A 288358-nucleotide genomic window follows, 5' to 3' on the forward strand; every position below is an offset into this window, starting at 1 on the left:
ACAAGCAAACATGTTTCTTAGCAAAATGAAGATAACAAAAGGACTATATGATCAAAGAAAATCTGCCAATATTTAATTCAAATACAATACTCTCCAAATAATCAGCCTTCAAATGAAGCTTTTGTAAGTAGCTTCATTAGTATTGAGGGTAGGTACAAACCAATTAGCTAGTAAGATTACTTAGATCTTTCCTCAGCTGAGGATGCGGATAGGAGGGGTGTGTGGTCAGCACACCGGTCGTTACGATGTTTGTTTTTTTTTTTCAGGAGCCGCTACTATTCGGTCGAGTAGCGCCTCAGTTGGCATCGCGAGGCTGAGTGCTGAGTGCACCCCGATAAATGGCAACAGCTCGTTGCGGCCCGGATGTCACGCATCCAAGTGCAGACAATGCCCGACAGCGCTTAATTTTAGTGATCGGGCAGGAACCAGTGTATCCATTGCGGCAAGGCCGTTGCCTACAGCAGTTGTAGGACCCAGAAATGTTTCAATGTCTGATAGCGCCTTGAAAAAAGCAGCTAAAACACGAAAAGTGGTGAGCGTTCTGTTTAGAGTTGCAGTGATATTTATTCCAACTTATAAATATTGTCTTTTTGGCATGTAAAATCAGATATTGCAGCTGATATTGGTTTTGGGATTTGTTTCCCACAAAAGCTTTTGAAATGTCTCCGGGAGCTGTCACAAGTGTGCAGCGATCTTTATAGAGACCATGTTTGAGTGTGGCTGTTTACATCGCAAAATTGACGCAAACTACTGTGCACCGATCTTTTTTGAAAGTATATTTAGATTCATATTTAGTTGGATTTAGTAACTCCTGAAGCATCCCATGCTCAAAGCCAGGGGTATTTCTCACATAAGCATGTCAAGTGTCTCTGGGATGGTTTCATAAGTGTGCTGTGATCTTTTTTAGAGTCAGTGTTCAAGTGTGGCGGTATACATTGCAGAAATGAAGCAAACTATGGTGCAGCGATCTTTTTTTAAGGTGTATTTGGAGACATATTCTGGTGGATTTAGTAACTCCTGAAGAAACTCGTGCTCAAACTAGGGTATTTCCCACAACATCGCAAAGTGTCTCAGGGCTGGTTTCACAACTGGGCTGCAACCTTTTCAGAGTTTGTGTTCAAGTGTGGTGGTGGTGGTACTCCTCAGAATAAACCATGTAATTACATTGCAAATTGTTTAAAAATTCTAATGTCATCTGCAAAGCTCTCTAACTCTCTTTGTGCTATGGTACATTAAGGTCCTGTAAAAACTTCAAGTTATGTATGTGACAGTATATCACACATTGCTTAAACACCAGATGTAATAATTCCTGAAGCAGTTCGTATTCAATGACAAAGGGTATCTACACATCGGGTATGGGAAGGGAAAGGTTAGTGGAAGTAGCCGATATGACCTATTTTCCCGCCAAACTTTGAACTACCCTTCATGACATCACTGCAATGTTGCTACATCTATGGCCATCATCTATGATCCGACATCTTGACGAAATTTGGTAACAATGCAGAGTGGGGCCATGTCCTTGTTGCCCTACTACTTACTGATTCCTGCAAAACCACGTATATTAACGACACTTTATTAGAAATACGCCCTGTGATGTCTCTCATGCTGTTAATTTTTAGCAACGCCAAACATAATAAGTATTGATTCACTGACACTGCTGCTGTCGATGGCAGCAATGTGGGGACAGGACGATTAGCATCAGCTGCCCTTTGACATACACTCTAAGACAAAGAAAATGGTGCACCACGAAGCAATTATTCGATTGTGGCGGAATTCGGCAGATGTGATGTACATATACAGACAAATAGATGATTGCAATTTCAGAAAAATTGAATGATTTATTGAACAGAAAAAGGGTCACAAATTTAGTAAGTCAATAAACCTTTGGACCACCCCTGGTACTTATTCAAGAAGTTTTTCCTGCTTGGCACTGATTGACAGAGCTGCTAGATGTCCTGAGGGGTATCGTATAAATTCCGTCCATCTGGCATGTTAGATCGTCAGAATCCCGAGCTGTTCGGAGGGCCCTGCTCATAATACTCCAAACGTTTTCTGTTGCACGACAAGGCAACGTTTGACACACACGAAGACAAGTGGTAGAGACTCCCGCCGTCTGTGGGCGGACATTATTTTTCTGAAATATAAACCCACGATGGCTTGTCATGGAGGGCAACAGAAAGGGGCATAGAATATTGTCGACATATCGCTGTGGTGTAACGATGCCGCAGATGTCACCCCAGACTATCACCCCAGATTGTCTGAACATATGGAAAGCGACAGTCAGGTTGGTATCCCACCGCTGTCCAGGGCGTCCCCAGACACGTCTTTGCTTGTCACTGGGGCTCAATTGGAAGCAGGACTCATCACTGAAGACAATTATACTCCAGTTAATAATATTCCAAGCCGAATGTGTTGACACCACTGAAAATTGGCTTTTTGGTGTACAGAGGTCAGTTGTAGTCAGTGCAATGGGCTCCATGAGCTCAACCCTCTAGCTGCCTATTAATGGTCCTTGTGGTGGCTGAAGCACCAGTTGCATGTCGGATCCTAGATAATGATGAATCTGGGTCTCTGAGTGCCTCTGTGAGAACTGCTCAGTCCCCACGTTTTGTAGTCTCAGGAGGACGACCTGTCTCCTGTCCCACCACTACGAACAGCGCTCCGCATGAAGTTTCGGCGCCGTCTGCGACAAGCGCTGACACTATGCCAGAGGTAGAGGAGGGCTTTTCCCTATTGCTAGGCCTCATACCAGGGGCAAAGCCGGCTGCTAAGAGGACGGAGGTGGAGCACACTTCGCGAAAGAGCCCAGCTGACGCGAATGCGAACACTACCAGCACGAAACGGCCTGCAGCAGGAGCCGCCAGCGGCGCCCCCACACTCCGCACGTAGCAAAAGATGTCAAGGAAGGGGACCAGGGCCCCACACACGACAGACGAAGATGAACTCGCGAAGCCAAAACGCAAACACACCGCCAGGGCGGTGACGCTCGCAACAGCAGACAAGATCAACACCATCAACCGATCCTACTACTTTACTGAGGAAGGCGGGGCGAATATGAAGAATCAACAGCAGAAGAAGATGCTCCCGCCCCCGCCTGTCGTCAACCAGTTCACGGGCGCCTTCAAAACGTTCTAAGGGAAATGCAACTTCACAACTTGCGTGACAGGACGCGAGCTGTATAAAGTTGTCACACACACAACCGAAGACTACAAAGGTCTTCACCTACTCTTTGGAGCCGGTGAACACACTGAAGGTAGTCCTCAGCAAGCTCCCCTTCAGCATGGTCCCAGTATACTTAAAAGAGCTAATGGAAGAAATGGGCTATAACATTCAGCCTACCTCGCGAATGAAGGCACCCAGAGACCACTCTGGTACACCACTCTTGCTGGCATCTTGGAAGATAACTTGGAAAATAGAAAGATTTTCCACGTCAAACGAGAGGGTAGTGTCGGAGTTGTGGTCGAAAAACTTCGCAGAAGAAGAGGGCCTGCACAGTGCTTCAACTGCCAGGGATTTGACCACATCGCGAAGTTCTACCAGATACGCCCACGGTGCGTGAAGTGTGCAGTCGGGACTGCACTATCCCAAAGACAAACCCACCATGATGCTACAACTGTCAGCTGCAACACGTGGCGAACTATCGAGGCTGCAAACCAGAGAGGAAGGGAAGGAGTTAAGGTCGGTTCCCACTAGAGCGCGGCAGCGCGGCGTGCGGCAATGCCAGCGACAAGCGTTTTCCGCTTTGACGCGGTGGCTCGCGGAATTAGCGTTCGCATCTGGAAGTGGCAGACGCTAGCGGTAGCCAATGACGGACAGCCACTGAGGTACGGGGCAGGACCCACTGAAACGCCCGGTGTGTTTGATTAACTATATCTTACACCTACATGAAGGAAAGACGAAGTTGGGTGAAGACATACCAATTTTTCATTTTCTGTACAATGTACTCTTTCACATATTTCATTATTCATGTTTTCTCATTTCACCATAAACAGATTTCATGACTACCCTTCATGATTGTTCACTATCTCCTAACACACTGAAACAATGTTCAACAAAAGAGATTATTCAGATAGTTAAGAGAGACAAAAATTTAAAATGTGATATGGTAGCAGGTGCACGAAAACAGTAAGAACACAAAGGCTAGGGGGAATGGATGAAAGTGCAAGCCATCTTATAGAATTTCCCACAGAGCATAATGCAATCATCGCAAGCACCTTGCTTAAGAATCACGACAGAATATATATTTGGAACAGAGTTTTCTAAACCAGATTTTAAATTATAAGACATTTCCCGGAGCAGACGCAAACCTGCAATAATTTATTGGATAAGAGCTGCAGTTTACAAGTAAAGAGACAGTAAACGGTAGCAGATTAAGGAGATGGAACTTGAATAAGTCAAGACCCACAGTTTTTCGATAATCTTGAAGTTACCGTAATGCAACGACTGACTGAATCACAGGAAGGAATCCGCTAGAATACGAATGGATATCTTTGAGACAAGAATTGGTGAATGCAGCAGAGTATGCGAACGGGAAAAAGGTACAGTAGAAATCGTTACATAAAATGTGATATATTAAATTTTACAAGAAGGAAAAATATAAAAATTCCACAAATAAAGTAGGCTATGGGAAACAGAAATGTCTAAACATGACGTTGAAAGTCCAAAATTGATCGCGATTTTGCACTTGGAAAACATAGGAGCATGAAAACGAGAAAGAAGAAAGAAAAGTTTGCTCAAAGGAGAAGCAACTGTCAAGAACTCACTTGGCAAACCAGAACTAAGCAAATAAGAGAAAGCTAGAAAGTGGAAGGAATATGTAGAGAGAAGAGGGGGAGGGTTATACAAACTAACATAAGCACAGTGTTAGATTCCTGTGAAATGTCTGAACATGCAAGGGAATACTGATCTTACCGCTTTGCTAAGTAGACAGACTGAAGAACTGTGAAACTGTGTTTATAGCACTTGCATGTTTAGAGAAAGGTTTTGACAATCTTAATTAAAACATTCTTTGAAGCTCTGGAGATGTCATCGATAAAACATAAAACACAGGGACGCAAGATTATCTACAACTTGTACAGAAACCAAACTGCATTTCTAAGACTTCAATGACCTGAAAGGGAAGCAGTAATTGAGAAGGCAGAAATAGAGAGATATAAAATGAAGACTGTCAATAGCAGGAAAAGCGTTCTGAAAAAGAAAATTTGTTCACATCGAATATAAATTCTAATGGATGGATACTACTTTACAAAGGTATTTGTGTCGATCGCAGCCTTGTGTGTAAGTGAAACGTGGACAATGAACAGTTCTGTCAAGAAGACAATGGACGCTTTCAAAACGTGGTGATCTACATCTACATCCATACTCCGCAAGCCACCTGACGGTGTGTGGCGGAGGGTACCCTGAGTACCTCTATCGGTTCTCCCTTCTATTCCAGTCTCGTATTGTTCGTGGAAAGCAGGATTGTCGGTATGCTTCTGTGTGGGCTCTAATCTCTCTGATTTTATCCTCATGGTCTCTTCGCGAGATATACGTAGGAGGGAGCAATATACTGATGACTCTTCGGTGAAGGTATGTTCTCGAAACTTCAACAAAAGCCCGAACCGAGCTACTGAGCGTCTCTCCTGCAGAGTCTTCCACCGGAGTTTATCTATCATCTCCGTAACGCTTTCGCGATTACTAAATGATCCTGTAAAGAAGCGCGCTGCTCTCCGTTGGATCTTCTCTATCCATTCTATCAACCCTATCTGGTACGGATCCCACACTGTTGAGCAGTATTCAAGCAGTGGGCGAACAAGCGTACTGTAACCTACTTCCTTTGTTTTCGGATCGCATTTCCTTAGGATTCTTCCAATGAATCTCAGTCTGGCATTTGCTTTACCGACGATCAACTTTATATGATCATTCCATTTTAAATCACTCCTAATGCGTACCCCCAGATAATTTATGGAATTAACTGCTTCCAGTTGCTGACCTGCTATTTTGTAGCTAAATGATAAGGGATCTATCTTTCTGTGTATTCGCAGCACATTACACTTGTGTACATTGAGATTCAATTGCCATTCCCTGCACCATGCGTCAATTCGCTGCAGATCCTCCTGCATTTCAGTACAATTTTTCATTGTTGCAACCTCTCGATACACCACACCATCATCTGCAAAGAGCCTCAGTGAACTTCCGATGTCATCCACCAGGTCATTTATGATTATTGTGAATAGTAACGGTCCTATGACACTCCCCTGCGGCACACCTGAAATCATTCTTACTTCGGAAGACTTCTCTCCATTGAGAATGACGTGCTGCGTTCTGTTATCTAGGAACTCCTCAATCCAATCACACAATTGGTCTGATAGTCCGTATGCTCTTACCTTGTTCATTAAACGACTGTGGGGAACTGTGTCAAACGCCTTGGGGAAGTCAAGAAACACGGCATCTACCTGTGAACCCGTGTCTATGGCCCTCTGAGTCTCGTGGACGAATAGCGCGAGCTGGGTTTCACACGACCGTCTTTTTCGAAACCCATGCTGATTCCTATAGAGTAGATTTCCAGTCTCCAGAAACGTCAATATACTCGAACATAATACGTGTTCCAAAATTCTACAACTGATCGACGTTACAGATATAGGTCTATAGTTCTGCACATCTGTTCGACGTCCCTTCTTGAAAACGGGGATGACCTGTGCCCTTTTCCAATCCTTTGGAACGCTTCGCTCTTCTAGAGACCTACGGTACACCGCTGCAAGAAGGGGGGCAAGTTCCTTCACGTACTCTGCGTAAAATCGAACTGGTATCCCATCAGGTCCAGCGGCCTTTCCTCTTTTGAGCGATTTTAATTGTTTCTCCATCCCTCTGTCGTCTATTTCGATATCTACCATTTTGTCATCTGTGCGACAATCTAGAGAAGGAACTACAGTGCAGTCTTCCTCTGTGAAACAGCTTTGGAAGAAGACATTTAGTATTTCGGCCTTTAGTCTCTCATCCTCTGTTTCAGTACAATTTTGGTCACAGAGTGTCTGGACTTTTTGTTTTGATCCACCTACCGCTTTGACATAGGACCAAAATTTCTTAGGATTTTCTGCCAAGTCAGTACATAGAACTTTACTTTCGAATTCATTGAACGCCTCTCGCATAGCCCTCCACACACTACATTTCGCTTCGCGTAATTTTCGTTTGTCTGCAAGGCTTTGGCTATGTTTATGTTTGCTGTGAAGTTCCCTTTGCTTCCGCAGCAGTTTTCTAACTCGGTTTTTGTACCACGGTGGCTCTTTTCCATCTCTTACGATATTGCTTGGCACATACTCATCTAACACATATTGTACGATGGTTTTGAACTTTGTCCACTGATCCTCAACACTAACTGTACTTGAGACAAAACTTTTGTGTTGAGCCATCAAGTACTCTGTAATCTGCTTTTTGTCACTTTTGCTAAACAGAAAAATCTTCCTACCTTTTTTAATATTTATATTTACAGCTGAAATCATCGATGCAGTAACTGCTGTATGATCGCTGATTCCCTGTTCTGCATTAACTGATTCAAATAGTTCGGGTCTGTTTGTCACCAGAAGGTCTAATATGTTATCGCCACGAGTCGGTTCTCTGTTTAACTGCTCAAGGTAGTTTTCAGATAAAGCACTTAAAAAAAATTCACTGGATTCTTTTTCCCTGCCACCCGTTATGAACGTTTGAGTCTCCCAGTCTATATCCGGCAAATTAAAATCTCCACCCAGAACTATAACATGGTGGGGAAATCTACTCGAAATATTTTCCAAATTATTCTTCAGGTGCTCAGCCACAACAGCTGCTGAGCCCAGGGGCCTATAGAGACATCCAATTACCATGTCTGATCCTGCTTTAACTGTGACCGTGATCAATAAGAATGCTGAAGATTAGATACGAGGATCGTGTAACTAAAGAAGAGATACGGAATTAAATAGTGGAGGAAGAGGAAAATACTGCAAAACTTTCAGTACAAGAGGATTTAGTTGACAGGACATACACTACTGACCATTAAAATTGCTACATTAAGAAGAAATGCAGATTATAAACGGGTATTCAGTGGACAAATATATTATACTAGAACTGACATGTGATTATATTTTCACGCAGTTTCGGTTCATAGATCCTGAGAAATCAGTACCCAGAACAACCACCTCTGGCCGTAATGACCGCCTTGATACGCCTGGGCATTGAGTCAAACAGAGCTTGGATGACGTTTGCAGTTACAGCTGCCCATGCAGCTTCAACACGATACCACAGTTCATCAAGAGCAGTGACTGGCGTATTGTGACGAGCCAGTTGCTCAGCCACCATTGACGAGACGTTTTCAATTGGTGAGAGATCTGGAGAATGTGCTGGCCAGGGCAGCAGTCTAACATTTTCTGTATCCAGAAAGGCCCATACAGGACCTGAAACATGCAGTTGTGCATTAGCCTGCTGAAATGTAGGGTTTCGCAGGGATCGAATGAAGGGTAGAGCCACGGGTCTTAACACATCTGAAATGTAACGTCCACTGTTCAAAGTGCCGTCAATGCGAACAAGAGCTGACTGAGACGTGTAACCAATAGCACCCCATACCAACACGCCGGATGATACGCCAGTATGGTGTACACCATAGCAGGCGCTCCTGTCTGTGATGCAGTGTCAAGGGTAACTGCAGCCATGGTCTCCCAGCTGATAGTCCAGACTGCTGCATACGTCGTCGAACTGTTCGTGCAGATGGTTGTTGTCTTGCAAACGTCACCATTTGTTGACTCAGGGATCGAGACGTGGCTGCACGATCCGTTACAGCCATGCGGATAAGATGCCTCTCATCTCGACCGCTAGTGATACGAGGCCATTGGGATCCAGCACAGCATTCCGTATTTGTGTATAGAAATCCGTTGGAATCTTTCCTCATGTCAGCACGTTGTAGGTGTCGTCACCGGCGCCAACCTTCTGTGACTGCTCTGAAAAACTAATCATTTGGATATCACAACATCTTCTTCCTGTCGGTTAAATTTCGCGTCTGTAGCCAGTCATCTTCATGGTGTAGCAATTTTAATGGCCAGTAGTGTATATATTCTTGGGTGTTGTACTTAATTTTTTGTGTTATTCGTATGTTACTGAGGTACCACAGTCGGCACCAGCACCACAAGAGCTAGCTGTGGCACGAGTGCCTGCCGAGAGCAGTGGTTGTGGGGGCAGGAATGAAACACGAGCCCGAGCGGCACGCACCGCCATGCAAAGCCCCACTGGGAGCTGCAACGCTTACCCCTGCACCATCGCGTACCCCCTGGCGTCCATGGGTGGTTCAGTCGGAAGAAGAACAGCAATGATCTCCCACCCCCAAGGCGGGCGGTGGTGAAGGCCCTGGCATGTTGCAGCAGCAGCAGCATCGCCGGACACTGTCACCACAACCAGGGTGTTCCCAATGGCCCTCACTGCCTCCACTTCATCCTACTACAGTTCTGACTGGTCGCCCTGGTCGGCAACGGAAGGTATATGTGCCTCGGCGCATACCCCTGTTCACCTCGCCGCCCTCATCATCGCCAGGAGGGACATCATTACCCTGTAGTAGTATTGTCATTGGTAATAGAGAAGATCCAGTAGTTAGCAGCAGTTCTCTCTCCCGTCATCACGAAAATTTACTCCAGACCGAGCGGTACAAAAAGGAACATGCATAACCCACAGCCTCTGAACCTATCTTGCTACTCTCCCACGCAAACCACACATACTTAAATTACATGAAATACATCACACTGGCAACATGCATCACAAAGAATAGTCACATGACTTCACTTTCAGCTTTCACACTTCAATTAGTATTCATCCCAGTTTCACATGACACTGCCCCACTTCGTAACTTTTCTTTCCTACTACGAACTCTGGAGGATATATACACGTCTTCCTGTGCAATGCAAGCCAAGTGGCGTTGCTGGATAGACGGCTGACTCACCTTGCTTCTCTCTCAGAGTATTAGAATTTGAATTCAGCGTCACACGGAAACATAACACGCAAAGTAATATTAAGAACATATTCGTCACACACGTGAGTCCTCAACTGATACCATGGACGAGTACTTCTCTTTATCCTTTGTCTCATACACAGATTGAGACTCACACAGTACTCACCACGTGGAAGTACTCGTCTCTAATTTCAAGTCCAGCACACACCATTTCTTAAATATTTTCAACTTATAGTACAGACGCCAGTAATTCAGCTTAACTTTAGCACTCGGAAGTATTTCAGCTTAGTACTAGCACTCACAAGTATTCCAACTTAGTACTAGCACTCGCAAGTATATCAACTTATTGGTGTGGTTTCACTGTGACCGTTGGTCACTTCCGAAGATTACTACGATTCCCTTAATATTACCTGCCTGCCATTTAATTCTCCCCCCAAAAGTACCTGAAATTGAGAAATAATTATTCCAAACTACTCTTAAGTATTCCACATGCATACCATTCTCTCCACTCTTTTGTCTTTACAGAGCACACCTGAGATAGGTCTTACCAACACAAAATCCAGCGCCAGAGTGCTGAAACATGGCCGTTCTTCAGGTCATCTCGCACCTCCGCCGCAGTTGGGGAGCACCTTGCTACCGTATTGGTCAGCCACATTTCAGACACTCAAAGCTCAGGTAAATTTCATCTCTTTGGTTCCACCAAAGGTGACCAAAGGACCGTCTCAAAGATGATCATATATTGCACATTCACTATCTGCGGTTAGCAGACGACCATACATTCATTCATTTCACAGATCTCACCAAATTGGATGTAGGGATTTACTTTGTGGGAGTGCACATGTGATCAATTAAATAAATAAATTGTCATTCTTTCCTACACTGGTATCCGGCTTCGGTGTATTAAGTGAAATTGAGTTATTATTACAAAAAATATATTGTTCTGACAAGAATAACGAAGAATGTTCCTGTTCTCAATGTCGGGCGGTACTGTACCCTTTCACGTTATCATTGGGGCGAAATGGTGTGAAAACGCAGAGTATGTCAATCGCCGAGTGGTTTTGAAAATACCACTGGGCCAGTATACCACCTTGAGTGCTATACTGGTCCAGTTTTCCAAGATGGAAGTGAGAGGGTCAGCTAAAGCACTCAGCCGAATACTACCCCTGGACATTCATACACATGTCTCTGATGCGGTAAATGGAGGGTCTAGCTATATCAAGCTCCCTAACGATATAGTAATAAGCAGACATGCATTAACGTCGACAATAGAAAGAATCAGGCTTGTATTGCGTGGTCAATCCTGGCTTGCGAGAGAAATTACAACTACACAGATCATCCTGAGTGTACCGGTACATACCATGTAGGTGATAATATTCGTGGGTGTTATCACTTTGATGGTATCACGTTCCCTGTCAAGATCCAGGACATACCTAAATTTGAGGCGCAGAATACCGGAATATCGGCTCATGTTTATGGCATGTAGAAGAAAAGCAATAGAAGCATACTGTCGTTGGCCCTCTCCATTTCTCAAAATTTTCCAGTGAGAATGGGATGCATGTATACATGCTACTCCCTTTCTGAAGGTGATAATTATCATTATGTTTGGATCAGAGACATGTCCCGACTTCTTTACAGCCACGTGTCGAAAAGTAACATAAAAAGCATATTTGCTTAAGGTGCCTGAATTATTTTTCCTCACACAAGTTATTAGTGGCACATATAGTAGATTGCACTTCCACACACCCGGTACGTGTTATTATGCGTACAGATGAAGACAAATCCATAAAGTTTAAAAATGCTCACCACCAGGAGCGATGCCCATTTGTAGTATATAACGACTTTGAATGCCCCCTCGCCCCTGTGACCCACTGTGAAGGTGACCCCACGACCTTACATACCTTTAGAGGAAAACACGTAGCATATGCGACAGCAAACCAAATTGTATCGTCCTATCATTCGAGTCTTAACTGCTACAAATGTTATGCTGTGGATAATGCTGCGGTTTCGGTTCTCACTGAGCTCGAAAACTTTCATGGGAGGTTGATAAACCTTACAGTGACAACGTTCTCATGACCAAATCGAAGGAGAATGGAGATTTGTACAATAACGAGGTGGGCTGTCATATTTGTGGGCTACTGTTAAAATAGAAAAGTGGGATCTCCTCACCGAGAGAGCACTGTCATCCTACGGGAAGTTCCATGGCGCAACTCACAAAGCATACAATTTGAAGTAGCCGTTACCAAGGCACGTACCTGTTTTATTCCATAACTTAACTGGGTATGACGCTCACTTTTTAGCTGAGCACTTGGCTGATTTCGGCATGGAGAAAGATCAGGTCAGTGTCCTGAGAGTGTCGAGAAATACGTTTCATTCTCCAAACGAATGACGGCAAGAATTGCGCTCCGCTTCCTTAACACACTACATTTTATGCAGGCGAACTCTAGAAACTCGTTGAAACTCTGCCTCGGTGGATATGCATATGACTCGAGCTGCATTTTCCGACGAGGAGAAGTTTCAACTTGTGGCTAGGAAGGGGGTTTTGCCATACGAGTAGGTGGATAGTATGGCAAAACTCAACGAAACCATGCTACCCGACATAACTGCGTTCTCCAGTAACCTTACAGGCGATGCCATGACGGTTGAAGAGTATTAGCATGCTGTGAACGTATGGCAGGAATTCAACATCTCCACTTGAGAAGAGTATGCACGGCTTTACATGGAAACAGATGTGTGCTTGCTTGTATGGCCACATATTCTCTGGATCCTGCCTTTTGTTACACGGAACCTGGATTGTCCTGGGACGCAGTGCTCAAGAAAACAAAGTGCAGCATCGAATTATTGACCGATGCTGACATGATTCTTTTCTTTGAGTGGGGGAACCGTGGGGGACTTTGCCAATGTGTCCAGACGCAAGCACAGGCAAATGCCCCTTGGATGAGTGACAAGTTCAATGCATCCCTTGATTCGATTTACGTTATGTACTTGGAAGTAAATACCTTATACAAGCATGACATGTAGCAATTACTGCCGATCGGTGAGTTTCAATGGATGCCCAAAGACGAATGCAAGAGGTTAGGTGGAAAAATCATGGGGAGTATGGCAGCTGATTCGGATGTAGGGTATGTGGTGGAGGCACAATTCACATACCTATTAGTTTAAATGATGCGCAGGCCGATTTGCTGCTGCATCCAGAGCAAAAATCATGGGGAGTATGGCAACTGATTCGGATGTAGGGTATGTGGTGGAGGCACAATTCACATACCCTATTAGTTTAAATGATGCGCGCAGGCCGATTTGCTGCTGCATCCAGAGCAACTAGTTTCACGAGGAGGCTCGATTTTCCATTATTCCCTCTTACCTTCTTCCAAATGGCTTTAAGGCGTCGGGCCAAACCTTTTACGTCTTTGGATTTAGTTCCAGGGGGCAATTTGTCAATCTCAAAAGGCGAATTCATAGGGCGGCCATATACCGCTTCATAAGGGGAGTATCCTGTAGCTTCATGGACACGGCTATTGCAGGCCGATGTGACGTATCGGACACACTGTCCCAGTCCGAGTGATTTTTATTGACATAGTAAGAGCATGCGCGTAACGGTGCGATGGACCCGCTCCAGGCGTCCGTTCGGTTTTGGGTGAAATGGTTTCGTTCTCCAGTTTTTGATTCGCAGCAATCGACAGACTCCTGTAAACAATGCGGACATAAAATTCGTGCCTTGGTCTGTAAGTACAGCTGCAGGACTTCCATAGGGTAACACCAAGTGGGTGACAAATGCACGATCTACTGTTTCGGAAGACATATCTGGTATGGGAACAAGAATTACGAACCTAGAGAAATAATCTATGATGGACAAAATATACCTGTTATTTTGTGGGCTCAAAGGGAAAGGACCGACAATATCTGCAGCTACTAAAGCCCAAGGACAAGTGGCTTCTTGTACTTGCTGTAAGGGCACTTTCGTCCGAGGTGGCAATGACATCTTAACACGAGCCAAACAATTCTGCTTATACCTTTGCACGTCTCGCCGCCTGCCTTCCCAGAAGTAACGGGCAGCTATTCGGTAATTGGTGGCATGAAAACCATTATGACATGGTTGCAGGCAATCGTAACATTGTGCTATTATTTTGGGACGTAGTTCTTTCGGAATTAGCACTCGTTTACCCAAGGGGGTCTTTCGATACAAAATTCCATCTTCAACAGAAAATTCAGGCGAAGTTTCATATTTCTGACATTCAATATCTCTTTGCTGTGCTTCCCTCAATTCTTCAATAGAAACATCATTAGTTACAATCACTCTGACTTTTCGGCTTAGCGCGTCGGCATTCTGATGCAACTTGCCCGGTTTGTGTTTTACCTCATACTCAAATTCGCTCAATTTTAAAGCTCAACGAGTTAACCTGCTGATAGGGTCTTTTAAGCTGAGCATCCACTGTAACGCGACATGATCAGTGATGACGGTAAATTTCCTCCCATACAAATAACATCGGAAATAGGTTACACCAAACATGAACGCTAAAAGCTCCTTCTCAATGGCACTGTAATCCGATTCTGCTTTGTTAAGCTATAGCTAAGCCTTTAAAGTTTCCACCTTCTTTTGATCCTCTTTTTTCACTAATTGAATTTGTTCCGTCACCTTACTCTCGATGATCGGAGCAACTGCTTCTCCTTTTCTCGATTCTGCTAATTTCGGAATAAAAACGAGTATTTATGCTCGCAATTTCCGCCTAAACGCCTATCATTTCCTGTTTAAGACTACCGATTTCGGTATTAATCACAACAATATCTTCTTTGATTTTATCAGCTTTTGTGTTAACAACTTCCACATTGTTGTTAACAATATTAGTAGCTTTGTTTTGATTGTCTAGCTGCCATTCAATTTTGTCAGACTGAGATTCTTGCTTGGCAGACTGAGCTTCTTGTTTGGCAGCCTGAGCTTTAATTTCTGCCGATTGACTCTTGATTTCGTTAATCAAAACATTCAATAAATCAGTTAAATTCTGGGAAACTACCGGTTTTACTTCCGTAGCTGCTTCCTCTTTAATTGTCCCCCCGTATTCGTCATCAAGGGGTTCAAATTTGATTTTCACTTCCGATTCGGCAACATTTTCTAAAGTTTGGAATTCCATTTCTGCTCTTTGTTGCGTTTCGCGTCTTTCATGCTAGCCGCCTGCCCCTGAACAATGGGTTCCGCGGTGCGCGTTTCCCACTGTTCGACCGATTGTTCCGTATCCAAGTCCACCAAATTTTGGTGACTCTTGCCTTCACTCATTTTAATAATTTTCAATATAAATGACAAATCTCAAATCTAATTAGGATTCCTCCCACTACTTTATCTCGCTGACGTAACGACCTGTTCGTAACCAATACTTTGTTACGAGATTTGCACCATACAAAATTCGTGTCCAGAACAACCTCAAATCTGAAGATTGTGCTGTCACCAGGTCGCCACGTGTAACCTCCTCCTCACTTATCGACCTTAATGACAGTGAAAAATTAAACCACGTGCACCTAATGGAAATTTGGGAAAAGCAATCGTCACCGAAGTTAATTTGTCGGTAAAATGGGAGGAAAGGGTTACATCTAAATGAAAGGGAAAATGCAAATGAAACTGGTGGAAATTATTTTTGAAAAGGGGTAAAGTTAATAAAGAAAGTAAATGTGCAGTTGTTACGTTAACAATTAACTAGCGGTAATTTGATATTTGAGATTTGGGGAAATTACGGTCGCCAGTCCTATAGACAATTGCTCTAGTAACTGAAAATGAAAGGTTATTGCACATATAATTAGCACTAGAAGCGTGGCAACTGAAGGTTGACACATGTAGTGTGAAAACTGAAAGTTTGTCAGAAGTAATAAATTTCGCTACACTCTGACTTAATTTACCAGAACAATTAATGAAACCAGAAAGTTGAAAGTTAATTTAGTGACTGAAATTAATAGTGAGCTTTGTTTCTGAAGCACATCGAAATTCAGTAAAATACGCTTAGTCTTGGCGTACCTCAACAATAAATTCAAAAGCTACTTGAATCTACGCAATTTAGAAATAAGAGATTTAACTTTGAACTTGAATTAAATGATTCTGAACAATTAACAATAGTAAAATTTAGTACGTAGCAAGCTGAGCTGCAGTCACAGGTAAGCTAAAATACGGTAACAAAACTCGCACTCTTTATTTGTGCTTGTGTAATCTAAATATTGTAGACAGCTATGAATACCTTAACTGAACTTTGAAATTAAAGCAGTGAAATCGAATGATATTACTTTAATGCTGGAGTTTGAATTTCAGCGACACTCGGGTTCATTCCGGAAAAGGAAGGGACCCTGCTTGGTAATGCAATTGGGACAATGAGCAACAAAGTTTCATGCTACGTTGCTGTAACTTAGTGAGAAAAATTTAACAGTTTGAAAAGCTGAGGTCTGCCATACAGTTCTAAAACTTTACGTGCTATCAGTCTTCCTTGTTGGTTGATTGAAGGTTTGAAGTCGTCGATCGAGGAGGTGGCGACAGTCACTCATTGTCAGCCGTCGCTGTTGCACAAGCTGGATGTTGGCGCGCCTTCTTCTCGACACGGTCTCCAGCTGAAACGGGCTCTTGATGTGTGCCAGCTAACGCTCCCGTCCGCGACACCATGTCAGAAACTAATATAGCAAGTCGAGCGCAATTACATGCTGCCAAACCCCGAAAGCGCGGCAACTCGTTGGAGTGTCACACAACACATCTGCTCCCCCGCACTACTACAGCCAGACTCTGCTCTGCCCGCGGTCCACGCGGCCGAGTTCACACTAATAAAGATCCTAAACACTTTGGTTCTCCACACGACCTATCGATGTATTCGTTCGATAGCATCGTTTTCCCTAGGCCAGACCCAGCGTAAAAATACAAATAATATTTACAAAACAAACAATTATAAATCGATATATATATATATATATATATATATATATATATATATATATATATATATATACAGTAAAACAATTACAATATATAAAGAGACAGAATTGTCATATCTTCAGGTGACAAAATAAGGAAAAAATTATAGTACAATAGTTGGAAATCGGAGGATATGCATTTCCGGCGTTTACAAGCTCCTTCTGTTTCTTAACGAGATGTCGAATGTAGTTGGTATTTTGCGCTCCTGCTTCTGGTCAATTCCAAATTAAATCGGAGACAATGTTGCTGGGAGGGTTGTTTAAACACAGAGGAACAGTTACAAAGTGCACACCGAGACCATCTAAGGTTTTGCTCAGGATCCATGAATGTGAGAATACTTTGTGACTCCCAGCCACATAGGGAGAGATGGCCAGTCTTACCAAATTCATAAAGTGTTTTGGCTAATGAATGTAGTTTTTGCACCCCCTCTCCCCGCTTGGCTATTTCCTACACTAAAAAAAAGAGAAAAAACAATATCTTTGTCATGTGATGTAACAAGCTTCACAATATGTCCACATGTTTATAGCCCTCACAAAGGAATGGAGGGACTGGTTTGGCAATGATACAGAAATTAAAAATGTCATTGGCTGATAGCAACACAAGATGAGACTTTTTTTTAGAGTGGTGGTTTGGAACTCGAATAATTGGGTAAAGTGCGTTTAAATTACAGGAAACCTGGTAATACTACGAAAATTGATGGAAAATACGTAAAACAGATGTAAATATGACAAAAATGTCGATGAATGGTGGTACTCACATACTTGCCTGAGTGTATGAAAATCATTCCATTCCTTCCTCTGGTGCGACTGACAACTGTTGATCAGCTCCATCTGTGCCCTATGGGTTTAAGTCCAGCAGAGTACCCCCTTGTTCGACATGCGGTTATGCATTGTAAGCCATAAAAAAGAAAGGTGGTGTCTCCAAAGATTTGGTGGTCATAATGGCTTCCACCCTAAGTCACCAAAACTGTGATTATATATCTGGGTGTGATATGCCCCGCCAATATGAATAATCAGAGAGCTGTTTTGAGACTCTCCACAATACTGCAAAGTCTTCTAGTTTCCATATGTTGCAATGTCTCCCACATATATTTCGATAAGAAACACCGCCTCTCTCTTTTATTTCAACCATCCTGTGTGTTGTGTGAGCGGCTCAACACTATGCGATATCCACCTTTCTGTGAGAGCTGGTGGATCGAAGTGTGTTAATGCCAGTTCAGCACTTAACACACACTTCACAGTCATGGTGGAAAAACAAAATGTATGGCGGTATAAAAAGCTGTAGTCAGACACTGCTTGGATGTGTTACAGCAGAAAAACAATTTATCAAACTGCTTATGAAAGAACAATACAAGACTCCTCTCTTGTGATTGATAGTCTGTGGGATATGGTTCTCCTACAGTACAGGCAACAAAACTTTATACAGATTTGTGCAAACAACTTCCATCACTGGCCGCATGATTCAGTGGACCAATACATGTACCGGGTGATCAAAAAGTCAGTATAATTTTGAAAACTTAATAAACCACGGAATAATGTAGATAGAGAAGTAAAAATTGACACACATGCTTGGAATGACATGAGGTTTTATTAGAACAAAAAAAGCAAAGTATTGCTAGACGCGTGAAAGATCTCTTAAGCGCGTCGCGTGGTGATGATCGTGTGCTCAGCCGCCACTTTCGTCATTTTGGCCTCCCAGGTCCACAGACCCCAGTCGTGCGATTATTGGCTTTGTCGTTACCTGAAGTCGCAAGTGTATCGTGATCGACCGACATCTCCAGGGATGCTGAAAGACAACATCCGACGCCAATGCCTCACCATAACTCCGGAAATGCTTTACAGTGCTGTTCACAACATAATTCCTCTACTACAGCTATTGTTGAGGAATGATGGTGGACATATTGAGCATTTCCTGTAAAGAACCTCTTTGTTTTGTCTTACTTTGTTATGCTAATTATTGCTATTTTGATCAGATGAAGCGCCATCTATCGGACATTTTTTGAACGTTTGAATTTTTTTGGTTCTCATAAAAACCCATGTCATTGCTAGCATGTGTGTCAATTTGTACCTCTCTGTCTACATTATTCCGTGATTTACTCAGTTTTCAAATTTATACAGACTTTTTAATCACCCGGTATATTTAACAGGATCACCACATATACCCGAAGTCAACATGAAGACGGTATTTGTTTTCGGTGTATCAGAAGAGAGGGATGCGGTAATATCTCATTGAGTTCTCTACCAGGTGAGGTTAGTAAAATTTTTATAGTTTGTAGTTTTAATCCATTGAATGTTATAAAAATAACGAGGAGAGGGAGTGAGGGGAACTTTGTTGTCAATAAAGTCTCTGACATCATTACACTGTCGTATTTCTAATGCAGCAATCATAGGAATATGATAAACGAGATCAGGACATGTACAGGGTGATATTTATAGATTGTCATTTGATATTGATGAACTGTAGTTGTTATTCTGCTAATTTATTTGTGCAGTCCATGTATACTCTGACTGATTGTGAATTATCTCATATATGTTAGTATGCCATTTTTCTCAATGTGACAGCTCTCTACCTAATCAGTGACTGGTGGAGGAATAGACAGCTTTATAACTAACGAAACAGTGCTGTCGGAATATAATGGGATTTCGAGAGAATTAGCAGGGGTCTATGACTTGGCTGGGGGACATCTCTTACCGCTTCTTCTAATTTTTCTGGGCAAACATGTTAAAACTCTCACAAACGTCTTAAAGTAACTGCAATGAGAAAATTAGGAGGTAATACGAATATTTCTACCAAGAGACAGTTAGCAGCATAAGCTGTCTTTTGTTTTCTTGATAAATTGGAGACAATACTTTTCTATGAGTTTTGTGTATCTATAAATGGACGGCGTGAGGTCATAGTAGGTAGACTAAATATACATTTACATCTATATGCTTACTTCGAAAGCCATCATACGGTGTGTGGCGGTGGGTACCCTGTACCACTACTACTTATTCCCTTTCCTATTCCACTCGCAAGCAATGAGGAAAAAAGACTGCCTATATACCTCCTCGTGAGTGCCAATTTCTTGTATCTTATCTTTGTGGTCATTATGTGAAATGTATGTTGGTTGCGGTAGATTGTTTCTGCAGTCAGCTTCAAATGTCAATTGTCAATAATGTTCCTCAAAAAGAACATCGCCTTCTCTCCAGGGATTCCCATATGAGCTACCTCGCGAGTGTAATCCGACTGTTGGAAAATAATTACTCACTGAGCAAAATGACTCTCACGATAAAATTAATTGATTAGACTATCAATTTCATATCAATGACGTGCCACCAGGTGGCTGGAATTGAAGGCTAGAGTACCACAGATATGATTCATGAGTTGGAGTGTTAATCATGCGTTTTGTTGTTGCAGTGAGATCCTTTAACGACATTTAAGTCTCCCTCCTACACAGGGAGAGATGGCCATCGTAATTAAATCAGCTGTATTACCGAATTTGTAAAGTGATATGCAGTATAAACTTTATATTTACAACCCATTTGTGCTGTTACCTTAAGAGACTTTATAAGTGATGAAGCATTTGGCTATTTTAAGCCGGCCAGAGTGGCCGTGCGGTTCTAGGCGCTACAGTCTGGAGCCGAGCGACCGCTAAGGTCGCAGGCTCGAATCCTGCCTCGGGCATGGATGTGTATGATGTCCTTAGGTTAGTTAGGTTTAATTAGTTGTAAGTTATAGGCGACTGATGACCACAGAAGTTAAGTCGCATAGTGCTCAGAGCCATTTGAACTTTTTTTTGTTATTTTAAGACAGTTCGAAAGTGAGGAAGCATCCTGTGACAGACGTAGAGTATGCTTTCATCACTTCGTCATGAGCCAAAAACGAGTTTAATATTGTAGTGCTGTGATGCTGGATGTAACAATTAATTTGATTGGGTAATGCAAATGGAATATTTCCCCCCTTTTTTATTTCGAAATTGCGTCAGCTCTGTCTTTGTCCCCAGAATTAGTCAATAGAAACACAATATTCTGAGAAGAGATTAAAACCTTCATCTGTATATTTGGACAGGTCGGTTCTCGCATAAACATGAAGCAGTCGCTTGAGAGAGAGAGGAGGTGTTTTCCCAGGTATTAAATATCAAAGGAGGTGGCTTTTGTTTGGGGGATTAGCGCAACTTCCGGTCTGCGCACCCAACGAGTCAGCCTTACTTGTGGGCCTCTCTCCCGATCAGTGCGTGTGGGAATACGTGAGGCGGCCGACGCAGCTGTGGCACGTCTGTCATGTGGTCAGCGCGAAGATGCGGCTGTTAGGCTAGGCGCAAATTGAGACGCGTATAGCGCGTGTGGCGTGACGCAGCGCAGCGCGCATTTTTGTAACATCACAGGTTCAAATGGGACCGCGCAAATTGCGACGCGACGCGACTGGGACGCAACGCGCGCCTGCGCCAGGTCACGTGGCGTTGTGGTTGAGGCACAGTTTCTCGCGTCGCGCGTGCGTCGCTAGCACCGTGGGGAAGTTTGAGGCGGGGAGCGGAAAAGTAGCCCGGCCATATGCTCACATCGGAACGGCGCAGATGAACAGTGGTAGTATTGCCCATACGATAAATTTGGCCTTACTGTGTACTAAATCCTATTACCTTTGGGTAGTGTTTCGTTTATCGCCATTTAAACGCTCCACCTTTCTTCGTTAGTACATTATACTTTTCTGTTATTTATATCTGTATAGTTTTGTTTTGTTTTTCTTCTGTCAAGAAAAATGCATACTTCAGTAACTGTTGAGCCATTGGGCGCTGGAATTGTATCATATGCCTCCGCGATGTTTTCAGATCGCAAGAAGGGACAGTGGGTAGTGAATGAGGAAGCAAGGAATATTATAAAGTCATGTGATTAAGAATCAAGGCAGGAAAGTAAAACAAGGTTATCTTCTCGCTGCCTAGTATGCTGACATATCTGAAGGATATGTTACACAGATTTAAAAAAGGATAATCTCCACAATTGTGATCCCTTTGTGCTCCTGATAAAAAGCGTCCAAGATCTAAAGTATAGAAGTCTCACTGTGATTATTCTGATATGGATGTAATAATGTAATACGACACACTGTACTACATGCATGTGAACATTATATTTCCACTGCAAGCTAGAAACAGTCGAAAAGCAGTCACAAATAACAATGTTTTAATTGGTTCGCCGTGATGAGTAAAAGCATTTCAATTGTTGCATGCACATTATCAGCATTAATAAGCTAATTATACAACGGGCTACACAAATGAAGAAAATGATCGGTATTGTTATCAAAGTAGGAATATCCTAAAAGAGTGTTATGATTAGATATATTTAATTTGTTGAAATGTACAGATGACAAAGGGAGATTTACTTTCATGACAATGTTTTTCGAACTCCGACTCACAAGGCACACATGGCTAGCTTGTGCATTCCTGTCGCATTCATTATCCTCCGCTGCTGATAATACACTGACCATTGTGGTGTGCGACAGATCAGTTGTTTATTTTTCTCAATAAGAACTATTTTGATATTCTTCACGGGTTTGCAGCCGGATCATTTCGTCCTCCAGACACAATATTTCGGCGGACCAGCTGGCCGCCATCCTCAGGTGAGTTAATGCTGGTGCACTGCCTCGCCGGAACTGAGTTCCAGCCACAACGACGGAAACCTTTATACACCACAAACCGTTCACCGCGCATGCGCGAGAAGATAGCGCCTCCTGGCGATAAGAAGACACGCAGCGCGCCGGTGGAGAAAGACGGCGGAAACGATAAATCGTATCAGGAAGGATCCAAAGATCGAAAAGAAGAACGTTTTTGTTTAATGTCCGACAACATCGGATTCCATATTTTGCTTAGAGGAAAACCTCTATCCCTGTTAATAATATTGCTTGCTAATCTGATTTCAATAGATTCTTTAAGAATACATTCCCAATAGCGAGAAGCAGGAGAGATCAATTGTGTCCTGTCGTACAAGAACTATTTTATTCGCGATCACATAATGTCAGTTTGTCAAACCGTAGGTGAGTAACCAGCATCTGGCATGTGCCCATCATTCCGCCTGAAGGAATGCTTGTCATTATTTTCATACTGCTCAGATCAAGAAAAGGAATAAAATCCTTTGGTAAGTTTCCATTCCAGTCGCTCAGTGTTAAAAATACGATGGGTTACGGGGATTCCACCAAAATTGGCAGTATTTTTGTGTGAGTTGTTAACCTTTTCTCATTCGAAGAAGCATCGCCGTTTGTGAGTAACGGCCACATTTCTCTTGGTAACTGGTTTAATTGTACTTCCTTCATGACAGTGTAATTTGCCAAACTCATCTCACAATAGTTATTGAGACAGAACTCCGAAACGGAGTGTCTCGTTAAACAAGTAGCTCAATAGCTTACGAAAAACGTCATAGTGTCAGTTTGCAGTAACATAACAGAAGAAATTTCATATTTATTTTCATACTAGGAAGCTCTTGTTTCGATAGCTGTCGATACCTCTTAAAAATTACAGTCACTGGAGTGAAATAAATAAAGAGGGAAGTATAGGTAATGATATATCGGAATAAGTTCCGTGTGTTTAAGAATTGGCAAAACACTCTCCTCCTTGTGTGCTATCATTCGCCAAACTTTCGTTTCGATGTCTCAGGCGGTTTAGGAGATATGAGAGATGCGACTATTTCATTCTCGCGGGCGTGAGATCGGAAGTGAGCGCGATACAGCGGTGGTCGCGCAGTCCGGAACCGTGCGACTGCTACGGTCGCAGGTTCGAATCCTGCCTCGGGCATGGATGTCTGTGACGTCCTTACGTTAGTTAGGTTTAAGTAGTTCTACGTTCTAGGGGACTAATGACACAGCAGTTGAGCCCCATAGTGCTAAGAGCCATTTGAACCATTTTTTTGAGCGCGACACATTGGATCCAGTTTGTCGAGATCGGAAGCTGATATAGACCTCCTCCCACGTCTAAACAAAAATTCAGCATGTTGGCTAGATTTCATACGCAGCAACATATGGTGTAATAAACACCAAACGCAAAATCATAGCCACCCCTAATTTTCGTTGCAAACTTTTTGAGTTTTGCGTAGTCTTACTAAAACGTGTACATCACAGTAAGAATGGTCATTAGCGAGGTGATGGGCACTTCGTCACGAAGCTGCCATATAACGCTACAAGTAAGACAAAAGTCATATATTTTCAGAGAATAGTTTCTGCAAAATCGATTGAGACAGATAAAAGGTTGCGCGCGTTTCGGTTCAGTCAGCGCAGAGCGTGCGAAGTATGGTGTACGCGTCGCAATATGCGCGACTCGTGCGGCACGTGCGTGTCACGCTGTAGTGTCGTGTCACGTCAAACGTGCTATACGCGTCTCAATTTGCGCCTAGCCTAAGGTTTTTAAAAGCATAATTACGTACAGTGAGCTACGTTGATGTCATTTTATGAAGCAATTCCTTGTGTGATCGGAAAAATGCGGTCTATTTACGCATTTAATCACTTCTTTTGATGTATTTTACATGACTTGCATCTTCCAAAATTAAGTAAACATCATAGAATGGTGAGCTTTTCCGCCAAATAAAGAGATCTAACCTCTGCAAATTGAATTTTATAAATAAAAAATATGTCTGCATTGCAGTTGAATTTCCTGTCATGAGATCTTTCAACTCCACCAGCTCAACGATTTTTTCATGCCAATTTATTTTGGGGGAGAGGGGAGGAAGTGGGCGAGGGGTGTGGATGTGATGTCGTCTGATGGCATTGTGCACTACCTTGATTTGATCTGATTTTAACAGGAGATCTAAAACAGCTTAGGTCTAACCCACCACTGCCCACACCGAAACTAGGTTTATTGTGCAGTATCGCTCCCTGTATATCTAGTAAAGCCAACCGGTGCCCTTGAATAGTACAAGGAGTCCCTCTATCAGTTTTTTGTTAGACACAATTTCTTCAGGTCTACTTGTCCCGAAGATTCTGTATCTTTTCCTCTCCGATGCCATGCATTCAAAGATTAGGTGTGATGCAGTTTCTTCACCCTCATCACAGATCCTACATTTAGGGTCCTCTTCCATTATACCCATTGTGTGTAGGTGTTTTTTGAAGTTCCCATGGCCGGTCATCAGTCCAGTCATGAGTTTGATCACTTTCCTGTTCAATCCCAGGATTACAGAGCTTCTTTTCAAACATGGCTTGGGCACCATTATCTTACCATGTTTTTGTTTATCGACCTTGGTCCAATATCCTACATGCTGTTTCCCTAAGCCAGTTCCGTGGTTCTAATTTGATCATAGCCTTGGTGATTATCGAGACAGGTTCCAGTCCAATAAATGGAGTTGTTGCCCCCATCCTAGCCAATCTATCGGCTTGTTCATTGCCACAGATCCCTGAGTGTCCAGGGACCCACACTAGGTACACCCTATTCCTTCCCCCTAGCTCCACCAGAGCCCTGTGCAATCTGCAACAATCTTAGATCTTGTTGCAGGAGCTGCCAATGATTTCAGGGCTGCCTCGCTGTATGAATAGATGTAGGTACTACGATCATAGTAGCACCTACTCATATTTTCCGCCACACATGCCCTGATTGCAGTAATTTCGGCTTGGAATACAGAGGCCAATTTCCGTAGAGAGATGGTGCTCTCCAGTCTTGGTCGAACCCCGTACAACCCTGCCCCAATGTCGTGATCTGTTTTCGACCCATCGGTGAACCAAACGATGTCCCCCGTACGGTGTCGAACTGTTTTCTCCCACTGCTCCCTACTTCCAATTATTATGTTGTAAGTCTTGTCGAAGTAGTTAGGAGTTATTATATAGTCAGCGGGCATTTCCCCAGCCATACCTATATTCACCTCACTCACTATGTTAGTGTGTGATTCTGGATATCCAAATGAGACCCAGTTTTGACCAGTTTTAAGTCTGTATGCCCCATCTGCTGCCTCCATCTTAACCCAAAGGTGAGGGGGAGGCATGTCCAGCATGCCTTCTATTCCAGCGGTTGAGTGCTGCTAATTCCGCCCGTTATGGCTAAGCAGGCCAATCTCTGCACCTTAGCAAAGCTCTTTAGCAGCAACCCACTGTTCTACCTTCTTCCACCACACTACAGCCCCATAGGAGATCCTAGGTCTAACCACTGTGGTGTATATCCAGTGCATATCCCTGGGGCTTAGGCCCCAGTTTTTGCCCCAAGCGTGCACTACCTTAGTCGATCCCTGCATGTGAAGGTGATCCCACACACGAAAACATTCCCACAAGACACCACCTCCAATCTGCACCAATGTACTTACGTAATTAAGGCATGTAGCTGCTGGACAAGTTAACACTTCCATCTTCCAGTCCAATAGCTCACCACAGATTGAGCGTTTCCCACCAATTTGTAGATGTGGGAGAGGAAGGGGTGGGGGAAGGGAGGAGCTGAGCTTTTTCCACCTATTCCCAACAGGATAGCACCCAAAATATAGACAATAAACTACCCTATGTCCCTACTCTCCAGCAGCTCAGCACAGACCAAGTCTTTTCCCCGCCAATTTCCAGATGGAGAGATGGGGGTGGGAGAGGGGAAGGGCTAAGCTTTTCTCCACCAATTTCCAACAGGGTAGCATCTAAAATAAAGAAAATAAACTACCCTATATCTTCCTCTCCAGCTTGTGAGCACTGACCGACTCTTCTTTCCGCCAATTTCCAGATGGTCAAGGACAGGGGGTGAGGAAGGAAAGAGAAGGGCTGGAAGTTTCCCAGAGGGGGAGGGAGGTAAGTAATTGATCGATTTAATTAATTAATCAACTGATTTGATATAAAAATGTGCTCGTGTCGGTGAGGGGGAGAGTGGAGGGTTGTTAATTTGCCAGATGGGTGTGGGGAGCAGGGGAAGAGGGAGTAGTGAGGATTTCTCAGAAGAATGGATTATTCCCCAGGGAGTCATAATTCAACATCCAGGGGATCATAAATCAGTAAGTACAACAGTAGGTTTGTCCCTGAATATATGTTCCTTAATATATGCAACCCACACTAACAAAATGTCCCAGTACCACGATTATCCTTCTACTCCTGGATTGTCAACAAGGCACTGTGCAAGCAGGTGGTTGTTCCATAACGATATTGGTTGTTTTTACATGGTATGGGCTGCGTCCTCTCATCCAACTGAACCCATCATTGACTGGAAATGGTTATGTTTGATTACTTGGAGACCATTTGCAGCCATTTATGGATCTCATGTTCCCAAACAACAAGGAATTTATACAGATGACAATGCACCATATCACTGGGCTTTATATGTTAGCGATTGGTTTGAAAACATTCTGGACAATTCGAGCGAATGATTTGGCTACCCAGATCGCCTGACATGAATCCCATTGAACATTTATGAGACATGATCGAGATGTCAGTTTGTGCACGAAATCGTGCTCTGGGGACACTTGCGCTACTATGGACAGCTATAGCATGGCTCAATGTTTCTCAATATTTCAGACATGACTTTTGTCACCTCAGTGCACGCTAGTAGCAATGCAAGTCCTGGTGACTTCATCTCACAGATCTTGATTCAAGTAAGTATCCAGCTAGAGCAAGTCAGAACAAGAATCTCTGCATTCATTTCTGATGGCAGTCAACCGAATAAAAAGGTCTGACAATGTCTACGAATTAGTGTCATAAAAAATACTTGCTCTATATCAAATCTAGTTGACGAAACCTGAAGAATCCGGGCATTTTCAGACGCTATTCATCTAATAAATTTCGAAAGAAATAATTTTTGTGGTAAAGTTGAGGTACTTTTAAACGATGAGATCGTCAAGCACAATTTTTATCGAAGAATTTACGAACGAGACAATTTCCCAGAATTTGTCGGATTAAAAGTTTGCCACAACTTAACTTCCAGCCACTTGAATCTGACGTCATTTCAATGAATGAACGTTAAGTTATTCAGTAACTCAGTAGCCAACGGAATTAAATTCTTCAGAACACTGAAGCAGCAGGATTCGAAGGCAAAGGATGAAGAGAATCATTCACTAGATGTATGAATAACTTACTGGACGCACATAACTCTTCGTGTCCTAAGGCTGCTTTGTACAAAAACTCGGAGGCTCACAGAACGTTAATGAAATGGAGACGATTCTCGCCAATAGAAATAACAGCTCTGCTTCCGTAAGAACACTCCAGTCTCAGAGTAATCATTGAACGTACATTAGGAACATCTGAATACTTGTGGAAAAGAGGTTTGAGCTATGTCCTGACAGCAAAATTTAATCACTTAGACATCATTTCGGTATAGTAAGATCTGAAAGCTGGAGAGATCTGTAGAGACTGAATAAGAGTCCCTAACCGTTCTTTCCACCAACCTGTCGTCTTCTAAAGTTGTGTCCCCAGGGCAGAAAACAGCTCGTAGGTCGTGGGATCTTCTTCGGCGCTATGCTGTCATTTCGAACTTGAACCTGTGATTCTGCTTTTTTATGGGATGCCACTTGCCCAGGTTAATCTTTGTATCTAAAGAGGCCAAGATCTGTAGTACTGACAATGATGGTAGGTGACTCCTCTTATTAATGTATCCTGTTCGTTTATATTTTAAATATCACTTTCTACACTGTCTTCTACAACACTCCACATACTTTTCTTAATAGTACGGTAACTTTTCTAAAAACTTCCGATATAGAGTACGACATGTTCGTCCGAAACATACACTCCTGGAAATGGAAAAAAGAACACATTGACACCGGTGTGTCAGACCCACCATACTTCCTCCGGACACTGCGAGAGGGCTGTACAAGCAATGATCACACGCACGGCACAGGGGACACACAAGGAACCGCGGTGTTGGCCGTCGAATGGCGCTAGCTGCGCAGCATTTGTGCACCGCCGCCGTCAGTGTCAGCCAGTTTGCCGTGGCATACGGAGCTCCATCGCAGTCTTTAACACTGGTAACATGCCGCGACAGCGTGGACGTGAACCGTATGTGCAGTTGACGGACTTTGAGCGAGGGCGTATAGTGGGCATGCGGGAGGCCGGGTGGACGTACCGCCGAATTGCTCAACACGTGGGGCGTGAGGTCTCCACAGTACATCGATGTTGTCGCCAGTGGTTGGCGGAAGGTGCACGTGCCCGTCGACCTGGGACCGGACCGCAGCGACGCACGGATGCACGCCAAGACCGTAGGATCGTACGCAGTGCCGTAGGGGACCGCACCGCCACTTCCCAGCAAATTAGGGACACTGTTGCTCCTGGGGTATCGGCGAGGACCGTTCGCAACCGTCTCCATGAAGCTGGGCTACGGTCCCACACACCGTTAGGCCGTCTTCCGCTCACGCCCCAACATCGTGCAGCCCGCCTCCAGTGGTGTCGCGACAGGCGTGAATGGAGGGACGAATGGAGACGTGTCGTCTTCAGCGATGAGAGTCGCTTCTGCCTTGGTGCCAATGATGGTCGTATGCGTGTTTGGCGCCGTGCAGGTGAGCGCCACAACACAATCAGGACTGCATACGACCAAGGCACACAGGGCCAACACCTGGCATCATGGTGTGGGGAGCGATCTCCTACACTGGCCGTACACCTCTGGTGATCGTCGAGGGGATACTGAATAGTGCACGGTACATCCAAACCGTCATCGAACCCATCGTTCTACAATTCCTAGAGCGGCAAGGGAACTTGCTGTTCCAACAGGACAATGCACGTCCGCATGTATCCCGCGCCACCCAACGTGCTCTAGAAGGTGTAAGTCAACTACCCTGGCCAGCAAGATCTCCGGATCTGTCCCCCATTGAGCATGTTTGGGACTGGATGAAGCGTCGTCTCACGTGGTCTGCACGTCCAGCACGAACGCTGGTCCAACTGAGGCGCCAGGTGGAAATGGCATGGCAAGCCGTTCCACACGACTACATCCAGCATCTCTACGATCGTCTCCATGGGAGAATAGCAGCCTGCATTGCTGCGAAAGGTGGATATACACTGTACTAGTGCCGACATTGTGCATGCTCTGTTGCCTGTGTCTATGTGCCTGTGGTTCTGTCAGTGTGATCATGTGATGTATCTGACCCCAGGAATGCGTCAATAAAGTTTCCCCTTCCTGGGACAATGAATTCACGGTGTTCTTATTTCAATTTCCAGGAGTGTAGATACACTTCCGGCTGTGAAGAACTCACGAAACAGAGCGACTAGCGCAGCCAAAGTACTTCGTCTCCCAGGCGCGCCAAAGCGACTGGAAGGTGTCCCAAGCACTTCGGTTGTAATATCATTACTCTTATGTTTCTCATAACTAGTGAAATTTAATAAACAGAAACGGTAGACTCGTAGGGTAACCATGAGAGATTGTCATACTGAAAACTGGGTTAAATACAATGAAAGTTTTTCAATAATTAATAAGAGAAGTTAGGCGTTTTGGCGCCTAACACCCGAATGTGGCGACCAGTCAGAAGCAAGTTCAGTACAATTGGCGGAGTCTCCCACTGGAATGGTACATACTGTACCATCTGTTGCTTGTTCCTCACTTCACTTTTGTACCATATGCTACTTCACGTGTGTCAAGCTGCATCAAGGTGAGCTTCTAGCAAGATAAAATACTGGCGGCCACAGCCAGGAATATCACAAAGGTCTCCGAGTTACAATGATCATCCGTCAGTAACAGACTTCCGTAGCTTTTCCGTGTTAGTGTGTTTACATTCCTGTTAAACTTTAATTATCTTCCGGTGGAAACTGTGAACATAAATGTGAATTTCTTTGACGTCATACGTAAACCAGATGCGAACGTTACCTAATGATTTGCAGCAAAAGAACAGAGACAGAATTCTAGAACTTGAAGATACAATTTTAAAAACGCTGTACGTTCTACATAATTTCACAGACTCTCAACTCGATCCACAACATATGCCACTTTGTCGACAGCCTGAAAGCTCCTTGGAAAAAGAATGTCTAGTTCATTATCCAGCAGGTTACGTGGGGCATCAAGCAAGAAGCATTACAAAATGCCTTAAGTGTTTTTGTCTTCTACATGCGAATTCGTCTGACATGCCACTCTTTACTGACGTCTATTAGAGATTACAGCTCGTCTACAGGAAAGACATTGCTCACGTACCCATCGAAAGGCGTCTTCAGCGTTCTTACCCGGGTGGAAAATATCGTCGCGATAAAACTCCGCGAGTTCAGTTTATGGGGCGACATTTTTTATGAATGTTTAAATAGTTTCGATCATGTTAGTGTTGAAATATCGAACGCTGAATGCTGCGAAGATCAAGTGATGGACATCGTTACTAAGTTGATTCTTCATTATATGAAATTTCGGTTTTTCACAGATATTAAACAAATGAAGAAGGAGCTGAAGTCATCAAAAACTTCCGAGACTGCCCGCAAACTGTCTAAACTAGCTGGCAACTGATGTCCTCTGAGGTAAGTTAATTATACCACGTGCTTTCCATTTAGTTACATAAAGTTCATGAATGAAGCAGTTCGCGTGCTGCGTTTGCCGTGGCGACGCCCGCCAGTATTCTCCGTCTCCCCACTTGGCCCGCCTGTGTGTAATTCAGCGAAGAGCTCGGTGTTTTCAACGCCCCACAAATAAGCTCGGTGTTACAGCCTTCGCCGCTGCAACTCTAGAAACATGTAATAAACCATAGCTGGACAGTATCAGAAACAACAGTGCAAACGGAGTAAACATTGTGTTTTATTGTTTCTCTGTCTAGGTTTATTTTATTACATTATTTAAACTACTGTCCATTAAAATTGCTACACCACGAAGATGAAGTGCTACAGACGTGAAATTTAACCGACAGGAAGAAGATGCTGTGATATGCAGATGGCTAGCTTTCAAGAGCATTCACACAAGGTTGGCGACACCTACAACTTGCTGACATGAGGAAAGATTCCAACCGATTTCTCATACACAAACAGCAGTTGACCGGCGTTGCCTGGTGAAACGTTGTTGTGATGCCCCGTGAAAGGAGGAGAAATGCGTACCATCAAGTTCCCGACTTTGATAAAGGTCGGATTGTAGCCTATCGCGATTGCGGTTTATCGTATCGCGACACTGCTGCTCGCGTTGGTCGAGATCGAATGACTGTTAGCAGAATATGGAATCGGTGGGTTCAGGAAGGTAATATGGAACGCCGTGCTGGATCCCAACGGCCTCGTATCACTAGCAGTAGAGATGACAGGCATCTTATCCGCATGGCTGTAATGGATCGTGCAGCCACGTCTCGATCCCTGAGTCAACAGATGGGGACGTTTGCAAGACAACAACCATCTGCACGAACAGCTCAACGACGTTTGCAGCAGCATGGACTATCAGCTCGGAGACCATGGCTGCGGTTACTCTTGACCCTGCGTCACAGATAGGAGCGCCTGCGATGGTGTACTCAACGACGAACCTGGGTGCACGAATTGCAAAACACAGATGATGACCAGCTTCATTGGCTAGAAAATGAGTTCCTTACGTAGCTTCAGGATGTGAAAAAAGCATGCCACCAGCAAGGAGTGGTTTTCCACGGCAACGAGACTTACGAGGCAATTCGTTTGACTACGTGTTCTACAGTACCGTGAGTTCGATATTTACTGTCGTCGGGCTTTCATTTCGTGTTAACAAGAGTTTTTATGGCCATTCTATAGAAATGTTCTTTAGCGCTTTGAAGAGGACCTCAGGTATCAATGACATGCAGGATTCAAGAGCCCTAGAACGTACCCCCAACAGAATCTTGAAGATAGGAATTCCTTTGGAACTACGAAATCATCTTGCTCGTGAAATGATTGTTGTTAGCTGCGACAAGTCATCTGAGCTAGTTTCACCGGGAGTGATACCTAAGGTCCAAAAAACAGTGACAAAAATCTTCCAGAAACTTAATGGGCCCCAAGGTATGCATAGCTTCAAAAAAGTTTTTTGGTGATAGCGCTATAAATAATAACAATATTTTCATTACAAAGTAAATCTAATGTCTTTGTTTTGTTAGATGGCTGGAAGAAGTAACTATTAAACTCGCATTGCTTGTTTTTCTCGGTGATTTCGCTGTGAATGGAGTTAAAAAAGGAGTCACTTGCGAATCGTGTCGTAGTCTAATTCAATAAGAAAAACGTAGGTCTCCGTTAATAGACATTATTTTTGAACAAGATGACTGCGATTTTTTTTCCAATCTTTCACAATTATTGGTGTGCAGGCTCAGCTTTAGAAAGGGGGGTGGGGGGGGGAAAGGGGAGGCAAGTTGGGGTATCTGACCAGCAGAACAATTTCAGAGGGCGCCCACTTCATATTCTTATTGGTGGGGAAAAGAAGAAACGTGTTTCACAAAACGCCTGGCATCCAGCGCACGTTCGTCTATGGATTATTCATATGATTTTGAAAAGCATCCCCGTTTCTTTTTGAAGATTTTTGAACACTTGCTACGTTGATTTCTGAACGAATCATAAGTTGATTTTTGAATGCGTGCATAGTGTATGTGATGTCCCTGCCAGGGGAATGCCCGTTGCATCTAGAAAGAGGAAACTTTCTTGCAGACAACAGGGGACGGGGCTATAAGGGCTGAGTCCAGTGAACCCGAATTGATGAATGGCAATCACTGTTTGTTTATGTGGCTAACTGGGCATGCGAATGATCAGCGTCATTATAATTATTACCGAAATCCATAGTTTCAGACTACCTGAGTGGAAAAAGAAACGACTAACAGAAATAACAGGTAAGAATGGTTACATATTATCTTTGCGGTGTATCCAATAAAATGCAATTTTGATAGAAAATTTTTGCCAGAAGGCTACTAAGGGCCAGTTGTACAGTACAGATGGACATAGTACGTTCTCAATGTTATACTGATGACACAGGTCTATGAAAATGTGAGCCAAGTCTCTCCTCTGAACACGCTATAGAAATGTGTTGCAATGCTTCCCAGAATAGCATAGGGTGCATTCTCCCCAGCGACCCTAACGGGGCATATGAGACGCCTCTAGCTGCATATGTGTTTACTCAGCTGTGCATGTGTTTACCTGCCCAGCGTGGCTGATGTATCACTGCAAAATGTTCACGTAGCGACTCAACGTCGCAGGTGCAGCTAAAAGGTTCTCAATGTTCTACTGATGTCACATGACTATGTAAATAAGAGCCAAGTCAACCTCTCGGAAATCGTAAAGTGCCACAGAAATAGTTAACGGTCGCTTTTGTGGGAGCATATGCGATGTCTCAGCTTGTCTTCATGGAAATTCCTGTCCTAACAGAACCTGTTTACAAAATTCGTCCAGTATAAAGACGAATGCATTCCTCCTGATGGTCCTAATGTGGCAACCCATCGATCAAATAGTACCCTTCCTGCTTTCAACAAACATCTCAGAAACACAAAAGTCCTCACTGTTAAGTAGAGGCTGCTATGTCCCAGCACAAAGGATGTCTTGCGAACGAATGGAGCATTTTGATTGGCTCTTCCTGAATTTAGCCGCCAAATTACTGATGCTGCCGGTGTGGAAGCACTGCCCGCCTTTTTCTTCCAGTGGAAGAGGCTATCAGTGGGAAAACTATTTTGTACAGATCGTCATATTGCACTGATAGTTAAACCCTGCAAAAGTGGCCTACAGATCGTCAAATATGGAAAGACACTTGCTCAATTACAGAGCTCTGCCACTGAGTACAGAAGCTTGAATATTCAGTTTGAAACCTATCTCCACGTACCATAACAATGTAGTAAACACACAATTCGTATGCTGGGCCATACAAAATCGGCCCTTTTCCATCATGAGTATAGCTATCGACTGCCAGACACTGGTACGTATCCCGCGAAGACAGACAGCATAAGCACATACATTGTATACACTGCTTGCAATACTAGATATTTTCCATGAGGTTGTGCAGTCATTCACTGCAGCCGATGGTCACAACTCATCCGCTCCCGACGCGAGACGAGAGCGTCCTCAGCGGACTGAAGTCACTTTCCGAATTGTTGTACAAAGTTCCCCTCATTTCCACTCGGCACAGAGGCGTTACTGTTTCTGACCTCAACATGCATACTTGCTTGCTTTCTACACCCATCTCCAGACTCTAGGATTACAAGAACACATGTATTTTCACATGGTTTGCCAGAATGTTGTGCCATTTAGGCGGCACTTCTCGATATCAAGCACACAGCAATATTGCTTGCAAAGCAGTATCACTCACACAGTATAATTCCGAAGATATAGACTCGAAATTATTTCTCTAAAAACTCGAAACTTTAGCGAGGTGGAGCATGCACTAAACTAGAAACTTATCCCATCTGCGAAGACCTTTACGTGAAAACTTGAAAAAATAGAGGACACTGATATTTCCACTAGCAAATTCCGATGTCCGTGATGTAAGAGATTCCAAATCATCCTTGTAATTTACACAGTCAACTAAGTTGTTTCTCAGTGCCTGCCCGGTTAGCCGTGTCAGCCAGTCTCTGGACGGTTTTTAGTTGGTTTGTTGGTTTTCCATTTGCCTCGGCGATTGCAGGCTCGTTCCCCTTATTCCGCCTGAGCTACACTACGTCAGTGATAGCTACACAATCAAGTTCTCCATGTACACAGACACCACCATTACTCTACTATGCAAACATAGGGGCTACAATCGTCTGGTGTGAGACGTTCCCGGGAGGGGTGGGGGGGGGGGGGGGTCCACCAGGGGCCGAACCGAACCTCACAATAAGCCGCTGGCTGGCTACAGACGCCGTGTCGGCCTCAGACAGCGATCCGCCGTGGACCGGAATGCCGGGGCCCCATCTGCTGCTCCGTGTAGCTGGTAGTGTGACACTCCCCGCCATCCAGGAGAGCTGCCACATTTGAATGAATCTCGTTAGAAACCCGCAGCTGCGCACCTCTCTTTCGTGTACTCATACTAGGTCGGCCAGTGGGCCCCTTCTGCCTGTGATTTGCGACATGCAAAACCACTACGTACACTCTTTCAGCAATTTGATGGCTCTGTGGCCTCCACTCTAATTTAGAACCGTTGGTATGTGCGGCTCACTGCAACTATCAGAAAGCTTAAATGTGGTCCAGTCCCCCTTAAACCCATGACATGAAACAAAACGTAAAAACTCCTTACTGGACGACCAATGCTCGATCAACCCCTTACCTACTCGTCTCACGCCCTCGGCATCCAATCCACTGGGACTTGGACTACCCTTGGTTCTCTCTTGGAAGTAGCTCTCCATTTGATCAGAAAGAAAACAACACATAACAAAGTTAAGGCTGCGGTGACACTTGGCACAGACGTGCTCAAAATGATCGTTATTGGCCATTGCCTTTCCCTGTACTAAGCTACATGTTGCTCAAGCTGTTCATCTGATATGCGCCCCTCTTGCTCTAAAATGAACTGGTTTATGGATCTCAACAGACCTGGCTCCAGAGTTTGATTTAACAAGTTCAGATTCTGCCTTGGCAAGAACTCCAAAGTGGCTTCTGGCCAGAAAAGCTGTGGATGCGTAACATTCAATTGCGTGACGCCTGACATTGACGCTGGCAGGTTGAATGTTGGTCCTATTATGTTACACGCAGTTCCATTGATAAAAATTTCGTTCCCCTCGAGCTCTATACGTTTCGCTTCTGCAAATACTCCCTGCTCAAAACAACTTGTTACTACTACCAAATTCTAGTAGGTGGAGAAGATCCAATGCATCCTGACCCATTGCAAGCTCAATTTTGGCTCCACGATGTCCCTTGGACAGTCTATTCCTTCCCCCCTGGCTAAAAATAACTGCACCATGCATGTGTCGGGATTGGTACTTACCACCCTTTCCTCTGTGGCAGCTTTGTAATTCCTCCCTTGCCACTTCCTTCAGAATTCCCTTGCCCTGTGCACACTGCCTACGCACTTTGAAACACTTCCTCAAGCCTCCTTACTTAATTCGGCATTTCCCATACGTTCAATACCAACCTCAACACCCACTGGTGACTCGACACCACCACATCTTTCTGCCTTGAGCACAGCACACGCCCATCCAGGTGCTGCACCCGTAAGGCGCCCACCCCGATGATGAAGAGATGAGTCACTGCCAACGATCCCCCTTTTAGTGACCTGAGGACAGGGATCACCATCACCCTTCCTGCTGTCAGCAGCAGGCTATATTCGAAAATACATACAACATATGAAAATACAATGCCTAATTACTTTACGCAACCCAATGGTGCATGACAAGAAAACAAACAGTACTTCATGCTGTACTCTATCTTCCTGGTTTTCTCTGTGCTTAGCACCTCTCTTCATTCTCTCTTTCTTCCTCTTTCCTTCCTGTGACACGCCTAGAAACACATCCGGGCAACCCTTAAATGGCCATAATCGCCGAATGTGTACTATCGTTGTTCTAGTTGGCAGCTGAAGCTTAACATTAACAGGGGATGTGGTTTCAACAACTTGGTATGGCCCTTGATAGCTCGTGAGGAACTTCTTCATTTTCCCTTTTTGTGTGTAGGGGCTGGACACCATTACCTTCGAAAGCGTTTGTATTCTCCTTTTGTACCCATTTCCAAACATCCCAAATTGTTCTTGCGAATTGACATACAGATTCACCGATCTTTCCTTTCTGTAGCCTCACCAAATCAAGCAGTGACGGCATTTTTCGCCCATACACTACCTCATATGGAGACAAACAGGAATTCCTATGGACTTTTGCATTGTATGCGCATACAATATGCTTCAAATACTCCTACCGGTGATGGTGATGAGAATCCAGATAAAAACTCAGCATCTTCCTGATAGAGCTGTGTACCAATTCTGTCCTTCCATTGGCCTGTGGATGCAACATGCTCGTCCTCAACTTCTTTAGGTTCAACAATTTACACAGTTCCTTCATTACATCCAATATGAAGTTGGTCCCTTAGTCAGTAATTATTGTCTCCGGTGCAACAAACTTCAAAATCCAGTTGTTTACTAATGCTTGCGCGACCATTGCTGCCTGTTGATTTGGCATAACACCATCTCCACATAGCTCGAAAAATGGTCTATTATTGTCAGAACGAATCTGTTCCCGATTGTGTTCCCCTGAAAGGTCCTAAGACATCGATCCCCAGCAGAGAGAATGGACATGTCGCTTCCAGCAATCGTCGTAGCTGTATCTGTTTCAGCTCAAATCTGCTCTCTCCGCACATGGTATACAGTTCTTGACATGTGATCCACATCTACTTTCCTGCCTCTCCACCACTCTCCTATTCGTCGCTCTGCACCATCCATGACCAGATAACACGTGATCATGTGCTTCCTTTAAAACCTCATCCCTCAACTTCGCTGGCACTACTACCCTTGACCCTAACTTCGTTTCCCTGCACAGAAGATCGTTGTACATATTAAATTATGGCTGTGACTGATACAATTTACAACCGTTGTCAGTGTCCTGTAATTTTTGTCATACTGCTAGGTCATAAACTATGGCTTCTACTTTTGCCACCTTCCTACTTAGTGCATCCGCATTACTGTGCTTCTTCCCAGGCTTGTGCACCATTTCGTAGTCGAATTCTCTAAGCCTCACAGCCCATCTACCGAGCCTAGTGGACGGATCCTTCAACCCCAAGAACCACTTCAACGCAACATGATTTGTCACTACCCGAAATCTTCTCCCATTTAAATAACATTTAAAATATAAGATTCCATAGATTGCACTAAGCATCTCCCTCTCAGTTGTTGAGTCATTCCTCTCAGCTGCATTCTACTGCCTAGACGCATAAGCTGCAGGGTGTTCTTCCCCATCAATTTCCTGACTAAGAATACACCCTAATGCTTGTTTCGATGCATCGCATGCTAGTATAAACTCCTTTTCAAAATCTGGAAACACAAGAACTGGACTTGATTTTAACACTTCTGTCAGTTTGTCAAACGCTTTCTGATACTTTTCTGTCCACTCAAATTTCACACCCTTCCATGACAATCGCATCAACGACTGTGCTTCACGAACTTTCGACAGAAATTGCAAATTCTGATGAATGACTGCACTTCCTTCACTGTTTTCGGTTCCCGAAAATCCCTTAGAGCCCGTACCAATCTTGGATCTGTTCTCACTCCGTCCTTAGTGATAATATGACCCAAATATTTTATTTCTTCTAATGTAAAATGACACTTCTCCAGGCTCAACGTCGAACGAGGCGCTCTTAACCTCATAAAGACTTCCCTTAACTGCTGTCTATGTTGTTCCATACTACTTGAAAACACTATAATGTCATCCAAATAGACCAGACACTGCCGTGGTTTCAAACCAGTCAAGACACTGTCTAGCAACCTCTGAAACGTTGCCGGAGCGTTTTTCAAACCGAATGGCATTCTAATGTACTGGTAATGGCCTCCAAGAGTTGAGAAAGCAGTTTTTGGACGATACTCTGGAGCCACCTCTCACTGATGATAACCACTTGTCAAATCCATCGTAGAAAAGTACTGGCACTGTCCTAAGTCATCCAAAGTCGCCGATATGTTTGGAATGGGGTATGCGTCCGTTACTGTCTTGTTATTGAGGTATCGGTAGTCACAACAGAACCTGTATTTCTTAGTTACATCCACAGATTTTTTAGGCACAACGACAATACCCGCTCCCCAGTAATTATTACTATGCTCTATAATACCGTCTGGAAGCTGCTGATCAATGAAATCCTCCACAATCGGCTGCAAATACCTCGGTATTCTGTATGGTTTACGGTAAAGAGGTGCTTCATTCCCTGTTGGTATCCCTATGTTGAACTAATGGAAACTTGTGGAAAAACAAATCCTTAAATTCCCACAATAATTTTTCCATATGCTCTCTTTCTCCTCCTTTCAAATGCTTAATTTTGTCACGCAATGCAGTTCTATTGGCAGTTAGTGGTTGATCGCTTCGCCTACCTCTCGAACACCAGTCTTCGTCATCTGGCACATTCAAATATAATACTAAAACTCCTTTCCTCAAATTCGCATCTACAGCGCTAAAATTATCCACGTTCACGGGAACTACTAACTCATAATTCCCCTCCTGTACGAGTACAACACTACGTTTCACAAAACAACCCAATGGACCCAAAATTTCATTATCCTCCAATGGTTCAGTAACACATACTGTACCCAAAGGTAGATTTGACTCCACACTTAGCCAAAGCGACTTCCCAGTGCCACTACACGCACACACTCATGCGAATTAAGCCTTAATGCTAATGTATGCAGTTCAGTTGGTTTGTTCATTACGTTGAATGCCCCTCGTGACAGCTCTGCACTGACAACAGTTTCCCCTAGCTGAAATAACATACCATCAAGTTACACAGTTCGTTGTCCAAGGTCAATTTTGGCATGATGTTGATGCAAGAAATCTACTCCTATACTCCATTCGCCGAAACAAGAGACGTACTGTAAACACGGCAAGGCGCGTGGCCACAGCGCTGCCGTCGAGGGGTGTACAAGGCAGGGGCGTCAGAAAATAAAAAATGAAAGTCGTGTTTTTTATAATTTGGCACCTGAACATGATAAAGTGATCCGAGAGCTACCTTCCGACACCTTTTTTTTTACATTCATTAAAATTTATTGTCACTGAAAAAGAGAAATATTTAAGCTTTCAGGAAAAGTTGTTTTTTCGTGTTACTCTATATTTATCACGCCACATCTCCTAAACTGTGTGTCGCACAGCAAAATAATTTTAAATTGCCTTCAGTACTATATGTTGATGACGTCTGCAAATTTTCTGCCCAATAGAGTCAGTAATAGTGAAGTAATAAATTAAAATCTCACGTCTGATGCAGATCTTTTACCAAATCATCATCCGAAATATAGTAAGCGACAAACTTTTCCCCTTTAAATTTTTTTGTGGGGTTGTAAGCGAGAAAAGTTTCAGAAAGGTTTGAATTTAATTTTGTAGTTTGTTCGAATTGTGATGGGTGCAACCGTTTGTCATTTATGAGCGATGCATTGTGCGGTTCACAGGCACCGCGCTCAGTGTGGCCGTCTCAGTTGCAGGTGTGAGCTCGTTAGTGGGTGTTGTACAACGGCGATTTCAGGATATCTTTAGTTTATCTGCAAAGACGCTTGAAAGACTAGTTGTTGATTGTTAGAGTAAGTATATGTGTTTGTAGTCACGCTGAGCATTCACTGTTTATATGCACATCCAATAGCATCGCATGGTTTCTTATTTTATGTATTCACTTATTTCATTAGCATCACATATGGCTGTCCTCATTATGTCATCCACGGATTCAGCGAGCGAGGTCGACGTGTCAGTGAACACTGAATTCTTTCTCTGGAAACGAGCGTAGTCGCTCACGTGACACTGTTTATGTTTCGTCCTAGCTCTCGGTGAATAGACTTTATGATCGTGGCGCAGCCCTCGCTTACCCATGGTAATACATAGATGCATGCATTAAATCGGACTTTCTCTATTCGAAAGGCAACTGTCACCGACCCCAACGGCATGAACTCCTTATCCCCCACTCCACGCAACCTATGACGTGGTGGGTCTAGCTTCCTTCATCCCATTGTGTTCCTGGTAACCACTGACACTTGCGCCCCTGTGTCCAACAAAATCTTAAACTTTTTAGTTCCTATGGATCCTACCACTGAACATTCCACCTCTCCATACACATTCGCAGCATTGAAATTAAACAGGAGCTCCCTTAGGTGGGTCTTGGGTCCCCTCTGCCGTTTAACACGTGTCCGCCTCTCTTATCTCCACTTCTCCATCCTCCCCACTGCCGATTTCCACCCCTTCCATTATTCCTCAGTGACTGGGTACATTGCCTCTGCACATGTCCCATACGACCACACTTAAGACATTTCACACCCGCTGTAAACACTGTTTGCTTCTCGCATACCCCTGTTGCCATTTCTATTTCCTCACATTGAATTGTCAGCTGAGTGGCTGAATACAAATCTTTCGCAGTCCCTGCACGCACTTTCCGTGACATATGCGCCGGCAACCCTCTCAAAAATAAATCAAGTGCCCTTTACTCGGCCTCCTGCAACAGAACACTATTCGCTTCATCGCTCTGACCCAACTCGTAAGTATACTCATTAATTTCCCTTATCCTGTCCGCAAATTTCTCCATCGTCTCCCCTTGTCCCTTTGACATTGTACTCAACCTCTGTCTAAAGTACCGAGAGCTATTCTGTTTTTTGTACCTTTGTAAAAGTCCTTCTTTTAACTGCTTAAACTGTCCTGCCTTTCGTAAGGCCTTAGAACACCTTACATATGTTTACGCTTCACCCGTTAATCTGATCTTAGCTATATGTAACAACTGCTCATCAGACTAACCATTCATCACCTCTGAAGTCTCCAAGTCCTCCACAAACAAACGCACATCCTCAGATGCCATGCCAGAAAACGGAATAATCAAACTCGCGGCAGCTGGATCAATCTCCTGCACCCCAGGCACAACGACTGATCAGATGCGGTTTCTCGCTCACTTCTAGATGTTAATTCATTTCTCAACGGCGTATTGTCTGCTGTCAATTGTGTTACTTTTTCCAACAAAATCCATACTGCTTCTGGTTCCGACACATCTCGTGTCCCTGACTCTGTCATTGTGTTGCTTTCATTCCCAGCTAGTCCCTAAACAAAACATTTAAGTACAAGAATAACCTAACTCCCTACACCTCAGTATCATCATACTCGGTAACATCATACTCAAACCAATCCAAAAGCAATTAAATGCCACGAAAAAAAATCTTACTGCCCCAAATACACTAACACTTATTCTGACCTATTTACATGTGGCTGTGCACCTCTGTTTTACCATATGCACTGCTTCGCGCCACGTACTCGTAACACGCTAGGTTGGCCAGTGGGCCCCTTCTGCCTGTGATTTGCGACATGCAAAACCGCTAAGTATACTTTTTCAGCAATTTCATGGGCCTGTGGTCTCTATTCTGCTTCACATTTGTCGGTATACGTAACTCACTTCAATCCAGCCCGCACCTGGCTGTAACTTGTGCTCAGAATATTGCACAAAACTAACTTTCCCTATCCTAAACGGTGGTGACTCTACAATGCAGTCAACCAGACAGTTTAGATGAAGGGGGGGGGGGGGGGCGATAATGGTCCAGCACAAACACATGTCTATATTGAATCTTCTCAAATTTTCACGCGATCACGAAAGCTATCCAACATATACGAAGTATTAGTTCGCTAATCGGCCGTCTAGAACGACACGTTTAAGTCAGCTACATTCCTGCATCAAAACAGGCCTTTCCATTTGGACGGCTCCTGCCGTTAGCGGGAAATGTGAATCATTCCATCCACAGGCCACAGCTGGCGCGCCACACTCCCCTAGACAGAATCGTCCAAGGAAACAAGCCACATACATATTTGATCGCTATACTTACAATTAAATGTTCCGATTGCAGTGTCAATTGAACGACATTCGACAATGAGCGAAGTGCCAGAAATACACCCTGCTGACAGCTGTGGCTATGAAAATAGAAATGTCTCTACCCTTCTTATGACTTGGCACACTCTTCCCTTTGCTATCACAATATTCCATTTCAAATCTCTACTTTCCTTACGGCTTACAAACTGCCAGATGTCAAAAAACACAATCGCAACAACTACTGTATGTTACTGTCACAAGCATTGTTGGATCTACAGGTGCACACAAGTGTCCGTGTTAAAAGCTGTACTGGCTTTATATATCGAGGTATGGGATTACCTCCGAATGAAGTTTTTTTTTTTTTTTTTTTTTTTTTTCAGACAAATACCGTGACACTGAATATAGACGGTGTTCACCAGAGTTTGTATTATCAGACCAACAGTGCGGTTGCAACCCTGTCACCAACGGTGCAACCCTGTAATAAAGTTACCGAACTTACAGAGAGTGATTCGTTTAAGGAACATGGTATGAAACCGGTATTTGCAACTCCCTCATGCTGCAGCTAGATGTTTCTCCAGTATTTGTTCAAATGGCTCTGAGCACTATGGGACTTAACATCTGTGGTCGTCAGTTCCCTAGAACTTAGAACTACTTAAACCTAACTAACCTAAGGACATCACACACATCCATGCCCGAGGCAGGATTCGAACCTGCAACTGTAGCGGTCGCGCAGTTCCCGACTGAAGCGCCTAGAACCGCTCGGCCACCACGGCCGGCACCAGTATTTGTACTGGATTCCATCTCGAGACCACGTCAGAGTTTTGGTGATATATTGACTGGGTTATAGGCAATGGTTGATTGAGAAGGATCACAAACACTTGATAATGTGCCGATTGAGGTCATAAGAAATATACACTATAGCTTTTCAGATCTCTAGTGCTATCCTTTCCAATAGGAATGATGTCTATGATTTAGACTCAAGTCTTCCCATTCATCGACATACCTACATTGTATCCTATGGCGAAATCTTTTAATGATTACAGCCAGTAGTGAATCATATTTCTGGCACTCTCATATCTCGAAACGAACCACCCTTTTTTCAAACCTATCTGCTACAGTAAAATTTCAGATACTTTCTACGTTTCTTGCAACTGCTATCATTTCTCCAGCGTTGCACATGTGATCGTTCCAATTTAAGCCGGAACTGAGCAGACACCAAGAGAGCTATATCACCACCTTCTGCAACCTGTGTAGAAACCGAGTGATGTGAGTTAGTGTGACAGAATTGTGATTTGATCATTCGCTGGAAATGGGAACAAGTTGTTGTAGCTCTGCCAACAGTGTACGACGTATAAGGTCAGCACCAAACGAAGACTGGTCCTGCAACATGAGGTAGTGTAAAAGTGAACTGGGAGAAGGACAAGGATTTTGCTACTACATACAGATACTGCAGTCAGAAGCAGATCCGCGTCCCTCAGGGCCCATTCACGTCTATCACCCTAACATACTATCATCATTATTCTGTACAATCCAACAGAGAAAAATTACGAACTTTAAAAGCTCCACTAACTTCATCCGATAGAGAACTCCATAAGATTTTTACTGCATCTCTCTCCTCCCATATATCGATGTGCTAGCATCGTACACATGTGACGATCCTATTAAATATACAGGTATTGATCCATTGCACAGACCAGTGTAAAGTTGCATCGCCTGTACTTTAGGAGGATGACCATATCCCACAAACTATACTGTAAGTCGTAAGAGACGCTCCCTGTGAATCCGTGTCGTTGTTTGAAACATTGTCATGTTTTGTCTAATGTAACATCTGGTATAGACACCTTTTATTAACCTGACACGTTCCACATCATTACGAAGTGTCGTATTCATGATCTATGGAACAAGTAATAATCTAATCTAATCGTTTTTTCTGCTGTAACACACTTTTTACACTGCCATACATTTTGTTTTTTCCACCAAGACTTCAAGGTGTGTATCAGATTCTAAACTGACATTAACATGTTCTGATCCATTGCTTCTCACAGAAAATTAAACGTCGTATGGTGTAAATCATGTTGTTACTTCTGCTACCATAACACACCACGCACACTGGATGATTTTAAATAAAATACAGTTACAACATAAGGAAACTGAAAAAGTTTGCCGGTGTTGTGGAGCATTACCAGACTACTGTCCGAAGGTGACTGATGACCTCTACATTTAAACTCATCTGCCACAGTGACGGAATAGCTGGTGGCTCTGCGTTCCGTTTTGACTGATTCCACATATTGCAGTCATGTATGCGATCACTGTTTCGGTACTAGCCATCCCCAGAAGGTGTTGCCCCTCCACCAAAACTGCCGGCCGCGGTGGTCTCGCGGTTCTAGGCGCGCAGTCCGGAACCGTGAGACTGCTACGGTCGCAGGTTCGAATCCTGCCTCGGGCATGGATGTGTGTGATGTTCTTAGGTTAGTTAGGTTTAAGTAGTTCTACGTTCTAGGGGACTGATGACCACAGCAGTTGAGTCCCATAGTGCTCAGAGCCATTTGAACCATTTTTTTTCCACCAAAACTCTTCCTCCATCTCAAACAAGTGATGTCAGTCAATCATTATGTAGTAACCGACAGATGGGATGGAAAAGACACTGTCAACTTACTGTAATAAGAAGCATCACAGTTGACAGTGGGAAGAATTTTAGCAATTTCACAGTAATTTCAATAGCAACCAATGATGTGATAGCATGTTTCCCAATTTCAGTATCATCGCTAAACTGTCCCTTCTATACTTTGCGAGTATCATTGCGAATGTAGATACACTCCTGGAAATTGAAATAAGAACACCGTGAATTCATTGTCCCAGGAAGGGGAAACTTTATTGACACATTCCTGGGGTCAGATACATCACATGATCACACTGACAGAACCACAGGCACATAGACACAGGCAACAGAGCATGCACAATGTCGGCACTAGTACAGTGTATATCCACCTTTCGCAGCAATGCAGGCTGCTATTCTCCCATGGAGACGATCGTAGAGATGCTGGATGTAGTCGTGTGGAACGGCTTGCCATGCCATTTCCACCTGGCGCCTCAGTTGGACCAGCGTTCGTGCTGGACGTGCAGACCGCGTGAGACGACGCTTCATCCAGTCCCAAACATGCTCAATGGGGGACAGATCCGGAGATCTTGCTGGCCAGGGTACTTGACTTACACCTTCTAGAGCACGTTGGGTGGCGCGGGATACATGCGGACGTGCATTGTCCTGTTGGAACAGCAAGTTCCCTTGCCGGTCTAGGAATTGTAGAACGATGGGTTCGATGACGGTTTGGATGTACCGTGCACTATTCAGTGTCCCCTCGACGATCACCAGAGGTGTACGGCCAGTGTAGGAGATCGCTCCCCACACCATGATGCCGGGAGTTGGCCCTGTGTGCCTCGGTCGTATGCAGTCCTGATTGTGGCGCTCACCTGCACGGCGCCAAACACGCATACGACCATCATTGGCACCAAGGCAGAAACGATTCTCATCGCTGAAGACGACACGTCTCCATTCGTCCCTCCATTCACGCCTGTCGCGACACCACTGGAGGCGGGCTGCACGATGTTGGGGCGTGAGCGGAAGACGGCCTAACGGTGTGTGGGACCGTAGCCCAGCTTCATGGAGACGGTTGCGAATGGTCCTCGCCGATACCCCAGGAGCAACAGTGTCCCTAATTTGCTGGGAAGTGGCGGTGCGGTCCCCTACGGCACTGCGTACGATCCTACGGTCTTGGCGTGCATCCGTGCGTCGCTGCGGTCCGGTCCCAGGTCGACGGGCACGTGCACCTTCCGCCAACCACTGGCGACAACATCGATGTACTGTGGAGACCTCACGCCCCACGTGTTGAGCAATTCGGCGGTACGTCCACCCGCCCTCGCTCAAAGTCCGTCAACTGCACATACGGTTCACGTCCACGCTGTCGCGGCATGTTACCAGTGTTAAAGACTGCGATGGAGCTCCGCATGCCACGGCAAACTGGCTGGCACTGACGGCGGCGGTGCACAAATGGTGCGCAGCTAGCGCCATTCGACGGCCAACACCGCGGTTCCTTGTGTGTCCCCTGTGCCGTGCTTGTGATCATTGCTTGTACAGCCCTCTCGCAGTGTCCGGAGCAAGTATGGTGGGTCTGACACACCGGTGTCAATGTGTTCTTTTTTCCATTTCCAGGAGTGTAGATGACTGTGTACTACGTACATGCGTTGTGAATTCTCGAACGTATACATCATTAAAGTATACCAGACAATGCTCTACATATTTCTAGCACCTCGAGCATAGTGCTTAATTTACGATCTATCTCTATGCGGATTAGAGTCACAGTCTTAGGATAAAATTAGAAACTGAAGGACTGCACAAGATTTCTCCAGATGCGCCCATGTCGAGGTGGTTAGCACTCCTTATCAGTGCATAGTAACAGAAAGTGTTGTGTTGTAATAGCAGACGGTTAAGAAGAACAAGAAACGGATGATTTTTATGCATGATAAAGCTCCATACGGATGGAGTTCGAAGCATTTTACGTAAATCAACTATGTTATAAATTCTAAAGTACTGTTCTAGCGTATGGGGTCAGTACTAGGAATGTACTGGTAAGAGAGAACATAAACACACGCACTCTTAAGGCTACACAGTTTTGCACTTACAAAATGGCTATAATGTTAGATCCCTTGAGTTTCCGACCTATCATTCACGTGGAATGCAGCACTGTTAATATCCCACTGTAAGAAATATGTATTTCCAGTGCGTGACATACATCCTTCTTGCAGGTTTCTCTACAATAAACTGTCGTAACAAACTGTAAAATGCAAAAACCACTTCCTTACAACATCGGCTCTGTGTGATACATGCACAATATAGCTTTCCAGAGATGTATAGATCCATTGTTCACATCCAGTCATAGTTCAGAAATTAAACTATGCCTACATCAGTCCTATATAAAATGATCATTAGTAATGGAGAATACTTCTTACAAGGAAACAGATAGACGTACGACATGTGAAATTACACGTCATGCCGCCACTAACTCTGCAAACAACATATCTGTCAAGCAGATGTATACACGGGGATTACAGTGTTTCACAAACACCTATCACTAACTTATAATCATCTTAGTTATGAAACTGAAGTCTCGACTTTGTACCCAAGAAGTGACAGGGGAATGGAGTACATGGCATAAATCTTCGTTCTTTTAGAGGAATGTATCGAAACAGGGTGGTCACGTTTAATCACACATGAGATGGAAGTTCTCTGATGACCGAGAAGTTTGCTGTTAACGATTGCAAGTAGACAGTGCTCTAAGTCACATATAGAACACGTGGTTGTATATGAGTCGAATGCTGGCTATGTCACACGACTGATGCATTTTGACAGAGCAGCAGAAATCATCAGTCTGCCATTAAATCGTACCTTGTTACAGTTCAATATCAATCGATCACTCCGTCCACTGTCTGTTATCCTTTAACACAGATGCATGCAAGTTTAGAGGCAGATGGTTCTCTGTTTTCCTGAAAAGCGCCAAATACAGTAGTCAACTCACGTGTATCACTGTTATCGCAATAGACATACAGTAGAATGCTGCCTCAACGGAAAAAAGTGACCATTTCCCTGGTTCCCTTCGCTTCCATGTCGAAGTTTTCTCAGATTCCTCTTGCTGTCGCATACATGTTCCCATGTACAAATTGTTCTGCGCCAACCCAAAGACACGTAGGTACTTCCTCAATTTCCCTGCATTTCGGTGTATATTCCCTCAATTTATACATATTTTTCCCAATTACGCCGATTTTATGTCAGTTCTAACACTTCATTCAGAGGCAATGCCATAGCTCGATTAATAAAGCCATAATAGCTTTTAACACACATACTTGTGTGCACCTGCAAAACCAAGACCGCTTGTGACAGTAACATATAGTAGTTATTGCGTTCGTGTTTTTTGACATTTGGCGGTTTGTAAGATGATTATGCCTCTGTTTCTAAGACACAGTGGTACCACACACAAAAAAAACTCATGAAACATGTCCAGCCATCGCTGAGTTTTGTTATTTCGTATTGCCAGCAAACAGTTATTGGCGAAGTATTATACTTACAACGGAACCTCCCCATCGCACCCCCCCTCAGATTTAGTTATAAGTTGGCACAGTGGATAGGCATTGAAAAACTGAACACAGATCAATCGAGAAAACAGGAAGTAGTTGTGTGGAACTATGAAAAAAAAATAAGCAAAATATACAAACTGAGTAGTCCAACATCATGGACAGTGTGAGCTCACGAGCGTTATGGTCCCGTGGTTAGCGTGAGCAGCTACGGAACGAGAGGTCTTTGGTTCGAGTCTTCCCTCGAGTGAAGAGTTAATTTTTTTATTTTCAGACAATCATCTGTCCGTCCGTCCGCTATATTTGCTGGATTCATATTGCCCATGGAAAACATCTCACGTATTTAATGCACTCTCGTCCAAAGTAGCGAACAGTCAACTGCCAGGCAGGGAGCCTCGTTGGCGGGAATACTCTCTCTTCCGTGCGCTGTAGTCGACTGACGTCGTGTGTTTCGATGTTTGTTTAGGTGTAGCGTCCCCATACTACGGCGCAGTTACCTCGCGTCGGACGTATAGATAATAATTGTCTGAAAATAAAAAATATTAAACTTTTCACTCGAGGGACGTCTTGAACTAAGGACTTTTCGTTCCGCAGCTGCTCACGCTAACCACGGGACCACGGCGCTCCTGGGCTTATACTCTCCTTGATGTTGCCTATCTTGCCCATGGACTACTCAGTTTGTTTATTTTGCTTATTTTTTTCATACTTCCACACAACTTCTTCCTGTTTTCTCGATTGATCTGTGTTCAGTTTTTCAAGGCCTATCCACTGTGCCAACTTATAACTAAATCTGAGGGGGGTGCGATGGGGAGGTTCCCTTGTTAGTAGTAGGGGATGCATGATAGGTTCGCATTGAGCATGAGGCTTCAATAGTATTATTTGTGTTCCAACATGTACAAAGGAAATGACTATGTCCCGTCGTAACGAAGGTAGGGATTTGACGTGGAATACTGTGATAGGAAATTGAAGAATATGTCAAGTCACAAGAGGGGTACAGATATTTCCATTTCCAGAGCCACAGCCATCAGCAGGGTGTATTTCCGATACTTCACTCATTGTCGAATGTTGTTCCATTGAGACCACAATCAAACATTTAACTAAGTATAGCGATCAAATGCCTATGTGGACAGTTTCCTAGGAAGATTCTGTCTAGGGGAGCATGGTGCGCCAGCAGTGGCCCATGGTGGGAATGATTAACATATCCCACTAACGGCAGGAAGCGTCTGAATGGAAAGGCCTGTTGGGATGCAGGAATGTAGCTGACTTAACAGCGTCGTTCCCTAGACGGCCTTTTACGTAAAGGTATTCGCAGACGGGATTAGTATCTAGTTAACTCAGTGGTTTATAGCACACTCCACGTCGCTAAGGTTTCGAGTTTCTAGAGAAATAATTTCGATTCTATATCTTCGGAATTATACTGTATGAGCGATACTGCTATTCAAGCTGCATTGCTGTGTGCTTGATATCGAGAATTATCGAGTAAATGGTATAATATTCTGGCAAACCATGTGAAAATACATGTTCTTGTAATCCCAGAGTCAGGAGATGGGTGTAGAAAGCAAGCAAGTATGCAGGCTGGGTTCAGAAACAGTAACGCCTTTTGTGCCAAGGGGAAATGAGGGGAACTTCGTACAACAGTTCGGAAAGTGACTTCGGTCTGCTGAGGACGCTCTGGTCACGCGTCAGGAGCGGATGACTTGTGACCATCGGCTGCAGTGGATGGCCACCCGACGTCACGGGAGATATCTAGTGCTGTGAGGAGTATACACGGTGTTACAAAAAAGTACGGCCAAACTTTCAGGAAACATTCCTCATACACAAATAAAGAAAAGATGTTATGTGGACATGCGTCTGGAAACGCTTAATTTCCATGTTAGAGCTCATTTTATTTTCGTCAGTATGTACTGTACTTCCTCGTTTCACCGCCAGTTGGCCCAATTGAAGGAAGGTAATGTTGACTTCGGTGCTTGTGTTGACATGCGACTCATTGCTCTACAGTACTAGCATCAAGCACATCAGTACCTATCATCAACAGGTTAGTGTTCATAACGAACGTGGTTTTGCGGTCAGTGCAATGTTTACAAACGCGGAGTTGGCAGATGCCCATTTTATGTATGATGTATGGATTAGCACGGGACTATAGCCGTGGCGTGGTATGTTTGTATAGAGTGAGATTTCCAGAACGAAGGTGTCCCGACAGGAAGACGTTCGAAGCAATTGATCGGCGTCTTAGGGAGCACGGAACATTCCAGACTATGACTCGCGACTGGGGAAGACCTAGAACGACGAGGACACCTGGAATGGACGAGGCAATTCTTCGTGCAGTTGACGATAACCCTAATGTCAGCGTCATAGATGTTGCTGCTGTACAGGGTAACGTTGACCACGTCACTGTATGGAGAGAACCAGTTATTTCCGTACCATGTACAGCGTGTGCAGGCACTATCAGCAGCTGATTGGCCTCCACGGGTACACTTCTGCGAATGGTTCATCCAACAATGTGTCAATCCTCATTTCAGTGCAAATGTTCTCTTTACCGATGAGGCTTCATTCCAACGTGATCAAATTCTAAATTTTCACAACCAACATGTGTGGGCTGACGAGAATCCGCACGCAATTGTACAATCACGTCATCAACACAGATTCTCTGTGAACATTTGGGCACGCATTGTTGGTCATGTCTTGATTGGGGCCCCATGTTCTTCCACCTACGCTCAATGGAGCACGTTATGATTTCATACAGGATACACTACCTGTGCTGCAAGAACATATGCCTTTACAAGTATGACACAACATGTGGTTCATGCACGATGGCGCTCCTGCACATTTCAGTCGAAGTGTTCGTACGCTTCTCAACAACACATTCGGTGACCGATGGATGGGTAGAGGCGGACCAATTCCATGGCCTCCACGCTCTCCTGACCTCAACCCTCTTGACTTTCATTTATGGGGGCATTTGAAAGCTCTTGTCTACGCAACCCCGGCACCAAATGTAGAGACTTCGTGCTTGTATTGTGGACGGCTGTGATACAATACGCCATTCTCCAGGGCTGCATCAGCGCATCAGGGATTCCATGCGACGGAGGGTGGATGCATGTATCCTCGCTAAAGGAGTACATTTTGAACGTTTCTTGTAACAAAGTGTTTGAAGTCACGCTGGTACGTTCTGTTGCTGTGTGTTTCCATTCCATGATTAATGTGATTTGAAGAGAAGTAATAAAATGAGCTCTAACATGGAAAGTAAGCGTTTCCGGACACATGTCCACATAACATATTTTCTTTCTTTGTGTGTGGGGAATGTTTCCGGAAAGTTTGGCGGTACCTTTTTGTAACACCCTGTATGCGGTGCATGTGCCTGCTGTCTGTCTTCAGGGTATACGTGCGCGTGTCTGGCGGTCGACAGCTATATACATGATGAAAAAGGGGCGATTTTGTATGGCCCAGCATGCGAATTGCGTGTTTACTACATTGTTATGGTACGTGGAGATAGGTTTCAATCTGAATATTCAAGCTTCTGTATTCAGTGGCAGAGCTGTGTAATTGAGCAAGTGTCTTTCCATATTTGACGATCTGTAGGCCACTTTTGCAGGGTTTAACTATGCAATATGACGATCTGTACAAAATAGTTTTCCCACTGCTAGCCTCTTCCACTGGAAGAAAAAGGCGGACAGAGCTTCCACACTGGCAGCATCAGTAATTTGGGGGGTAAATTCAGCAAGAGCCGATCAGAATGCTCCATTCATTCACAAGACAGCCTTTGTGCTGGGACATAGGAGCCTCTACATAGCGGTGAGAACGTTTGCATTTGGGATATGTTTGTTGAAAGCAGGAAGGGTAAGGTGATCGCCGGGGTACCACGTTAGGACCATCAGGAGGAATACATTCGACTCTATACTGGGCTAATTTTATAAAGAGGTTCTGTTAGGACAAGAATTTCCATGAAGACAAGCTGAGACATCACGAGTGTTCCAACAAAAGCTGCCGTGAACTATTTCTGTGACACTTAACGATTTCTGAGAGGTAGACTTGGCTCTTATTTACATAGACATGTGACGCCAGTTGAACATTGAGAACCTTTCAGCTGCAGCTGCGATGGTGAGTCGCTACGCGAACATTTCATGGTGATGCATCAGTGACACTGGGCAGGTAAACACGTGCACGGCTGAGTAAACACACATGCAGCCAGAGGCATATCACATGACCCGTTAGGATCGCTCGGGAGAATGCACACTGTGCTATTCTGGGTAGCATTGCCACACTTTTCTATAGTGTGTTCAGAGGAGAGACTTGGCTCTTTTACACATAGACATGTGACGTCAGTATAAAACTCGAAACATTCTAACTGTATACCGGAAAATAGACGCGACTTTCACCTGCTGGCTGTAAGCAGCAGAGCAGCAGCGTGGCGGGGATGGCTCACACCCTGACGTTCGTTTCTTTGGCAGTGGCTCGTGTCCGGCTGACCTTGCAACGCGGGGACGGAAGCGTCGGCGTGTGCATGCCTAGGAGTTCTGCAGGGGTGCAGTTTGCTGATGTGATTGACGATAGTTCAAATGCGTTTTTTTTTTTACATGCAATGAGTGTTTGTGTACTGCATTATTTTCGTTTAAGCATTGTGAGCAAGTTGGCAGAGCGTTATACAGCATTATTTTGCCAATTTTACACTTAGTGAACGTGTCTGTTGCATTATTTTATGGACAGGTCTGTAGGCTTTACAATGCATGATTTCGACACTGAGTATGTTTGCAGAGCCTTTTACATGCATCATTTTGTCAATTTACGAGTAGTTTGCGTGTCTGTACATCAGTTTACTGCACTATTTCGACAGTTGACAATTAGTGAGCATGTCTGCAGAGCGTTTTACATGCATTATTTCGGTGATCTACGAGTAGTTTGCAGGTCTGTAGGGTGCGCAATGCATTATTTCGGTAATTTACGAGTTGTTTGCGTGTCTGTACATCAGTGTACTTTATTATTTCGATAATTTACAGATCTTTGGCTATGTAGTCTGACCCCAAGCATGTCAAAGCGAGTGTTTTGTACCAGTATAATAAATATACGAGGTTTGGAACTTAATTAGTGGCAACTATTTATTCACAATCGATACAAAAGTGTTACATGTGTGCACCTGTTACTGTCCTTCAAAGTGGTCACCAGTGTTGTGGAAGGCGTAGTATACCGTTAGCAGAGCCTGTTCAGTTGATGGTGTGAATGGAGAGGTCTACTGCCTGTCGAATCTCTGGAACAGTTCTGAAACAAATGCCAAGAAAGTGCTTCCTTCATCAGAAGTCATATTACTGTTAGTTTTTGGAGCATCACCTACGACCAGCTTTGCAAAAGATGCGGCGACATTTTCTGCTGCAACCCAACCATCATTTTGCACGACAATGCGCAGGCGCATACAGCACAAGCTGTGGCTGCTCTGTTCGGTCAGTACTGTACCGTCCACCATACTCCCCGGACTTAAGTCCTTGTGACTCTGATTTAATTCCAAATATGAAGGGACCACTTTGCGGCATTCGCTTCAGAACTGTTCCAGAGATTCGACAGGCAGTAGGCTGCTCCATTCGCACCATCAACAGAACAGGCTCTGCTAACGGTATAGTGCACCTTCCACATCACTGGCAACAGGTTCTACACAACGCTGGTGACTACTTTGAAGGACAGTAACAGGTGCAGACATGTAATCTTTTGTATCAGTTGTGAATAAATAGTTGCCACTATGTAAGTTCCAACCCTCCTACTATGTGAAATCCATCCCTAATTAAATTCTTCCAAAATAAATAAAGTACAGTCCTTCCTATCCAGCGGGCAACAGCCTTGCCGCAGTGGATGCACCGGTTCCCGTGAGACCACCGAAGTCAAGTGCTCTCGGGCGTGTCTGGCATTTGGATGGGTGACCACCAGCCATTTTTCGGGGTGCACTCAGCCTCGTGATGCCAATTGGGGACCTACTCAACTGAATAGCAGCAGCTCCGGTCAAAGCAAACCATCATAATGACTGGGAGAGTGGTGTGCTGACCACATGCCCCTCCCATCCAGATCCGTAACTGAGGATGGTCCCAATGGGCCACTTGTGGCCTGAAGACGGAGTACTTTCCTATCCAGCAGCCCAGAATAGGTTGAGTTGTTTTCCTGCCATTTTACCACATACCAGCATCTTTAATAATGTCACGGAATGGATGACAGTGGCCTCAGGTGGCAGTACTGTGAACTAGGTCAGTTGGACTCTGGACCTCATGGTGAACACATCAAATGGAGCTACTGCCTCAAATTGTTTATTTATACATTGCCTGCAAACTTATGTCCATTCTATCCAGCAGCCCAGCACAGGCTGAGTCCTTTTTCCGCCAATTCCAAGGAAGATGTGGCGGCTGGACGACTTAGGTTAGTGGAGGAAGCCAAAGTGACCTCCTTTCCCACCATTTTCTTAGTGCCCTTTGTTCCCTACGATATTTGAACTTCCCGCCATTTTCTTGTGGAGGGGGGGGGGCTAAGAGGTTAGGGTAGTGGAGGTAGCCCAATTGACCTATTTGCCCGCCAAAATTTGTACTTCCCACCATGACATCATTGTGACTTTGCCATATCTATAGCCGCCATCTTGAATAAAATTGGCAACAATGTAGAGTGGGGCGATGCCGGCCTTGTCTCACTACAAGCAGCCGCTTAAGTCCTATTCTCGGAATAGAGTGGAAAACGCACTGTACAAACATGTAATAACTCCTAACCAGAGAATAAACCTGGGATAACTGAACCAGTGATTCCTCAAGGATTAGTGAAGTTAACTGGAGAAGAAGTTTTGACAATGGCAGGTACAGTTACAGAATTTGTGATGACAAGATTGTTTGTTAGAAGGAGAAGAGACGGGCAGATCACACAAATTACATGGAAGGTCTAATAGGCATTTGATACAGGAACTTCGTAAATTATTTTCTGTCGTGTTATTTATGTAAATGAGGTACATAAAAATGACCATTTGTGCCAAAACAGCCTCGCTTATTTGGCGTGTGTTACAATTGCTGTAATATTAGAAAGACCTATTTCGTTTTATCTAGCAGACAGTGCCAAAATAAATGTAATCAGATCGAGACTCCACACGTCTTGGATACTATTCCTAATAACAGCTTTTTAAGAATTAGGTAATGACATTTTGATTTTTCATATAGGAAAAATTTGATGATGTTTGATGAGGTAATAGATTCTGTCACAGAAAGGAAAGCACGTCGTATAAAGCTGTAGTAGGCTTAGTCATGTTCCCTTATAAACACAGAAAGAATTGGTAGGCTGTTGTCAGGTAGTTTCTCTCTAACTTTTTTGCAATTTCAAACTGTAATAGGTTGTAAACTTCAAGGGGACATTACGAATATTTTCTGACCAAGAAGTGGATGACATTGGCCCAAGACACTACTCACCTGAAGCACATCTTACAGCTTTTGTGTTACCTTGGTTTGCTCAAAAGGGTTTGGAGCCAATATGTACAAATTATATAGATTATGTTGTGTTACAGAACTATAGCTGTTTAAAGTTGTAAAATTTAAAGCACGTCAAATAGTTCACCATGGACAGTAGTTCCTTTTCTATCCTTTATTGTTACAGTAATATATGCTGTTTTACGAATGACCAAACATTCCTCTACAAACATCTGCATCACTAATACTCAGCGTCATATGGTTCATCCGCACACTGGGAGTTTTTTTTATCGTGTACAATGTGGTGCCAGATCCGTTTTGTGTTTGTGTACTTATTTGAAATAAAATAAAATTGTATGTTACTTATGTTTCCAGAAAAATTCAAATAAAAAAAATATTTCTACAACAAATGCAAGTTTCCCATAGTTACAGTTTTGTTAGTGGTACAATTATCTCATTAAATTACTGTTTTAAGCTTTTGATCACTTTCTGAAATGCTGCTACACCTTTTTTTTCAATATCCACACAGTAAACAACATTTCACCTCTATCATACAACCAGTTCATTTGAAACAAATTGTTTTGTGTGTGTTATTGACTTACTTAGATCAGTTTACATCTCTTTACACTTTTCAAGAGAAAAGGTCTGATAATCATAGTATTGTTGTGCCTTTCAGTGCATTAATAGGATATAGGAAAAGCCATTTGTGCAAGGAAATAAACGGTTTTAGAAATCAGCATTAATTAGTATGTATTTCGAAGTGAAAATTCCCACTAGCATTTGAGTATAATTTTATACAACAAATATCAAATCATATGGCTCTGCTGTAAGTGAAGTATGGAATCATTTTTTATTGGAGTTCATCTCAATCTACCATTACCTCCACAGGGTCAGCCACCTTGGTCAAATAGCATCCTTCACTGGAAGTTCATCTAGAGGTTGGTGGACCAGTTCAAAAAAACATAGGAGTATTTAGTGACCAAGTGTTGACCTCTTGTGCTTTTCAAGACGATCTCAACATGGTACAACCATATTCTTCTGAGGGCTACAAAAATGAAAATTTTCTGGTAGGCATATGACCATGGCTATTTTCGGCTTGTGGCCATTTTCAAATGTATTGTGTCAGTGATACCTGCGATATTTTAAACTTATTTCATGCTATGTGGGAACACAATTGTTCCCATGTAACACATAACAGGTTTTAAATGACACATGCATTCCCGATAAAATACATTTGAATCTGGCCAGTAATGTCATATACAGGGTGACCCAGAACTCCACCCATAAACTTTGAAGTTGTTAAGGCATACCTTCCGAGTATTTTGGTGTAAGTGATTACAGAGTTATTGCTTTTTGTCACATTTCTTGCCACAATTAACTTTTTATCTCTATTGCACTGAAAATAATGCTCAACAGTGGAAATGTCGACGGTATTACGGTGTAAAGTTTTAGTGGTGAGGAGTTGACCAATACGCACCTCGTCTATGGGTTCACTGGATGCAATGTAAGAACAGGATGACAGCACAGCTGTTCCTGTGCCAACAGCAACCACACAACAGTACTTTTGCATCTGTCTGAGGGTTGTTGCATTACACTGTGTTTTGTGTTGTAATTTTGGTTACTGCATATTACAGGCTTCTTGACTGTTATGAAGGTATTTTTACAGAAACAAGGGTGATGCCAGTAATAAACTGGATACAAAAACACTCATTTGGTATCTGTGGACAACACCTGGAAATTTGTTGTAGTTCTCTTTCGCCATATATGTATATGCTGCAATAAAATATCTTGCATGATAGAACTGGCAACCTACAGTGGTTTTTTAAAATAGTTTCATCACTTAGGAATTATGTCGAGGCTGTGGACCCACAAATGAAGAAATTAAAGGTAAAAAAGACACAGGAAAATAAAAGCACACACACTTTTAACCATTTCATTTTGGGTGTAGTCAGTCACGTTGTATTATGAAATGATACTTTCACCAAGTGACTGACCTTGGCATGAAATTCTATTGGATTAGGGCTGAAGATGTTTTCAAATGCTTCTGCAATATTAGTACATGAATTTTAAAAATGTATAATTCATACATTTAGAACCATTTTTTGCTTGATACACCTTAGTGCACAACACAAGACAAATAAAACAAGTGCAAAGACGTTTACGATAATAAATACCTATCTAAGAGATGATGCATTGATCTTTTAGTATAAACTAAGGTTTTGACAGAATTCCTTATTCAGTAGCAATTTCAGGACAAAATATATATTTTGTTAGATATTTTTAAATATAATTCTTACAATAATGTAAGAGTATCATGGGAACACATTTCTATAAGACACATTGTTGTTTATTCATTAAAAAATGTGAAGATGAATGTGATGGTATTTTCATAGATTGCAATGTAAGACATATTTATACCATGACCTATATGTTTTAAGAGGGCAAAAGTTACCGATTAATATTATGACAACAAAGACAGAATGTCTTGGTCTCAGTTTTATAAATTTCACCCCCAAGGTGCTCTTAAATTTCTTTTATGAATTATATAATGTTAAGTATTTTTACAATACATGTTGTTCCAGAACTGATGCTGAATAAAGAATTCTGACCATTCCCTTGGTTCATACTCCAGTCTGTACATGATACCTCACAGATAGCATATATGCTATGTATTACTTTGAACATATTTACATGCATCGATCAATCAGTGTACCTTGTAAACTCACTTATGGGCCATTTCAGCACTGAATTCACATGTGTTACATAGTAACGTACAAGTTCTGTTGTTCTTCTTCCCTAACATTTGCATTCCTTTTTATATAGTTAATGCATACAACCATATTGTCAAACATCTGGCACATTGTTCCGATTTAGCTGGAGATGTGTTACAGTGCTTCTAATTAGTCTAATATGATTTCAAATCAATTAATTGTGTGTTTTTACAATTAATATATTTACATGTCATTGTATTGTGGAACCACTTGGAAAATTAACAGTGGAATAAACTGAATAATGTATTACAAACTTGTTTTCAAAAATGTTATCATTTCGTAAGAGAAAGATAACCATCTCTCTGCATTCTGACCAGACATTTATAACGGAACTGTGTGCATTCCATCTACAGAGGTTGTGTTCTGATCAGATATTTAACCGGACCTGACAGATTTGAGATGGGTCATGTCATAGACAGTCCGATTTCATAGCTGAATGGTCAGTGTAGATGGCTGCCATGTGGAAGTTCTGGGTTTGATTCCTGCTACTGCCAAAGATTTTTCCTTGGTGAGAGGACTGGTAAGTGGTTCACTCTGCCATGGGACACCAAAAATGCGGAGCTAGTTGACTCAGTAGTAGTGGCGCCTCGGTCTGGAAAGTCTGCAAAATTAAGGAGAGGGTTGTGCTGACCACATGTCACTGCATACCGCATCCGCATGATGCTACAAGGTAGAGGATGACACGGTGGCTTTCAAGATCTGGAATGGAGCTTGTTATATTAGACATGGCTGCATTTGAGTTAATCACTCATAGAACATTTGTTTGGAAACTGTATACCTTTGAGACACCACCTCTCACAGATATAGATCTTCGGTTGCCCTCACCAAGCTGAGTGCACCCCTGTTGTAGCCCTCCCACTAAGGGGGGAGAGAGGAGAGGAGAAAATCAGTATAAGGAATCAAGCTCAGGTTGTCTACATGGCAGACCCATTGAATTGAGCAGATAGTTATATCCTACCACAAACAAAAGAAATGTCACCATAAAGAACAAAATTAGTCAGTGCAGAAACTAGGGAAAATGTTCTTTCATTTGGCAGTGACACACAACCAACTGGTCAGACAAAGTGTTATTGTGCAAGCTAAAACTTTTGAGTCAACAGCATTTGAAAACTTTGAAACTTTGCAAATTAGGAATAGGAACCAACAGCAAGGAGAATACAACATTGAGTGATGAGATAGTCTCTCACAATGGCACTCTCAGTACCGCAGAGTAAAGCTTAATCTGTCACCAGAATAATGTGATCTGTAAGCTTATTAGTAGTACTTGAGATGTTCTCAGCTTCTCACCCTTGATCCGCACTGCTAAACTGCAGAGTATGCATCACCCATCTGGAATAATCACACTAATATAAAACATACTGAGATATGTAATATGGCTGATCAGTTAGTTTCTTACCCTAATAACATATAATAATTGCTCGTATGCAATATCACATACTCTCATGCTATTTATTTTATTGGTATACACTTTGGCTAAATTGTAGCGATATGATAGGAATTTTGCAGTTGTTAACAGGCTTTAGCTATGCTGAGACTTCACATTATTACAACAGAACTCTGCTGATGCTTACTTTCAACTGATTACAGATGTGCTGTTCTTTGCAATGATTTTCTCTCTCACTGTGTAATTATCTGATGCTACTGTCAAATTTTATTAAATGTCCTTCAATGTTATTGATTTAATGCTACAAAACGCACACACAATTTTGTGGGGAGTGGTGATCCTGGATAATGGTGGAAGATGTTTCTAGTGTACAATGATATTCCAAGTGATGGTAGTGCAAAACTTAAAAATTACTGAGCCCCATTTTTACTTTAACTTGATGATGATAATGTAGCATTTTCACACACAAATTTAACGTTCATGGTTGTAGTAGTGTCAGCTCCTGTTTTCCCCAGGAGACTGTACCCTGAAACAAAACGATGATGTATCATACAGTTACTTGGCTGTCAGTCATTGCTTGCTATGATACAGGTTTAACTGAAATATTACAACTAAGGGCTAAAGATTAATATATGGCACAAATAGTGAAACAAAGCAACTGTGAACCTAGCCTTTCCATTACTAGTGTAACAACCTTTTTAACAAAAGTCAACAAATGCCATTTACAGAATTTTATAGGAGAGGTATTTTTTAGTTGTACTCAATATCGTTGATTCAAAAAATTTCAAAAATATAGTACGGGTTATCCATGGAGATAATGGTTCATGAAGGAATAATTGAAGTTCATCACTAACCTCTGTTATCGAGGAAAAAAGTTAGAAATGACAATTTTTTATAAAACTCAACATATCCACATTATTTCTTCTTTGGTGCTATGGATACTTTCACACTTTTATTTGTATCTTTGCACAAATGGGTGAGTGAATTTTAAAATGTGGATACTCTTTTCACAAAGAAATTGATGCTCTCCATCTTTCATTTACGACATTTGTCATTTGCAGTAGCTGTTTTAGAGTTTCGTGCATGGGAAAATGAGCGTAACTCACTTTTCCACAAAGCTGCTAAAATAATTTTCTTGAAGCTGTCAAGTGCTTCAAATAATGCATTTCAAACAACAAGCTGTATCAACATAACTTTATTACTATACTGGATTTACTTCATAAAACCATCATTGGAGGTAAAACCAGAACATTGGTGACTTACACATGCATATCAGTAGAATGCCACTTCAGTGTAAACTTGCCTCTGACTTGGTTCAACCAACATTTGCTAACCATTACAGCAACTTTCATCAGAAAATCAGGATCACAAACTTGAAATATTTTACAAAACTCAACTTAAAATATTTCAAGTTCTTGACTGTGATCCTCTGACACAAGTTGATTAGCAAATGTTGTGCAAGCCAAGTCAGGGTCAAGTTTATAGTGAAGTGCCATTTTATTGATATACACGGTGTTACAAAAAGGTATGGCCAAACTTTCAGGAAACATTCCTCACACACAAATAAAGAAAAGTTGTTATGTGGGCATGTGTCCAGAAACGCTTAATTTCCATGTTAGAGCTCATTTTAGTTTCGTTATTCCAACGTGATCAAATTGTTAATTTTCACAATCAACATGTGTGGGCTGACGAGAATCCGCACGCAATTGTGCAATCACGTCATCAACACAGATTTTCTGCAAACGTTTGGGCACGCATTGTTAGTGATGTCTTGATTGGGCCTCATGTTCGTCCACCAACACTCAATGGAGCATGTTATCATGATTTCATATGGGATACTCTACCTGTGCTGCTAGAACATGTGCCTTTACAAGTACGACACAACATGTGGTTCATGCGTGATGGAGCTCCTGCACACTTCAGTCGAAGTGTTCGTATGCTTCTCAACAACAGATTCGGTGACCGATGGATTGGTAGAGGCGGACGAATTCCATAGCCTCCATGCTCTCCTGACCTCAACCCTCTTGACTTTCATTTATGGGGGCATTTGAAAGCTCTTGTCTACACAACCCCGGTACCAAATATAGAGACTCTTCGTGCTTGTATTGCGGACTGCTGTGATACAATACGCCATTCTCCAGGGCTGCATCAGCGCATCAGGGATTCCATGCGACGGAGGGTGGATGCATGTATCCTCGCTAATGGAGGACATTTTGAACGTTTCTTGTAACAAAGTGTTTGAAGTCACGCTGGTACGTTCTGTTGCTGTGTGTTTCCATTCCATGATTAATGTGATTTGAAGAGAAGTAATAACATGAGCTCTAACATGGAAAGTAAGTGTTTCCGTACACATGTCCACATAACATATTTTCTTTCTTTGTGTGTGAGGAATGTTTCCGGAAAGTTTGGCCGTACCTTTTTGTAATACCCTGTATATGTGTAAATCACCAATGTCTAGCTTTCCCTCCAATGACGATGGTTTTACAAACCAAAACCAGTACAGGAATAGGGTCGTGTTGGTACAGCTGGTGGATGGCAATACATTATTTCAAAATGGTAAAAATTGTCAATCTTTGATGATCAAATGCAAAATTTTATGATCTTTTCAATATTCACATTCGACAGTGCAATTGTGTACTACTCTGTTGGTGCAATCGTGTACTACTCCGTCTTTTTGTTGAGAACTCCTGATTTATCTTGCACTTCTCAACTCCAGAACTCTTTCAGACTATTATGGCTCTTCGAACATCTTAATAATGATGTTCCAACAAAAGTGCACTATAACAGCTAGTAAAATAGCAGCTGAACAGGAAAGAGAAGTGAGATATTATGCATTGTTGTCCAAAAAACAATTACCAAATAGTTGGTTTATCATGTAGGATGTTGTGCAGTTAAGCGACAAAAAATGCAACTTTTAAATTTTAAGTTTCAAACATGCAGTATGAAAGGAGGATTAGTGGAAATCTTGGGAAAAAAAATAAATAAAAAAAAAATGAGGACCTATAGTTTTGTAAAAATTTGCTATATCCATGCACATTTTACAATCGCAAATATTCAGTGTTGTCCTATTTTCTTTCAGACATTGTATAACACTCTTATTAAAGTACCAGTATCCGTTAAAAAACACATTCTGAGAAAATGGCATTTGCCAAGTTTGCTAAAACAGTCATCGATTATGGGGGTGTGGGGTGGGGGAGTACAGATACTGTGGAATCTTAGGTGTTTAACATCCTCCAACTTTGCAAAAATACAGGCTAGTTTGTTCTGGAGGCAGGCAGTTAACAGTTGGAATCAGAAACTGGAGTACATAACATGAAAAACAACTATAATGCATGTTCCAACACAGGGGCACACAGTTACCTGGCGATATTGGAGTTTCCATTCGGGTGCAAAAATAGTGTCTTCTTGTGAAATAATGCTGCATTTTCTTCTTGTTTCAGAGCAATTTTGACAGGCGATGATAATGTGTAATGCCCAGACAGGTTAAATAACTCTGTAAGCTACAATAGGGAACATTTTGTCAGTTATCAATGTAAATTTATTAATCAATAAAAATAACTTGATAAAGAGAAATTGTACTTGGCATACCTCATTAACAAATTCATCTAATTTCAGAACAGAATTGTTAGGATTTTCTAAAAGAACAGTTCCCCTTTCACATCTGCCATTCAAAATGTATTCCACATTTGCATACCTAAAAATAAGAATAACCAGTTAAACTCAGTAATATTATAAAATTCTTATTTGTACATATGCTTTACAATTCATTACATAGGGGAGAGATTTTTACCAAGTGTGAATAAACACGTAATTTTGTGTGTGTGTGTGTGTGTGTGTGTGTGTGTGTGTGTGTGTGTGTGTGTGTGTTTAAACAAAGCTTGAGTTCAGAAAAACCACTTACAGCTGATGTTGGCAATCAGTATTTATGATATAATCTAACTTGAAGACCAGCTCTTTTAACTTAGAAAATCATTTATTTTCAAAATACAAGCCAGCAAAGTACACACAAAGAATGGATGAATGACCCACATGTTAAGATCTCTCAACTTGAGAGAGAAATTCAAATGCAACTCAAAACTGCAAGAATACTGACTCACCTCAAATTATGTGTAAATCATTACGGCAACGTACTAGATCTCTTAGAAACAAAAGTCTCGAGCAAATAGTGTGTCTAATGATGGATACAGGAATTAGTAATCACTAGGTCATTGTAGTAAAACTAAACACCATTATATCCAAACCCACCAAAAATAAACCTCATATCATGGTGTGGGGAAGCATGCTGTTGCATGGGCGTACTGACCTTCAGATATTTTAACAAGGTACACTCACCGAATAGCATTATTGTGACACAGTACTACTTTCCAATGTGCATCTTTTCAAGGGTGCATTCGGCTCTGACTTCATTTTTATGGATGACTGCTTCAAACTGCACAGATGGAGCAACTCTTGCAATGAGAGGATATTTTGCGAATGGACTTCCCTGCCTGTTCCCCCCAACTTAAATCCCATCAAGCACAATGGGAAGCATCAGAGAGATACACTGCAGCACATCCACATGCACCAATAACCATCCCACAGTTGTCAGCCCCACTGGTGGAGGAATGGTACCTCCTACCACAAAGAACTTGTAACCAACTTTGTGGCAGCATGGAAGCATGTTACAGAGCATGCATTGCTGTCCATGATCACACACACCCTACTAAGAACCATATCTCCTGTCTTTTATAAATTGCAGTGATTTCCGTGTAATTATTGTCTAGAAATCAAAGTATCATTTCTATACGTCTCATTGTGTAATTTCTACTGTTACTTTTTGTACTATACTGTAGCATTTCTTTGTACGTATGGTCCTAGCTTCATTAAGCTATGTTACTCTGCTGTGACAAATCATACAACAGTGACTTTCGTCCTTAAGCTTTGCACACCAGTGTATAAGGTGCGACTGTTTTCTAAAACACCGTTTCCTATTGTGCGAAGAAGTCTGTTACTGCCTGCTGCACATTCTTGTCAGACAGGAATTGTCAACCCTTTGAAAACTTTTTTTGAGGGATTGAAGGCATGATAATAGCATGGGGAGCGATCACGATTATAGGGTGGGTGCTCGAGTGTCACCCACTTGAGTTGGCTTATCTTCTGCATCATCACTTTTGCGGCATGAGGACATGCATTATCATGAAGCAGCAGCATTTCTTGGTGCACCATTCCACAAGGGTGGGTTTCAACAGACATGCTGCCCCATACACATTCTCCAATGGATGTCAACCAGTGTTTGTCCTTTGGCAAACAAAAAAGAATAACAGCATGCTGGTACTGTTACAACGCATTTGGCTATAACATCCCCACAGTTCACATTTCCACATTTATTGCATGCACGTCGGAATGACTTAAATGGCACACTTCTCTCTTGGCTACATGTCAGTGTTTAAATACCGACATTGGAGTCACACTACATTTCATATACACTGCAGCAATGCCATCAAACGGAAATCTTTTGATTGTCCTTCACAGATACACTTGGTACACTGAAGTAACTTGAGGCATTTAATAAAGGCTACTCTTCCTGTGCAGATTATATACCAGTTAGGTTCCTTTCAGAGTATGCTGATGAAGCAGCTGTATTATTAGCAACTGTATATAACCAATTGCTTGGCAGAAGATCTATATCTTAAGAAAGGAAAGCTGCACAAATCACACCAACACACAAGAAAGGAAATAGACATAAACCACTGAATTTATACCCATCTCATTGATATCAGTTTGTAGTAGGATTCTGGCACATATAATGCATTCCAACATTACAAAATACTCTGAGGAAATTGTTCTGTTGGCACAAATCCAGTAAGAATAAAAAAAAAAACATTGTTTTTGTTAAACAACTGGCTCTTTATTCAAACAAACTAACGAGTTTTATCGACAGGGGATCTCAATTTGATTCCATATTTCTAGATTTCCAGAAAACTGTTGACACTGTTCCTCACAAATAACCTCCAATCAAATTGTGTGTTATGAAGTATCTTCTCAGTTGTGCAACAAGATTTACGATATTCTGTCAGAAAGGCCACAGTTTATAATAATTGGGGGAAGTCATCAAGTGAAACTGAGATGATATCTGGGATTCTGGCCCATTGTTGTTCTTAATCTACAGGGTGACTCAAATATCCGTTAACATTTGAAAATTCAATACTTCATGAAATAATGTAGGTCGAGGGGTAAAAACTGACATATGCTTGAAATGACATGGGATTATGTTGAAACCAAAAACAGTGCACAAAATGACCAACACATAGTGCTTCAAACAAGACAATAGCAATAACTAACATAATAACTGAGTTTTAGGGAAGACAATGTTCTCAACATGTTGGCTGTCATTCATAAAGGGTCAGTGCTGTGAACAGCACTGTACAGTGTATCAGTACGTATGGTGAGAAATTTCCGTCACATGCAGTCTTTTAGCACCCTTGATGAGGTAGGCCAATTTTGGAAGACTTGCAACTTCAGGTAACCTAACAACCAATAATCTTACGGATTGAGGTCTGGGGACCTGGGAGGCCAAGCATGATGGAAGTGGTGACTGAGGATGCCATCCTCACCAAATGATGTGTGCAAGAGATCTTACAGCAGTAGTGGATTCTCCATGCTGATAGTAACACTTCACTAATAATGCCTTTTCTGATAATATCAACATGCTGTGATTGCTGGCACACCTGACTCCCTCTATCATTACACCTCATTTTATACACGATTTTCATGCGGGAATTGCAAAATGATTTAGACAAAATAGCTGCATGGTGTGAACAATAAAAAGCGAGAGGTCCTCCACATTACACTAAAAAGAAAATTTGTCACCCACAGACTTAAAGGTCATTGATTCAACTAATAACCTATTGATTACTACGTCATATAATGTAGATCGGAACCATCACACACAAAATATTGTGGGGAAGGCAAACAAAGGCTGTATTTTACTGGCACAACACTTAAAGTGATGCAACAAATCTGCTAAAGAGACTGCCTACACTACACTTGCCAATCCTTTTTTGGAATATTGGTGAGTGGGTTGATGAGGAAGTCCAAAAAGTTTGAAGAAGAGCAACTTGTTTTGTATTATCATGTAACAGGGGAAAAACTGCCATGGTTATAATCAGTAAATTCAGGTGGCAATCAATAAAACAAAAGTTTTTTTTTTTTTGGGGGGGGGGGGGGACACAGTGAAAGCTTTCCACAAAATTATAATCACCAACTTTCTCAACAAATCTGAAGATAGCTGACTGCCAGATACAGGGAGAGAACTGACCATCATGATAAAATAAAACTTTTTAAAATTCATTTTCCTCATGTGCTTTCGAGAGGGGAACAAGGTTTTGGCTACATTTAAATCTATGATTAAAGGTTCGCTCCATTGTTTTAGTTTTCTGACATGGATCTCAAGCCATGTCGGCCTCTTTCATCCCTAACAATCCTGTTTAGAAGATACACATCTAGAGGATGTTGTACAAGCTTATCCATTGATCCTGCACATTTTCCATATTAAATTTCGTGTTAACTGGGCACATTGCAGAAACTGAACTGATGTATTCTCTGTAATGTTTACAACAGGAATGCATGCACTAGGCCATGCCACCAAAGCTGAGCGGCTAAAAATGTGGCCAGCATTGATGAGGGGGCTATACACACAGCTGGAAGGGTGACAACATACAAAAATTTTACAGAGTGAATTCACGACACCAAATTTAATATCCACATTTTGGAGGCGGGTGGGGTGCAAGGATTTAGCAGTGTTCATTGTTGGTTGGGTCTACCAGTGGATGGGTGAAACTTTTGTTTTAGACAAGTAATAGTGTGAAGTATTTGTGGTGGAGTAGTGGTGTTAGTAGCAGCCAATACATTCTAGAGAGTAAAATTTGGAAGTTAATAAAACTAGTAGCATTACTACCATCACATAAAATTTTTACCATGTGTTAGAAGTGTGGACTGTGTCACATGTTTGTGAGTAGTGGGTTCCAATGTGAGACTTATGCAAAGTATTTTCATTGAGGAAGAAATGCAGTGGGAAAACTAGTGGGCATTCCGGTGAAATCCTCTCCTGAAATTCCAAGATACATAGAAATATAAGTTAACAGAGGGCCTGGAGTGTAAGATCTGTGCTCTTCAGATGCAGTCAGAAAACGTGAGGGATGAACTAGATAGAATGAAGAGGGAGAAGGAGCCAGCAAATGTGAACTGACACTTTGTAAGAAGGCTTCTACGAGAAGGTTTTATTCAGACAGTTTCACTTAGTGGATCACCAATAGATTTGACCAACTGCTGGGGTTTAGTGGAGATGAGTCTCTTGTATGTGTAGGAAACATGCAGCAGACCTCAACAGTTAATGAGCCTAATTCAGTTATAAATTCAGATCGAAAGAAGAAGGTTCTGCTGTTCTGTAATGGGTACCAAGCGACCACAAGACAAAGCAAGCCAGAATTTTCCATCTGCTCTTCTTATATCCCTATTAATAATTTTTTTCTATTTTTACTGGTATTTGGTTCTGATTTTCTGAATCGTGAATATATAATGAATGTATGAAGCTGCCCACTTATTATTAAATCATATTTAATTCTGTTTCAACACTGAAGTTAAAAGTCTTGTATCAGCTGACTGTTAAAATATAATTAATTTTATTTAAAGGCATGTTTATTAAAAGTTATGCCTAATTAAAAAAATCTACTACAGTAAATAATGGCAAATTTCATGTGAGCTTATGTGTATTTACGGACTCAGTGACGGCACTCATTAGAAAGACTGGTTTTGTGACTTTTCAGTGACATGTTTCAATATTTGTGAGAATAATTAATGTTCAAGTTTGTGACCAGTTACATTTTCCATGGCAGATTTTGCTTCTATGCTTGTTAAATTCTTACCTTATACTTTTATTGACCTGACTTTTATTTACAAAGTGACAACTTTCTTATTGATTAGGTCATTAATTAAGATTTTTTTGCATAATTTGCAATACAGCAATTGTACCTGTAAACAGCGTATTCTCAATGTAGAGATATGAAACCATTTCACAAATCTTTGTAATTCCTTAGACCACCACATATTTCATAAAGCAAATTACTGTTAATACTTACAGTCCACCCTGAGTAGCAAAAGCTAATCTATCGGTCTTTCAAATGATTGTATAGTTTCCAAAATCACAATATTATAGATGGAAAGCAAAAAGGGACCTCTTGACGGAGGAGAAAAATGTTCAGTAGAAGCAAAATCATTTGATAATATTTAAACCATCCGTTTTTTCACTTGTTTGTGTATTGTAGTAATTTACTTCATTCTGTAAATGCTTGTAGTGATCTGAAAGTTATTTGCATCCAGCAGTAGTCTTCTGGAAATGGACCTCTTCTCATTATTGGAAAATGGCACTGGCTCAACAAGAGTCCTCTTTACAAAATCGCACAGCTGTGTATGTAATGCTTCACAATGCAGCATCTCCTAAATTTTACAGGCATTTTAAGGAGATCAGCGCAGCCTTGTATAAAAGAACATTTTGTGATTACAATAATGCCAAACAAGACAAGTGTTCCCTTTTTATATGAAAATTATAAATGCCTATGGACATTGCTGATTTGCAATTGGCCATAATATAGAATAAAAATACCAATTTGTTGCCAAAAAACAGCACAGTGCCACAGTTTTTTTTTTTTTCAATTTGGGCCCAATTTACTTGGTTTTAAATTTGTGTTGTCTGTAATGTGCTATAGGTCTGAAGGGAGTAACCCCATAATCTGTAACATTAACTTAAGAAACTCTCTACCATTTCACAAAGGACATTTTAAGGGTAATATGTGAGGTGGAATCCAAACTTTTCAGAACTGGTGCTGCCATCTGTTGAAAACCTTACCTTTGGACTAATGGTCACCATCACCCTCTACGTAGTTCACATCCGCATGTATACACTGGTCCCAGTGCTTCTGCCACTGGTCACACGTTTTCGGAAGTCCTGTTCTTTGAAGGTGTTTTTATCACCGCCAGCGATGCTTCTTGAATCTGCTCTAGAGCATCGAACCAACGGCCTTTCAACTTGAGTTTCAGTTTTGGGAATAGCGTGAAGTCGCAAGATGCCAAATCTGGCGAGTATGGTGGGTGGAGCACAATTGCCATGTTGTTTTTTGCCAAAAAGGTCCTGGTGAGCAAGGATGTGTGACAGGGCGTGTTGTCGTAATGCAGCAGCCAGTTCCCTTAATGCCAAAGATCGAGCTGTCGACGTTGCACATTTTCACGGAGCTGTCGCAAAACGTCACAGTAGTACATGGAATTCACTGTTTGGTTGGGTGGGATGAATTCTTTGTGCACAATTCCCTTGGTATCAAAGAAAATGAAGATCATGCTCTTCACTTTGCTCTTCACCTGTCTCACTTTTTTGGGTCTTGGAGAGCCTGGGCTCTTTCACTGGGATGATTGTTGCTTTGTCTCTGGGTCATAACCACAAATCCAGCTCTTGTCGCCGGTGATAACCCATGACAAGAAGGTTGGATCATCAGTTACGGTCTGATGAAGGTCTGTGCACACTTCAACATGCTGTGCCTTCTGATCAGCAGTCAAGATCCTTGGCACAAATTTTGTGGCAACACTATGCATGCCCAGTTTGTCAGTCAACATTCGTTGACATGTCCTATAACCAATACCCACTTCATCCGCAACGCCTTGAAAGGTTTGACGTCGATCCACATGAACCAATTGTTGAAGTTTGGCAACAATATCTGACATTGTGTGGTTAGCGGGCCTTCCAGTGTGAGCATCATCTTCGACATCTGTACAGCCAGCCCTGAACTGAACATGCCACTCAAACACACACGTATGGCTCATGCTCTGTCCCCCAAACACTTGTTGGATCATTGCACGGGTCTCTGTAGCACTTTTCCCGAGATTCGCACAGAATGTGATACACACACGCTGCTCTGTCTGCGGATCCATCGTAAAATCGCCACACACCAAACACAAAGTATTACGGAAATCACTGTGGACACGCAACACATCTTCCCAGATGAATGCCACTCCAGACACTGACTCATCAGATATGCAGCTCTTGCCACATAGCGGTGCAAAGATTTACTTTCCAGATGGCAGCACCAGTCCCCCCAATTAACAATGGTAATAAAGCGATTCTTTAAAATGCATCACCTCAAAACACCTCTTTTCCTTAAAAAATATTCATCCTTTCATAACACCCTTAAATTTAGAGATAGATTTTTTTTTTTTTTTTTTTTTTTTTTTTTTTTTTTTTTTTTTTGCAAACTGTTCAGAATTTAATTCTGAGTGTAAAAATTACAATAACTAAAAATAAAAAATTTTCAACAAGAGGCCTCTTTTCACTTTTCATCTTAAACATGTCCTTACACCGGTCTTTATGGGACCCATCCCACCTCTAAGTAGGCTGAGGGAGCCATTCACTTTGGCAACAACTCCACATAACTCTTCTGAGTAAAGTGGTCAGCATTTGAATGTGAATGTACTAACATTTCCATGAAAGTGCAAGTGTAAGTGTCTGAAAAGACTTGGTAATTTTGGTGCTTAAGAACCCATTGGTGAATTCTCTACTGCAAGTCTGTGATTACTCTGACTAAATTGTGTTGTAAATAATAGAAATTTAGACCATCAGTGTCATTGGAACACTATGACTGTCATTAACGAATGGACCAAGTGAAATATCTATGTACAACTTTGTTTTGATAGATTACTGCAAGGCACTGTGTTTACTGTCATGCATGATGTAAATGTGAGCTGTGTTCTGTGCCACACTCAGTATTTTGTTTTGAAGACTTTTAGAACAACAATCAATCCAATGGTACTATTTCTGAAAACCATGCTTTAATAACATTAGGATTTATGTGATAAACTCTGCCATTGGACTCTTGTTGTATGAGAGAGTTAATCTGAGTTAGGCATTACTTGTATCGCAAAGTTAGGAAACTGGTCATGGTCTCAACAATATGACATCAAGTTTGATAAATGTGTGAAAAACTGAACCCAAAACTGTGAAGTTGTATACATTATTAAGTGAACACCAACCACTATTCATTAAGATTTTCAGTTTCACAGCTACAGACTGGCGCACTACTAAAGAGGCAAAGAAAGAGAGACGACAAAAAATCAGGTTGGTTCCATTTTTTACATGGTACTCTCAGTTGTAGTTGACAAAACAACATGATCTAACAATTTTAGGCAATTATGCAGTGTTTGGCTGTGCTGCACATGGAACTAAACAAACTAACAGGCCGTAATTGGGAGGTCTGGGGTTAATTCTAATTGGAGGTCAGTAACACAGAAATTCCAGAATGAGATTTTCACTCTGCAGCGGAGTGTGCGCTGACATGAAACTTCCTGGCAGATTAAAACGGTGTGCCCGACCAAGACTCGAACTCGGGACCTTTGCCTTTCGCGGGCAAGTGCTCTACCATTTGAGCTACCGAAGCACGACTCGAGCCTGGTCCTCACAGCTTTACTTCTGCCAGCATCTCGTCTCCTACCTTCCAAACTTTACGGAAGCTCTCCTGTGAACCTTGCAGAAATAGCACTCATGAAAGAAAGGATACTGCAGAGACATGGCTTAGCCACAGCCTGGGGGATGTTTCCAGAATGGTTCGCAGGAGAGCTTCTGTAAAGTCTGGAAGGTAGGAGACGAGATGCTGGCACAAGTAAAGCTGTGAGGACCGGGCGTGAGTCGTGTTTCGGTAGCTCAGATGGTAGAGCACTTGCCCACCAAAGGCAGAGGTCCCGAGTTCGAGTCTCGGTCGGGCACACAGTTTTAATCTGCCAGGAAGTTTCAACACAGAAATTATCTGGGTGTAACTGAGGGTCCTGAAATTCAGTTAAATGAAGGTTGCATTGGGTTAATTTATTTGCGGTCAACATGTCAAGGTGGTAACTGCACTCAGTATTTGTAATCATTTTGAATTTTTAAATTAAGTGAACACACAAATATAAGCACTATTATAGCGTGTCATTTTGCTGTGCTGCTTACAGGGCCTTCTGAACTGGTAAAAGGGGCTGTCCACTGGTATTTTCCCACTTCCTCTCCTTGCTTTTCGTGCTGAGTCACCAGATGTCCTTCTTTCAGGAACCATGAATTCACATAATCTACAGATTAGAATATTCTTAGTGGAGTAGTAACCAATTTGATGAAAACACAATTTGGTACTGTATTAAGATGCAATGATGCTCTTGTGGAGTCAAGATCAAGTTCATTTACGAGAAGGCTTTTTCACATTCACTTGTTGAAACTGGGATGCTGCTCATGGTGATAAGGGGCAAGAGATACATTGCAAATTTCTTCTAAGCAAGTTATTCATGTAAGCCTTTTAAGATTTGTCTTTCACGGAGGTTGAAATGTTTACACAAGTTTCTTACTTCTGCTTCTTCACTAGTGACATCCCAATTTTCTGGCCAAGTGGTAGTGTTCAAAACTGTAGCCAATTCTGGGATTTGAATTTTCTGATATTAAAAACTGGTTCCCCACACACCTGTCCAGGGACTCATAAAACTTCTACATCTACATTTATACTCCGCAAGCCACCCAACAGTGTGTGGCGGAGGGCACTTTACGTGCCACTGTCATTACCTCCCTTTTCTGTTCCAGTCACGTATGGTTCGCGGGAAGAACGACTGTCTGAAAGCCTCCGTGCGCGCTCTAATCTCTCTAATTTTACATTCGTTATCTCCTCGGGAGGTGTAAGTAGGGGGACGCAATATATTCGATGTCTCATCCAGAAACGCATCTTCTCGAAACCTGGTGAGCAAGCTACACCGCAACGCAGAGCGCTTCTCTTGCAGAGTCTGCGTTATCGGACTTCTATATAAGCGAGCGAGCGCCGCACAGCGGCTCATTCGCACTGCTGCTGCTGCACAGGCAACTGCATTGAATGCTGCAAAGATGCCGTACAGAAGATACCGTCGCCGTTCTAAACAGACAGTGTAAAAAACCATCGAGAACATTGAGTTTGCTACAACAGCTGGACACAAGAATAATCCTATACCAGTCAAGTCTGTCGCTGCTCAAGCCTTGCTGGATGGACCTTCTGTTTTCTGTGGTTGTCGTCGTAACTTTAGTTTAGATATTAATGATTCATTTGGTCATGGTAATGGCTGGTTTACTGTAGCCATAGTCCGTGGAGGTTCTGGAGTACCACATGTTCCTGGACTTGAAAGTTTTGTTGACAGAGACATTATTGCATTTCATACCTACCATATGGCCGAACTTGCTAATAAAGACTTTCGTAAACATCTCCGTAACGCTATCACGGTTACCAAATAACCCTGCGACGAAACGCGCCGCTCTTCTTTAGATCTTCTCTATCTTCTCCGTCAACCTGATTACGGATCCCACACTGATGAGCAATACTCAAGTATAGGCCGAATGAGTGTTTTGTAAGCCACCTCCTTTGTTGATGGACTACATTTTCTAAGGACTCTCCCAATGAATCTCAACCTGGTACCCGCCTTACCAACAATTAATTTTATATGATCATTCCACTTCAAATCGTTCCATACGCCTACTCCCAGATATTTTACAGCAGTAACTGCTACCAGTGTTTGTTCTGCTATCATATAATCATACAATAAAGGATCCTTCTTTCTATGTATTCGCAATACATTACATTTGTCTATGTTAAGGGTCAGTTGCCACTCCCTGCACCAAGTGCCTATCCGCTGCAGATCTTCCTGCATTTCACTACAATTTTCTAATGCTGCAACTTCTCTGTATACTACAGCATCATCCGCGAAAAGCCGCATGGAACTTCTGACACTATCTACTAGGTCATTTATATATATTGTGAAAAGCAATGGTCCCATAACACTCCCCTGTGGCACGCCAGAGGTTACTTTAACGTCTGTAGACGTCTCTCCATTGATAACAACATGCTGTGTTCTGTTTGCTAAAAACTCTTCAATCCAGCCACACAGCTAGGCTGATACTCCATAGGCTCTTACTTTGTTCATCAGGCGACAGTGCGGAACTGTATCGAACGCCTTCCGGAAGTCAAGGAAAATAGCATCTACCTGGGAGCCTGTATCTAAGATTTTCTGGCTCTCATGAACAAATAAAGCGAGTTGGGTCTCACACGATAGCTGTTTCCGGAATCCATGTTGATTCCTACAGAGTAGATTCTGGATTTGCAAAAACGACATGATACTCGAGCAAAAAACATGTTCTAAAATTCTTCAACAGATCGACGTCAGAGATATAGGTGTATAGTTTTGCGCATCTGCTCGACGACCCTTCTTGAAGACTGGGACTACCTGTGCTCTTTTCCAATTATTTGGAACCTTGCACTCCTCTAGAGACTTGCGGTACACGGTTGTTAGAAGGGGGCAAGTTCTTTCGCGTACTCTGTGTAGAATCGAATTGGTATCCCGTCAGGTCCAGTGGACTTTCCTCTGTCGAGTGATTTCAGTTGCTTTTCTATTCCTTGGACACTTATTTCGATGTTAGCCATTTTTTCATTTGTGCAAGGATTTAGAGAAGGAACTGCAGTGCGGTCTTCCTCTGTGAAACAGCTTTGGAAAAAGGTGTTTAGTATTTCAACTTTACACGTGTCATCCTCTGTTTCAATGCCATCATCATCCCGGAGTCTATGGATATGCTGTTTCGAGCCACTTACTGATTTAACATAAGACCAGAACTTCCTAGGATTTTCTGTCAAGTCGGTACATAGAATTTTACTTTCGAATTCACTGAACGCTTCACGCGTAGCCCTCCTTAAGCTAACTTTGACATCGTTTAGCTTCTGTTTGTCTGAGAGGTTTTGGCTGCGATTAAACTTGGAGTGAAGCTCTCTTTTCTTTCGCACTAGTTTCCTAACTTTGTTGTTGTACCACGGTGGGTTTTTCCCGTCCCTCACAGTTTTACTCGGCATGTACCTGTCTAAAACGCATTTTACAATTGCCTTAAACTTTTTCCATAAACACTCAACATTGTCAGTGTCGGAACAGAAATTTTTGTTTTGATCTGTTAGGTAGTCTGAAATCTGCCTTCTATTACGCTTGCTAAACAGATAAACCTTCCTCCCTTTGTTTTATATTCCTATTAACTTCCATATTTAGGGATGCTGCAACGGCCTTATGATAACTGATTCCCTGTTCTGCACATACAGAGTCGAAATGTTCGGGTCTGTTTGTTATCAGTAGGTCCAAGATGTTATCTCCATGAGTCGGTTCTCTGTTTCATTGCTCGAGGTATTTTCGGATAGTGTTACTCGATGCTCTGTCCCTACCACCCGTCCTAAACATCTGAGTGTCCCACTCTATATCTGGTAAATTGAAATCTCAACCTAAGATTATAACATGCTGAGAAAATTTATGTGAAATGTATTCCAAATTTTCTCTCAGTTGTTCTGCCACTAATGCTGCTGAGTCGGGAGGTCAGTAAAAGGAGCCAATTATTAACCTAGCTCGGTTGTTGAGTGTAACCTCCACCAATAATAATTCACAGGAACTATCCACTTTTACTTCATTACAGGATAAACTACTACTAACAGTGATGAACACTCCACCACCGGTTGCATGCAATCTATCCTTTCTAAACACCGTCTGTACCTTTGTAAAAATTTCGGCAGAATTTATCTCTGGTTTCAGCTAGCTTTCTGCATCTATAACGATTTCAGCTTCGGTGCTTTCTATCACCGCCCACGTCACACAACCCCTGCTACTCGTGTAGCCGTTTTTTGCGTGTAGTGGACTCCTGACCTATCCAGCGGAACCCAAAACCCCACCACCCTATGGCGCAAGTCGAGGAATCTGCAGCCCACACGGTCGCAGAACCGTCTCGGCCTCAGATTCAGACCCTCCACTCGGCTCTGTGCCAAAGTTCCGCAGTCAGTTCTGTCGACGATGCTGCAGATGATGAGCTCTGCTTTCATCCCGCTAGCAAGACTGGTAGTCTTCACCAAATCAGATAGCCGCCGGAAGCCAGAGAGGATTTCCACCGATTCATAGCGACACACATCATTGATGCCGACATGAGTGACCACCCGCAGATGGGTGCACCCTGTACCCTTCATGGCATCCGGAAGGACCCTTCCACATCTGGAATGACTCCCCCTGGTATGCACACTTCCCCTCTCTTGCTGCCATATCCCTAAGGGTCCCCATTACGCACCTGACGTTGGAGCTCCCAACTACCAGTAAGCCCACCCTCTGTGACCGCATGGATCTTGCAGACTGAGGGGCAACCTCTGGAACAGGACAAGCAGCCATGTCAGGCCGAAGATCAGTATCAGCCTGAGGCAGAGCCTGAAACCGGTTCGTCAGACAAACTGGAGAGGCCTTCCGTTCAGCCCTCCGGAATGTCTTTCGCCCGCCTGCCACACCTTGAGACGACCTCCCACTCTACCACAGGTGAGGGATCAGCCTCAATGCGGGCAGTATCCCGGGCAACCACAGTCTTAGTCCGATCGGGGGATGCGTGGGACGAGCTGGCCGTCCCCAACAAACCCCTATCCGAACCCCCAGAGTGATGCCCATTGGCAACAGCCTCAAGCTGTGTGACCAAAGCCAACGCTGCCTGAAGCTGGGAGCGAAGGGATGCCAACTCAGCCTGCATCCGAACACAACAGTTGCAGTCCCTCTCCATGCTAAAAACTGTTGTGCAAAGAACGTCTGAACTAATCTACAAAGAGAGCGCAAACAAATAGACACAAAATTTAAACGGTTATTAAAATACAAGATTGCGTAGTAAATGCAGTAATGCTGCTACTTGCGCACTGCTGTCACACTGCTCGGCGACGGAAGGAGACTACGCGATTTTACACTATTCAGGTACTAAAATGTGATGCTACAACTCTCAAATACTATAATGCGCCCGAAATTTATGAATTAAACAATGCAAGTACCAAAAAACGCAAAAAAATTAAGAATTACACTATGTAACAAATGAGTGAGCTAGGAGTATATGACTTGCTGCTGCAGCTGCTTATCCAACAGCGGCAGGGAGCACTTCACAGCATCAATGCAATTGCCTTTATTTCTTGCTCCTTTTTCAAGAGTCAAGCCTTTAACTATTAACAGTGCTGCTGCTTCCAAAGCTTCAATGTAGTATGGACCAGGTTTTTGCCTTTCTTTCAGAAAACACCGTAACTTGCTGGCGTATCTTCTTATGGGTTGAATAAACTCTTACGCCACTAGCTTGCAAGTCAACACTGAGGTCTGCCAACTTCTGAAGAGTATCACACATCAATGCAAGGTCTAATACAAAGCTGGCATGGGTTATGGGTTTAAGGGGATCTGGACATCATGGTCTGTAGTTGTAACTGGTATTTTGAAATTTAATAATTTAAAAATCTAACAGATATTGGAATAAAGCTTTAACCAAATAATTAGTATATTCTTACCTCTATATGAAAAAAAAAAAAAAAAAAAATTAGAAACTGTGGAATACATGGAGTGAATATTGATTTTTATCTTACATACTGAGTTACAAGTAATTTTTATTTTAGGTATACTGTACCTTCACGCTACTCAAAATAAAAAGCCAAAACTAATTTTATTTTTATAATTATTAACTTGTCGAAATAGTAAACCAAGAATATTTACCAATTTGTTCTTTTGTTTATTTTTAAACAAAGTTATTAAAATATTTAATACATTATTGAATAACAAGGTTCACTATTAGGCAACCATTATATTATTATTTATGCAAAATTTTATTTTCGTAGTTTTAATTTTGGATGAGATAATGATACCTAAGTATGAAAAAAATGTTGATTGTAGGAGACTGAAACTAAAGATTTGTATGTCATTTTCTTCTCAATGATAAAATGTCAAAACATTCAGCTCCATATTCTTGTTGATTCTGAGTGTCCTTTTCTTCATCTTTAGTTTTCTTTCTCTTCTTTCTTATCCTTGCCTGAAAACCCAACATGCCAACAAATACGGCTTTTGGCAAGTGTTTCCAAACACAACTAAAGCTTTCATTCAGATTCCGTGTTTTGCCACGTAAACATTTTTGCAGGAGTGTAGAATCTGAAAGATCTCTATATGTTGGCTTAAGTTCTACCACAACAGTTTCTGGAATGGGGTGTGCCTGTTTGTGTATTTGTCCATTTGCATCACATCTATTACATTTACACTATGAAGTATTTCCATTCGGGCACAGGTCATGCTGTGGATATTCATCAGAGGATATCCTGTGAAAAGAGTTGCCTAAATTGCTTTTCTCATATCACAGACACTTTCGCTGTTTCTCCCGATGGCTAGATCATAATATTCTGTGAAGTTTTCTATTTCTGATCTGGTGAGTCTGCATTGTCCATCAATTGCTTTGCTATCAGAGAATTTGTTTTCCTGCAATGTCCTTGCAGTGTTTTCTAAGTCTTGCCCCAATTTTCTTCTGCACATGTCGTAATACATTCCATTTTTTATTTTAATTTTAGTTTCACGATATGGTTTAGCAGCAGTAACATTATTGAAGCCTTTAGAGTCACCATCACCAAGACAGAGAGAGTACTGCACACCACATGTAGCAAGTGACCTACTAAAAACAGCAACTGCCCCCTTGCTTCCCATACCACCAATGAAACCTTCAAAGTTGTCACACTTGTGTTCATTTACCTTATTGGCAGTGTTCTGCCTGACATTCACAATCCAGCACCTTGTCTGTATCTACAGAGGTAAATGTGACAATTCCATTCAGTGATGTATGGCTTCTCTTTGGCCAGGAACCATACAATGCAGCAATATTATCAGTGGATTGACAATATATCTGGTTTCTTTTGCTGCCCTCTGCATAAATGCTTCACTGGTTTCTGTTAAGGCATTATAATACCTCTCAAATCTGACAGATGGAGGAGGGAGATCATCCATCATAGCACAAAATATCTGGGCTGCTTTTCTTCCATTCCCAATACACCTTATGGCATAAGTAAGGCAAATATTCACTTCACTACATTTTGTGCATGTTAAACGATATGTCATTGTAAATTTTGTTACTTTACACACTTGACATTCCACTACAATTTTGCTGGCTACGCCTCTTTTCTTACTTATGTCTTCACGAAATGTATGGAATCTCTCACTGTAACAGTATTTACATTTAGCAACAGACAAAAGCAATTCTGAAAGCTTGCACTTACTAATTAAAATATAACCATTATTTTCACTATTTACAACACCAACATCTTGTTCATTTTTAGTAAGATGCTTTGACTTGCATTCTGAAGCACTGCCTGGTGAACTTTTAGACCTAACCATACTTCATGCAGCATAACAACTTCTTCATTTTTACTCTTTCTGACAACAGGCATTCCATAAAATTTGACTTATTAAACTTCATTTTTGGCTTTTTACAGTGTAAAATGGTTGAAATACGCAATCACAACAACAAGTTTACAACATCAATACACATGAAAAGCAGAAGTGAACTCATGTAATCTACTTGTATTGTGGAGTGGATATGGTGTTATGGGCGCTGAACAGTGTAGTCTTTAGCGCCAAAACGGAAACAACAATGGACGAGTGTCACTAAAATGCAGCAAGTGCAAAAATAGGACTAAAATTAAAGGTGAAAGGCTACGTAGGCAGTTTACACATCAACAGTCTACTTGTATTGACAGAGATCGATTGTAATAAATGCCTTATCATAGCACAGTTGATACATTCTTCAAGGATATTATACAAATGAGTTACTATGGAAACAGCAGCACCAAAACTAAATAACGAGACACTAGGCAAGGTTTTGTGTTTAATAGTAGTGTGACAGCTAGGCATTCAAATGGCCCATATGGTTTAGAAAGGCATTTAAACATGAAAATGATGAGGTGCTATACATAAAGTATATATTTTTAGAAGCAGGAAAAAATCACAGAATTTAATTAAATTAAAAAATACATTTTTCGGCCCTCATGACGTCCAGGTCCCCATAAGGAGTCCTCCATACAGGACTATCAGTTTTGTCTCTTTTGGGACCATTTTTGTCACTTATGAAATGTGTCACTAAAACTTCAAAATTTTCCAACACAGCTGAGACTGCTCTATACCTAGAAGCAACCCATCTTGTATCTTAAATCCCCCTCCTCCCCCCCCCCCTTTTTTTTTTTGACTACAGTTTCAAGTTCCTCTGCATGAACTTTCAATTCACTGGCATTTTTACGCAACTGGTGATAAACTGTATACAGTTTATCAAGGAAAGATTTAAAGTGGTTTACATATGAGGGGAAATCTTTACTCACAACATCAGCTATAGAAGCCCTAGCCTGTAAGAACAAAAACTGGGAAATTTTTGCTTTATTAAAGCAATTACACCTTTCTTCTTTTCGGTCATTACTGCATCCCCATCAGCTGAGACTGCAACAAGATTCTGTTTCGGAAACTCATAATTGAACCATAGCGATTGAGAAACATAGCAATATTTTTTCTTAAACAGTCTACAAATGTGGGGAACACACGCTACCACATTCTCCACAGCAGAGACGGGGAGGGGGGGGGGTGGAGTGGGAGGGAGGGAGAGTAGTCACAATCTAGCTGCTGTACCCCATTAGAAACAGTACTCTAATGTTCTTAAAGCACTATTAGGTCAGTGCAGTTTCTGTACATCACAAAAACCACGTTGCATAGTAGCAGCAATATGTGGATTTGCACTGTCCTGTTAAAAAAAGCACATCACCTCCTAGCCAATATGGCAGTAGTATGGTGATAACCTGTGGAAAGTAGCAGGCACTGCTTATTTTACCCTGCAAAAACATAAAATGTGACTGCGAGTTTTAACTGATGTCACTGCTGTGTGTGTGTGTGTGTGTGTGTGTGTGTGGGAGGGGGAGGAATGCCATCAGATAAAACTCTCAGTCACATCTGATGTTTCTGCAGGGTAAAATAAGCAGAGAAGCAGTGCCCGCTACTTTACACAGGTTTCTACCACCATACTACTACCATACTGGCTGGGAAGTGATGTGCTTTTTTTTTTTTTTTTTTTTTTTTTTTTTTTTTTTTTTTTTTTTTTTAGCAGGACAGTGCAAATCCACATATTGCTGCTATAATGCAACGTGGTATTTGTAATGTACAGAAACTGCGCTGACCAGCAGGGTCACTAGATCTATCTCTCTATCCCCCCCCCCCCCCCCCCCCCCCCACACACACAGAATGAAGCCTGGAGTGGGACTGCTACTGTACACATGGATATACATCACTTGTATACAGATAGGACCTACTTCCCTCACTGAAGACAACAAAGCACCATTCCACTCTCCAGTAAATTCTTTCACAAATCAAGAGTACCTGTGCTTGTCAGTGGTGGCCTGGCTAGATGCACATGTGATCTTCGTACTGCTGCAGACAGACTGTCCCCAATGGCCTTTAGCAACAGCAGGTGCAACATGAGCCCAGATTTCTTCTCTGGATGACTTTCAGTGAGCCAGTTTCACTCGCACAACACATAAATTTTGACATTCATCCGTACTATGCGGATGACCAGTAACTTGTCTATGGGTGTGGCAATGTTCCTCAGGCCAATGCTGTCAGAACTTGGTTGCACCCAATAATTAATGTTGCAAACAATGTTTGCCTCTAAATTCAGCACAGTTACTGCCTGCAGAATCAAAACAGAGGGCAGACAGGTCTCCTGAGTGTCATCTGATCACTGACAACTTCAACAAATGAATCACAGACACTACACAACCGTTCAATATGTACGATGACAAAAGTCATGGGATAGCGATATGCACATACACAGACGGTGCTAGTATCGTGTACACAATGTATAAAAGGGCAGCGCATTGGTGGGCTTGTCATTTGTATTCAGGTGAGTCCTGTAAAAACGTTTCTCATGTGATTATGGCCACATGAATGCAGACTGGTGGTTGGAGCTAGACACATCAGACATTCCATTTTGGAAATCGTTAGGGGATTCTATATTCCAAAATCCACAGTGTCAAGAGTGTGCTGAGAATGCCAAATTTCAGGCATTACCTCTCACAATGGAAAACACAGTGGTCAACAGCCTTCACTTAATGACAGAGCAGAGGGCACTGCATAGAGTTGTTAGTGCTAATAGGCAAGCAACACTGCGTGAGATAACCACAGAAATCAATGTGGGATGTATCACAAACATATCTAATAGACAGTGGTGAAATTAGGCAATAATGGGATATTGCAGTAGACGACCAGTGCGAGGGTCTCTGTTAATAGTACATCGCGTGCAGCATCTCTCCTGGACTCGTGACAGTATTGGTTGGACACTAGATGACTAGAAAATTGTGGCTTTGTCTGTTGTGTCTTAGTTTAGTTGGTAAGAACTGCTGGTAGGGTTTGAGTGTGGTGCAGACCCCATGAAGCCCTGGACCCAAGTTGTCAACAAGGTACTGTGCAAGCTCCTGGTGGCTCCATAATGGTGTAGGCTGTGTTTACATAGAATGGACTGGGTCATCTGGTCCAACTGAACCGATCATTGTCTGAAAACGATTATGTTTGGCTACTTGAAGACCATCTGCAGCCATTCATGGCCTGCATGTTCCCAAACAATAATGTCATTTCACTGGACGACAATTGCTTGTGACTGGTTTGAAGAACATTCTGGACAGTTCGACCGAATGATTTGGCCACCCAGATTTCCTTACATAAGTCCCATTGAACATTTATGGAACATTATACAGAGGCCAGTTTATGAACAACATCCCGCACCAGCAACACTTTCACAATTATGGATGGCTTTAGAGGCAGCATAGCTCAGTATTTCTGCCAAGGATTTCCAATGACTTTTTGAGTCCATGCCATGTCGAGCTGCTGCACTATATCGAGCAAAATGCCGCCCATCGCGATATTAGGAGGTATCCCATGACATTTGCCACCTCTGTGTATTATACCCTGGTGACACTGAACCTAATTTCTGAGCGTGTTGCCTTTTTTCAGGGAGAGTATTTTCTTTAATGTCATTTCTTGTTAACAATATCAGCTTCTTCCTAAGAATTAGCAGTTTTCACTCAGTTAACACTAGGCAGAAATCCTAGCTGCATTCAGATCACACCTTTCTTGGGCAGAAAGGCACGCTGTTTTCTGCTGCACCCATTTTCAATAAGCTACCACAAGAATAAAAAAAAATCAGCAGTAATCCTGACTTTTCAAGTCTAAACTGCAGAATTTCCTCATGGCTTATTCCTATTCTGTCGGGGAGTTCCTAGGAAAACATTAAGCAAATACCTGTGTTATATTGTTCATGATTTATTTTTATTTATTTACACATCAAGCTCCGTAGGACCAAATTGAGGAGCAAATCGCCAAGGTCATGGAACATGTCAGTACATGAAATTACAACAGAAAAGTAATAACGGATAAAAATAAATGTTTATGAACCTGGGGAAAAAAAAAATCTGTCCATAAGTTTAAGTATACACAATCAACTATACAATAAGAATCAGCTTAATTTTTCAAGGGACTCCGACAGAATAGAAGGAGTGACCCATGAGGAAACTCTTCAGTTTCAATTTGAAAGCGCGTGGATTACTGTTAAGATTTTTGAATTTGAGTTGTAGCTTATCGAAAATGGATGCAGCAGTATACTGCACACCTTTTTGTACAAGAGTTAAGTAAGTCCGATCCAAATGCAGGTTTGATTTCTGCTGAGTATTAACCGAGTGAAAGTTGCTTATTCTTGGGAATACACTAATACTATTAACAACAAATGACAGTAAGGAATATATATATTGAGAGGTCAATGTCAAAATACCCAGACTCGTGAACAGGGGTCAACAAGAAGTTCGTGAACTTACACCACTTATTGCCCAAACCGCCCGCTTCTGAGCCAAAAATATCCTTTTCGAATGGAAAGAGTTACCCCCAAATATAATACCATACGATGATGATGATGATGATGATGATGATGAGGTCCCATACTCCGAGGAGTGTAGGAAACGACGCAGGAAACCCGCACCGCCATACTAGGCAAGGTACTAGCGGAGGCAGTTTGCCATTGCCTTCCTCCGACCGTAATGGAGATGTATGATGATGATGAAAACGACACAACACCCAGTCAACTCGAGGCAGGGAAAATCCCTGACTCCACCGGGAATCGAACCCGGGACTCCGTGCGCAAGAACACTATCTCAAGACCACGAGCTTCAAACACCATAAACGAATAAAAATAAGGAACGTAGACTAATTTTCGTGTTGAACGGTCACTCACTTCTGATTCTATTTGAATAGTAAAAATGGCAGTATTAAGTCTTTGAACAAGATCCTGAATGTGGGCTTCCCACGACAGCTTAGTATCTATCTGAACACCTAGAAATTTGAACTGTTCAGTTTCACTAATCTTAGTCTGTTCTGTGAAATTAAAAGGTCAGGTTTTGTTGAATTGTGTGTTAGAAACTGTAAAACCTGAGTCTTACCATGATTTAACGTTAGTTTATTTTCTAGGAGCCATGAACTTAGGTCATGTACTGCACTATTTGAAACCGAGCCAATGTTGCACACATCATCCTTTACTACCAAGCTAGTGTCATCAGCAAAGAGAAATATTTTAGAGTTACCCGTAATACTATAAGGCATATCATTTATATAAATAAGGAACAGGGGTGGCCCCAACACTGATCCCTGGGGCATCCTCCACTTAACAGTACCCCACTCAGACTCCACATCACAGCCGTTATCAACATTGTGAATAATGACCTTTTGCTGCCTGTTGCCAATGTAAGAGGTGAACCAATTGTGAGCTACTCCCCATATGTCGTAACGGTCCAACTTCTGGAGCAATATTTTGTGATCAACACAATCAAATGCCTTAGTTAAATCAAAAAATATGCCTAGCGTTTGAAACCTTTTGTTTAGCCCATCCAGTACTTCACAGAGAAAAGAGAATATAGCATTTTCAGATGTTAAACGACTTCTAAAGCCGAACTGTACATTTGATAGCAAATCGTGTGATATTATTAATTATGCTTACGTACACAGCTTTTTCAATAACTTTTGCAAACACTGATGGTATAGAAATAGGTCTAAAATTATCTACATTATCCCTTTCGTGCTTTTTATAAAGCGGCTTTAACATTGAGTGCTTTAATCATTGATGAAACTGACCATTTCTGAACGAAAAATTACAAATATGGCTAAATACAAGACTAACACGTGCAGCACAGTACTTTAATATTCTGATTCTGTTAGGCACTCCATCAAAACCATGAGATTTCTTAGTCTTCAGTGATTTAATTACTGACTCAATCTCCCTCTTGTCTGTATCACAGAGGAGTATTTCAGACATCAATCTCAGGAAGGCATTTGCCAAGAAAGTTATCTGATTCCTTGTAGAAACTAAATTTTTATTTAATTCGCCAGCACTGATCAGAAAATGATTGTTAAATATGGTACATATATCTGATTTATCCGTAACAAAAATATTTTTACTGCAAACTGACTTTATATCGTTGACCTTGTGCTGCTGACCAAACACTTCCCTCACAACTGACCATATGGTTTTAATTTTATCCTGTGAATTGGCTATTCTATATGCATACCACATACTCTTTGCCTTCCTAATAACATTTTAAGCACCTTACAATACTGTTTATAATGGGCTACTGTAGCTTGACTGTGACTACTTCTAACATTTTAATACAATTCCACATTGTTCTACATGGTATCCTCACACCACAAGTCAGCCACCCAGGCTGGCTCTTACTGCTAGTACCCCCGTTTAGAATGTTCTAATAGAAAGCAACTCTCAAAGAGCATGAGAAATGTGTTAAGGAAACCATTGTATTTGTCATCTATGTTATTGGCACTATAAACATCCTGCCGCTCTTGTTCCTTGACAAGGTTTAAAAAACTCTATTGCTGTTGGATTAACTTTCCTACATAGTTTGTAATTAAATGTGACCTTTTTTTTAGTACTAAAGCCTTTTAGTGTTAAAATTTGTGCACCATGTTCTGAAAGGCCATTCACCCTTTTACTAAAAGAATGCCCATCTAGTAATGAATAATGAATAAAAATATTGTCTATGGCTGTGCTACGGTTCCCCTGCACCCTGGTTTGAAAAAAAAAAACACAGTCTGCATCAGATCATATGAATTTAGGAGATCTACCAACATCCTTTTTCTTGCGCCATTATATACAAAATTAATATTGAAGCCACCACATGTAACTAATTTCTTGTGCATCCTACAAAGTGAATCCAGAACCCTCTCTAGCTTGAGCAGAAATGCTCTGAAGTCAAGAGTTAGGGGACCTATAAACAACAACAATTAGAAGTTTAGTTTCACTAAATTCAACTGCCCCTGCACAACATTCAAGTATGTGTTCAGTGCAGTGTCGTGATACCTCTATGGAGTAAAATGGAATACTGTTTTTTTACATGCATAGCCACTCCCCCATCCTGCAAGGAACTCCTTGATGTCAATATATACTCAGCAGATTATCTGTATAGGATTCATGTATGTTTTATTTGATCTATTATTAACTTTTCTGATGTTAATTTCATGTACTGACCTGTTCCATGACTATGGAGATTTGCTCATCAATTTGGTCCTACAGACATAGGTGTGTAAAACAAAAATAAAAAATGAATGATGCAATACTTATCACTCTTGTGAAAAATTTTGAGGATTTGTTTTAACTTAAAACAGCCCAAATACATTGATTACCAACAAAGAGACAGCAACGAAGATGAAGCACGTTGTAGTACATGGTATTCAAAATATACTGTTGGCTTCAACCTTTGTACAAGATAATTCCGAATTACAGCAAGAAATTAATACTTTTTAAATGAATATTATACCAGTGTTGTTTGTGTTTACATTCAAAATAATGATGAATTTAGTAATACTGCCACTACTCCAGGAAAATAAATATCGCTACTACTTCAGGAAAATTAAGTTAATTATTAACAATTCGCAGCAGCTGTTCTTCAGGAATATTTGGAAAGTAAAGAAGAATAAGAGACAAAACAGAAAATGACTGAGGATTAGCGAACAAATCTTTGTCAGTATGGTACAAATGACCGACTAAAATGTTCTTATTGTGGGACCAAACTGAAATCAAAGGGAAGGTATTTAACACGTTAACTGCAACAGAAGTACGGATCACCAGAAACTATTTTCCATAGGAGCAGTTGTATCAGAAGCTACCTGTTACTGAGTTATATAAAAAACAATTAAACTTCTAATATGGTATTGCCTGTTAAAGCAAAATATAATGTTATGTTTAAATGTGTGAACCCTAAAGTAAGTGATAGTGCCTCCTTTGGTAAAGCAGCTTTTCTGAATTGTATATTCTGTATGGTTTGATCATGCAAGCATAAGTCAAACAATGACACAAGCTCCACATGTTATTCAAACTACTTTTCTGAAAAAATACTGTCTTCCATCAAATCACAAATACAGTATGAAACATTCCACAATCATATTTTTTGATACGGATGTTGTGCATGAAAAATCTCTTATCTTTTCTTCTTCTTTTCCTGTTTATCTAGGAGTACGCACAAAAATAATCTGACCCCTCTCACTTAGTACTGTACCAGAAGATGAATTGTCACATTCAGCTTAAAACTGGACACTGAGAGAACACAATGCAAATACTTTCTTTCTGCACTGTTGATACTGGTTAGTAATAAATACACCCCCTCAAATAATATACCTATGCAGCACATGTGAACTGCCCCTGTGAACACTTTATATTGAGAGCTTGGATAAGCAGAATCCTCTTCCTAACATCCACCACTGAAGTCAAAACATACTTTATGGTGACTAATTCCCTACTGTACACCATCAGATTATGATTATCCCAAGATGTCACTTCTCTAATTGTCTGCTCCAGGCAAATTTCAGGTAAGAAATTTAATACAATATTACATAATAAATATGTTCAAAAGGCCCAAGCAACTATTTGTTCGTAATACTATGAGTGCATCATTGTCACTCATAAGTAAGGCAAATTCTGGGGCAATTATCTGATATCATATTGACTACTACTCTCTCTGTGTTGTATACTGCACATACCTGGTCATCAAGCCTATGGAGTAGTTTTCTCTAATCTATAAATCTGCATGGGCATGTTGTGTTCTCTGTTACCTGGGTAGCTTGCTTGACCTGTTCATAACCTTACACTACAGGTTAAGAAAACTTCATCTGAGGTCACTACAGAACCACATTGCTTCTGGTTAAAGTCCTCCACCAGCCTCCAAATCAGAGGACAGTGTGTGGTTCTGGGGACAATACTGCAAAAGAGGCTAATGGTGTACACCACTCCAGCCAGGCACCAACAGGAACCAAGTGTTGTGTCTACACTCAAGTGCTGACTTCACTGTAGTAAAGCGAATCCAACTAGTGTGCTCAGCAGCTCCTGGCAGAGTCACCACCAAATTTTTGCACAAAACTAGAAAAGATAACAAGTGCACAGTGGACTTTCTTCTCTATATGACAGCTATTTAATTGGAAGAGCTCCATTATCTACATATGTTGGAGCTGCCAATAACTTGCACAATCATCCTCTGTGCTTTAGGAAAATTTACATCAGTCCCAACAAACAAGGTATTTCATGCTGTCTAAGACATACTTTCATCAACAGCTCATACCAGTTAAAACAGATGGCTACAACCATGTGGCAACTACCCACATTCTCCTTCCACACAGAAATCTCAGATCCCACTATTCATCTCTCAGATGAGGATGGAACTGGTAGGTCAAAGCACAGAGGCACACAGAATAGAAGCTTAGCAACACAGCCTTCGTAAGTCAACCACATGGACAAGTTTATAGTTTGGCATCTTGAAGCCAACAGTGTGGCAAATTATTGATAAGAGATTTAAAAGTAAGCCCTAGAAAGCTGATGTGCATTAGAAGCTTATTGGAGTGGACAAAGATGCAAGTCTTAATTCCTACTTTGAAATAGAATGAAGGGATGAAATGGAGTTTTGCAAAGATATTGGCCATGTTATTTAAGGTGGACATAGGTTACAAAACTTTTGTGAGCACTTTTATTTCAGTTCTATAAAACTTTGATATATTACATACTTCTTTTCTTACTAATTATTTAAATAGTTTCACAGACACATGAATAACCCCGAATAATCATATGACTGATAGAACATGGACGGGGATGGAAATCAGCCATGTTGCTTTCAAGGAAACCATCTTGGCACAGGCTGCAATTGGTTTAAAGAAACCATACATTGAGAATTGGAACTGATCTGAAGAACTAGCAACAAGATACGAAAATGAGCTTATTTGCTTAACTCTCAGCTTTTCAGTGTTGAAATTGCACAACTGTGACACTACAGGCACAACAAAGCAACACATATAAAATACAAACAACAAAGAAAGAAAATCACATGAGGTTTCATGTCCATTTCATGAAGATTAATTCTAACAAAACATTCAAAAAACATAACTGCAGCTACATAGTATACACTGAACACAAGGCACTGTGCCCAGGCAAAAATTACGAAGCTGATGCATGGCAACATCAGCACCAGTGCTTGCTTTCAGAGGCATTTGGAGTTAATTATGGAATTTCTGTATCCTATTTTCATGGCATTCTCAATCAAGTTACCAGCAATCTGCTATTGATCATCATTCCAAAATAATTTTAACTTTAGGAAGCCCTTTGTCAATAACTATTATACAGTGTTGGTGCAAAAAGTGCCCTCCAGTGACTTAGCTTTTAATTACAACGGTTTCTTCAACAATAGTGGATTTGTGTCTTATGGAAACTATTTTCATTGGGAACTGTATAGTTGTAAATTTAGTTAAGCTTGAGCAATTATGCAAGAAATACACTCCTGGAAATTGAAATAAGAACACCGTGAATTCATTGTCCCAGGAAGGGGAAACTTTATTGACACATTCCTGGGGTCAGATACATCACATGATCACACTGACAGAACCACAGGCACATAGACACAGGCAACAGAGCATGCACAATGTCGGCACTAGTACAGTGTATATCCACCTTTCGCAGCAATGCACGCTGCTATTCTCCCATGGAGACGATCGTAGAGATGCTGGATGTAGTCCTGTGGAACGCCTTGCCATGCCATTTCCACCTGGCGCCTCAGTTGGACCAGCGTTCGTGCTGGACGTGCAGACCGCGTGAGACGACGCTTCATCCAGTCCCAAACATGCTCAATGGGGGACAGATCCGGAGATCTTGCTGGCCAGGGTAGTTGACTTACACCTTCTAGAGCACGTTGGGTGGCACGGGATACATGCGGACGTGCACTGTCCTGTTGGAACAGCAAGTTCCCTTGCCGGTCTAGGAATGGTAGAACGACGGGTTCGATGATGGTTTAGATGTACCGTGCAGTATTCAGTGTCCCCTCGACGATCACCAGAGGTGTACGGCCAGTGTAGGAGATCGCTCCCCACACTATGATGCCGGCTGTTGGCCCTGTGTGCCTTTGTCGTATGCAGTCCTGATTGTGGCGCTCACCTGCACGGCGCCAAACACGCATACGACCATCATTGGCATCAAGGCAGAAGCGACTCCCATCGCTGAATACGACCCGTCTCCATTCGTCCCTCCATTCACGCCTATCGCGACACCACTGGAGGCGGGCTGCACGATGTTGGGGCGTGAGCGGAAGACGGCCTAACGGTGTGCGGGACTGTAGCCCAGCTTCATGGAGACGGTTGCGAATAGTCCTCGCCGATACCCCAGGAGCACCAGTGTGCCTAATTTGCTGGGAAGTGGCGGTGCGGTCCCCTACGGCACTGCGTAGGATCCTACGGTCTTGGCGTGCATTCGTGCGTCGCTGCGGTCCGGTCCCAGGTCGACGGGCACGTGCACCTTCCGCCGACCACTGGCGATAACATCGATGTACTGTGGAGACCTCACGCCCCACGTGTTGAGCAATTCGGCGGTACGTCCACCCGGCCTCCCGCATGCCCACTATACGCCCTCGCTCAAAGTCCGTCAACTGCACATATGGTTCACGTCCACGCTGTCGCGGCATGCTACCAGTGTTAAAGACTGCGATGGAGCTCCGTATGCCACGGCAAACTGGCTGACACTGACGGCGGCGGTGGACAAATGCTGCGCAGCTAGCGCCATTCGACGGCCAACACCGCGGTTCCTGGGGTGTCCGCTGTGCCGTGCGTGTGATCATTGCTTGTACAGCCCTCTCGCAGTGTCCGGAGCAAGTATGGTGGGTCTGACACACCGGTGTCAATGTGTTCTTTTTTCCATTTCCAGGAGTGTATATAGCTGCAAGTTCTCTTGTCAGTTGCCCAAATAAACACTGAATGTATATCTCAGTGAAGTCATCTTTCCAATACCGGGTGATTCTAAAGTCACTATACATTTCAGTGATATAGTAATGGAATCTTTGTTTCTTGCAGGTACTATAGCAGAATGCTAATCAAAGAAGAACAAATCACTGTTGTTTCTTCTCGTCTTCGTGGAATGACGTATGAACAGGTGCAGACAGACATTGCCCGTCGATTCTGGAAAACAGGCCCCATCAGGCTTGCTATCAAGACCCTGTCAATAAATTCCAGTGTACTGATAGTGTTGCAGATGAAGAACATCCAGGGAGGGCGGCCATAATACCAGACACCATGCAAAGTGTGCAGGATGTGATCACACGTAGCCCTTCCGCATCTACCAGGAGACTTAGTAGGGAGCTTGGTATTCCTCAAACCGCTGTATGGAGAGTTCTTCGTTACAAGCTGCACAAACATGCCTACCATATCCAGGTCGTACACAAGCTTGAAGCGGAGGACTACGCAGCCAGATAAGCCATGTGTCATGACCTGCTACAAGTTGTGGAAAATGATAATTTGATGCAAAATGTCTTGTTCAGTGATGAAGCTACATTTCATACCTGTGGACATGTGAACAGACACAACTACAGGATCTGGGCAGACAAACAACCGAGCGTGCTGCAGGAGAGGCAACAGGACACAGCAAAAGTGAATGTGTGGTTAGGGATAACGAGGTGAACAGTGTACAGGGGCCCCCTCCTTCACAGAACAAACCGTTACTGGAACCACATACCTAGATATACTGGAACAGTTTTTGGAGCCCCTGATGGGATTATGGCTACTGTTGTTTTTCAACAGGATGGTGCACCACCTCATTTTGCCCTCATTGTTCGGGATTATCCCGGCAGATGGATTTGTCATGCCTCTGAACGGATGTGGGCACCCTGCTCTCCTGACTTGACACCCTTAGACTTTTTGCATGGGGGTTTATCAAGTCTAAGGTATACCAGGCGAAGATCCGCAGCACTGAAAACTTAACACAGCAGATTCGAGCCCCAGCTGCTGAGATTACACTAGATATGCTTGGGCAGGTTTTTCGGTCTACAGTCGAGCACTGGGGGGCGTGCCTAGACATGCAATGTGGTCACATGTGAAATGCACTGATATTATGTCCTATTGTAACATAAGTTACAGTGCCATTGCATATTGGTTAATAAAATTTGTTTAAGTAAAAAGTTTATAGTGACTTTAGAATCACCCTGTACATTTTACACTTAAAACTGTAACCATGGATGTAAGGCCACACTAGCATATACATTATCCAGTCACATTATGATCACTGCCTATGTTCGATGGGACCACCTCATTGAGTTTTTTGCGCTGTGGATCCTCAACTGAGAAACCTAGTGCAGTTGGCAACGGCACTGACGTCGGTAGGGCTCCACATCTCTGTCAGTTCCTTCCATAACCCTGTTAACGGTCTTCCTGCATGTCCACACTGCAAAAGGTGGTTATTCAGGTTTTTTAACAGGTGGTCAGATTAATGTTACTGGATCATGTATGAATGCACTGTAATTTGCTCATTGGTTTCAGGTCTCAAATTTCCACACTAAACAATGTTTCCATCCTCCACAACTGAGAGCTATGTACAAGTTATTTAGTTGACCACATTCACATACGCTGCTTTCACTTGTGTGTGATGCAGCATAACACTAACATTTGAAGGATACTTTACCGTACAGATATATCTTCTTTCAGAAAATTAGCAGTATTAGCTTTTCCTCCTGGTTGATTAATCAACAGTGTCCTCGTATGTAATTCTGTGAGATCATTCACACAGTCCAGATCACCGACACCAGGCAAATGTAACTTGAATTCGTCATCCAGAGAGAACAGTACTTTTACCTGCAAGACACTATGAATGGTTATTCTCAGTTCATAGTAAACAGGGTGTAAATAAACAATGTTTTCAACATACAGTCATACCTGTTGAACAATTTCATGAAATGAGATGAGTTTTCCAACAGGATTCTCAAGCAACACTGTGCCATACTTCGTCGGTCCATCTGTATTCAGAATCACATTTGTATACCTAGAAATTTAGTGCAATTGTATGAACACTTCTGAGGTTGTTATAGTAAGAACTATATGTAAAAATAAATACAAATAGACTTGAGAATCAGGGAGAGTTGATGTGAACACGGAGATGCAGCTTCATATAGACCGACAAATCTACAAAGAACAGTATTTTCTTTTTAAATTACATTAGTCTTCTATATGTAATGTGAAATGTGCACAGTGTTCCATGGCCCAGTGAAACCCTGTAATTGTTTATAGGTAATGGCTTAAAGCAGTACACTACTCCAAATTAGCTACCTTGTTGTTGCAGTTTATTTGATACTACCATTTATGCATAATTGTATTAAGGATTTCCCCAGTCTCTCAGGTGTGCTCAGATTACTAAAAGTTCTTTAGATCATTACATGCTACTCTCAAATCATTTGTGCCATAAGTACCTTACTCTCACTGTATCAGCATTGCATTGAGTGACCAACATACAAATAAACAAGGTTTAGCTTAGCTACGAGTTCAGTCTTGTTTATGTATCTGATTCCTACTGAATACCTCAGATGCTACTATATTAAGTTGTTGCTGTATTCCAGCCTGTCATTTCCATCATACTACAGTTTTCTCTTCTCATTGAAAGTATTTCATCTGTCTGGGATAATATTTACCACTCCATTCCTTAACTTCACAAATAAACAGTTTACAGATTTGTGCATATTATAGTAATATATGGGCACAACTTACAAAATTACTTATAATGCACATATTGGTAGTATTTGTTGGGGGAAGGAGGAGAGAGGTGGTGGTGGTGGTTAGAAAGGTGTTTTAGGGAATTAGAGAAAAAATAAGATTGGTGGTGGTGGAATGATATAGGAGGAAAACTATGTCTTCTGGTGTGAACATAGGAGTACGCAACGAGGTTCTAACTTTGCAGTTCGGATGCATCAACCAATGCTGCACTTTTTCACCAAAGAGAGACAGTAACTTTCAAGGTAGGCACACACTATTTCACAGTTTCATTACATCTATACAGTGAAGGAACAGTCTCATTAATCCAATGAAGGTACCCCCTATCCCCTAAACTCATCAGATTCTAAATCATACGGACCACTTTGACTGTGTGGAACAGCACATGCTACAAAACAGTTCCTCTTCAGTTTCAGCTGGGGTTTCATATACCAACACGGTGTAAACCTATAGAAGTGAAATCTAATGACAGCACTGGCCATGTGACACGGCTTCCCCTTTGATCCAAGGATGAGGGTACCTGCTACTTGGCACTCCCATACATTCATATTGAAGTGACATGATGTGTCATTGTGTTGAAATCACATCCTCTCACATATAACAAGAGACACATCCTCCAACAACTGTGGAGCACATTTATAGTAAACAGCAGGTAACATGCAACATTCAAACGGGGTTAGCTGACCCTGTGCTATTCCAGCATAGCACCACTTCAAATATTCACCTAAGCCCTTTCGTTCCCAATCTCAAAATACTTAGTTTTGCAATCTATGTAACTTTGGCAGTAAGTATTTGGGATACACTTTATGTAAAACATCTTCAAGCTACATACACATACAGTTTGTTTTCCAAGTTCCAGTCCACTAAAGACTGCAGCTGTTCACATGGATTAATGATAAGAATTCACACATTATGGGAATGTAAATAATTTAAGGAGTGGAGGAAATAACCCAGTGAAAAATTGTGTTGCTGAGCACTGACAGGCACATAGCTGGCTTTCAGATGACACATGAGTACTTCTCAGAAGCAAGTGATCTCCTCCCTCCCTTTACACATACCAGTGTGATCCTCTAGAATTCACAATCCTATCCCATGAACCTACTGGCTCTCCCACCTAGGCACCAGTTACACTTCCACAACCTCTCTCCACCTCCCTGTCTCCTGTCTCTCTCACCTACTCCACTCAAGTCAGCCCCTCAACTCAGTCTAACAGGCGTCCCAGCAAGATCCATTTCCAGTTGCGATACTATTTTAGCCACACGCTGTGATGCACGTGTAACACATATTGCAGCAGAACAATGTTTGCAGAAACCCTGGAACATGTAATCTCTTTTGACAAAGTGCCATTCTTGTTTTGCAATGGTCTTAGCATTTTACATGTGCAACTTAATTTCTGAAGTCCCTACGTATTTCCCAATTGTATGAGTGGGGCCCACCTGTTACAGGATCAAAGTTATTGTAATTAAGTCTACTGCAAGAGTTCTGTAAGCCCCCAATCACGAGAGTACTCTGTTCTACATTGCAGAAAGAAATATCATTGGCAAACTGCCTTTGACTGTGGTTTCACATTCTGTATCCAAAAAAACTTGCAACCAGCAAAAGTGCTTTGTGACAAATTTTTACTATGTCAGAATGGATTAAATACTGTACAGCAACCATAAATTTTGAAGCCACTGTGAACACTCCTGCGATGTTTACAATGTAAAACCTCACAAATCTGCATTTACATCTTAACAGAAAGACAGGGCAAACCTGATGCTGGAATTTTAGGCCTTGGACAGAAAACCCTTCAGGTGATACAAGTGGTTTTGTTCGTTGTTACAAGCACCTCTTTTTCTGTTCACCATTATATTTTTCACTTTCAAAAGTGTTGTTCCAAAAAGTTGGTAGCTACTGACTTGTGCCATTGGGCAGCAATGGTAAATTACAACTACATGGAAGTACTCAAAGCAACACCATTTTGAAGAAATCTCTTGAATACTTAATGGGAAGTTTTTGCAAGAAACAAAAGACTCCAGGGCATTCACAATGTGAAGCATAATCAGATATCCCACCCCCCATAAACCATGGACCTTGCCATTGGTGGGGAGGCTTGTGTGCCTCAGCGATACAGATAGCCGTACCGTAGGTGCAACCACAATGGAGGGGTAGCTGTTGAGAGGCCAGACAAACGTATGGTTCCTGAAGAGGGGCAGCAGCCTTTTCAGTAGTTGCAGGGACAACAGTCTGGATTATTGACTGATCAGGCCTTTTAACACTAACCAAAATGGCCTTGCTGTGCTGGTACTGCGAACGGCTGAAAGCAAGGGGAAACTACAGCCATCATTTTTCCCGAGGGCATGCAGCTTTACTGTAGGTTAAATGATGATGGCATCCACTTGGGTAAATTATTCCGGAGGTAAAATAGTCCCCCATTCGGATCTTCAGGCGGGGACTACTCAAGAGGATGTCGTTATCAGGAGAAAGAAAACAGGCGTTCTACGGATTGGAGTGTGGAATGTCAGATCCCTTAATCGGGCAGGTAGGTTAGAAAATTTAAAAAGGGAAATGGATAGGTTAAAGTTAGATATAGTGGGAATTAGTGAAGTTCGGTGGCAGGAGGAACAAGACTTCTGGTCAGGTGACTACAGGTTTATAAACACAAAATCAAATAGGGGTAATGCAGGAGTAGCTTTAATAATGAATAGGAAAATAGGAATGCGGGTAAGCTACTACAAACAGCATAGTGAACGCATTATTGTGGCCAAGATAGATACGAAGCCCACACCTACTACAGTAGTACAAGTTTATATGCCAACTAGCTCTGCAGATGACGAAGAATTGAAGAAATGTATGATCAAATAAAAGAAATTATTCAGATAGCGAAGGGAGATGAAAATTTCATAGTCATGGGTGACTGGAATTCGAGTGTACGAAAAGGGAGAGAAGGAAACGTAGTAGGTGGATATGGATTGGGAGTAAGAAATGAAAGAGGAAGCCGCTTGGTAGAATTTTGCACGGAGCACAACTTAATCATAGCTAACACTTTTTTCAAGAATCATAAAAGAAGGTTGTATACATGGAAGAAACCTGGAGATACTGACATTTCAGATAGATTATGTAATGGTAAGACAGAGATTTAGGAACCAGGTTTTAAATTGTAAGACTTTCCAGGGACAGATGTGGACTCTGACCACAATCTATTAGTTATGAACTGTAGATTAAAACTGAAGAAATTGCAAAAAGGTGGGAATTTAAGGAGATGGGACCTGGATAAACTGGCTAAACCAGAGGTTGTACAGAGTTTCGGGGCAAGCATAAGGGAACAATTGACAGGAATGGGGGAAAGACATACAGTAGAAGAAGAATGGGTAGCTTTGAGGTATGAAGAAGTAAAGGCAGCAGAGGTTCAAGTAGGTAAAAAGACGAGAGCTAGTAGAAATTCTTGGGTAACAGAAGAAATATTGAATTTAACTGATGAAAGGAGAAAATATAAAAATGCAGTAAGTGAAGCAGGCAAAAAGGCATGTATGGAAGTGAAACATGGACGATAAATAGTTTGGACAAGAAGAGAATAGAAGCTTTCGACACATGGTGCTACAGAAGAATGCTGAAGATTAGATGGGTAGATCAAATAACTAATGAGGAGGTATTGAATAGGATTGGGGAGAAGAGAAGTTTGTGGCACAACTTGACCAGAAGAAGGGATCGGTTGGTAGGACATGTTCCGAGGCATCAAGGGATCACGAATTTAGTATTGGAGGGCAGTGTGGAGGGTAAAAATTGTAGAGGGAGACCAAGAGATGAATACACTAAGCAGATTCAGAAGGATGTAGGTTGCAGTAGGTACTGGGAGATGAAGACGCTTGCACAAGATACAGTAGCACGGAAAGCTGCATCAAACCAGTCTCAGGACTGAAGACCACCACAACAACAACAAAAGTCAGGTATCATCAGCTTAAATGTTACAGAAGCAAATTTACCTGCAGAAGGGTTCCTCATTCCTCTGAACATCAGGTTTGGGCCTTCTGTTGCGTGATACCAAAGCTACTTTTAGTTCGGCATCTTTCACCTAGAATAATATGAAACTTCATTACCCATGAATTCAAAATTGTGGAAAATTATACTAATGAAAAACCACCAAGATCTTTTAAATGAATTGCAGCAGTTTAGATAAATAAAACTGCTCTGAACCTTGAGGTAGAGGCTATTGATTTGTGACAAATATCAACTTTAATCTAGGGTTCAGACCAACTGCCATTAATACAGACACCCACACTGAGGATGAAGTGGAAGTTATCGGTCTGGCACAGAGAAGATGCTGATATCAATTAATTTTTTTGGTTTTTGTTATACTGGTACATGTATCAAAACAAAAGATAATTATAGTGTTGTTTACGTAACTTATTAACATTGTTGTGTACTTTGTTAAAATTAATAAATTTTAATACCCAGCTGCCCCAAAATTCTCTCTCTCTCTCTCTCTCTCTTTATCTTTGGCAGTTTATACAGCTAGTGAATGTTTACAAGGAGTTCATTTCTTCATTTACAACAATTAAAAATTGGTGGCAAAAGACATCATGAGAGTGCACAATATAGCTTGGGATTGGCAACAATGCATAAAAATAGGTGGTGACATAGGCACAATAATGGGTATTGTACATTTTTTATGGAGGACCAGCTATTTGAAAGCTTTTATCAATGACATGCCGCATTTGTTAAATGAAAACTTAACACAAATGTGGGACTTATCTGTTAGAATGTCTGAATCATTTTAAAAAGAAACCAAGTGATTCTGTGTGGTGACCTGTTACAGTGGATGAGACATGGGTTGCCCACATCCCGTCAGAAGTGAAAAATGAACTGAAGCAAATTTTTTATCGATGTTCTTACACAGGGTAAAACAATAATTGGTGAACAATATACAAAAGTCTTTTGAGTCACCAGGATAGGAAATAACTGTATGATAAGAGGTGTGGATTCTGAAAGAAACAAACCAATTATAAAGATCACCCATTTGCCAACACAGGTGTTTTAGTGGAAGAAAAACAGGGATTTGATGTAGGAATTGTTGGAAGATGAAATGTGTCTGCCATATTCAGTACACAGACATTTTCATATTCCATCTGAAAGAAAAAGAAAGAAAATGTGTCTGGAAAATGTTTTGGGAGTCCAATTGGAAGGCAATGACAGCTGTCAATGAGTATTTTGCAGACTTTCCATAATAATAAACGGTTGAAATCTACTCTAAAAAATTTTGGACAAAGCAGACAAACTTAAAAGGGTACTACACTGAAGCGCTCTGCTGCCAGGGTAAGGATTTTTAAATTATTCCACTCCTTCTCGCAAATGAAGAGATGAGCATGTTAAGAACATTATGATTTAGTGAATTGTCAGAATTATCGATGACAGTTTGGGAGAGCACCACCAGTAAAAACAAGCATAAGAAAGTAGTTCAAAACCTTCAAAGAGACAGGCAGTATTGAAGACATTTTTCATAGAGCCTACCCATTTATCAAAAATGTGTTGAAAGAGTACAAGCTGCATTTCAACACAAACTCTAGACATCAATTTCTTGTGTCTAACACAAAATGTAGGGAGCAAGGTAATCTAGAGTCCAAATAAGTGGGGTCTGTTGAATGACATTTCCTGGAAAGTGGATGGGTTGTGATTGTTCAATTATACAACCCGCACTCTCTCCAGTGTCATGCCATTAGACAACTTTTGTAGGATTATGTCAAGGATTGCGTGTACACAATGCCAGGCAATGACATGGCTACCCTTCATGATGAACTGACAAAACAATCAAAACTGTGTGTGTGTTACCCGAGACGGATGCTGCCATGCTGACCCATACATGGGCAGAACTCTAATACAGCCGTGACGTTCTATGAGTGACTAGTGGGGTACACAATGAAATTCTAGCATAACAGAAGGGGAAAAAAAAGAAAAACTTTGAGAGCTGCTAAAATTTTTACAGCAAATGACACTGCTCTATCTCTACTAGTTTCCAAGTTATGATTTTCTGAAATGATGAAATGCTTGTGTTGGCACTAAAACAGACGATTTTAAAATGAAGGCAGAATTTAGTAATTCAATCTTCTGAATTTATTTACAAAATAATAAAAAACTCAATTTTCTTCTTTTTTTGCCACATGGATCTAAAAATGACAGATATAGGAATGACTGAGTGCAAAATTAAGAACAATTGAAGATGGCCAACAGCAAGAAGGCTGCCTGACCTTATAGAGTACTGTTAAGATTCTATATCAAATATGTAGATGATGTAGTTTCTCTTCTAGTAACAGTCTAGATATTTTTCCATTCTATACAGAAAGTCAGATGATGGATGTACAGAACTACAGATTTACCTCACTGTAGAATTATGAAATTGGAAATGAGTGTTTGGCGTCATTGGCCGGGAGGCCACTTGCGGGGCAGGTCCAGCCACTGTAGTGGAGGTATTATTACATTCAACGTCACATTGGGCAACCTGTGCGCCGAATGGGGATGAAATGATGATGAAGACAACACAACACCCAGGCCCTGAGAGGAGAAAATTCCCCGACCCAGCTGGGAATCGAACCCAGGCCCATAGGACGGCAATCCGTCACGCTGACCATTCAGCTATCGGGGCGGACACTGTTGAATTATGAAACATTTTATGCTTGCATTTGATGACATTTTGGGCAACTGAACAACTCTATAGAAATTAATACACATTTTGCATGCATCAATTACATGACACTCAGCTTCCTCTTTTCATTTACAATGGGAAGAGAGCTGTAGATTGTGGAGCCCTAACTGTGACTATGTTCTTGATTTTCAGTTAGCTTTCAACACAGTTCTGCAATAGGAAGGAAGACTTCTCAGCCATTATTAATGGGGAGACGATGACAGAAGCAAAAACCGCTTCTGATACCGTCTAAAAAGCGAGATTGTACACTCACTCTTTACATTATATGGCTGTGATGACTAGTACTAAGTATCTACAGCTGGATTACTAGTAAATTACATAAACAAACCTTTCTCATGAATCAGCCAACCTATTAGTGAAAATTGCATCAAAATTCCTACCATAGTTCCTGTGATTATCCTTCGCATACAGACTGAAAAATGCAGTGGAGAACTGTAATTTATAATGTGTACACATGTACCCGATCTGGTACACTGCATCTTAGCTTGCTGAGCCTGTTCACAAACAATATAGCTGTTTATGAGGTGGTCATGTAGTAAGGAAACATTTTATGAACTTTACAAGAATATGAAAATGATCAGCACCTGGTGCAAAGACTGGTGGCTGACCAATGACATGAACAAACAGTGGAATGTGTGCTTTAACCACTTAATCAATAGTCAGTCACTAGAACCAAGTCATAACTACCAAGTACCTAGGAATATCAATCCATACTGATTTAGTGAGGAACAACATGGACCTGGATTAGCATAAAGCAGATGATAGATTGAGAATTAGCAGAAGAATCTTATGGAAATGTAATCCACTCATTCACAAAACCCTCATTCGATCAACTCTTTAGCATCTTTTGTCTGTCTGGCACCTATACCATATCATGTTAATGAAAGAGAAACAGATAAGCTGGGCACCTCATCACAAATGCACCAAATGCTCAACAAACTGCATTGCCGAGAGTCCTAGCCTCACAATTCCAGGTGCTCAAGATCCAACACAAGTCAAGAAACACATTACTTTGCTAAACTTGTAAGATCATAACATTATTTTATGGTTTGTATAGACCATCCCAATGGTACTGAATGGCTATTACTGACTGTCGCACATATTTGGGCTTAATACAGTATTGCTGCTGAAACAGGTTGTGTTAAAATCAGTTAACATTTCTACAACCTCTATTCTTAAACAAAGCATGAACTGTTCACCAAAGTCCATTTTGCTTTGCTGTCATCAACTTTTCATTAATCTACACCAAAGTTCAACTCAAATAACTCTCCTTCCATCCTACAGCTCATTATTTTAATCCCAATGGAAGAATATACAGGCCTCAAAAACACTTTTTACTGAATAATAATCTACAGAGTCATCACACACAGGGAGATGCTACAGTTGTTAAGACTGGTAGCATATTTGGAACTATGCTGTCTTATTCACTTTCTTTTTGACAGCTTACAGTGAATGAAAATTCATCTAAAGTCAGTAAAAGATTATAATGAGTCTGTTCCTTCATTTTCAGTGGTTAATGATTGCCAGCTGAATTCAAATGTGGCAGTATTACTCTTGAAGAAGCTCCATATGACATCAGTCTCAAAACAAACTACAGATGAAAGCATCATCAATTGTGCAGTATGCCACTAGATAATCGACGGTTGAAGGCGTACAAAATAGCTGATGCCAAATATGTATCAGAAGAATGTGGTAGGAAACTTATGTAAGAATGTAAATATTTTAGGAGTAAAGGAGACCATTCATTAAAAAAAAAACTGAACTCAACCCCCCCCCCCCCCCAACTTTTCATGCGTGCCTGTCAATGACCCGACACTTCTGCTTTTCAGTGAGTGGTCTCCTTTACTCTTAAAGTATTTACAGAAGAAAATATGGTTTATTTTACACAAAGACTCCACACAGAGATTTTTTTATATAAATGAATCTTTTAGCAATGTGTGGACTAGATAAAGAAAGGGATTTACTTTCTCCAAAGTAAAACATAAATTAATGAATGGTGTATATTACATACCTGGATGAAAAACACGTCATGAGAACAGCGATTGCATCTATCACAGGACAAGGCACTTGGGTGCTTTGGCAATTACAAACTGAATAATTTAAAGTACGTACTGCTGAACATCCAGCCTTTCCACTAGACTGGGCACCCTCTGACATAACTTCCACACGTAAAGAAATTTTTTGCTGTAAAACGTCTTGATAAGGAAAGAATGAGGAATACAGGTTAACATCTTGTCCACATGGGCATCAGAGACGAACCATCCTGCTCTTTACCTTCAGTGACATAGGGTAACTGCTTTGTCTTACCACTGCATGACACCACTTGGTGCTCCAATGAGGAGGTTATAGCAACTGTATATGAGTATTTTGTAAACCTTCTAGAATTTCACTTCCAGGATGCACTTTACTTATTGGAAATATATTGTACAGAGAGCACTGTAATAAAAGGGCACTGCATAAAAAGACAAGCACTTCTTTGCATGAAAAACACAGTCTTTCAAAACCAGGTTGAGAAAATTCAGCTTGCCGTGTGTTTTTTTCCCCCCCTATATATATACCTGCCTGTATCGTGCGATGTTCACTCATACAAAAAGTTGCAAATCATTGTCTTTCCAAATATTTTTCTTTCTCATAAGTTTTACAAGTATATATTTAACTTCAAAAGATGAAGACTAAAAATTATTTTAAACATTATCTTGTTGGAGTCATATAGCTTTCATCTTACTGTAAGACAACTCTACTTCTCACAAGCAGTTGTGAACATTAATATTTGATTTCTATGCATTACTCCAATTAAAATTCACATTTACTTACCTGGAAAGTTTGTTCCTTTATAATATCAGCATCAGCTGGAATACTGTTTAGGTGCTTGAACGGCATTTTAAGAGTGCCATATATATATTCACTGTAGTGCTCAGCAACACTACTGAGTTCACTTTTAGGAGGCTTTACATCATAATAAATAACAATTTCATCCATTGGCAACAGCCCCGCATTCTTGCGCACTTTTTGAACTCTATTTACTATTTCACGAGCCAGTCCCTCATCTTGGAGATCCTTTCCTGCCTCCATATCCAACAGGACTATAATCTGAAAATATTATCATCATCAGCAACAATTCATTCAGTTAAACTTAACAAAATGTAGAATTTGAAACACCTAATTAATCTATAATTACTAACATATTTTATAATACAAATCTGAACTGGGAAGAAGAATGAAGGAAAATAGGGAAACGAAGAAAGATTATGTATAATGTCCCACTGATGAGGAGGTCATTTGAGATGGAGCAAATGCTTGAATTAGAGAAGGGTGAAAAAGTGCTTTCAAAGGGACCACCTACAAGAAGTACAGTGGGCTGAAGTGGAAGCCTAGAAAAATGAACGGTAGCATATTGTAATTAGGTCCACAACTATTAGTCCAAGCTCCTCAACAATCAGGAAGCTGACAAAAAAGAAAAGGACTGCTCACACAGCAATGGAACAAATATTTAAACTAACTGGACGCCACAGCAAGCAAACAACAATCTGCAATAATGGAACGAGGCTCCTCCTATTTGCAGCATCCTGAAACATGGCTGAGTGTTCCTCACTATTCCCACACAAATATTTTCACAAAGGGCAATGAAAGTCACCAAATGCGGACATTTGTAACTAACTGGACTGTATGTTGATCGATGCAAGACGAAAGTCACACCTACAATTAAAAAGGGATCACAGTCTTTAAAGGTCTGAAAAGTGCAACAACAGCAAGCATTAATGTGAAATGATAAAGGATGCAGTGGAGATCTCAGCAAATGAAACTCTTGGAACTGACATGATATTCAGCATGAGACAGTGAAAAAGGAAAGTGATGAAGCACACAGAGGAACACTACAATGATGGAAGTTTATTTAAAAAAAAAGGGAGGACTGAAAAAGAGGATCCCTCAATGAAAAACAAGAAATGGATGAAAGGAAATTTTATAGGATGCTAAATGCTGTCCAGAAACCCTTCAGTGGAAAAACCAGCTAGTTAAAGCAGTAATTTACGAAGAATTCCACTAACAGCTGGTAAAAATGTTATTTGTTGAAACAACCGGCTTCACAGCCTAGAGCCGCATCATCAGGTGCAACCTACACGGCAATGAGCAATGTACACCGTCACCACTTAGTGGATATTAAAATTAATAAAGGAATGTCTAAAATATACTCACAACATTAAAAGGTCATTAGGCGTACCCATCGCTCCTAGTCAAAATTTACTTTTCAGTGAATATTGTCTATACTATGGTGAATAAAAGGTAATGAAGATGTGCTCCATTCATTTTGGACAAATTGCTGATAAGTGAAACTTCCAGTCACAGAGGCATGTTTTAAAATTTGCCTGCATCTAAAAGAAAAAAAAATATATATATACTGAGAGGATGCTAAAATATTTTTTAAAAAGGGCCAGACAGGCAATAAAAAACTGTCACTGCTAACATAAATAGTTGCAGTACTGAGTAAATTACTGTGTAGAATGTATCAGGTGGCAGTATATGACTTCATGCTGTCCAGACCAATAGTTTCCGTTTCGACAGTTATCTAGCCTCTTTTAGTCATGTGTGAGGACCACTTTTACTCTGCCCAAGTCTGGGTTGCCCTGCCATCACACCAGTAAGACAGTGCCATTTCATACACTGCACACAGTAATTCGTATAGTGCCATAGCTAACTATGTTAGCAATGATAATTTTTTTATTGCCAATCCAGCCCTTTAAAAAATATTTTTAGCATCCTACCACTATGAAATATTTTTCTTTTTTGATGCAGCAAATTTTAAACCATGGTTGTGTAATTGCAAGTCCCACCTATCACATTGACCTAAATGAAAGGAGCACATCTTTGTTGCCTTTTGTTTGCCATAGTATTGACAATAATCAATGAATAGTACATTCTAACTAGGAGTGATGGGTAACCCTTTGACCTTTTAACACTGTGAGTATATTTTAGATATTCCTTTATTAATTTTAAAATCCACAATATAGTGATACTGAACATTGCTCTTTACCATGCACATTGCACCTGATGATGTGGCTAAAGGCTGCAAAACCAGCTGTATTTCAATAAACAACAATTTTACCAGTTCTAGAGAACAGAGGCGGAAAAGAGAAGAGAGGAAGGCAGGTTGCGAGAGAGAAAAGGAGCAGGTTTCTAACGCATTTTTAATTTTTGTATAGACATAATTAACAAGAACCACAAGAAAATTTTTCTGATTAAAAGAAATTTTTTTTACAAACTCAGTGTCGTGTATTTTTAAAGACTCTATCAGAAAATAGATTGAGGCTGCAGTACAATTTATTCTATGATACAGAGTATGATTTAATATGACAGTTTTAATTACAAGACAATTGTGGAACATCAAAAATTAAACAGGTTATTGCCAATGAGAGAACTTCAATTGCAGCTAACAGTAAAATTGCTAAATTAATTATAGTAAGTGTGGAGGCAAAGTTTTAAAATCTAGATGACAATGACTATTCAAACAAGACTACACTCACTCAAATGATGCAAGGACTGGAAGCAAATTGAAGAAAGCCTCTGACATATGTTATGTATGGTCCTTAACTCAGGCACGAGATTCCAGACAGCGACGTTAACAGTATTTATATCCAGAGGATATTTAACACTCATCAAGTGTATGAAGTGTAAGAATGTAACCAATGTCATATAGAGCTAATTCAATGCACTTTGTAGTTGGTGGCACCAACCACAGACAATCAATGTGAACTACAGTACAGCTAACTGCAACTAACAAGCACTATAATATTGACTGTCATGAATGTATTTACTGGTGCTCATATGAGGGCTAATAATCTGCCTGCATTAACAGTGGTCAGAAATAGAGTACACTGAAAGATTGTGATTCATTTACTGGAAAGTTCATAAACACAACTGGGGGAAAAAAACCCTTGGCAGAACTGGGAAAATGCCATACTCACATTGTCTTGGCTGTCTCCTTCAAATTTTCCTTTTCCAGTCTTTGTTCTCACTACATCAAAGTGGTGTTTTATAACAATATCATATGATTCCAGTCTATGACCGAAAAGAGTGACATGGCCATTTTCAATGAACTTTTGAATGTCATCTTCTGAGAAGCCCTGTAACAAAAAGACACAGTGTTGGTAAAACAAGTTAACTATTACATACTACAATATATTTTTTTACATACTTGTGTTTTTGGTACCCATAACAAATAATTTCTCTTACATTAATGACTGACACTAATTTACATGCTGCAAATACATTTCTCCATAAATTCCAGCACCATAACTTCCTTCTAATCTTCAATTATTAGAGAAATATAAAATATGGTCATATCACAAAATATCGCTGCTGTCTCATATCCTAGAATATATTTCCTGGATACTACATTTGTGTCGATGTACTTCAAGACGTGTTGACATGGTATTCAGTGTTGCCAAAGAGAATTTGAAACTACGATTATCAACACATTCCTTGTATATAATTAACAGAAGCCTACAAAAAGCAAGGGAAAAATGTTACAGATGAATATGGTCAGAAGTGTAGCACTTAACAAAACTGTAAAATTGGAACGCAGTTAAATCAAAGTCCTCCTCTACCATTTTCACTCACAATTACATGCATTCAAACAGTAAAATCTATTTCAAATATTTATTAATGTTCATATTATTTTAAGACCACCTTAAACTTCACATACAATAACAACAAGGAGGGTAAAACAGAACAACTCAGGATTTTACTAAAGGCTGGTCCCTTACAAAAGACTGCATATTTCACAGAATATTAAATGTCATAACTACATTAATTTCATTGTCTTCTGAATTAGGGACCAGATGTGCAAGTTAGCTAGCCTCTGACTTTTGTCTGAAGATAAAATATAATCATCTAAAATATGGTACACTGTAATCTAGGCAACAAAAGCAACACCCATATGGAATTTCTCTTGCTGGAGCAACAAACCAGGCATCCTCCACCTGATTGATGATGATGACTTTGTCTTCATTCTGAAGATTGGTTTGATGCAGCTCTCCATGCTAGTCTATACTCTGAAAGCCCCTTCATCTCTGCAGAACTACTGCATGATATACCCACTTGAACCTGTTTATTGTACACAAATCTTGGTCTCCCTCTGCAACACTTGTTTACCTATCTCTCCCTCCATCCCCCCCCCCCCCCCCCCCACCTCTCTCTCTCTCTCTCTCTCTCTCTCTCTCTCTCTCTCTCTCTCTCTCTCTCTCTCTCTCTCTCTCTCTCTCTCTCTCCCCACCACCACCACCACCCCCCGTCTTCTGCCATTACCCAACCAATGATTTCTTGATGCCTGAAGATGTGTCCTATCAACTGGTCACTTATTTTTGTTAATTTGTGTTAACTTTCTTTACTCGGTTCTCCCTAATTCAGTTTTGTAAAAAGTCAGTAAAACTGCCACGAATATGAAAGTTGGTTTTAACACTACAGTGCTTCACTAGACACATCCCTATCAGAGGTGCTATACTGTTGCCTACCTCTTACTGTATCCCAGGCAGTTATTGGGATTATGCATCTCTACATTATTTATTGTTCTACCTATCTGATCTTCAGCATTCTTCTGTAGCACCACATTTGAAAACCTTATCTCTCTTCTTGTCTGTACTGTTTATTGTCTACGTTGCCCTCCCATACAAGGCTACACCCCAGACAAATACTTTAATAAGTTTTCGTAATTTAATTCTTAAATTCCTTGCATGTTTCTTTACTTAACTGTAATCTTAGGTGTTTTTGTAATTAAGAAGTGTAATCTCGTGTTTTAGTAACTGTAAAGAGTATATTTGTGATGCCTGTAGAACAGTTATTTCTTTTGAATGGTCAGTGACACAGCTCAGGAAGGCATCAGCCTCCATTGGTGACATCAGGAGGATAGCAAGTTACACAGTCAGCTTTATGTGTGTTTTTATACTTAATTCTTAAGTTAGTAGAGCTTGGACAGGTAGAATGGTGCAGGTGCAGGAGGAGTTGGCTGCAGTTCACGAACAGCTGAAGATGCTTTTGGCGACTGTCAGTCACCTTCAGGCTGTTGCCTCGGGGTATAGCAGTGGCGGAGAATCTATCGTGTGTCACTCATTTTGCCCACAGGCTTGGCTGCAGAGGTAATCTGCATTGTACTTGATGGGGTTAGTCTGCCCTCAACACAGGTGAGTAGTGGGTGGTAATACATTTTTGGTGCTCGAGGCGGAGAGTCAATGCAGAGGTTGCCCATCTGGCCTCACTTATTGACCCTGTGCTGGTCCTTCAGCAGGGCCTGAGCAGGCAAACACAGAAGTGAGGTGGGGGATTTGCTACTTATTGGGAACTCCACTTTTAGGCATATTATGGAGACACTTAGGGAAATAGCATCTAGGACCACAAAGAAATATAATGTGTACTTGGTATGTCTGCCGAGGAGGGGGAGGGGGAGGGGAGGCCTCATCCAAGATGCGGAGGAAGCCCTGCCTGAGGCTATCCAGCATGCAGGCTGCAGTCATCTGCAAGTTGTGGCTCATGTCAATACTTATGATGTCTGTTGCTTGGGCTCTGAGGCCATCCTCAATTTGCATGGGTGGCTGGTGGAAGTGTTAAAGACTGCTGGCCTCGTGCACCATGTACAAGCACAGCTCACAATTTGCAGCACAGTTTCCAGAATTGATCAAGGTCTTTCGGGTTGGAGTCGAGTGGAGAGTTCAACCAAAGGCTTTGGCAATTCTGTGATTGTATTGACTGCAGATTTCTGAACCTGCATTATGGGGTGGAGAATTGTAGGACTCCCCTTTATGAGTCGTGGATGCACTACAAAAGGAAAGAAGCTACTTGGGTATAAAGACTATACTGTAGTTTGAAGTTAGCTGATATGCACAGAGCAAAATCAGAACACATACAACATATAGGCACTTTGATGGTCAGAATTTTAACAGTAAATTGTAAAAATTTGTAACAAAGTTCCTAAATTTCTGAATTTACTCTCCCCTGGCATAGATGAGCAACTGAAGGAAATGGAAACAAGCAAGTCATCAGGTCTGGATGGATACCAGTTCAGTTTTATATAGATTATTCTTTGGTATATGTCCCTTACTTAGCTCACATTTAGTATGAATCTCTCATCCAGCGCAAAGTCCCAAGCAACTGAAAAAAAGCCCAGGTGACTCCAGTACATAATAATTACAGACCTGTATCCTTATCATTAGTTTGCTGCAGAATTCTTGAACATATTCTCAGTTTGAATATAATACATTTCCTTAAGATGGAAAAGCTTCTGTCTATTAATCAGCACAGATTTAGAAAGCACTGCTCATGTGAAACTCAGCTTGCCTTTTTTTTCACAGTATCCTGCAAAACATAGGGGAAAGGCAACAAGCAGATTCTATATTCCTAGATTTCTGAAAAGTATTTGACATGGTAGCCCACTGTAGACTGTCAATGAAGTTACGAACATACTGAATAGGTTCCCATATATGAGAGTGGCTCGGAGACTTCTGAAGTAAGAGAGTTGTCCTCAACAGCGAGTGTTCATCAGAGACACACGTATCATCAGAAGTGACACTGGGAAGTGAGTAGGATTATTCGTATTCCCTTTATACATAAATGATCTGACAGACAAGGTAAACACCAATCTGTGACTGTTTGCAGATGTTGGTGTACGAGAAGGTGTTGTCATTGAGTAACTGTTGGAGGATACAAGATGATTGAGACAAAATGTCTGGCTATTGTGATGAATGCTAGCTTACTGCAGATGAGTAAAAAAACAACCTGCAATGCTCAAATACAGCATTAGCAGAGTGCTGCTTGACACAGCCATGTCAGTTACATGTCTGGACATAATGCTGCAAAGCAGGATGTAATGGAACCAAGTGACTATAATAGGGAAGGCAAATGGTGGACTTCAGTTTACTGGGAGAATTTTAGGAAAGTGTGGTTGTTTTGTACAGGAGACTGCAAACACAACACTGGCAGGACCCATCATTCTTGAATACTGCTGGAGTGTTTGGGATCCCCACCAGATTGGATTAAAGGAATACATTGAATGTCATTCCACACCAAAACACGCAATAATTCAAGGATTTGTAACCTATTTCAGATTTTCACACAACTTTCCTCATTTGCTTATACTTATATGAACTTCTGCAAAATGGTTTTGGTCTCAGACCATAACTATATTTTATGTCTGATTTTAGATGTAGTGATATTTGATAACTGGGCTCTGCAAGAATGTCAATGCAAAATGGTACTTATCTACATAAATGTCCATAACTCGTGTTTATGAAGCTTACGATTTGGAATTTTTTCAGAAGCTAAGTAAGGCATATAGTTAACAGATATCCAGTTATTGAAGCAGTAAAGTTACAAAGAATTTTTTTTTTAAAATATTAATGTATGTGATTTTTGATATCAGAAAAATTGCGAGGATTTGGAAAAACGTTTGTCTCACATTTCTCGAACCTGCTGGAAACCAGATTTTGGTCTTAAACAATCTCCTAGATTGTAAGCTTTCTAATAAAATAAAATTTTTAATGGGTCTTCTGCTAATTGACACACACACACACACACACACACACACACACACACACACACACACACACACACACACACCTGAAATCAAAATACTTTTTTCTGTGGTAGAAAAGGGTCATTTTAAGTAGGTTCATCCACTCACTGTTTCACTGCCTCACATGCAAGGGTATCAAATTAGTATATTTAAGTATAGTTCACGCTAGGCAGGGAAGTTAAGTGTGAAAATTTATTTCCTTTCATTTGACTAATTCAATAATTTTTAAAGACTATGATATATATGATTCTTGCTTACAGTGATTAAATAGTGTACTTAGACAGCAATAGCTTGTTTGAATCCTTTACAGGCATGAAAATAACAAAACAACTGCTGAAATTGATTGTTGAGAATAACTGACATGCAACAATTAGTCTATTTAGCCTCAGCTACTAAAGAGTAGAGAGACAGGTCATATCTGTTTGTGGTGTGGCCCTGTCATTCCACTTGTATAAAGTATGTTTTAGGTGAATTAGTGCTCAGTGAATTGAAATGGAAAATGTGAATTTGTGCACTGTTGGAAAATTACTAAAAACATCATATCATTTGACAACCTATACCTTAGTAAAAACTCTACAAAAAAAAAATAGAAGAGCTGAGTGGGGGCAGACTAGATCTGATATTGTTGCAATCCAATGCAAGCTTTCCACAATGTCAAGGAAGTGCTACTATATGTGGACATCACAGATACTATTACTTAAAAGTTTCTGAAAGTCATCAGAGAACTTGTCGTGATCCATTCAAAAGACACAGACAAATAGTTAAAAAACTTCGAGGTCATTTTGCCTGTCTTTGTCTAAAACATTAAGTACTATAAGAACCTACATAAAACCAGGCCAAAAACTGCGCACAACATGTTGTAAGATTTGTGAACAGAAAACTGACTCTGTGATAGAAATGAAAGTGATGCAGAGGACCCAGAGGTGACATTTCACGAATCACTACTAAAAAGTCAAAGTATTGAGGATGCAAATAAAACTTTAAATGATTTGGGGTGATCTCCATTAAAACTTCATGCCATTTCAAATCGCAGCAAGGCTTCATATCGAAAAAAGAAGGTAGACAAAGTGAAGCATGTTTTGAAATGAAAAGTGTGTCGTGCATTAGATTGCAGTAATGAAGATTCTGACTGTAGAGAAGAAAAATTTGATGAAAGATTTTGATACCATAATATTCTTAATGAAAGAAAAAGTGGCTAGTGTAAGAGTACCTGAAGAAATTCAAATTTTAACTTTAGCTCCACCCTCTCAGTCAAAAGAAAACAATGTCAGAATTCAATGTTGGTGAGTATGTGGTTCGACAAGCAAGGAAACTGAAAGCAGAAATGGGTACTTTATCAATTCATAAGCCAAAAACGGGGAAGTTATTGTTGATGAAGTGGTAAAGACTGTCACTTATTTCTATCAAAATGATGAATATACTCGAATGTTACCAGGAGCAAACGACAAAGTTAGCATTCAGAAGAATGTGTATATGCAAAAGAGACTCATCCTTTGCAACTTAAGAGAACTGTACTCTGGTTTTAAATGGGAACATCCAAACATTAACATTGGTGTATTTCTGAATTTTGTTGGCTAAGACTAAAGTGGTGTATTTTTAGCTGATGCTGCCAGCTCTCATTCAGTGTGTGTGTGTGTGTGTGTGTGTGTGTGTGTGTGTGTGTGTGATCCACCACACTGAAGAAACATGCAATGAACTTCTAAAATTTCTTGTATGTGGCTCTGAGAACTACGACTGAATGCTTAATCACTGTGATAATTGTACCAGCGATGACAAACTGCCAGAATTATTAAAACAGAAATTAGCTTGCAAAGATGCTGAGGATGACATTGAGTTCAGCCAGTGAATAAACACAGATCAGGCAGAAGTGGTAAAGTAGTCTGCAACTGTTGGTGTGTACATAGACTTGCTGGTAACAGTATTACAGGCACTTAAACCACACTCATTTATATGTGTGTGTCAGTCAAAATCATTGAAAAAATTGAAAGAAAATCTAACCCTGGAAAAAGCAATTTTGTTAATTAACTTTGCTCAAAACTACAGTTTTGTAATTCAGAATGAAATTTAGATTTATCACTAGACAAGAAGCAGCTGTACTATCCATCCCGTGTGTGTTTATGTGGTAAACGAATAAAGTAAATTGGTGATAGTGAACCACTGTTTTATTTATAAGTGATGATATGGAACATGGTGCAGGATTTGTAAATGATGTCAAGAAAGAAATGGTTACGTGGTTTTCAGAGCATTATTCACAAGTGAAGAAAGTGCATTATTTCACTGATGGATGTGCTGCTCAATATAAGAACAGAAAAAGCTTTAAAAATTTGTGTGAGCACAAAAACAATTTTTCTATTGATGCTAAGCATTCCTTTTTTTGCTACTAGCCACAGTAAAACTATGTGCGATGGTTTGGGAGGCACCATAAAACATATATTGAGAAGATTTCTGCAAGGCTAATACTGACAAATGTTTTTTTCACTTCTTAGTGAAAGTGAATGTAGATTTCCTACACAAGAACCTCTACACAAGAGAATTTCGACAACCTGCACAATACCTGGTACCAGGAATTTGCACAATTACAAACCATTTTGTTTTGATTCTTTAGAGATTAGAAGAGTAACTTCTTCTGAAAAGCCCTCCTTGATTTTTTCATTCAAAGCAAATGCCTCACATAAATTCTTTTGTAGCAGCTGTATATGATGACAGGTGGTACTTTGCCTTCGTCAGAAATGTCTGCGATGAAGGAGGAGATGTTGAACTACTTTTTCCCCACCCATCTGGTCCAGCAGTGTCATTCTTTGGTCTGAGGAGGAGGACTCTGTTTTGTGCCTTTGTAAAACACTTTATGCGTTGTTGGTGTACCTAAATCAACATCATCAGGCATCATGTAATACTTTAATGAAAAAGATGCGAAGTTAGCACAATGTAATTCATCAAAGAGATTAAAAACTTTCATTGATAGTTTCGGGAATCTTCACTGCTGAACATGTACATTTTAAATTAACATTAGTATGACTAGAATAATTGTTGTTTAAAGATGTTTATTTGACACCCTAAATAAAGTTAATGCGTGTAATGAAAATGTTTGAATTAAATTTATAGCTTTTAGCTCTATACTTTCATGCTCTGTACTTTCATGAAGTGGCTTTACTATAGGTTGTCAGTTTCAATAATCTGATTTGAATGACCTTCCGAACAATGATGTGATATATCTCAAATGAGCATCCAATATATATCAAAACTCAGGAAGCTGCTTCTTTTTCTTTTTTAAAAATATCAGAGCTTTGATAAAAATAAATCTTGTATCAGCTGCCAGAAAGTGTTTCACATATTTAAAAAAATCACTGTTTGGACCACAATAACATAAGTTTATTTTCTATATTCCTTCAAGTATAGAATAGTAATTTTTTCCCAATAAAGATAAATCCCTTCTGTGACATCTGGGGAAATCGACAGTGATGTGTTAAAAATAAGATACTTTCTGTTATTATTATTATTATTATTATTATTATTGTCTGAAGTAATGCAATACAAATGACAAACTCCAGGTGCACCATTTAAGTTTGTAAAAAAAATCCATTTTTTCTTCTCAAACTACATGAAGTATGTTGAGAAATTTTGCACTGACTATTGCCATGCAGAAAGTAACAAGTAGAAAAAGTTTTGCAGAAATCTGAAGCAGTATGTGTCATGTATGGATGATATTTCTTAGAACTTTTTTTTTCATCACAACACAAAGGATTGTGATTTCTGATTTGTTTGTGTGTCCATTCATAGAAAACCCATAAATAATAACATTTTATTACAATGTGAACTGTGTTGGGAATTATTTTAAGACCAATAAGAAGTTTCCACCAGGTTGGAGGTATGTGATATAAGCATTTTTCAACAGGTCTGTGCTTTTGGAAATTGGAAAGCGATACACATCAAATTTTTTTGTATTATTCTTTGCAACTTCACTCCTAAATAATTACATGTCTGTTAAGTATGTGCTTCTCTTAACATATGCAAAAAAAATTGCAAATAAAAAGCTTCATATACACCCGAGTTTGGTCAGTTATGTAGATAAGTACCATTCTGCATTGACATTCTTGCAGAGCCCAGCTTATCAGAATATCACTACATTTAAAATTCGAGATATATATATATATATATATATATATATATATATATATATATATATATATATATATATATATATATATATATATATATATATATATAGAAACAGATTTTGCACAAGTTCTTACGTTATAAGTATAAGCAAATGTGCAACGTTTCATGAAATCTGAGATGATGGGTGACATGACCTGCACAATTTGATGTGGAATGACCCTGAAGTAGTTCAGAAGAGTGCCCCTAGATTTGTTACTGGCAGAGTCAATCATAATGCAAGTGTTACAGAGAAGCTTTGTGAACTCAAATGGGAATCCCTGGAGGGGAAACAACATTCTTTTCATGGAACACTACTAATGAGAAAATTTAGAGAAACATTTGCAGCTGAGTGCAGAATGAGTCTGTTGCTGCTAATGTATATTTTATATAAGGACCACTAAGATTTTGTATGGTAGCAGTGAAGGCCGTTCTCCAGAAGGCATTGGAAACTGCCTACAGATTTCGTTAATTCTCCTCTAGGGTCAAGCTCATGATCCAGATATCAAGGTAGTTGACTAACTAGTGAATGTCCTGAATCAACTGCTCCATGTATCGTTGATAAATCCCCGGAACAGATGAAATTCCAAAAGGCAAGCCATTAAACTGTGAAATCTCAAACGGGGTGTTGAGCACTACGAAATTCCACGAAGTGATGTCCAATGGTTGGACAACTTGATGATGAAGTCAGAGGGTCAGTAATTTTCATGCACTGACTTGTGCAATGCACACCTGCATTCGCTGTTGGGTACTGGACTTCTTAGTGCTTAACAACCCCTTTGGGACTGAACAATTTAATCACCTGCCTTTTTGTATTTCATCTGTTCCAGGAATTTGTCAAAAATATTTGGTGCCGTTGATTCAGGACATTCCCTGTTGCGTCAATGACCTTGATGACATCTGGGTCATGGGCTCCATGCAAGAGGAAATCTATAGGCAGTTTACCAACACCTTCTGGAGAAGGGCCTCCAAGTCAAATGGAAAAATGTAATTTTCCCCCCAAAAGTGCATTTTTTTGGGACACGTGGTTAGCAAAGCTGGCCTTGTCCCTACAGATGAGCGCATCAAAGCTATCATCAACCTGCAGATGGCAAGAAACCTGGAGGAGCTCTAGTCTTTTTGGGAAAGATTTCTTATTGTCCTAAGTTCATTCCGCAGACTGTGCACATCTGCCATTCTGTTTAATTGGCTTTGCCAAATGGGCAACCAATTCATGTGGTATACAAACTGTCAACAGCCTCTTCAGTCCCTCAAGCAGTGTTTGTGTTCCGCTCTCTGTTTGGCTTCTTTAACACCACATAAACTTTAACCCTGGCCGCCAACACATTCCAGAATAGCACTGGTGGTCCACCACCCAGAATTAGAATGCAGATGCCAGCAGAATCCAATTCAAAGTTTAATCGACAGAAGCCCTTGTTTTTTGATTGGATGATACCTTCCAGCAGACATTGCTGGATTTTCCTTTGACAGCACGGTAGGCCACTGACCAGCTTTTCCAGAAAATCTTAACAGTACAGATGGGATTGCTTGAGTGTGCTTCTTCAAGAGCTGATTCGGTGCAGAGTCCTTTTTTCTGCTGCGGGATCGGCGTAACATTGTCCAGAGGATATTTCTGCTTGCCACAGAGGAATAAAGCTGACAAGTGGTTGCCTCTCGGGTTGCATCCTCATATACTGCTGTCGTCGTATACGTTGCACTGGGATATGTCTCACGTGAAGCCAATGATCGAGATGCTAAGTCTTCTTGATTGGCGACTGATAACGATATTGAGCATCTAGTGTGTTCTTGTGCAGCTTGCGCACAGAACTATGCTGCACCACCTTGTCAGTTTTCCCCTTGGCCAGTTCCAGAGCACCGCTGGGGCAGGGTGCATGTCGACTTTGCAGGCCCTTTCTTGGGAAGCATATGATAGTTGGTGGTTGATGCGTTGTCAGATTTTCTGTATGTTGCCAAACTGTCTTCCACAATACAGGCAGCAATAATTCATACACCAACTGTATTTTTTGACATTACAGCTTTCCCTGGATCATCATCTTCAATAACAGTCAACAATTTGTGTCACACGAGTTTACAGATTTTTGCATCCACAACAGTACCCAGCATCTAATTACCACCCTGTTTCACCCACCTTGTAACTCTGAGGTGAAGTGATTCGTGCAATTGTTCATAAATCAAATGACGAAGTCTGTGTCTGCCTCATCCCATGATGATCCCGTCTAGTTTCCTCGACTTTTACCAGTAAACACTGGTTAATGGGTGCACTCTGGCAGAACATTTGCATGGGTGCCAGCCAGGTGCAGGGTATTCACCCCAAGTCACAGACCCTGGTCAGTCATGGCCCATTGCATCTTCCTCATGAGGCTGCTGTTTGTGCCCAGTCTTCTAGCCAGTGGGGTAGTTTCTGGGTAAAATAGTCAGCTGACCCGTCATTCCAATCACTTGCATCTCAAATTGCTGGACCCTCAATTCCACCGTCTCCTAGCCAGCCAGGCGAGAGGGTCAGTCATGGTGTTTTTACAATGGGAGGCTCCCAATCACAGCAGAGTGCTCATCCAGGGCCACCTTCATCGTGCTCTCTGCCATCCTACCTTCTACCATGTAATAGGGTGCTGGTGGAGATGTCTCCCTTGATTACCGATGCAGAGCCCATGGAATTTGAACCACTGCCCTCCAACCCCCAGTCACCAGTGGACGAATCCTTGCACCCCCACCCCCCTCTGATGCTATACTTGTTCCCTCTTCCCTAAGTTCAGCTCCTGGGCTTGTAGTTGAACCACCACCAGCTATTAAGTTATATTCTGTGTTGACAGCGACAGTTCCACAGCATTTTCATGTATGTGCAGATACAAAACCTAAGGTTCTGACTAACCAGCAATAATGTGCCTCAAGTGCAAGTTCTGAACTTATTTTGAATTTTTTTTTTTTTTTTTTTTTTTTCCCACAAGATCATTACTGGTCATGAGACATGGTGCTGTGGTTATGGCTACAAAACCATACGACAATTGACCACATTGATGACATACATTAAGTAAGATAAAGAGAAGAAATAAATTTTAATCTCAAGTTTATTAAAAATTAAAAAATAGAACAGTGAAATTACTTTAACTGATCACAGACCAAAACCACTCTTGTGAAGGACACACTACTCATCTGGACAGCAAACTAGCTGATGTATTTTTTAATTGTATAAACTACTGACCTACCCTAGTTTCGACCAGGTAATCAATGTCTGCACAACTTGTCTGGCACAGTAGTAATAAATTACATACACAAACCTTTGCATTAATTGTCTACCTATTAGTGAAAACCTTATCAAAATCCCTAAAAGCAAGGCAGGGAATTTAATTTAGAATATGTATGGATTAAGAAACAATGCGAACAAACAGTTGTTACTAGATTCATACTCTGCTTTCTTCCATTCCCGTCTGCAGTAGGGAATATTGCTTTGGGGAGATTCCCCATGAACTAAGATTTATTTTTAGATGGCAGAAGAAAGCAACCTGACATAATTTAGGATTAGCACCTCGAGAGACCTGTTCAAACAACTTTCAATGTCTTGGCATAATGACAGTGCCTAGCATGTATATTTACAAGGTAGTGCTCAATTTCTATTACAGGCTTCTAGGGTTGTGGAGGGGGCTTAGTAGAGAAGGTTTTGATGAGGAACCCATGTTCAGAAATGTAGCGATGGATGTAAAATAAGTCTGAAGGTCAGATAACTTTCAAATCTTGTGCTTCACAGTACACACATTGTGAAGGCAATGACCTCTGACTTTTGTTCTCTTTAGGGGCCCATGTCATGGGCAATGTTTCGAGTACTCGTCCATGGGTTCTCTTCTATGTGATGAAGGATGTCCTCATCAAAGCTGAGATTGCAACACATCCACAAAACACCACAGGCAACCCTCCTGCCTGCAAATGTACCAGTTTCCCTCAGCCACTATTATAGTGGGATGAAAATGGTATGTGTTATAATTACAACAGAGACTGATGATGGTGCCCTCTTCTCTGTTTGTATATATATCATGAATCGGGAAATCTAAGAGTGATCTGATCTTCAAACTTATTTTGTATTGGTACATTTCTGGGCATGGATTCCTCATCAAAATTTTATCTACTGAGTCGTCTTTATAATCCCTAGAAGCCTGTAATTGGGACAGCAAAATACCCTGTACAACTGTGTAGTATGTGCCAGAGAAACCTGGAAAAAATCAACATGAGATGTAAACACATATTTACATAATACTGGACACAGTCACTTTTGGGCTTTGTCTTCCTATAGCTCATAATAACTGTAAGTACATGAGCATAGCATTTTTTAGTAAATCATCATACTGAGCTTGTACACTACCAATAAATAAATAAATATAAAAGTGTATTACAAACTTTGGCAAAACAGTGTATTCTATTCAACTGGAGAACTCCTTGAAAATAATCATTATAATATACTACCAACCCAGCCTGGCTTCACATGCATACCACTAAGTAACTAGATAGCACTAAGTATCTATGGCTGGATGAATTGTGTGGCACAGCAACAATCGTTTTTTAGCCACTGCATGTAATTATTAATAATGTTTAGAGAGCAACATTTAGCAAGTGAAAAAAAATCACTTCCGTATAACTTATACAATGTAAGCTGTGCATGGCAGCAAAGTTCTCAGGAAGCATGTATGTCCCGTGTCCCATATTTAATTGGCATTTGGACTGACATCTCAAGGGAATGATGGGAGTTACGAGCTATTACACCACTCGGGAAACCATGACTCTGTCTTATCTGTTACTGAAAACTGTATCGAAGTCCCTTAAGCAGTTTGACAGACACGAAAAAGCAGTGGGAGCCTTTAATTTATAAAATGCATAGGAAAAGATATGTATACATGTATAGAACGTGGTAATAATAGTTTTGTGTCAGTCAATGGTCACTAGTGTAAGTCTTTCAATCAGATGCCACTTCACATGCATACTGCAAAATACTGTCCTCATCCACAAAGATGTGTGGGCAGCATAAAAGAGTAAAAACCCCAGAATGGATGTAAGAAGCCAACTCGCTTATTCACATATAACATGGTCAAGTTTCTCTCTAAAACCAGCTGTGTTAATATAACTATGGTGATCAGATCAATGTTTATGCTGCACTCATTAGAGAGGGCATCTTACTCCCAAGGAACATGCATCTGAAACTGTGTGCCTACATCTATATATACATTTATACTCCGCAAGCCACCCAACTGTGTGTGGCGGAGGGCACCTTACGTGCCACTGTCATTACCTCCCTTTTCTGTTCCAGTCGCGTATGGCTCGCAGTAAGAACGACTGCCTGAAGGTTTCCGTGCGCGCTCTAATCTCTCTAATTTTACATTCGTTATCTCCTCGGGAGGTATAAGTAGGGGGACGCAATATATTCGATGTCTCATCCAGAAACGCATCCTCTCGAAACCTGGTGAGCACGCTACACCGCAACGCAGAGCGCCTCTCTTGCAGAGTCTGCGTTATCGGACTTCTACATAAGCGAGCGAGCGCCGCACAGTGGCTCATTCGCACTGCTGCTGCTGCACAGGCAACTGCATTGAATGCTGCAAAGATGCCGTACAGAAGATACCGTCGCCGTTCTAAACAGACAGTGTAGAAAACCATCGAGAACATTGAGTTTGCTACAACAGCTGGACACAAGAATAATCCTATACCAGTCAAGTCTGTCGCTGCTCAAGCCTTACTGGACGGACCTTCTGTTTTCTGTGGTTGTCGTCTTAACTTTAGTTTAGATATTAATGATTCATTTGGTCACGGTAATGGCTGGTTTACTGTAGCCATAGTCCGTGGAGGTTCTGGAGTACCACATGTTCCTGGACTTGAAAGTTTTGTTGACAGAGACATTATTGCATTTCATACCTACCATATGGCCGAAATTGCTAATAAAGACTTTGGTAACCATCTCCGTAACGCTATCAGGGTTACCAAATAACCCTGCGACGAAGGTATATTGCTTCCCCCTACTTATACCTCGCGAGGAGATCACGAATGTAAAATTAGAGAGATTAGAGCGCACACGGAGGCTTTCAGACAGTCGTTCTTCCTGCGAACCATACGAGACTGGAACAGGAAAGAGAAGTAATGACAGTGGCACGTAAAGTGCCCTCCGCCACACACCATTGGGTGGCTTGCGGAGTATAAATGTAGATGTACATGAAGTAACTGCTACCAGTGTTTGTTCCGCTATCATATAATCATACAATAAAGGACCCTTCTTTCTATTTATTCGCAATACATTACATTTGTTTATGTTAAGGGTCAGTTGCCACTCCCTGCACCAAGTGACTATCCGCTGCAGATCTTCCTGCATTTCGCTACAATTTTCTAATGCTGCAACTTCTCTGTATACTACAACATCATCCGCGAAAAGCCGCATGGAACTTCCGACACTATCTACTAGGTCATTTATATATATTGTGAAAAGCAATTGTCCCATAACACTCCCCTGTGGCATGCCAGAGGTTACTTTAACGTCTGTAGACGTCTCTCCATTGATAACAAAATGCTGTTTTCTGTTTGCTAAAAACTCTTCAATCCAGCCACACAGCTGGTCTGATATTACATAGGCTCTTACTTTGTTTATCAGTCGACAGTGCGGAACTGTATCAAACGCCTTCCGGAAGTCAAGGAAAATAGCATCTACCTGGGAGCCTGTATCTAATATTTTCTGGGTCTCATGAACAAATAAAGCGAGTTGGGTCTCACACGATCGCTGTTTCCGGAATCCATGTTGATTCCTACAGAGTAGATTCTGGGTTTCCAAAAACGACATGATACTCGAGCAAAAAACATGTTCTAAAATTCTTCAACAGATCGACGTCAGAGATAGAGGTCTATAGTTTTGTGCACCTGCTCGACGACCCTTCTTGAAGACTGGGACTACCTGTGCTCTTTCCAATCATTTGGAACCTTCCGTTCCTCTAGAGACTTGCGGTACATGGCTGTTAGAAGGTGGGCAAGTTCTTTCACGTACTCTGTGTAGAATCGAATTGGTATCCCGTCAAGTCCAGTGGACTTTCCGCTGTTGAGTGATTCCAGTTAATTTTCTATTCCTTGGACACTTATTTCGATGTTAGCCATTTTTTCCATTTGTGCAAGGATTTAGAGAAGGAACTGCAGTGCGGTCTTCCTCTGTGAAACAGCTTTGGAAAAAGGTGTTTAGTATTTCAGCTTTAGACGTGTCATCCTCTGTTTCAATGCCATCATCATCCCAGAGTCTCTGGATATGCTGTTTCGAGCCACTTACTGATTTAACGTAAGACCAGAACTTCCTAGGATTTTCTGTCAAGTCGGTACATAGAATTTTCCTTTCGAATTCACTGAACACGCATAGCCCTCCTTACGCTAACTTTGACATTGTTTAGCTTCTGTTTGTCTGAGAGGTTTTGGCTGCGTTTAAATTTGCAGTGAAGCTCTCTTTTCTTTCGCAGTAGTTTCCTAACTTTGTTGTTGAACCACGGTGGGTTTTCCCGTCCCTCACAGTTTTACTTGGCACGTACCTGTCTAAAACGCATTTTACAATTGCCTTAAACTTTTTCCATCAACACTCAACATTGTCAGTGTCTGAACAGAAATTTTCGTTTTGATCTGTTAGGTAGTCTGAAATTTGCCTTCTATTACCCTTGCTAAACAGATAAACCTTCCTCCCTTTTTTTTTTATATTCATATTAACTTCCATATTCAGGGATGCTGCAACGGCCTTATGACCACTGATTCCCTGTTCTGCACTTACAGAGTCGAAACGTTTGTTATCAGTAGGTCCAAGATGTTATCTCCACGAGTCGGTTCTCTGTTTAATTGCTCGAGGTAATTTTCGGATAGTGCACTCAATATAATGTCACTCGATCTGTCCCTACGACCCGTCCTAAACATCTGAGTGTCCCAGTCTATATCTGGTAAATTGAAATTTCCTACCAGTACATGTGCTATGAAAAGCAACTAACTTGATATTAAAATTCTTCACACTCAGTTCTAATAGATATGAAAAGGATTCTAAAGGCTACACTGACTTCATGGAAGTGAAAAGTTTATTGTCTCTATTACAAGCCACGGTACACTCCTAATGTTTCTAAGCACACTTACTGATCCTCCCTCTTATTTTAGCTTGTCTTTTACCTTTCTGAGGTAACCATTGCTTCTACCGATCTTTGCTAATTACTCGCTTCTAATATCGATGAGTCCTGAATCCTGTGGATGAACACACTAACACTTAACGGATTTATCAAACTTCCCACGGCAAGCATCCATGTATTGTCCTACCACATCTGACGTCCAGTCATGACTCCCCACTACTCCTTGCCTTCCACACTGCCCATAATGATTGGTGCCAAACCGAGCAGCTCGATCATTGGGGGTTCACCTGCCAACAGTGCTGCTGCACTAGGCTGCTACATGTAAGGTACACATATCGATACACAAGGTGTAACTATATCTGTAAACTTATATGGAAAATGACAATAAGCCACACAAACATGACAATGGTATCTAAGAACGATTGTGCCACCACTGCAAGGAGCAGTGAACATCAAACAGATGCTCTTCATTGAGAAGCAACAGCCTGTGCTGCAAGTTCTGCCATTCATTGGTAGATGCCAATGGCATTGTTTTCTAAGTCGCAGTTGACTTTTGAATTACACCCACAAACCTACCTTGTAAATCAATCTAGCTATAAATAAAAACTGTTATCAAAATCCCTACAGTAGATCCTGAAATCAGCAGCAACATACAGATAGAAGCAAGCAGGGGACTTCAATTTAGATATGTGTGGAGAGTTTTTCCTAAGTCATAAAGACGACCTTGTAGTTCTAAAACAAATTATTTTCTGTGATCATATATGTAAATTGATTTCTATGAATGTTAACTCTATTGTAAGCTTTGATGAATACAATTGTATGAAATATACTAAGACATATGCAGAATTTGATTAACAACAATAATAATAATAAAAAATGCCAGTCATCAGTTTCGATGAGAATAAAAATGCTTCCAACAATGGATTCACCAAATGGTGGACTTTACAATGTAGAGTTCTTTGAAGGTTATAAGGTTTTTTGTACAATTTGATTGATACATACAGCTTTTGACACTTATTTATGGTATCCCCTTGTACATGAAGCTGATGGAGTACTAAATTGTGTACAATACTTAAAGGAGAGTATTATAAGAACATTTGAGTACCTTTACTGCTTCTGTGATTGTCTTCAATTCACTCTTGAAACGGACTCCCAGCTCCTTGTAATTAGGCTCAGCCTTTCTCACTACTCCATAGCCAGCCATATCAGTTGTTAAGGTCACGTGGCGAACATTGAGCTCCTCAGCAATGTACCTCCTCAGACGCATCAGATCTGTTATGCACTTTTCATCTGGGTGTATTATTATCATGCTAGGCAGTGGGTACTGCAAATGAAACAAGGCTATTCAAAACTTTCCACTAAAAAAATTACCTGTCAAATTTTGTACCATACTTTACCTTCACCGGAACTGTCTTCCTATCACGTATTACACGGCCCAAGTCTATTACAGTTTGCATTCTTGCAACAGTTTTTTCCACATCACTATCAATGCAGGTTTCTCTGAAAAACACAATGTTAAGTATTAACTGTGTTTCCCTCCACTAACAACATTATTACAGTAACCATTAACCACTTCTGTGAAGCGTGTATAATAATTGTACTTCTATTACACTGGCATACACGTCATGCAAACGTCACCAGTCAGAGTCTGGATGATTAAAATTGGTTGCAGAGTGGCACCATATTTGCGATAACTTTTACTTTCCATCGCTAAATGTTAAATGCAATGCAAAATCCAGTGAAAATATAACGCAGCTTGTTTGATGCCAATGGAAAACTACAAGGTGTCCCAAATTTTAGGACGAAAATTTGGAAGATGGTACATGATCCTTTTCATCATATCAAACACAGCTATTGTGGCAGTTGAGAAGACTGTTATGGTTAAAAGAGGGTTCATATTTAAACAGCACAAACTGTATGAACTTTGCCACAACAGTACTGCACTAAATAATGCAGATGTATGTGTCCAAAATCATTCAGCCCTTTGTTTACAGCAAATGAGTAACTGCTACTCCACCAGTCCTCCAACATTTTATTCTTCAGGAAGTGCATTTTGTGGACATGTTTATAGATATTTATTGATGAATATTTTCCCACATGATCCAAAACCACCTCCCCAAATTCTATTTAATGAAGGATTCTTTGTTGAGACTCTCGCCCAGCTTTCTGTGGCTTGAGTGGCTCTATTTCTCAAGTTTCCATCTGTAAACTCATCCAGTTTTCAAGACACTACATCATGCTGCACCATACATTAAAATCATGTCTTGATGTCCCTGCAATGAGTGATGCTCCATTTTCTACAGATGGTAGTGATGATGATGAAGTCCCATACACCGTGACGGAGTGTAGGAGAACGATGCGGGAGGCCAGCACCACCGTACTAGGCAAGGTCCTAGTGGAGGTAGTTTGCCACTGCCTTCCTCCGACCGTAATGGGGATGAATGATGATGATGAAGACGACGACAATAACACTCAGTCATCTTGAGGCAGTTAAAATCCCTGACCCCGCCGGGAATCGAACCCGGGACCCCATGCTCGGAAAGCGAGACCACGAGCAGTGGACTTTCTACAGATATGAACTGTAAACAACAGTAAACCGCATTAAGGAAATGTCACAGAGAAATGCATATTGTCTTCTGAGGCATCACCATTGCTGATGTTGTTTATTATGAAAAATAAGCAATATGAAAATATACACTTCACACACATTCCTCATTTGAGACCTTGTACCTCTTGAAATTGCCCTTTTATGACCCGTGGTTTCTTAGCTCCCAATACATAGAATAGCATCCTCTACAGACTGCACAAAGGTTTTTGATACTGTGGAGAAGGTGATTTAAGTCAATACCAAAGACAGACAGTGTCACAGAAGCCTATGAGCTGCAACAACCAAGGTGACTTCTCAGCAAGCAGAACATATTCAGATGCACGTACGAATTATGGTGTATTACCTTTCTGGATACCTGTAGTGTACGTAAAATATCAAACTAACAGTATGGATGACATAATAATAAGCATCCTTGGCAAAGAGAAACAACTGAAACAGCTGAAACTAAGTAAGCTGCCAGGTCCGGATGGAATACCAATTCAGTTTTACAAAGAGTGCTCTACGTCACTGGCCCCTTACTTAGTTTGCATTTCTTGCGAATCTCTTCACCGACGCAAAGTGCCAAGTGGCTGGAAAAAGCACAGGTGACTCCTGTATAACAGAGGGGAAAAGAATGGACCTGTTAAATTACAGACCAATATCCTTAACATGGGTTTGCTGGAGACTCCTAAAGCATATTATGAGTTTAAATATAATAAATTTCCTAGAGACCAAAAAGCTTATGCCCATAAATCAGCGCCGTTTTAGAAAGTACTGCTTGTGCAAAACTCAGCTTTCTCTTTTCTCAGACGATATACTGCGAACTATGGATGAAGGACAACAGGCAGATTCCACGTTTCTAGATTTCCGAAAACCATTCGAATTGGTAACCCACTGCAGACTGTTAATGAAGGTACAAGTGTATGGAATGTGTTTCCAGACATCTGACTGGCTCAAAGACCACTTACGTAACTGAACCCAGTATGTTGTCCTCGTGGAGACGGGTAACATCAGGGGTGCCCCAAGGAACTGTGATAGGACCGTTACTATTTTGTACATACATACAAGATCTGGCAGACAAGGTGCAGTTGTTCGCTGATGATGATGTGGTGTAGAGGAAGATGTAGAAGATCAGTAACTGTAGGATGATACAAGATGACCTACACAAAATTTCTAGTTCGTGTGGTGAATGGCAGCTGGCCCTAAACGTAGAAAAATATAAATTAATGTGGATGAGTAGGAAAAACAAAACCTTAAGTTAGGATACAGCATTAGTAGCGTCCTGCTCGACATGGTCACATTGTTTAAATATCTGTTCGCAACATTGCAAAGAGATACGAAATGGAACGAACATGTGAGGATTGTGGTAAGGAAGGTGAATGGTCGACTTAGGTTTATTTGAAGAACTTTACAAAAGTGTGGTTCATCTGTAAAGGAGACCACATAAGGACCCTAGTGCAACATATTCTTGAGTACTGCTCCAGTGTGTGTGGGATCTGCAGCAGGTCAGATTGAAAAAAGACATCGGAGCAGTTCAGAGGCCAGCTGGTAGAATTGTTACCATTAGGTTTGATCAGCATGCAAGCATTGCAGATGTGATTCAGGAACTCAAGTGAGCATCCCTGGAGGGAAGAAGACATTTGTTTCAAAGAACCCTACTGAGAAAGTTTAGAGAACTAGCATTGGAAGCCGACTGTAGAACAACCCTACTGCCACCAACTTACATTTTACACAGAGACCACGAAGATAAGGTACTAGAAATTAGACCTCATATGGAGAAATATAGACAGTCATTTTTCACTTGCTCTACCTGTGAGTGGAACAGGGAAGGAAATGACTAGTAGTGTTGTAGCATACCCTCCACCACAAACTGTGCGATGGCTTTCAGAGTATGTATGTAGATGTAGGACATCTGCAATATGAGGAAGGCTATAGGATATGCAACTCTGCACCAGATGTTCCTTTGGTCAACCCAGTACTTAAGATAATGGATAACGTTTTCATCACCTGCAAGAGAATTTACCAGTAACTAGTGTCACAATGTATCCCATCTGTTAACTGCAGTCCGCAAGTGCACTCAACTACAAACAGTCATATTACACATTAGTGAATGTATTTTAGGAATTGGGAATGACAAAAATAAAGGTTACAATTTAAAATCTGGCCAATTTTTCTTGGGTGGGGGGGTGGAGAGGTAGGATGGAGATCACGCTTGTAGTGCTATGACAATGTAGCACACACACACACACACTCACTCTCTCTCTCTCTCTCTCTCTCTCTCTCTCTCTCTCTCTCTCTGTGTGTGTGTGTGTGTGTGTGTGTGTGTGTGTGTGTGTGTGTGTGTGTGTGTGTTTAATCAGTCTTGTTTATGTGCTTCTTTAAATGCTCAGCATCTCAATTACTTGGCAAGTGTTTACCTTTCCTCTGCATTTTTTCCCCTTCAGTTGGGTAGAGCTGGTAAAAGAAAGCAGCTGTTACCCATTAAAGTAACCATCAAGCCTATTATATGAAGAGATTTAGAGCAATAGCAATCCTGTTGCTACTGAAAGTAAGCCCAGTGTCTTAATCACTGTACCACCTTGCATCATCTGCCAAGTCAATTTCAAACTGCAACAACATGCCAGACTTCACCTCAAAAAGCTGTTCCACCTTCTCCTAAACTACCTGAACAGGGGTATTTCCCTTACTGTCCCTCTGCAGTGCCCTGAACAGCCACACCATCAACCACCACCACTCCCCTACAAACCGAAATAGGCCAACCGCCTTAACATCAACTCCTTCACCACTGCCTCCCAGACCAAGAATAGCCCGTAATCCCACGAACCAGTTACAACAGTAAAGTGTCCTTAACCTCTCATATAAAGCAATATTTCCTCCTGCCCCCCCCCCCCCCCCTTTCCCTAAGGGCCTCACTTTTAGCCCTACACCTGCATTTGATCGTGCTGGCAAATCTGACACTGAACCCTGCCTTGAACAGTTCATATCATGATCCCAACTTGATTCACCACCACTATCTCAAAATCATCATTTCCAAGCCTTCCAAGAATTCCTCACATCCAGCATTGCCTCACAACTCTAACCTGTCCTCTGCAGAACTCCAGCCTCTACATTCCCTAAAAGCTGATGACTCCATCATTATCCTCCCAGCAGACAAAGGATCTACCACTGTAGTAGCTGACCGAAAGGAGTATGTTAGTGGAGATATACGCCAGCTGCCTGACACCTCTACATATAGTGTCTGCCATCCAGATCCCATCCCTGTGATTCAAATTGATCTGCGATCTCTCCTTAAAACCTCAGGCCCCTCACAAGGACCAACACCTTAATCCACAGAACTACTCACCCCCACCCAAACCATGCACCCCCACCTTTTACCTTCATCCTACGATCCACAAACCCAAATATCCAGGCCGTCCTATGGATGCTGGCTTCAAAGCACCCACCGAATGTATGCCTGCCTTAGTTAATCAACACCTGCAACCCATAGTACAAAAACTCCCCTCCTACATCAAAGATACCAACCATTTAATTGATCGTCTGAAATCTGTGCCCGTCCGACTCCCACCACACACCTTGCTTGTCACCACTGATGTCACCTCCCACTATACAAATATTCTCCACATACATGGTCTGTCTGCTGCTGCTGCTGTACATTTCCTCAGTCAGTGCCTACCTGATTCCAAACCTATGACATCCTTCTTACTCACCTTAATCAACTTTATACTTAAGAACAACTGCTTCATCTTTGAGGGGCAGACATACAAACAGATCAGGGGTACGACCATGGGAACCAAGATGGTTCCTTCCTATGCCAATCTTTTCATGGGTCACTTGGAGAGGCTTTCCTGGGATCCGTACGTGTTCAGCCCCTGATTTGGTTTAGATACACCGATGACATTTACCATAGGGACTCATGGTGAGGATGACCTGCTAAAATTCCTGAAATCTCTGAATATCTTCTCCCATTTAAATTTCACATCTACACCTACATTTATACTCCCCAAGCCACCCAATGGTGTGTGGCGGAGGGCACTTTGCATGCCACTGTCATTACCTCCATTTCCTGTTCCAATCGCGTATGGTTCGCAGGAAGAACGACTGCCTGAAAGCCTCCGTGCGCGCTCGAATCTCTCTAATTTAACATTCATGATCTCCTCAAGAGGTATAAGTAGGGGGAAGCAAAATATTCGATACCTCATCCAGAATCGCACCCTCTCAAAACCTGGCGAGCAAGCTACACCGCGATGCAGAGCGCCTCTTGCAGAGTCTGCCACTTGAGTTTGTTAAACATCGCCGAAACGCTATCACGGTTACCAAATAACCCTGTGACGAAACGCGCCGCTCTTCTTTGTATCTTCTCTATCTCCTCCGTCAACCCGATCTGGTACGGATCCCACACTGATGAGCAATACTCAAGTATAGGCCGACCGAGTGTTTTGTAAGCCACCTCCTTTGTTGATGGACTACATTTTCTAAGGACTCTCCCAATGAATCTCAACCTGGCACCTGCCTTACCAACAATTTTATATGATCATTACACTTCAAATCATTCCACAATCATATAATCATACAATAAAGGATCCTTCTTTCTATGTATTCGCAATACATTACATTTGTTTATGTTAAGGGTCAGTTGCCACTCCCTGCACCAAGTGACTATCCGCTGCAGATCTTCCTGCATTTCCCTACAATTTTCTAATGCTGCAACTTCTCTGTATACTACAGCATCATCCGCAAAAAGCCGCATGGAACTTCCGACACTATCTACTAAGTCATTTATATATATTGTGAAAAGCAATTGTCCCATAACACTCCCCTGTGGCACACCAGAGGTTACTTTGTCTGTAGACGTCTCTGCATTGATAACAAAATGCTGTTTTCTGTTTGCTAAAAACTCTTTAATCCAGCCACACAGCTGGTCTGATATTACATCGGCTCTTACTTTGTTTATCAGTCGACAGTGCGGAACTGTATCAAACGCCTTCCGGAAGTCAAGGAAAATAGCATCTACCTGGGAGCCTGTATCTAAGATTTTCTGGCTCTCATGAACAAATAAAGCGAGTTGGGTCTCACACGATAGCTGTTTCCGGAATCCATGTTGATTCCTACAGAGTAGATTCTGGGTTTCCAAAAACGACATGATACTCGAGCAAAAAACATAAAAACATGTTCTAAAATTCTTCAACAGATCGACGTCAGAGATAGAGGTCTATAGTTTTGTGCACCTGCTCGACGACCCTTCTTGAAGACTGGGACTACCTGTGCTCTTTCCAATCATTTGGAACCTTCCGTTCCTCTAGAGACTTGCGGTACACGGCTGTTAGAAGGGGGGCAAGTTCTTTCGCGTCATGGTCCTATTCCATATCCCATGCCACTTTCCTCGCTCATACTCAATGAAGGCCAGCTACAAACTTCTGTCCACATTAAACCTACCAACAAAGAACAATACTTACACTTTGACAGTTGTTATCCTTTCCATGTCAAACGTTCCCTCCCATACAGCCTTGACATCTGAGGCAAACATATTTGCTTGGATGCAAACTCTTTACAGCAATACACCACCACTCTCACCTCAGCCTTCACTGCACATAATTACCCCACCAGCCTAGTTAAAAAGCAGATCTCCCGGCCATCACATTCAATCCTGATACTGCTGATCCCACCACAAAACAGCTTCGGAGCACACCATTGGTGACACAGTATTATCCTGGTCTGGAATGTGTTAATCAGCTACTTCGACAGGGCCATGACTTCCTAAAATCATGCCCTGAAATGAGATCCATTCTGTCTAAAATTTTGCACACCACACCTAGAATAACTTTCTGTCACCCTCCCAATCTCCGCCATATTCTTATCAGACCCTATGCTCCCTCTGCATCCATCTCCCTACCCCATGGCTCCTAACCCTGTGACAGTCCCTGCTGCAAGACTTGCCCTATGCACCCTCCTACCTATAATAGCCCTGTAATTGGCAAAACATATACTATCAAAGGGAGAGCCACCTGCAAAATGACACGTCATATACCAGCCATTATGTAAACACTGTACAGCCTTCAACATCAGCTTGACTACCACCAAATTATTAGTTAGGGTGAATGACCATAAGTGGAGGGTATATATTGGCAACTCGTAATATCCTGTTGCAGAGTATGCCCTATAACATGACATTTGTGACCTCGGCACCTGTTTCACCACACACGCCATCTGGTTCTTTCCCCAGACACCAGTTTCTCAGAACTCTGCCGATGGGAACTAGCACAACAACATGTCCTTGGTTGTCGCCACCCACCTGGCCTTAATTTACATTAATTTCTTCTGTCTCAACTTTTCTTCACTGTAACTAGTCTTTGCTTCACTCCGTTTTAGTTTACTACATATTTCATTGTCTTTCCCGTCTATTTTTCACCACTCCCTCCCACCTCTGTTACGTACAATGTACTTAGCTTCACACTCTTATTAACTTTTGTACAATGTTTTGGTAGTTATCTCTTTCTTGCATATTATCCTGCCTCCCACTTTTAAGCTCGAAGGTTTTCAAATCTTGTCTGACACAGTCCCCAACAATCAGTCTTTTCTTCTCATCCCGTACGATAAGCCGTTCCTGATCCGTAGTGCTGGGTGACTTTCCCAAAATCTACCCCTTTTCCTACACCTCTCCAGTCATTTTCCTTCACCCTCCTTCCTTCCCCTTCAACCCTTCTGCCTGAAGAAGGATCCACTGGCTCTGAAAGCTTGCCAGTCACAACAGTCTTAAGTGTGCGTTCTGCCGCTGCTTGGTGAGTAAACACTATAAAACCAGTAGCAATAATGATAGTTGTTACCTCTTCATAACATTCCTCTATATTATGTCCATTTTTTTGGTCCTAACTAAATGCCCATATACACTATGCCAAATTTTCCTCCATACTACTTTTCCTCTGTACAATGATTTAATGTATGTGAAGCTCAGTTTTTTTTATTTTCTTTTTTTTTATTTTGGGAGCTCTAATCAATTACCCCCTCTTTACAGTGTTTAAGCTACTGGATGTAGACACTTTACCTTCCATTGTGTGGATCTGCACACGCTTCAAACGGCCATGCTCGGTGAGAGTCACACATCAGCATCAGCGCCAGTCATGTGATATGCAAGGCACATTGTTTTTGCTGCCTGTCTCGTTGGCACCACTTTATTATTTTTAGCATCACTAAATGGTGAACATCTGTAGTGAAAATAATGCTGGGCATAGTGCAGTGCAGTGAACTGGAGGAAAGTGTAGGTTGGCAATATAACATTTTTGGAAGAGTTTTAATTGCCATTGAAAAACAAATTATCAGAAGGCTTACTTAATCTGTACTGCAAGCTCCTTCCTGTAGAGATTTTCTACTTATTTAACCTTTGCATTTCCTCACCAATTTCTGCCTCTTTGGTGTGGGGTCCTCCTCGAGTTGTTAGAATGTCATGGTTCCTGCAATACACAAGTTCAGTGATACGTGGTTGAAATGGGGAATTTGTTCCGATCATATTTCCTGCTTATTAATTCTGTGACTACATAAAGTAATCATATGGCAATTGCCATGAAATTCACAAGACTGTGATCAGTGACTGTTATTGAGCTGCAACTTTAAACTTGATTTACATGTTTTGGCCATACTTGACAGCACTGGTGTATAAAACAACATCTGAACACTTAAAAATAATTTGTCTCAAATGACAACCTGGTGGGGCACTGGGAATAGGCAGTATGCTGTATTCTCATATAAAGGATAACTCACCACTGAACAGTGCTTGTACAATGAACAGATGTTTAGGTTCCATATCAATTCAATTCACATCACAGCAGTTAAAGTGTGTGTGAGGGAAAACACTTGTGCGTGCTCTATTAGGACTTTCCATTATTGTACCACATTAATTGTATGTTTTTATTTGTATATGTTCAGTTATGTGCATCATTAATATTAAATGTACTTCACGATGAGATGATAACGCTGGACTTTCTACTGCTGCCCCCCCCCCCCCCCTCTCTCTCTCTCTCTCTCTCTCTCTCTCTCTCTCTCTCGGTGTGTGTGTGTGTGTGTGTGTGTGTGTGTGTCTCAAGAATTTCAAATGCAACTATCACACTGACACAGTTTTGGTCCATCTTTTAACAATAGCATGTATGCCAGTAAAGTAAAACGCACAGTCCTGCTTCCACAGCCATTGATGCACAGACATTTTCATGACCTCCTCATCTTTAAAGTGTGTACCACAATGAACTGCTTTGAACAGCCCCAACATCTGGAAGTCTGATGGTGCCAGGTTAGGGCTGGATGGGGGATGAGGCGAGACTTCCCATCCAATTGTGACAACTAGTGTGTGGTCTCACATTGTACTGCAAAAGAACAACATCCATCACAGTTTTTGTTGGGCAAACTCACTGAAGACCTAAGTTACTTGTTTGATGGTTCTGACATATTAAACGGAATTTATTGTGCATCTCTGCTTTAAAAATATCAAACACACAATTGTAATCACACCCTCAGCATCTCAGAATAGTGTAGCCATAACTTTCCCTGCCGATCTTAAGTTCTGAACTTTTTCTTCATCAGCGAGTTTCTGTGATGCCATTCCATTGACTGCCTCTTTGATTCTGTTTCAGAAAAATTAACCTATGTTTCATCTCCAGTCACTTTTTTTCCAGACACTTCTCTCCCTCTAAATGGAAGCACAGCAAGAGTTGACAGGCAATTGTTTTTCTTGTCTCTACTCTAGCCGCTTAGCATTCCTTGGTATCCAAGTTAGTTGTTGAATGATCATCATGACACTGCTTCTACTGAGGGAAGTAATTCAACACAAATCATCTGCAGTCACTTTGCATGATGTCATCAACTCAATGAATGTCATGCGGAGTCATTACCTGCTTATCCGCGCTTCATCAGCAAACCCTGCCTCCCCTTCAGCTTCATTACAGTGACAAACCCATCACCTAAAAGTGCTAGTATTCAGAGTTGCATCACTGTACACATTTTGCAGCCTTGCGTGAATTTGAATGGGTGTTACACCTCCTGCACTCAGGAATTTATTACAGAACACTGTCTAATATACACATAAATATCAGCCATTTTGTAAGTCACTGCAGTACTGGCATCTGTTTATAAAGGAAGGTACAACCTCAGTGGCTCGGAGAAGAAGCTTTACATAATTAGTGCCAAATTCAAATTTTTCACTTAAACTTTATTTACAGACAATAAAAAATAGGAGATATTACTTTCTGACTGACCCTCTTAATTTGAGAATGGTACCAATCTTCTAAACTGCCATCTATAACTTCTGAGGCACATAAATTCACTCAAGTTTGATTGTATTTACAGGTTTTGATTATGCTGAAATCTCTCACTTCATTTGAAAAAGAGCACAGAAATAAACTAGATCTCAAGTTTGTAACAGTGAATCACAGCCATAAAAATCATGGAAAACCACTCACCTCACTTTGGGAAAAGGAAGATAATGTACACTTTCTGTATTATCACAGCCTTCAAAGTTCTGTTTCTTTAGTGCCCTTCTTAAATTTTGGTACATTGTTTCTGTAATGAATGGTGTAAATGGTGCCATTATTCTAACCATCAGCAAAAGGACAGTGAAGAGCACATTCAAGGCACCTGTACACTCTTCTACTCCAAAAGCTCCCTGAAAAATCATACCATGAAATTACAAAGCAACTGACAACTAATTTGTTATTGGTAATCTTTAAAGTACCGTATTTACCCGAGTATAAGATGACCCCCTTTCTTTCTAAGAGGCTCCTCAAGACAAATTTATTTTTTAACGTATTCTGACTAATCACAATTACGAACTGTTAACATTATACCTACTCTAACATGCCATTTATTAATTGTCTATGTTTCGACAATACAAGGAGAAATAAAATAAAACAAAAATAAATTGTTTACATTAATTTCTATCTTCGCTTGCGTTTTTGTTTACTTAGCTCTCAAATGTGGTATCACCATTTTTAATCATCGTTGTCGTCATCCTGACAGGGCGGTTTTGAAAGTTATATCTCTGTTGTCATTAATATTTGGCTGTTTCTTCCAAATACGTTGTGATTTCTGTGGTTTTGGTTACTGTGGAACAGGAGAACACAGCCTTTTTTTTTCAACATATAGTAGATTGTCCCTCTATACCGACTCACAAATGTTACAATGTCTATTGCTTCCGAACACATTGTCTGCCAGCCAATGTCAATGGATGTGTAGAACCAGCGGCTGACACACCCCCAATCATTCAATTCATACCTCATAGTGACCGTTGACAACATCGCTGCATAAAACACTTAAGTACGCCACTGGCCCCCCCACCTAGACTTTACCTGCAGACACGTATGCTATTGTTGAGTATTTGTCCAATTTTGGAGTCAATTTGATTCAGAGTGAAAATGGATTCAGGAAAACTGCAGTTTAATCATGGTAGATGTTCTTAAAAGGCCAAAGTACACAGCATACATTCTCATGGCTGGCTGCATGACGAAATTTCTTCCAGCTAACACTCCCCTCCTCACACTCATAGTTCTCAGTCAATCTGGGTCACTGACCCCCTTCTAACTTTCCATAGTGTTGTGCCTGAGCAACAGTGAATCATCATCTAGGGTGCAGGTTGTATGTACAAACAGCAACTAATACATAACTAAAAGATTGCAATCACTATTCAGTCCAATTATTATTGATCTTTCATTCATCCCATGATCTAGACACGCCTGTCTGTACTATCCCCACAACGAGTCTTTCCACTGTAATTTATTCTTGCAAGAACACTTACAGTCAGTTTAGACATTTCATTCTAGAAGATAATTTGCCTTCTTGTTTCATCTGGATGCCATCATCTTCTTCTATAGCTGATTAAAAATGGTTTCAATTTTCTCCAGTATTCTAACATTTACACCAACCCAATTTCTCATTTGCAGCCCCTTAGCAAATCATTTCAGTGTCTCACAGCCAAATAAAATGTTGATTTTGGTTCAGAATCAACTAATGGTTTTTGAAGGCAAAGATTGTCTCCTTTGATTGTTAAATTTATTTAAAAAACAGCATAAATGTACATATACAGTATCCAAACATGTATGAGAACATTTATTGCAATCCAGTTCATATACAATAAAAGTTTTTTTTTAAGTAGATAGAATTTAATGTTATTACCTCCCATGTTTCATAAAACTATCAGTTTTTAAGCAGAGCTTTATACCATTGTAGTAATTAGCTCATAGTTTCTCACATATCCCTTGCACTAGTGCCACAAGTCAAATTTCATGTGTTTGTTCAAGCAAAGTAGATACCGTATCGAGCACTTTAGCATATCAGGAAATCTCGAATTGTTCGATATGTCCTACCCTTCGCAACTGTTCAAAATAAATCTGCACAAAACTTCAATACAGAGCTTCCTGTGTGAATGTAAGATGACCTCTATATTAATCATTAAACAATGCAAAAATGTTGAACTCAGCGGCAATAGTTTGATCTCGACCCCGTATTTTTAGAATGACAATTTGGGGAAAAAGCCTTGTCTTATAATCGGGTAAATATGGTATGTCATTCTGATGTGTGTGTGATTCAAGTTATTAGTACAGAAATACAATCAATGTTATGATTTTTAGTAAGAAAAGTATGTGACAAAATTTGAAGAGTCTATACATCAGTGGTAGACAATAAAAATTTAAATTTCAAGGCAACAGAAGATATTCAAATAGAAAAAGTGAAAAGAAAACTAAAGTGTAAAGAAAGTAGTAGAATGGGATTTGCTTCTCTCCAATTTCATTCAAAAATACCATTAATTTTTTGTTGATTTTTGGAACCATGAATGCAAACTAAAGTGGACATATCATTGACTAGAAACAATACTCATGTTTTTACTACAAGCACTTTCCTGAGTTCTCACACAGCTCCTTCATTCTTTTGCAGTATTTGGGCAGAAAATTAACTGGTGAGGGCTAAAATAGGAAAGTCAATTTGCAGATGGGCAATAGCAAGAAAATCATGTATATACAACAAGAGAAATTTGTTGGCATTGAATAGATATTTAAGTGTTAAGGAATGTGGCCATTAGTAACTGAACTTCCTGAAGTCACCTGTAAAATTTATTCCTGCAAGTTCTTTGACATAAAAACTGTGCCAGCAAGTTGACTTTCGCAAGTTTTGTCGAATTAAAGAAGCAGTAGTTTGTGGAAACAGTCTCTTGCATGTTGCTGCAATTACTTGCTGAACTTGTCAGCTGTTGAGTGTGATTTTCAAACTTGACTAAGTGTTCTATGTTCATTATCAGTATGAAAATGTCAATAACAGAAAGGAGAATGCCACAGACACAAGTGAACTGAAACAAATGAACATTGGAACCCCTAAAAATACATAATAGCCCACAGCCAGTGAAAGAAGTGGGAAATGAATTTGCCGCTTACTTTGTTTCACCAAAAGCGGAAGTGGAAGGCTTGGGTGTCTAAAAATTTTAGCTGATTTTTTAAAAATTTAACTTAAATGTAAATGCTTTAAATTTGTAATAAAATTAATAAATACCATGTCTAGAAATTCAAGAGTAATTAGAAGGTGATTTCTTGGTGATTTAGCTTAACACACTTTTGTATCCTGTTTTGGAATACTTGATTGTACAACAGTCCTTGAAACCTTAAATATGCATGCCTCTGTATCCATTACTTCACCCAGACACTTATTTCTTCTTAAATTATTGTTAATGGGTCACTCCATGCCAACTGGTCTAGGGGTTCTCACATTCCCCTCACAGATTTTGATGAAATTTTATATGAACATCTGCACATGTTCCCAATACACATTGGTAAAGTTGCACAATCACCAATCCAATACTTCCAGAGATGTAGTCATTTGTTTGACCCCATAGCCCACCTATCAACAGTGCACCCGTGAGTTCTTGGCAACTTAGAGACATAATATCTCTGGCAATATTTTCTTGAAAGAAATAAAAATAAGCCACCTTGTACAACTTTTTGCACTCTCTTAATAAAATAATAAAAAAGAAATTTCCTGAGCAATTTCCATATGAATAATTTGAAGCAAACTTGTTCGTAAAGTAGACACCCCAAAAAATGTGAAATTTAGCTTTTTATATGTCTGGAAACAACTCCTTGATAAGACAAACTCTGCACATACAGAATTAGCAATACAATGTTGTAGCATGTAAAATTTTGTTCTCCTATTTCTTTCCAATAGTTTAGAAATTGAGGGCAAAGTTGACAATTTTTCAAAAAAAGTTTTTGCAATGTCAGCATATAAGTATCTTAAAAAATGACACTGGGCCATCACTCCATTGCTACTCAAATTTGGCATCTTTCATTATGTTCCTCAATCATTGAGTACTATCTGTGGAAGGTAATATCAAAGGTCTTGATGACTGGAAGTGAGATAAAGTCTGAAGAACATGCAAAATTTTAAAAAAAGGAGTGTCTTTCATCATGACTCAGTGGAGATATTTCAGTATGTTACAGAATCAAACTGGTTATAAACTACACAATTCAACAGTGGAGATCATGGTAGTATAATTACTGCATAACAGCTCCAGCACACATCATATAAATAGGCATGATTTACACATTGTCACATTGTGCGACAAGTTCGCAGCAGTCTTCCTGAAATTTTTTTGAACTGACTCATGTTAAAGAGCATCATTAGTATGTCTCTTTATTGTGAAATGCTACTGATGCGCTAGTTTCACTCTGGTTTAAGGTATAGCATATTTTGAGTCAGCACAGTTTGTGCTTTATGTGGAACACTGGTGTACAGAGGAGAATTATATAACTGTGCTATTATGGTACATGGTTGCTTAAACACTGCTGATACCTTTTAAAGTGACAAAACCAGCATCACCATCACCACAGGGGCCATGCCTGACAGCTGTGAAACAGCAGCCAAAGGTGGATATCTTTACCCCATGTTCCCAAGCCTGATAAAATTCTTTAAGCATCAGGTGCGAAAGCTAGAAAAGGTCTCTTTTTTAGGGTCCTAAGCTTAGGTTTACTTCAAGCTACTTGAATTTTTTTAAGGGTTTCATTACTGTAGAATGTCATGAGGGAAACAACACTGTTGGCCAGATGTCACTCATGACATTTTTTGAAAAGAAATTTTGTCACAAACGAACCTAAAAAATTACATTTTACAGATGTGATTAGCTCGAACTGTTACTACCACAAAAAAGAGAAAACTATTCTCTTTATTGGATTCTTAGCCACTTCAATTTTTTATTCAAAGAATTTTGTAGAGTTGAATGCTGTAGAGATGTTTAAAAACACAAAAGAGACTACTTATTTGCAGTTTGCTAGTAATCAGAACTTTTGATATCTTCCACACAGTACTAAACAATTGTAGAACATAATGAAAGATGTTGGATTTAATTTGAGTACCAGCAGAACATGGGCCCATTTTCAATGCACCTAAAACTAGTCATCTTTTTCCAGGCCTTAATTGCTTGAACTATAAAATCAAATCTAGTTTTTAGGTGGTTTATAACATATTCCTTCTAATGAAAATGGTTTAAAAGAGGATACAGAGGATTCCTTTTTGTAAAAGTGGGCCATATATACCTATTTTTGGCAAATATTGAAAAGAATTACGTGAATGAAAATTAATATTTTTAAGACCTTGCTTTGGTAAGTTTATTCAAGCAAAGTTTCACATTTATCCTGCAGTTACTTTCAGAGATATAAATGGCTTAACTTCACACTTTTTTCTAGCAACTGTTTTTTCGGCTTCACCTTATCATTGCATTTTAGGGTCTTATATGCTTGCACTGCAAAAAGAAATATAGTTTTTTAGATGGTTTAGAACATGGTCTTTCAAATGAAAACAGTTGGCATTTTTGGCATTTTTAGAAAAATCTTCAACTTTGTCTTCAATTTGTAAACTATGGTTATTCTACAACCTTGTATTGGTAAGTTTACACATGCAAAATCTCACATTTATACTACAATTACTCCCTGACATATGAAAAATTAAACAGCATATTTTTTGATTGTGTACCTTTTTTGTCTGACTTTACTTCAAATTATCCATATGAAAATTGGTCAGGAATTTTTTTTGTTTAAGAGTGAGCAAAAAGTAGTACAAGATGGACAAGTTTTGTTTCTTTCAAGAAAATATTCCCAGAAATATTGTGTCTCAAAGTTGCCGAAAACTCGCAGCAGCATTGTTGATAGGTGCGCTACGGGGCCAAACAAATGACTATATCTCTGTAAGTATTTAATTGGCGAGGGTAAAACTTTACCAATGTTAACTGGGAACACATGTCAATGTTCACACAAAATTTCAGCAAAATCCGTGATGGTCATGTGGGAACTTTTTCCAAAATTAGACCACTTGGCATGCAATGGCCCTCACTACAATTATTATTCAACAACAACAATAATAATAATGATAATAAAACAATGGTGGCAGCTGCTCTGGCTTTTAAGCACTACACTGTAAACTTCCACTTGGCCACCGTACATCATCACTGGTGGAAATAATTTTGCAAGTACTTGCAGCAAGTTCCTCAAATTCACTTGCCCAAGCAACTTGCGAAAGTAGACATGTGCAAATTTTTGCTCTAATGTAATCGCTTTAGCAAGTACTTGCAGAAATTATTTGATAGCAGACACATGCCTTTATGAAGTCTTTCCTGAATGTATTTGTCCGGAGCAGAAATGAAATGTGGACGTTCAACAGTTTAGACAAGGAAAAAATAGAAGATTTTGAAATGTAGTGTGGCAGAAGAATGCTGAAGATCAGATATTTAAATTAGGTAACTAATAGAGAGATACTGAATTGAACTGGGACACAACACCACCACTTTCCAAGTAAAGCATCTCTTACTCACCTTTAGTCGCTTCCTGTTCATACGCACATACCAGTTGGTCAAATTATCAATGAACTTGATGAGGCGAGGAACAACTGTATAAAGCCTATAGTGCTCCATTTCGTTTTTCACAAACTTGATTAATGAATATGTGAAAGATAGAATCCACCTATCCATTATATTTGTTGAAGACTCTTCCACTCTCTCATCTGGATCAAATTTTAAGTCCACACCTTCCTGACAACCAAAAGAATAACATATTGAACTTTATTGTGGATTAAAATAGACACGCACAAACGTTTTGTAAAGGAGATAAAAATACAGGAATGTAACTAATGCTTAACTGCTTGTGAAAATTAATATCTAAATTAGTTCTTAAATGATGAAGGAGTCTTCTTTCTGATAATCATAAACATTACACTATGTGGGAACAACAGTGGCATTCATCTGGGATGGTTTGTGAGAAACTTTGAAAACATGTAAAAGGATAAATGGGTCAGGTAAATGAGAAGAGACACATCTGCCATTTGCCTGTTTGTCAAAGCATTAGCAACACCCTTCAAAATTGTTAAATAACAGCTGCACACACTAAGCTACAAGTCATTTCCAGATGCATAATCTAATCTGATTCATGTGATGTCCCAGAAAATGACAATTCTTTCACAACCTTCTGGAAAAAGCTATGTGCTTGCGAGGTAACCTAACAATTAGTTTGTAGACTGTCATCACAACTCAGTAATCTGTGACTCCAGTAAACACAACTCAGTTTAAAATCTTCCCAACAACATCAATCATTGCACAAAGATTGCTCCAGCTGTGAATTTGGCTCCGCCAAAAAATACCCTTGAAGGGCTATAATTGAGGCTGCTTCTGTGTTTTCAGGCTCAAAATTCAGTTTTTGAATGCATAATGTGAATAAACATTTGAAATTCATGGGTATATTTGCTTGAGCACGTTTATGTGATACAGGGCACAAGGACATTAAATGAAGAGTGTAAATGGAAAATGTTCTGTCATTTTTTTCGTCCAAAAAAAATGAATTTCCAATGCTACTGTGTTCTCGGTACTCTGCTGCATCTTCCTACACTTGATCCAGGTGCCAAACCAAGAAAAAGATTCTTTCAAACATGCAATAGTAGATGTTGCACGGTCTTTATGCCAAGCTGAGCTTTGCTCTCAAGTTCCAAAATTTAATATTTATGAGAAATGATTTTTGTTGACTACAGTCCTTAGTTAAAAGCCTAATGCTGAATTTCTGTATTTGTATTATCACAAACTAAACATATTAATGACACTTGGAACAAAAACTTTCTTCCCACTATTTTTCCGACAACCGACATTTTTCGAGACCAAAATACAAGTTGATTCCCGCAAAGAAGAAAACAGCAATAATGCTATTCATTTTCCCAAATAGTACAGTTAACAGTTTCGGCCCAACGGACTCATTTTCAGATGGCTGTTTATGTTTCTACTACATTTGTTGTTGTTTACATTATTTGTTGGAGAAAAACTGCCAACAACAAGTGTAAACAACAAATGCAATAAACAAGGGTGTGTGTAAAAGAAATGTTTCTGAATTTTTTATCTGTTCTCCATTTCAGTTGAGGTATTACAAGTCATGCATATTACTCAGCTGACTTTCTCATTTCAGGGATGCAAGTTACAACCCTCCGTCACAAGTGGACTCTGGATTTTTGTGTGTAACCTGATGGTGTGTAAAGTAACTACCGGTATGTCAGTGGGTGAGAAACAGCATGCTGTAATTGAGGTTCCAACTGCAGAAAACATGCCTCCAATTGAAATCCATAGAAAAATGAAGGTTGTGTATGGTGACGATGCCAGACTACAAACAAGTGCTGCAACATCTGCAACAATCCGGTGCCTTGGGTCCACTGTCACTGATCATCCTCCATACAGTCTCGACTTCTCCCCATCCAATTTTCACCTGTTTCCAAAACTTAAAGAACACCTTCATTGACATTATTTTGATAGTGATAGAGTGGTGTATACAGAGGCGAGTTTGTGGCTCCATCAACAAAGTCAAACATTCTACAGTGGGGGTCATCAACAAATTGGTCTCTCATTGGGAGAAGTTGGTAAACTGTCAGGGTAACTAGTTAGTTAGTTAGTTATATTACTTGTTCCATGGATCATGAACACGATTCTTTCGTAATGATGTGGAACGTGTCAAAGTACACAAGATTCATTTATCCCAAATAATCATTGTTAGTCTTATATACGGTACAATTGTTAATGCTTACTGTATTTCTTTGGCCTATGTCTAAAAATTCATCTATGGAGTAGAAGGAGTTGTCATTCAGGAATTCCCTTAACTTACTTTTGAATGCCAATTGGTTGTCGGTCAGACTTTTCATATTGTTTGGCAATTGACCAAAAATCTTTGAGGCAGTATAATTCACCCCCTTTTGTGCCAATGTCATATTCAATGAACGGTAGTGAAGGTCACCCTGTCTCCTAGTATTGTAGCTGTGGACTGTGCTATTAATTCTGAAGTGATCTGGGTTACTAACAACAAATTTCATTAGGCTGTATATATATTGTGAAGCTACTGGCAATATCCCTAATTCTTTAAATAATTGTCTACAAGATGATCTTGGATGAGCCCCAGACATTATTCTGATAACACGTTTTTGTGCAATAAATACCTTCTTTCTTAGTGATGAATTGCCCCAAAAGATGATTCTGTAAGAAAGCAACGAATGAAAATATGCATGGTAAGCTAACTTACTGATGTGCTTGTCTCCAAAATTTGCAATGACACTAATAGCATATGTCGAGAAATAAATATGCAGACATGAAGATTAATGACATGCAATGTTACTCAAGTTTGTTTTATTTAAAATCTTTAAGAGGGTTCACATAAAAAAACTTGGAGGCATTACTTTTCAGCATGCCTTCGTAAACTGAACAACAGTCTGAATATGAATCTGTTGGTTCGAAACTGGTAACAGCACTAATAGTGTAAATAAATTGCATTATTACCAGTAACTGGTTGCTGTTTTCTTCTTTGAAGGAATCAACTTGTAATAACTTTCTTACTGGCACCTAGAACCAGTCAGTTTCCTGGTATGGTACTTAGAATGTTCTGAATTAAGTACTTAATTTCTAATTTGTCTCATTTTTTGCAGTATTTCAGTGAGCAGTATAATTCTGTGATAGCAGAAACCCTTATCAGTTTTCTGGATACAAATTAATTATGTGCAGAGAGAGAAGTTGGTTTTTCATTCACCTGACGAATATGATGATGATATTGATTATTTTAGGTGAGGGATGCTCAACGTCATGGACATCAGTGCTCTGACGAAAAGTCAGCATGCCGATCTCACAGATGGGGATAAAGGCTGTCCCCACATGTGGACCAGTTTCTAATGAATTAAAGTCTGCCTCCCTTCCCCAGCAATTTAGGTTTGAGGCCTGACAGTTCACAAAATTTCACCACTCTTGTAACACTGGAAACATGAAGATGGTGGTCAGATCTCCATTGAGACAGAGTGTATAAGACACACATCGCCAAAATGTGCTGACCTGAAAGTGGCACACTACAAACCTCACAGAGTGATGGATCCTACCACTGGAGGAAGAAGCAATGTGCTAAAGAGCTATGTCCAATGCACAGCCTGGTAGGCAGAACCTCCTTCCGGTGGTGAGGCTGGCGTGAAGTCCATCATAACTGTTTGGTCGATTTGAGCGACCACAGTTTGTTTTCTGTCATCTTCAACCATTCACTCTCCTATTGACACATGATGCATCTGTTAGAAAATGAGAAGATGGTATGCAACAGGATAAGACGCTTGTGGAATCCACCATCTCGACATGCTTCTTTAGCTATTTTGTTGGCCACGTCATTTCCCTGTATCCCGAGGTGGCCAGGTAGCCCCCAAAAGACCAGTCCCTTGCCATGGTGCTGGAGCTGCTTTAAAGAGTCATGGATCAGCTGAATCATCTGGTCTATTGTACACATTTGGTGAAGTGCTTGTAGTGCACTGAGTGAGTTGGAACAGACAAGTAACCTTGTATGGTGATGTCTGCGAATCCTCTCCAGTGGCATCATAATGCCATGTAACTACGCATCATAATTTGTAAATTGTTCCGCAAGACACACTTTGAAAACCCTATACGGGGAAAACAGCAGAGCAACCTATGACAATATCTTGCTGGGATCAATTTGCATAACAGAATGATAAAACTGTGCTATGTATTTAAAATGGAAGAAAACGATGTTGTAAAAACGTAATCTGGAGTACAAGCTTAAAATCACTTTCAGCCCCTGAAGACACCAGGTGGCAATGTGTTCCATCCCTGGCTGTGTATTCAGATGCCTGATAGATCCAGATCTTTGAGACAGTCAGTAGCACATATCCTGAATGGCTTGATCACATGGGCCCGATTCCTGAACAGCCATTCAAAGTTGGGTTGGACTGCTACACTAAATGCCAATGACTGAGGTTACACTGAGATTTTCAGTGCCTGTAAAACCAAAAGGATACATCACTGAATGCAAAGGGGTTGTTCACCAGCCTCTACATACAGACTCTGAACTGGGCTGGCCCAAAAGGCTCCAGTCGATATCCGAATGCCCTCGTGGTGGACAGCATCTATCACCTTGAGGTATGAAATATGAGCTGATCCACAGTCCATGCTGCCATAATCTACACATGATCGAACAAATGCTCTATAAAGCTTCAGGAGACGGGACCTGTCAGCTTCCTATATTTTTCCACTATGGTATTTAAAAACATTCAATGACTGGAATCCCATTGTCCATAGGTCTTTTAGGTGTGGGGGCCAAGTTAATTTCCATTCAAATAATAAACCCAAAAAGTGCACATTTTCCTGAAAAAGTAAGATATTGTCCCCCATTGTGAGCACTGGTTGGTTAAAACTTTTACGAGCATGGTTAAAACTGACACATGTAGTCTTCTCTGGTGAGAACCGAAAACCAGTTGTCTTGGGCCAGGTTTCTAGCCTCCTGATGATCAGTCATAGTTACCTCATCATCACTGTAATATCAGAGGAAGAGTAGAAGACTGCGAAGTCACCCACAAACAAAGATCACCAGACAGGGCTCCTGACTGCAGAGGAAATGCCGATGATAGCAATGGCAAACAATGTGACACTGAGTACACTGCCTTGGGTGACTTCACTCTCTTGAACATAGCAGTTGGACAAGGCATCACCAACGTGATATCAAAAGCACCAGTCCTAGAGCTGGATAAGAACTGGATAAGAAGTGGCAGACGTCCACATAGTCCCCATTACTGAAGTTGGCAAAGGATGCTGTACCTCCAAGTGGTGCTGTATGCTTTTTCACGGTCATAAAACACACAAACCAAATGGTTTCAGTGTAAGGACACCTGTATCACCGTCTCCAGATGAATTAAGTTGTCAAGGGTGGATGGTAAGCACAAAACCATACTCGGAGTGGCTCAGGTGAGCTCGGGATTTAAGCATTCAGATGAGGTTGCAATTGAACATGTGTTCCAAAGTCTTACCCATGCATCTGTTAAGGTCTACACTCCATTAATTGTTGGGGATGCTACAGTCTTTGTCTGGTTTCCATAACTGAATAGTATTGTCTCCTTACAAGCCGTGGGGTACTGTCCATCAAACCAGATCTGACTGAAACAAGAGAGGTGGTGTCCTTTCGCTTCAGGGCACAGATGACTGAGCACGGCATAATGAATCTCGGAGATCCTGGAGCAGTGTCTCTAGTCGCAGACAGAGCTGGTTTCAGTTCCCACATCGAGAATGGAAGATTATGGATTTCCTCATTATGTGAGGAAAAATGGAGCTTCCTCATCTCTGCAGCCCAAAGGAACATCTGAAATGCATGAGCTTGTCTAGATGACGCAGTGATTGTAAAAAAGTGTTCAGCTAAAAACTGAGGCATATCTTTAGGTGCGTCCACCATAACCCCATTTCTTGACAAGGCTGATAGAGACATACACTCTCTTTGCCTGAAATGCGGCTTATTGGATCCCAAACTTGAGCAGTGGGAATGGACCGATTAATGGAAGACATAAATTCCTTCCTGGAACCCCTCTTCCATTCTTTTATCACTCGCCTTGGATGTGCTCTCGCAGATCTGAAGGCAGGAAGGTTTTCTATAGATGGATGGTGTTTGTAGTTCCACAGAGCTGTTCATCTGGCTCCGATTGCCGATCAATGGACGTCATTCCGCCAAAGTACAGTCTGTTGTCTGAGGTGGTTGCTAGACCAGGTGAGGGAATCTGCGGCAGCCCATTGGATCTCAGAAGTGATGTGGGTCACTGTTTGCTGTGCACAATCCTTTTGTTCAAAAATAGACTGCCAATAGTACTGCAACCATCTTGCTCTTTGAATCATCCATCTTCGTGGTCTCCTGTCAACCACGGTTCAAGTGGGCAGACAGATCCATATTGGGAAGTGGTCACTAGAATGTAAACCTGTAGCCACTTCCGACTGAACCAAGTCTACAATAGCTGGGGAGGAAAAACAAAGGTCAGTGGTTGAGAAAGACCCTGTAGCTGTGGAAAAAGTGTCATTTGACCCAAGTTCAACAGGCAGATATTCACAGAATGGACAAGTCGCTCGATAATTCAACCCTTGGGGCAAGTGGTTGCTGAGCCCCACAGCATATTCTGTGCACTGAACCCCCCCCCCCCCCCCCAAACAAGGAGAAATGGGCATGGGAGTGCCTGGGAGAGTTCCATCAAAGCATCTGCATCCACAGGATCATTAGGTGGAAGATGTAAAGAGCACACCGTGATGATAAATGGTGCTAGAACTTTCATGGCAACTGCTTGTATGGTCACAGTACAAGGGACAGGAGGGCATCTGTCATCAATGAAAACAACCACTCCGCCTTTAGCCACATCTCCAGTAACACTGTCCTTCCTGTAGGGGTGATAACCCCTTAATGCAGATGTGTCAGTGATTTTAAAATGAGTTTTTTGTAAGCACATGCAGAACAATTTCTCCTGGACCAGCAGCTGCAATTCTTCCAAATGTGATCAGTATCCATTTAAATTCCACTGCAACACAGAAGTCCCTGTGGGAGTTGATCAGAGATGGTTGGTTCTGTCTTCATTCCTCAGAGGTGGAGATTTATCTGTGAGGTCAAGGAAAAGTTAGCAGGTGTCCGGTTCTCTGGTTCCTACGAGTGGAAATCCATATCCTCAAGAGTAAAGTCTTCATCTGAGAGGGAGCAAGCTTGCGTATCTGAAGATTTAACTGCCCCTTTGTTTGGCTTTGAACTACTTTTTGAGTGACATTTCTCCTTACTTATGGCAGGAGTTGGTTGCTTGGGTTGAGGGGATGGCTTAGTGGGTTTCTTACAGTGGGCAGCAGTATGTGACTTAGGTTGTAAGCCCACTGCCAATGGCTTCCAAATGATTTCTGGTTCAAGTGTAGCTTTTCCCCCACAGATGCACCGACAAGTGCATGTGCTAGGACTTGAATCTATGGTCTGAGTTTGTGTGGAGGCATCACACTCGGTGATTGGCTAGTTAAACGCTGATGCAAAAGTGGCAGCAAAACTCAGAGGTTGCATAGCTTTGAAAGCTTTTTTAGCTTCACTGCGTCTGGTGACTTCCAACTCTTGAATTTTTCTTTCCTTGTCGTAAACCTCACACTTTCTGCTCCGTACTGCGTGATCCCTGGAGCAGTTTATATGTTTCAGAGCAAGTGTACAAGAACTGTCTGATTCGTGAGCTAAGACTCCACAGTTTCCACACATAACCTTCTCTTTAGATTCCACAGTGGCATGGCCAAAGCTGTGACATTTGAAGCATCACATTGGGTTAGGAACAAACAGACAAACCTTACAACGGATAAAGCCTGGAAGTATGTGTACAGGTAATTCTGGACTGCTAAATTTTAGAATAAATGTTTCAGAATTTTCCAATATGCCATTGACTCTCCACATACAGTTCTGCACTTCTATGACACCCATATGTTTTGATTCTTCATGTAACTCCACGGGTCCATCTCCATTATATCGGAGCAGCTAACAGTGCAGAAGTTAAGGGTGTTATCCAACTCAGTCTCAACTGGGTAGTCACCTAAGATCTTACATCTCAGAAGCTTAGATAATTTGTTTGAATTAGCAGTTTCAACTACAAGTATTTCATTATGATATCATTTGACAGTTTTCATGAACCAGCAATTCCCTCCAATGCCTTGTGAATATAGAAAGGGGACACCTTCTCAAAGGTCTGCCTGTCCATGGCTCACTAATGTCCTGTTACTATGATTCTGAGACTTCTTCTCAGGAGGACTGACCAACAAAGCTTGCTCTGATGAGTGGTGTAGGTACTACCTGACAGTACACTTATTAGGACTAGTTGTTTGATGACACCATTCCATAGAGATACCACGATGTGCTAGGGAAACATATGTCAACTCAGGAAGAGCCCTGCATGCCCAACCAAGCCTTATACAACTGGGGGATGGCAGATACTCGAGAAGTTGTCGTTTTACCTCAACAGCCATTCACCTCATCTGCATGTAGCACACTTTGAGATTGAGGGTGGTTTTTTTTTTTTTTTTTAAATAAATGCATGTAACTTCCTTGCGATTCAGACAGTGAAGCGAAGGCCCCCGTTTTCCAAAACACGCAACATTCCACTGCTGCAGCACACGGTGGTCGCTGAAGTATGCTCAGAGCTTATGGTAACAGAGGACTGGTGCTGCTTACCAGACCCCAGCTCAGGAACCCTGGGTTGCCAAGCCTGTACCCAGGAAACAAATACTGAGCCCCTGTGGGGGCAGACCAGTGAGAGGCTTGGCACTTTGAACTTTTTCATGTTTCACTCTTCAAATGGACTTAGGTTACAATCGTAAGGTAAATGAAAATGAAGAACTATGATTATTCAATTTCTGTATTAAGAACTGAGAAAATAATTACAATGAAATTTAAAATGGAGGTCAGAATAGAGAGACTGGTAAAATACAATGATGGTTGCAGTACCTATAAACGTGATATTAAATATTAAATCCTACAAGCAGTTAATTGCGCATGTGCTTTCTAAAACATCGAGTATAAAATTTCCACAAGACATATACCTGTGGTCTTTTCTCTGACAAGAGGAAAAAATAAATAAATGAAAGGTATATAAGTTGGGTTTTGGTTCATACCTTCACGCATTAAGTAATGCCATGAAAAAAAAATTAATGTAAAAGTTAAGCAAAATACCACAACTTAAAAGAGATGCCTAAAAATTATCTACTACTGCACCAACTAGGCATCAAAATCAACCAAATTATAATTTTAGATTTACTATGGAAATCTGAAGTGATGTTTGGGGTTAACATCCCATTGAGAATAAGGCTGTTAAAGAATGAGCACAAGTTCAGATAGGCCAAGGATAGGGAAGGAAATAGGCCACATTTTCAAGGGAGTTAACTCAACATTTGTCTCAACTGATTTACAGAAATCTATATCTGGGTGGCAAGATACATAGTTTAACTTGCTCCTTCTGAATACAAGTCCAGTGTGCTAACTACTGAAGCACCTCTCTCAGCACAGGAGTCAGTATCATATGAGGTGTGATTAGAAAATTTTAAGAATGGATCCGCTACTGCTCACTGGTTTGGCAGGCAGGTACACGGAGGGTGGGGAGTGAGTTATTGCCTTGTCTTTGAACACCCTCTGACAGGAAACTGTGTTTCCTTTATTCAGTTTGTTGTGGCAGCAGGTTGAGTGTGGGTCTGTTAGGGCTTGTTGCCGTATTCTGTTTGCGTGAAAATGGACATAATAATGGAGCAACAAGTTTGTGTGAAATTTTCTTTTAAAACTGGGAAATCAGCTTCTGAGACTTATGAACCATTAAAAACAGCTTCTGGAGATAATTGTATGAGCCAGTCAAATGTGTTTGTCTGGTTCAATACATTTAAAAATGGCCGTGAATCATTTGAAGATGAACCATGGTCCAGCTGTCCTTCCACCTCAAAAATGAGTGAAAATGTGAAAGTTCGCGACTTTGCACACTCTGATCATAGACTTACAATTAGGGAGATGGCTGATGAACTTAATTTAAGTTTCTATGCAGTTCAGTCAATTTTAACTGAAGATCTGAACACGCGTCAAGTGACCACAAAATTCATTCCAGAAATGTTGTCAAGTGACCGGAGACAATACCGACTTGAAGTGTGCCAAGAACTGATTAATTGGACTAAAAATGACCCAGATTTGTTAAATAGGTAATCACAGGTGACAAATCGTGGGTCTGTAGATATGATCCTGGAACCAAAGTGCAGTCTTCACAGTGGAAGACTCCAGGTTCACCACGACCGAAAAAAAGCATGGCAAAGTCAGTCGAAGGTGAAGACAATGTTGGTGATTTTTTTCAATTCTACCGGTATTGTGCATCATGAATTTATCCCTGGAGGACAGACAATTAACTAGGAATACTACAAATGTGTTCTTGAGCATTTGTATGAAAAGGTGTGGAAGAAAAGCACTGCATTGTGGAAAGGCAGGAGTTGGGTGCTACATCATGACAATGCTCCAGCTCATCGTGCCTTCGCCATCATTGAATTTTTGACCAAACTCAAAATGCCTGTGCTTCCACAATCGCCATATTCCCCTGATTTGGCCCCTGTGGACTTCTACCTGTTTCCTACACTGAAATTTTCACTGAAAGGGAAGCGATTTGACTCGATTGAAGACATCCAGGGAAATACGGAGAGCATCCTTAATAAACTTCAGGAAAAAATTTCCAGGAATATTTCCAAAAGTGGAAACACCATTGAAGTCAGTTTGTTCAGTCAGAAGGGGACTATTTTGAAGGATATTCATCACAGTAGCATGTAAGTACCATCATTGTACAATTACAAGCCCATTCTTAAAACTTTCCAATCACACCTTGTACCAAACATCACTATAACAGAGCACTACCCTGCAAGAACCAACTAGATTTTTTTTTTAAAAATAGCTTTTTACATTAATATTATCTTAAATACTGCACAGACAGTGCAAAAATTTTAAGTTGTTTTACTATGCAGAATAGTTTGTACTAATATGAGCAGTTTGTTGTTTGTAGAAGATCAGTAGTGACAGATACATCATTCTGTAGACGAAGTCGCTAACATATATGCCTGTGATGTTGCACTTGACTCCGAGGAAACTCTGTTGAATCTTGATGGTGGATTAATTTTTCGCCACCTATATTTGGCAGGTAAAGGCATAAACTATGGTGGCATACAGCCCTCAACACTATGCTTGGGGTAATGACCAGGTCTAAATTTCAAAATCTTTTGCGATATCTCACTGAGTGAGGTGTGTAACACATTCAGTTTGGCAACATTTCAGAACAGTAAGCTACATGCTCATACTGGGTACTCTCCCTTCTTCTTCCCTTCTCTCTCACTGGCATCAACAACAAACAACATCAAAACTCCATGCGCACCGCGCACCCCCCCCCCCCCCTCCACCCACGCACACGCAAAATCAATTTCATTGTTTTTTAAAAAACAAGATTAAATTTAAGTCATACGATGCCTGAGACATTAGTGGCTAGCATGCTGTTCCTAACGTCATAAAGCTCATTCGCAGTGACAACTTGTTTTGGAATTTCCACTGCAGAAAGTGGGTTGAAAATAGTGAGTAGTATCACACTGAAGAAATACATTTACAAAATGAATGAGAAGATGCATAAAATGTGCTTGCAACTCATTCATGGAGATCCAAATGAGACAGCAGTCACTATAAGTATTTATTTCTGTCGGGATCATTCTGATGTACATAAAAACACTTCATAACAACACACTGTCACTTGTAGCATAATCAATAGCATGCTGGACTACTAAAGCTATGTTCTCTAGACTGATCCTTATTCGGAGCAATTTCTTTTTTCTTTTTCATTTCTGTTTACTTCACTTGATACACTGTTCTCTTAAGTATACTTTATTCGTAATAGAGTTATGTAAGACCCTTAAATTCTAAATCATATTACATTTTAATATCTATTTTCATTTGTTAGCTTTGTTGTCTACCTGATCAATTTGAGATGAATCACAAGGATGATGATAAACTGTATTTCATGGCTGGTGAAGCTCTAATTCTAAAAAAATCTGAGAAACGATTTAATAATTTAAGACCACATTATTCTTCCCAAACAAGTCATTGAACACAACAAATTTGTCACTTCCAACCATCTCCACTGAGGCTGTTGTAAAGTTGTGTGATTTTGACAAAGAGAAAAATAGAAAACTGCTTGGAACCTATAAGGAAATGTTAGAAGACCAGGGCCGTATGATGCAATGCAAGTTGGTCATCTTTAAGCACCTTTAAATCATAGCGTTTCAGCAGCAGTTATGCATACAGTAGGACAAAAGATACTTTAAGGTTCTGCTGCGTCAAATGTATATTTTATAGACATACTTTTCTGGTAGTTTAAATTGATGACCTGTAGGAACAGAAAAACTGCAATGCGTAAAGCTGTTGAAGGTAAATATAATGATGCTCCGAAGTCCTGTCTGTGCAAACTAACTTGACACACACAGCCATTGCACCAAATGTCAACTCAGTTCCCATGGACATTACTCCCTGGGTGTTACTATGCTGTATGAAAATTTGAACGCTGAGAAAAGAGGTACCTGGAAAACAGTATTGGTTGCGGAAATAACACAGCAATTACCAAAAATAATTACCTTCTGAATGAAAAAGTTTACTCTGTGTTTTACTGTGTGTGTGGTTTCACAAGTTGCCCCAGAAAACATTTTCAGTCCGAGTAAATAACCCTATTCCAGATTCTCTCATTTTTGAGACAGTTCTGCGATTTACTGCAGTGTTGCAGTACTTCCTTCCCATTTGTCAAGCACTGCAGTTTCACGTTTCTTATTTACGGAACATAAAAATATGGACTGTCTTTGAAGAACAAAGACCACACAAACACATCAACTTTTGGAAGGTTTCCACTATTGCCCTACACAAAATTCCTTTCCATTGTTACTTAAGAGTTGTAAATGCATTTTTTATCAGTAAGTAACTAAACAGTTTGTAGAAAAAATACAGAACAACATTAGTAACGTTGGCTAACACTCCTATAACAAGTGTATAGCTTCTCCTTGCTCCTAGCCTGTGATGTCAGCAGAGCTTCAGCCAATAACAGAATGTTTCTGATCATGTTACCAAATCTTCAAATTTAATGATTTTTGAGCTTTATTTACATAAAAATAACAGATGTTTTGTGAGAAAGTTAAACGAAGATGTTATGTAAGTGCTATGATCATTCAGAATAGCAACAATCTGAATTATAGTTTTAACATAAGAAAATAGCCTATTATATGGCTGAACCTGTCCATAGAAAGTTCTCAACCAACAATGCCATACAACTTGACAGTAGTAGTAGTAGTAGTAGTAGTAGTAGTAGTAGTAGCAGCAGTAGTAAGAAATGAATACTGACAATGACAGTGCGTCAATACTTGGTTAACTAAGCATACCATGCAGCTTGAATCTCTCACTTTCCCCTTTTCACTCCTCTTCCAAACTAAACTAGATTCATATCAGCACATACTACACCCATCATACTTGTGTTATGGCCTATCTTCCTGGGTAACTGAAGGTTAGAAGGAAGTAAAAGTTAAGATTCAATTATCAATTTTTTCAATAAGAAAAACAATCTATGTTGTAAACGATACCAGAAGCTTGATTTATGGAGCATGCACACATTTTGTTCTACATTCAAGACTACTACAATTTGTGTTGCAATATTTATGTTTCAAGATTATAAGTTTGGACCTATCTTAGCACTGCAGTATGACCTTTCTGAAGATGCATACCAAAATTTTGGCTATTTGTGACTAATGTGTTACCTGCAATTTCCAAACAAATTCTGAAGATGCCTCAACAAGGCAAAACATGTAAATAAAGCTTCTGCTGCCATTTGCAATGTAGACTATTATTCTTGTTGTAAATGTGACTATGGTTGCTGCACCATTGCCATGGAGCGGGAGGACATACATTAAATCATCAGTTACAATGCCACATTCACCCAATTAATTCGAAGACAGATTGCTAATGCAAAATTCCTGTTCTTGTTCGAAAGAAACACTCACTGCCCCATTATTCTATATAATAAAAATTGCTCATAACTAAATTATAAATTCCTTTATTTCTGGGAATTATCTTAAACAATAATGTCGTCTTGAGGATAAGTAAAATATTTCAGTGGGTGTAGAATACCTGTAGAATTATGACTGTGTAGTGTTTTGTGACAGCAGCATAAAAGCTTTGTTTAAAGTCCTACAACTGTTCAAGCAGACGTCACCTGCAACATGCTAATGCTGTTTTGGAACAATTCAGTTAGTTATTATGATAGTGTTGAATTAAAGCCAAGCTGACAAGAACTAGATAAATAAACTGAAACCTTCAAATGCTGCTTGAATAATTCTGATCCATAAAAAAAAAAATCAGCATTCACCAGACTTTTTTATGTATAAATATCTCATACTAAATTTCAAATCTTTGGTAACTAACCTATCTGGCTGCTTAGCAAAATTATTTATGTTTCAATTTTCGGTTTGGCAATAGTATCTGTCCAGTCAATGATAGTAAGTAATTAATGACTCAAAGTGAATTCTTACTAAGAAACACAGTTGTGTAAGATCCATGGCTATCAGCTGCTCTGCCAGGGAAATGATGACAACAATAACAACTGAGCAATCAATGGGCACACAAACAAACAGAAAACATTTATAACCTTTGAATGAGTTGTCATTCCGAGCTAAACAAGTGGCACCCCCCCCCCCCCCTGCTCTCTCTCTCTCTCTCTCTCTCTCTCTCTCTCTCTCTCTCTCTCTCTCACACACACACACACACACACACACACACACACACACACACACACACACACACACACACACACACAGAGAGAGAGAGAGAGAGAGAGAGAGAGAGAGAGAGAGAGAGAGAGACCCACACCTGACTAAACTGCATAAGCACTGCTCCTCCCAATGTTTCTATCCCACCAAGGACATTCCATTACCACATTCGGAAGATTAACACCATCATAACACAAAATTCTCCACCAGTTGCATTGAGTGGTAAATAAAAAGCATCAATAAATGAAAAATGAATTGTTTTCAGCATACTTGTTAACATATTGAAATAAATTACATGGACTTCCTTTTTTTATTTAACACCTAGATTACTGAAATGAAAAAGTGTTTCAAATTCAAACTGACTTCAGTAATCACAGGAAAACCTCAAGAAATTTTTGTATGCTATTTTAAATGCTACATTGGTGAAACTTACACAAAAAATTTATTTATAATCACACTAGTAAAAAGGTTGGGATTCAGAGCAAACAACAGGCTAACAAAATCAAAACTTAACTTTCAGGCTGCAAAATCCATTCCTATGGCTGCAATGAATGACATTATGAACAGTAAGATTTAGCAGTACAAAGCACAGCAAAAGTACACACTCAAGGGACAGGAAAACTGGAGAGCTGTACAAACTAACTGTAAAACTGCCTTTCAGAAGTGAAAACTACAGATAATCTTTCTTCTTATACTTGGGTGGCAAGGAAAAGGAGATTAAGGTAACAAAACTTTGCACACCGCTCTCCAAACCCTTGGTTAACAAAACCTTTGCAGATAACTCTCCAAACTGTCAGTTATACAAGAGCCGAATTATCCTGCACACAATTCTGCACGTAAGCCAGATAATAATCATCCATGCCGTTTTATGTAGAAAACAATATCAGTTTGTGATACCTGCAGAAGAAATTACTTTAAAAAACTGGGCGTGGGTGCTATTATTCAAATATGTAATACTACCACCCGTCAGTTTGTCAAGAGAAATCAGAGTTGTTTGATGGAACAATAAATAGTTCAAACACTAATGAGACATTCAAACAGTCAAAGAGGAAAAGGGACAGGAAATGATGAAACAGATTCCAGAAGAAACTATTTGTTAATGGAATGGAAAGCTGAACTAAACTATACAAAGACTGCCTTACGATGATAAAAAAAATATAACGCTGCATCTTCCAAACAAGGAAAACACTTCAAGAGAAAGAATAGTTTTCTTTTACTGGTACATTTCCAAAAGATTAGAAAAAGTTTTTTGTATTCACTGCAATGTATGTCCCATAGACAAATGCATCCCAATTACTGCATCATGTCATACTTGAGCCTGGTGCAGTGATAAAAGGTCAAAACAAACAACAGGTAGCCTTGCTTGTTCGTTGCTCTTGTCATTGACCACACTTCATGGAGACTATAGGATTGTCCTTTATGAAGTAACTACACTACTGTTCCTACTTTTCAAACCCTGGTTTACTATTCTCACTTCTATTGTGCTGAAATATCTCTGACCATCGCTTTTACCTGATTACTGGTGGTAAGGTGTATTTAATAAAAGTGCCTCATGATAGTTTAAAATGATATAAAAAGAGAGACATTTTCTATCAATCCAGTGTGTTCTGAAGTACAGTGAAGAATAATATCTGCAATAACACAACTGTTTGGGTGAAAAATTACACACATGATGTCGCAACAGACAGCAATTAAAGTAAGAAAGTAACTTATAGAAATACACCAATAAAACATTGGATAAATATGTAAATAGTACTTACACCTTTAAGCTTAACAATATTTTGGATAAGGAAACGGTATGCATTGTACCACGGGAGAAAAACATCTTTGTGCAGATCTCTGACACCCTGTTCTTTGAATCTGAGATTTTCAGCTCTGACCACAGGGGAATTGATCAGATACAATCTTAGTGCATCAGCTCCTAAGGCGTTGACAACCTAAAAATCCAGATTATCAATTCAAACATTATTCAATATAAAAGAACAAATGCTTGAAAACAAAGTTTATTTAGAAACTAGTCAGTACCTCTCATGCATAACTGTAAATCTGTTTACAGCAAGAGATAAATGTTCCATTAAGATTTAATTAAACACATTCTGATGAATGTACTATTAAAATTGAACAAGAAATCAGTCATCTTTTGCTCGCACCATTGTCACACATTGGCACAGGGTCGGTATAGTTATTAATGGATTTGGCATGGTTAATGTAAGCAGTGGCCAGATGCCCTTTCTGTCGCAACCCCGTTCCTACTGGGGTGGCATATGAGTACCCCAACTGGTAGTGGGTTGTAATCCCATAGCTGGTTTCGCTCTAAATGAATGTCTTTATGTGAATGTCTTCATAACTAATTCTTAAAAATTGGCAGAGAATTAGTTACAAAGATTATCACCTGAAGACGTTCATTTAGAAAGAAACCGGCTGTGATGTAATAAATGCACCTGACAGAGATGTGTTTTTTTTATTAACATTTACATTATTTCACTGTGGAGGTACAAAATGATCAAGATTATACTTAGCATGCACTAATGAAGTGCAGAGTCATGGACCATTCTTCTCTGTAACGGTAACTGTGAATAATTAAACGGAAATTTCTTTATTGGAACATATTATGAATCGCCGGGTATGTGACATGCAATTTATTGTTCCAGTGAAGTCTGATCCAGAATTAGACATAATGGAGGCACATTCCTGTTCGTGTACTACTATACACTGTGTTTCCTTTTGAGGGTCTATGTGAAGCATCTGATTATCAAACTAGAGGAGAAAAAACACTTAATTTTAGTGACACATGAGCAATGCCACTGCTCAAAGACCCAAGACATGCATGAAAACAATTGTTAGTGAACTGAATAGAGTCTTTATACCCTGCCTAATAAAAAAGTGAAGCGCCCAGAAGGGAAGGAGGAAATAAAACGAAACTTCATGGGTTGAGAGGGTATACGATGCTATTACAGTAATTATAAAACTGATTCAAATTTACAAGTAACGTGGCAGTATGGGCCCACTTAACAATGTTGCACCCTGACTGGCCTGGATGCATGCACCAATTCAATTCAGTTGGTGAAGGGCGCCAAAGCCATTGTACCCTCTCCTGAGGCAAACTGGCCCACAACTGTTGTAAATGGTCCTCGATATCAGTGATAATGGTACTGAGACAGAGTTGACATCCGTGCTGATTCAATGAATGTTGTATTGGGACTGATCTGGAGATCTTGCTGGACATGTGAGTACTTCAACATCATGCTGACAGTTCATAGACACACACCATGAGTGGATGAGCATTGTTTTGTTGAAAACTGGCACCACAATACTGTCACTTGAGAAGAAACACATGGGGATGCAAGGTGTCCATGACATACCATTGTGCCACCAAAGCCACCTCAACCACTAACAGCCATGACGTGAAATCACAACTGATGGCTCCCCATACTATGACATCGAGAGTAACATAACATTGGAAGAATGGGGCCTCTCCCCTGGTCACCACCATACTCGTCAACGGTGGCCATCAGGGGTTGTGTCTAACTGCGATTAATTGCCAGACACAATGTGAAGACATGCCAGACACAATGTGAAGACATGCCAGACACAATGTGAAGACATGCCAGACACAATGTGAAGACATGCCAGACACAATGTGAAGCCATTCGTCATCAGCAGTCCATGCTTCCCAGTCACAGCAGCACTCCAAATGCAGCTATTTATGTTGTGGTGTTAACAGCAACAGGGGATGGTAATTCCCTGGTCTGACTGCTGCTTATCTCTAACCAACAGTGTGGGATGACATGGAACTTTGCTGGGAGGCCATTACTTGTCCTCTGATCACAGGCACAGATGAGAATGCTTTGTGCACAATATGTAAGTGCGGGGAAAAATCTTTTATTTTTTGCCAGTTTCAGGCTTATTTTCTGATGGTTTATTTTTCCAATTATGGTCCTTATTTTTGTCATATTTCATTGTTTTTTTTTTTTCAGCCATATGTTGGAAGTGAACATAAACTATCAATTTTATTACATTCACTGACAGCATGGATCTCATTTGATTTCAATATTAAAGGCTTTACTTAAAACCCGTTGAAAAATACAAATTAAAGAAGAAATAAATTTGCATGCAATGCATCCAAACAAAGTTGCAAGTTTTTCAAAAGAAAGCACTATCATCACTTCAAATTTCTATTAGAGACAATAACACCCTAAATAACCTTTTGTCCAGAAGCAAAATAAAAAATGTATCAAGCCATTGTTGTTTAGCTACAAGGGGACCTTAACCAAAATTATTATCTTTCTTTTAACATTGTTCAGTACAAAGATATGAACAGTAGTGTGTGTTTTTTGAATACAGGGCCTGTCCCAAAGTTCCTGGAATGATTTTTGGTAGTTGGTAATGCTTGCTGATGAGGCAGAGCTTCGTGCGGAGAAGCTGGTAGGGGATCTAAGCTTTGAAACAAGACTGGAGTCAGTCGCCTGCGGGCAGTTGCCGAGGCACAGTCACATTCCATGCAAAGGTATCTACTGCACCCTCATAAAGCAAAAACTGGATCAATTTTTTGAGTGTTGTTATGCAATCAAATTCTGTATGAAACTGGGGGAAAACGGGACGAAGATGACTGAAATGCTTTGGAAAGGCTACTGTGACAGGGCATTGAAACAAAGGCAAACTTTCATGTGGCGCAAGAGGTTCCACAAACATTGGGAGTCCGTTAACAACAACTGCTTGGGACGCCCATCAACATCACAAATGAACATCCTGTTTAAAAAGTGTATCAAATTGTGGACAAGGACTGATGATTAAATGTTCGGATGATTGCAGAGGAGTGTGGAATGCCCAAAACAATCACTCACCACATTTTAACTGAAGATCTTCAAATGAGGAATGTCTGTTCAAAAATGATGACAGATGAAGGAGCAGAGTTTGTTGACAAGTGAGATGAAGGAGCAGTGTTTGTTGAAGTGCCAGGAATTGCACAAGCGCTACAAAATGGACCCAGAATTTTTGGGCAGAGTGGTGATAGGGACATAGATTTTTGACTATGAGCACAAAATAAAGCGTTGGAGCAGCTAGTGTCATACCAAGGAGTCTCCTTACCCAAAAAAAGAGGAGATGAGCAAATCGCAAATCAAGGCAATGCTCATTGTTTTCTTTTTTGACAGAAAATGTGTTCATAGTGAATTTGTGCCACAAGGTCAAATGTCAATAAGGAGTTTTACTTTTAAGTACTCAAATGGTTGTACAACAGGTTTAGATTTGTCTGAAAAGAAGTTTATGACAATTGGATTGTGTACTATGACAATGCGCCAAGCCACACCACACTCAATGTCTCCGTGTTGTTGGCCAACATGGGTGTGGCAACGCTGCCCCAGCCACCGTTCAGCCCCGACCTGGCAGCAGCAGGCTTCTATTTGTTCCCAAGGATCGAAAGAATTCTGAAAGGAACTTAACATGCAATGCCGGAGGCTGTAAAAGCAACTTCAACAACCACACTAAAGGAGATTCCCAATGACACCCTCAATGACTGTGAGAAGTGTTGGCAACAGTGCACTGAAGCAGGGGAAGAATACTTCGAAAAGTTCTGAAAACACTGTAAACTGACATGGAATAAATGATTTAAAAAAAAAATCGTTCTGGAATCTTTTGGTACAGACCCTGTAGTAACTAGTAATTTTTATGCAGTACTCTCTTCCAGACCTGATCAGAAATGCATCACTGTGAACCATTCACATAAACATGATGTTATAACACAAAACTGACCGAGTCTTCTGTAGTAGCACACAGAGAAGGAACATGGGGGTAATATAGCTCGTCCAACTGCAGGTGTTGACAGTAGACAAATGGAAACACGAGGAAAATGCACACAGCTGATTCAGTCAACTGTTCTCATTTGAAGGTTTGTGCGAGTACAATGTACACCTATGAAAAGAAGGTAGAAATGCTACTCATCTATGGAGAAAAGAAATTGCACTAAGATAGCTTCTTGTCAGGATATCACTCTCTGCGGAGTTCCTCTGCCTGTGTAACATTACACCTATTTTCAAAAACAGTAAAAGGAAAGTAATGATGCAGTTTTTAAGCAAGGACTGCATTTACTGCCAAAAACATATTGATTAAAAGTTCTACAGAAGTGCACTACATGTACCTATATCATAAAGAAGAAAATATTATTGTTCTGTTCACTGTCAACTCCAGCAACTGGATGAGTTATGTTACCTGGGTACCTGCAGTGTTTGCTGCTCCAAGAGAATCGAAGTCAGTTTTGTGTTACGTTTTTAATAACATCATGTTTATAAGAATGCTACTATGTGGTATGTTTCTGTGCAGATCTTGAGGAGACAAAGTGAATTACAAACTAAAGAATACAAGGTGCTATTTAAAAAAAATGGGTATTGCTGTTCACATCTTCATAATGAACAGAGTCACAAGAAAGCCAGTAATGCTGGTTATGTCTCCCCCTTGCGGTTGAGCAACATTTGCTTGATACATATTATATTTTCCTTCTGGAAAAAAAAGTTATATGTTGTGGTCAAGATAAATGGGACATTGCGCATAGCATTAAAACTGACATTTGAGGTCTACATTTGAACATGCAAACCGAAACTGCCTTTAATACAACAGCAGACATTTGACAACATCCACATTTTCTAATGGTATGAAAAGTTGCTATTTCACTGCATTTTGAAGGGATTTGTATACCTTCAGAATTTCTATACCGCAGACACCTGTCATTCCAGTATACGTAACAGGCTCTCTGGCACATTTTCATTAACAGAGTACATGATTATCATTCTGTTGCTGCAACAAGAACCTGCTGCTGTGAACACATGCTTGTATGCATTTGTGGCCATGAATGTTGGCAGGCTAGTTTGAAGGAGGAACACAACGTATTTCACTCTTTCCATCACCACTTCCTAAAGTACACTCCTGGAAATTAAAATAAGAACGCCATGAATTCATTGTCCCAGGAAGGGGAAACTTTTGACACATTCCTGGGGTCATATACATCACATGATCACACTGACAGAACCACAGGCACATAGACACAGGCAACAGAGCATGCACAATGTCGGCACTACTACAGTGTATATCCACCTTTCGCAGCAATGCAGGCTGCTATTCTCCCATGGAGACGATCGTAGAGATGCTGGATGTAGTCCTGTGGAACGGCTTGCCATGCCATTTCCATCTGGCGCCTCAGTTGGACCAGCGTTCGTGCTGGACGTGCAGACCGCGTGAGACAACGCTTCATCCAGTCCCAAACATGCTCAATGGGGGACAGATCCGGAGATCTTGCTGGCCAGGGTAGTTGACTTACACCTTCTAGAGCACGTTGGGTGGCGCGGGATACATGCGGACGTGCATTGTCCTGTTGGAACAGCAAGTTCCCTTGCCGGTCTAGGAATTGTAGAACGATGGGTTCGATGACGGTTTGGATGTACCGTGCACTATTCAGTCTCCCCTCGACGATCACCAGAGGTGTACGGCCAGTGTAGGAGATCGCTCCCCACACCATGATGCCAGGTGTTGGCCCTGTGTGCCTCGGTCGTATGCAGTCCTGATTGTGGCGCTCACCTGCACGGCGCCAACACGCATACGACCATCATTGGCACCAAGGCAGAAGCGACTCATCGCTGAAGACGACACGTCTCCATTCGTCCCTCCATTCACGCCTGTCGCGACACCACTGGAGGCGGGCTGCACGATGTTGGGGCGTGAGCGGAAGACGGCCTAACGGTGTGCGGGACCGTAGCCCAGCTTCATGGAGACGGTTGCGAATGGTCCTCGCCGATACCCCAGGAGCAACAGTGTCCCTAATTTGCTGGGAAGTGGCGGTGCGGTCCCCTACAGCACTGCGTACGATCCTACGGTCTTGGCGTGCATCCGTGCGTCGCTGCGGTCCGGTCCCAGGTCGACGGGCACGTGCACCTTCCGCCGACCACTGGCGACAACATCGATGTACTGTGGAGACCTCACGCCCCATGTGTTGAGCAATTCGGAGGTACGTCCACCCGGCCTCCCGCATGGCCACTATACGCCCTCGCTCAAAGTCCGTCAACTGCACATACGGTTCACGTCCACGCTGTCACGGCATGCTACCAGTGTTAAAGACTGCGATGGAGCTCCGTATGCCACGGCAAACTGGCTGACACTGACAGCGGCAGTGCACAAATGCTGCGCAGCTAGCGCCATTCGACGGCCAACACCGTGGTTCCTGGTGTGTCCGCTGTGCCGTGCGTGTGATCATTGCTTGTACAGCCCTCTCGCAGTGTCGGACCAAGTATGGTGGGTCTGACACACCGGTGTCAATGTGTTCTTTTTTCCATTTCCAGGAGTGTACTTTTCATCATGGTTTTCAAAAGTTTGCTAGTTTCAAAATTAAAAATTCCTTTTCTCATAATAACGAATCCATCTTATAACAATTTTAACTTGGAATAGAAGTAACAGTTTCAACTCCCAATGGCATATTTCCTGAAGCTTTTGCACAGCAAATCATAGTAAAAATTGCATATTTTGGAGAGATTTTTAATTTTGCACATCATCAAACTGCTTGTTTTTGTAAGATATACATGTGAATACAGAAAGTGCCAAAGATGACACTTCAGCTTAAAAAACACATGAATCAACATGCCACCTACTTGGTTTGCTTCTACCAAAACAACATAGTACAGGACATGTGAGATCATGCAAACATGTTTCTGACAGTAGAACAGAATACTGAGGTTGCGTTTTGAAGTAGTTACTCAATATTATTTTTACTACTATGTTAAATTAAGCCTAAGGTGACAGTATGATCCGTAGAGAAAACAACAGAAACAACAAAACAAACATGCCAAATTTAAACAGACGCAAAATCCCCAAGACTAGCGATCTTTTACAGAAGCTCGAAATTTAGCGCGTACTTCAACGCAAGAGGCTTATAACAGTTTCAACAATGAAAGCGATTCTGGTCGTATGTGAAGTATGTTAGCGGCAAGAAACAATCAATGCCTTCTATGCATGACAGCAATGGAGATACCATCGAAGACAGTGCTGCCAAAGCAGAGTTACTGAACACAGCCTTCCGAAATGCCTTCACAAAAGATGATGAAGTAAATATTCCAGAATTCAAATCGAGAACAGCCAACATGAGTAACGTAGAAGTAAATATCATCAGAATAGTGAAGCAACTTAAATCAATTAATAAAAGCAAGTCTTTTGGTCCAGACTGTATACCAATTAGGTTCCTTTCTGAGTATGCTGATGAATTAGCTCCATACTTAACAATCATATACAACCGTTCGCTCGAGGAAAGATCCGTACCTAAAGACTGGAAAGTTGCACAGGTCACACCAACATTCAAGAAAGGTAATAGGAGTAACCCACTAAATTACAGGCCCATATCGTTAACGTTGATATGAAGCAGATTTTAAAACATATGTCGTGTTCGAACATAATGAATTACCTTGAAGAAAATGGTCTACTGACACACAGTCAACATGGGTTTAGAAAACATCGTTCCTGTGAAACACAACTAGCTCTTTATTCACATGAAGTGCTGAGTGATATTGACAAGGGATTTCAGATTGATTCCATATTTCTGGATTTCCAGAAGGCTTTTGACACTGTACCACCCAAGCGGCTCATAGCGAAATTGGGCGCTTATGGAATGTCGTCTCAGTTATGTGACTAGATCTGTGATTTCCTGTCAGAGAGGTCACAGTTCATTGTAATTGACAGAAAGTCATCGAGTAAAACAGAAGTGATTTCTGACATTCCCCAAGGTAGTGTTATAAGCCCTTTGCTGTTCCTTATCTATATAAACGATTTGGGAGACAATCTGAGCAGCCACCTTCGGTTGTTTGCAGATGACGTTGTCGTTTATTGACAAATAAAGTCATCAGAAGATCAAAACAAACTGCAAAATGATTTAGAAGAAATATCGGAATGGTGCGAAAAGTGGCAGTTGACCTTAAATAACAAAACGTGTGAGGTCATCTACATGAGTGCTAAAAGGAATGCATTAAACTTCGGTAACACGATAAATCAGTCTAATCTAAAAGCCGTAAATTCAACTATGTATTACAATTACGAACAATTTAAATTGGAAGGAACGCACAGAAAATGTTGTGGGGAAGGCAAACCAAAGACTGCATTTTATTGGCAGAACACAGAAAATGTAACAGACCTACTAAAGAGACTGCCTACACTATGCTTGTCTGTCCAATTTTAGAATACTGTTGTGCGGTGTTGGATCCTTACCAGATAGGACTGACTGACTACATCAAAAAAGTTCAAAGAAAGGCAGCACATTTTGTACGATCGCGAAATATGAGATCGAGTGTTACAGAAATGATACAGGATTTGGGATGGACATCATTAAAAGAAAGGTGTTTTTCGTTGTGACAGAATCTTCTCACGAAATTCCAATCACCAACTTTCTCCTCTGAATATGAAAATATTTTGTTGACACCGACTTACATAGGGGGGAACGATCACCAAGATAAAAAAGGGAAATCAGAGCTCGTACGGAAAGATATAGGTGTTCATTCTTCCCGCACGCTATCAGCGATTGGAATAATAGAGAATTGTGAAGGTGGTTTGATAAACCCTCTGCCAGGCACTTAAATGTGATTTGCAGAGTATCCATGTAGATGTAGATTAGCCCGAATAACTGAAACGATCAAAACAACAAAAAGCCATGTCGATTTACGTGTTTACAAAGCTCAAGTGCCATTTTTGTTGGTTTTTATATTTATACATGTGCACTATGAAAATAAGCACTTTAATTAATGCACCACACTCTAGATCTCTCCATAATGCAATGTTGTTTTTTTTTTCTTTTTTTTTTTTTGGTACAAAAGGATCAGGGCACCTGATTTTGGCAGATGATATTTTTACTGGCTGACACTACATTGAGGCGTCAGCGTATTAAACAAGAAATGAACAATCATTTTATAATTAACTCATACCTCAACCTTGACAAGGAAATTCAAGATCCTATTTCAACAATAAATAATTATCAGCAATCAATATCAATAAACTGCTGCCTTCAGATTTATAACAGGAAAAAATGCTAAATTGAGATACTTCCTAAATACTATCGATTTTGCACTATGTCAGTAAGAACAGCTTATTTTGTCTTATTGTTTACACCCCTAACAATATGGTGATCCTGACACATCCAAATTCCCACAAATTTCGATAGAGCACAATTTTATCACTCGCCAAATCGAGGCCGACAATGAGGATCCAGTCAATCTCAATTACATGCTGAAAACACTGTTCCACGCAAGTATACAACATCTCTGTGCCCCTCACAGTGATCACTAAACATCTGACATTGTTCACACCCCTTATATACCCTTTCAGGCCTGCTAACAACATTAAACACTAGTAACACTAACTCTGGTGGTTATTACACCTGTCACACAGAATTGCAAATGCATGTCATTTACATACCCACCAAGGGTGTGCAAGTATACGAAGTTACATTGACATCCACCCATATCTTTTGTGTGCGTCAATTAAAAAAATAAAATTAAAAAGAAAATAAAAATAATGTGTCTGGTTAGAACTTCACCAAGACCTTTACAGCCACTGCCCTCAATAAAAACTACACAAAAAAATCTAACAAATCACTAACCTTCATAGGGTCTGGATAATTCTTTTTCCTTTTTGACATCTTCTGGCCATCTTCTGCCAATACAAGGCCATTTGCAATTAAATTCTTGTAAGCTGGTTTATTAAATAATAATGTTGAAATCACCAAGAGAGTATAAAACCTGCAGAAAGAACAAATTTTTTTTTCTCTTTCCAGATGCTACCAAATAATACATCAGATAATTCCAATTATAAAGTCATGCTGGTAACTGCTTTGGCAAAAGTTTGTGGGGTCTAATCCAGCTTGGGTAAGGGCATTTTCATGATGTGCAAACCTGTGATACTCAATGCCAATAAGATTACATTAGACACAAAAAGACTATAGTGTCTAGAATAACTAACAGCAAAATATCTGCTATCACAATTTTAGACACAAAATGTTACCAACTCTGCTCTGTGTTGTAATGTGGCATTTACACAAAAATATGTAACATATATTATCACCCCAACCAAAGCAGAACACATCATTCAGCTTAAAAACAAATCATCAGGCACGGTATATACAACTAGCCAGTAATCACCAAGATTTGAGTGAGACAAGCCATGTTAAATCTTTAGGTGCAACTTCCAAACAAAATTTTAAATTGCAGGTACAATAAAAGCCACAAATAATTCTCATTTAATCCAGAAAGACAATCTAACATAAACCCATAAACATAGTGTTCCTTTGATGTTGGAAAAATGAGGTCACCTCGAGCACTGTCAATGAGTGCAGCTGTAATTTTTCAAACATACAAACTAATACTCTCACCTGAACGTTTAGAGCAAACCCATTATTTCCTCCAGGAATGAGGTCAAAGAATTGTGGATTAATATGTAAACAGATCCACAATTCTTTGACCTCATGGCTGGAGGAAATAATGTGGATTAATATGTAAACAGAGTTCGCCGATGGCATTGTAATTCTGTCAGAGACAGCAAAGGACCTGGAAGAGCAATTGAACAGAATGGGCAGTGTCTTGAAAGGAGGATATAAGATGAACATTAAAAAAAAGCAAAACAAGGATAATGGAATGAAGTCGAATTAAATCAGGTGATGCTGAGGGAATTAGATTAGGAAATGAAACACTCAAAGTAGTAAATGAATTTTGCTATTTGGGGAGCAAAATAACTGATTATGGTCGAAGCAGAGAGGATATAAAATGTAGACTAGCAATGGCAAAGAAACCATTTATGAAGAAGAGAAATTTGTTAACATCGAGTATAGATTTAAATGTCAGAAAGTCGTTTCTGAAAGCATGTGCGTGGAGTGTAGCCAATGTATGGAAGTGAAACATGGACGATATATAGTTTAGACAAGAAGAGAATAGAAGCTTTAGACATGTTGTGCTACAGAAGAATGCTGAAGATTAGATGGGTAGACCACATAACTAATGAGGTGGTATTGAATAGAATTGAGAAGAAGAGAAATTTGTGGCACAACTTGACTTGAAGAAAGGATCGGTTGGTAGGACATGTTCTAAGGCAGCAAGGGACCACTAATTTAGTATTGGAGGGCAGTGTAGAGGGTGAAAATCATAGAGGGAGACCAACATATGAATACACTAAGCAGATTTAGAAGGATGTAGGTTGCAATAGGTACTGGTAGATGAAGAAGCTAGCACAGGACAGAGTAGCATGGAGAGCTGCATCAAACCAGTCTCTGGACTGAAGACCACAACAACAACATGTAAATAGATTGACAGGCAATACTGTAATACCACAGTTTGTAACATAACATAGGAGACTTAAGTAATTGATGCCTCTGAAATGCAATTTTTTTTAAGGTAGCACCTGCTGTGAGAGCATCTACAGGAACTCACAAATAAACTACACCACAGCGCTTGCTCAGTTCCCATTTGCATTGTATAGGGAGCAGTAAGGCGCTGTAGTAGGGAGTTTGGATAATAGGCCAGCCAACGGCATAGAAGAATTTCAGTCATCTTGAAATTCTTATGACTGTTTTACTGTGTTATTGTATAACATTTAAAAGCCTTCAAAATATATGAACTATAAAACTCACACTTCGGTCATATTACAAAGGCTTTCCTCAGGGCAGGCTTGCAGCTCGTAGGACTGGAACAGCTGGCAACCAGGACACCAGAAGTTTGTAGCCATCCTCTCTTTTAATGTTGTCAGGCTGCTAAATAATTTCAATTGTACTTAATATTTTGTGTGACATGCCCATGACTTTCACCAGTACACAGGCTTCCTGGAACACAATAGGTTATCTACAACCATGATGGTGTTCTATCACCTATTTTTTGTGCCAGTACACAGGCTTCCTGGAACACAACAGGTTATCTACAACCATGATGGTGTTCTATCACCTATTTTTTGTGCTGTTCTAATCGCACATAGCATTGCGTTCTGTTGTGTGCACTGACTGACCTTCCTGTGTCCCCTACACAGACTCCACACTCAGAGTGCAGCTCATATACTCCTGCAGTATTAAGGTTGCCCACTGCATCCTAGGTCATGGCTCCTATGGTTGTTGCACAAAATGTTTGAAACCTCATCAGCAGAAGACATTACCTTGTGATTCACTGGCACCCTTCACATTTCCTAAGTGCACTATGGAAGCTTCTCTTGCCCCTTTCTCTTGTTTTATTCCAGTTGGCTTTGGTTGCCTTGCTTATGATGTTGCTGTCACACCGGTTGGCACAAAAGGTGTAGTGTAGTTCCCTCAGTTGTTCTCCAATATTATTTAGCGTCATTCATTTGGTGGGCTGGGGCAGCCAGTATAAGCAGGACAGAATACTGAGCTGGGCAATGTAGGCTGTCCACATGTATGTACTGACTGGTGCGTGTTGGCTTCCAGTACACCTTGTGTTTCATTCTACAATTAATGTTTGTTTATACTCCCACACCCAAAAATTGTATCTTACTGTCATTTTCAGTTTTGTGCTTGAACTATATGTTCTTATGCAGGCTGTTTAAGTGTTGAAGGAAGTTTCTCAATTCTGCTTCTCCATGTGGAAATGGGTTGTCAACATACTTTAACGAACAACAGGGGTGTAACATCGCAGAAGCTATGGCCATTCGCTCATAAGCTCATAAGCTCCCAAGAAGGGTTCCGCAGTGACTGGAAAGAGGGAGGAACTGACTGGCATTTCATTTAATAGCTTATAATATCCCTCCCCCACCCCCATATGTGAAGTAAGCTGATGACAGACATAAGCACACAAAATCATATATATCAGGTTGGATCTTCTCCTGTAGGATGTGGCTGATCTTCACTATATATACACTGGTGAACAGACTTCATGTCAAAACTAACCATAATGTAATTCCCTTTACCAGTTGTACAAAGTGGGAAGAATCCTTCACGTGAGTGTGTTTGTTCGAACAGGCAATGCAATTTTGGTGTGACACGTTTCACTATATAATAAGTTGATGTGCCACTTCCATTTACTATAGGCATCAATGCATAACACTCTTTGAGGAGTTTAGGTACTAGATGAATTCTAGGAGGTACCGGAACTTTGGTGATGAGATTCTTGGCTGTGCCAGGAACAATCCTTGTACCCTTTAGCACGGCCTTTGTATTCTTGACTATCTTCACAGTCTGATCACTCCTTAGTTTACTTAGAAGCTCTTTCATTTTCCTTTCATATTCTGACGTATCCATCATAACTGTAGCATTTCCTTTGTCCACCTGTAGGACCACAATATCCTTGTAGATCTTTCTTTATTCAGGCTCACTTGTGAGTTATTCCATTGATGTTATCCGAGTAATTCAGTGACAACTTTGATGACAACCACAAATCTATGGAGGCAACATTTTGCAACAAATATGGGCACCTTTCCTCCAGTATACCAGTCTTGTCCCGTGGAAGGCCACTGTAATGTGTCTGAAACATTGGTTTTATAGTTTAAATATATTTTGGTATTATATATTTCATACAATGATGGGGTACAACACCCTGAAGAATTTCAATCAGCAGAAAGTGAATTTTCCCAGCACTGAGGAGGGGGGGGGGGGGGGGGGGGGGGGAAGAATCACAACAAAGAGAACCAATGGGGAGAACTTAAAACAGCAGACCCACAGGGGGTGGTCCAGGGGTGATGTCTAAAAAAAATTGGAAATAAGAACATATACACCAATTCTAGACGGTTGTTATAAAGTTAAGTACTGACAAACTTGTGTGTGCACTGTTATACAGTAATTAAATTTAATCGTTTTCAGTGGTGTTTCACACTGTTTGTGGCAAAATAACAATTTAACAAACTTTTGGAAATGTTCGTTAACTGTGTTTTTTTAGAATTTTCTGTGCACTAAAGTAATTTAGTAAATTTTGTTCTTTAGTTTTCAGCTGACGTTTCTTATTGTTTCTAGTGAAATATTTCAGTAAAATTTTCAGTAAAATTTTCATTCAGTGTTTTAACTTCATTGAGTGTTCCAGTGGCTGTTTGAATTTTTTGTTGTAGCTAATAATTTTGTGAAGTTTTGTTGGTACTGGTATTAGCTGTGGTGTAGTAGTATTAATACAAGTAGTTGCTTTCTTAGTCAACAGAGAATTTCAAGACCACTATTGTTAGTTCTATAAATAGGTCTACTGGTGTAACTGAAAAATCTCCACCACTAAATCCCCCCCCCCCCCCTCCCCTCCATCTGAAAGATTAAAATATTCTCTGAGTGTGTCCCACAATAAGATCTTGATGAGGACTACTTTGACACCTATATGTGGTTACGGGATGAACCTGGAACTATAAGCACAGCTATGGAGATCACCATTACCAAAAGCTAAATGACAAAACATAATTTCTTGATTTTGCTAAAGCAAATTAGTTCATAATCACGAACAAACTATTCCAAGACATATACTAGCCATCTCACGACCCATACTATTATCCATTTCATATACAGGGCACAATGCATGACAAACATTAATGTGCTGTATATCGCCAGAACTATGGAAATGTCTACTTCTAGTTGATATATAAATACTACATTTGAATTGAACTGAGGGGTGACTTACATGGTAATATTTAAGAGACAGAGTGCTTTTTCGAGCAATTTTCGCAAGTGTCAACTTTGAAGACTCGTAGAAGTCAGATTGTAATTAGGAGAAAAATTTCTTTCACATAATTTACAGAGACAACCTTTTTATATTTGCAGGAAAATTTTCTTCATTTTCTGATAAGTCGTTTCATCACTATAATGTCAAACGCTAGATGCTGTGATTCAGCTTATCGTATGTCATTACTAATGAATACTTCCGTGTTTGTCAGTTAAGGGTTTTTAAAGCGGTTGCTTTAGTAGCTGCAATCCATGGGAGGGTGTGGTGGAGCATAGCTGGCATAACCAGTGCACTACCTTTGCTGTAATGTGTGATAAGCATCTATCACCAGCAAAATGTAGCAACTTCGTACTAGCTTTTCAATACTGCATTACCACATTCAGTTGTTGTCATGAGGAGAGGGCAATAAAATGGGAAATTGCAAGTGAACACTCAATGCAAAAGCAGTTCCCAATAAATGAATAATGTAATTTACTGTACATTTCAACTGTAAATGAAAAATCAACTACCTCAAATTTTGTAGGAAAGAATGAAATGAAACTTACCTCAACTGGTTTTGCTACTGACAGAGGTCTCGCTGCTGCTATTGCAGTCGTCTACTCTGATCAGCAATGGTTTTATTGGGGCTCTTTGTGCATATGTGTTTTCAAGTTTGTGCACATCACACAGTGAATTCCTCTAGGTGCTTTGGGGAACACTTTCCAGAGCAGAGTGACAACTGTAGTGTGCCATTTATCTCAAAATTCTTGTTCTTCTTTAATACTTTGTTCTTGGCAAATCCCAGAATAAGTTCAGTGGTGTTGAAATCACAGTGCATCACAGGCAACCAAAGAAGTTTAATCTCCTAGTCCACTGAGTAGAAAACACTTTCCAAAAGGTAATCTTGTGACCTGAAGTGCAGTCACATGTGTTCCAGTAGGCCTATTTTAGTATATTCCTCATATGATGCAGCGTTTGATGGGAGTTCTACGTAATTGCTTTCCATCCACTCAATAACATAATCCTTCATAGATGGATTTAATGATACTGGATTTATTATTGTGTGATACATACCCTGGTCTAAAACAACTGCAGATCTGTTTCATAATTTTTTGAGGATGCTCTTAAACCATTCTTTGCAGTGTCTGGCATTCATCTCAGAATAATCTCACCTCCTTTTTGTCCAATAAAACATAAGCCAGCACCTTGCATGAACCCATCTTCATCCCAATCTGGCAGATTATAATCCTTTTTCCAGAATTGGAAAATGTTTGAGTTTCTCCTTATCAGCCATTCAACACTTCCTCTGTGATAATTGTAGATATTTTCTGATGCCTAAGGCATTTTTCTTTCCTGCTATCCAAACCTTCTGGATTGATTTGCATCACATCAACATTCATCAATGTAATCTTCCATTCAATGTTTCACAAGTGTTATTTCCCACAAGAACTTATCTCTTTTTCCTGATACACAGTTATTTTCCATTGTACCTGAAACCCAATTTCCAAATAGCATGCCATAAGGTTGTTTCACTCACACAAGGAAAATATTCCACTTCAGTCTTCAACATTTTAAAATACAGCTGCTACTATTAGAAACACATATTAAGTTTGAGTATAATGACTTTTCTGGAGACTAGAAATCTACTCTGTAGGAATCAGCATGGGTTCCGAAAAAGATGATCGTGTGAAACCCAGCTCACGCTATTCGTCCACGAGACTCTGAGGGCCATAGACACAGGTTCCCTGGTAGATGCCGTGTTTCTCAACTTCTGCAAGGCGTTTGATGCAGTTCCTGATAGTCGTTTAATGAACAAAGTAAGAGAATAAGGACTATCAGACCAATTGTGTGATTGGATTAAAGAGTTCCTAGATAACAGAATACAGCATGTCATTCTCAATGGAGAGAAGTATTCCGATCTAAGAGTGATTTCAGCTGTGCCTCAGGGGAGTGTTGTAGGACCATTGCTATTCACAATATACATAAATGACCTTGTCAATAACATCGGAAGTTCACTGAGGCTTTTTGCAGATGATGCTGTGGTGTATCGAGAGATTGCAACAATGGAAAATTGTACTGAAATGCAGGAGGATATGCAACGAATTGACGGATGGTGCAGGGAATGGCAATTGAATCACAATGTAGACAAGTGTAATGCGCTAATACATAGAACGAAAGATCCTTTATCATTTAGCTACAATATAGCAAGTCAGCAACTGGAAGCAGTTAATTCCATAAATTATCTGGGAGTAGGCGTTAGGAGTGATTTAAAATGGAATGATCAAATAAAATTAATCATCAGTAAAGCAGATGCCAGACTGAGATTCATTGGAAGAATCCTAAGGAAATGCAATCCAAAAACAAAGGAAGTAGGTTACAGTACACTTGTACGCCCACAGCTTGAATACTGCTCACCAGTGTGGGATCTGTAGCAGACAGAGTTGATAGAAGAGAGAGAGAGAAGATCCAATGGAGAGCAGCGCACTTTGTTACAGGATAATTTAGTAGTCACAAAAGCGTTCCGGAGATGACAGATAAACTCCAGTGGAAGACACTGCAAGAGAGACGCTCAGTAGCTCGATACGGGCTTTTGTTGAAGTTTAGAGAACATACCTTAACTGAGGAGTCAAGCAGGATATTGCTCCCTCCTAAGTATATCTCACGAAGAGATTATGGGGATAAAATCCGAGATATTAGAGCCCACACAGAGGCATATTGACTATCTTTCTTTCCACGAACAATACGAGACTGGAACAGAAGGGAGAACCGATAGAGGTACTCAAAGTGCCCTCTGCCACACACCATTAAGTGGCTTGTGGGGTACGGATGTAGATGTAGGAAGTGCTTTTCTATATAGAAGTTGTGGATTTTCCTTCTTACCACTCCCTGAGTAAATGTGTCCTATGCACACTTCTGTCACCTGTCAGAACTCCTTTTGGTGATAAAAGATGTGAAGTTTCTATATATTATCTGGAAATTTGCTTCACTGTACTTTCACTAAAACCGAGACATTCAGAAGTTCTCTTTACTGACTGTGATAGAGAACTGCTCATGCTCTGTTCCTTTTCAGCCTTGAAGTGAGCACATGCGCTGTTCCCCACGGACTTTTCATAACTCCATAAATGATGCATGGTTTTACACTAGTACAAGGCAACTAATTATGTTGCAAGGACTGCTTCACTTGAGTACACAACAACAAATGGCAACACGATTGTTTCCTATCTGACAAGAAGCTCCAATGTAAACACTACAACAATGAATAATGAAACTGAAATACTTTTCAGAAGTCCGGCAACACAGCATATGGGAACATGCGGTGCCTAAGGACGCAAAAGCAAATAAATTAAATACATGGTATTAGTGTTTTATGTAGATTTATGTGCATAGCAAAATACCAGCAGTGAAAGGCAATAAAAGAATCTGCATTTACATGTTTCGCCTTGTTACTCTGTATCACCATTACGTGAACTGCACCAATCTGCATACACCAAAAAAGGACAAAACAACTAATCTGAAACCAGCAAAAAATTTGCTTGTAAGCAGAGAATGGTTGTATCTTTAAACTATGCACAGGAAATTTTTCTCCTAGTTGCGGTTTGACTCCTATGACTCAACAACACTGACACTTGTCAAAAAACACTCAGAAAAGCATGCTTTCTCTGAAGTATCACTGCATATATAGTACCTTTTTCGACTAAATGTAATATTCATATGTCTAATAGAAGTTGGCATTTCCACAATTCTGGCAAGGTATAATGCATCAATATTCATCATGCGATGTAACCAGGGGTCAATCATTATGAAATGGATAATAGTGGTGAAAATAATTACATACTTCTGTGGAAGTAACAGCTTGCAACCTTCACTCCAAGCACAAGCTACTTGTAACAGATCTGAAGCTGAAAGGGCATAAGCAATACAATAAATGCTGCAGGTTCGGAGAAACTGGATGTTGGAAACTGCAAGACCAGAAAACAGCACAATGCAGTGTAACAACTTCACCTAAGCAAATGTTCTGTCACACACCACAGCCAGAGATATCCTTGGTGTTAGAAAACTGAGCTTCCAATATAATGACAAGTAAATATGGCTGTTGAAAGAATATGTACAGCAGGAAGTACATGAGTACATAAGCTATCAACCAACCTATTTGCAGCTACTGATATAAAATTTCCAAACTCACAGTTTTCTTCTCCATCTGTTTAGTACACTACACCATTAACTTTAAAATGCTACTTTTTCTACTGAGTATAAATATACACAATTAAGTTTTACATGACACATTAGGTATATGACCAAAAACTAGAGATTGCTATTATAGAAATGTACACAATACCTGACAATGTTTGGGAATTGCAGCCAGTCATCCTTACTTCTCAACACAATATTTCAACTGAACAACAAAATTTATATCTACAAAGGTCTCTCACATATCCAGTGCAGATATGATGATGTGAAGTAAACAACAAGCATCTACAATACTAAAAGCTTGAATATTTAGTGTGCAGAGAAAATTTTAGAATGTTGTGAATATGAACTCGAAGTCACATGCTGTAGATCATCTTACATGCTTAAGCTCCCCACCTTTCGAGTTACAGATAGTATCAAATTTGGAGTTGAATGTAGTAAAATTTTGAGTAATTTTTTTATTTTTATTCATTAACATCTTATGGTACATCCTGGGGGGTAACTCATCATTGAAGAAGAAACTGTTGTAGAGAAACTTGTAGTAAGGATATGTGCTGTCCACTCTAGAACCTCTTATAGACAGTTTTTTAAACAGATGGGGCCACTGAGGATATCTTCATAGTAGATTTACTTTCTTATGAAATTTGTTGTCAATCAGTTAGTCACAATTTGAAAACGGTAACATTCATGTTTGTGCCCCATCACTCGTAGTGGGGTACAGAAAGGAATGACAAATTCAACCATGAAAATCTTTGGACATTAGAATAATGTTGTAAAAAAATTAATAGATTGTAAAATAAACTTTAAACACACCCTGAAATCATATCTTTTCAAAAGGTCCTACTCCGCAGACGAATTTCTGAATTGCTGCTCCCTACACTAATTTCAATCTGCTTACTATAGTAGAGTCTTTACCTCTCTCTACTTTCTTATACTCCACTCTTCCATTCATTACCAAACTGTATATTTGCAGATGCTTCAGGATATGTACTACTGACCCAGCCCTTCTTTTAGTCAAGTTGTACTACAAAGATCTTTTCTCTCAACTGAATTCAATACCTCTTCAATGGTCATCTTATCTACTAATCTTATATTCAGCAGTCTTTGTAACCTCACACTTGAAAAGCTTCTATTCTCTTCTTGTCTGTAATGTTTATTGTCCACATTTCATTTCCTCGTGTCTACACTCCACACAAATACCTTTATAAAGGGTATCAAAAAAATATATATTTATATTCAATCTTAAACTGTTTCTGTTTTCAAAACATGATTCTCTTGCTATTGCCAGTCTGCATTTTACCTCATCTTCAGTTCTGCCACTGTTAGCTATTTTGTTTCCCAACTGGAAAACTAGACAACTACCTGTAAGTGTATCATTTACTAATCTGATTTCCCTGCCATCACTAAGCAAAAAACAATTACATTTGTCACTCTTCTTTTACTTTTATTAATTTCATCTTGCAATGCCCTTTTCATGACAATATCCATTCCACTCAACTGATCTCCCGAGTCCTTTGCACCTCTGTGAGAAATACTAGGTCACATGCAAACAAAGTTTTTATTTCTATATCACAACATTCATTCCGTTTCTAATTTTCCACTTAGTTTCCTAAACTGCTTGCTCAATGTACAAACTGGCTAACAGGAGGGGGGGGGAGAGGCTATGACATTGTCTCACACCCTTCTCAGTCACCGCCTATCTTTCATTCCTTCGACTTTTGTGACTGCAGTCTATTTTCTGTATCAGTAGTAGATAACTTTTTGCTTCCTGTATTTTATATCTGCTACCTTCAGAGGTTCAGTAAGTAGCCCATTCACAATTGCCAAAAACTTACTCTAAATCTAAAAATCCTCTAAATGTAGGTTCACCTTTCTTCAATTTATCAATAGTGCCATGCACGTGCCTACACTGTTAGGAAATACAAATTGATCCTCCCCCTGGTCAGCTTCTACCAGTCGTTTCATTCTCGTACAAGTAATTTGTGGTAGTGCTTTGCAACCTTGAGTTACTAAATTGATTGATTTGTAGGTAATATTCACCTTATTAATGTGTGCCTTTCCTGGTATTAAGATTATTACGTGCTTCTTTAAGTCGGAGGGTATTATCGCGTCTCATGTATTTTGCACACCAAACGGGCTGTAATTGTTATGACTGGTTCTTCTAAAGATATTAATTACTAAATCTGAGGAAATGTTATCAAATTCAGTTCTGTTAATCCGATATAGGTCTTCCAGTGTTCTGTCAAATTAATCTCACAATATCATACCTCATGTCTAATATTCATCCATCCATTTCATCTTCCTTTTAGTCATTAAGTTTCTTTCTTTCTTTCTTTCTTTCTTTCCCTTTTACACAGCAGTTCTCTATATACTTCAGCCTTCCGGAGTCTTTCCTGAACACTGGCTACTCATCTCACCTTTTGATATCCATACAACTGCTTCTCTTTTCTCCACCAAAGGTTTCTTCAATTTCAAACACACTGTTTCTATCTTTCCTAATGTCATGCATGCTTCTACAGCTTTGTATACCACTTATTGCTAATAATGTAAATTGGTTTGTTCTAAAACATAGCAAAAGACCAGAACTAAGAACCATAGAATATGAAAAATAACTAAAATTTCTCCTCAGCCCTCTCTTACTCTGCTCTTACACACACACACACACACACACACACACACACACACACACACACACACACAAAGCCACCCTGGGTACAGAAAGTCACATGGACAGATACTTACCAGCCTCTTGTTTGGTCTATGCCTTCAGCAATAAAATCAGCTGGGAAACTATCCTTAAACTTTTGTTTGTTTTCAAATGGATAATGTAACTGAGCATATGGCATTGATCCAGATTCGAACCAGCAGTCAAATACTTCCGGTACTCTCTTCAGAGGAGGACAGCCTGGCCGCTTTGATGGTATTGTTATATGATCGATGCTGGAAAAGAAAATCTGTGGTTGCGAAAATTCAAACACACATAAATACAGTTAACTCAGTGTACTAACTTATGTTGTTCTCCAGCCCTTCAATAAAATTTTAGAAGTATGCTCAATTAATGAATTTTTTTCCTTAAACATTAACACACCTAGTCAAAGTAAATAAATGCACAACACTCACCTTGCTTACTTTCTTATCTACATTTGTTTGTTGGTGACATGGTTAGACGTAAGCACTTCTTGGTGTGAGTAATATTCATGTGACTTTCAATGACTGCACTCTACAATTCAGGGCAATTTTGCATTTGATAATGTTATTTAAACCCCGCCTTTACATCTCAGTCCTCACTGGAATTCAATTTTGAAGTGGAATACACTTATTTAGCCAAGACACTCTTATTATAAATATTTGTCCATTTCAAACTTTGCTTTCTTCCTTAGTCAATGATCCTGTCATTGACACAAAGTAAGGGAGATTAGGGTTTTAATGACCCATTAATGGCAAGGTTATTAGAGATTTGGGAAGGAATTTGGCTGCATTTTTTCATAGGAACAATCCAGTTATTTGTTTTAACTAATTAAGGAAAGGCACGGGAATCTTACGTCTCGGTTGTTGGATGTGGATTTAACTGCCACCCCCTAAATGTGAGTCTCCCCTAAATGTGAGTCTAGTTTCATAACCACTCCGACACCTCATTAAGTCTCACCAACATAAATTTGCTTTGAGAACAAAGCCATAGTCTGATCTGGAGTAAGACTGTTTTTTCTACGAGGTGGTCACAACTATTTTGGATCCCAAATGGTAAATAGCTGGCCACATTCATTTAATTGTCTTCAAGTCTACCTCATACCTGGTGTGGGATTACTGCAGAAAGTATGACTTCGTAAACATGTAATAGGTGCACAGCAGTTTTGTCTCTGCTTGTCTGAGACAGACAACAATGCCTTAAGTGAAAACAAGAGACTCTGTTTGCTGTTTAACTGCAAAACTTACTATAATGAACTTCCTATTTCCAACTAATTTGACTGACAGACATTTTCACTTCTGGCAAGACAAAGTGCTCATTATTTATGTAGTTGCTTCTGCTTATCTTTTCTCCTTTATACCTGTAACTTGAGCTTACACAGTCCCCCTTTTCCTATCTAAGTCAAACATCTTCCTTCTACATTCCTGCTGGCCCCGCTGAATACATACTTCTTTTCTTTACTTCATGACAATGCTAACATACAGATTTTAGGATAAATTTCATTTAACTCCAACAACTTCAGAGTTAAATGCTCTTTCCATAATTCTATGTTAAAATATCAATAATTACTGTTGTGTGTGAAAGGCTACAAAAGTGAAATCAATCGTGGAAATAAACTGAAGGATTTATAATTAAATAATTTTATAAACATTGTATACCTTCTCAAAGCTGAACACACACACGTGAGAGAGAGAGAGAGAGAGAGAGAGAGAGTGTGTGTGTGTGTTGAACCTTAAGGGCACTCAACACCAAGGTTATCAGCACTCTTACACATATGAAAAGAAACAAACTAATGGTGATAACATGTCTAAAATTTTTGTCTCACAGTGAGGAGGAAACCTATAAAATGACACTATTTCACTCATTCCCACCCCACTCTCGTTGACCCACACAAGCACTCTATCTTACAGGCCTTAACACAATGTAGACAGGTGAAAGGTGTTATTCCTGGGATTAAAATAGAAGTAAACCCACAGAAGAGGTAAAAGAAAAGTACAGGGAAATCTGACTGATGGACATTTACAAAAAACATGGGTGAGCCAATCAGCCTGTTAAGACAAGTTGGACACATCACCTAACCTTAAAACTCTTAACTACACTCATTTCGGTGTCACTGAAAGCAAAGGGCAGATCGGCAAGCAAAAATAAAACACACACTAGTAAAATGTAATGCACGATTATCTAAATGCCACAAGCACCACACATTGGAGGATCTTCTCACCGAAGCAAGAAGCCATGCGTCAGAGGGCTACGGCCTAGGTAAATCTGATTCCATCTTCAACGCCGAAAGGAGGTGCATCATCGCCACATAGTGGGCTTTGCTAGACGCAGCTTATTATCAGTCACTTCCAGCCACTCATATTCCCACCGACACATGACTTCATAACTCAACAACGAGGTGATAGCATGCAGGGGGACAGCACACTGAAAAAACTGAGGATCACCACATGCCTCATTGGCTGCTACATCCGCCCTCTCATTCCCTGGAATACCCGTGTATCCTGACAGCCAGCAGGAAGACACCTCCTTCTCCAGTATTCATAGTTGAAGGAGGGCAACCTGGACATTCTGAACTACTTTATCTACTGGGTACAAGTGTTTTAGAGAATGAAGGGCATTCAGAGAATTTGAACAAACAAGGAGTTAGCACTTGAAGCTGCCTCATATGCTCCGGTGCCTGCAAGATCACGGACTGTTCCGCACTGAAGACAGTAAAGTCTCGAGGCACCCAGACCTTGAGGGCATTATCAGTGAAAACAACAGGGGAAACCAACAGAGTCCCCCTGTTTTAACCCATCTGTAAAGACAGCTGTAGACTCAGTTAAAAAGGAAGAAAATAAAGTATTAAAAACATATGCGGGTGTGCAATCTCTCCTGTACTGAGGCCAGCCTAATCCTCTCATGACAGATACAGTCAATAATCTTCAGGTAAGAAGGCCTCGTTAATCCATACATTGTGCCCCCGTAGTCTAGCCGTGAACGCACAAACATCCTATAACTCTGGTGCAGACATGCACTGTCTGGTTCCCAAGACCTGTGGCACTTTATGGTATTCAGGGCCTTCTGGGTTCTGGATATCAGGTCTCTGAAGTGTGGTAACCAAGGCAATTTCGAGTAAAAAATGAGGCTTAGAAAACTCACAGATGACAAGAATGATTAAAATGAGCGCGCACGCACACACACACACACACACACACACACACACACACACACACACACACTTATCTGCAGAGAACTGAAAACTAGTCTTTAGAACCCTCTCCTCTAACCTTTGCACTATAAGCTGCAACTGACAAGTTGCTGTTGCAACAGTAGAGGATGAACCGAAAACAGCAAAATCGTCCACAAAGCAGGAGCACTATACAGGGCTCCTTACTGTGGACATGGTACTGTTTATGGTTTTGGCAAAGAGTGTGACACTTAAAATGCTGGCCTGGGGAACACCATTCTCCTGCTCAAAACAGTTCGATGGCACATCACTAACTCATGGCCTAAAAGAAAGCTGAGACAGGAAGAATCATATATTAATGGGGAGGTGGCATGAAAGCCCCATTGATGGAGTTGCATCATCAATTAGTGTTGTATGCCTTATTGATATCAAAGAATATGTCAAGACAGTGGTGTTTATGTAGGACAGCCTGCTGAATAGCTGCCTATAGGAGGGTCATGTTGTTGACAGTGGACCGAAATCCTTGGAATCCACACAGAGAGAGGCTAAGGAGTTGCCTGGTTTATAACAACCAGACCAGGTGACGGTTAACAATTCACTCCAGGGTCTTTCCTACACAGCTCATTGACACTCTGGTAACTACTGGGATATGTGCAGTCCTTACCTGATTTGAGAAGAGGTATCAGAATTGCCTCTCTAAAGTTGGGAAAGTTGCATGTCTTTCATATAAAATCAAAACATTTGAGTAGGATTTCCTTTGGTGCTGCTGGCAAATGTCAAAGCATGCAGTACCGGATTTTGTCGAGACCAGGTGTCGTATCAAGTATCAGCTAGTGTCAATTCCAGATCCCACATGGAGAATATGCAGTTGTAAGGCGAAGAATTATGGGATCTGAAGACCAACAGTCACACGGTAGCGGCAAAATGCTGGATCGTGGCTGGCGTCGGCAGTAATCCCCACAAAACACACTGCCATCGTCTGAGCGATGTCTCCAGGTGTTGTTGGGAGACACCTCTGTTTCAGCACTGCCTGCTATTGGTAAATGGCTGTGTTTACTGGAAATACTCCTGGTGGCGTCCCATACTTCTTTGGAACAAGTGGGCCGGTTGATGCAGTCCAAGAAAGTTTGCCATGACTTTTTCTTGCTCTCCTTAATCATGTGTAAACCTCAGCTCTCATTACATGAGAGGCCGTGAGGTTATCTGCTGTTGGATGGTACTTAAACCGTCGTAAAGCCACATAGCTGACCTGGACTGCTGAGCAACACTCACTCACTGGTCCACCAAATAACAGGTTTCTTCCTAACATGACCTGAGAACTTTGGGATTGATAAGTCAGCAGCATGATATGATCCACTCATTCCTGGACACTGTTGTGTTCAAACACAACTAGGTGGGTCACTTAACAGCATCCAGTTAGCCCAATTGATCATCCATTTTGGTGGCCTCTGTGTAGATAATGCTCCATCCAGGAGATGAATGCAGAGTGGGAACTGGTCACCAGAGTGAAGGTTGTCAATTGGTTCCCACTGAACAGAGTCTTGAGTGCTAGACAGCAGGAAGAGAGGTTGATGGCTGAGAAAGACACTATAGCAGTACAGAAATGAGTGTGAGTGTCTGTGTTGAGGATGAACAGCTCGTGACAAGTCATGAGGCTCTCCAAAACCTGACCTTGAGGGCAAGCATAGGCCAAAGGCCACAATATATGACAGGCATTGAGGTCTCCCAGTATGAAAAATGGTCAGGGGAGTTGCTCTACAACACCTGTTAGAGCCTCAGAGTCAATCGCATTGAGTGGAGGTAAATACGGTGAACGAACTGTGATCCTCTGACATAATGAACTGCAACCACAACCACTTACAGGTCAGTAGCTTGGGGAGAGAGCAGAGGAGTGGTGCATGTTATGGATGAACACAGTGACCCCTGCCTTGGCCCTTTCCCCAGTCAGGTCATCCCTGTGACAAGAGTGTATAGGCCCACAGGACAGAGGCATCAGACACTTTAAAACGCATTTTCTGCATGCAAATGCACAGGGGACGTTCCTGTGTCAGCAGTTTCAGTTCCTTCCACAAGTGTCCTGAAAGATATCTATATGGTGCAAAAATTGGCAATTGACCTTAAATAATGAAAAGTGTGAGGTCATCTACATGAGTGCTAAAGGGAATCCATTAAACTTTCATTATATGATAAATCAGTCAAATCTAAAGCTGTAAATTCAACCAAACCCCTAGGAATTGCAATTACAAACAACTTACATTCAAAGGAACTCATAGAAAATGTTATGGGGAAGGCAAACCAAAGAATGCATTTTATTGTCAGAACACTCAGAAAATGTAACAGATCTACTAAAGAGACTGCCGACACTAAGCTTGTCTGCCCTCTTTTAGAATACTGCTGCACGGCGTGGTATCCTCACCAGATAGGATTGATGGAGTACATCAAGAAAGTTCGAAGAAGGGCAGCATGTTTTGTATTATCACGAAATAGGAGAGAGAGTGTCACTGAAATGATGCATGGTTTGGGGTGGGCGTCATTAAACCAGTGAAGGTGGTTAGATGAACCCTCTGCCAGGTACTTATATGTCATTTGCACAGTATCCGTGTAGATGCAGATGTACAACCCATTAATATACTACTGTAGGATGGAAGCCATCTATCACGGGATAGCACTTTCATCCAGACTTTCTTCTGTGGAGGGGAGCCTGTAACGGGTGAAGGTGAGGGCGAGATGACTGCGTCAGTCTGACATCAAGGTCCATCAACTATGAAGAAGAATCTAGAGAGACATCAGAGAGGATGACATTGACATCGTCTGCTCTTTATTTCCTGATTCCATCAGTGGTTGACACTTTGCCTTTGATAGGTTTCGGAAATACAACTGCGCTATGGTTGTGGCATCACTAATCTTTGGCGGGGCAGGTAGCTCCACAATGTCAGAAACCACTGGCTTTTCTGAAGTTCTGGAGGGGGAGGTACAGGTGTTGAAATAACGGCAGCACTACAAGTGCATTGACAAACGCAGGTACTACTGCTGGCACTAGCAACCTCCATTTGTGTAGCAGCACTGGCTTTCTACAGCAGCTGTTTTAGATGTATTTTTTGGCCTCGCCATACAGGACATGCTTTGTAGTCTTATGTTCCCGTAGTTTTCATTCTTCCAGATGCACACTGCAGCCCCATTTCCATATAGATGGAGCTCCAGGGAAATCACACACTTCAATGGAGGTGAACAAGGAACTATTTCGTGGGTGGCCTTGCCACATTACCACAAGCATCTTCTCCATGACACCCAAGAATATGATGCCCAAAGTGCTAGCATTTGAAACAGAACACTGCATTGGGGACATACGGCCAAACACTTAGGTGAAGGAAACCTGCAGTAAGATGCTCAGAAAGTTTCATGCTATTAAACATCAGGATAAAGGAGTCAGACTTGACCCCCATCCACCCCCTTCATGATATTCGGCATGTCGACTATATCTTCTGGGGCCTCCTCGGAAATGTCTACCAGATCCCTGCAAGTCACAACACCTCTGCTGTAATTCAAGGTGGTGTACAGCTCAGTTTTGATTGCAGATTTCCCAAGGCACTGAGCTTTCTGGACGTTCTTAAATTGTTGGGTACTAAATGTCTCCACAAACAGTGCCCATTACACAATCACTTAGCTGATTTTAAGTTGTCGGCAATGAAGCTCCTCTCTTTCCTTTTTACTATTAAAAACATTCTGTTCTGTTAGTAGACCCAAAACTTTTAGAATTTACTCCTGAATCAGGAGAACTGGTTACATGAGCCCTCTTATTTGACTGGGTGTTAGTACCTAGCAGCACACCTTTTCCATTGTTGGGAGGAGATAATTTCAATGGTTCCACCTCAGCCCCACGAGCAGCTAGGGAAATAAAAGCCTACCTACACAGAGTCCCGCATGCCTAGGTAAGCCTTATACAACTGGCGTGTGGCAGGATCCCCAGAGTTTGCCCAATAACAACTGTTCCATCTGAACAGCCATGCATCTCATCAGCACATTGCACACCTTGAGACTGACGGTTTTTAATATATATTTTTAATAGAGTTTTCTACTATCCTCATGATCCAGGCACTCAAGCCAAGATCCCCATTCCCTGTGACACAACATTCCACTGCCAAGCCGTACGGTGGTCGTTGATGCAAGCCCAGAGCTAGACAGGGGACTTGTGACACTTACTGGACCCCAGCTCAGGAACCCCAAGCCCACACCCATCAAACTAATGCTGAGCCCCTGAGGGCTGTATACAAAAATAAAGGTACGTGATGAGGAGGACAACAGCAAGGAGCAAACTTCCACAATAATGTCAAGAAAATTATTATTTTTTAATTAAATGGATTCTCACGCAATGTGGGATGTACTTTTTAATTATGTACCTGTTTTTAAATATGGCCACTGCAGCACTAAAGTTGGCAATCCATGCATGCATTTTGCGTTCTTAGACTTTAGGTTTGTTCATAATCCCTCAATTAATTCAAAATTCCATTGAGAGTGAAACTCGATGGTAGATTAGTGATGCTTAGTTAGGTTGTTTGACTGGGGGGGGGGGGGGGGGGGGTGAGAGACTAAACAGCAAGGTCATCAGTCCCTCGATCAACAGAAGGGTCATCTGGAGTTAGCAACATCAGCCAGAAAACTGAATTATAAAATTATATAGGAGTCGTAAAATCAAGACATTGAAAGCAATATTGATGCCAGAGTGAAGAAATAATTTAAAAAGAAGTAAAAGTATATGGGTCATGCCAGTATGCAGCTCAGGGAACCGATGAGGACTCTCCAGGGTTCATCTGCGGCAGGAGAAAGGTCACCCACATCTGACACCCCGCCAACTCAATTATGGGCTAAGACAGTTATGGAGGAAAGGTCTAGTAGGAGGCTGAAAATGGAATGCCCATCAACTGTACCAACAATAATGAAGTAAGGTGAGAGAAGTAATCAGGTCAGTATGTGGGTCGAGTCAGACGAGTTTCCCCCAGGGCTCTGCATGCGACAGGAATCGTCCTTCCCACAGCCATCCCATCTCCAATTTGTTATAGTCAAAGTGTTAAAGACAGGAACAGCACCCACTAACTCTGAGGAAGCATAAAACCTGTTCTTTCTTCATCGGCTAGTATCAAGGACAAGGAATCCTTAAGGTCTAACCTTCACTGGAGTCCTACCCCAAAAACGTAAAACAGCGTGCAGGAAAAACAAGGGCTAATCACATCTATAGCAACTGAAATATGAATAAAACAGGGATGACCAAGGCAACAAGAAGAGGAGGTGGATTTGATGGATCCCCGGACCCAGCATGCAACGAGAGATTCCCGAACCTTAACCACTCTGGCCCCACCCCAACAGCACTTTAAAATGTTACATACAAGAATTAAAACATCTTTTATGGGGCAAACAAAAGACCGGTTCAGCCATTCATACAACATCCACCAATGTTAGAAGCAAACACTTTGTGAGACATTGCTAAGGAAGAAAGAGTGTCATACAATAGTAGTCTTCTTGACAGTGTGGAGTTTACTAGAGGGAGCAGTAACCCATGAAATTTTGTTTCACCTCCAAGTGAGGAGAGCTCTTATTTGTGCCTGAAAATCCACACCTCAGATCGTCAAAGCAAACATTGGCTTCTCGAGTCAAATGGTCAGCCATTTTATTCACTGAGATATCCACATGGCTTAGGATGCACTGAAGTACAACTGAACAGACGGTACAACAAATGTCAGAGACAAGATCATGAACAGCAGTTATCACAAGACGACAACAATAACACTGACCAATAGCCTGGAGACTGCTCAATGAGGCATTATAAATTAAATTGTGGCCAGGGAACGTCTGTCTAATAAAATTTAGAGCACTGCTAAGGACCATCAGCTCCACTGTAAAACACTACAGAGTCCCAGAGGGAAATGTTGTTCCTGACTGGTAGGGGGAAATAAAAGGGTATCCCATCCTATCCATGGTTTTAGAACTGTCAGTTTAAATGACAGTGGCATCCTGACAATACCAAAGAACAGAGAGAAACATATACCAAAAGAATATATATATATATATATATATATGTGTGTGTGTGGGGGGGGGGGGGGGGGGGAGGGGGGGGGGGAGATGATGGAAGGATGTTTTATGTCCTTGAAACAGATCAGTCCTGATTCATGGTCACAATACTAATCAATGGGAAGAAGGGGAGGGGGCACATGCATTATGAAAATATGACAAGCATGTTCCAAGGGGGTTATGTGGAGGTTCTGGCTGAGGGCCTTGAGGTGCATTCCAGCTGGTGTTCCCAACCAACAGCAAGTGCAGAGGGTCAATGCCTCTTGTACGCAAAAATAATCTACATCAACATCTACAGGATTATTCTGCAGTCGAAACTAAGTGCCTGGCCGAGGAGTGGGGGGGGGGGGGGGGGGGGGGGTGGATACATCGAACAACCTTCACAACACTATTATTCCACTTTTGAACAATGCACAGAAAAAACAAACACCTATTATATCTTTCCATGCAAGCTCTAATTTTCTTTATTTTATTATGATGATCATTTGTACTTATGTAGGTCGGCATCAACAAAATATTTTTAAAGTTGGTGAGTGACATTTAATTAGAAGACTCTGCCGTTACAAGAAATGCCATTGTTTTAATGATGTCCACCCCAAATCCTGTATATGTCCATAACAGTCTCTCCCCTATTTCTCAATAATACAAAACTTGCTGTTCTTCTTTGAACTTCCTCGATGAACTCCATTAACCGTATCTGGTAAGCACAGCAGTACTCCAAAAGAGTTTGTACAAGTGTGGCATAGGCAGTCTCTATTAGCTCTGTTGCATATTCTAAGTGCTCTGTTAATAAAACACAGACTTTGGTTTGCCTTTCCCACAACATTTTCTTTGTGTTTTCTACAACTTAAGTTGTCCGTACCTGTAATTACTAGATATATAGTTGAATGTACAGCCTTTAGATTTGATTGGTTTATTGTGTAACCAACGTTTCCTTTTAGCACTCATGGATGACCTCACACTTCTCATTATTTACGGTCAACTGCCAACTTCTGCACCATACAAATATCTTATGTAAACTGTTTTGCGATTGGTTTTGATCTTCTGGTGATTTTACTAGACAATAAACGACAGCACCATCTGCAAACAACCTAAGACAGCTGCTCAGATTGTCCCCTAAATCTTTTATACAGATAAGGAACAGCAGAAGAACTATAACACTACCTTGGGGAGAGCCATACGTCACTTCTGTTTTACTTGATGACTTACCATCAGTTACTATGAATTGTGACCTCCCTGACAGGAAATCATGACTCCAGTCCCATAATTGACACAATATTCCATAAGCACACAATTTGATTACAAGCTGCTTGTTAGGTACAGATTCAAAAGCCATCTGGAAATGCAGAATCACTTTGAAATTCTTTGTTAATAGCACTGAACTCTTCGTGTGAGTAAACAACTAGTTGTGTCCACAAGAACAACATTTTCTACGTCTCTGTTGACTGTGTGTCTATAATCCATTCTCTTGGAGGTAATTCATGAAGTTTAAACACAATATATGTTCCAGAATCCTACAGCATATTGACATTAGTGATATGGGCCCATAATTTAGCGGATTACACCTATTGCCTTTCTTGAATATTGGTGAAACCTGTGCAATTTTCCAGTCTTTGATTACAGACCTTTTGTTGAGAGATCAGTTGTATATGATTGTTAAGTATGGAGTAATTGCACCAGTGTACTCTGAAAGGAATCTAACTGGTATACGAACTGGACCTGAAGACTTGCTTTTATTTAGTGATTTGAGTTGCTTCACTACTCTGAGGATATCTACTTCTAAATTACTCATGTTGGCAGCTGTTCTTGAGTCAAATTCTGGAATATTTACTTCGTATTATTTGGTGAAGGAATTTCATTAGGCTGTGTATATTAGCTCTACTTTAGGAGCACTATATCATAGTATTTCCATTGCTATTGCACAGAGAAGGCATTGACTGTGTCAGGCCACTAGTGTACTTTACATACGACCAGGATCTCTTTCGATTTTCAGCCACATTTCACAATAAAGTTTTGTTGTGGAAAGTAATATAAGCATCTCTTATTGAAGTTCGTGCTAAATTTAAAGTTTCTGTAAAAGATCGTCAATCTTAGGGATTGTGTGTTTGTTTAAATTTGGCACGCTTTTTTTGTTGTTTCTTCAACAGTGTTCTGAGCTTTTCTATGTACCAAGGAGAATCAGCTCCGTCATTTGCTAATTTATTTGGTATATATTTCTCAATTGCTGTTGATACTATTTCTTTGAATTCAAGCCACATATGGTCTAAAATTACATCATTAATTTGGAAGGAATGCAGATTGCCTCTCCAGAAAGTGTCAAATAAATTTTTATCTGCTTTTCTGAACAGATATATTTTTTGTTTATTTTTGGCGGATTTGGGAGTGACTATGACAACCTTGTGTTCACTAATCCCCGTATTCATTTCGATGCTCGTTATTAGCCGAGGATTTTTTTGTTGCAAAGAGGTCAAATGTATTTTCACAACCTTTAACTGTTAGAGTGGTATCATGAACAAATCGCTCAAAGTAATTTTCAGAGTATACATTTACCACAATTTTGGATAATGTTTTATGCGTGCTTCCATATTTAAACATTTATTTTTGCCAACACACTGAGAGTAAATTGAGGTCACCACTAACTATAATTATACGAGTTGGGTACACATTTGAAATTAGACTCAAATTTTCTTTGAACCTTTCAGAAATTGTACTGTTTGAGTTGGGAGGTCAGCACAAAGATCAAACCATTTTATTCCAGTTGCCAAGAATGACCTCTACCCCTACTAACTCACAAGAGCTACCTTCTTCAATTTTGCTACAAGATAACAGCAACAAAGATGCCACTGCCAACTGTGTTTAGCCTATTGCTCGTTTCTGATCATCATAGGTTTTTCGCTAAAATTTCATCTGAATTTATCTCCAGCTTTAGCCACCTTTCAGTGGCTGGAACAATCTGTGCAGCAGTGCTTTCTATTAGTAGTTGGAATTCTGGTACTTTCCCAACACAGCTACAACAATTTCTAACTGTTATACTCACGGTTCCCAGAACTATGTTCTTCATGTATTTGACTTGCACCATTTGAGACTGAAGCCCTTTCTGTGTTTCCCCTGGGACTCTAGCCTAAAAAACTGCACACTGCATACCATACAGCCCTTGCTACCTATGTTGCCACCTCCTGCTTGTAATGGACTCTTGACCTATTTAGCACTACCCAACCCCCCCCCCCCCCCAAGGCCAAATTCAAGGGATCTGCAGCCTACATGGTCACAGAACCATCTGAGCCTCTAATTCAGAGCCCCCACTCTGCTCTGTACCAGAGGGCCGCAGTTGGTGACAGCCTCTACCACTTCAGACAGCCACTCGAAACCAGAAAAAATCTGTTCTGCTCCAAAGTGACACACATCATTGGTACATGAGCCACCACATGCAATTCATTGCAATCTGTGCTCTTCATGGCATCTGGATGGACCTATTCCACATCTGGAATAACTGCACACAGAGTGTACACTGACTTTCTTCCCCTCCTTGGCAGCCATGTCCAACTTTCCAGTGCAACTTTCCAGTCTTTGTGTATGGATCTTTCGTTGAGCGAGCAGTTGTATATGATTATTAAGTACGGAGCTCATCAGCATGCTCTTAAAGGAACCTAACTGGTATAGAGTCTGGACCAGAAGACTTAATAAAAGTAAGTGATTTATGTTGCTTCACTACTCCGAGGATATTTACTTCTACGTTACTCATATTGTCAGCTGTGCTTGATTCGAATTCTGGAATATTTTCTTCATCTTCTTTACTGAAGGAATTTTGGAAGGGTGTGTTTAGTAAATCTGGTTTGGCAGCACTGTCATTGATAGTATTTCCATGGCTATCGCAAAGAGAAGGCATTGACTGTGTCCTGCCACTAGCATACTTTACATAGGACCAGAATTTCTTTGGATTTTCTCCCACACTTCGAGGCAAAGTTTCGTTGTGGAAACTACTATAAGCATCTTGCATTGATGGTTGCACTAAATTTGGAGCTCCAGTGAAAGATTGGCCATCTTGGAGATTTTGTATTCATTTTTAGTTGAATTCTCGGCCTTCAGGTTTATGTGATTTATCGTGTAACCAAAATTTAGTGGGTTTCTTTTAGTACTAATGTGGATAACTTCACACTTTTCATTATTTAGAGTTTGCTTTTCACACCACACAGGTGTCTTGTCTAAATGATTTTGCAATTTGTTTTATTCATTTGATGGCTTTACAAGACAGTAAAAGACTGCATTATCTGCAAATAATCTACGAGGGCTGCTCAGATTGTCTGCGTTGTCATTCATGTGGATCAGGAACAGCATAGTGCTTGCAACACTTCCTTGTGGGATGCCAGATATTATTTCAGTTTAATTTGATGACTTTCCATCAATTACTATGAACTGAGACCTTTCTGACAGGAAATCGCGCATCCAGTCACACAACAGAGGCATGCAATTTGATTAGAAGACACTTGTGAGGAACGGTGCCCAAAGCCTTCTGGAAATCTAAAAATATAGAATCAATTTGACATCCCCCCCTCGATAGCACTCAACACTTCACTTCATGAGAATAAAGAGCTAGTTGTGTTTCATAAGAACAATATCTTCTGAATACAGGCTAACTATTCGTCAATAAATCATTTCTTCGAAGTAATTCATATGGTTCGAACACAGCATATGTTAAAAAATACAACTGCAAATTGATGTTAGTGATACGGCTCTGTAATTCAGCAGATTACTTCTATTTCCATTCTTGGGTATTGTAATGACTTGTGCAATTTTCAGTCTTTGGGTAGGGATCTTTCAAAGAGCGAGCAGTTGTATATGACTACTAAGTATGGAGCTACTGTATCAGCATATGCTGGAAGGAACCTAACTGGTATACAATTTGGACCAGATTAAGCTGCTTCACTACACCGAGGATACCTACTACAAAGTCACTCATGTTGGCAATTGTTCTAGATTCAAATTCTAGAATATTTACTTCATTTTCTTTGGTGAAGGAGTTTTGGAAAACCCTGTTAGTAATTCTGCTTTAGTGGCTCTGTCATCAGTGACATTATCATTGTTGTCGTGCAGTGAAGGTATTCATTGTGTCTTTCTGCTGGTGTACTTTACATTATGATCAAAATCTCTGGGTTTTATGAGAGATTTCGAGACAGTTTTTCCATTGTGGAAACTATTACAAGAATCTCGCATACAAGTTGGCATTAAATTTTGAGCTTCTGTAAAACTTCGCCAATCTTGGGAGATTTTATATTCTTTTAAATTTGGCATGCTTTTTTCATTGCTTCTGCAACAATTTTTTGGCCTGTTTTGTGTACCATGGAGAATCAGTACCACTCCTTATTAATTTATGGGCTCTATATCTCTCAACTGCCGTCAGAATGATTGGAAAATGTCTCTTTGAAAGGCATCAAACGAATTTTTATCTGCTTTTTTAAATAGATGTACTTTACATTTATTTTTTGTGGGTTTGGATGTTATGGTATTTGTCTCAGTAAATCTGGTCTGAATCCAACATGACACTACCTATTTGACCAGGATTAATTGATGCTACAAGGTCAGATATGTTTTTATAACCATTTACACTTCGAGTAGGCTCCTGAACTAATTCTTCAAAATACTTTTTTGAGATAGCATTCATTACAATTCTGGACTGTGTTTTATGCCTACTGCCAGCTTTAAACGTGTATTTTTCCCAACATATTGATGGTAGATTGCAGTCACCACCAACTATAATTGTGTGAGTGGGATACCTATTTGAAATAAGATTCAACTTTTCTTTGAACTGTTCAGCAACAGTATCATCTGAGTCAGGGGTTTGGTAAAACAAACCATCTGAGTTTGTATGTCAAAGTCTTGTGGTTCAGTCATGATATGAAGTGGCTATATGTGTCTAGGGTGATGTTTTCATTCTCAGATTGTATTGTAGATTAATTATTTCACATATCGTATGAATTTTAAATTGTATGCCAAAGCATGTACAGTATATTGCATAATGCATGTGTGTAAGAGCTGAAAATGACAGTGTCAAAATTGTCCAATCACACAACGAATAAAAGACATAACTGTACAACCTACTGTGAACACTGTTTTCTTCCAAATATATAATTTTTGGAGGCTTTGAACCCATAATAAATTGGATCAGAGTGTTTAATGATGGTTGTACTAATGTAAAGAATGAAATACTAAGTGGGCGACCAACTGTTAACATTGAAGACTTGGTGCAGAAAGTTGATACAAAAGTTAAAAAGAAGAGCACCTAATGTCACCACTTATTGTCACAGATAACCGAAAAAACGTGTACACAGTCACCAAAAAGATGACAACATAAAAATGGCCATTCAGGAATGATAGGAAAATTGGGCAGCATATATTTACGAGAATGAAATTCAGTAGGTTTTTTTTTCATTTTTCAAGGGGCCTTAAATATTGGTATAAACTGTGTGAAAAAGTAGTTCAAGATATAGGTTTTCATGTAATAATAAAATAGTTTTAAAAATATATTTGTGTTTGTGTTTAACATACAAATGGTACTTACTTAAAACACACACACACACACACACACACACACACACACACACACACACACACACACAAAACCTCATGTGATATAGGTGTAATACATTTTTGAAGTTTTACTGCAAGTTTTGCACATTTTACCTTTCACGGTGTATATCTGAAATTTTCTGGCCACTCTTCTGTTGCAGTTCTGCAATGCTTCCTATGGACACAACCTCAACACCATCCTCAGAAACCCAAAGAGGTATAGGAGTCCCCCAATAACGATTTCTGCTTATAGCCCAGTCTCTAGCATCTTTCAACCAGTTACCAAATCTTTTTTCTTTAACAAAGTCTGGAACCCTGAAACAATTCATATTTGGTAAAAATTGAAAAATTAATATCTACATATAAAGGAGTTTTACACAGATCGAGAATACTTTGAACAACATGCACTTAAATAGAAAAACTCATGAAATATTAATGAATCAGATCAAAAAGTAAAAGTAAGAAAGAGAGGAAAAAAGAAACATTAGTTATAGTAAAAAATGTACCAGGTACCATATTTAACTAATGAATACGACTTTTTTTTCCATGGCGTAACATTTCAGTCAGTAGGTCAAAAACCACTACTACAACACTGCTCATGATAAAAAACCTAGAATAATGCCCATAAGAAATTGACAGATTTATCAGTATGAGCAGTCCTGAACTCATAGCTAAAGAGTGACCCTTTTCTACATATTTTCTTACTGCTATATCCCCAAAACCTACATCTACATGACTATTGTGTTTGGCAGAGTATTCATAGAACCACATACCTATTTCTAGACCATTCCTCACACTAACAGCACACGGGAAAAATGAAAACCTACTTATATCTTTTTGTGCAAGTTCTCATTTCTCTTGTTTTATTACGACGGTTATATATTCCAATGTAGGTGAGAGTCAACATAACATATTGGCATTCGAATGAGAATGTTGGTGACTGAATTTTTGTGGAAAGATACTGCCACAACGAAAAATGGCATCGTTTTAGAAACTGCCATCCCAACTCAATTAGTGCGTCCAGGACCTCCCCTATTTTGTGATAATACAAAATGAGCTGCCCTCCTTTGAACTTTTTTCAATGTCCTCCGTCAAACTTATAGTAAGAATCCTGTACTACTATGAAATACTCGAGAAGAGGATGAACAAGTGTAGGGTAGGCAGCCTCTTTAGTATACTTGTTGCATCTTCTGCCAATAAAATATATAATTAAAGCAGTTAGTTGTGCTTGCTTTATATTGTAAGTCTGCTTCTCCAACAACACAGACTTCATTAAGCACAACTTATTTACAATCAAATCAAAGAAAGGAACAGCTTCCGACTCTTTCAGAAATACATAAACAAAACAACAGCCTTCTTGAGGTGCTTACCTTCTGGTCAATACAGTACTCCCAAAGTGTTTTTGAATAACACACACATCAATGTTGGAAAACACTGTTTGTACGTTTGACTGGGAAACACACTGATATGAACCATGCTCTTAATGCACCCATACGCCATTACTTTGTCCATTTGAAAAAAAAAAAAGAAGAAGAAGAAAAAAAACCTGGTTGATAGAATGGTGAGCAAAGATTGTTCTGCATTAGACAAGCAGACAGATCCATGTGCTGACCAAATAATGTCATAGGTAACAACAGAATCCAAATCACAGACCAAGACAAAACAATGTAGCATAGGGTTACTGTTAAAAGATACAGGGGCAGCTTGTTATAAAAATTGGCTGGTTGACAAGAGAGCCCATTCCAGTCCCCAGCAGGTCTTAATTCTGCTGTAGGTATTTTACCAAGTGATCTGGTGCTGGAAAACATACCTTCTGTGCCAAGATGAATGACCTCATCACATGTATGTCAATTACAGTGGAATCTCATTAGCAATACCTTATTACTGCATTTTCCTGCACAGTATCTTGATTTTTGAAAGTCCCAACCCCAATTGCATTAAAAGCATGTTAAAACAACACACTTGTATGTTCTTCCTCCCCCATTAGTGCGTTCGGATTTGGCAGTATTGGTATTGTTTGGCAATGCAACTATTGCCGTCGAGAGTTGTGAGAGAAGTGGGAGGATGATATTTGTGGCAAGGTTGTGCGGAAATGTGCAGGGAGACAGTGCTACTCAGTGCTGACAACTTTTGCAAGTCAATAAGAGTGTTTGCTACGACAGAAGTTACGAACAGTTGTAGTTCGTATAGGTTGGCAGTAGCTCCGATAACTTCCAATTTCTGTAGTGACCAACAAAACTGAATAGCATGTAAGTCATTCACTGGGATCCTTAGTTCATGTTTATATTTCATTGGTGCTTCATCCATGATTTTTTTATTTTTATTTTTTGTCTGTGACTTTTGTGTTAAACAGTATACCAGTTCATCACACACAAAATTGTAGTGAGACAGTTAACAAATAAAGAAAAGAGGAATATTATTCATGAAATGGACAAAAATTCACACATGAATCGTGTTGATATTGTACAACAATTGAACATTCCTCCACAAACATTAAATACAACAGTGAACAAATGAAAAATAATTGAAGCACCATGTTTGGAAGGAGGAAATAAGAAACAAAACGAGGCACCACAAAGGAATCATCTGAATGGAATGGAAATCAGTAGATGTGATGTATGCGTTCAGAAAAGAAATGATTAAAAATTCAGAAAAAACTGGATGGCTTATTCAAGAGAAAGATCTTCATAAATTAAGCAAGCCAACGAGTTGGTCCACCTCTCATCTTTGACTTTATGTATTTTGTAAGAAGCGCCTGGGATTCCATGCAAGAAATCTCAATGCTTCAAGAAGGCTGGCTTTCATCGTATACTTTCAGAAAAGGAAGTAACTGCAGCTGAACACTGGCAGAAAATAATAGGTGCAAGAAGAAAACACTACCTTAGCGTCAATGAATATGTTGATCATGAAGAAGGTAGTGCCATCTGTCAGTCCATGACAACTGCTGAAGTGTTTCAAGAACAGATGGCAGAGAAACAAGAGGAAAGTGAAGACCAGGGTGAACTGGAATCTTGACTAGTTCCCACAATTAAGCGATATGTTTTGAGTTTTGAAGTCAACGACAAAGTGACGAACACACTAAGATGGACAAAAGGATATTAAAATTATGACAAAATAAACAGTCAATTATTGACACCTAAAACCTCTGAGAAGACAGGACTACACGTTATTGTGCTATAGTGTAGTTACGCCAACAAGATGTACAATATACCAACAGTTTGGTGAAATGAAAACCCTTATTCAGTTACCAGTAGTGATTCACTAATGAAGGGATTCTAAATGAATGACGTTCATCTGTTTTGAGGATTGTAATCAAAGTTACAATTTTAGCATATTTTCATTTTTTCTACGTCACATTCCAGGTATGTATTTTGGATGCTATAGATTGCGCTCTCATGTCACATGACATTCCTACTTTACAGTTGGGTGATAACAGAAGTGTACTATGTCCAATACATTGAATTTTGCCAATGACACTGTATTTAACACATCTCTGCTTCTTGTATACTAACACACAATTCTGAGAGTTTCTGGGTTTGATAATCTGAATGTAATCTTGAAAAGGCACATTTTGAATTATTATATATTGATTACAGAACGTTGGGAAGAGTGGCGTAGTGAGATACCATATTGCCCCAAATATGGCACCCTTAATTCCGTATTTTCACAAACAAATTGAATATTACCAAATTAGTTATATTTTGGTAGTACTTTTTCCTCCTTACATCATTAAAATATGCAATCCTTTAAAAAAACATGCTAATGAGACTCTACTGTTTATCATCTGATCCATAGATACATCTAACTGATTACAAGACTTTATACTTCTTGCTCTATGGTCTTTGGTTCCCGTTTATCCAGAATCCAGCCTGTTACTTATCCACTTTCCCATGTCTTTCCACCATTCTTCTTCTGTAACTATTTTGTTACAGCCCATATTCTTTCTTTGTCAACTGGTCTTTACAGTCTCAAGCTCTATACAACTATTACATGCTGCTTGAATGAATACTTATTTAATCGTTTCCTGATGCAGCTGAATTTCCCAGCACATACCATGAAGTAATGAGCATTACTTTCACTGTCAATGTCAATACGACGTAAAATGAAGGGCATATTTTTCCATTTCTGGAATTTCAGCTACTTGATAAATTGCAAAAATACTGTTACTGAGTAATACTATTATGAGAAAAATTATGTTTTCCTCTTAATTTAATAGTGCTGCTAAGTATGGCTGTACACAGTCTCTCTGGTATTTCATTCAGCCATGCTGCAATTTAAAAAGTACTTGCCACTGGGACAAGAGTGCTCATACGATTGTAGGCAGGGTGGGCTATACCTGGGGGTATGAAGTATTTTTAATATTTAGAAAAAGAAAATGGTACTTGCACGTAACCATAAGAAGGTTCTGGTTCTGACCCTGTTAAAAACCTATGTAATACTGACTTTTAAATCTTTTCTTGAAAGAAAAACATGTGACTACACTATTTCTTTTTCCTCCCCCTGAGAGCATGGAGGAGGAGCAAGTGAGGAAGGGCGACCCCTGCCCTGCTCCCCCCCCCCCCCCCCCCTCCCCTGTCCACGGTATGGATACCAAAGCACTGGAATAATAAAGTTAGAGAAGGTTACACAACAATTTTAGTCTTTCTTAAGAAAGGGCATATTAATGGGACAACATTATAAGCAGCTGTAGTTAGGAACATGCCAGGTATATTAAAGACCTCACGTACCTCAATTTAAAGAAAATATTTCCTAGATACACATTGATAAAAATGAGAGACCGTAATGCATATAAATGTGTATCAAGATTACTTATCCCATAGAAAAATGTTTACAAGGGCATTCAGATATAACAAAATTATAGATATTACTCGTGTAAAGAAAGTAATCAAGTGAAACTGCGTGCTTATGGATATCGTCTCAGTTATGTGACTGGATTCAAGATTTCCTGTCAGAGAGGTCACAGTTCGTAGTAATTGACAGAAAGTCATCAAGTAGAACAGAAGTGATTTCTGGCATTTGCCAAGGTAGTGCTATACATCCTCTGCTGTTACTTATCTATATAAATGATTTAGGAGACATTCTGAGCAGCCGTCTTAGGTTGTTTGCAGATGATGCTGTCGTTTGTCATCTAGTGAACTCATCGGAAGATGAAAACAAATTGCAAAATGATTTAAAAAAGAGATCTGAGTGGTGTTGAAAATTAGCAACTGACCCTAAATAATTAAAAGTGTGAGGTAATCCACATGAGTGCTACAAGGAATCCATTAAACTTCAGTTTCATGATAAATCAGTCTAATCTAAGGGTTGTAAATTTAACTAAATACCTATGAATTACAATTACGAACCATTTAAACTGGAAAGAACACAAAGAAAATGTTTTGAGGAATGCAAACCAAAGATTGCACTTTATTGGCAGAACACTTAGAAAATGTAACAGATCTACTAAACAGACTGCCTACACTATGCTTGTCCATCATCTTTTGGAGTACTGCTGGGCAGTCTGGGATCCTTATTAGATAGGATTAATGGAGTACATTGAGAAAGTTCAAAGAGGAGCAGCACGTTTTGTATTATCGTGAAACAAGGGAGAGAGTGTCATGGAAATGGTACAAGATTTGGGATGGACATCATTAAAACAAAGACTTTTTTGTTGCCGTAGAATCTTCTCACGAAATTTCAATCACCAACTTTCTCCTCCAAATGCGAAAATATTTTGTTGATGCCTACCTACGTAGGGAGGGATGATCAACATAATAAGATATGGGGAACCAGAGGTCGCATAGGAAGATATAGGCGTTTGTTTTTTCCATGTGCTGTTTGAGAGTGGAATAATAGAGAAATTGTGAAGGTGGTTCAATGAACCCTCTACTAGGCACTTAAGTGTGATTTGCTGAGTATTCACATAGATGTAGAAGGTATTCCATATCTGTCTGAAGTGATTTTCACCTTCAAACTTACCAGTAGGTATCTCGCACACATTTCAAGAGGTTTTCAGTCATTTCCTGCACACGGATAAACCAAGATGGCACACACTTGTAGATAAGAGGTGTATCTGAGCGCCAACAGAATGGGTACTGATGCACAGTTGTTGAGTTGTCAACAAGGCGGCCAGCCTCTTTCACCCATTTTATAATATTTTTATCTGCGTCCTATAAGCAGAGCAAAAGAAATGAAGGTCTTTAGGCCATTTATATTTATTGAGTATTAAATAACAAGAACTGAACACTTCTTACAAATACTATACAGCATGTACGAAAAATGTCATGATAGCTTAAGAAAATTTACTGCTACCTAGAACTGTATCTCAATGACCTACAACATATCATTCCATTCACTTCCCCTTTCTTCCTCCATTGAGTTTATGAGTTCAGTGTTTCCGTCTTATCAGTTTTCAACCTGTACTTTACTACTTGCAATTACATAATGTAAAACAGATTTGGATAACATTTAAAAAATCCAGTCCTCTGCAAGTTCCATATAGGTTGAATTTGCATGATATTTCTCTTTACTATAAAAATTGAACATTCTAACCATTATTTTAGTGCTTCCAACATATATTGCTACACATTCTTTTACATGTTTATATCTTAAGTTCACTAATAATTTGCGTAAACAAAAAAAGAATTCGTACAGTAAAACGAAACAAAAAATTCTTATCATTATGGAACAGTACTGAGTACAGCACATTAATAGGAGATGATAAACATCAAGTATCTGGAAACTTATGTTTCCAGCTTTAATTATCCTTTTCTTTGTATTGTTCCAAAATTTCATACTTTGTGTGCTAAGCTATAACACACAAATTTACCTTTTTACTTAGCCAAGCTAACCTAATTTCAATGGAACTACTTTCTAATTGGGCTGAAGACCTCCATGCAAACACAAATCACTATCTTAATCTCAATGGGAAAAATTGTCAAAAGTGACAATAGTTCTGGATATACCAAATTAAGTATTACAGCACTATCACAGTTTCATTGTTCACTGTATATGCAAAAATGCCAAATGGAACTCCATTAGGTCATTCAAAGGGGCTGCTGCTGCATGTAAGTAAATCGCAATGTCAGAGCCAAAGTAAGGAAGAATTATGGCAGATAGCTGCTTGGTGCAGGGACTGGTAGCTAACATTTAACAGTAAGAGATTAACATATTGGGCATAAATGCATGGAAAGACTCAACGCTGAATAAAATAATCTAAGACGTTCAGCCTCGTCAAGTTATGATACCTCCGAGCACCCCTCAGCTATTGTTGTCAAGTAGTAACTTACTGCCAGTTGGTTGCTGTCCTTCACCACAAACTTTATGCAGTTATGGGTACTACTGAGATATTCCAATAACTCTCCCAGTCCCCCCATGTGCTACATACCACACAATGAATGCATTGTCAACATAGCAATAAAATTAAGTTGGGTTTGTGGTAGTTGTGACCAAGGTGCTCTCCTTGAGGTTCTCTATGAACAAGCAATATTTTGCGCACGCAGTCTTGATAGCTTTCAGGCACTTGAGAAAGATCTTTGTTTGCTGACAACAGCTGTACTTTTTCTTTCTTAAACAGTCAATTTCAGTCCTTCAGGATACATATGAAACAATTAGGTGAGTATCATACTTTTACTTCTTTTTAAAACAGTTGTGTATGTATAATACCACTGAATGGGATTCTAGAGATGTAACTCATGAGGGCAATGTCTCAGATTATTTGATAAACAGATGCAAGCGTTTCACTTCAGTTAGTATAGATGACGCAAGCAGTGACAATAAGGCTGTTATTGCATCTGTGACTAGCGATGAAATAAATTTAAATAAAGGTAGAAAATATTTCTGCCTGGCAAATGTGAAAGGAAACAGATTGCAGATTATCTGTGCAGTCAACATCAAACATTCATCTCTGGGGATGAAAAATCTAAGAACAATGTACAATATGCTATACACATGTAAGTGCCAGGCAATAGTGTGAGGGATGGGAAACACCTCCTGTGACTCTATAGTCATGTTGGAAAGTTAATATGAAAGAACAGGTGCTCCATCATAGACTTATATCTATATCTACATTCCGCATACAAGCCACCTTGCTATGTGTAGCAGAGAATATATTGGTTATCAGTCATATTTGTCTGTCTCTCCCCAGCCCCCTTTCCTTCAAAACTATGTTACAGAGTGCAGCAAGAGTAACTGCCGATATGCCTCCTACGAGCTCAAATGTCTCATTTTTATTGTCATGCTAGTTTCATAAGATATATATGGGAAGTAGTAATAAATTGATTTGACTCTCTTCAAAATGCATATTTTTGGAACACCTGCCGTGAGTAGGATGAATATCACTGTGATGCTCACACACTTACTAAACAAATCCAAGACAAAACCTGCTCCTCTGCTTTGGATCTTCTCTATTTCCTCTATTAATTAGACATGGTAAGGGTTCCAGAAGGAAAAGCAATATCCACAAATCAGTTAAGTAAGAGTGTTGAAAGCAAACTGTTTCCTGGGTGAATTGCACTTTCTTGGAATTCCTCCAATAACCCTCAATCTGACATTTGATTTATAAAAATTAATTTTACATGATGATTCCACTTACGTCACTCTGGATGCACACACTAGTTATTTTACAGTTGTCTGTTTCCGAAGACTGATCATCGATCACCTAATTGAACAATGATGACTATTTTCACTCTGTCACACACAACACACTACATTTGTTTAAACTGAGGGTCAACTTCAGATACATGAAACAAGTATTGTGAATATAAATGTATATCTAACAATTTGCAAGTAAACATACAGGAAGTTTTTGTGATTCATACATTTTATTCTGCACATTTAAAGTTATTAACACACCAGTAACATTACCTTCACATACTGGCCTTTAAAATCTACAACAGGATCAACAAAGCAGCCACTTTCATCAACTGGGCACATTAAATTTTCATCACGGGTGAGAACACCAGCTGCTAAACTAATACGGTAATCATCTTCCCCAAAAAATGGAGCCTGATGAACAACACCTGTACCAGATTCTTCTGTCACATAGTCATCTGTCTGGACACGGAAAGCTCCTCTGGATTCATACTAGAACAAAAATTGTAATCAAATTTTGTCTTTCTGGACACTATACCAACATTACGAAAATGTGTGTTTTTTCTCACTTAATAAAAATAGGACTATGTTACAATTATCAATCTTACTGTATCATTTGTTGGAAGATATTTTATTTATCATATTATACTTCCAAATTTCATTTATGACTTATTTCCCAACTTAAAAACTTATCATTGTAATTACAGATGAGCAAACTAATTATCCTTAATGGTACATCCACACTACTACTAGGAAATATATTTCCTTGGATAGTCACAGAAACTTTCAGGGCAAGTTAACTGACTAAGAGGTATTAATTCAACAGCACAACCTACTTAACAAACACTGTTCATTGCACCTTTCCTATGATACCCCAAGACATCAACTGAACAGTGTACCACAATAAATTCATTAGTTAGTTAGTTTCATGACCCATGGATCATTTTGCACAATAAAACATAATGATGTGGAATGAGTCATTTTACATCGTAAATTCATTTGTAAATGTGGCTACATGCTGAACGTTTATACATTTATTTTATTTATTTTAAATATACAGATGTGAGCTAGTAATTCCTACCCATGTTTTACAAATGTTTGTTATGGTCTTCTTGTATTGTATTGAAGCTGGAACGAATGTGGACTGTTTTGCCTAATTTGTAATGAGTTAAATGCAAAGTCACAGAGATACAGCTAAAATAATTCTTCCGTAAAAAAAGAAGAAGAAGAAGAAGAAGAAGAAGAAGAAGGTTGCTAGACAACTATACCAATGTTGCCATACAGGACAACCAAAAATTAAAGGATAATGTCAAAGCAGCTGAATAAACACTCAAGTTACAGAGATAATTTAAAAATGTTCTATAAAGAAAATACTTACATTAAGAAAGTACCTAAAAAGTGGCTTGTATTTTCTCCCCTTTAAAACACATCCTTCAAATTCTTCTAATATTGTATACTGATCTTTCTTCTTGTATAAAGATTCAAGTCTAGCTTTCATGAGGATAAAGACAGACTCTCTCTTCTTGTCTAAAACAAAAAATAAATATTATCAAACAGTACTGATATCTACAATGTTGAAAATTAAAATAATAAAGAAAAGTTACACAAACTGAATTTTGCTGTATTGCTGGAAAAATTTTAAAATTAGGATTTTTGCATACTGCTAATCACATGGGTACACTGTGTAACTAATGAAGTGGCACTGAATTAAATTGGGGATATATGGGACACAGTCACCAAAAGATGGGACTGGTTGGTAGGAAACACTGTGAGGCATGAAGGAATTGTCAAGTAGGTAATGGAGAGAAGTGTACAAGGTAAAAGTTGTAGTGGAAAACTAGGGGTGAACACAGTTGAGGAATAAAGTAAGCAGGTTCAAATGGATATAGGTAGCAGGAGTTATCTGCAGATGAAAACACTTTCACATTATAGACTAGAGTAGTGAGCTGCAGACTGAAAACAACAAGATTTTTGCATACACCATAAAAATTTAATTTATACTTTACAGATACGAAAAAATCACCAGTGTGAGATGTGTAGCTTTTACCACACCCAAACAAATCAGTTAACTGGCTTCTTATTATTTTTATATCAATTCTTTTACCACAGAATAGACATATTTATATCAATAATAGAGTATATATATTTTGTTCAAGAAACTACAATTTTCCACCTATACTCTGCTCTGAGCAAATGAACACTACAACGAAACAGTTACCAATTAGAAGACTATGCTACAAACACATTTTTTTTTCCTTTTGAAATAGAGAAACTGTAAGGGGTCTGCTGAATGAGATATTGCTGCTCTAAACTCACGTTAGTCCTGATCCAAACTTCATTTATGCAATCACTTGTTTCTGTTCTCCAGTTCCACTGATTTCCAGGACAGACATTTGTCATTGTATCTCCTATCACAAAGATTCTTGCAGAATACTCAAAGATAAAGCTTAAAAATAAAAAACTTTACACAGAAGTGGTGTTGAAATAACATCACACTTTTATTTTTGGAAAATTATACAAATGTGATTTCACAACACTACTATGCAATGTGGCAGTATTCCCTACTCACTATCAGAACAACTACAATAATGACAACACAAATATATACATGTTTATCCAATATTTAGCTTAGCTTTCACTTCATATAAACTTATCTAATTATGAAAACAACATACCTTTCAATTTCACATAAATTTTTTTCGCATTTACGCACAGTAGCAAATTACTAGGGAGAGTCCATGGGGTAGTAGTCCAAGCAATCAAGGAAACATCAGGTTCATCAACCAATGGAAAACTAACAATAACTGCAACATAAACACATGCAACGGACTTAGTAAGCATCTAGCAATTATGTTTCAAAATACTCCAGGTAGCCTAGGAAAGAAACTTAATACATGTCATCACTGTTATTTGTTATGGATTAACTTGCTTAAATAATATTTATTTTCCATTTGACAAATACGGTAACTTCTGTTAGCTATGGGAAGAGCTTTATCTATAACAAGTAGCTATAAAAAAATATCACAGGCGTAGTTTAACATAAACTCTTTGGAGCAGGGTATGTAAGCTTAAGTCACTTACTTCAGTATTTCTTTTAATCCAGTTTATGATCATTGTAATAATAGAAACTTATTCAACACTTCCTAGATCACCATTTTTATTCATGATTATAATCCAACTTGCGAGAAACTAACTTCAATACTATAAACTTCAAAAGATGTATTTGCAACATATTCTGTTCATTAGACAAAAAGGCACAACTACATCAAATACCTATCAACAGTCGAAGTACATAACAACAATCTAATCACCGGTATCTATTACCTCGTGGATTTCATGAACAGACACAACAAGCTGGTTTGCACAACATTTGTGAAATCTCTGTTGATTCCTACAGGTAGATTTTTGGTTTTCAGAAATGTCATAATACATAAGCTTAAAATGTGTTCCAGAATTCTACAACACAGTATAGTACTGCTAGAAGAAGGAAGGAAGATTAGAGCTTAACTGTCCCATTGATGATGAAGTCATCAGAGATGGAGCACAAAGTCAGGGTTGGGAAAGTTGATAAGGGAGTGTGGACATACTCTATTCACAGAAACCATCCCAGCAAGTGCCTTAAGCAATTCTTGGAAATTGAGGAAATACTAAGGCAAGGTATCCTGACAAGGATTTTAACCATCATCCTCCAAAATGCGAGTCCAGTGTCTTACCACTGTACTACATCATTTGGTTGCTGTTAGAAAAGGACCAAGTCATTTCACATACACTACACAGAATTGTATATGTATCTCATCAAGTCCTAGTCTTGATCCACTGTTGAGCAAATTTAGTTTATTTTGCATCCCAGTAACATATCTTGCATTTGTCATTTTGGTGTTGATGTAATGATTGAGAGGAGAAATTATTGTACAGCATTCCATAACGAAACAATTTTAGAAAAACATAACACAGCATTATGCTGATCCCTCCGTTGTCCTCCATTTTGGTTCCAGTATGGTCACTGTGTGACCGTATCCATACCTGCCCCCATTCATCCATTTACTCACTTAAAGCACAAACAAAACTTATTAGGATTTTTGCCAGATCCATGAACAATTTTACTTTCAAAGTCATTGAACTCTTCAGGCATGCCGCTCTTTGTACAACTTTTGCCTTTTTTTCATTGTTGTCAACAAGGTATTAAATCTATGCTTAAATTTGCTTAGATTTCAGGGGAACTTTCTAACATGAATGTTTTATCATGGGGGATCTTTCCCATTCCTCACAACTTTGCTCAACACACATCAGTCTGCTGTTTGTACAACATTATTTGTCATCTTATACTGAATATTTTCAGTCTACAGATAAATGTAAGGTGACTACCTCCTTCTAAAATACACTATCTGATCAAAAGTATCCAGATACCTGGCTGAAAATGACTTGCAAGTTCGTAGTGCCCTCCATCGGTAATGCTGGAATTCAATGTGGTGTTGGCCAACCCTTAGTCTTGATGACAGCTTCCACTCTCACAGGCATACATTCAGTCTGGTGCTGGAAGGTTTCGTGGGGAATGGCAGCCCATTCTTCATGGAGTGCTACACTGAGGAGAGGTATCGATCTTGGTCGGTGAGGCCTGGCACGAAGTCGGCATTAAAACATCCCAAAGGTGTTCAATAGGATTTAGGTCACGATTCTGTGCAGGCCAGTCCATTACAGGGATGTTATTGTCGCGTAACCACTTCGCCACAGGCCGTGCATTATGAGCAGGTGCTCAATCGTGTTGAAAGATGCACTCGCCATCAATGTAGGCCTGTGCTGTGATACTGTCATGCAAAATAACAAGGGGTGCAAGCCCCCTCCATGAAAAACACGACCACACCATAATACCACCTTCTTCGAATTTTACTGTTGGCACTACACACGCTGGCAGATGACATTCACTGGGCATTTGCCATACCCACACCTTGCTATCGGACCGCCACATTGAGTACCATAATTCATCACTCCACTCAATGTTTTTCCACTGTTAAATTGTCCAATGTTTCCGCTCCTTATACCAAGCAAGGCGTCGTTTGGCATTTACCAGCGTGATATGTGGCTTATGAGCAGCCACTCAACAATGAAATCCAAGTTTTCTCACCTACCGCCTAATTGTCATAATACTTGCAGTGGATCCTGATGCAGTTTGCAATTCCTGTGTGATGGTCTGGATAGATGTGTGCCTATTATACATTACGATCCTCTTCAACTGTCAGCGACCTCCATCAGGCAACAGACAAGGTCGACCTGTACGCTTTTGTGCTGTATGTGTCCTTTTACGTTTCCAGCTCACTATCACATTGGAAACAGTGGACCTAGGGATGTTTAGGAGTGTGGAAATCCCGCATACTGACGTATGACACAAGTGATACCCAATCACCTGACTACATTTGAAGTCCGTGAGTTCCGCAGAGCACCCCATTCTGCTCTCTTACGATGTCTAACGACTACTGAGGTCGCTGATATGGAGTGCCTGGCAGTAGGTGGCAGCACAAAGCACCTAATATGAAAAACATGTTTTAGCGGGGTGTCTGGATACTTTTGATTACAGTGCAGTTGTCCTTCAGCCCAGAGGAATTCCTGCTGCTGGTAAACTGGTTCTTGCTGCTCTTGTAGCTGGTGATTTTGCAGCTGATACTGATGTTGACACTGTTGTAACTGTGCCCTCAGCAGTTTCAAATTTGTGTCCGACAGTGGGCCATCAATGTTCACACCTGGGGCAGACTCAGCACTTTAACCTCTCACATGTTGTGCAGTTGCCATTCTCACAATGGGGGTTACCACTTGTGGGATAAAAATATGCTTAGGCGCATATTGGCATTCTTACCACAGGTGGACTCCCACTCCCCAATGTACAACTGGAGGGCACTGAGCCACCACAAATGTATGATACTGACCACTCCGGTAATCTGCAGTCTATTTCTTGTCGCAGTTACAATGCAAAGATATCTTCCCCTTCCTTAACATTTCTATAGATGCCCACAGTCAATGATGCTACAATGGCCTTATGATTGCAGATTCCTTTTTCTATATTAACTGAATCAGTAAGTTCGGTCTTGTTTGTAACCAGGAGATATAATATGTAACCTTTATGAGTCAGTTCTATGACTACTGAAGGTCATTTTCAGGTAAGGCATTAATCGACTCATGTCATGTCTGGAAGTCGAGATTTCTCCCAACACAATATCAGCATCAGAAAATTTAAGCACAACATTCTCCAATTTTTCCCTGTAATATTCTACCATTACTGTTTCTGAGGTAGGGTTCTACAAAAGCACCCAATTACCGTACTTTATGCCAGAAATTAATTTCAGATTCGCAGCCTGTATTTAACCTCACAAAAATGTAGTATTGTTTACAGCTATAAACATACACCCATGGCCAGTGAATTGCTGTTTTTACTATATACAAACATGAGTCAAATTAAAACTTTTTTCCATGTGACTTCTTAAATAAAACTGGAACACAAGTGTGTTATTTATCAACATAGTCCCATGACATTCAACATACTACCTCCAGTGCATAGGAAGTCCAAGAATTCCTCTAGGAAACATGTGCACAGCCACTGATGCATTACATGTTGCTCCTCTTCATCGGAACAGAACTTCTTTCCTCAAGTGAAGGTTAGTGATGGTTGCTATTGTTGCACTGACAGTATGAGGTCAGGCATTGTCATGTTGCAAAATGACATCTGATGTCAGATTGTCATGTCAATTTGGTCTGATTGCATACCAAAGATGCTTTTTCAACAAATCAGAATATGACATAATAGTGATGGTGTTTCCCTCGGCATGTAGTGTTCCAAGATAATGCCTTTTTTATCCCAAGAGTCAGCATAACCTTTCCTGCAGATAGCTGAACCCGGAAATTCTTGGGGTTTGGTGATCATCAATGGCACCATTTCTTTCTTACTCTCCTGGTTTCAGGTTGATTGTTGAGGATCAGTTTCTTCTCCCAGAGTGAGTCTTGCAAGGAAGCTGTCATCATCTGCTTCAAAGCACCACAAATTTCTTCACAGGTGTCGATACATCACTCCTCCAGTTCTAGAATTAGATGATGTAGCACAAGTGTTGCAGACAGTTTGTTAAACTTATGCATGTCATGCATCATTTGATGTGTGGAGCCATGGCTAATGTTCAAATTTATGGCTATTTCATACAGCGTCACATGGCAATTGCCCATCACAATGGCTTCAGCTGCTGCAATAGGCTCTGGTGTCATAATTCAGTCATACCTAGGAAGGGATTATTTACCACAGAATTCACACTGTTTTTGAAGTTCCTACTCCACTCATACACTTGCTGCAGTAATAAATGTGAATTACATTACTGGACTTTCATTCACTAGGTTTCATACCTTCAATGTTCAGAAAATGCAAGACAGAATAACAGAATGCTGCTCTTCATTTGTATACACTTTGCTACCACGTGCTGGGTGCTCTTTGAAGCACTGGTAACTCTGCTGCCAACTTACAGACAATGGCACAGGAGATAAAATGTACATTGCATTTTTTAGGCTTTCACTGACCAGCAATTGTACATACTAATTTGAAATTAAAATTTCATTGCTATTCGGTCCAGGTTTCATCAGACTTTCCATACTTGCACTATAGGGTTAGTAGTGTCATTTACAAGTAGAAGTAGTTCTAGCACCATTTGCTGCACCTTTCTGGAGTTAACTAATAACATGTCTTTAGGGGGACTGATCATCTATCCTCCGTGACATCTGTACATAATTTATCATTGGGCCTGTGGACAGGTTTCTTTGCAAAAGAACATACGCATGCCAGAAATAGTTTGGTATTCTTCTCCATGTACTGCATGACTTACCTGTTACAAAGTATCCTACAATTCTCCAACTAATACTGGACATTGAGAAATCTGAATCCAAGTTCATCACAATATATATATGTAGTAGGAATGACGGAAAACGCGGGGGGACCCACGGAGAGGCCCGCGAACACACACGAATGCAAACACACCCATATATATTTTGGGATCTCAGAAAGGCATAACCCTACATCATCATATTGTTTCCACCGTCATACTGGTCTCATCACTTCTACTGTCAGCTCTTTTTTTTCTGAATAAAGAAAACGGGATCAGGGACTTACAAATGTGTATCAGTTTTATCTTCGATGGAAAGAAAGCATTAAAGGTAACATGACCAATTCTTTATAAAGTGTAAAATTAAAGCTGATTCTACAACATGAAAATAACATTAAACTGCACTATCTGCCCTTACCTGCAGGATCTTGCACCTGTTTGTAATTTTGGCCCGATTCAAAATTAGACAATGGAGTATTGCATGCAGTTGAGAAGGGCATGACTTTAACTCCCTTGTACACTAGACCTTTGTTAAACAATTCTGTGAACACCCACCACACAGACTCCATATAAGCAGGATACATAGTTTTGTAATCATTTTCAAAATCTGGAAAAATACAAATATATTGCTTAGAATAAGTAATTAATAAAAAGGGATAAAATTACAATCAACTGGAAATTTCATCTTACCTATCCATCTCCCCAGACGAGTTACAATCTCCTGCCACTGAGTAGCGTATCGCATTACTATAGTTCGACATTCTGCATTGTAATTGGCAATACCCAATTTAGCAACATCATCTGGCCCTTTTATTCCAAGCTTGTTATCAATCTCAAATTCCTCAAAAAGAAAAACAGTACAAACGGCTTACATATAGTCCTTTATTTCAATAACATTTATATAAGCAACAATAATTGTGAAATTTGAAAAACATTCGACAATTATGCTACATAAGACACTGTTTAATGGATGGTAGAGGGCACATCACATCATTAAAGTCGCTCCTTTTCTTATTCTGTTACTGAATGTATCAAAAGAAAAACATGTGACTACAATCTGCCCCAATACACACTTTGGTCTCTATTTCCTTTGGTTGCTATTCAAAGCAGCAGAGTGTGAGCATGATTGCTTTTGAATTTGTATCAGATACTGCTCCTTGAAATTTATGCAATAATTATTCACAAAACCATTGTCTTCTTACCAACAGTTTCCACATATGTTTCTTCGGTATCTCTTATTCCCACTAAGCCAGTACGTTACAACTGCAACTTTGCATCTTTCACTTCTTTGTTTCCTGCACTGTAACACAATACTTAATTCTTCCATTACAAAAGCAACCTTGAACATGTATATGTTTATGGAGATGCTATTTACTCCACAAAGTGGATATTTTGTAGGTCGTCAGTGACAATACTTTCTTATGGTATCATCAGTAAACACTCTAAAAAAATTGTTCACTCCTGATGGATTGTTTGCAAATACATTTTTGACACACATTGCCCTGTTATGCCTCCTGGAGATTATCTGACACTACAAAATTTTTCACCCTGATTAGCATGTATCAAGCACAATAAAAGCCAAGATTTGTCCACTGTTTCTACATTCCTTTTCTTTTGTGGATACTCCATATGATTATATGTCTGTTTTCAAACCAAAATGAGGCACAGTGTAAAACTTTGCAACGGAACTTGGGAAAACTGAGTCTCTGTCCATGATCTGTATGAAATTGTATGTGAGGAAGGAAAAATAAGATTAGGACTCAATATCAAGTCAGGAAGAATGTCATTAGAGATGAAGAACAAGCTCTAGTAGGGTAAGGGTGATAAATGAAATTGGCCGTGTCCATTTCAAAGGAGAAATTATTCTGCAATTGGTTTACTGGTGGTGGACTTAAGACAACGAAGGAAAACCCAAATGTGGATTGTCACAAAGTGGATTTTAACACCCACCCATCTCAAATGTGCTGCATATGGAGAATGCTTACTAATTTAACAAGTTTCTAGTGAGATGGCTTGATTGATCATATGATATTGTCATATATGAGGTCATAAAATGTCTCTAGAGTCTAGAAACAGAAGGAAGTTAGAGGCATTGGTCTATAATTTTGCACAATTGTTCTGGTATGTAACCAACAGCAGATACACATCCTGTTTTGTAATCACTCTGTACAATTTATCATGAGAAACAAACTTTAAACATTATGCAGATAGTGGCATCATAATATGGGCTTCCCGAGTACACAAAAATTTTAACGCTGACTGTAACGTGAGACCATTAATTTTGTTGACAAGGTATAGGCCTGTTAAACAAATGAGTGACTGAAAATTTCCAGTCTGGTAACTGATGGAGCAAAATTTTCTGACGCTCAAATTGTCCAGAATGCTCTTCAAACCAATTGCGACTGATTGTGGCCTGGTGATGAAGCACATTGTCATCCACAGAAATCCCATCGTTGTTTGGGAAGATGGAGTCTACGAATGACTGCAAATGTCTCCAAGTAGCAAAACATAACCATTTCCGGTCAATGCTAATGTAAACACAGCCCACAACATTATGGAGCCATCACCAGCTTCCACATTGCCTTGTTGACAACTTGGGTCCATGGTTCCATGGAGCCTGCACTGCACTCAAACCCTATCAATGACTCTTACCAACTGAAATCATGATTCAACTGATCATGCGATGGTTTTCCAGTCATCTAGGGTAGAATCAATACAGTCATGAGCCCTGGAGAGGTGCTGTAAGTGTTAGCAAAGGCCCCTGCATTTATCGTCTGCCGCCATAGCCCATTAACATCAAATTTCATGACACTGTCCTAACAGATACGTTCGACATACGTCCCTCATTGATTTCTTTGGTTATTTCAAGCAGTTTGTTTATCTGTTAGCACTGACAATGTTAAATAAACTCCGCTCGTCTCAGTCGTTAAGTGAAGGCCTTCAACCCTTGTGTTGTCCATGGTGAGAGGTAATGCCTACCCTCCTGACTCCATGAATCTTTGAATATTGAACTCCCTAACTATTTCTGAAATGGAATGTCCCATATGTCTAGATCCAAGTACCATGACGTGTTCAAAGTCCGTTAATTCCAGTCATGTAGCCATAATCACTTTGGGAACCTTTTCACACAAATCAACTGAGTACAAATGACAGCTCTAGCAATGCGCAAGAAACTAAGACAAAGCGGTAACACAGTAGACACACACTGGAACTCGGGTAACTACACAATGTAAGCAAATACTAGTCTGATTGATCAAAGGCTGTGCAGCTGATTTATCTTAGCCTTGGTGAGAGCTACTGGATGGAGCATTCATGTGAGGAGTTCATGGGTGGCATTATGTTGGCTATTGCAGCACTCCATAAGTACTGTCAATTGCGTATTGGCCACATAAGTTCATTTCTTCCAGTGAGAATGCAGATTTGTCATGATGGGATACAAGAATTATGTTAGAATATATTATTTGTCACCATTTGTTGAAGACGTAAACTTACTACAGGTAAGCCATGGCAGTCCCAGCCAAACCTCCGTTCAACATGAAAACCACACTGGTGCATAAAACGGGTTACTATATCTTTCACTGTCCCTGCTAGAATGTGACCATAGTGTGGAAGACCTGTGGCAAATGGTGGTCCATCATAAAATGAGAACCTGTAAAAAAAAACACACTTGCTAAACAAGCACAGAAATGTGAAATTATTAATCGGTAACCTTACATCAATAATTATAAAATTAGTGTATCTTATGCTCATATTTTCTTTCTGGTAACCATAGTAAGTACTGTAGAAAACAAGAACAAGGTGAAATATTCTCAGTCTGGCATAGAGATGGTAGTGATATCAACAAAATTTTGTTCTGTTACATTGATACATTATTACATGTAATAACAACAACATAACTAAAATGTCCCCCCCCCCCCCCCACTAACCATGGACTTTGCCGTTAGTGGGGAGGCTTGCGGGTGTCTGTGATACAGATAGCCGTACCGTAGGTGCAACCACAACAGAGGGGTATCTGTTGAGAGGCCAGACAAACATGTGGTTCCCGAAGAGGGGCAGCAGCCTTTTCAGTAGTTGCAAGGGCAACAGACTGGATGATTGACTGATCTGGCCTTGTAAAAATAACCAAAACGGCCTTGCTGTGCTGGTACTGCGAACAGCTGAAAGCAAGGGGAAACTACGCCAATAATTTTTCCCGAGGGCATGCAGCTTTACTGTATGATTAAATGATGATGGTGTCCTCTTGGGTAAAATATTCCGGAGGTAAAATAGTCCCCCATACGGATCTCCGGGTGGAGACTACTCAAGAGGATGTCGTTATCAGGAGAAAACTGGCGTTCTACGGATCGGAGCGTGGAATGTCAGATCCCTTAATCGGTCAGGTAGGTTAGAAAATTTAAAAAGAGAAATGGATAGGTTAAAGTTAGATATAATGGGAATTAGTGAAGGTGGCAGGAGGAACAAGACTTCTGGTCAGGTGACTACAGGGTTATAAACACAAAATCCAATAGGGGTAATGCAGGAGTAGGTTTAATAATGAATAGGAAAATAGGAATGCGGGTAATCTACTACAAACAGCATAGTGAACGCATTATTGTGGCCAAGATAGATACGAAGCCCACACCTACTACTGTAGTACAAGTTTATATGCCAACTAGCTCTGCAGATGATGAAGAAATTGAAGAAATGTATGATGAAATAAAAGATATTATTCAGGTAGTGAAGGGAGATGAAAATTTCATAGTCATGGGTGACTGGAATTCGAGTGTACGAAAAGGGAGAGAAGGAAACGTAGTAGGTGGATATGGATTGGGGCTTGGTAGAATTTTGCACAGAGCACAACTTAATCATAACTAACACTTGGTTTAAGAATCATAAAAGAAGGTTGTATACATGGAAGAAGCCTGGAGATACTAAAAGGTATCGCATAGATTATAAAATGGTAAGACAGAGATTTAGGAACCAGGTTTTAAATTGTAAGACATTTCCAGGGGCAGATGTGGACTCTGACCACAATCTATTGGTTATGACCTGTACATTAAAACTGAAGAAACTGCAAAAAGGTGGGAATTTAAGGAGATGGGACCTGGATAAACTGAAAGAACCAGAGGTTATACAGAGCTTCAGGGAGAGCATAAGGGAACAATTGACAGGAATGGGGGAAAGAAATACAGTAGAAGAAGAATGGGTAGCTTTGAGGGATGAAGTAGTGAAGGCAGCAGAGGATCAAGCAGGTAAAAAGACGAGGGATAGTAGAAATCCTTGGGTAACAGAAGAAATATTGAACTTAATTGATGAAAGGAGAAAATATAAAAATACAGTAAATGAAGCAGGCAAAAAGGAATACAAACGTCTCAAAAATGATATCGACAGGAAGTGCAAAATGGCTAAGCAGGGATGGCTAGAGGATAAATGTAAGGATGTAGAAGCTTATCTCACTAGGGGCAAGACAGATACTGCCTACAGGAAAATGAAAGAGACCTTTGAAGAAAAGAGAGCCACTTGTATGAATATTAAGAGCCCAGATGGAAACCCAGTTCTAAGCAAAGAAGGGAAAGCAGAAAGGTGGAAGGAGTATATAGAGGGTCTATACAAGGGCGATGTACTTGAGGACAATATTATGGAAATGGAAGAGGATGTAGATGAAGATGAAATGGGAGATAAGATCCTGCGTGAAGAGTTTGACAGAGAACTGAAAGACCTGAGTCAAAACAAGGCCCCCAGAGTTGACAACATTCCATTGGAACTACTGACGGCCTTGGGAGAGCCAGTCCTGACAAAACTCTACCATCTGGTGAGCAAGATGAATGAAACAGGTGAAATACCCTCAGACTTCAAGAAGAATATAATAATTCCAATCCCAAAGAAAGCAGGTGTTGACAGATGTGAAAATTACCGAACTATCAGTTTAGTAAGTCACAGCTGCAAAATACTAACGCGAATTATTTACTGATGATGGAAAAACTGGTAGAAGCGGACCTTGAGGAAGATCAATTTGGATTCCGCAGAAATGTTGGAACAAGTGAGGCAATACTAACTTTACGACTTATCTTAGAAGAAAGATTAAGAAAAGGCAAACCTACATTTCTAGCATTTGTAGACTTAGAGAAAGCTTTTGACAATGCTAACTGGAATACTCTCTTTCAAATTCTGAAGGTGGCACGGATGAAATACAGGGAGCGTAAGGCTATTTACAATTTGTACAGAAACCAGATGGCAGTTATAAGAGTCGAGGGACATGAAAGGGAAGCAGTGGTTGGGAAGGGAGTGAGACAGGGTTGTAGCCTCTCACCGATGTTATTCAATCTGTATATTGAGCAAGCAATAAAGGAAACAAAACAAAAATTCGGAGTAGGTATTAAAATCTATGGAGAAGAAATAAAAACTTTGAGGTTCGCCTATGACATTCTAATTCTGTCAGAGACAGCAAAGGACTTGAAAGAGCAGTTGAACGGAATGGACAGTGTCTTGAAAGGAGGGTATAAGATGAACATCAACAAAAGCAAAACGAGGGCAATGGAGTGTAGTTGAATTAAGTCGGGTGATGCTGAGGGAATTAGATTAGGAAATGAGACACTTAAAGTAGTGAAGGAGTTTTGCTATTTGGGGAGCAAAAAAACTGATGATTGTCGAAGTAGAGAGGATATAAAATGTAGACTGGCAATGGGAAGGAAAGCGTTTCTGAAGAAGAGAAATTTGTTAACATCGAGTATAGATTTAAGTGTCAGGAAGTCTTTTCTGAAAGTATTTGTATGAAGTGTAGCCATGTATGGAAGTGAAACATGGTCGATAAATAGTTTGGACAAGAAGAGAATAGAAGCTTTCGAAATGTGGTGCTACAGAAGAATGCTGAAGATTAGATGGGTAGATCACATAACTAATGAGGAGGTATTGAATAGAATTGGGGAGAAGAGGAGCTTGTGGCACAACTTGACCAGAAGAAGGGATCGGTTGGTAGGACATGTTCCGAGGCATCAAGGGATCACCAATTTAGTACTGGAGGGCAGCGTGGAGGGTAAAAATCATAGGAGACCAAGAGATGAATACACCAAGCAGATTCAGAAGGATGTAGGCTGCAGTAGGTACTGGAAGATGATGAAGCTTGCACAGGATAGAGTAGCATGGAGAGCTGCATCAAACCAGTCTCAGGACTGAAGACCACAACAACAACTAAAATGTTAACTTTCTGCACAAAAGTTATGTTTATAAAGCTTTTTAAACTGCCACATTTAGCACATTTCATTCACAAGGACAAACAGAAATACTGCACTTTTTCAAAATTATCTTTATCCATTTTCAACAGTTAAGATATGGGTGGGCAAATTCTAGTGATCTCTTAGTTCTCTTCAAGACAATCTGTGTGAAGGGCATTCCATATTTGCACCTAGAAATGAAAACATCAAAACAACGCACAATTAAAAGGTGTATAAACAGCTAATGCCATAGTCCTATCTGAAGAAAGAGAATGGTACAGTACATTTCACATGGAGAGTTAAGTGTGAGAAAGCTTTGTACACAATATGTGCAACATTTGTTGAATTCTGACTAAATTAATTGCAATGTTTGGATTGTACTAAGAAGAAACCATCTGATATGCTAATTTGTTACTGTGGGTAACACTTGGGTGTACCAATCCATCTCAGAAAGAAAAAAATCAATCAAACCAGTAGTTGGTGGCCCAGTATAGGAACAAGTTTGTTTCATCTGCTGAAAGGCTGTGGCCAGTATTTTATAGGAAGAGCAGAAGGGGGGTATGCTTTATTCTCAATCTTACTGGAGTGGCAGACAGAATATTCTCCAGGGCTGTGTAGTTGATTTTACAACCATAAATACATTGTTTTGTTGTTTCCCATTCTTTTTATTATGAACAAGGTAAAAACAGGTCAACACACTTTGCCAAAACTTAAGCTTCTTCTTCTTTATGAAGTGTAAAGATGAAAATGTGACCGAATGTGTTACACGATTATTGCTGTAACACCCTCTCTCTCTCTCTCTCTCTCTCTCTCTCTCTCTCTCTCTCTCTCTCTCTCTCTCGCTCCCTCCCCCTCTAACTGCTAAACTTATTTTACAAATTTTGTGTGAGTTGAACTCTCAAATAGCATAACTCTGAGTCAGCCATGTGATGTTTACTTACACTCATGCTCATTAATTAAGGATAATGCTGATACATGGTGAAACAACTCTCTGGTGGGTGGTTTACGGGTTTAAATCACCTCGGGATATGACCATGGGGTACATTTGACCTGCAGTCGTCACACGGTACCATTGGCAGCAGTCCAAATATGCAGAGGTGCGTTGGTGCATGTCAGAGTACGGAGCAGCGAGTAAGTGTGCAACGTTTTCAAATGTGCTCATAGTGACTGTGTGTTGAAAATGGCTCAAATAACACAAATTGATGATGTTATGAGGGGTAGAATAAATAAAGGCGACTGGAGGCTGGTCAAACACAGCAGGTCGTAGCACAGGCCCTCCGTGTGCCACGAAGTGTGATCTTCAGATTATGGCAACGATTCCAGCAGACAGGAAACGTGTTCAGGCGCTACAGTACAGGACGTCCACAGTATACAACACCACAAGAAGAGCGATTTATCATCATCATCAGTGACCGCAGACAGCCACAGAGTGCTGCTGGTAGCCTTGCTCGGGACCTTACTGCAGCCACTGGAATAGTTGTCTCCAGAGACACAGTCTACAGATGACTGAAAAGACATGGTTTATTCGTCCGGAGACCTGCAATGTGCATTCCACTGACTCCTCGTCACAGGAGAGCCCGTACAGCCTGGTGTCAAGAACACAGTACACGGTCATTGGAACAGTCGTCCCAGGTTATGTTCACGGACGAGTCCAGGTATAGTCTGAATAGTGATTCTGTTTCATCTGCTGTGAACCAGGAACCAGATACCAACCCCTTAATGTTCTTGAAAGGGACCTGTATGGTGGTTGTGGTTTGATTGTGTGGGGTGGAGTGGGATTATGATTGGTGCACGTACACCCCTGCTTATCTTTGACAGAGAAACTTTAACAGGTCAGGTGTACCAGGACATCATTTTTCACCAGTGTGGCAGCCTTTTCAGGGCTGCAGTGGGTCCCACCTTCCTCCTGATGGATGATAATGCACAGCCCCACCAAGCTGCAATCATGGAAGAGTACCTAAAAACAGAAGATATCAGGCCAATGGAGTGGCCTGCCTGTACTCCAGATTTAAACACCATTGAGCACGTCTGGGATACTCTCGACGTACTGCTGCCCATCTTCAAACCCCTATGACACTTCAGGAGCTACAACAGGCACTGGTGCAAGAATGGGAGGCTATACCCCAGCAGCTGCTCGACCACCTGACCCAGAGTATGCCAACCCATTGTGCAGCCTGTGTACATGTGCATGCTCGTCATATCCCATATTGACGTCGGGGTACATGCGCAGAAAACAGTGGCATTTTGTAGCACATGTGTTTCGGGACAGTTTTCTCAACTTATCACCAATATCGTGGACTTGCAGATCCGTGTCATGTGTGTTCCCTGTGTGCCTTTGCTGTCAGCACCAGTTTCTTGTAGTGCCACGATGTGTGGCAGCACATTCTGCAATTATCCTTAATTTATGAGCATGAGTGTATTTCGCCAAGCTAAGAGCTGCAGTCTGGAGCTGTAAAGCTGTCCAACACTCCTTGACAAACATTGAGAACTAAGAAGGGACTTCAAAACGTAGGTTAAAATTATTATGGCAGACCAAGGTTGTTTTTTTCTTTCTTTTTTAGTGGTGCAGTACACTTCAGAGTAACACAGATCATGACCTATTTTTCAACGTAGTCACCAACTCTCTGTAAATAACAATCTGGAAGTTTGAATAGTTGTTTAATTCCTTAAATGATAGAAATCCACTCATTGGTCATCAAGCCATCCAAGAACTGTTATGTGAACACACTCTTCGTTTGAATATCTGCCCCCATCCCCCAACTCAATGATATTTTAGCTTGCCAAAAAGATGGAAATCGAATCATGTAATATCTTCCTTCATGATCAGCATCACTCATCTGGATGCAACTTTGCATTTGGTCAACATACCGTCAGGATATCACTACGAATCTGTCTGCAATTTAGATGTTTTCCTCATAAGAATTGTACTGTCCAGATTACTTCAACTTTTGAGTATGTTTACAGTTGCTGCCCCATTTTAGTTGCATATTGTGATGCACCTGTTATCTTTCTCACACTAATACATGAAACTTGGAACATGTACTTTCCTCTGACAATGCACCACTTGTTGCAAAATGGTTTTAGCATGGGATGACATGCATAATTTACTTTCTTTAGCCCTGGCGTAAATGAAAAGATATGTTTCTATGGATAATGACACCCTGCAGATATAGGATGGTGAATGTACAGTGCTGTCAGAAAAGACATACTAAACTTTTTTATTAAATGTGGAGAGACATATATTGTGTGAAAGATTAAGAGAAAGTATCACATATGTCTGTGTTAACACAACTTTTCTAATGCCATTTTAACTATTTCTGCACATAGCTCACTTACCTTGGCTTTCCCTTTGACTGTATCAAACAATTCTTGAACACATTTTTGTCTTTCCAGAATGCTAAGACAATTTCCTCTTCAGCAGGAAAATTAATAGTCTCAGGCACAATTACCAGAGTTTCGTCACTGGAAAGTAAAAGCATATAAATCATAATGGAAGCAAGCAAAAAATTTTCAAAAAGTGACATTGCTTTCCAATGTTTTACTGTAGACATTAATAACAGGCTAGCATTAAAGACAGGCAACTTACGACATTTGTGACATGTGGAATAGTCACAACTCACAGGACAGGTGCAATTTTCAATTAAATAAAGCTACTGCTTTTCCAGTTACACTTTTCAGTTTGTGATGAGATACTAAAATGTTTGTGTGCCTTTATTTATAATACTTAGTTTACTCCCCACAGTAGTACAGTAATGCAGACTCTGACAACTACAACTCTGAAGCTCCCCCCGCCTCCCCCCACCATCTGTGTGCTTTCAGCTTACATTGCTAGCTTTTCTTCTGAGACATACAGGCACTACATCAAAAACTGAACTGATGAAAATGGATAATATACAGCTCTAAAATAGTAGCTTCTTTCAATGTAGCAACTTCTCTGTTAATTAAGTACAATGTTCATTTACTGCTATTTTAAACTGACACAATTGTATATATACGTTATTAGCTATGACAGTAACATGTAGCTCATGATGTATGACACACTGTCAATGTGATTGATACATTTTCTGTGTGCATTTTACTTACATTTTATGGTCAAAGAAAGAGCATTTTCCAACTTAGAAAAAGAAGATTGTTGGCTTTTGATCAAAGATGAGCACTATTTATGAAATGGCTAAATGTATTAAATGTTTATGAATACGTGTAACAAATATGTATTCCAAGTAGACAAATGACACCACAGTGAATAACTGCTACGAAAATTTCTGAGTTCCACAAGTCATTGGTGTCTAAGGGGCATAGGTATTGTGATAGTGTGTAAACACCAACTTGCATGCTGTGGTGGAACAGCTCATCCAAGTGATACAGGGAATAACCGCATCCATCTCTAATGCAACAGTTCCACAAACTCTGCTGCATTTGGGGATCTGAGTCAAATTGTGACCCCAACCATGTTCAAGACAGTGCACTGACAAAAGAAAACGAACTTTCTTGGGTCAACGAAAACTTGTGGTAATGGTCACCGGCTGTGGCTTGCGACTTAACTGTGTTGGGTTACATGAAGTCATGGTCACAAGGCAATTTGAAATGGTCTTTTGCTTGAAAAGGGCATCTTATAGTATGTGGTGACACACACTAGTGTTGAATGTCAATGTTACAGAGTCGCTTTCGAGGGTTGTGAGTGAGTGGATGATTGCAGTGTTGTTTGTCAAGATTTGTGGTCAGTGTTGGGACTGTTAGTTAGCCGTGTTGTTAATGATTTGATATCTAATGTCTACTTTTGATTTGTTGTTGTTATGGATATGATGATGAAATTCACTGGGTCATGGCACACCACAATGGGGACAATATGGTGACAATGATGAAGTTCTTCATGTTGTATGGTCTGCTGGCCACATATGCCAAGTGCCGTGTTTGTGATGAATTTATGACGTTAACCAAAGTTGCCAAGTTTCACACCATGGTCAAAAATATGTGATGGTGTACCCATGACAACATTTGGTGATCTGTTTGGATGAGTCCCTGGTTCAAGAAGTCTGAGTTGACCATTTGTGATATAGTTTAGTTGATTTACATGGATGGTGTGCTGTTAGTTATAGTTAATAGCGATTAAGGTTTGTGGGTATTGTGGAGTTTGTTCTAGCTATTTTGATCAAGTTAAGTTTTCGATAATCATTATGTCTGAGAGTTTTGCTTTCTTTGGTATCGAGGAGTTTGTTCTAGCTACATAATAGGTGGAGTTTCAATAACAGTTTTTCGACTTGTGAAGTTGTTCTGTCTTGGTATCTTTGACTTCATCCTAGATTAGATTAGATAAGTACTTGTTCCATAGATCATGAATACGACACTTCGAAATGATGTGGAACGTGTCAGGTTAATAAAAGGTGTCTACACAAGATATTACATTAGACCAAATATTACATGACACTCAATATTTAATTTTTTTTTTTTTTTGGGGGGGGGGGGGGGAGTGGGAGATTGGGAAATTACCCACTTACTATATCCAAAAGTTCATCTAATGAGTAGAAGGAGTTGCCATTAAGAAGTTCTTTTAATTTCCTTTTAAATGCTATATGGCTATCTGTCAGACTTTTGATGCTATTAGGAAAGTGACCAAAGACTTTTGTGGCAGCATAATTTGGCCCCTTCTGAGCCAAAGTTAGATTTAACTTTGAGTAGTGAAGATCATTCTTTCTCCTAGTGTTGTAGCCATGTACACTTCTATTACTTTTGAATTCGTTTGGATTGTTAATAACAAATTTCATAAGTGAATATATATATATTGTGAAGCTACAGTGAAGATTTCTAGATCTACGAATAAGTGTCTGCAGTATGATCTTGGATGAGCTCCAGCAATTATTCTGATTACACGCTTTGGGGAAATGAACACTATTTTACTCAATGATGAGTTACGCCAGAATATGATGCCATATGAAAGCAGAGAATGAAAATAGGCTTGGTAAGCTAATTTACTCAGATGTATATCGCCAAAATTTGCAATGACCCTAATAGCATAAGTAGCTGAACTCAAATGTTTCAGCAGATCCTCAGCGTGTTTTTTCCAGTTCAACCCATCATCAATACATACACATAGAAATTTTGAATATTCTACCTTAGCTACCGATTTCTGATTGAAGTCTATATTTATTAATGGTGTCATTCCATTTACTGTGTGGAACTGAATATACTGTGTTTTGTCAAAGTTTAATGAGAGCCCATTTGCAGAGAACCACTTAATGATTTTCTGAAACAATCATTTACAATTTCACCAGTTAATTCTTGCCTGTCGGGTGTGATAGCTATACTTGTATCATAGGAAAAACGTACCAGCTTTGCATCTTCGTGAATATAGAATGGCAAGTCATTAATATATATTAAGAACAGCAGAGGACCCAAGACCAAACCTTGCGGCACCCCATTCTTGATTGTTCCCCAGTTTGAGAAATCACCAGTTTTTTCCACATTATGTGAACTGTTTATTTCAACTTTCTGCACTCTTCCAATTAGGTATGATTTAAACCATTTGAGTACTGTTCCATTCATACCACAGTACTTGAGCTTATCTAGAAGTATCCCACAGTTTACACAGTCAAAAGCCTTTGGTAGATCACAAAAAAATCCCAACAGGTGACTTCCAGTTACTCAGAGCACTTAATATTTCATTAGTGAATGTATATATAGCATTTTCCGTTGAAAAACCCTTCTGGAAACAAAACTGACATTTTGTTAAAACTTTGTAAAAATAAAGGTGTGAAGCTACTCTACAATACATTACTTTTTCAAGAATTTTGGATAAGGCAGTCAGAAGAGAGACTGGGCAGTAGTTGTTGACATGAGACGTATCCCATTTTTTATGCAGTGGTTTAACAATGGCATACTTCAGTCTATCTGGGAAAATACCCTGCTTCAGAGAGCTATAACATATGTGGCTATGAATCCCACTTATTTCTTGGGAACAAGCTTTTATTATTTATTATCCTGCTGGAAATGCCATCAATTCCATGTGAGCTTTTATTCTTGAGAGAGTTTATTATCTTCCTAATTTCAGAAGGAGAGGTTGGTCAGAAATTAAATTGTATCAAATGGTGTGGTAAGGCCTCTTCCATTAACTGCCTTGCTTCTTCTAATGAACATTTAGATCCTATTTTCTCAACATTTAAAAAAATGATTATTCAAAATGTTTTCGACTTCCGGCTTTTTGTTTATAAAGCTTCCATTCGCTTTGATGGTGATGCTGTCATGCTGAACTCTTGGTTTTCCTGTCTCCCTTGTAATAATATTACAAAATATTTTGATTTTGTTATCAGAGGTATTAATCTCAGACATGATGCACATGCTTCTAGAATTTTTAATAACCTTTCTTAATGTAGCACAGTAGTTTTTATAATATTTGGCTGTTTCTGGGTCATTACTCTTTCTTGTTGTTAGATACAGTTCTCTTTTGCAGTTACATGATATTTTTATTCCTTTTTGCATGGTTTCTTATAATTAGACTTAACTACTTTCTTGGGGAAACAGTTTTCAAATTCTCTTACAATTGTATCATGAATTAAGTTATATTTTAAATTAGCATCGGGCTCCTTGTACAGCTCATCCAAGTCCAGCTGCTGAAGATTTCTAATTGTTGAGTTATTAATTGAATGCACAACTTCAGAGGGTAGTTTTGAATTACTGAATGGAGCTATGTCATATACTGTAACTAGCTGAGCATCATGATCAGAAAGCCCATTCTCAACAGGACAAGAATTAATGTTTTTAAACCTGTATTGGTCTATAAAAGTGTTATCTATCAATGTGCTGCTGTCCTTTACTACCCGAGTAGGAAAATTAGTGACAGATGTCAAATTGAAAGAACCAAGCAAGACTTCCAGGTCATTCTTCCTATTACACTCTTTCAGTGAATCAACATTGAAGTCCCCACAAATAATAATTTGCTTTTCCCTGTCTGACAGATAGCACAACAAGGCATCCAAGTTTTCCAGGAATAAATGAAAGTTTCCTGAAGGGGACCTATATACCGTTACAATTATAAAAGAGCCCTCCTTCAGTTTAAGTTGACAGGCACATGCTTCTATATGTTGCTCTAGACAGAACTTTTTTGTATCTAAGCTTTCTACACAGTGATAACTTTTGACATATATGGCAACTCCTCCTCCCACCTTATTCTCTCTACTCATACGTGCAGCTAATTTATAACCACTGATATTTACCTTTTCCATATCAGACAAAATGTGATGCTCAGACAGGCATAGTATATCTATTACATTATCAGATTCAATGTCATCTAAACAAACCAGGAGCTCATCTACTTTATTCTTCAATACCGGCATATTTTGGTGAAAAATGGTAATATTATTTTTTACTTTACTTTTGTGAGAATCTACTTTTTTCTTTAATCCACCAATATTTTGGTTAAATATGGTAACATTATTATTTACTTTACTGCGGTGAGAATCTTGTGAGTTTTGGACCTCTTTAGCACCTGCCTGCCTGAACTTCTCATTGGACACTTGATATTAGTCTAAAAAAGAGATACATCCGTGAGTACTAGTGTCCCCCCTTATGGATTTCGCTAACAACCCTGTCAGTTTACCCTTCCCTTTCCTATTGAGATGTAGGCCATGCCTTGTGAAACCCCCCCCCCCCCCCCTATCAATAGCCTCGACAGGAACCAACCCAATGTCTGACAGAGTGGCCGCCCTACGCAACTGATCCAACTCCATACTTACCCTCCTGACAGAGCGGTTCAACTGGGGCTGATCATGCCGCGTGAAAGCAGGCACCAGCCCAACATTGGTATGGGTCGTTGCGAAGGCTATTTTCACCAGGTCACACTCAATGCTGTAGCCCTGATCCCTATCAATACTGTTTCCCACTCCACCCACTATCATCACATGATCCTGCTTTGTGAATCCCTTGCGCAACGAACCTATATCCTCTACCACCTGGCTCAGATTTGCACTTGGCTTGAAAAAGTTTGTGACCTAGTACCTGTCACCTAATTTTTCCTGCAAAATCTGGCCCACGCCTCTTCCATGGCTGCTACCTAGCAACAGAACTTTCCTCTTACTTTCGACCTTTTTTTTTTTTCAGTTGCATCTTAACTATGTCTACTTCTACTAGAGCCTCTTCCATACTTAACTGTGGTAGCAAGGCAAATCTATTGGTTGTGCCAATTGGGAAACTGTCAGACACTGTCCTCTTTCTGTGGCCCCTGTTCCCAGCTACCACTTCCCACCGATGTTTGCCCTCCTCACCCCTTAACCTCTTCAGTTTCTCCCTCGCTCTGTCCAAATCAGCCTGAAGGGCTCTAGCTATACATGGTGTTACAAAAAGGTACAGCCAAACTTTCAGGAAACATTCCTCACACACATAGAAAGAAAATATGTTATGTGAACATGTGTCCGGAAATGCTTACTTTCCATGTTAGAGCTCATTTTATTACTTCCCTTCAAATCACATTATTCATGGAATGGAAACACACAGCAACAGAACGTACCAGCGTGACTTCAAACACTTTGTTACAGGTAATGTTCAAAATATCCTTCGTTAGCGAGGATACATGCATCCACCGTCCGTCGCATGGAATCCATGATGCGCTGATGCAGCCCTGGAGAATGGTGTATTGTATCACAGCCATCCACAATATGAGCACGAAGAGTCTCTACATTTGGTACCAGGGTTGTGTAGACAAGAGCTTTCAAATGCCCCCATAAATGAAAGTCAAGAGGGTTGAGGTCAGGAGAGCGTGGAGGCCATGGAATTGGTCCGCCTCTACCAATCCATCGGTCACCGAATCTGTTGTTGAGAAGCGTACGAACACTTCGACTGAAATGTGCAGGAGCTCCATCATGCATGAACATGTTGCGTCGTACTTGTAAAGGCACATGTTCTAGCAGGTAGGGTATCCTGTATTAAATCATGATAACGTGCTCCATTGAGCGTAGGTGAAAGAAACTAAAATGAGCTCTAACATGGAAAGTAAGCGTTTCCGGACACATGTCCACATAACATCTTTTCTTTATTTTTGTGTAAGGAATGTTTCCTGAAAGTTTGGCCATACCTTTTTGTAACACCCTGTATAGGTCAAGTGAAAATTTCTATACTAGCTTTCAGAGAAAGATGCAGCTTTGTAGTATTGAGGACTTTGCTTTGGCTACACAAATGAAATGAAATTTTTACCAGTTTTTGGATAGAATTGTGGTTGTGTGTGAGCTGTATAGGTCAAGTGAAATGTCCAATATCAATTTTTCCCAAAGTTATAAATGATTTATTTTTAGTTGAGAACTGTATTGGGGATGGGTACTAGTCAGTGGGTCATGCTTGGAGGTAGGGAGGAATAGGATTCACTAATATTTAATACTGCATCATATATTCAATATCGGCCTGCCATAAGTCATTCAACCCGCATATTATTACATGCCTATGAGGGAATGTTTTGGGTGTTGATTTGTGTAGTTCTGAACTATATTTTTCATAAATTTCGAGCAGACATTTCCAAAAGTGAGCACTAATGGCAATATATATATAACCGGGGCTATCAAAGTCCTCAAAGACATTTAAAAATGTCATACCTTAGTCATTTTCACAAATGTTATACTATTCTAGAGTTTCTAAATTATGATTATTACAGTTACGAAACAATATACAGGAGGGCAGTGCTTGCTGAAAAAGTAATTCAACAATAAAGTCATGTATTATGCAGATAATAAAATCTGCTAATATCAGAAACATTAGGATCACAGATGAAACATCAGAACTTCAGTCGAGAAGGCAAATGAAACCATCAAGGATGTTTACAAAAGGACAGCATGTAATAAAATGGCTCTGAGCACTATGGGACTCAACTGCTGTGGCCATTAGTCCCCTAGAACTTAGAACTACTTAAACCTAACTAACCTAAGGACATCACACACATCCATGCCTGAGGCAGGATTCGAACCTGCGACCGTAGCAGTCGCACAGTTCCGGACTGCGCGCCTAGAACTGCGAGACCACCACGGCCGGCAGCATGTAATACATAAACACTGAACATAAAGACAAATTACAGCATGAGCTTCAGCATATGTAGAAACACCACACAAAGATACTGGCAGAGATATCATCAGCAGCATATGCCCTTAGGTTTGCATCAGTGAATAACAGGATGTCCCTTTTGGTGACATAACATCCCTATGTACACTCAGTTTTTAGCTATGTGATTTTTTCTCGGGGTTATATACAGCAGGAGAATAATTTACAGACTGTAGAAAAAGGCCATACAAATAATAACGAACCAGGTGCACTGTAAGAAGCCATATAAAAAATGGGTATCCTTAGAGAAGCACATTAGTTCATTCACCCAGTTGTTATATCAGGGAAAATATTAGTGAGGAAGTCACAAATAGTTCTATAGGCCTACATAACCACGGAATAAGAGCCAGTTAGGAATTAAATTTAACTAAGAAAAATAAGTGAAAAACTCAAAAATAGCATTTTCTATTTGGGATTAAAATTCTATAATATTTCATAACAGATGAAACTGACAACTAAAATATGTTTATCTACAAAAGCACTCAAAATAAGCCTCCTAAATAAAGTACACTACAAAATTTCCGATTACACATGTTCACAATGTACAGCTTTTCACAGGACAAACATCTGTAGCTCATAACGATTATGTCTTACCATCAACCTAAGGTCAACATCTCACTCATTATGACAGGATGCTGCCTCTGTTCCTCAGAGAGGCAGAAGGGAAGACTTGGAGATGTAACAGAGGTATGGCAGCATAGTAATGTTGTTTCAGTCACCAGCAAATGCGTATGGCGAATGCAGTGACATTTTATCGTCAAACTAAAATGTTTCCAGTGTGCATAAATATACGAACATGGTACATAAAGTACCTTCAATGAGGTCATGCATTTGTTAAGGCACTCAGGCCTCAGATTGGAGAGGACAGAGGTGCATGCCGTGTGTTTTTTCTGCTTTTTCTTTGTATGTAGATGACAAATCACTCCTACTGTAAAATGATTTTTGGGCGATTACATGGCAATACGATACTAAATGTGCATTATGTTCTACAAATATATGCACACAGTGAAACAGATATATCACAAACCTTTTTTTTAAAAAAGACGGAGTTCTGTAGAGGTACAATCTGTCTTGGTTCAATGTAAGGATATGGTATACTATGCTTACCATAAGGTATCACTCCTTTCCTTAACAAGTCATGAAAAATTCTTTAATCAGTGTTTATCCTTGAAATGATAAAAGGACTACTATATGACACACGATTGCAAACTGCATTACTACCTAAAAATCTGTGATGAATCTACGAAATCGACTTCACTGAGACTTTTAACTCATTGTTGGAAACAAATGTGAGCTCTTTACATTCGTATGACATCTACTAATTAACAGACTAACAAGCTACAAGTAATTTGCTACACAACGCCACTCAAACTTATAAAACTAGTGTTACCTCACCTCATTATGCTTAATAGAAAGATCGTTGAATGTCAATTTACATCCAATAAAGTCACGCATTCACACGACGCGCAAATGAAATGTTCTTACTTTGGGATTTAAGTCAGTTGACAACTACACTTCCATTTTCAAAACATGCACACGTACACAACCACCTATTCCACAAACAACACACATGTGCGGTACACGGGTACACCGGTACACACTTCCGAGTTCCGACTAATTACGGAAAATCTTTGATCAGGGCTACCACAGATTAAGGGCCAATTATATGATCTCCGGTTAGCAGCTGGTTAAGCTCTATTCTCGAAATAGCGCGAGAAACTCGTTGTACGAATCGGAAATAACGCCTAACCGGAGAATAAACTCGAGATAACTTAGTCGGCGATTTCTGGCCTATTAGCGAGCTATCGCGGGATAACTTTTGAAGATGGCAGGGATAGAGACAGATGCCGACACCGATGGAGAGATTTTAGCTGAACTGTTCACGGGAATGTGATGGAAAAGAGAGAGAGAGACGACGCCGATTCCGAATTTATATTCAGATTTTGCACTGACGGAAAAGATTAGCTACACCGATGAATGATTAATGTACAGTAGTGAAATTCTGGGAATACATTTGTCTAGGCAACATATTTAAGTGATTAACATTGCAAGATTATTGGTCAATGTAAGTGCAAGATAAGTCACTTAAAATGTGAAATGCTGGAACATTAACAACATGTGTAACCGCCAGAATGTTTAATACAAGCATGCACATGTCCATACATTGTACAGGCGTTGGGTGTCAGTTTGTGGGCTCGAATTCCATGTCTGTGGCACTTCGGTGGTCAATACAGAAACGGTTAATGAAATTTGTGGATGATGCTGGAGTTGTCGTCCGATGATGTCCCATATGTGCTCGATTGGAGACAGATCTGGTGATCGAGAAGGCCAAGGAAACATGTCAACACACTGTAGAGCGTGTTGGGTTACAACAGCGGTTTGTGGGCGAGCTTTATCCTGTTGGAAAACACACCCTGGAATACTGTTCATCAATAGCAGCACAACAGGTCGAATCTGGTCGTATGTAAAGTACACCAGTGGCAAAAAACAGTCAATATCTTCACTGCACGATAGCGATGGAAATGTTACCGATGATGGTGCCACTAAAGCGGAGTTACTAAATCAGTTTCCCATAACTGCTTCACGAAAGAAGACGAAGTAAATATTACATAATTCGAAACCAGAACAGCTGTTAGCATGAGTGACATAAAAGTAGATATCTTAGGTGTTGCGAAACAACTCAAATCACTTAAGAAAGGCAAATATGGTATAGCACTGAGTTTCCTTTCAGAGTATGCAGGCACAATAGCGCCTTCCTTAGCTATCATATACAACCGCTCACTTGATGAAAGGTCTGTTCCTAAAGACTGGAAAGAAGCACAGGTCACACCAATATTCAAGAAAGGAAATAGGAGTAACCCATTGAATTACAGACCCATATCACTGACGTCAATTTGCAATAGGATTTTGGAGCATATACTATACTCAAACATCATGAATCACCTTGAGGAAAACGGCTTACTGATACATAACCAACACGGATTCATAAAATATCGTTCTTGTACAACACAGCAAGCTCTTTATTGCCATGAAGTAATGACTGCTGTCGTCAAAGGATCTCAGATCGTTTCCATATTCCTAGATTTTCAGAAGGCTTTTGATAGCGTTCCTCACAAGCTACTATTAATCAAATTGCGTACATATGGAGTATCGTCTCAGTTATGTAACTGGATTCGTGATTTCCTCTCAGAGAGGTCGCAGTTCGTAGTGATAGCTGGTAAATCATCGAGTAGAACAGAAGTGATATCTGGCGTTCCACGAGATAATGTCATAGGCCCTCTGCGGTTCCTGATTTACATCAATGATCTAGCTGATAATCTGAGCAGCCCCCTTTGATTGTTTGCCGATGACGCTGTAATTTACCGTCTAGTAAAATCATCAGACAATCAATTCCAATTACAAAATGATCTCGAGAGAATTTCTGTATGGTGCGAAAAGTGGCAAATGGCACTAAACAAAGAAAAGTGCCAGATCATCCACATGGATACTAAAAGAAATCTGATGAATTTTGGGTATACGATAAATCGCACAAGTCTAAGGGCTCTCAATTCGACTGAATACCTAGGAATTACATTTACGAGCATGTTAAATTGGAAAGATCACATCAAAGAGTGCGCTTTGTTGGCAGACCACATAGAAGATGCGACAAACCCACTAAAGAGACAGCCTGCATTACACTTGTCCGTTCTCTGCTGGAATATGCTGTGCGGTGTGGGATCCTTACCAGGGAGGATTGACGGAGGATATCGAAATAGTGCAAAGAAGGGCAGCTCGTTTCGTGTTATCGCGCAATAGCAGTGAGAGTATCATTGATATGATACGCGAGTTGGGGTGGCAGTCACTGAAACAAAGGTGGTTTTATTTGCGGCAAGATCTATTTACGAAATTTCAATCACCAACTTTCTCTTCCGAATGCGAAAATATTTAGTTGACAACCACCTATGTAGGGAGAAATGATGATTATAATAAAATAAGAGAAATCAGAGCTCGAACTGAAAGATTTAGGTGTTCCTCTTTCCCACGCGCCGTTCGAGAGTGGAATGGTAGAGAAGTAGTATTAAAATGGTTCGATGAATCCTCTGCCAAGCACTTAAGTGTAAACTGCAGAGTAACCATGTAGATGTAGATGTAGCAGATGTAGATCACCAGAGTGACGTCACAGTCTAACATAACAGTCGCGACACTTCGCCTCAATTTTGTTTCCTATTGCGCCAGCAGCGCTCCAAGCGGCTAGTAACTTAAACTGAGTTCGGTGCGATCGTGAAAGCGAATAGTGGTTGTTTATTTTGATTTCTACAATGGTTTTTACAAGCGGGAGCGTTTTAACGCCTTAAATTGCAGCAACAACAGGGAGATGACACCACAGCTATCTTTTTTAGGTTTCCTAAGGATCCTGAGAGGTATATACCATCATGTTAGTAAACTGTTTCGTCAGAATTCGCTTGCAAACTACATGTGTATTATTATTAATTTTTCATTTTACGAGCAGAAAATGGCTAGTAAATAGCAGACGAGAAGACATTATGGAAAAAGACCCAGTTTACCTGTAGAACAATATTAGGTTTTGTTCGCTACATTTCGTACAAAACCAGTTCATGCACGCAGACGATAACAGACTCGTATGGAATGCTGTACCCATGCCGTTTCACTTCACAAATAAGCCACCTCAACTGACGATAAAGAGGAAACTGCCACAAAGATTCGAAAATCCATCTAAAGCTGTAAATCAGTCCTATGACACAGATGCAGCCAGTTCAACTCTCCATGTATCAGTGCCAGATTCGTGTGAATCGTCAACACAGACCCTCTTTAACGATGAAGTGGTTAGATTAAGTGCAGTTATTCGTGTGTTAACAAGAGCGCAATGTTTGTTATGTATTTCACTCACTTCTGTTGTTAGTCACTTAATTTTCCTTGCTTCCTTCGTGTGATGACATTATTTTGTTAGCACCTTGTTCACTGACAAATTGTTTGCGCTTATTTTAGAATCACTTTCTGAAACATATACTCCTTCTGATACTACACAAACCTTTGGATACAAGAAAATAACTCAAATATTTCGTTAATTACGTAGGAAATGGCTGCAAAACAAACATTATGCTTACAATGTGTCTGACTTTCACCCTACTCGCCGCTTGGAGCGCTAGATTAGATTAGATTAGATTAGTTTTTCGTTCCATAGATCCATGCTGAGGAGATCCTCGTGGATGCGGAACATGACACTTTTTTTAAAGCTGAAATAACAATACTAATAGTATGAGTATATACACTACATCATTTGTTTCTATTAAAAAATTCGCCAATGGAGTAGAAGGAGTTGGCCACTACTAATTCTTTGAGGATTCTTTTAAACTGATCTTTATTTGTAACTAAATTTTTTATGTTTGCTGGAAAATTATTGAAGATGAGTGTTCCTGAGTAGTGGACCCCTTTTTGAACTAAAGTAAGTGCTTTTAAGTCCTTCTGCAGACCATTTTTGTTCCTAGTATTGTATGTATGAACTGAGCTGTTTGTTGGAAATAAAATGTATTATTTAGGACAAATTTCATTAAGGAGTAAATATACTGAGAGGCAGTAGTTAGTATACCCATTTATTTGAAGAGGTTTCTACAGGACGTCCGTGAATTTACTCCACAAATAATACGTATTAGACGCTTTTGGACTCAAAACTTTTGTTTGACTTGAAGAGTTACCCCAAAATATTATACCATATGACATTATGGAATGAAAGTAGGCAAAGTATACAAGCTTTTTCATTTTTATGTTGCCTATGGCTGCTAACACTCGAATTGCAAATACAGATTTGTTAAGGCGTTTCTGCAGTAATTTGGTGTGCTCCTCCCAACTGAATTTATTATCAAGTTGTAATTCCAGGAATTTAAGACTGCCAACCTCTTCATACTTTATGCATATGCTGGGTGGAAACCTCTTACAGGTTCTGAATTGCATATAGTGAGTCTTTCCGAAGTTTAATGTCAGTGAGTTAGCTTTAAACCATTTATTAATATCCATGAAAACATCATTAGCAGATCTTTCTAGAACTACACTCGACATACTATTTATTGGAGTACTTGTGTCATCTGCAAGCAAAACGAACTCTGCTTCTGGCAGTGTAACTGATGAGATATCATTAATGTACACAAGAAAAATCAATGGCCCTAAAATGGATCCTTGTGGGACACCACATGTAATTTCTCTCCATTCTGATGATGACTGATGACTTAATTCACTAGTGCCTTGCACTGACACCCTTTGTTTCTTGTTAGCGATGTATGACTTGAACCATTTTGCAGTGCTGCCCGTGACACCATACAATTCTAATTTATTTAAAAGGATGTTATGGTGCACACAATCAAATGCCTTTGACAAATCTGCTGCTTGTAATTTGTTATTTAATGAATTAGGTACATTTTTACTGTAGGTGTATATAGCTTTCTCGATATCAGAACCCTTCAGAAACCCAAACTGTGTTCTTGATAATATGTTATTTGTGGTCAGAGCTGCCTGTCCATTACTTTTTCTACAATTTTTGAGAATGCTGGCAAAATTGAAATCGGTCTGTAGTTTGATGGTATCTCTTTATCCCCTTTCTTGAATAGAGGCTTAACATCTGCATATTTTAGCCAGTCAGGAAATGTCCCAGTTATAATTGTTTGGTTACACAAGTAACTTAGAATTGTACTAAACTCACAAGAACATGCCTTAATTAACTTGGTTGATATTTCACCAAAACCACTAGACTGCTTTGTTTTTAAAGATTTTATTATGGAAGTTATTTCTTTTGGTGAAGTGAGTGACATATTCAAGTACCTGAAGCTATTTGTAAAGGCTAGTTTCAGATATTCAAGGGCATTATTTACTGATCCTGACAATCCCATTCTATCAGTAATGGATATAAAGTATTTGTTAAATAGATTTGCCACACTATGCCCATCGGTTACTAATTGGCCATATATACTTAATGCTATATGCTCCTGTCCCTTTCTGGTTCTACTTGTCTCCTATTTCACTACATCCCATGTGTCGCTCCATCTGTCAAACAGTAACAACTTTTACAGCAGTGAGTGTCGCGACTGATGTTAGACAGTGGTGACACACAAATTAACAGACAGGGCGTGTGGGATAACCACGAGAGTCCTCCCACCGTCATACGAAATCGCACACCAGACCGTGACTCCAGGTGTAGGGTCAGTGTGTAGCACGCAGACAGGTTGGCTGCAGGCCCTCAGCTGATCTCCTCTAAGCAACACATGGCCAACACTGGCACTGAGGCAGAACCAGTTTTCATCAGATAAAGCAACAGACTTCCACCCTGCCTTGCGATGAACTGTCACTTGAGACCACTGACGTCGCAAATGGGACTGGTTTGTGATCAGTGGAATGCACGCTACAGTGCATCTGGCTTGAACTGTCCTTCAAGTAACCGATTTGTAACAGTTCGTTTTGTCACCGTGGTGGCAACTTTTGATCCAAATGCCGCTGCATATGCAGTACGATGCGCCACAGCTATGACTGAACATGATGCTCTTCCCTGCCTGTCGCGTCACATGTCCATCCGGAACCTGCTCTTCTTGCGACCATACAATCCCGTGACCAACGCTGCCAGGAGTCATGAACAGTAGCTACATTACTGCCAAGCCTTTCTGTAATATTGCACCAGTAACATCCAGCTTCTCGTAGCCCTACTGCATGACCTAATTCAAATTCAGTGAGGTGTTGCCTTGAAGGCATTCTTGACTAACATCAACTCACTACATCCAATCTCAAAGGCAACAACGCTCGCTCACTACCGTTACAGTGTGTATTTAAAGCAAACCTGATATGCATCCTCACAGTGGCACTACTGGTGCCACTCTTCTGCGACTGGGGCGAAATTTGAAAAGCCATCACCTTTCAGCTGTAGAAACACGCCTACCAACTTTTGTTTATGTCACACAGTTCCTAATTGGTGTTGTGATTTTCTTCTGTCAGTGTAAATACTCACGATGCCACATGCCACTTACTCCACCTGTACTAGTGAGCTTCTAGATTCTACTGCTAGCTGTGAAAAAATTAAGCCTGATTAACGAACCATTTAGGAGATACATGCAATTAATTGCCTGCGAAATTTCATTCTCCCAGCTTTCTGGTAGTCTGCCCACTGATTCGTCGCAGTTGTATAGATTGGCCAGAAACAGTCTGAAAAGCTTATAAGAGTGTTGCAGGGGAGGTTGTGCTGAGAATTGTTAACGAAAAGTACGACATATTGCGACGTTTCCGAATTATTAAGCGTTGAAGTTAGCCATTCAGTTCGTAGCACATGCAAATTCATGCAGCCTGCCAGAGACGTGTCGCTAATTGCATTCTTCGTTTTATTTCCTTCGACCAAACAAACGTAACTTCTCCTCACCTAGCCTTGATTTATCACTTCCGAAAAATGCACATTTTAACTAGTAACGAGCATTTGAACAAGTGGTAACTTGCGGACTCACGGAAGACTGCATTGCCGAATTTTAGCGCGCGAAAGTGCTTGAATTTGCGCGCAAAACGACATAATTGCTAACTTCACTGCTAAATAACTCTGAAAAGGCTCAACGTATCGATTTTTTTACCACAGCACAAGCTTCTTGTAATAACCTTTAAAGCTCTTCACACTTTTATGATTACGCTTTAGGCACCTACAGGAGCATACAGAGAATACGGCGTTAGCCCCGCTAGTAAAGGTGCAGCAGTGCCCTGTGAGTAGAAAATCAAGAAGTTGTGGCTACTCTCCAGTCATTCTTACAGTATTTTAAAAGAACTATTTAGAAAAAAATTGTTTCTTTTGCATCTTATAATGTTATTTGTCACCTTTACGATGAACTGCCTAGCATTTAATTACTGGTCATAGTTATTGTGATGTTTTCCAATTACGTAACACATTATATAAAATTCAGATATAATTCAATGAAATAAAGTCGATTTTACATTTTGCGAATGTTTGGTCATACATTGCCGCAAATAAAATGTAGCTAACCCATTGTATTTTTCTTTAAACTTGGGAGGAGATCTGTATCGAGCTCCATTCTCCAGAAAATGCACGGTATGTAGTGTGTTAACATTTAGTCGCATACGTTAACGATGCAGCGAAAATGAAATTTTCATGACATCTATTGTAACTCCTATTTGATTCGTGATGTTCAAACTAGATTCTGTCAAATGTTAGAGGAGAGTATTTTGTCATATGTTTAACATTGGGAACATTATTATTTATCATGATATACAAGTAACTATGGACTTTTTCAATGGAATAACGTATTTTTTTAAGGGTCATCAACATGAGAATTAGTGGGGCTTTGCAACAGCACAACTGAAGAAATTCCTCATATATTTTTGTACTGAATGTGTTTTTTCATACGCTATTCACCTGATATGTCCTCAGTCCCTCGTTTAATAAGCCACCGTTTCAGTATTCTGTACAAATCGCAACTCCACTAACATGTTAGTGAGGTGATATATTGTAAACTTCGCTGTGTTATGCCAAAAGAAGAAAATTTTAACATGGCAATAAGAGAAATTTACGTGTTTCTCACAATTCGCCACGGATGGAGCTTCTATGAAGAAGAAAAAGGGTAAGAAGTCTGTGGCAAATAATCACTATTTCTGTTGTAATTTCAGCAGAATGCAGTAACCAAGTGTCTTTTTAATAACAAATAGTAGAGATTGAAACTTGCCAAAGTATTTTATTTCTGTACCTCATTGATCTCAGAAATATGAAAACAGTTTACAGCACACAGTGCACCATTGTGGGGATCGTATCCCCATTCAAAGTGAACTCGTGAACTGTTTCCCCTCGATGCGTCAAAAATATAACCTACGAGACTTGTCCAGAAAGTAAGTTCCTATTGGTCGCGAAATAGGAACCACAGTGAAAACGAGAAACGTTTTATTTGCGACAGTTAGGTACACCTTTTACCTACTTCTCTACATAGTCGCCGCTCCAACTTCGAGTGTTGTCTTAGTGTTGTATCAACTTTCCAACATCCTCGTCATAGAAAGCGGCCGCCTGTGCTTTCAGCCAGTTATCTGTACTGGTCTGCAGCTTGTTGTCTGTCGAAAAGTTTTGTTTTCATAGCAAGTGGTTCTTGTAAGCAGAGATGAGATTCAGGGGGAGCCAATTGCGGACTGTAATGTAGGTGATCAAACACTTCTCTTCGTAAACACTGCAGGAGCGTCTTCACTGCCCCTGCAGTGTGTGGCCGAGAATTGGCATGAAGAAGGAACTGCTCGACAGCTGTGTTATGTGGGTTGCATGACACAGGCGAAATCTGTAACTAGGCCCTCATACTTGGCGGGAGACGCCATTCCCTACGCATCTTTACATGCTCACTGTTCACTCAAAATTGAAAAGAGCGACGAGACACGTTCGACGGGCATACTAGAGACACTGCCCAACACATCTGTGCAAAGCTTTGCCGGATTTTCCCAGTGGTTTCCATTTCGTGACCGATCGGAACTTACTTTCTGGAAAACCCTCGTATTTTCATCTTGATGAAAGGATAAAAGGATGTGACTGCCCAACCGACCAGTATATTAGGGCTCACGATCAGGCTGGAAAGTCACCCTTATGTGTGAGTGAAATGTAGTTCAGTGGGAGATGGCCTGTGACCTGCTGTGTGCCTGAAGGCTTAAATAAAACATTATTAACAAACAAACATTTATTGTCCTCAAAAATACCCTGTGCCTTCATTCACGGCAGCCGGCATGCAGCAGAGCGATAGTCTCGCCAGAATGCGCTGACACCCACACATGCCATGCCATCTCGGCCACTGTAGTGGTAGAGGGGCGATCTCAGAATCTGGTGACATCATGACACCTTGGCCACAGCTTGGCTGGTGTTGTCTGTGCTGTCTCTGGTGTCAGCAGCACAGACCAGTTGGCTACCGGAACGCTCTCACTGACATTGCAGAACGTGTTCCCGCTAGTTAGGCCTCCAAAAGGCCTAAGGGTGAGTCTCGACACGAATGGCAGCACTGTGGCTATCAGTCACAAAGTACTCCTGGCAGGACTCACTCACTGTTCTACCAAAGTTCGAAGAAAATCTGCACAATCACAGCATAGACTGACACAAGTCCTACCTTCAGATTGGTATGCTACGAATTAAGTACAAGTAGATCAACCCACTACATAAGAATAATACTTACACAGAAACTGTCTCACATGCATTGCTATTGCGAGGCGATGATGACTTCAGTTGGTCTTCTGTTGACAGGCCAGCTTTTTGGACGCTTAGGCTGTAGCTGTAGCCTTTCAGATGAAGTGGTGGACGTATTATGCAATTTCGGTACTCTGAATAATTGTTGCTATGTCCAAGTTATGACTTGTTACTATATTTCACCTGATCAACACAGTGACATCCTCCTCTCTCTATGTTGTCATATTGCTGTATTGGCGTTTTTGATAACCATCTCTTATGGTGTATAACAGTTATCTCTATATTTTGGTTACATTGCACGTAACATCAGCAGTCTCTCCTTGTTGACACTCCATCCTGTGGTTGCATATTGACCCGCTTTGCTCACCTCTTGCATTTTCAAGAAAAGACTTTTAAAATTCTCCCCCATTTCGAAGTCTATTACTTTGTGGTCCTTTCCTCTCCTGCCCATTAACAAGTCCATCTCAGATTTGATTCGAGATGTGCCCAGAACAGTGTTGAGAAACATTTACAAGAAAGTTTACGTTATAGAATTTAGCCATCCTAGTTTGCTCTAGTTGAGCCTGAACCCAAAGTTCTTGTGCTTGACATCACCACTCCTCAGAATTTATTTCACTAATTACTGTATGTATTATTTACGTTTTCTGAGCCATTATTTAAATACTAGCATAATATTTCTCGTAACATAGTCTACACGAAGTTACGTTTACAGTCTCATTTACTTTTCACTTCATTAGTAACATACAGGGTGTCTCAAACCTTCTGGGTCAAATTGAAACATGTGACAATGGGTCCATAATCGACTTTATTGAGGCAGGGAATCAATGGTCGGAAATGCACATTTATTGTGTCATGGACATTGTAAAGGTACATCCTCCTCTAGCATTACTTTTCCTCAACAGTAGTAGTCGATACCATCAATATTTATCGAATTTTGGACAGGTCAATATTATTTCAGCTGTTTTACTGAAAAATTTCATATAATTTTATACACAATATGCTAAATTTTAATCTTAAATTTATGAAAAGGAATTATTTTATTTTCGTTGTTACAGTCGACATGTACAGTTACAATAATTTTTTTAGAAACATTTGACATTATGAAGCATTTGGCGCACTTAAAATTTCTATTATTTATTACGCAATCTAGTACTGTTTATTTTGTTTATTTCTGGATTCATAATATAAAATAATCTAAAGTAATAGAAATTTGTTTATCAAGAAAAATTGTAAACCCCTAGGAATATTGTTATTACCGCAGAGTGAAGTAGTAGTAAGCATGCCTCTGATGTGATCGGAAGTATTTTTGTATTTCGGATGAACAATATAATTTCGGCTTTGTTAATGTGAAAATTCAAAAGACAGTGTGATATAGTAAAATGTGAGACAAATTATCGTAAAAACAAAAATTCTGTAACAACATTCTTCAAAATTATTTAGATTAATTGAACCATGAGAACCTAAAATGTGAGAATTTCAGTTTCAAGAACCAGACCCCTAGACATGAAAAACTGGAGCCACAGGAAAGATAAGTAAAAAGTTTATTGTAAATCTTATTTCTCTCGAATCTTTAGAAAAGGCTTTACCATAGTTGACAGTAGCAACAACATGGAGGGAGGGGTAGGTTACAACATGCATGGATGGCAATGGAGCATGAAGTTCTACTGCACTCTCTCCAAGATCTCTGGTGCATGTTGTACCAGAAGACATGCGGCTTTACCCTAGAAACCGGGTCTCCACCCATTTCTACAGGTATTTCATACACCAATGACTTGACATAACACCAGAGGAAAAAGTCCAGAGATTTGAGATCCAGTATTCGCACTGGCCATGGGAAAGGACCTCTCCTTCAATCAAATGATGAGGGTACGAGTTGTTGACGTGCTCATGGACATTAAGGTCCATCTCTTGGTGGAATATTATGCCGTTCTGCTGGATGACTGTCTATTCGTCATAAGCAGATTGGTGTGGTATGAGTACCCATACGCATTATAAGACTGCTGTCTTAAGGGAGCAGTTTCTGATGGCGGAAGGACGTGGTCATTTACTCTATTAATCTTTTTATCAGCCACGTTAGTGATGTCAGATACATGGAACAGTATCAAGACTGAGAACATGTCTGTTATTTGCAGTTACTATGGCTATCAAGTAAATACCTTCCCCAGAAGTTTCTTGTTAGTGTTTTCAGAATATGAAAAAATCAGTAATTCTTGTAATACAAAGGTGAATCCTGACTGTCTTGCTGGTAACGATATAGAATAAATTATAAAATGGTTCAAACGGCTCTGAGCACTATGGGACTTAACATCTGGGGTCATCAGTCCCCTAGAACTTAGAACTACATAAACCTAAGTAACCTAAGGACATCACACAAATCCATGCCCGAGGCAGGATTCGAACCTGCGACCGCAGCAATCGCTCGGTTCCGGACTGAAGCGCCTAGAACCGCTCGGTCACAACGGCCGGCAACGACTTATGCCTTCCTGATATGTGAGGGAGGCATTGTTTGTCGAGCAAACTTAGACCGTTACCTATTAAAATTTTCGTATATGTAGTCCTAATGTCGTTCTGTAATTTGTCTACTGGGGAAGTAACACGAGCTAAAAATATTGATCACGTGAGCAACACGTCTTTTTACGATTATGACGCAAAAAATTAGAGTACATAAGTATGTACATGTTTTGGAAGACTGTAGTTTTAATGGATTATTCGATAATGGTAGGTTGCATTAATGTATCTCGATACTATATTTAAAGAAGGTAATCGGGACCTATAATCAATATACACTGAAGAGCCAAAGAAAATGCTACGTCTGCCTAATATCGTTCAGGGCCCACGCGAACACGCAAAAGTGCCGGAACGACGTGCATGGACTCGACTAATGTCTGAAGTAGTGCTGTAGGGAATTGACACCATGAATCCTACAAGGCTGTCCATAAATCCGTAAGAGTACGAGGGGGTGGAAATCATTTCTGAACAGCACGTTGTAAGCATCCTGGATATGCTCAATAATATCCATGTCTGGGGAGTTTGATGGTCAGCGGAAGTGTTTAAACTCAGAAGAGTGTTCCTGGAGTCACTCTGTAGCAATTATTGGCGTGCGGGGTGTCGCATTGTCCTGCTGGAATTGCCCAAGTCCGTCGGAATGCACAATGGACATGAATGGATGCAGGTGATCAGACAGGATGTTTACGTATGTGTCATCTGTCAGAGTCGTATCTAGACGTGTCAGAGGCCCCATAGCATTCCAACTGCACATGCCCCACACTACTGCAAAGCCTCCACCGGTTTTAACAGTCCCCTGCTGACATCCAGGGTCTATGGATTCATGAGGTTGTCTTCATACCCATACACGTCCATTTGCTCCATACAATTTGAAACGGAACTCATCTGACAAAGCAACATGTTTCCAGTCATCAACAGTCCAATGTCGGTGTTGGCGGGCTCAGGCGAGACGTAAAGCTTTGTGTCCTGCATCAAGGGCACACAGTGGACCTTTGGCTCCGAAAGCCCATACCGATGTTGTTTCGTTGAACGGTTCGCACGCTGACAATTGTTGAAGGCCCAGTACCGAAATCGGCAGCAATTTGTGGAGGGGTTGCACTTCTGCCACATTGAGTGATTCTCTTCAATCGTCGTTGGTCCTGTTCTTGCAGGAGCTTTTTCCCGCTGCAGCGATGTCGGAGATTTGATGTTTTACCGGATTCCTGATATTCACGGTACACTCGTGAAATGGTTGTATGGGAAAATCCCTATTTCATCGCTACCTTGGAGATGCTGTATTCCATTGCTCGTGCGCCGACTATAACACCACGTACAAACTCACTTAAATGTTGATAACCTGCATTGTAGCAGCAGTAACCGATCTAATAACTGCGCCAGACACTTGTTGTCTTATACAGGCTTTGCCGAACGCAGCGCCGTATTCTGCCTGTTTACATATCTCTGTATTTGAATGCGCATGCCAATACCATTTTTTTGGCGCTTCAGTGTGTATAAAAATAAGTGTACAATGTACGTGCTGCTAAAACTCAGAAGTGAGTGCCGGTACGATCAAGGGATTATGTGGTGCGATAGCCCTCTGTCCCCCAACCACGAAGGAGGTTCCCAGTTTTATTTGAAAGGCGTTCTTTTGAAGATACAAGGGCTGGGAAGTTTCGCCCTCTAGAAATTTCTAGAACATTCTAGAGTATTCTAGAGTGTTCCACAACATTCGAGAATGTTCTGGAATATTCCACAATGATCTGGAATGTTCGGGATAGTGTGGAACATTCGGGAAGATTCCAGAATGTTCAGTAACATCCCGGAACATCCCAAATCATTGTGGAGCATTCCAGAACACTCTCTAATGTTGTAGAATGTTCTGGAACATTGTGGGCCATTCACAGCCTTTTTTGTATGTTCTGGAATTCGTCACCGTTTGGCTACCCACTGGTAGGGGTTTACGAAGCAAGACCCCTCGTGGGTTCGAACGTGTTTCTTATCAGTGACGAAGGGAAGAACCGAAGAAGTAGTGCAGTGAGTGAATAATAATAATAATAATAACAATAAAAAGAACAGTGAAGTGTGAGTAGTCGAAGTGATACAGTGACTGAAAATAAATCTAAAATAAAGTTTGCAAAGTATGTAAAGTGTACTTAGTGTATTTGTTAATCAACGTTGATTTGATTTACGTTTTAGACAATTCCCAGACGCAAAATAGGAGGAGATATTGCTAGTTCTAAAGCAAAATGCCGAAAACAAAATGAACACCGAAGAAACGAAACAATCGAAGAGCGCAAAGGACGTTTAAGTTCCCAACAAGCGAGAATGAGTACCTTGAGAAGTAGAGAAACAGAAGAACGACGAAACGAACGAATTGAAAAATCAAGAATTGTGACACAATCTTATAATAAAAGACTGCCAACTCCAGCGAGCCATGAAAATATCAACCTCCGAGAAGCGCGGACGAGGACAAGTAAACAGTACAACCTAACAAATGAATCATTCCACTACGACACGACGAAAGAATACAGGGTGATTCAAAAAGAATACCACAACTTTAAAAATGTGTATTTAATGAAAGAAACATAATATAACCTTCTGTTATACATCATTACAAAGAGTATTTAAAAAGGTTTTTTTTCACTCACAAACAAGTTCACAGATATTCAATATGGCCCCCTCCAGACACTCGAGCAATATCAACCCGATACTCCAACACGTTCCACACTCTCTGTAGCATATCAGGCGTAACAGTTTGGATAGCTGCTGTTATTTCTCGTTTCAAATCATCAATGGTGGCTGGGAGATGTGGCCGAAACACCATATCCTTAACATACCCCCATAAGAAAAAATCGCAGGGGGTAAGATCAGGGCTTCTTGGAGGCCAGTGATGAAGTGCTCTGTCACGGGCTGCCTGGCGGCCGATCCATCGCCTCGGGTAGTTGACGTTCAGGTAGTTACGGACAGATAAGTGCCAATGTGGTGGCGCTCCATCCTGTTGCAATATGAATTGTTGTGCTTCTTGTTCAAGCTGAGGGAACAGCCAATTCTCTAACATCTCCAGATACTGTAGTCCAGTTACAGTAGCACCTTCGAAGAAAAAGGGACCAAAAACTTTATTGGCTGAAATGGCACAGAAAACGTTCACCTTAGGCGAGCCACGTTCATACTGAGTTGTTTCCCGCGGATTCTCAGTGCCCCATATACAGACATTGTGACGGTTGACTTTCCTGTTAGTGTGGAAAGTTGCTTCATCACTAAACACAATCTTTGAAACGAAAGATTTATCTGTTTCCATTTGAGCAAGGATAAAATCACAGAAATCGATTCTTTTAATCTTATCAGCTGCAGACAGTGCTTGAACCAATTTCAGACGATAAGGTTTCATAACTAACATTTTTGTAGGACTCTCCATACAGTTGATTGTGGAATTTGCAGCTCTCTGCTAGCTCTGCAAGTCGATTTTCCTGGGCTGCGAACAAATGCTTGCTCGATGCGTGCTACATTTTCATCACTCGTTCTCGGCCGTCCAGAACTTTTCCCTTTGCGCAAACACCCATTCTCTGTAAACTGTTTATACCAACATTTAATACACCACCTATCAGGAGGTTTAACATCATACTTCGTTCAAAATGAACGCTGAACAACTGTCGTCGATTCACTTCTGCCGTACCCAATAACACAAAAAGCTTTCTGTTGAGCGGTCGCCATCTTAGCATCAACTGACGCTGACGCCTAGTCAACAGCGCCTCAAGCGAACAAATGTACAACTAAATGAAACTTTATAGCTCCCTTAATTCACCGACAGATAGTGCTTAGCTCTGCCTTTTGTCGTTGCAGAGTTTTAAATTCCTAAAGTTGTGGTATTCTTTTTGAATCACCCTGTATAACAAACACAAAAAAATGAAATGATGGTATGGCATCGATGGCCAGGAGGCCCCAACCGGGGAAGCTCGGCCTCCGGGTTGTAAGTCTTATTTCAGGTGACGTCACATTGGGGGACTTGGGCGGCGGTGATGATATAAGGATAATGAGAACACCACAACACCCAGTCAGAAAATCTCCAAGCCGGCTGGGAATCGAACCTAGGCCCGCTGCATGGCAGGCAAACACGTTACCACTCATCTTTTTTTCCGTTTTCTTTTTTATCCCTTTTTCCCCTAGATCGCTTCCAAATCATGTGTTTTCCCCTAAAACTAACTAGGAATGTTGTTTGCCACCACTTCAGGCTCCGTCCACGAACAAAAATTAAATACGCCTTTGATCGTTTTGTTAAAAAAAAGAAAAGGATAAAGTAAAGAGTACAATACCTTTATTATATTTTGTTTGTTTCATCTCTTGTTGTTATGTTTTCTTTTTTTTTTAAAAAAAATCTCCCTCCGGGCTTGTTCACAGCAGCCAGACGGTGTCCAGGTCATCTTCTCGTTCAGCGAGATTGAAACACCCTATAATTACCGTTGATGTGTCTCATCAGTCCATCATGTGCGTTATCGGCAATCTCTTCTCACACACGGTACACGCCAATGGTCTAGAGGGCAGGTAAACAACGACCCCAAGTAATTCGCAAGGAGCGAACCATACGACGCCTTGTGCCGCAAAAGCGTGTAGTTGCTCGTTAAATAGCACCAAAAATCTAACGAGCAGGCGGATTATAACAACCACAAACACATCGCAACCGGAAAAATGGATAACGTATGCTAATTTTGCAGCGCGAAAGAATTCAGTAGAGAAACCAGGATTCTGTTGCGTGAATGGAAAAAATCGGTTACCACCGCTGGAAGCAGCTCAGCAGGAACTTTTACATTACATGACCGGGGAAACTCCAGCATCAAAACACTTTCTTCAAAATATAAAAGCATATAACGCTTGCTTCTCCAAATGACGTCTTTCGGTGGCACTTCGATCAACACTAATTGTGTTTTTTCCATGCAAGGACAAATTTATCACAACATGGGGTCATCTCTACCACTACCCAACGAAGACTATCGGAAATGAAGAAACAGAAATTCATCAACGATGCATAAACGTTAGTGCACTGAGACGAGAAGTAGTCCAAGATGTACAAATTATATTACATAGATATAATCAACTGATTCGCATATTCAAAACAGCACTAGACCGAATGATTTTTGATGACTATAAGAACACGAACGTCGATTTAATGCACCTCAGATAGATGAAGTCGCATTCGTAGTTGTGAACAATGAAAACACAAGCCGTGACATAATTGTAGAACAAAGAAGGGAAGGTCTATAACGCATTGCAGAGGCACGCTGTACAATAATGATGTGCTCCAATATCCATTAATATTTCTGCACGGAGAGGATCGATATTATTTTAAAGTGAAACAAACCCAACCAGAAACAGGCGTAGAAACAAACAAAAAAGTGACTTCCGAAGAGTTCTATGCTTACCGTTCAATGATCAGAGACAATGAAACACACAGTCATATTCTCAACACTCGTCGTTTATTCCAACAATTCCTGGTAGATATGTATGCAAAAATAGAAGCGGAATGGATGCTTTACATGAGACTGAAACAGAAGAAACGACGCACGGGAGAATACATCAACCTTCGAGACGCAATCATAAATGACGGAAACGTTGACAACGTTGGAACAATGGTAATCTTACCCTCATCATAGATAAGGAAGTCCGAGACATATGCACGAATACACTCAAGATGCCATGACCTACATAAGAAAATTTGAACCATGTGGTCTTTTCAAAATATTTACATGCAAACTTGTAGTTGCTGGAAATCAAAGAACAATTAAGACACGGACAAGCTCGAATGCATCGACATGAGATAATAGCCTGAGTTTTCCGATAAAAACAAATGAGATTTATTGAAGTCATCACAAAATACGTATTTGAAACCGTTAAATGCTGGATGCACACAATCGCATGACAAAAACGAGAACTTCCTCATTCACACAATCTCATATGGCTACACGACAGAATTCATCCCACGGATATCGACAAAATCATTCTAGCTGAATTTCCCAATCCACGAGAAGAGTCGGAACTGAACGACATAATAGTGAAAAACGTGATTCAGGGACCATGCAAGCTATTAAACCCCAATGTGCCTTGTACGAGTGATGGAAAATGTACAAAAAAGTACCCAAAACAATACTTGGATGACACACAAAATGGAGTTAATGACTGTTCCAAAATACGAATACGAGGCAGCGACGAACTGGAAACAGATAATCAATGGGTAGTACCATATAACACACTACTTTCCAAAATATTCCTAAGGCACATAAACATTGAATAATGCTATCCAATGAACTCCATCAAATATGTCTGTAAGTATGACAACAAAGGCAGTGTCATAGCAGTATTTCAAATAGCCAAAAACAGCGAACAACAAAACAGAAAAGAGATTCACATGTGCCAAATGGGAAGATACATAAACAGTAACGAAGCAGCGAGGCAGATTTTCGGTTTTCCCGTACACGAACGCGAACCAGCTGTGCAAGATCTAGCAGTACTTTTGGACGGGGGATAGAGAGCTTACTTCACGAAGACACCGTCAGAAAAACTGCAAGCGAACCACGTCAGAATACAACATTAGCAGTTTTTACCAACTATGCCAAACGGATCCATTCGCGCAAACATTACTATATGTCGACGTCCCTACTGAAACGTAACGCCGTATAACAATCCTGCCTTGGAGACGGTTAAGTGGGAGATGTGTCTCAGAGCTGGATAGTGACAGATGGTGACGCGTGACTGGACGCGCACGTAGTTTATCTATCAGCCGATAGAGGACAATATTGGATAGGGGGACTGTGATTTAGGTTTCAATTGTACCCACTAGAGTGCACTACAGTAATAGAATGTTTTTCATAAACTGTTCTAGTATTTTCATAAAGTCTTATTATGTCTCTTTTGTGTAGGTAAAATGTTATAAATGTGTTTTAGTAATATGAATGAAGCGTGAATGTGGTTTAAGGTTAATATGAAGACAATTGTTTAACGAGTTATGTAGTGGGATTTAGTGTGGGAACATTTCGAAGAAGTATGGATGTGGACAAAGGGTATTTTTGTAGAATAGATTTGTAAAATAAGTTTATGGTAAAGGGAAAGTTAATTCAGGTATAAATAACAATAGTAAATGAAGTTATGCATAAACAAAACTTCAGCATATTGGATAATTACGTCGGTAAAAAGTGCAGTCGTTAGGTTTACTATTTTGCGATTGGTGATTGATGAAAAGCGCGGATTGACGCGGGAGAATGTTGTTTTGCTATTGGATGTTGAGTAAACTGACAAATGGTAAATCAATATTCTTCGCGCGCCGTTCTCTGCTGGTAGAGAAGACTGAGAGTATTCTAGAGAGGAGTAGGAGCTTCATACATCAAAAGTGTGGTAAAGTGACGGCATAATTATTCCGATGGGCCTGTAGAAATTTCTGAAATCTTAAGTGAATTTTGTGACGAAAAAAGACATATATTCCGCGTGGCGTATTGAGCAGGTCGGTGGCTAAAAACTGTGCATTTGGTACCGACAGACTTAATATTTGGCGAGCATTATCAATAAAAAACAATCAGTATTTTTGTAGCTATTACGTTTTCGGGAAATGCAACACCTTAAACTTGCTAACGTGACTGAAAGGGGTTGTGAGTCTTAAGACTAGCACGGACTTGGCAGTGATACTTGTTCACCTAAGTTTCAGAATATATGAATTGAGGACAAAATTTCGAACCTTTCATTTGTATGAAAACTTTCTCCCGAAACGTAGATTAGTGACTTAAATTGCAGCCTGGTTCACGTCGAAGTACAGTAGGTTTCACTCGGCTTTCCTACTGGTGATCTGCTGAGACAACGTTCACAGGTAGGTGCAGGTCCGTCGTAAAGGGACGGAAAGAACCGCGCCGCCGCACTACCTATTACACGTGGAACACAAGAAGAAAAATTTTTCAACGACCAGAGCAAGGAATTCCAGTAGATCATCCACGAATCATGACAACTGGTGCTCTAGGCCGAGTATACACCGTATATCCGAAATCACCGAATGTTTATATCTCCGGATGTTGCTACAAGAAATACGGAGACCAACAAGTTTCACAGATCTCAAGACTGTTGGCGGTTATCTATGCTAGACGTACAGAGAAGCATGCCAACGCCTAGGGCTACAGGTAAACGACAATCACAGGGAATTAACACTACAAGATGTCTCGCTCATCGCTTCAGCTGAACAAGTGAGAGACTTATTCGCCATAATTCTAACTACATGTGACCCATCGAATCCAAGACAGCTATGTTAGACCGTCAAAGAGAGTATGAATGGTGACATACTGTTCCAAATCCGACAAGCTCATCCTGAAGTGGCTATCGAATTCAATGACGACATCTTCAATGATACACTCATTCGCCTAGAAGATAATTTTTTAGCAATAAACAACCATACCTTAGTACAACTTGGGATACAATCACCATGAAAAGATGCTATCAGTGTGCTAAACTTCGAAATTACAAAGGAAAAAAAGCTACAACATCAGTGAACTATTCCAGTACATTGCTCACAACAAACCACTCCCGAATGACAATCAAAAAGAAATTTACAACGTTATCATGGACCGGATAGACAACAATTCTGGCAGAATTCTTTACTTGGAACACACAAGGCGGCACAGGGAAAACGTTACTAATAAATCTATTGCAGGCGGAAATACGTGCTAAACAACACAGCGCACTTACACTGCCATCATCCGGCATAGCAGCCACTGTTATGGAAGGAGGACGAACTGCCCCGCCCTACACCTAACCGTTGAATATAGTCGTGGAACAATTCACGGCATGTAGAATCTAAAGAGCATCTGATGGGGTGAACTTTTAAAGCAAGCTAAAATTATCTTGTGGGACGAATGCAAAATAGCACATAAGAAATCACTCCAAGCCACTGACAGAACATTACAGGACTTGCGAAGAAACTTGAAAGTGATGGGAGGCCTTCTTCTTGTACTCTCAGGAGAATTTCGAAAAACACTTCGAGTTACCCCCAAGCCAACACCAGCAGACGATATCGATGCATGCTTTGAAAAAATCACATCTCTGGCCACTCATACAATACTGCGACTAACAAAAAATAAGAGAGTTGAACTATCGGAAGACGAAACAACAACACATTTCGCTCAACCACGTTTACAAATAGGCGAAGGCACGTATCCTACTGACCAGAGTACCAGCCTCATTAAACTCAATAGTGATTTCTGCAACATAGCCACTGCTGAAAACAAACTCATCGACAAATTTTATCCAAATATTGTTCACAACTATACCAATCCAGACTGGTTATTTGAAAGGGTAATTTCGGCAACTAAAAGTAATATTGTAGACGATACCAGTTTTAATATTCAAAAGAAAATTCCCGATGAAGAGAGAATATACTAATCGATCAACACGATGGTAAACGTTGAATAAAGTATGAACTTCCCTACAGAATTTCTAAACTCTTTGCAAGTACCACGAATGGCACTACACTGCCTTCTACTTAAAATGGGCTCTCCGATCATACTACTCTGAGATATCAACTCACCAAAACTATGGAACAAGGGTGATCGTCAAACAGCTATCGAATAACATCATCGAAACCGAACTTAGGATTGGAAAGTACAAAGGACACACACTATTTATCGCCAGAATACCACTGATCTCTGCGCCGGCCGCGGTGGTCTCGCGGTTCTAGGCGCTCACTCCGGAACCGCGCGACTGCTACGGTCGCAGGTTCGGATCCTGCCTCGGGCATGGATGTGTGTGATGTCCTTAGGTTAGTTAGGTTTAATTAGTTCTAAGTTCTAGGCGACTGATGACCACAGATGTTAAGTCGCATAGTGCTCAGAGCCATTTGAACCATTTTTGAACCACTGATCTCTACTGAACTGCCATTCCAATTTAAAAGATTGCAATTTCCAATCAAATTAGCCTATAGTTTTAAAATTAATAAAGCGCAAAGACAAAATTTAAAATAATTCGGCATCATCCTCAAAGACTCTTGCTTCTTTCACGATCAGCTGTCCATAGCTTGCTCTCGAATAGGAAATTCGAAAAGTTTGTACATATATACCTCGGATAACAAACTGAAAAAATGTTGCTTATAAACAAGTATTGTAAATAATTATAATATGTCTTAAATAAAAAAAAAATCCTCTTATACTTTAACAAGCATGGTAAATAGTTTGAATATGTTTTCAATAAACTTTCTTTATCTCTTACACTTTATAGTTTATCCCTTTATTCCAACTATCGCAAAGTCTCCATATCAGCTCCCTGAGCGAAGCTGAGTACCCCAGATAGTGGTTTATAAAACTATGTGATAGTTTTTATGTGGATATAGAATACACACACACACACACACACACACACACACACACACACACAGAGAGAGAGAGAGAGAGAGAGAGAGAGAGAGAGAGAGAGAGAGAGAGAGAGTGATAATTACAACATTACATCGATGGTTAGTGGCAGACATCCTAGAGACTCTTTGAAAAAAACTCAAAAGATATTATTTCCACATGTCGGTTGTTTTTACCAGAAATCTGTACTCTTAAATATTGTATCCATGCATCAAATATCCTGACAAATTTTACATGAAACTGTAACAAAGTATTGATATTTCCTTAAGAACAGCGAAATTTAGATTAAATAATAACCTTAGAATGCCAGAATGTGAGAGAAAGTTCTGTAATTATTGTTGTTTTGGAGAGACTACTTTGTATGCAGGAAATGTGGCAAAAGCAGCACAAGTGGTGAGGGGCCCAGGCACATGTTGCTTGGTGTCTTTTCCGTTGGGACAATGCTGGAGTGTGGATGTGAAATCTGACTGGAGTAAAGTAATACATGTTTTTAAACTGTGATTTTATTTGACCCAACCAGCTGCGTTCAGTAAAAAACTCATTAAACAACGCTAATGATGGCAAGGAAATACACTATATGATCAAAAGTATCTGGACATGCGGCTGAAAATGACTTACAAGTTCTTGGCGCCCTCCATTGGTAATACTGGAATTCAATATCGTGTTGGCCCACTCGTAGCCTTCCACTCTCCCAGGCATACGTTCAATCAGCTGCTGGAAGGGTTCTTGGAGAATGGCAGACCATTCTTGAAGGAGTGCTGCACTGAGGAGAGGCATCGATGTCGGACGATGAAACCTGGCACAAAGTCGGCGTTCCAAAACATCCCAAAGGTGCTCTATAGGAATCATGTCAGGACTCTGTGCAGGCCAGTCCATTACATGGATGTTACTGTCGTGTAACCACTCCGCCGCAAGCTGTGCATTATGAAGAGGTGCTCCATCGTGTTGAAAGATGCAGTCGCCATTCGCGAATTGCTCTTTAACAGTGGGAAGCAAGAAGGTGCTTAAAACATCAATGTAGGTCTGTGCTGTAAAGTGCAATGCAAAACAACAAGGGGTGCATGCCGCATCCACGAAAAACACGACCACACCATAACACAACCACCTCCGAATTTTACTGTTGGCACTACACACGCTGGCAGATGACGTTCACCGTACATTCATCATACCCACAGCATGCCATTGGATCGCCACACTGTGTACCGTAAATCGTCACTTCACACAACGTCTTTCCACTGTTCAATCGCTCAATGTTTACGCTCCTTACACCAAGCGGGCTCCTTACACCAAGCGGGCGGGCTTTTACTGAAGTGATGTGTGATTTATGAGCAGCCACTCGACCACGAAATCCAAGTTTTCTCATCTCCCACCTGTCATAGTACTTGCAGTGGATCCTGTTGCAGTTTGGAATTCCTGTGAGATGCTCTGGATAGACGCCTGCCTATTACACACTACAACCCTCTTCAACTGTCGTTGATCTCTGTCAGTCAAAAGACGAGGTCAGCCTGTACATTTTTGTGCTGTACGTGTCCCTTCACATTTCCACTTCACTATCACATCAGAAACAGTGGACCTAGGGATGTTTAGGAGTGTGGAAATCTCGCGTACAGATGGATGACCCAAGTTACACCCAATCACCTAATCACGGGTAGTAGAACAAGTTTGTTTTGGCACATTTTGTTAGCACAGGTTGCCTGCATCAGAGACAGGTATGCACTCAGGGACAAACCTATTGTTGTGTTAAGTGCTTTTCGATGTCAACCCGTTGTTCTGTTAATTCCTTTTCCATGTCACCACACTTAACCTAGTGTTCCCCCACCGCCTCCCCATCCCCTCCATCCTCAGGAACGGGGTGCTGGCACATTTTGTAACTGCCGGTTGCCTACATCAGTGGCAGGTATGCACTCAGGGGCGAACCTATTGTTCTCCTTTGATTGACAGGTACTTAATCTGTTGTTCTGTTAAGTGCTTTTCCATGTCACCCCCATTTCATTTTGGTTGACAGGAACTTAACCTGTTGTCATTCCTGCCCCCTCCCCCTCCTCCAACACTCTCCCCCCTCGCTACTACTGGTACACTTTCAGCTCTGAGTTGTTTGACTAGGCCCCCCTCTGACTCTTATAAATTTGATTGACTACTTAATCAAATTGATCAATTAGTTAAGCTCTCTGGTGGGAAAGTGTCACACCTCCCTGCCATGGCGGCCTGGCAGGAAGTTCAAATTCCATCAGGACAATGCAACCTCTACAAACCTAAGAACATGGTGGGAAGATAATTTAGGTCACATTGACTAATTAATTAAATTGATCAATTAATTAAGCTCTCTGGTGGGAAAGTGCCATTCCCCCCTGGCGGGAAGTTCAGATTCCATCAGGCCAATGCAACCTCTACTAACCTAAGAAAATGGTGGGAAAAAGGGCACCTCCACTAAGCTAAGTCATCCGACCGCCATCTCTTCCTAGGAATTGGTTGGAAAAAGATTCACTTAATCGATCATTTGGAGGGTATTCGATTGTAGTGTGTGGAATATTGTTTAAATAATATTGACATTGTGTGGAATATTGTTTATTTAAACTATTTAGTGGATTCAAGGCATTGTATGGAATATATGGCAATTGGTGGAGAGGAAGGATCTCATAACAGGAAATTCAAGGTTATATTGTTTATTTATTTAAAAAAATCATTTGGTGGGTGTTGTATTTCTCTTGCTCATCATTAGCTGCTCTGTGGAAACATGTAGGTCTTGTAAGAAGTAATTACATGGAGCAAACATGATGCATTACCTAATGTTCGGCACTGTACTCTGTGTGTTTTAACCTAATGTGTGGGCCTTTGTCGGCATCTAACCTATTGTTCTGTTAAGTGGTTTTCCACGTCACTCCCATTTCTTTAAAATATTCTGTCGCCATTGATACCAAATTAAGTAATTAGTTATGTCCTTCCACCATTTTCTGGTACACTTTTCGTATTTCACATGTTTTGAACGCCATTTCTGGCACATTGTTCCTTGCCACATACACCCCCTAAACTTTTGTACTGCGTTTTACATAAAAATTATGCAAATTAACCTAGTGTTCTGTATTTAACCTGCAGTTCTGCTCCATGTCACCCACTCATGCTCTCCCTCCGAATTAACTACTGTACCGCTAAATTTATGCAAATTAATTGAATCGGTATTCTTCACATGTATGGGGTAGTTTTTCTAAATTCGCAGCATCCTATTGGTCGGTGAAACCGATGGAATATAGCTTAAACAAAAGATTGCTAATAAAAACCACATCCCGCCACTCTACGCCCGACGCCGCCGCCAGCCCCGCCGGAGCCGCCGGCCGCCCCCACGAGTCACTGCCAGACGCAAGCCTGTGCGAGCCATCGCTCTCACACCGCTGCAGGTGAAAGTTGGGTGTATTTTCGTGTATACAGTCAGAATCCTTCGAGTGTTATACTGACGTCACCAAACTCCAGGGCGCGCTCACGCTGGTCATATACGCGATGACGCATAGCTGTGGTACGGTCCAGCACCGAGAGAGATATTCCAGTGCTTCTCAGAATAGTAAAGGGTGGTGTGTTCCCCGCACAACATGAGAGACACGTCTAACAGTGCTTAACTGCCCAGCGTGACTGACGCAACATTGCGAAGTGCGCAGGCGAAGCTACAAACCATCGCAAGTGCCTCTAACAAGGTTCTCAGTCTTATACTGACTATGTAAAAATAACAATCGAGTCGACCTCGCGGAAATTGTATAGTGTCCCAAAAATAGTTAACGCTCGCTTTCTTGTTGTTTCAGCTTGTATGCACGGAAATTCTTGCCCTTGCGAAAATAGCGCAGAATAACGTCGAATGCCGTCTTCCTCGCGGACCTAACGTGGTGCCCTGTCCATCATGTGTTACCGTTCCTCTGCAGAGACTCCTATAACCCAGCATAAAGAAATGTCAATGAATCGAGCATTATGATCGGCACTTCTCGAATTTAGGCACCGAATTACTGACGCTGCCGGTATCGAAGCACCATCCACCTTTCTTTATTTCTGCAGACAAGACTTTCAGAGGTTATTTTACACAGATTGCCATATTGCACTGGCAATTAAATCTTACAAACTGCCATACATATCTTCAAATACAGAAATACTCTTACTCGTTTACACTGGTCTTCTACTGAGGACAGGAGCTTGAGTATTAGAACGTGAAACCTACCCGTGACCCATCAATATATCACCACGTGCCCCATGTAATGTCAAATATAGAAAGACTCTACTCAATTACACTGCCCTCCCACCCAGGACAGGAGCTCGAATATTAGTGCGTGAAACAGATCTCCAACCCAGAAATATATCATTGCATACCGTGTCGATGTAGTAAACATACTACTCTTATCCTGCGCCAAACGAAATCATCGCTTTTACATCATTCGTACATATACCGCGAAGATGGGCAATACCATATATATACTCCTCTCAGCACTAGATATTTTCCCCCAGCCGATGATCACAAGTCATCCACCACCAACACGCGACCAGAGCATCCACAGTGGAAAGAAATCGCTCTCAGAACTGTTCTACAAATTCGGAATTGTTTCCCCTCAGCACAAACACGTTACTGTTTCTGCTTCGAACCTGCTTCCTTGCTTACTTGCTTCTCTACACACATCTCCAGACTCGCGGATTACAAGTACACATGTATTTTTGAGCATGGTTCGCCATAATATTATACCACTTTCGCAGTACTTCTCCATATCAAGCACTAGGCAGCATCATAACGATCGGTAGCGCAACATAATTCCCACGATATAGACTGGAAATTAGTTCTCTACAAACCCGAAACTTTAGCTAGGTGTGGCGTGCTGTAAACCACTGACTGACTAGAAACTTGTCACGTCCAAAAAGACATTTACTCGACAGCTCGAAACAAATAGAGGAAACTGATATTTCCACTCTCGAATATAGATGTCGGTGATGTAGTTGATTCCAAATCATCCTCATAATTTACGAGGTCAACTGAAGTCTTTCTCATGACTAGAGAACCGGCAAACGTGTCTTCATAATGGTTCAAATGGCTCTGAGCACTGTGGGACTTAACTTCAGAGGTCATCAGTCCTCTAGAACTTAGAACTACTTAAACCTAAGTAACCAAGACACATCACACACATCCATGCCCAAGGCAGGATTCGAACCTGCGTTCGTAGTGGACGCAGTGTTCCAGACTGTAGCGCCTAGAATCGCTTGGCCACTCCGGCCGGCAACGTGTCTTCCACATGCTAGATGCACACACCATAATCGATCTTCTCTCAACTAAATAAAGATGCGAAATGTGCAGAAGCAGTCAACTGAACAAGTTACATGGGCGGGTGTAACGATCTGGCACAAATGCACCTCCGTGTTCAGTCTTCTCAAATTTCCACGCAATCACGAAAGCTATCCAACACATACTAATTATTAGTTCGCTATTTGGTTGTCTACAGAACAACATGATTAATTCATCTACATTACTACACTCCAACAGGCATCTCCAGTCTGACAGCTCCTACCGTTAATGGGAAACGTGAATGACCCCCACACAGGTCACTGGCGCTGTAGGCTAAGCACGTACAGGTAGAATGTTTATCCTAAGAAATCAGTCACATATATATTTTATCCCTGTACTTACAACTAAATGTTATGATCGCCATCTCAGAAACAAAATTGGCTGTGAGCACTATGGGACTTAAGTTCTGAGGTCATCAGTCCCCTAGAACTTAGAACTACTTAAACCTAAATGACCTAAGGACATCACACACATCCATGCCCAAGGCAGGATTCGAACCTGCGACCGTAGAGGTCGCACGATTCCAGACTGTAGCGCCTAGAACCGCTCGACCACCCCGGCCGGCTCGTCGTCTCAGTTGAACGACATTCGAAAATGAGCAAAGTATCGGAAATACACTCTGTTGACAGCTGTGGCTCTGAAAATAGAAACATCAGTAACATTCTTATGACTCGACATACTCTTCCCATGCTATCACAGTACTCCACGTCAAATCCATACCGTCCTTACGCCCGGACATAGTAACTTCCTTTACACATTACGAAACACATACTTCATAAGCTTGATGCTCAAATGCGAACATATCACGCACTCCCTACTACTAAGTAGAATACTTCGTCAATAACCGATAGCTGGCGATACGAAATAATACTGAGAGAAAATCAACCATGGGTGGACATGTCTCATAAGTTTTTCTTGCGAGTGCTACCACCATGTCCTAGAAAGAGAGACATAATCGTCCAGATGTTAAAAAACTACTGTATGTTACTATCACAAGTGGTCATGATTCTACAGGTGCACACAAGTATCCATGTTAAAAGCTATACTGGCTTTATAAATCAAGGTACGACATTACCTCTGAATGAGTTGGTTTTTCTATCCGGACAGATACCGAGACGGTGATCGCTGGAGTGTGTATTATCAGATCCTCATTCCAGTTACACATAGCCCATGAGGCAACCTCTTTATAAAATCACTGAATTTTGAAAGTGATTTGGCTAAGGGACGTGGTATGTGAGCAGTATTTGCGACTCTCTCACACCGCCCCAACTAGATATTTCTGTAGTACTTTTAACGTATTCTCACTCGATATATCCTTTGAGTTATAGGCGATCACTGATTGAGGAGGAGCACGAACAGTAGCAGTAGATGATGTGCTGATTGAGGTAGTAAGAAAATGTTTACAAGCTTTTCAGATCTCTGCTAGAAATGATGTCCATTATTTGGAATCTAGTCTTTCCATTCTACCACATACCTGCGTCAGATCGCACCCACAAGTGAATCATATTTCTGGCACTCTCATATCTCAAAATGAGACACCTTTTTCGAATGTGTTTGCTACAGCAAAATTCCAACGTGGTTTTAGTCACCCCCTACGCATCTTGCAACTGCTCCAATTTATACAGCTTAGTGCATGTGATCGTTCCAATTTAAGTCGGAACTGAGCAGAAGTCGTAGAAAGACATATGCACCACCTTCTGCAACTCATGTAGAAACAGAACGACTTGAGTTAGTGCAACAGGACTGTGTTTTAATCATTCGGTGGAAATGTGCGCAATGTGGTATGTCTCTAAACTAGATACAGATACTACAGACTGAAGCAGATCCATGTCCATGCAAATCTATCAGCCTAACATGCTATCATCGTTATTCTGCGCCATCCAACAGAGAAAGCTTACGAACTATAAAAGCTCCACTAACTTCACACAATATACAACTCACCTGGTGCCATCGCTCACGTCATGATGCACAGCTGCGATGTGGATCCGGTGCGGAGAGAGAATTGTCGCAATGCTTTCCATAATAGCTTTCCACCTAGCATTCCTAACGGGACACCCACTCCATCATGGAATTTACCTGTCAAACTGCTCCTGCCACCTATGTGGGATGACCCTATTAAATATACAGCTTTTGATCCACTGCAGAGGTCAGTTTAAGGTTTCATCATCCGTAATGTAGGACGATTACCGTATCCCACAGGCTATACTGTAACTCGATAGAGGCACAGCCTGTGACCCTGTGTCATTGTTTGAAACATTGTTTTCTAACACGTTTTGTACACTGCCATACATTTGTTTTTCTGCCACGCCTTCGAGGTATGTCTCATGTCCTAAACTGTCATAGTACTTGCAGTGGATCCTGTTGCAGTTTGGAATTCATGTGTGACAGTCTGGATAAATGTCTGCCTATTACACATTACGACCCTCTCCTACCGTCGGCGGACTCAGTCAGTCAACAGACGAGGTCGGCCTATACGCTTTTGTGCTATACGTGTCTCTTCGTGTTTCCACTTCACTATCACATCCGAAACAGTGGAACTAGGGATGTTTAGAAGTGTGGAAATCTCTCGTACAGACGTGTGACACAAGTGATACCCAATCAGCTGACCACGTTCGTAGTCCATCAGTTCTGCGGAGCACCCTATTTCTGCCCTCTCACGATGTCTAATGACTACTGAGGTCGCTGATATGGAGTACCTAGCAGTAGGTGGCAGCACAATGCACCTAATATGAAAAACGTATGGTTTTGGGAGTATCCGGATACTTTTGATCATGTAGTGTATGAATAAAGACGCGTTTTGAAAAATGTGCCGTCAATGGCCAAACATGTCATTGTTTTGCACTGAATTTCGCAAGGTAAGCTGATAGTTACAACAAAGGAATTGCTTCTTGATTCAAATGGCTCTGAGCACTATAAAACTTAACATCTGAGACCGTCAGTTCCCTAGAATGTAGAACTACTTAAACCTAACTAACCTAAGGACAACACACACATCCATGCCTGAGACAGGATTTGAACCTGCGACCGTAGAAGTCTCGCGGTTCCAAGCAGAAGCGCCTAGAACAGCTCGGCCACAACGGCCAGCCAATTGCTTCTTGTCACCTATTAAAGCACTTTTGCTTACAATAATTCATTTGTTTGAAGATGAAATCAGCTCGCCTCCCCTTCTGCGCCACAAAATGCTCTGTGACCAGTTCATCGAAATTTGGCTGATTCAGTAGTTCTTTTTCTAGAGAACACTTAGCAAGTGCACAAAGTCTGTCCTCATTCATAGTATTACCCATTAATGTTTTCACTCCTGTTAATGTAGAGGAACAGCTTTCTGCCTCTACTGTCGTCACTGGAAACGTTACTATTATCTGCAGAAGTTTAATACATTCGGGAAAACCTTTTGCTAAACTGTTTTCATAAACGAAGTTCAACATTTGCAAATCACCTGAGGCTTTAATAAAAATCATTTCGGTTGTATAGCACATTCAGTTCATGACGTAAGTCTGAACACTGTAATTTAAACAAACTAACAGCTAATTTAAGTTCTTTTTCTGTGGAAACAATTTTATTTCTGAAAAACGGTGACAGTTCAAAGAGTTGTGCACTTGACAAGTGATAATTAAAACTGAATCGATCACTCATCTGAGTCATGACGCGGTCGCTGATATCTCGTGCACACACCATTCTTGATGTTTAGGTTAGGTTAGGTTATGCATTTACACTCTAAGATTAAAAAAGGCACCCCACGAAGGAATTATCCGAATGAGGCGGAAATCGGTAGATATGACGTAAATGTACAGACAACCAAATGATTACAATTCCTGACAAATTGGATGATTTATTCAAGAGAACGAGCTTCACGAATTGAGCAAGTAAGTAATGTGTTGGTCCATCTCTGACCATATGCAAGCAATTATTCGGCTTGGTATTGATTGAGAGAGTTGAAGGATCTCCTCCTGAGGGGTATCATACCAGATTCTCTCCACTTTGCAGATAGATCGTCAAAACCCCAAGCTGGTTAGAGGGCTCTACCCGTAATGTTCCAAACGTTCTCAGTTGGGGAGAGATCTGGTGGGTTTGCTGGCCAAGGCAAGAATCGGCAAGCACGTAGAAACCAGTAGAAACTCTCGTCGTGTGTGGAAGGTCATTATCTTACTGAAATGTAAGCCCAGGATGGCTTGCCATGAAGGGTAACAAAACGGGGCGTAGAATATAGTCCTCGTATAGTAGTGCTGTAACGTCGGACTGTTAATATTTTTAAAAACATTGGGTTTCCGATATATCGATATTTAAAAAATATCACCATTGCCAATTGATGTATCGAAGGAAATTATCGATATACCTGCGATAAAGATACTGACAACCAGATTATAAAAATATCACCATTGCCAATTGATGTATCGAAGGAAGTTATCGATATACCTACGATAAAGATACTGACAACCAGACTATAAAAATATCACCATTGCCAATTGATGTATCGAAGGAAGTTATCGATATACCTACGATAAAGATACTAACAACCAGACTATAAATATATCACCATTGCCAGTTGATGTATCGAAGGAAGTTGTAGATATACCTACGATAAAGATACTGACAACCAGACTATAAAAATATAACCATTGCCAATTGATGTATCGAAGGAAGTTATCGATATACCTACGATAAAGATACTGACAACCAGACTATAAAAATATCACCATTGCCAATTGATGTATCGAAGGAAGTTGTCGATATACCTACGATAAAGATACTGACGACCAGACTATAAAAATACCACCATTGCCAATTGATGTATCGAAGGAAGTTATCGATATACCTACGATAAAGATACTGACAACCAGACTATAAAAATATCGTCTGCACATTTTAAATATAATGCCGGTTTTAGACCTGTATATTTCAGTACTGATTTGTTATAAGATATTCTGTACATTATCAAGCTAGCAGCCTGCGCATCCCCCTTACAGTATGAATCGAAATAAAAACAATGCACATTCACACTTGGTGATAACCACATTGCTAAAAATGGTAACTGCATGTAAGTGGCACAATAAAATGCGTCCGATGGGTCCGTCGTTCGGTTTCGTCACACATCGGATTTGTCTGGAACATTTCATGTCGACTTTCCTGTTTTTTCATTGCTGCCAACGCAAGGTACCTAGCAGCTGTAGTGTTGGTAGCGCCGAGAGCCGACTACGTCAGCATTTCTCCTCACACATATCCGTCCACAGTAAACACCAATCTCGTCGTTTACGTTTTTGTTCATCATTTTCAGGAACTGGTTTTGAAGGATGCCGATCTGAAGAAATAGCACATTTGCTGCATTAATTATTTTTTAGCGCAATTAGTGTGCTGCTTCTTCATATCGGAAACTTTGTTATTCCATTCACACCGCCACTCCCCACCCCACCCCCCATCACAATCGGACTTCTTCTTTTGTGCCACATATACTTTCTACACACAGTGAAAGAGTACGATTGGATGTGATGAAAGTTGAGAAAGTATAAGATCCCTTCACACAGCTAAGTCAAATTATGTTCTACAACAGTTTCAATAGAACGACTTCGCATATTTACCGATCATTGTGAAAAAAATACAATATAAAATGAAAATATCGGAACTCGACATTGCCATTTTGATATCGGGGGAAATATCGCATACATATATCCCCCATGAATCTGGACCTTGCCGTTGGTGGGGAGGCTTGCATGCCTCAGTGATACAGATAGCCGTACCGTAGGTGCAACCACAACAGAAGGGTATCTGTTGAGAGGCCAGACAAACGTGTGGTTCCTGAAGAGGGGCAGCAGCCTTTTCAGTAGTTGCAAGGGCAACAGTCTGGATGATTGACTGATCTGGCCTTGTAACGCTAACCAAAACGGCCTTGCTGTGCTGGTACTGCGAACGGCTGAAAGCAAGGGAAAATTACGGCCGTAATTTTTTCCGAGGGCATGCAGCTTTACTGTATGGATAAATGATGATGGGGTCCACTTGGGTAAAATATTCCGGAGGTAAAATAGTCCCCCATTCGGATCTCCGGGCGGAGACTACTCAAGAGGATGTCGTTATCAGGAGAAAGAAAACTGGCGTTCTACGTATCGGAGCGTGGTATGTCAGATCCCTTAATCGGGCAGGTAGGTTAGAAAATTTAAAAATGGAAATGGATAGTTTAAATTTAGATATAGTGGGAATTAGTGAAGTTCGGTGGAAGGAGGAACAAGACTTCTGGTCAGGTGACTACAGGGTTATAAACACAAAATAAAATAGGGGTTACACAGGAGTAGGTTTAATAATGAATAGGAAAATAGAAATGCGGGTAAGCTACTACAAACAGCATAGTAAACGCATTATTGTGGCCAAGATAGATACGAAGCCCACGCCTACTACAGCAGTGCAAGTTTATATGCCAACTAGCTCTGCAAATGACGAAGAAATTGAAGAAATGTATGATGAAATCAAAGAAATTATTCAGATTGTGAAGGGAGACGAAAATTTAATTGTCATGGGTGACTGGAATTCGGCAGTAGGAAAGGGGCGAGAAGGAAACGTAGTAGGTGAATATGGATTGGGGGTAAGAAATGAAAGAGGAAGCCGCTTGGTAGAATTTTGCACAGAGCACAACTTAATCATAGCTAACACTTGGTTCAAGAATCATGAAAGAAGGTTGTATACATGGAAGAAGCCTGGAGATACTAAAAGGTATCAGATAGATTATATAATGGTAAGACAGAGATTTAGGAACCAGGTTTTAAATTGTAAGACATTTCCAGGGGCAGATGTGGATTCTGACCACAACCTATTGATTATGACCTGCAGATTAAAATTGAAGAAACTGCAAAAAGGTGGGAATTTAAGGAGATGGGACCTGGATAAACTGAAAGAACCAGAGGTTGTACAGAGTTTCAGGGAGAGCATAAGGGAAAAATTGACAGGAATGGGGGAAAGAAATACAGTAGAAGAAGAATGGGTAGCTCTGAGAGATGAAGTAGTGAAGGGAGCAGAGGATCAAGTAGGTAAAAAGATGAGGGCTAGTAGAAATCCTTGGGTGACAGATGAAATACAGAATTTAATTGATGAAAGGAGAAAATATAAAAATGCAGTAAATGAAGCAAGCAAAAAGTAATACAAACGTCTCAAAAATGAGATCGACAGGAAGTACAATATAGCTAAGCAGGCGTGGCTGGAGGACAAATGTAAGGATGTAGAGTCTTTTCTCACTAGGGGTAAGATAGAAACAGCCTACAGGATAATTAAAGAGACCTTTGGAGAAAAGTGAACCACTTGTATGAATATCAAAAGCTCAGATGGAAACCCAGTTCTAAGCAAAGAAAGGAAAGCAGAAAGGTGGAAGGAGTATATAGAGGGTCTATACAAGGGGGATGTACTTAAGGACAATATTACGGAAATGGAAGAGGATGTAGATGAAGATGAAATGGGAGATACGATACTGCATGAAGAGTTCGACAGAGCACTGAAAGACCTGAGTCGAAACAAGGCCCCGGGAGTAGACAACATTCCATTGGAACTACTGATGGCCTTGGGAGAGCCAGTCCTGACAAAACTCTACCATCTGGTGAGCAATATGTATGAGACAGGCGAAATACCCTCAGACTCCAAGAAGAATATAATAATTCCAATCCCAGACAAAGCAGGTGTTGACAAATGTGAAAATTACCGAACTATCAGTTTAATAAGTCATGGCTGCAAAATACTAACGCGGATTCTTTACACACGAATTGAAAAACTACACTCCTGGAAATGGAAAAAAGAACACATTGACACCGGTGTGTCAGAGCCACCATACTTGCTCCGGACACTGCGAGAGGGCTGTAAAAGCAATGATCATACGCACGGCACAGCGGACACACTAGGAACCGCGGTGATGGCCGTCGAATGGCGCTACATGCGCAGCATTTGTGCACCGCCGCCGTCAGTGTCAGCCAGTTTGCCGTGGCATACTGAGCTCCATCGCAGTCTTTAACACTGGTAGCATGCCGCGACAGCGTGGTCGTGAACTGTATGTGCAGTTGACGGACATTGAGCGAGGGCGTATAGTGGGCATGCGGGAGGCCGGGTGGACGTACCGCCGAACTGCTCAACACGTGCGGCGTGAGGTCTCCACAGTACATCGATGTTGTCGCCAGTGGTCGGCGGAAGGTGCACGTGCCCGTCGACCTGGGACCGGACCGCAGCGACGCACGGATGCACGCCAAGACCGTAGGATCCTGTGCAGTACCGTAGGGGACCGCACCGCCACTTCCCAGCAAATTAGGGACACTGTTCCTCCTGGGGTATCGGCGAGGACCATTCGCAACCGTCTCCATGAAGCTGGGCTACGGTCCCGCACACCGTTAGGCCGTCTTCCGCTCACGCCCCAACATCGTGCAGCCCGCCTCCAGTGGTGTCGCGACAGGCGTGAATGGAGGGACGAATGGAGACGTGTCGTCTTCAGCGATGAGAGTCGCTTCTGCCTTGGTGCCAATGATGGTCATATGCGTGTTTGGCGCCGTGCAGGTGAGCGCCACAATCAGGACTGCATACGACCGAGGCACACAGGGCCAACACCCGGCATCATGATGTGGGGAGCGGTCTCCTACACTGGCCGTACACCTTTGGTGATCGTCGAGGGTACACTGAATAGTGCACGGTACATCCAAACCGTCATCGAACCCATCGTTCTACCATTCCTAGACCGGCAAGGGAACTTGCTGTTCCAGCAGGACTGGATGAAGCGTCGTCTCACGCGTTCTGCACGTCCAGCACGAATGCTGGTCCAACTGAGGCGCCAGGTGGAAATGGCATGGCAAGCCGTTCCACAGGACTACATCCAGCATCTCTACGATCGTCTCCATGGGAGAATAGCAGCCTGCATTGCTGCGAAAGGTGGATATACACTGTACTAGTGCCGACATTGTGCATGCTCTGTTGCCTGTGTCTATGTGCCTGTGGTTCTGTCAGTGTGATCATGTGATGTATCTGACCCCAGGAATGTGTCAATAAAGTTTCCCCTTCCTGGGACAATGAATTCACGGTGTTCTTATTTCAATTTCCAGGAGTGTAGTAGAAGCCGACCTCGGGGAAGATCAGTTTGGATTCCGTAGAAATGTTGGAATACGTGAGGCAATACTGACCTTACGACGTATCTTAGAAGCTTGATTAAGAAAAGGCAAACCTACGTTTCTAGCATTTGTAGACTTGGAGAAAGCTTTTGACAATGTTGACTGGAATACGCTCTTTCAAATTCTGAAGGTGGCAGGGGTAAAATACAGGGAGCGATGGCTATTTACAATTTGTACAGAAACCAGATGGCAGTTATAAGAGTCGAGGGACGTGAAAGGGAAGCAGTGGTTGGGAAGGGAGTGAGACAGGGTTGTAGCCTCTCCCCGATGTTATTCCATCTGTATATTGAGCAAGCAGTGAAGGAAACAAAAGAAAAATTCGGAGTAGGTATTAAAATCCATGGAGAAGAAATAAAAACTTTGAGGTTCGCCGATGATATTGTAATTCAGTCAGAGACAGCAAAGGACTTGGAAGATCAGTTGAATGGAATGGATAGCGTCTTGAAAGGAGGGTATAAGATGAACATCAACAAAAGAAAACGAGGATAATTGAATGTAGTCGAATTAAGTCGGGTGATACTGAGGGAATTAATTAGGAAATGAGACACTTAAAGCAGTATAGGAATTTTGCTATTTGAGGAGCAAAATAACTGATGATGGTCGAAGGAGAGAGGATATAAAATGTAGACTGGCAATTGCAAGGAAAGCGTTTCTGAAGAAGAGAAATTTGTTAACGTCGAGTATAGATTTAAGTGTCATGAAGTCATTTCTGAAGGTATTTGTATGGAGTGTAGCCATGCATGGGTGTGAAACGTGGACGATAAATAGTTTGGACAAGAAAAGAATGGAAGCTTTTGAAATGTGGTGCTACAGAAGAATGCTGAAGATTAGATGGGTAGATCACATAACTAATGAGGAAGTATTGAATAGGATTGGGGAGAAGAGAAGTTTGTGGCACAACTTGACCAGAAGAAAGGATCGGTTGGTAGGACATGTGTTGAGGTATCAAGGGATCACCAATTTAGTATTGGAGGGCAGTGTAAAGGGTAAAAATCGCAGAGGGAGACCAAGAGATGAATACACTTAGCAAATGCAGAAGGATGTAGGTTGCAGTAGGTACTGGGAGATGAAGAAGCTTGCACAGGATAGAGTAGCATGGAGAGCTGCATCAAACCAGTCTCAGGACTGAAGACCACAACAACAATATATATATATATATATATATATATATATATATATATATATATATATATATATATATATATGCGACGTTTGTCCGGAAAATACTTATAAAAGTTGAATAATGTCTTTATGTTGCAAGTTGCACTCACCGGCTGGTGGGACTACTGCTGTAATCAATCCCATCAACGGTCAGTTCGAGTCAGAGCACTCTGCGTGAAGGTGGGAGTGTGCGGCTACTTGTTGACAGTTACCCTTTTTCACCTTTCGTCGGCATGGAGTTCTGTCTGATTGAGGAACAGCGCGTCAACATCAAGTTTCTTGCAAAGGTAGACAAGAATGGCCGTGAGATTTTTGAATGTTTAAAACAGGTTCACGGAGACAATTCTCTGAAGGAACCAACCGTGAACAAGTGGTTAAAAAGGTACCGGGATGGCCGAGAACAAGTGAACGAAGACCCTCGCCCAGGACGCCCGTCGACATCAAGTTCCGATGAAAATGTTGAACGAATTCGGGCTTGTGTTCTTGAAGACCGTAGATTGACAGTCAGAATGATTGCTGACGAGCTGTCAATTCCCAAAACTATCGTTCACGAAATCCTGACACAAAACTTGAAATGAAGAAATTGTGTGCGAAAATCGTACCGAAGCTCTTGACGCCAGAACAGAAAGCAAAGAGGGTTGAGTGTTGTGAGGATTGGTTGGAAGCAGAGGAACGAGGGGACTTTCCCAACAAAGTCATCACTGGAGACGAGTCCTGGTTTTACGAATTCGATGTGGAGATCAAACCTCAAAGCAAGGAACAGAAACTAGCAGGAGAACCGAGAACAAAAAAGTCGCGAAAATCAAGGTCGAATGTGAAGACAATGTTGATTGTTTTCTTTGATTCTAGGGGCATTGTTCACAAGGAACTTGTCCCTCCCGGCCAGAGAGTGAACGGAAATTTTTACGTTTAAGTTCTGACACGTCTCAGAGGTCGTGTGGCCCGAGTTCGACCGCAGTTGGCAAAAGGGGGCAGGTGGATCCTTCATCACGACAATGCGCCCGCTCACACGTCGCTCGTTGTGCGCGAGTTTTTGGCCCCAAGCTCAATCACCGTGACAGACCATCCGCCTTATTCACCCGATTTAGCCCCGTGTGACTTCTTCATGTTCCCGAAATGCAAAATGGTGCTTCGGGGCCGGCACTTGGGAGATGTGGAAGCCATCAAGGCGGAAACGACACGGCAACTGAACAACATCACAACTGAAGACTTTCAGCAGTGTTATCAACAGTGGAAACGGCATTGGCAGTAGTGTATCGCGTCTCAGGGCGAGTACTTTGAAGGAGACCATATTGTAATACCTGAACAATTGTAAAATAAAGTTATTATACGTATTTTCCGGACAAACCTTATATATATATATATATATATATATATATATATATATATATATATATATATATATATATATATAACTTTGCTGCACGCCTAATGTTTATATCGATATTTTGTATCGTAATCATCATATAATTATTTTTTCAAAAAAATTATGATAAATATGTAGATATCATTACATAAATATATATTGCAATCATTATATATATATATATATATTACTTTTGAAAAAATATATATCATTATTTTTTGAAAAATATCTACATATCCGCGGATGACAACCCTTTCCTGCTCTGAAATGAAATGGCACCCCAGACCGTCATTCCTGGCTGTCGGGCCGTATGGCGGGTAAGAGTCAGGTTGCTATCACACCGATGCCCGGGGCATCTCCAGACACGTCTTCGCTGGTCATGGGGACTCAGTTAGAAGCTGCATTCATCACTAAAGACAATTCTACTCCAGTCAATGAGATTCCGGGCCCAAATGGCCAGCGAAGACGTGTCTGGAGACGCCCTGGACAGTGGTAGAATACCAACCTGACTGTAACCCGTCATGGGGCCCGAGAATCAGGACATTTCATTTCACAGCAGCTCTTTGGATGTCATCTGCGGCGCCCTCACAGCACACCGGTAGATCGACGATATTCTACGGCCCGTTTGTTGCTTTTCATGGCAAGCCATTTTGGGCTTACATTTCAGCAAGATAATGCCCTTTTGCACAAGGTGAGAGATTATACTGCCTGTTTCGTGCTCGACAAACCCTATCTTAACCAGCAAGGTCGCCAGATCTCTTCCCAACTGAGAAAGTTTGGAGCATTATGGGCAAGGCCCTGCAACCAGAACGGGATTTTGACGATCTATCGCTCTAGTTGGACATAATCTGGCACAATTTCTCGCAGGTGGACATCCAATAACTCTGTCATTCAGTGCCAAGCGGAGTAACTGTTTGCATAAGGATCAGAGGTGGACCAACACATTATTAACTTGCTCAATTTGTGAAGCTCTTTCTCATACAATTTTTTCTGAAATTGTAATCATTTGTTTGTCTGTACATTAAGGTCACATCTACCGATTTCGGTCCCGTTTGGATAATTCCTTCGTGGTATGTCTTCTTTTTGGCTTAAAGCGTATTATGGTAATTGTGTCATTTTGTTTCACAGTAAAGTTATTTTCCTTTTAGTTTCATAACGCTTGTTCATGCATTTCCTGTTGGCATTGAGTCTGAGTTCACACGTGTTCGCATATGTACAGGTTGTGCAAAACGGTTTTTGCACCGTATTGCTTGCTGGCTCTCGTTCCAGTATCTGCGACGGAAGTTCTTTCAACGATTTTTTTCTGACATTCGCCAGCACGAGTTGCCGACATTGTCTAAAATTTCCATTCCATTGTTTGACACCAACAGTGGAGGGTGAATCTTTAACAATACCAGGCTTTCGTGAAGGCGAAACAGCAGAAATGTCATTAAATAAACTTCGATAGGAGATTCCGAGACGATACCCAACATGCAATGTGTCAATAAGTGGCCACGAAGGTCTCAGAAATGTTGTTTTTGGCTCTGTTTATTTTGAAATAGGCTGTGGAGTCTCGATCACTACCTTCCATATCACCGTCACCTTCTCAGGCACATAGACCTATGGCACCCTTACCCAATCGGCAAGCCATTGCTGGCCAGCCAAATCGATAGTGGCGGTCCACTAACTGACGACAGTATTAGGGAAGAAAGAAAATCGGCTCTACAGGGTGCATCTGAAATGAATGTAGAAAATCAGAGAGCTGGTAGAGTGGGTCATAAAAAGCATATTTCACATAGCAACCCATCTCCGCATCCCTTAGTTATGGCGGTAGGCGTCGTTGAACAGCTTCGCGCACTGCCAAGGGGGTAGGCACACAACATGCCGTCCGAGCCATCATGGTAGCAGGTCTGCAGGGCAACGATTTCAATATGTTTGTGACATCGAGATAAAAGAGACGTCGGGTTGAAGTTTTATAACCTTTATTTGCAAACGCTGTAGTCTACATAGTTGCAGATGGTTCAAATGGCTCTAAGCATTATGGGACTTAACATCTGAGGTCATCATTCCCCTAGACTTAGGACTGCTTAAACCTAACTAACCTAAGGACATCACACACATACATTCCCGAGGCAGGATTCAAACCTGTGACCGTAGCAGCAGAGCGGTTCCGGACTGAAGTGCCTAGAACCGCTCGGCCACAGGGGCCGGCATAGTTGCAGATATTCCAGGCGGGACAACACTACAACATTACCGGTTTTCCACCTTTCACTGGGACGTGAACTTGTTGCTTATGGATGTGCAAATGCCTGTTTGATAGGTGTTGCATAGAGGGCAGCACCTGATCACACTGCGGAGTCTGGTTCGCCCTGTGTCGGTTTGTCATCGAACAGGGACACTCTTGTGTTTCTTACTGTGTGGAGCGGACAGGAAATTGAGCGCTGTTCTCGGGACGCAAGGGCAGACATGTACCGTGCTTATGGAGCGGAGCATGGATTCCGAATCGTCGAGTGCCAGATGCACGCACGTTTCCCACCACCCACAGGTCCCTACGAGAGACAGTTTCACTTGTGGTACATTTTCCACTGGAACGTCCTCGTAAAGGCACATGTACATTTAAGGCTTATTTCGAAGCCCGGTGTATTCATTTTGTGTTACAAGTGCGAAGGTCTGACGGACGTGGTCGTCAACGCACTGTGCGTATAGCCGGGCTTGAAGACAAGGCGTTAGCACAGATGGAGATCACAACATCAATAAGCTCGCGGCTTGTTACACGGGAAATGGTGTAAGCCATTTCACATTTTGGCACCTTCAGAAGGTTCACGCCCTTAACCAAGATGATTTTCCACGTCGAACTGAATTCTACCAGTGGTTTCAGCAAAGATGTACTATTCAACTGGACTTTCCGAACTGTGTACTTTTTACGGATGAGGCATCATTTACACTAGAGGGTATGTTCAACAACCACAATCGACACGTGTGGGCACAGGAAAATCCCCAAGCCGCCTTTCCTCGTGGTCACCAAGATCGCTTCGCTGTCAGCATTTGGGCTGGCTTGATAGGCGATAATCTGGACGGTCCATACATATTCCCCCAGACTGAACGCAAACAGACGCTTTATCTTTCTGCAAGAAACTCTGCCAGAGTTGTTGGAACATGTTCTACTCAACGTGTGACAGCGAATGTGTTACCAACACGATGGTGCACCTGCTCACTTCGCACAATGCGAATGCATTTGGATGAAAGCTCTGGTGAGAATTACATAGGGCGCTGTGGGCTGGTGGAATGACCTGCACGTTCTCCTGGCTTGACGCCCGTTGACCTTTTCTTCTGGGGCCACCTGCAATCTGTTGCCTATGAAACACCCATTGAGACTGATAAAGAGCTGATAGCGCGCATAGTGGCAGTTCCTGATGCAATTTCCACTTCACCAGGAGTGTTTCAAATAGTGCGACAGTCATTCCAGCGTTGCGTGCATTCAAGTAGAGGGCGCCATTTCGAAGACTTTTTGTAATTGTTTTCAAATAAAAGTTATAAATCTTTACCCATACTTCTCACTTACCTTGATGCCACAAATACTTCGAAAATGTTGCCCTGCAGACCTGCTGCGACAACAGCTCAGATGGCATGCTGTGTGCTTATCCTCTTGGCAGCAACCGACGATGTTCAATGACGCCTAGGGCCATAAGCTAAGGGACTAGCACATGGGTTGCTATGTGAAATATGCTTCTTATGACCCACTCTGCTAGCCCTCTCATTTCCTACATTCATTTCAGATACACCCTTTATGGTACTAGCTTGTATCCAACTCAGGGTGATTTCGCATGCCAAGCACTGTAGGGATCGTCAATTTTTCCGTTTTCCGTCGTTCCTTGGTTACTTCAAAATTCATGGCGGCAGGTCTTTGCAACTAAATGAATGGCAGTTCGTTTTTTACCATACGCGTTTCGCTTTTATGGAACATTTTCAGTGACCTGTAATACATGCTTGTTTTTATGTATATAATAAATGTATTACGTAGAAGTACGTTAATAAAATGTTCTTGGGTTTGAAGCCGCATCAAATGTTTAGCTTTCCAAGAGCTTTTGGCAGAGATCTCCTCTGCCAGTAGCCGCGCGGTATTAGCCGAGTGGTCTCAGGCGCTGCAGTCATGGACCGTGCGGCTGGTCCCGGCGGAGGTTCGAGTCCTCCCTCGGGCATGGGTGTGTGTGTGTTTGTCCTTAGGATAATTTAGGTTAAGTAGTGTGTAACCTTAGGGACTGATAACCTTAGCAGTTAAGTCCCATAAGATTTGACACACATTTGAACATTTCCTCTGCCATTACCGAGCGAGGTGGTGCAGTAGTTGGGATACTGGACTCGCATTCGGGAGTACGACGGTTCAATCCCACGTCTGACCATCCTGATTTAGGGTTTCCGTGATTCCCTTAAATCGCTTCAGGCAAATGCCGGGATGGTTCCTTTCAAAGGGCACAGCCAACTTTCTTCCCCATTCTTCCCTTATCCAATGATACCGATGACCTCACTGTTTGGTCTCTTCCATCAAATCAACCCAACCCAACCCCTCCTTTGCCACTGTCAAGTTGTTGACCGTCGTGTGACTGCGACTGCAAGAACCAGACGGACCTGACCTCAGTCTGTTGAGGGCGGAGGCTAAGCGGGGACTGATATTCCTTCTAAATCCTAGCTGGCTGGTGCTAAGGTACCTCTCGTTATGGACTGGCTTGAAGTTGTAACTGGAAGCTAATATACAAGACTGATACCAAGCCAGTGGTTAAAAAAGTTTCTCGAATTCTCAAAGTAGCCGACGACGAGTTGTTGATCATGAGACGGACGCCTCTTCCGTCCCGTCCGTGTTCCTCTTGTACCCACTTGACGGAGACCTGGATGATATGATCCCAGTCAGCAGGGGCGAAGACAGGAAGGGCGCTGATAATACTCAGTTCCTTCCTGGAGATGACGCGATACATGATCCCATGATGACTGGCGAGATCGTGTGGCTAGTGGGGAAGGGAAGGTTAGAGAACATTAGGAGGGTTAAAGAAGCTGTTGATCCGTTTAGTAATAGAAGTATCGTCGAATACAATTCGCTGCCCGTTCTCCAGTGCATGTTCAACTGCAGCTAATTTTAGATTGTAAGCTATACACTTGTAGAGCCTTTGGCCAGCCACCTACCGACGCACATTGGACACCGCATGCACCATATGGAGAATATCAAGGACTTCATCTATCAAATGAAATGTCTTTACTTAGGTGAAGGGGATGTTATCGTTAGTTTTGATGTGGTTTCCCTGTTCACGAGTGTGCCCATAACAGACTCTACAGACTTGATATCCCGGCTCTTTGACACCATCGTGGATTTGTAGGATAGCCTGACATCATCGTATTTTTTACATGGTTGAGAATATTTCAACCAAACATAGTGATGGGGAGCACATTAGCTCCAGTTGCGGCCAAACTCTTTATGAAGAATTGGACACAGAATCGCTTTGGACACAGAATCGCTTTGGACACAGTGTTACGGCGTAAAGTCAGCGCCAGCATGCCAGCCGGGAAAGACAGAGAAAAGAAGGCTGTGAGAAGAGGTCAGCCAAGCGCGCGCTGACCGACCTCCCTCCAGGACGACAACGCGACAGCACCGGCTCCTAGGTGAAGAGGACATAAGCGCCGCGTCTGAATGGTGCCCCCCCCCCCCCCCCCCACTTCGATAGCAGCTTCAACGTTAGCCACTTGTTGGCTGACGCATCGTAGCCTTTTCGTTAGCAATCTGTACGTATCACAGTTAGAGATAAGCATCACTGCAGTTCAGTTGACAGACTTTTGTTAGAAGTGGTCGCTAAGACAGAAAGTGTTACTCGTGTTTGTCTATTCCGAAGAAGACTGATTATTTTGTATGTCGGCCTTTGCTTGTGACACATTTGTCTAATTGCACTTGTGGATGATCATGTATAAAGAACTACAAGAATTCTCAGATAAAAGTTCAGTATTTGTAGTTGTCTTGTAATAAAACTCATCAATACGAGTTGTTTGTTTGTCTAGTGAACCGAGTATGCAGGGTTTCTAGACACAACAACATGGCGACGTGATGTACGAATAATTTGGTGCCGACGATATAGGAGCAATAACATAGCGGCAATCTGTTTAACATTTCGAACCCAGAGCCACCAGCTGCCACAGATCGTCTCTGTTTTGTTTCGTTATGGGCTTTTGTGTTTTGCTGGCGCCTTAATTTCACTGGTTCAAATGGTTCTGAGCACTATGGGACTTAACATCTATGGTCATCAGTCCCCTAGAACTTATAACTACTTAAACCTAACTAACCTAAGGACATCACATAACACCCAGTCATCACGAGGCAGAGAAAATCCCTTACCCCACCGGGAATCGAACCCGGGAACGAGGGCGCGGGAAGCGAGAACGCTACCGCACGACCACGAGCTGCGGACCTTAATTCTACCTTGTCTTTTCTCTGCAGGGGTGTGTTTACATGTTTTAACAATGTCTCTTATAGTATTTTTTTCTATTCAGTGTTTTCAGGGGGGCGTTGCAGAAATTTTCCTTGCTTGTGTGCTTATTTTTTGTATTGTCTGTTTATTGCATTTGCCTGTTCCAAAATGAGCAACCCAACCTCTCCCACCCCCTGCTCAGGCGCCTTAGCTGCAAGGGGTAGAAGCAATGCAGCTAACAGAGATGTTTCAGTTTCAGACACAGCAGATTGCAACCCTTCTAAACATGGTACAGCAGCTACTGTCCAACCAAGCAACAAATGCAGTGCGACCACCTGACCAACATGCAACAACTGTAGTTCCAAGTGCCATACCACCTTTTCGCCAGTTTAACGAAAAAGAAGAGGAATGGCTCGAGCAGTTGCAACAGTATGAAGCCCACAACATTGATCACCAAGTATCAGATACTGAGAACCTACACTATTTTTTGTCAACGGTATAAAGTGCAGTCTTTCTCCTAATTCAGAAATTGTTCCCTAACGCCAGTCCGAGTAAAATTTCCGATGACCAGATTGTAGTTTCTCTAACAAACTATTATGACCAACAAGTGAATGCGTTGGCAGCTAGGTACCAATTCTTTCATTGCAAGAAACGGTCAGAACAAACGTATCGAGAGTGGGTAACAGATTTGGAGGTTATGACGAGGAAATACAAATTGAAAGGTGCTTGTGGTGCTTTATATTCAGATGTTATGTTGCACGATGCAATCGTGAACAATGTTACTGATGTGAAACTTAGAGAACAGATTTTGAAACAGTGAGATCCATCAGTTCATCACGTAGTGCAAGTTCTATATCAGTATGATTCCAGTGGTGTGGCAGCCGATAAATCTGAGCAGCCACCAATTTGTTGGGTTGAGGCCCCCCTTGCTCACGACCGGTCCTGTGGGCAGCAGCAGCATGTACGCGCCAAGCCACGTAAACAGTTCCCTAAACAGGCTGCTTCATCAGTGAGTAGAATTAAGTCATGTTCTCGGTGCTACTCACAGCAAAGATGCCAAGATTATCCGTCCAGACAAACACAGTGTTACGCTTGTGGCAAGAAAGGTCACAGGCAATTTGTATGTTTGCAATGGAACAAACATAAGAATTCTGCCCACTCACAAAAATCTAGTCATGTAATCAATGTAGTGTATTCAAAGCCTGCTGCAGGCATTAGCAAAATTAGCAAGCAAACAGTTTCTCCAGTGCTACGCCAGTACAACAAACTTTTGGTTCATTTGAATTTTAGAGGAAAACGTGTGAAATTTCAGTTGGGCATTGATGCCTCTGTTACAATGCTGAATCGTAACACATATGAGCTGTTAGCCTCCCAACGCCTGTCTCAAACTAGCACGCACCTGGGAGTTTATAATGGACAAGACATTCCAGTTTTCGGAAAATATACTTTGCCTGGCAAGTATCACTGGCATATGCGAACTGAGACGTTCATTGTGCTACAATCGTGCGACTGTGAGAACGTATTGGGCTTCGATTCGTTTGATTTGTTTGGCTTTCAAATCCAGGACAATGTGTTGTCAGTGACTGCATTCAAAGCTAGGTAGCCTGCTGAAAGAATTCCATGAACTCTTTTCTGAAGCTTAGGTAAGGCTAACAATTTTGTTGTGCATATTACTTTGAATGACAATGCTCAGCCGAAATATTGCCGGGCCAAAATTGTTCTCATTGCATCACGGGACAATGTGGCTGCTGAACTTAAAGAATTGCAAGATAGTGGAGCTCTTGCACCCATACAAGCTAGTCAATGGGCAAGTCCACTGGTTTTGCTCCCCAAACCTTCAGGCCGCATTCGCTTCTGTGTTGACTTTAAGTCTACAGACAACCCACAAACTGTGATTGATACTTATTCCTTGCCACGCTCAGAGGATCTCATGGACAGATAGGCGCTGGTCACTACGCTTCAAAAGTTGATTTGCACGACACATAAATACCACTAGGCGAAGAAACTCAAGCCGTGTGTGTTCTGAACACTCATGTGGGCTTGTTTAAATATTTGCGTTTTCCTTTTGGCAGTGCTTCCGCACCCGCCGTTTTCCAGCGGTATTTGGAACAGCTGACTGCTCAAGTACCAAATTGTTCAAACTAAACTGGAAGATATTGTCGTAGCCGTTATTACACCTGAAGAACACGTTGCAAATTTGCGTGCTTTGTTTCGTGTGTTATCTGATGCAGGACTAAAGAGTAGATTGGACAAGTGTGATTTTTTTTAAACCTGCGTTGCGGTATCTTGGTCATGTCATAAACAGTCAAGATGTACATCCTCTTCAGTCACATTTGTTAACCATACCTGACGTGCCAGTTCCTTGCAGTATCACAGAATTGCAGTCACTCTTAGTGAAATTTAACTATTTTATTCGGTTCATACAGAATGCTGCACAAATCGCAGCTCCATTGCACCGCTTGCGTCGCAGGAATGTTCCCTTTGGACAGATGCGCGCCAAGAAGGTTTTCAAAATCTTAAAGATCCATTGCTCAGTGGTCGATGATTGGTTCATTTTGATCCGGACAAACCAGTTGTGTTGCAAGCTGACGCTTCTTCTTACGGAATCCGTGCAGTGCTTTCGCACAGATTTGGATAAAGACAGGCCTATTGCTTTCGCATCAAAACTGTTGTTCAAAGATCAGTGTAACTATACACAGATAGAGAAAGAGGCATTGGTTATTGTGTATGGTGTCACCAAATTCCACCACTATTTTTAGGGCAGATAATTCTACTTGTAACGGATCACAAGCCATTGCAGTCTTTGTTTCATCCGATGAAGCCGGTTCCTGTTGTCTCAATACCAGAACGAGATTCTGTATTGTCCGACAGTTCAACATCGTAATGTGGATGCACTTTCACGTCTTCCGATTCGTCCTGATACAGACTTTGACGCTTCTGCGGCATCTTGTTGTCACATCGATGCTCACGATTCTGGACTGCTTCAATCCTTTCCCCCGAACTATAGGAAAATTGCTCAGACCACGCAAGCTGATTCTGGTTTGACGTTTTGCTAAAATACATTCGCACATCTTGGCCTCGCTCACTGCATAGCGAAAAGCACTCTGTAATGCGCCGATACTTTGCACGCCGGCACAGCCTCGCTATACAGTAAGGTGTAATTCTTGTTCAAAATAACAGTAGACAGTCACGTGTGTTGATTCCTAAAGCTCTGGAGAATGAAGGGTTGCAGTTACTTCTGTGGTGTCACCGCCAGACACCACACTTGGTAGGTGGTAGCCAGTTGTACAGCCGACTTTGCTAGCGATGGTGCACTGTCTACATACGCTCTCATTTGCAGAGACGACAGTTTAGCATAGCCTTCAGCTATGTCATTTGCTACGACCTAGCAAGGCGCCACATCCAGTTGCTATAAGTCATATTTTCTGAACAGATAAATTTGTGAATCATGTACCATCAAGAGCGACGTTCATCACTAATGGATTAAAGTTAAATATCAAACTAATTACGTCCGCTTTCTGAGTTCTAATTCCTTGTCGTGTTCCAGACCTCACGTCAGTATAGCTCTTCCCTCCTCACGCCAGCCTGCGTGAGCTAAAACGCGTGGATTTCGGCCTCCTCTAGTAACACGGTGTCGGCTCTTCTGCCAACACAACAACTTCACCAAGGACACAGCGGATTCTTCGTACGGAACAGTTTGCGCGTCGACACTGTACTTGGATACCCAGATAGAACAGATGCGTCACAGTGTCACGCATGTGCGGAAAATCAGTCCGCTGCGCCACAACAATGCTCTGCTTGGCCTAAGTCGCAATCACTATGGCAACGTGGCGAGGTGCCGGGGTGGAGAAGAGTTTGTACCTCTTTAATTCAGACATGCATGAGAACTGGACTGCACTCGACCCCCTCCTTACATACCACCTAACTGCTTATGTGCGCAACGGTAACGGAAGAAAATGATGGTGGACCCTGCTAGTTGGTAAAATAAGGAGTGCACACTCAAAATAAATTAATAAAAATCGTAATGTACTCAGAAAAAAAGAACTTTATCATAATAAACAACAGGAAATGGGATTCTGCACATATCTATGAAATAACATGCGAATTAAATATTACAATGAGATTTATTATACATCAGAACATAAATGTACATGATTATCGACAAAAACAGTGGGTTAAAGGACAGGGTATACTGGAATATTATGAGAATAGGAGTTGGCTCGAGAACAAGGGGCTCCTACTCTCTGTGATGCGAATGACTGACGATAATGACTGGAGGTCCTAATGAGTCAAATATTAATCTCCCGACTATATAGCAGTATCGCAATTAGTAGTGAGAGCTCAAATCGGATCACATGGAGAAATAAGCAAGGTGGTCTTGTAGCAAAGCGAGCGCGCGTGCTGCTGAGGGATTCAGTATAAAATTGATAAGGTCCTACAATGCCGGAGCCACAAAATACTGTACCAGTACTGAAATCTGCAGCACGTCGTTGGTAGGCAGCGTCCTGATGAATGTAGGCGCCGACTTCTGCCGTACAGCAACTCTGTGTCAACCCCTGGCCTCGAAGGCTGTCTGAGGATTCTAAGTTCTTCCGAAAAAGAGCAACCAAGTCGCAAGACCGTCCGACTCCGACGAAGATCAGATCCCGCAATCCCCGCCCGCGCAACGCAAGAGCGAAGCCAACTTTGATCTACTAACTACTCTCCTCGAAAACTGCGAATCAGCATTCAGTTCTGATTCCAAAATTTCCCCACACTGTCTCAGAACATCATTCGCGACAATAGCGACCGTTCCCTCCAATTTCGAGCAGGGCTTTAGCTGGGTTTACACTAGCAAATCGCTTGCAGAAGTTATTGCGAGCCGCTTGCAGCTGTGTTTACACAGCAGCGCAAGAATTAAGCAAGACTCTTCCGCAAGTTCCTTGGCAAGAAACTTGCATCAAAAACTTGCTGATACTGTTTACATATGTTTCCAGTACCACTGCGAGTGTCAGCTGAAGTATAAAATGACAAGTAGGCGGGTGAGATATGCTGCAGCTCTTATAATTGTAATGAAAAACGTGAAAAAGAAAAAGAGAAGTACAGGGTGCGTTCCGAAAGTAATGCAATTATTTTTTTTAAAGTAATTTATTGAACAGATTTGCACAAACACTTAAAATTCTTCAAAGTACTGTCCTTGGGCCTCTACACATTTTTTCCAGCGACTCTGCCACGACCGGTACGCGCCCTGGAAGGCGTCTTCTGGGACCTCTCGCAAGGTCTTCGTCACGGCGGATTGGATCTCGTCTATGGACGAAAAACGGGTTCCTTTCAGGGCTGACTTAATCCTATGAAACAAAAAGAAGTCAGCTGGGGCGAGGTCAGGACTATGGGGGGGGGGGGGGGGGGGCAGCGTTGGCACCTGGTGTTTGGCGAGGAACTCGCGGACTCGTAGCGCGTTGTGGCAAGGCGCGTTGTCGTGATGGAGTTGCCAGGTAGCGGAGATGTCCTTTCTCGTCCTGACGACCCTTTTGCAGAGTCTTTCCAGCACATCCACGTAGTAGGCAGCGTTAACTGTCTGTCCTTGAGGAACAAACTCCTTATGGACCACTCCTTTGCTGTCGAAAAAGACAATGAGCATTGTTTTCACTTTTGATTTGCTCATTCTTGCCTTTTTGGGCTTAAAGGCCTTTAACCACCTCGAAACTTGTGAGTAGGACAGAGCAGAGTCCCCGTAAGCCTCACGAATCATTTTGTTAATCTCCTCAAAAGATTTGTTCAGTTTAGCACAAAACTTAATCGCGTAACGTTGCTCGATCCCATTTTTTCCGTGACACGGTCGGCGCGCAGAGGTTTACAATAACAGACGTCCTGCCGCTTCCACAGCTCAGAGAGCACTGAAACCGGTTTCGCGGCAAAGCTTAGCGTCCCCCCCACCTACTCCATGTGGCCCGCTCCCACTCCGACTACTAGGAGCGGCGCGGGAAATTCAATTGCATTACTTTCGGAACGTACCCTGTATGTGGGTTAGAGAGTAAATAACGAGAAGATCGCAAAATTGTGTCTGTAATAACCTTTTGCAAGAACTTAGTATCGAGAGCATGGATACTTTTGAAAGCTTTTGCAGAATATCCTCAAATGATCTGGAGTATTTGTTGACGTCAATAGCGCCCGTCATATCAAAACGAGACACAAACTTCTGTACTGCTATTTCAGCAAAGGAAGGTTTGCTAGTCAATCTACGATTTATGGCTACAGGTGAGCTAGGCATTTCATTTATTTATGTGAAACATACAACCAAAAAAAGTTTGAATTTTGAATTCGTTTTTTTGTAGGAGATTCATACAAGTCCCTAATGTACTTGTTTCATATTCCGGTCAGCACGATTTCTCTGATCGTAACCCGATGTATGTAGAGCCATTTTTGACATCTTGAAAAGGGAAAATTATTTCAAGATGTGTGAAAACACAACAATGAAATTAATTTTTTTTGAAATAAATAGCATTTTACAGAATGACATGCTTATAAAATATTTTTTTTTCTAATTCTCATAAAATGGAAAGTGACAAGCTAATTAAATAGAACATGTAATTACACATCGTCTTTTTCTAGACTCCTAAAACAACAAGCGAGTGGATGTAGGTGGCAAAGGGGTTGTGTCTTGAAGTTATGCTACTTTCTCTGTACTTCTTTCACAGATGTGTCGAATATTTCATTTATTGTGCTCATCTTCTTCACTCTATCCTTAAATTCCGGGTTATGCACGTTGCATATTTCGGGGTAGCTCTCCACGGCTTCAATAAAATGTTCTGTATCCTGCTTCATCCATTCCTGTTTCTCCTCCATTTGTGAAATTTGTTTGCATATGATACGTAAGATGGTTGCATAAAATTAAGTCACCACATTAAGTAAAATGTTAAATATGAGTGTTATGGAGACGACATACTTACTATAACTTGCGCTTCCTACTTGCAGGAAATAGAAATAAATCCTAAAAGCTGCAAGTTACTTGCAGATACTTCTTGCGTAGTGTTCACACTGGAAGCAGAAAACGTGCAGTAAGTCACTTCCGCAATAAATTGCTACGGTCGCAAGTCGACTAGGCGATATGTTGACACTCGCAAGTTCCTCCGCGCAAGTAAATTGCTGCAATAACTTGCTAGTGTAAACCGAGCATTTATGACGTCAACTAGCCTCTGCTTAAGTTGACCAATCATGCCTCTGCTATTCAGCTGAACTTGCTGTTTGACCGGCTACGAAAACAACCTGCCTAGACCACAGGCCATCGGGCGCGAGACAGTCTCACCCAGCAGGGCACATTTCTCAAGTATTCTCAGAATCAAGAGGACAATGTAGTCAGTCGGTGCCAGGAATCATAAACAGCGGTGACACTCAGACGTCTCGCAGGTCGTTTCGCCCTGCATACAATAGGCGAAACTCGACCGACGTCAGTCGTTCCCCCAAGCGCTTAAGCCTATTCTACGAACCCCACAGAATTCAGGGAAGTGCAGCCCCCAACCGGAAATGCCGTGTGCCGCGTCCTCCGATGCTTGCCTCGCACAGGCCACCCATGGAACTAAACCAACATGCATGGGAATCAAATAGTTTTTGAGCTCTCAGTACAAATACTCTCATTGCAATAACCTTATTCGGTCTGTTACTACCGTGCAATGACATAGAACACTAATAAAATTGATGAAAATGAGAGGACACATGCAAAAGAGGGCATGGAACCTCTCATTACCTCCCAGTGCCAGTGCCACTTTAGATTATTTTTGCTAGTGGTTGACTCACTTGACAAAGGTTGTGTGTCAATCACTCAAAATGAATCGGTCTAAACAGTTTCCAAAACATCACAACAAATTGGCAGATTAAATTGGAAGTTGATGATAAAATGAAAGGTGGAATTTTTCTTATGACTTTGCCAACATCTTACTCACATTGACGAATACGTCACACGCAGCACAGATTCACCCTCAGGGAGCCCACTGTCATACAAGGACATACTCGCACAGTCGTACAAATGTTGAACACGTTCCAGAAGGCCAAGTTCGAAGCTGCAGTAAAATGTTGACCTAATGGACCTGCAAGCTTCTCATTAAGGTAACATTTAAGAATTAGCTACTGGTGCCAAACTCAAACACACACATACTTCTGCATGAAGCCAAAAAGACAAACAATATTTCTATGCTTCATGATTGAAACATTTAACCACACTCAACGCTGTTTCCCTGAACAGAAAGGATGATAATTTTTCACAGTGATTGATTGACTGATGGTCCATTCAGCATTAATCAGAATTGTAACCACAGATGTCCCGCTTTGGGCGTGGACTCCGGCGTATTATAGTGAGTTATGCGAAGTCGTGTAGGAACTGTAAACGGCGTCCGTCATAAGTGCGGGCAGAGCACGCCTGTTGTCCGGCACCTCTTCTGCAGTGGAATCCCCATTTTTACGTCAACCCTGAGCAGCGCCGTGCTGTCTCCTCGGCCAGCCGCTAACGGGTTTTGTCCCGATGGTTTGAAAGTTTAACTTTAATTATAATCACCCTGTATTTTTATTATCAATCTATAATATTCATCTGAGAAATGAAGTACATTATATACACTGTTCGCCATTGAAATTGCAA

General features: G+C 40.8%; 1 protein-coding gene across 2 annotated transcripts; it reads right to left on the bottom strand.

Moving 5' to 3' along the window:
- Positions 1-60769: 60769 nt before the first annotated feature.
- LOC126299320 (isoleucine--tRNA ligase, cytoplasmic) lies at positions 60770-234234 on the bottom strand. Of its 2 annotated transcripts, XM_049991146.1 has the most exons (25): positions 233752-234234; positions 224623-224748; positions 217589-217745; positions 214787-214937; positions 214515-214703; positions 208925-209053; positions 207628-207776; positions 206523-206741; positions 203637-203827; positions 197793-197993; positions 181939-182136; positions 170010-170148; positions 160153-160329; positions 143588-143803; positions 137205-137407; positions 126575-126677; positions 126283-126501; positions 108323-108481; positions 105177-105452; positions 99649-99737; positions 94859-94964; positions 94608-94777; positions 64307-64412; positions 64079-64218; positions 60770-61244 (listed from the first exon to the last, which is right to left on the bottom strand). In XM_049991146.1, exons 1-25 carry the CDS (start codon positions 233754-233756, stop codon positions 61214-61216), a joined length of 3849 nt encoding a protein of 1282 aa, XP_049847103.1. In that variant the 5' UTR covers positions 233757-234234; the 3' UTR covers positions 60770-61213. The 2 variants fall into 2 exon arrangements, with proteins under 2 accessions (XP_049847103.1, XP_049847102.1); XM_049991145.1 differs by lacking the exon at positions 233752-234234 and having other exon boundaries at positions 224623-224765.
- Positions 234235-288358: the final 54124 nt, after the last annotated feature.

Source organism: Schistocerca gregaria, chromosome X, assembly GCF_023897955.1.
Source record: "Schistocerca gregaria isolate iqSchGreg1 chromosome X, iqSchGreg1.2, whole genome shotgun sequence".
Classification (NCBI taxonomy): Eukaryota; Metazoa; Arthropoda; class Insecta; order Orthoptera; family Acrididae; genus Schistocerca; species Schistocerca gregaria.

Excerpts from the sequence above, each read along its gene's own strand:
- LOC126299320 (XM_049991145.1), bottom strand. The coding sequence starts at position 224,765 with ATGCTTTTACTTTCCAGTGACGAAACTCTGGTAATTGTGCCTGAGACT. Across the intron at positions 108,482-126,282 it reads CAATCACAGAAGCAGTAAAG|GGCTTCTCAGAAGATGACAT; the intron begins GTACTCAAATGT and ends TTTTTGTTACAG. Across the intron at positions 105,453-108,322 it reads AAGGAGACAGCCAAGACAAT|ATTATAGTCCTGTTGGATAT; the intron begins GTGAGTATGGCA and ends TAATATTTTCAG.